At 34.9% G+C, this 211,732-nt stretch overlaps 24 protein-coding genes, 4 long non-coding RNA genes and 8 pseudogenes across 48 annotated transcripts; 17 read left to right on the plus strand and 19 right to left on the minus strand.

Moving 5' to 3' along the window:
* Positions 1-7,418: 7,418 nt before the first annotated feature.
* Positions 7,419-12,423, minus strand: LOC147918648 (uncharacterized; annotated as a pseudogene).
* Positions 12,424-18,327: 5,904 nt separating this feature from the next.
* Positions 18,328-19,893, minus strand: LOC147918649 (gamma conglutin 1-like). Its single transcript, XM_087503624.1, has 3 exons — positions 19,876-19,893; positions 19,419-19,759; positions 18,328-18,400 (listed from the first exon to the last, which is right to left on the minus strand). The coding sequence occupies exons 1-3, from the start codon at positions 19,891-19,893 to the stop codon at positions 18,328-18,330; spliced, it is 432 nt and encodes a 143-aa protein (XP_087359750.1).
* Positions 19,894-30,994: 11,101 nt separating this feature from the next.
* On the minus strand, positions 30,995-32,063 carry LOC147918650 (uncharacterized; annotated as a pseudogene).
* Positions 32,064-33,237: 1,174 nt separating this feature from the next.
* On the minus strand, positions 33,238-34,146 carry LOC104772370 (glutathione S-transferase T3-like). The gene is made up of 2 exons (XM_010496998.1): positions 33,620-34,146; positions 33,238-33,454 (listed from the first exon to the last, which is right to left on the minus strand). Exons 1-2 carry the CDS (start codon positions 34,144-34,146, stop codon positions 33,238-33,240), a joined length of 744 nt encoding a protein of 247 aa, XP_010495300.1.
* A 4,756-nt stretch (positions 34,147-38,902) lies between these two features.
* Positions 38,903-39,003, plus strand: LOC147918651 (small nucleolar RNA R71; annotated as a pseudogene).
* A 4,653-nt stretch (positions 39,004-43,656) lies between these two features.
* LOC104770254 (uncharacterized) lies at positions 43,657-45,004 on the plus strand. Its single transcript, XR_015594163.1, has 3 exons — positions 43,657-43,915; positions 44,054-44,338; positions 44,443-45,004. It is a non-coding gene; the product is annotated as an uncharacterized LOC104770254 (long non-coding RNA).
* Positions 45,005-46,233: 1,229 nt separating this feature from the next.
* Positions 46,234-47,617, minus strand: LOC104770255 (putative aspartic proteinase GIP2). The gene has a single exon (XM_010494653.3). The coding sequence runs from the start codon at positions 47,488-47,490 to the stop codon at positions 46,324-46,326; it is 1,167 nt and encodes a 388-aa protein (XP_010492955.1). The 5' UTR covers positions 47,491-47,617; the 3' UTR covers positions 46,234-46,323.
* A 1,575-nt stretch (positions 47,618-49,192) lies between these two features.
* Positions 49,193-51,146, minus strand: LOC109131316 (uncharacterized). Its single transcript, XR_002036941.2, has 3 exons — positions 51,000-51,146; positions 50,190-50,321; positions 49,193-49,950 (listed from the first exon to the last, which is right to left on the minus strand). It is a non-coding gene; the product is annotated as an uncharacterized LOC109131316 (long non-coding RNA).
* Positions 51,147-53,922: 2,776 nt separating this feature from the next.
* On the minus strand, positions 53,923-55,327 carry LOC104770256 (putative aspartic proteinase GIP2). Its single transcript, XM_010494654.3, has one exon. It carries the CDS (start codon positions 55,273-55,275, stop codon positions 54,058-54,060), a length of 1,218 nt encoding a protein of 405 aa, XP_010492956.1. The 5' UTR covers positions 55,276-55,327; the 3' UTR covers positions 53,923-54,057.
* Positions 55,328-56,057: 730 nt separating this feature from the next.
* Positions 56,058-57,869, minus strand: LOC104770257 (putative aspartic proteinase GIP2). The gene is made up of 2 exons (XM_010494655.2): positions 56,908-57,869; positions 56,058-56,553 (listed from the first exon to the last, which is right to left on the minus strand). The coding sequence occupies exons 1-2, from the start codon at positions 57,757-57,759 to the stop codon at positions 56,194-56,196; spliced, it is 1,212 nt and encodes a 403-aa protein (XP_010492957.2). The 5' UTR covers positions 57,760-57,869; the 3' UTR covers positions 56,058-56,193.
* Positions 57,870-61,332: 3,463 nt separating this feature from the next.
* Positions 61,333-61,433, minus strand: LOC147918652 (small nucleolar RNA R71; annotated as a pseudogene).
* Positions 61,434-78,069: 16,636 nt separating this feature from the next.
* Positions 78,070-78,663, plus strand: LOC104772371 (S-protein homolog 16 pseudogene; annotated as a pseudogene).
* Positions 78,664-83,657: 4,994 nt separating this feature from the next.
* LOC147918653 (E3 ubiquitin protein ligase DRIP1-like) lies at positions 83,658-90,221 on the plus strand (annotated as a pseudogene). Its single transcript, XR_015593337.1, has 13 exons — positions 83,658-84,013; positions 84,252-84,355; positions 84,776-85,089; positions 85,238-85,603; positions 85,703-85,754; positions 85,854-85,926; positions 87,406-87,973; positions 88,443-88,603; positions 88,754-88,851; positions 88,985-89,056; positions 89,192-89,274; positions 89,369-89,427; positions 89,821-90,221. The product of XR_015593337.1 is annotated as an E3 ubiquitin protein ligase DRIP1-like (transcript).
* On the minus strand, positions 90,177-92,143 carry LOC104770260 (gamma conglutin 1-like). Its single transcript, XM_010494657.3, has 2 exons — positions 91,019-92,143; positions 90,177-90,730 (listed from the first exon to the last, which is right to left on the minus strand). The coding sequence occupies exons 1-2, from the start codon at positions 91,880-91,882 to the stop codon at positions 90,371-90,373; spliced, it is 1,224 nt and encodes a 407-aa protein (XP_010492959.2). The 5' UTR covers positions 91,883-92,143; the 3' UTR covers positions 90,177-90,370.
* A 485-nt stretch (positions 92,144-92,628) lies between these two features.
* LOC104770261 (putative aspartic proteinase GIP2) lies at positions 92,629-93,852 on the plus strand. The gene has a single exon (XM_010494658.3). It carries the CDS (start codon positions 92,629-92,631, stop codon positions 93,802-93,804), a length of 1,176 nt encoding a protein of 391 aa, XP_010492960.1. The 3' UTR covers positions 93,805-93,852.
* Positions 93,853-94,410: 558 nt separating this feature from the next.
* On the minus strand, positions 94,411-98,373 carry LOC104770262 (uncharacterized). Of its 4 annotated transcripts, none has more exons than XM_019242548.2 (6): positions 97,515-98,373; positions 97,334-97,425; positions 96,882-96,977; positions 95,823-96,630; positions 95,560-95,693; positions 94,411-95,405 (listed from the first exon to the last, which is right to left on the minus strand). In XM_019242548.2, the coding sequence occupies exons 4-6, from the start codon at positions 96,600-96,602 to the stop codon at positions 94,562-94,564; spliced, it is 1,758 nt and encodes a 585-aa protein (XP_019098093.1). In that variant the 5' UTR covers positions 96,603-96,630; positions 96,882-96,977; positions 97,334-97,425; positions 97,515-98,373; the 3' UTR covers positions 94,411-94,561. The 4 variants fall into 4 exon arrangements, with proteins under 4 accessions (XP_019098093.1, XP_010492961.1, XP_010492962.1 ...); XM_010494659.3 differs by having other exon boundaries at positions 96,878-96,977; positions 97,515-98,020; XM_010494660.3 differs by having other exon boundaries at positions 95,823-96,625; positions 97,515-97,800.
* Positions 98,374-103,406: 5,033 nt separating this feature from the next.
* On the plus strand, positions 103,407-106,131 carry LOC104770263 (stem-specific protein TSJT1-like). Its single transcript, XM_010494662.3, has 5 exons — positions 103,407-103,734; positions 105,066-105,306; positions 105,399-105,519; positions 105,622-105,731; positions 105,835-106,131. The coding sequence occupies exons 1-5, from the start codon at positions 103,532-103,534 to the stop codon at positions 105,862-105,864; spliced, it is 705 nt and encodes a 234-aa protein (XP_010492964.1). The 5' UTR covers positions 103,407-103,531; the 3' UTR covers positions 105,865-106,131.
* A 119-nt stretch (positions 106,132-106,250) lies between these two features.
* On the minus strand, positions 106,251-108,524 carry LOC109124747 (ATP-dependent (S)-NAD(P)H-hydrate dehydratase). Its single transcript, XM_010494663.3, has 11 exons — positions 108,299-108,524; positions 108,088-108,164; positions 107,878-107,987; positions 107,650-107,773; positions 107,491-107,553; positions 107,240-107,403; positions 107,095-107,156; positions 106,945-107,011; positions 106,784-106,834; positions 106,542-106,673; positions 106,251-106,449 (listed from the first exon to the last, which is right to left on the minus strand). Exons 1-11 carry the CDS (start codon positions 108,519-108,521, stop codon positions 106,422-106,424), a joined length of 1,101 nt encoding a protein of 366 aa, XP_010492965.1. The 5' UTR covers positions 108,522-108,524; the 3' UTR covers positions 106,251-106,421.
* A 169-nt stretch (positions 108,525-108,693) lies between these two features.
* LOC104770266 (uncharacterized) lies at positions 108,694-109,552 on the plus strand. The gene is made up of 2 exons (XM_010494664.3): positions 108,694-108,859; positions 109,314-109,552. Exons 1-2 carry the CDS (start codon positions 108,694-108,696, stop codon positions 109,385-109,387), a joined length of 240 nt encoding a protein of 79 aa, XP_010492966.1. The 3' UTR covers positions 109,388-109,552.
* A 219-nt stretch (positions 109,553-109,771) lies between these two features.
* LOC104770267 (protein trichome birefringence-like 11) lies at positions 109,772-115,703 on the plus strand. The gene is made up of 4 exons (XM_010494665.3): positions 109,772-110,945; positions 114,422-114,811; positions 114,903-115,061; positions 115,153-115,703. The coding sequence occupies exons 1-4, from the start codon at positions 110,485-110,487 to the stop codon at positions 115,532-115,534; spliced, it is 1,392 nt and encodes a 463-aa protein (XP_010492967.2). The 5' UTR covers positions 109,772-110,484; the 3' UTR covers positions 115,535-115,703.
* On the minus strand, positions 111,191-114,186 carry LOC147918654 (uncharacterized). Its single transcript, XM_087505729.1, has 2 exons — positions 113,080-114,186; positions 111,191-113,020 (listed from the first exon to the last, which is right to left on the minus strand). The coding sequence occupies exons 1-2, from the start codon at positions 113,080-113,082 to the stop codon at positions 111,218-111,220; spliced, it is 1,806 nt and encodes a 601-aa protein (XP_087361855.1). The 5' UTR covers positions 113,083-114,186; the 3' UTR covers positions 111,191-111,217.
* Positions 115,704-129,441: 13,738 nt separating the features above from the next.
* LOC104770268 (protein neprosin-like) lies at positions 129,442-133,002 on the plus strand (annotated as a pseudogene). The gene is made up of 7 exons (XR_015593338.1): positions 129,442-129,907; positions 130,027-130,113; positions 130,238-130,429; positions 131,048-131,217; positions 131,304-131,357; positions 132,158-132,304; positions 132,408-133,002. The product of XR_015593338.1 is annotated as a protein neprosin-like (transcript).
* A 4,411-nt stretch (positions 133,003-137,413) lies between these two features.
* On the minus strand, positions 137,414-138,872 carry LOC104770269 (peroxisomal targeting signal type 2 receptor). The gene is made up of 2 exons (XM_010494667.3): positions 137,600-138,872; positions 137,414-137,505 (listed from the first exon to the last, which is right to left on the minus strand). The coding sequence occupies exon 1, from the start codon at positions 138,322-138,324 to the stop codon at positions 137,767-137,769; it is 558 nt and encodes a 185-aa protein (XP_010492969.3). The 5' UTR covers positions 138,325-138,872; the 3' UTR covers positions 137,414-137,505; positions 137,600-137,766.
* Positions 138,873-144,059: 5,187 nt separating this feature from the next.
* LOC104770272 (defensin-like protein 49) lies at positions 144,060-144,713 on the minus strand. Its single transcript, XM_087505730.1, has 2 exons — positions 144,558-144,713; positions 144,060-144,378 (listed from the first exon to the last, which is right to left on the minus strand). The coding sequence occupies exons 1-2, from the start codon at positions 144,640-144,642 to the stop codon at positions 144,197-144,199; spliced, it is 267 nt and encodes an 88-aa protein (XP_087361856.1). The 5' UTR covers positions 144,643-144,713; the 3' UTR covers positions 144,060-144,196.
* Positions 144,714-145,348: 635 nt separating this feature from the next.
* On the plus strand, positions 145,349-146,949 carry LOC104787038 (uncharacterized). The gene is made up of 3 exons (XR_767765.3): positions 145,349-145,761; positions 145,865-146,006; positions 146,118-146,949. It is a non-coding gene; the product is annotated as an uncharacterized LOC104787038 (long non-coding RNA).
* A 5,478-nt stretch (positions 146,950-152,427) lies between these two features.
* LOC147918655 (putative defensin-like protein 48) lies at positions 152,428-153,048 on the minus strand. The gene is made up of 2 exons (XM_087505731.1): positions 152,926-153,048; positions 152,428-152,746 (listed from the first exon to the last, which is right to left on the minus strand). The coding sequence occupies exons 1-2, from the start codon at positions 153,008-153,010 to the stop codon at positions 152,565-152,567; spliced, it is 267 nt and encodes an 88-aa protein (XP_087361857.1). The 5' UTR covers positions 153,011-153,048; the 3' UTR covers positions 152,428-152,564.
* A 2,508-nt stretch (positions 153,049-155,556) lies between these two features.
* LOC104772373 (putative defensin-like protein 48 pseudogene) lies at positions 155,557-156,057 on the minus strand (annotated as a pseudogene).
* A 19,651-nt stretch (positions 156,058-175,708) lies between these two features.
* LOC104770273 (NEDD8-activating enzyme E1 catalytic subunit) lies at positions 175,709-178,543 on the plus strand. Its single transcript, XM_010494670.3, has 9 exons — positions 175,709-176,019; positions 176,110-176,273; positions 176,397-176,599; positions 176,691-176,923; positions 177,015-177,077; positions 177,150-177,206; positions 177,345-177,466; positions 177,601-177,718; positions 178,009-178,543. Exons 1-9 carry the CDS (start codon positions 175,918-175,920, stop codon positions 178,294-178,296), a joined length of 1,350 nt encoding a protein of 449 aa, XP_010492972.1. The 5' UTR covers positions 175,709-175,917; the 3' UTR covers positions 178,297-178,543.
* Positions 178,544-179,032: 489 nt separating this feature from the next.
* Positions 179,033-180,653, plus strand: LOC104770275 (uncharacterized). Its single transcript, XM_010494671.3, has 2 exons — positions 179,033-179,955; positions 180,048-180,653. Exons 1-2 carry the CDS (start codon positions 179,818-179,820, stop codon positions 180,357-180,359), a joined length of 450 nt encoding a protein of 149 aa, XP_010492973.1. The 5' UTR covers positions 179,033-179,817; the 3' UTR covers positions 180,360-180,653.
* Positions 180,654-182,037: 1,384 nt separating this feature from the next.
* LOC104770278 (3-dehydrosphinganine reductase TSC10B) lies at positions 182,038-183,634 on the plus strand. 3 transcript variants are annotated; one of them, XM_019242080.2, is made up of 3 exons: positions 182,038-182,634; positions 182,764-182,911; positions 183,224-183,634. In XM_019242080.2, exons 1-2 carry the CDS (start codon positions 182,112-182,114, stop codon positions 182,850-182,852), a joined length of 612 nt encoding a protein of 203 aa, XP_019097625.1. In that variant the 5' UTR covers positions 182,038-182,111; the 3' UTR covers positions 182,853-182,911; positions 183,224-183,634. The 3 variants fall into 3 exon arrangements, with proteins under 3 accessions (XP_019097625.1, XP_019097627.1, XP_019097626.1); XM_019242082.2 differs by having other exon boundaries at positions 182,054-182,639; XM_019242081.2 differs by having other exon boundaries at positions 182,067-182,639; positions 182,768-182,911.
* A 6,605-nt stretch (positions 183,635-190,239) lies between these two features.
* LOC147918656 (uncharacterized) lies at positions 190,240-192,538 on the plus strand. The gene is made up of 3 exons (XR_015593981.1): positions 190,240-190,375; positions 190,469-190,623; positions 190,724-192,538. It is a non-coding gene; the product is annotated as an uncharacterized LOC147918656 (long non-coding RNA).
* A 2,229-nt stretch (positions 192,539-194,767) lies between these two features.
* Positions 194,768-196,824, minus strand: LOC104770277 (adenosine kinase 2-like). Its single transcript, XM_087506581.1, has 9 exons — positions 196,657-196,824; positions 196,519-196,552; positions 196,297-196,428; positions 196,130-196,174; positions 195,993-196,026; positions 195,807-195,903; positions 195,640-195,707; positions 195,463-195,539; positions 194,768-195,308 (listed from the first exon to the last, which is right to left on the minus strand). Exons 6-9 carry the CDS (start codon positions 195,834-195,836, stop codon positions 195,208-195,210), a joined length of 276 nt encoding a protein of 91 aa, XP_087362707.1. The 5' UTR covers positions 195,837-195,903; positions 195,993-196,026; positions 196,130-196,174; positions 196,297-196,428; positions 196,519-196,552; positions 196,657-196,824; the 3' UTR covers positions 194,768-195,207.
* A 2,552-nt stretch (positions 196,825-199,376) lies between these two features.
* On the plus strand, positions 199,377-205,081 carry LOC104770280 (DEAD-box ATP-dependent RNA helicase 58, chloroplastic). 14 transcript variants are annotated; one of them, XM_010494674.3, is made up of 11 exons: positions 199,414-199,720; positions 199,813-199,906; positions 199,995-200,108; positions 200,197-200,310; positions 200,428-200,532; positions 200,667-200,825; positions 200,988-201,056; positions 201,134-201,223; positions 201,301-201,441; positions 201,518-201,777; positions 202,243-205,081. In XM_010494674.3, exons 1-11 carry the CDS (start codon positions 199,449-199,451, stop codon positions 202,259-202,261), a joined length of 1,437 nt encoding a protein of 478 aa, XP_010492976.1. In that variant the 5' UTR covers positions 199,414-199,448; the 3' UTR covers positions 202,262-205,081. The 14 variants fall into 14 exon arrangements, with proteins under 14 accessions (XP_010492977.1, XP_010492976.1, XP_087360393.1 ...); XM_087504267.1 differs by having other exon boundaries at positions 199,417-199,720; positions 199,999-200,108; XM_087504270.1 differs by having other exon boundaries at positions 199,431-199,720; positions 199,818-199,906; positions 199,999-200,108.
* On the minus strand, positions 201,889-204,818 carry LOC104770279 (glucose-1-phosphate adenylyltransferase large subunit 1, chloroplastic). The gene is made up of 15 exons (XM_010494673.3): positions 204,577-204,818; positions 204,350-204,463; positions 204,090-204,260; positions 203,917-204,009; positions 203,762-203,845; positions 203,621-203,676; positions 203,433-203,526; positions 203,228-203,340; positions 203,068-203,140; positions 202,907-202,987; positions 202,733-202,819; positions 202,536-202,640; positions 202,346-202,452; positions 202,176-202,236; positions 201,889-202,092 (listed from the first exon to the last, which is right to left on the minus strand). The coding sequence occupies exons 1-15, from the start codon at positions 204,799-204,801 to the stop codon at positions 201,991-201,993; spliced, it is 1,566 nt and encodes a 521-aa protein (XP_010492975.1). The 5' UTR covers positions 204,802-204,818; the 3' UTR covers positions 201,889-201,990.
* Positions 205,082-205,264: 183 nt separating the features above from the next.
* Positions 205,265-206,272, plus strand: LOC104770281 (putative GPI-anchored protein At5g19230). The gene is made up of 2 exons (XM_010494676.3): positions 205,265-205,524; positions 205,631-206,272. The coding sequence occupies exons 1-2, from the start codon at positions 205,446-205,448 to the stop codon at positions 206,137-206,139; spliced, it is 588 nt and encodes a 195-aa protein (XP_010492978.1). The 5' UTR covers positions 205,265-205,445; the 3' UTR covers positions 206,140-206,272.
* Positions 206,273-208,032: 1,760 nt separating this feature from the next.
* LOC147918657 (uncharacterized) lies at positions 208,033-210,380 on the plus strand. Its single transcript, XM_087504281.1, has 3 exons — positions 208,033-208,257; positions 208,373-209,807; positions 210,098-210,380. Exons 2-3 carry the CDS (start codon positions 208,676-208,678, stop codon positions 210,130-210,132), a joined length of 1,167 nt encoding a protein of 388 aa, XP_087360407.1. The 5' UTR covers positions 208,033-208,257; positions 208,373-208,675; the 3' UTR covers positions 210,133-210,380.
* The last annotated feature ends 1,352 nt before the right edge of the window (positions 210,381-211,732 follow it).

Here is a 211,732-nt window from a genome sequence, read left to right on the forward strand (position 1 = left end):
ACAACTCCAAACGAAAATACGTAGCTGAAATAAAAAGAATCAGAAGCCAATCTAATCTCCGAGTTGAGCACCCGGTCCTCCCTTCGGTTGTGCCGCACCCCCCATCATCTGTCTCAACTTAGGACAGAAAGGCCTGATGTGCCCCTCCTCTCCACAATGGTAACACGATCGACGATATTCTTGTGAATCACCTTTCTTGGGACAGTCTGCCAACCTGTGGTTCTTGCTCCCACATCCGAAGCACCCTCGCCCACCTTGCTGCATACCTGACGTGTCTTCCCGCTTCCTCTTATGCCTTTGCTCCGACTTGTTACCCTTGTTTGGATTGTTCTGCTCCGAAGTCTCCTCTGTCTGAACCGCTGGACTGGCCACCACTGACTGTGCCCGGATATCCTCCTCAATCTCTGCTGCAGTCTCCACCAACTCTGCACGCGTAGCATAATACCTCCCTCTACAGTGAACTCTCAACTCATCACGTAGAGCTCTCATAAACCTCCTAACCTGAGCCTCCTCAGGCTCCATAGCTCGACCCCCATAACACAGAAGTCGACTGAACTCCAAGTCCAGCTCCCGCACTGACCGTGTCCCCTGAGACAACTGAAGGAACTGCACCTCCAACCGATCCAATGCCTCTCTCGGAAAATACTTGCGGTTGAACTCCAAAACGAAGTCAGCCCAAGTCATCTCCCGCTGCACTCTCCTAGCAGCCACAGATCTCCACCACAACTCAGCATCTCCAGTCAAAAAGTAGACCCCTATGTCCACCCAGAACTCCTCAGGACATCTCAAGGTATGGAAGTTGCGTTCCACCCTCGTCCTCCACGCATCCGCAGCAGTAGGATCCACACCTCCCGGAAACTGCTCGGTACGTAACTTACCCATCTCTGACAACATGCTGAGATAACGAGCATGAACTCCCACATCCGCAGCCACTGGCTGCCGCTCCTCCGCCACCACTGGTGGCACTACCTGAGCCTGAGCCGGGCCCAAACCTGGTACCCGCTCCAACAACTGTGTCAACAAGCCCGCCAGGTCCACACCTCCAACAGGAGCCCCACCTGCTGGGATTCCCACACCCGGAACCCTAGCACCACCGGCCACTCGAGCACCGACACCGCCCGCACCGACCCCCTCAGCGCCTACGGTCCTATCAGTACCACCACCGGCCACACTCATGGACCCCTCCTGGAAATCCTGCGACTCGCCGACACCCTCAGCTGTCACACTCTGCTCAACAGACTCACTCACTGCTTGGACTCTGCCCCTACCACGACCACGACCACGACCACGACCGCGACCCCCACCACGTCCGCGTCCACGACCAGCAACAGCTCCACCCTTAACCATCTGCACTACCCAGAACAGAAAGCTAAGTACACCAATCAAAACCGCACACAAACACACATCTTACCGTGGAATCTCATTGAAGGCTCGAAGAGGATGATACTAGGACTCCATACCACATGCAAATTGACTAACTACTCATAATCAATTCCATCACACAACATCATGCATCAAGCAAAAAGAAAATAATTCACCCAATTAAATTCCTAACCGCTCTAACCATCCACCTAACCATCCTAGAACCGTAAAGGCTCTGATACCAAAATGAAACGACCGCCCCTTTTTTTTTTTTCTTTTTAATAATAAATACAACATATAATTAAGCATCCCATACTACTTAATTGAACCACCCAAACCACCATTTCCTCATTGAACCAATAACAACCAATATGCACAGCGGAAACATACCAATAATACAGAAACGATACATCATCAATACAATAACATTCCTATCTAATCTATCCAGCAACCTATCACAACTCTAACCAAGGTTCCAACATAAATAATATAACCAACAACACACAAACGAGACCCTAGATCATCCTCCTCCTCATCGCCATGATTCCACGCTACACAATTTGCCTTTACCTGCACCACAAACACAAATTGAGATGCATGAGTATTTGATAAACACTCAGTGAGGCAATCCTCCCATCTACTGGGCTATACACACAAGCAATAAGATCTCTACATGCCACAAACAACAATCAATAAAACAAACCAGGCAATATACATAGCATGCAACATCCATCGTAACTGAAACAAGGGGTGTCGACCGACACCAGAGGGTGTCGATCGACACTGAATATCTGGTGTCGACCGACACCAAACTGGTGTCGACCGACACCCTGCCCGACACTCCCGAAAACCCTAGTTTGCATCGACCGACACCTCCACATGGCATCGTTCGACACTCGCTAAAGTCCCGAGCCGTCCTCGCGTTGGTGTCGACCGACACCCCAACTGGCGTCGACCGACACCGATGCCGAGCAGCGATTTCCCTCGATCAGAAACTCCGAATCTCGCCTCCAATCTTCTCCAATCCGCTCCTTGCACTCCCAGAAGCCAAACCCAGCCCAGACAGCAACGAAATACCATAGGGAACTCAAAGAAACAACCGCATAAGCACAAAATCACATAGAATCTAGAGATCTTAGCTTAGATAAGCCATGGTCATGCACTCACCTCTTTGCAGGAAGTTTCTGACCAATAAGGACGAATCCCTCACTCCTAGCAAGCTTCTAGCACCTTCCCAGCCTCCAATCTCTCAAGAACAGCCAAGAAATCTCACAATCTCACTCACAATCTCAAGAACACTTCTTTTCTCTCTGTTTTTGACAAAAGCGGCCAAGAGAGGAGAAAAACTCGAGCTCCCCTCTTAAAAACCCGAGTTAGGGTTTTCCCTAAACCAACTCCCCAAACCGGACAATTAAAATTGAACCGACCAAACCGACCACAATTGGTGTCGATCGATGCCTCACTAGGAGGTGTCGATCGACACCCTTACTAAAATACCAAAATTTGGTTTGTGGGTGTTACAGTGTGGGAGGTTGTACGCAAGGTTATCTTCCCAAGGGAGGAAGGCGGAGCGAAGGTTCTCTCCATGGTGGAAGAGGTTGGAAGCAAGGTTCTCTCCATAAGGGAGAAGGGCACATGTTCTCTCTATGGTTAGTCATACACTATTGTGATGTAATTATTTTTTATTTAAAATATTTTTTGAACCGATAATTTTACTGATTAAAGAAACTATCCAAAAGTGAAAGTAAAAAGACATATAATAGTTGGCTTAATTTGTTGATATAGACATTCTCTAGATGGTGGTAAATAATATATTTGTAACATACAGTATATATAGGTGTAAAAAATACACTTATAACGGTAACATATATAAAAGATTTGTATATGGATATAAATCAGTATATTATAGCAAAAAAAAATTATAAAATGTAAAATAAATTTTAATATATTTTTATTAAATTTAATTTTTTTACAAAACTTTAAACCCGCACATCGAGTGGATGCTTCTCTTATTATATATATTTTGATGTCAAATTTACTCATTAACAAGATCGTGAGACGTGTCAATTGTATCATTCAGATGTTGACACATGTCAATTCTAAATTTATTAAAAATTTTAAAAATAAAAATGTAAAAATTTAAAACCTGCCATAAAATTTTTTTATATAACAGTAATATAGAGAAAAAAACCTAATTTTATTTAAAATCTTTTAAAGAAAAAAAACCTTTGTAAATTTTCAAATGTAAGACAAAAGTTTTGTTTTTAACAGTTTTAAAATATTAAAAGGCAGTTATAAGAAAATTAGAAAATTTAAACAGCTTTAAAGTTTAGAAAAGATTATTTAGAAAATTCAAAATTATAATATTATTTACTTATTTTAATTTTAAGTTGCTAATTTTACAAGAAAAATGATTACTTTTTATATAAGATAAAAAATGATTATGAAAATTATACAATTAATTACTGTTTCTAAAAAAATTGTAAATACTCACCTTTACATAAAGAAAAAGATTGTTGAAGTAAAAAAAAGAAAAAATAGATCGTCTCATATTTTTTTCACCAATCAAATAATTTATTTAAAAAGACTGCTATTGTAATATATAAGATATGAGTATGTAAGACTAACATATGCGTTTTTGTAACTATAAAAATGTTAAAGTGAAGAGACATATAATAGGTTATTTAATATGTTCATAAAGACAATTTGTTGGTAGTAGTAAAGACTAAAAAAATATATTTTAACAGTAAAATATATTTATGTATACAACTACACTTTTAGTGGTAATATAGATAGTAGATTTGTAAATGGATATACATTAGTGTATTATAGCAAAAAGAGAAAATATTTTCTATAACTAAAAGTTTCTCTCTTTACTTTTATATATTGTTTTTACTTACGAAAATAATTAAATATATATTCTTTGTTAAATTTAATTTAATTTTAATAACTTTGAACTCTTCTACAATTATTTTCTTTAATTAAAAGTATATTTGTTTACCTTTTTTTTTAAACAAAACAATAAATTAAAATAAAATTCTTTGGTTAGTTGTCCAAACTGGAGGAAAGGAGTTTACAAAAGAAACTTCATAGATAAGAGAACGCGAAGCACATAAAAGAAAATCTGCCTTCGTATTTGACGCGCACAGGATCCATGAGATGGAGAATAGTGGGAAGGACTCCAGCGAGTTAAACTCATCGAGCAGGTTGGAGAAGGATGACCAATCTTCAGGAGGCTGCACTATAGTGAGTAACTCAGCACAATCAGTCTCGAAATATTGACAAGCAATCCCTGCAGCACGTATCGACTCCATGGCCCACAATAACGCTTTTGACTCCAAATGTAGGAGAGAGGGGCTCCGTCTTAGACACTTGGCCCCCAACAACAAGGTTCGCTCCTCACCAACGCAACACCACCAGCCTAATCATGAATGCACATTGGTTGCTTTTCAAAAACCATCAATCTGACAACCAGGTGAAGAAACTTGGACATCCGAAAACGGAGATGGAGCTGACGACTACCGTAAAAGAGAGAGCCTCTTCCCAGGCTAACTTATCGCCCAAATCCTTAGCAATTATATCATTCGCCTCGATCTCTAAACTTTGAAAAAACTTTTTTATTTATGGCCTTACAGATTGCCCATAAAATCTATGGTAATTGAAGAAGCTGATAAGGATCATCCTGTTGAGAGACATCCCTCCAGAAAACAAAATCCAAATTCGAGTACATCGACTCATATGGAAAACTCTCTGACGAGACCGAAGCCGGAGATAAATCCCAAGCTTCATACGAGCGAGGGCTTTCAAAGAAAACATGATTAATAGTCTCAACCGCAGAGTCGCACCTTTTACACCATATATCACATTGGACACCTCGGTGTATCTATTTAATTTTATACATAGTTCTTACTTACTAAAAATATTTACTTTATATTCTTTGTTAAATTTAATTTTATTTCAAAAACTCTAAACCCGCATGATAACATGATTTTCACCGAGGGTATCAATTCCCCATACAGTTGTAGTACAAAGGGTTATCAATCCAAATTGTTGTTGTGCTAGCAGATAAGATATGATCAGAACAGAGCAAGTCAAGCCAAACAATAGTGGGGTTTTTCTAACAACCTAAAATAAGCAAAAGTAAATAAAAGAACAAGAACCACACGACCAAAGTACTCGATGTAAGCATTCGGGTACATGATCGGGTGGGATGATCGGATCAAGTAGACAAGGATGAACAGCTCGAAGGTATACATGAAGCTGGTGATCGAGTATCTGCAGCTCAATTGGTGACAGCTTGTCCTGTGGGAAGGTTGTTAAAGGGTGGGGACCAGGGTTCGAGGAACGCCTAGCGCACCAATAACCTACTGTGGATTTGGATTAATAGTTCCATTTGTCACGGTGAGGGGTTAGGATCGATGCCCTGCAGGGCCAGCTTGGGGTCCGTTGGGGCGGCTAGCAGTGAGGCTAGTGGGATCCGCGGGATGGGTTGTCACATATATAAAGTAAACATTCAAGCTAAGACATCCTAACCGATCAAGAACACATATTTGTCTATCCCATCCTTGGAAACTTTGATTCACTACTCAGATCTCATGGTAAAAAGCATAAAAAGACAAATGAATGAAAGTTGCATTGTATTGAATAAGATAAAAGTAATAGAGTACAGAATCGAAACTAAAAAGAATAGCAAAAGAAACGCAATCGAATCCTAACAAAGTGGAAAAAGTGTTTGAGTCGCTCGATCTCTCTCGCAGAAGCTCTCACTCTCTGTTCTGAGTGTCTGCGGCGTGCTAGGGCAAGAGGAAGAAGAGGGAGGTTTATATATGGAAACGCTTTTAACCTAGCCGCTCAGTTCTACCCAAGGGTCTGCTCGAGGCGGTGCACGAGGTTCAAGTCGGGTAGCTCTTCGGATAGGGCTTCGGGTTATTCTTCCTGCTCTTAGATTCTCTTTGATTGGGTTGAGCTTCGGACTGTTCTTCTTGCACGATTGCTCCTTCGGATACATGCATGGGTTTGACCTTATTTTTCCCATTTTAGACTCTAAAGCACATGTTTTCATCCAAAATGCGCAAATGCAACAATACAGTACCTTAAATGGCCTAAATGCAAATTCCTACAGTTAAGGACCTAAAAATGCTAAAGTTAGGATATATATAATGCAAAATATGGACAAAAAATGATGTCTACAATATATAAATTAGAAAGTTATCACCGGACATCGGATCCTAATTTAGTAATGTATAAATAGTACACTTGCTTTTAAAAGTTAAATCCCACGTTGGGTAGGATAGAGATATTAAGCCGATCCTGGATCACCATTAAAAGACAAACCTGAGCATCGATGTTATTGCGATGGGTATGAGATGTGAATTTTTAATATTATAATCAGTAAATTATTAGTTAACCTTTCTCATACTCACTTATATTGTTGTAAGAGTATTTATAAGTTGAATATATAATCAGTAATCAGTACTAAAAGTCTAAAAATAAGTTTGACAAAATCGGTTAAGCACCTTCACATCGACGAGTTCACAAGATTATGAAGATGGTTTGCGTTATTAGTTTCAAACTCATAGCTGCTAATCTTTTTTTCCTTCTAATACTACTATAAAAACATTCAATTTATTTGGCTTTTATGTTGCTTTTATTGTAAAACAATTTTTGTTTGTAAAAAAAATTTAGATTCATACAAAACAAAACTGAGGATATTGCAAAATATTTTGCTATTCTTTTTAAGTGTATTTATAAGTGTTGCTAACAGAAGATTGTATAATTGTTCTCTCTCGGTACTATTTCACATCTACTGTACATGTACAAAAGACAATAATATCTTCAACACATTCTTTATCATATTAAAATTATTTTTCAGATGTCTCTTCTCTTATCTCCTAAAACATATATATATATATATATATATATATATATATATATATAATTTTTCAATTACAATCAAAAGAAATAAAACATTGTTACAACTAGTGCATCTGGTGTTTGAGGGTTTAGTCTAAGTGACTTTTACAACAATTTTACACAGACCAGAGAAAGAAAAAAACTCATGGCCGAGTGCTCAACCACAGTAGTAAGCCATTAACGTAACGGTGATTACCCATCCGCTGAATAGCTAAGAACTGATTTCAAATTTGTTGATCTAGCCGCCGGACTAGTTGCTCTGCAGGTAGCGGGGATTCACCAATTCGTCGTCCATTTCGTTCACGCCAGATGGAGTGGACCGCCAGTTGGAAGATGTAACGAGTGAGGAAGCCATGTTGGCGACTCTGCTGAGCTTCTGAAGTGTGATTAAGTATCGTTTGCCAAGTCTCAGAGTACCTCTCCTTGAACACCTCCTTGGCCAGAGCTGCCCAGACCGCAGAAGAATAACTACAAGAGAAAAACAGATGATTCCTTGTTTCTAAAGTATTCGAACACAAAGAACAGTAGCCAGAATCTCCTCTGTTCCACCGGATCATTCGCTCACCAGTGGCTAATCGGTTGTGGATCGCTAACCAGAGACAGAATGCATATTTAGGGGTCGCGTGCGTGAACCATACACTATGGTGCCACAAGACAAGAGGAGAGGAAGGGCGGATATGATTCCAAGTGTCAGTAGTTGAGAATTTAGCTTTGTAAATGTCATTCTTCCCTCGCCACAAAACAAGGTCAGTATGCTCTATTCTATTCTGGTAGTGAGAATGCAGGGTATCCTCTATCAGATTCAGGTTGCTAAGCCGATGTCGACGTCGGAGACAGGAGGACCAGGCTTGAGCCAACGTCATGTGGCGACCGATCCCTAGGTCAATGAGACCTCGATCACCCGTAACATCAATCAGGCGACCTAATGGAGACCAATTATCATACCAAAAGGAGCAAAGATTGCCATTCCCTACCTCAACCTTACAGAAAGATGCTGCCAGTGGCCTGTACTTTAATAATTTCCTCCAGATCCATGAACCTGCAGCCACAGTTTCTTTGCAGACCCAGAAGGATTTGTGTAAGACCCCGATCCTAAAAACCCATACTCGGACATACTGGCCGATAAATTTTTTTCTTAGGGCCTATGAATTCTACTCATTCGTTTAACAAGACTTAGCAGCGAATATGTATAACAGATAATATAACTTAAAAGCATTCATTAAAGCAAAAGGTTCGATTCATCCTTAAATAACAACTTGTCCCATGCATGAAAATAACGAGAAACTTATAAAATAAACGCCATGAATAATTCTACCCAAAGCCACCATCCTCTTCCTCCCTTGCCTCCGTCACACGAGCTGGTCAGCCACTTTAATCCTGGTTATCGGACCTTTCTTTTCCTGCGTCCATTAACAGGAGGCGTAAGTAAACAAAGTTTACTTAGTGGAGCGGTCATCCCGTCTCACTAGGCTCAGTTCAACGATCTCAAACTAACACAGGATATATTCCAATCAAGTCACGCAAGTCAAACAATTCAGATCGGATAGTTGCCTAAGTCGTTTAGACCAACCACCATTCATATTGCAATAGAACACATTAACCATTAACAAGACAAGCAATTAACAAGATTAAATAAACCACGGGTCAAGAGAATCAACCATGGAACTCGGCCACAGTCACGCACTCACCTTCGGTATTGACCTTAGGTATCGAACTCTTGGTTCTTACGCTCAATCCGATCCCCGCTTCTACACGGACAGATCGACATCGTTAATATCCGATGTATAACCCATAACCATCAACAGATCAAGGTGGAAGGATACTTACCGTTCCTTTCTCGACTTAGACCTTAGGATCTCGGTTTAGCTCCTGTGGAAACTCTCTCTCTTTCTCTTGCGGCGGCTCTCGGATGTGTATGCGAATACTCGAGAATTCCTAAGGGTTCCGTCCCTTATATAGGGTCGACTTAAACCGCCCTAAGTTGCCTTAGAATGATAAGCCTTTCGTCCCCTAGTTCCCTTAATTCTCGCATCTATCCTTATCCGATCCTCTTGCCTTTTCTGCGAGTTTCAATTTCTCTTGGGTTTCCTTTTCCGTGAGTCGGCTTAAATCTTCGCAAGATTTCCGAGTCCCCGGACCATCCATCGGCCCATAGTCTAATCGATCCATCCTAGTCCATCGACCCTATCCATCGTTCGCCGATGCAATCATTTCTGGATAGTTTCCTTCACTATCACTATCACTTATCACTATACTATCACTATCACTAGGATTTTCATTCCTAATTCTACTCGGACTGTCTCTCGGACTAAGTATCGAACCTCTCACCTCTTTACTCGGCAACTTACAGACCTGAGTCGTTCGAACCGAAGATTCATCCAGGAACTTGCAAGCCTGAATGATCTAACACTGTAAACTTGGGATTCCATTTCTTCAATTCAAACGTCTGTTCGCTACTTCAGTAGTCTCAAACTCTCTATTCCCATATCAATCCCCTTAACTTATCGAGTTCTATCATCGGACTCTACCGTTGCTGATTTCCGCATTCTCTCGACATTTCTCGATACCAAGTATCAGCATTTCTCGGCACTGACTCTCGGTCACTCTCGATGCGGATTCTCGGTAATCCTCAATACGGTCTCTCGGAAATCCTCGATACGCACTCTCGGTAATCCTCGATATGCACTCTCGGTAATCCTCGATACGGACTCTCGGTAATCCTCGATACGGACTCTCGGTAATCCTCGATACTGACTCTCGGTAATCCTCGATACGGACTCTCGGCAATTTTTGATACTGCCGGTACCGAGGTTCCGGGTCATTACAATTTGCCTCGGAGAAGATATTTATCAAGCCATTTGGCCCAGAGAGAGTCTCCATGGGAAACTATACGCCAAATTAATTTAACGCAACACATATCATTTGCTATCTTCAGATTTCGAAGACCAAGACCTCCCTCCATTTTAGGTGTACATACGACCTTCCAAGACAGTTTCACTTTATTTGGATTCATCTCCACCCCTGACCAAAGGAACATTGAGCAGAGTTTGTCAATTTCTCGGATACACACGCGAGAGAGACGGAAAGCACCTAACCAGAAATTACATACACCCCAAATAATCGAGCTGATGAGGTTGAAACGGCCCGCAAAAGAGAGGTAATGTGCCGTCCATGAACTGATACGCTTACGAAGTTGCTCCAACAATGGATCACAATCGGCCACTGTTAGGCAACGAGTTACCAGAGGTAACCCCAAATACCGAACAAGTAGCTGACCAACAGCAAACTGAAACTGTTCTGCAATGTCTTGGCGAGCAGAGTCGGAGAGTCCCGTGGAGTATAATGTGGATTTTTCCATACTGATATGCAGACCTAATCTTATAGCAAACTTATCAAACACCTCAGCAATACCAGCAATAGAGCATAATTTACCATAAGTGAGAACCATGATATCATCAGCAAATCTCAGATGATTTAAACCAAGGGCTTTACATCGCTGGTGGTAACCAATGTGCCCCACTCCGGCTGCCTTGTCCAACATTTTGGAGAGAATTTCCATACAAATGAAAAAAAGATATGGTAAAATAGAGCAGCCTTGCCTTAATCCCCATGAACTTTGAAAATAACCAGCCAATTCCCCATTTACCTGAACTGAAAAAGAAGCAGTAGTGATACAAAGTTGTATCCAATGCACAAACTGAGGAGGGAAATCTAGAGCTGAGAGTGTAGTCAGGATGAAAGGCCATTGGACAGAGTTGAATGCCTTGGATATGTCAATCTTAATCGCACATCATTCTGAAATCGAACCCCTATGGTAGTCTTTAACCAATTATGTAGCAAGTAACACATTTTCATTCAGTAACCGGTCTTTAACAAAAGCCGATTGGTTGCCCGAGATGAACTGAGGGAGGATATGCTTGAGACGGTTTGCCAAAATCTTAGATATGACTTTGTAGAGAACATTGTTGCAGGATATAGGCCGGTAATCTTTCATCACCCTAGCCTCCAAAGTTTTGGGAATAAGAGCCAGGATGGTTGAGTTAACCCCCTTTGGTAAGAAACCTTTCTCAAAAAAAGACTGGACCGCAATGGCAAACTCATGTCCAATAATATCCCAACTAGCCTTAAAAACTCCAATGTGAAGCCATCCGGACCTGGTGACTTGTCATTCGGCATTGAGAAGAGAACCGTTTGAATCTCCTCCCTTGAAACCGTAGCAGTAAGCATCGCTATATCCACAATGGAACAACGAAAATCCAGCAAGTTCCGGATGTCTTTGACCGTCACCCCCGCAAAACCTGTCGGAGTAAGCTGCAAAAACTCTCTGAAATGCCTCTCAGCCTCAATCTTAATATCCTCACCTGTAACCACAGAACCATTAGGACAAACAATCTCCCAGATGGTGTTAACTGCTTTCCTAGTTTCTACGGGACGGTGGAAAGTTTTGTTATTCTTATCTCCCACCTGTAACCAATGTAGCTTAGAAGTTTGTTTTAAGTATTTCTCCTCAAGACTTGCCACATGATCCCACCGAAGAAAAGCCTCATGTTCTTCCTCAATGGACCGTGGAGTGGAATCCAACATATTCAACTTTTGCTTCTTACAAAGTGTTTCCAAAGCCTCTTTCGAGCGTGTCACCAAGAAGTGAATCCTGTCCTTGGCTAGAGATCAAAACAGAGGTTTTAATCCTTTAAGTTTTTTAGTAAACCGAAACAGAGTGGAGGTAGATAAGAACAGAGATTCTGTCTCCTTCCAATAATTCTCCACCAACGGTCTAAACTCAGCCATCTCAATAAGCACATTGACAAAATTAAATGGTCTACGCTTGCGGACTGGGTGCACCTCCCCATCGGATAGGTGTATACGACACCGCAAGTGATCAGAGCAGCCGCCTGATTCAAAAAAACTATATGCTAAAGGAAACACCTGCAGCCAAACAGCATTAACCAAAATACGGTCCAATTTTTTCATTATAGGATCGTGATCCCTCTTATTCCACCAAGTGAATAACGGACCGTGATAGGCTATATCAGCAACCGAATAATAGTTGACTACATCCTGGAAATCACGCATTCCACACGAAACACCTGAAGCATCATCAACCTGCGAATGCTCAGCCATGTCTAAAGTCTCGTTGAAATCTCCCATTATCAGCCATGGTTTACTAAGCAAAATAGGAGAATCATGATGATCTTTAAGCTCCTAAAAAATATATACCTTTGACAAAACGTCATTTGCATCGAATAAGCCATTAATATCTCTTACTGTGTATGTTATTGTCGTTGGTGATATGCATTTTCTGGTGATTTCGTTGTGCTTCTTCAACATTTCGAAGGCTACCACGAAAAAAATAACGGACAGCCAAGATTCATCTCGACAAAAATGGCGAAGCTTTTGGGTTCTTTCGACAAATTTTCCTGCGAAGAGATTAATAAAGGAAGCATTCGTTGCTTTCGAATCCAACGAGACATGCTCTTCCTAGGCTTGGTATACGTATCACCGTCTTTTCCATCTACTTGTTTGATGAGCAGATGTAAAACAAAATCGGTTATTTTTATTGTTATCATGATAACTTCTTATCAATTATTTATTGGTAAAATTATGTATAAGTTAGACATTAATAAAAATGTTATCTATATATCAACTATCTTACCATGTTGAAAAACAAATATTATTTGGATTTTGAATTATACTAAATAAAAGTAGGAGCTATAAGCTTCTAAGACTGTCCACCTAAGCTTTAAAACAACCAATAGAGATTCAACATGTCACTAATTAACATTTTTAGAAATTTGCAGAATTTTATATATTAAGAATTATTTTAAACAACCTATCAGGATTTGACATGTCATTCATTAACATTTTCTAAATTTCCAGAATTTTTTAGAAAAAGGAAAATTTTAAATTTATGGAAATAAAAAAACTATGTACAATATCCCACATTGGCTAGAAAATTTTTAGACAATGGTTCAAACCAGTATAAATAAGATTAATATGCTTCCAACAACGAATGAGCAGGAAAGCTTGATTTATCAGGCGTCCAAGTTTAAAAGTTTTATTCGGTTTGATTCGGTTTTTTATTTGATTAAACTAAAACTTTAAAAAGTTTCAAAAAATATCATAATATTTAAATTTTTAAAAATTTAAATATTATAAATATTGGAAATTTTAAAAGCTCTTAGCTTTTAAAAAGTTTTTAAATATTAATTTTAAAATTTTAATAGTTTAAAATATTATAAATATTAAAACTTTTTAAAAGGTTCAAATATTATATTCGAAACTTTTAAAAATTTAAAATATTATAAATATTGAAATTTCTAAAAGTTTTAGCTTTAAAAAAGTTTCAAAATATTATAATTTTTAAATTTTAAAAATTTCTTAACATTTAAAAGATTTTTAAAACCTAAGCTTTAAAACAACCAATAGGGATTCAACATGTCACTAATTAACATTTTTAGAAATTTGCAGAATTTTATATATTAAGAATTATTTTAAACAACCTATCAGGATTTGACATGTCATTCATTACCATTTTCTAAATTTCCAGAACTTTTTAGAAAAAGGAAAATTTTAAATTTATGGAAATAAAAAAACTATGTACAATATCCCACATTGTCTAGAAAATTTTTAGACAATGGTTCAAACCAGTATAAATAAGATTAATATGCTTCCAATAACGAATGAGCAGAAAAGCTTGATTTATCAGATATCCTAAGTTTAAAAGTTTTATTCGGTTTGATCCGGTTTTTTATTTGATCAAACTAAAACTTTAAAAAGTTTCAAAAAAAGATTATAATATTTAATTTTTTAAAAAATTTAAATATTATAAATATTGAAAATTTCAAAAGCTCTTAGCTTTTAAAAAGTTTTTAAATAATCTAATTTTAAAATTTTAATAGTTTAAAATATTATAAATATAGAAACATTTTAAAAGGTTCAAATATTATATCCGAACCTTTTAAAAGTTCAAAATATTATAAATATTAAAAATTCTAAAAGTTTTAGCTTTAAAAAGGTTTCAAAATATTAAAATTTTTAAATTTTAAAATTTTCTTAACATTTAAAAGCTTTTTTAAAAAAATAAAATTTATAAATTTTAAAAATTTGAAATATTAGAAATTTTGAAACTTTTAAAAGGTTCAAATAATAAAATATTTAAACTTTATAGAATGTTTTAAAATATTACAATTACTTAACCTCTATATCTATACTAATAAAAAGTTGAAGTTATAAACTCATAAAGGTGTCCATATAGGATTTTAAAAAACCAATAAGAATTAGATATTTCGCTAAGAAATTTTTTGGAAATATAGTAGTAATCTATATTATTAAGATTTTTTAGAAAAAAAAATATAGAAATAAAAGAAATATGTACAACGCCCACATCGGCTAGAAAATTTTTAAAAATGTCTGAGAACCATTATAAATAAAATAATATGTTTTTAACTATAAATTTATCAGGTTTGCTTGATTTATGCTTACTTATCAGGTTTCCAAATTTAAAAGTTATTTGATTTATTTTAGCTAATTAATTTTTTTAATGTTTAAATATTTTTTATAGAATGTTTAGAAATATTATAAATACCTCCATAAAAATGTTAAAATATTATAACTATTTAAACTCTATAAAAAGTAAAAGTGTCATTAATATTTAACTCTAAAAAAATTGTTACAGATAATTAAACTACATCTAAAGTTTGAAATATTTTAAATATTCTATATCAAATTTTTTAAGAGAATTAGTTAAAAATGCCCCTTTTGATATACCCCTTTTCAAAAATACCCTCTTTTCTGGCCATTTTTATTTTTGCCCTCTTTTAATTTTTAATGACCATTTTACCCTTAGATGAAAATTATTTTATTCAATAAAAAGAAAACCAAAATTTTCCCGCCAAAAAATTTCCGACATATTTTCCCGCCAAAAATTTTTCGAAAAAATTTTCGTGCCAAAAATTTTTTTGTCAAAAAAATTTTGATAAAAAATTTCGACAAAAAAATTTTCCCGCCAAAATTTTTCCTGCCAAAAAAAATTTACAAGGTTTTTAAAAGGTTTTATAAGGTTTCCACCTTATAAAAGTCTTATAAACACCTTGTAAAGACTTATACAAGATTTTTTAAAGAGTTTTAAAAGGTTTTTTAAACAACTTGTAAACGCTTTTACAAGATTTTTAAAAGGTTTTTAAAAGGTTTTAAAAGGTCTTTAAAAGGTTTTTAAGAGGTTTTCAAATGGTTTTTAAAAAGATTTTTAAAAGGTTTTTAAACACCTTGTAAACGCTTTTACAATGTTTTTAAAAACCTTGTAAAAGTTTTTATAAGATTTTTAAAAGGGTTTTAAAAGGTTTTTAAACACCTTGTAAATGCTTTTAAAAAAATTTTAAAAGCGTTTACAAGGTATTTATAAACTTTTTAAAAGCATTTACAAGGTTTTTAAAAGCGTTTACAATGTGTTTAAACCTTTTAAAAGGTAAAAATTTCAATATTTTTGGCGGGAAATTTTTTTTTGGCGGGGAAAAAATTTCGATTTTGGCGGGAAAAAAAATTTTGGCGGGAAATTTTTTTGGCGGGAAAATATTTTCGATTTTGATGACTGTACATTCTTGCTGTCACTCAAAAAGGGTAATTTGGTCATTTTGTATATAAAGAGGGGTAGTTTTAAAAATGATCAACATGGAGGGGTATTTTTAAAAAGGGGTATAGAAAAAGGGGTATTTTTGAGAATGCCCCATTTTTTAATATCTTGAAAATATTTTACTTATCTCCGTTTGTGCTTTATATCTCTTATGAGCTGTAAAACATGTTTTGTGTATGACTTTATAGATGATTTGATATTTTTGCAGTAAAAATTTTATTTTTAAGTCTAAGAAAGAAGGATTGACGTCGCAAGACCTTGATTTGATGTTATTTGAGTTTAAAGAAGAATGATCGACGAAAAGCACAAATATTGTTTTTACTATACATGAGTTCATATTACTTTCTCTGCAAGTAAGGATTTTGGTTTGAGAAATATATGGATGAAATTATCAATAATTGGATGCATGTGTTGACTATGCTGGTTTCCATGCATTGCACAATTTTTATGAGAAAAAATGATTTTGGTTTTGGAGTTTGATGGATTAACAAGTTGTGTGGTAGTCTAAAAAAAGATTTTTTCAGTGAAAGAATATGAAAAAATTGTCGAGGAACCACAAGAAGAAGAGTATAACAAAGAAGTGGACGGTAAAAGTAACGATGAAATTATCATAAAATTTGACAATGAAAATGACAAGAAAGAATATGAAGAATAAGAAAACATTAAATAAAAAACACGAAAACATAGGTGATAGCGATCAATTAAATATGAAAAGGAGAAAAATTCATGATTATAAAATTGTTTCGTTTTTCTGGTGGCCAAAGAAATATTTTAAGATATGTGAGGTCACCAGTTTGATCCGCCTCGCCTAGACGTCGAGTTAGATTCATAATTTTTTTTATCTGATTTGATTTTAACACCTGCTTTTTATATTTTTAAAAATTCTGTATATGAAATTTAATATTTTCCTTAATAGTAATTTAAAGTTTTCTGTAAAATAATATTTCCTTACCGCCATCAATCATATATAATTTTTATCATAATAAATTAAATAAATCCACGCATAGCGTGGGTTCAAAACCTAGTATGTTAGCACATTATCGTTCTATATAACATGTTATAAATGTTATCATGCTAATCAAAAGACTAATCCGTTTTTTTTAAAACTGATATATACATAACAAAAAAACATTGATTCATAATTTTAACTCGATAAACATGTATTTAACATATAATATGTAAAGTTATGGCGACACCAATTATTTAGCATATTAAACAGATAGTTATACTTTAAAATCACAAAATATTTTATTATATCATCTGATGAATAGTGTCATCGATCTCATGTGACAATGTCATATCGAACAAACTTCAATTATTAGTTCTTATAAAGTTCAACTATATCTCGTTGGGTTGTTCAAATTTTCAACTTGTTCAAAATTGGGTTGAATAAAGTTCAATTATTAGTTCTTATAAAGTTCAACCCAATTTTGTTCAACCCATTTTTTCAATTTTATTCAATTTTGTCCATCCATTTGCAGCCTAAATAGTTTATAAATTTGAAAGTTTGTTGTTTTGTTGACATTTTCTGGAATTAAAACTCTCACCGAAACAACGTTGGTGTTTTCATTGACGGATAGTGGTTATTGGATTTAACGTTATATTTTTTTAGCTTGCTCAACGAAACTTAATGTTTTAAAAAAAAATTATTTACGAAAATTGATGTTTTAAATGACATGCAATAAAATTAATAGTTTAATTGACCTATATTTGAAAATTCATTGTTTAAACTTTAAACTAATCTCCTAAGTACTTGTAAAACCTTATAAATAGCTTTTAAAACCTTATAAATACCTTGTAAAACTTTTTAAATACCTTGTAAATACCTTATAAACTTATAAAACCTTATAAAACCTTTTATATATCTTATAAGGTTGTAACAACATTTTTTGTTGAATAAATTTTACATTCCTTGTAAAGAAAACCTTATAAGTACCTTTTAAGATTGCATGAAATTAGACCTAATAACTGGTTTTAGAAAGATGTTTATAGATGAATGGTAATGAGGTTTTTTAATCAATGATTTTTTTCCAAATACCGGCTAACAAACCATCCCCCAAATTATCAATTTGGGATATTCACTGGGAAAAAAACATCAAAGATAATTTGTTTATTATTAGGAAAATGGAGATATAAAAGTTAGAGGGGTTACTGGTTCCATGATTTTAATGGGTTTGAAAATCCAAACAAAAATTATGTATTATTAAAAACTTATCAAAACTATATGTGTTATTGGTTTTATGATTTAAAAATACTTTTTAATAACAATAAAACATAATTTTGGTAAGTTTTAAAAAAACAATAATTGAATAACACATTTTTTGTTTAGATTTTCAAATCTATTAAAATCATAGAACCAAATAACCCCTCTAAGACAATTCAGAAAGATATCAATGGACGATGAACAACTTGTGGTTGTTATTTTATTTCTGGGAAGGCCAGACGGAGCAGCTAGTGTTGTGGAGCAAGAATGAGGGGAAAAGGGCCATTTCCGACCTGTACAATGTCAAAAGTGTCAATTTATACATGTACAAACTCTCGGTGCTAATTTATACCTATACTCAAATAAAATTCAAATTTCATACCCAATTATTAAAATAATGCCGATTTCAAAGTCAAAATCAACAAATATTAGTCAACAGGTGACTCAGATGACACGTATTCAGTGAAGTGGTATCGTATATATCAAAACTACGTAGTTTTGATGCTGTAATTTCGTTTTTAAAAAAAGGTAATACCCTAGAATCGAACCTGGGTCCATCAAAGATTTAATCAACGCTTTAACCATATGATCTAGCAGCCTTATTCGGAATATTGGGAAACTTTAGTGTTTATTACCATCTCCGCCTGCGAGAATCTCCCTCCTCTTCCTTGGCATCGTTAATGGCTGCTCCGCCGTGGTTCCTTCTCCATCTAGATCCGCTTCCGTTGGTCCAATCACTAATTGTTTATATTCATCGTGGTTTCCCAAGATTTGATTTTTTAACTTTTTGTTTCTTTTAAAATTTTAAATTTTGGAAATTCGTTGTTCCTCTTTGATCACAATCATCATCACTAGGGTTTCTGTTTTTCAGTAAAAATTAAGGAATGAGGAAGCAAAAATTATCAATGCAATTAACGATGCCAAGGAAGAGAAGAAGAGGAAAAGGAGGGAGATTCTCGTGGGTTGATATGGTTATTAACATTAAAGTTCCTCAATATTCCAAAGAAAGCTACTAGATCATATGGTTAAAGTGTTGATTTAAATTTCGATGGACCCGGGTTTGATCCTGTGGTCTTACATTTTTCTTTTAAAACGAAATTACAGCATCGAAACGACGTAGTTTTGATATACGATGCCACTTCATTAAATACGTGTCATCTGAGTCAGCTGTTGACTAATATTTATTGATTTTGACTTTGAAATCGGCACTATTTTAATAATTGGGTATGAAATTTGAATTTTATTTGAATATAAGTATAAATTGGTACCGAGAGTTTGTACATGTATAAATTGACACTTTTGACATTGTACAGGTCGGAAATGGCCTTTTTCCCCAAGAATGAGTCACTAAAGCCAAGAAGTGTCCTGCTAAAATCAAATTCCACAATGTAATTCTGGAGCTGATGTGTCCCTATCACTATCAAGTCATTTGGTCTCACTCCGCTGTCGATGAACGCCAAACACATTACCGTCTCCTTCACCTTCACCACCGTATTTGTACCGTGGAACCCCCACTTCACCTCCCCTATCCTCCCTGGCAGCCCAAGTTCTATCACTGGCATGTTCGGCCCCGTCCCTTTGCTACCGGCGGCGCGTACAACAAAACAGTCTTTGAATGGCGCTACTGGCGAGACCTTAGATATTCCAATAGCCTGCACCCCGATCAAAAACATAAAAAGAATTAAGCATTACAAGACTAGGCTAATACTGTATATACTAATAGTTATGGTAATATAACAATAAAACCAAGAAAAAACCGCCTAGAGACAATTAAAGGTTTTAGCATTTAAGGTTATATTAGAATTGGAATCATATATATAAAAGTAGAGTTTCACTCTCTCCTTATTGGTCAATTTAATCTTTAATGTTACAAAATATAATATTTATTTTTAATTAAACTTAAAATTTAACACATTTAATCATATATATAAATTCATACTTTAAATTCACTATTTACTACTAAATTGTAACTGAAGTTATATAAATTGTGAATTGACTATTGGTTTTCTCCATTCATTTTCATTTAAACATACCATCAATTATAATTGTAACTCCTCTAATTAAATTATTTTAAAAATATAATTTCTATCACTACAAATCCTATAAATAGCCATTCCCACATCCTTCTCCACCATATTTCAAATTCTAAATAGTTTTTTTGTTTGTGTTATGTTTTTGCATGGGTTGAAAACTCATTGTAAGTGTTTAAGTATATATTTTGTTGGATATATCTTATATTGTATTTTTAATTTTATTTCTTTGTTTCATGTATTACTCCATTTCTTCTTTGTTTTCTTATTATTATTTTTAATTGTACATTACATATGATAATAAAAATTTTACATTACATATGTATAATAAAAATTTGATGGCTATACAAAAAAAATTAATTTTGATCATTGCAAAATAAGATAATCAAGCTAAAGAAATCATCTTTTTAATATTTTAAAATATAATATTTATTTTTAATTAAACTTAAAATTCAACACATTTAATCATATATATAAATTCATACTTTAAATTCACTATTTACTACTAAATTGTAACTGAAGTTATATAAATTATGAATTGACTATTGGTTTTCTCCATTCATTTTCAATTAAACACACCATCAATTATAATTGTAACTCCTCTAATTAAATTATTTTAAAAATATAACTTCTATCACTACAAATCCTATAAATAGCCATTCCCACATCCTTCTCCACCATATTTCAAATTCTAAATATTTTTTTTGTTTGTGTTATGTTTTTGCATGGGTTGAAAACTCATTGTAAGTGTTTAATTATATATTTCGTTGGATATATCTTATATTGTATTTTTAATTTTATTTCTTTGTTTTATGTATTACTCCATTTCTTCTTTGTTTTCTTATTATTATTTTTAATTGTACATTACATATGATAATAAAAATTTTACATTACATATGTATAATAAAAATTTGATGGCTATACAAAAAAAATTAATTTTGATCATTGCAAAATAAGATAATCAAGCTAAAGAAATCATCTTTTTAATATTTTAAAATATAATATTTATTTTTAATTAAACTTAAAATTCAACACATTTAATCATATATATAAATTCATACTTTAAATTCACTATTTACTACTAAATTGTAACTGAAGTTATATAAATTATGTTCTTAAACACTTTTCTCTATCACTCTAAGTTCTTAAACACTTTTCTCTATCACTCTAAATAAACCCTCATCCCAACAAAGTGGTAGCAGAGCCAAGTTGGTTCTTTGAAGATGGCAAATAGTGGTGTTCCCTTCCTAGTCCCTTTGCTCACCAAAAACAACTATGACAATTGGAGTCTAAGAATGACGGCTATCCTAGGAGCACATGTTGCGTGGGAGATAGTCGAAAGAGGCTACGATGAACCAGAGAATGAAAGTAGCCTATCTCAAATTCAAAAGGATAGTTTGAGAGATTCAAGAAAGAGAGACAAGAAGGCTCTCTGTCTAATCTATCAAAGATTAGATGAAGACACATTCGAGAAGGTTGCGGGAGCAAAGACGGCTAAAGAAGCATGGGAGAAGCTTCGAACTTCTTACAAAGGAGCGGAACAAGTAAAGAAGGTACGTCTACAAACTCTAAGAGGAGAGTTTGAAGCCTTGCAAATGAAGGAAGGAGAACTTGTCTCTGATTACTTCTCAAGAGTTTTGACGGTTACTAACAACCTCAAAAGAAACGGCGAGAAGTTAGACGAGATGAGAATCATGGAGAAGGTTCTTAGATCGTTGGATCCAAAATTCGAGAATATTGTCACCGTCATCGAGGAGACAAAAGATTTGGAGGCTATGACGATAGAGCAACTTCTTGGATCATTACAAGCTTATGAAGAAAAGAAGAAGAAAAAGGAAGATATTGCTGAACAAGTACTCAAAATGAGTATTGATCAAACTAAAGAAGAAAGCGGTCGAAGTAGTCCACGACGAGGTAGCGGTGGTCAATACAGAGGAAGAGGAAGAGGTCGAGACCGTGGGTTTGAGATAGGCTACTTTCAAAAAACCCGGATCCGAAGATCCGATCCGAACCTGATCCAAAAAACCCGATCCGAATCCGTATCCGAAATTGTAAAATACCCGAACGGGTTCTAAATCTCTAAATCCGAAAACCCGAATCCGAACCCGATCCGAATCGAAATCCGAATGGATATCCGAATATACCCACATTATTAATATATAGTAGTAATATATTAATAATATTTATAATTTTAATAATATAAGTGTCTAAAATATTCAGATTTTTAGATATTTTCGATAATTTGAAGTATTTAAACTGTTTATTAGTAAATTTAGATAAAAAAATACTCTAAATTTTGAGATAAATTGTGTATTATTGAATTATTTAGACTAAATTAGATACTAAAATTTTGAATTTTGTGAATTTCGGGTAATCCGAATCCGAACTCGAAATACCCGAACCGAATCCGATCCGAATCCGAAGTCTAGAAATACCCGAACGGGTTCTATACCTCTAAACCCGAAAACCCGAACCGAACTCGAACGGGTACCCAAATGCCCAGGCCTAGCCGTGGATATGGAAACGGACGAGGTCAGAAGCAATATGAAGAAGATAACAACAATCAAAGAGGAGAAAGTTCATCAAGAGGTCGTGGAAGAGGAACTTCAAAATCAAGGTATGATAAATCAAAAGTTAAATGCTATAACTGTGGGAAATTTGGACATTATGCTTCTGAATGCAAAGCTCCGAACAACAATAGAGTTGAAGAGAAGTCCAACTACGTAGAAGAAGTAAGCCAAGAAGATGATATGTTATTAATGGCTTACAAGACGGAAGAAAAAGATGAAGTTCAAAAATGGTACCTCGACAGCGGTGCAAGCAACCACATGTGTGGAAAAAGAAGTATGTTCGTGGAGCTTGATGAATCGGTGAAAGGAGATGTGGCTTTAGGAGATGAATCAAAAATGAAGGTGAAAGGTAAAGGAAATATTCTCATCCGGTTAAAGAATGGAGATCATCAATCTATTTCCAACGTTTATTATATCCCAAACATGAAGACAAACATCTTGAGCCTTGGACAACTCTTAGAGAAAGGTTATGATATTCGACTAAAGGAAAATCACCTTTCTTTAAGAGACCATGACAACAATCTCATTACCAAAGTGTCGATGTCAAAGAATAGAATGTTTGTCTTAAACATTCAAAGTGACATTGTGCATTGTCTCAAGATGTGCTACAAGGAGGAGTCTTGGCTTTGGCATCTTCGATTCGGGCATCTCAACTTTGGATGGTTGGAGCTACTTTCCAAGAAAGAAATGGTGAGAGGATTGCCTAGCATTAATCATCCTAATCAAGTGTGTGAAGGGTGTTTACTTGGGAAGCAGTTCAAGGCAAGCTTTCCAAAGGAGTCAGACACTAGAGCACGAAAGCCACTAGAACTCATACACACTGATGTATGTGGTCCTATCAAGCCGCAATCACTCGGTAAAAGTAACTACTTCCTTTTCTTTATTGATGATTATTCAAGAAAAACATGGGTTTATTTTTTAAAGGAAAAATCAGAAGTGTTTGAAAACTTTAAAAAGTTTAAAGTCCATGTCGAGAAGGAAAGCGGCCTTGTGATCAAAACCTTGAGATCCGATCGTGGAGGAGAATTCATGTCCAAAGAATTCCTGAAATATTGTGAAGATAACGGCATTCGAAGACAATTGACGGTGCCAAGAACCCCTCAACAAAATGGAGTAGCGGAACGGAAGAATAGAACAATCATTGAAATGGCGAGAAGCATGCTCAAAAGTAAGAATCTGCCAAAGGAGCTGTGGGCAGAAGCAGTTGCTTGTTCAGTTTATCTGTCAAATCGATCTCCAACAAGAAGTGTCTCGGGAAAAACTCCACAAGAAGCTTGGAGTGGAAGAAAGCCTGGTGTTTCACATCTACGAGTCTTTGGAAGTATTGCTCACGCTCATGTACCGGACGAGAAGCGGAGCAAACTAGATGATAAAAGCAAGAAATACATCTTCATTGGTTATGATGCCAACTCCAAAGGCTACAAGCTCTACAATCCTGAGACAAAGAAGACAATAATAAGTCGAAATGTCATCTTTGATGAAGAAGGAGAGTGGGATTGGAGATTTAATGATGAAGATTACAATTTCTTTCCTCACCAAGAAGAAGAGGATATGGAGCAACCAGGAGAGGAGTCTTTTACACCACCAACACCACCATCACCAACAACTCCACCAACAACCAGCTCTCAAGGAGATGAAAGTTCAAATGAAAGGACTCCCCGTTTTAGAAGCTTACAAGAGCTTTACGAGGTAACTGGAAATCAAGACAATCTTACTTTATTTTGTCTATTTGCGGATTGTGAGCCCATGAACTTCCAAGAAGCTATGGAGAAATGCAATGGATGAAGAAATAAAGTTGATACAGAAAAACAAGACTTGGGAGTTAGCTACACTTCCAAGTGGGCATAAAGCGATTGGTGTGAAGTGGGTTTACAAAGAAAAGAAGAACTTTAAAGGAGAAGTTGAAAGATATAAGGCAAGATTGGTCGCGAAAGGCTATAGTCAAAGAGCCGAAATCGACTATGATGAGGTATTTGCTCCTGTTGCTCGTCTAGAAACTGTTAGGCTAATCATTTCATTGGCAGCCCAAAAGAGTTGGAGGATACATCAAATGGATGTCAAATCAGCATTCTTAAATGGTGATCTTGAGGAAGAAGTTTACATTGAGCAACCACAAGGCTACATAGTCAAGGGTGAAGAAGACAAAGTCTTAAGGCTAAAGAAGGCACTTTATGGGTTAAAACAAGCACCAAGAGCTTGGAATATCCGGATTGATAAGTACTTCAAAGAAAAAGGCTTCATCAAGTGTCCATATGAGCATGCACTATATATCAAAACTCAAAATGAGGATATATTGATTGCATGCTTATATGTAGATGACTTGATATTCACAGGCAACAATCCAAGTTTGTTTGAGTTCAAGATGGAGATGACACAGGAGTTCGAGATGACCGATATTGGATTGATGTCTTATTATCTTGGAATTGAAGTGAGACAAGAAGCCACTGGAATCTTCATTACTCAAGAAGGCTATGCTAAAGAAGTACTTAGAAGTTCAAGATGGAGGACTCAAATCCAGTATGCACGCCAATGGAATGTGGGGTCAAGTTATCAAGACATGAAGAAGGAGAGAATGTGGATCCAACACTCTTTAAGAGTTTGGTTGGAAGCCTGCGTTATTTAACGTGCACAAGACCTGACATCTTATATGCAGTTGGAGTTGTAAGCTGATACATGGAGCTTCCAACAACAACCCATTTCAAGGCAGCTAAGAGGATTCTTCGCTATATCAAAGGTACCATAAACTTTGGCTTGTATTACTCTGTTTCTGACGACTACAAGCTTGTGGGATATAGCGATAGCGATTGGGGAGGAGACGTAGATGATCGGAAAAGCACAAGTGGCTTTGTGTTTTTTATTGGAGATACAGTTTTCACATGGATGTCAAAGAAGCAACCAATTTTCACTCTTTCTACTTGTGAAGTGGAGTATGTTGCGGTTACTTCATGTACTTGTCATGCCATCTGGTTGCGGAACCTGTTAAAGGAATTGAGCTTGCCACAAGAGGAAGCGACGAAGATCTTTGTGGATAACAAGTCAGCAATAGCTTTGGCAAAAAATTCAGTCTTCCATGATCGAAGTAAGCACATTGACACTCGTTATCACTACATTAGAGAGTGTGTTACCAAGAGGGATGTGCAGTTGGAGTATGTGAAGACGAAAGATCAAGTAGCCGATATCTTCACCAAGCCACTTAAACGTGAAGATTTTATCAAGATGAGGAGTTTGCTTGGAATGACAAAATCAAGTTTAAGAGGGGGTGTTGAAGAGTAAACTTGATTTTGGATCAAGTAAATTATGTTTTGGGCTAAACCCAATACTTAACCCAAGTTCTAGAGTTTTCTCTAATATCTCCACCTCCTTCAACAAGTTCTAGAAGTTTATAGAGAATAAATATCTAGACATGCTCAGTGGCGGAGCCAGAATAATGGATCATGGGGGTCATGTATTGCTAATATGTAAAAATTATGAGAGCTTTTATTGAAAACTTGAAAGATTATATAAACACAAAAAAAAATGTATAGAAAAATAGAAAAAAGTTGTCAAAAAGGGTAGTAGAACCTAAAACATGGGTGTCAATTCACTAAAAACAAACCAAATTTACCATTATATAACATATATATAAGCCTAAATAAAAAATTTCATAAATTTTTTGGGTGTCAATTGACACCCCTCATCCTTCACTAGCTCCGCCACTGGACATGCTTATCTAGATATGTTCTAGATAATTATACTAAAATAATCTAGATAAAAAAGAATACTCTAGATTTAGGATAAAATATTGAAGATATTTTGTAATGTGGAGGTTATAAATACCTTCCTCCCCTTCTCTTTTGTAACTAAGAAAGTTATAAGAAGTTGCTAAGTTTTTCTAAAGTTGTTCCAAGTTCTTCTAAGCAACAATACCTTCTTCTTCCTACTCTTTTAAGTTCTTAAACTCTTTTCTCTATCACTCTAAATAAACCCTCATCCCAACAGAGAGGTCTGTTATCAGGTCGAGGACGAGGTTGACCGGAGATTTTGTGGCGGAGCCGATGTTTAAAGTGGTGTAGAATTGTTTGGTGGGTTCGTGTTTGGTGATGGGAAGGAGGTATTGGGCATTTAGATTTAGAGTTAGGGAGGCTACAATGTAGAGGAAGACAAGGAAGCGAGTCACCCCAAACATCTTTGTTTTCTAGATTTTTCTTGTGTAAATGAGATGAATGTGATGGTTTGTTGTCTTGATGATAGTATAGATGTCTGGTATTTATAGATGTAAACCACATCTCGGGTCTAAGGAAATGAAATACCAAAAATAGTACGGTTAATAGTTCTTCTTTAATAAAACTGTAGTATTGTTTTATACATGAGAGTACGAGACTTGAGATTGGCATTAAGATTTGTTGTCTAGAATCAAAAACGCTCACTTTTACAAAATGATATTATTCCCTCTTTTCCCAATTAATCTGAATTTGAGGTTAATTGTTCACCTTTTTCTTTTTTTTCGTCGAAAATTTTGTTCAACTTTGATAATAGTTTTCTTTACATATATTTGAGCAGGTTAAAAATTCATTATTACTGATAAAAATAAAATATTATTATGATATTCAACACATTAGTTTAAGTTGTTCGTATAAACGAACACATCAATAACTGAAATCCAAATTATTTTGTAATTAACAAATTATATATGTTAATATTTCTTTCAAAATCATATGAAGTACAATCAAAAAAAAAATTTAAAAAATTCTTATTTTTAATTTCTTTTTACATTCCCTTTAATTTAAGAGCAATTCTCATAAATACCACTAAAATAAGTTTTTTTCAAAAATACCACTTTTAGTTTTTTTTCCCAAAAATACCACTAAATTATATTTTTTTTCCAAAATACCACAAAATTGAACTAAATTTTTTATATTAATAACTAAGTCCTAAACACTAAACCCTACCCCCTAAAACTATACCCTAAATCTAAATTTGTCAACCCAAACCTAAAAAAAAAATTGTACCCAATGAAAAATCAATTTTTTATGTTTATGATATTTTTGGAAAATAAAAATTAAGTGTGGTATTTTTGGAAAGAAAACTTGAATTGTTGTATTTTGAGGAATTTCTCTTAATTTGAGTTATGTTGCTAGGTTTAATTCTAATGATTTCATCTTTGTAGTCCAAGATACATTCAAAATGGAATATCAAATTGTTCTAATTATATAGAAAAAATGTTAAACTACAAAATTTGAATTAAATGAACACTATAATGATTTTTATATAACTATATGTTGGATCACAAAAACTAAAATGAGTATACTAAAAATGTATTACATACTTTTAGGAGGTTAGCGAGAGTGTTAAGAAAACATGATTCTATAATGTATTACAAAAATTTATATCGTTAAAATATTGCATACTTTTAAAAATAAAATAAATATACTGAATATGTAAGATATTATAAACATCCAAAAGTAAAGAATGAAATGGTTTCTTTAGCTTGTTTATTTTAGGAAAAATGACACCCACACCCACTTTCTCCTAAAGTATTGACACTTACACCCACTTTCTACTATCCATATACTTTTCTTATGTCAAATTACAACTTCCACCCTCTAACTAAACTAACCTTCTCTTTCTATTTTTTTTTTCATTCTCATCTCTCTCTCTAACTTTTCTCTTTCTATTCTAATATTTTTTTTCTTTAACATTTCTTTTTATTTTCATTACTAAATTTTAAGTTTAGTAACTTTAGTTGGTGATAAACATACTAAATTTTAAGTTTAGTAACTTTAGTTGTTGACAAACAAAAAAAGTTAACCTTATACCCTAAATCTTAAATCCTAACACCACATAGTCACTAAATCCATATAAGCCCAAAAACATCAACCTTATACCCTAAATCTTAAATCCTAAACCACCCTAAACTATGGTGATGTTTGAACATGCAACAAACTTGTCAATAAATTTCATCTGGATTGCTTGTCCACGTGGTCAGAGTTTGGTGGATAGGCTTAGAGATTAATAATGACCATGTTTGTTGTGTAGTATGCTTCTAGTGACACTTCTAAGTTCTAATATCTCTAATTCTAGCTTAAAAATAGTACAAAAACATTTGGCTAAAAGACATCTAAGTGGCTAAACTATAGTGATGTTTGAACATGCAACAAACTTGTCAATAAATTTCATCTGGATTGCTTGTCCACGTGGTCAGAGTTTGGTGTTTAGGGTTTAGGGTTTAGGTTTTAGGGTTTAGGGTTTAGGGTTTAGGGTTTAGACAGATGAAAATGATAAACATGCAACATGCAACATGGATTTAGTGTCTTAAATCCTAACACCACATAGACACTAAATCCATATAAGCCCAAAAACGTCAACCTTATACCCTAAATCTTAAATCCTAAACCACCCTAAACTATGGTGATGTTTGAACATGCAACAAACTTGTCAATAAATTTCATCTGGATTGCTTGTCCATGTGGTCAGAGTTTGGTGGATAGGCTTAGAGATTAATAATGACCATGTTTGTTGTGTAGTATGCGTCTAGTGACACTTCTAAGTTCTAATATCTCTAATTCTAGCTTAAAAATAGTACAATAACATTTGGCTAAAAGACATCTAAGTGGCTAAACTATAGTGATGTTTGAACATGCAACAAACTTGTCAATAAATTTCATCTGGATTGCTTGTCCACGTGGTCAGAATTTGGTGGATAGGCTTTGAGATTAATAATGACCATGTTTATTGTGTAGTATGCTTCTAGTGACACTTCTAAGTTCTAATATACATACTTCTAGGTGAAAAATAGTACAAAAACATTTAGCTAAAAGAAATCTATGTGGCTAATTTATTTTGGACAAATTTCTGCTCATGTAAAGAATGAGCAAGATATTATATGATAAATATCCATAACTACTAATCCACATGATTGATATTCAATGTTCTAAATAAATCAATGTTGTTAATTTTTATTTTGTTTATTAACCTCTTATGAGTGTATATATTTCTGGACCAACACAAAATATGAAGCAAGGAGCTCATGGTAAATCTATCGAAAATTCATAAAAATATAATCTAAAAATTCATAAAAATATAGCAATATATTTTAGATTATATTTTTAAAACACAAAATATATTTTAGATTATATTTTTATATTTTATTTTGTAGTCTTTTGTATAATTGGTTCAATTTTTTAAAGTGGACATTTTTTAATCTGCATGATTTTACTTAAAACATCTTATATTTTAAAACGGAGAGTATATGATTATTGGACAGTATAGCTCCAAAAAATGAATACATAGATACACAATATTCAGTTCCCTAATTTGACTTCCTTGGTTTTTGTTATTGTTTGGTCATTAAGAGGAACGATCATGATACAAATGATTAGAAAATTATATTTTGGCTACAAGAAGTATTGCGAGGCAAATAAAAGACCAGAAAGAGAACTTGGAAGCTTCAAGATAAAACTCCATAATGACCAAACAATGGTAGTATTGCCAGAAGTATTGCGAGGCATACACAGTGGACTGTGGTAGTCTCTCACATGTGTTTTCAGCAATATAAAAATAAAAAATAATAAAAAGTAAAGGAGAGAGAGGAGAATTGTTCTCATTTTAAAACATTTGAGAACCTCTTGAGAGAGCTTTCACATTTGTCAACATGTAATTGGTTGTAATTTTTACTTTTTATCTAAAATTTAAATAAATAATAAATAAATAATAGATACTAAAATCATCTGAAAACCTCCGGTCACCATATTTATCGTCTTCATATTCAGTTATTCACAAATATTGGTCCTTCAAATATTTTATTCTTATTTTGAGAGTTTTTTAAGTTTGGTATGAGCATGGTCCCCTGGAAAAAATAATATTATTTTTAATTTAAAAATTTAATTATTTAAATAAATAAATAAAAACATATTAAAGTTTTAATTTAAATAAAACATATAACATTGACATTAGAAACATAAGAAAATTACAAAGTTACAAAAACTTGAAAAAAAACAAATTATACAATTAAAACATGAAAGATAAAAAACATAAACCATACAAACATCAAAGATAAAAACATACATTTTATTAAATTCATAGAATTTTTTTAATTAATCTTCATTATCTAGAAGATGTCCAACAAATATGTTCAATCAAATCTTTTTTTAACCGTTCATGGACTTTTTTATCCCGAATTTCTGTAAGACGAGTAATCGTAGTGCTCATATTGGAACCCAAACTGGCGGCACCGACGGTATATGTTTGATCCACATCTTTTCCGTGTTGAAATTCAGAAACAATGTTTCGGTAACTGTATGTTCCTCTTTCATCCTTGACAATCATATTATGGAGTATTATGCATGCTCTCATAACATTTGCTATTTTGTATTTATCCCATAAACGAGATGGATTTTTAATAACGGCGAATCTAGCTTGCAAGACTCCAAAGGCACGCTCAACATCTTTCCGCACAGTTTCTTGTTTTTTAGAGAAGAGAGAATTTTTCATACCTTGTGGTAGCCGGATAGATTGTATAAAAGTGCCCATTTGGGATAAATACCATCGGTGAGATAGTACGCCAAATTGTACTCCCTTCCATTGACAAAGTAGTTGACCTCCGGAGCTTTACCGTTGAGAATGTCATCAAAAACATTTGAACCATCTAGAATATTAAGATCGTTCATAGTACCTGGAGCTCCAAAAAAAGCATACCATATCCAGAGGTCGTAAGAAGCTACTGCCTCCAACACGATTGTTGGTTCTCCGGTTGATCGTGAATACATCCCTTTCCAAGCTGTTGGACAATTCTTCCACCCCCAATGCATACAGTCAATGCTCCCAACCATCCCGGGAAATCCATGTTTTTCATTTTCATAGAGTAGTCTTTCTAGGTCGTGGGGTCTGGGACGTCTTAGGTATTCATCGCCAAACAACTGGATTATCGCGGCGGTAAACTCGTGCAAACATTTCCGAGCTGTTGATCCACCAATTCGTACATACTCGTCAACTGTGTCGGACGAAGTACCATATGCCAATTGGCGAATTGCTGCAGTATATTTTTGTATAGGTGACAGACTAGCCCGACCGGTTGCATCCTGGGATTGACGGAAATACTCGACTTTGGTAGAGAGACGTTGCACAATACGCATGAACAATGGCCTATGCATGCGAAACCGTCGCCGGAATAAATACTCCGGGTATGTTGGAGTATCACTGAAATAATCATTCCAAATATTATTGTGGCCTTCTTCTCGGTTTCTTGGGATAAATATCTGTTTCTTTGGCTCTATTGGTTCTTGAATGAGATTAGAATCTGCATAATTATCAAAATATGCATCAAAATCATCATCCATACCATCTCTTTGGTAGTGATAATGGTATGATGAAGATGCCATTTAGAAAAAGGAGAAGTGTAGAAAAAAAGAGAAGTGTAAGATGTTGTTTTGTTATTGAGTAAGAAATTTGAGTTGAAAAGAAAAGAGAAGTGGTGATCTTCTTTGGTTTGTTTGGTATTGTGTTAGAAAGAAGCATATATATACGCAAAGAAGAAATATCCGTGATACTTCAAAAAATGCCAAATTGATTACTTTTACATTTACCCGTGATACCAAATACGAAAAGATCCATGACACATTCACAATACACCAATAACTCGCATTGATCCGTGATACCAATATGCCAAAAAACTTACAATACGCCAATAACTCACATTGATCCGTGAGAGCTAACCAAAAACAAAAGCTACCAATACCATACCTACTATTGCTACCAAAGCTATCAATTCAAAACCAATTATAAACCTATTTCGGATCTTCCCTAGCTCAAACACTTCCTTCTCGATCCGTGATATTTTCTGCTCTGTTTCATCACTCATGTGTGATCCGTAGTCACTCGATAATGCTAAGTTATCTACCTTCAGAGACAACACTTCACATTGTCTGCCCATCTCTCTCATCTCCTCCATGACAGCTTCATCCCACCACTTGTGAATATGCATCTCTCCATCATCAATACTCCCACATGTGAAGAACCTGCATTAACATATATAATTAGCAATTTCAATTCATAAACAGTTTAAACAAACCAATATGAAGATTAGAGGGAGTCCCACACACCGTCTATTGTAACTTGTAGATAAGAGGGGCTGACCACCACAGTAGCAAACCTTCGGGAATCCGAACTCAACCTCAGGTTGAGGAGGGTAAACTCTCGCCTGAGCATTCATGAAACTACTCTCAGCCTCATCCATCCGAATCAAAGCTTCTATTTCCCTTTGTCAGTGTTGTTTGAGTATTGATCATATTGATCTGAGGAATCAGGCTGAGAGTAGCTGTAGTCTTGGCCCATCTGATTTATTTGAAACATATAGACATAGAGAAAAAAATCACACAATTAGAAACACAATCTATTATAGATTAATCATACAAAGTAGCATCTTAAGCCGAGTTGGTGAAACTAAAACATACAATCATAAAACGAAAATCATACAAAGTTAGATACTAAAACAGAAACAATTCGAACTTAGATACTACTAAAATCATACAAAGTTGCAACAACAAGTTGATCAGCTTAGAAATACTGAGCCACTATCTTATCCTTGATAAGTTGATCAGCTTCACTAAGTGGCTCTGGTTTGGCAAGAAGTGTGTCTAATATGCCAAGCTTCTGTAGCTTCTCTTTTTCAGCCATATCCACCCTTTTTACTTCCAACATGCTCTTGTACTCAGCGAAAGCCTTCCCCTGAGCATTGTTCCTCTTGGCCTTTGCAGCCTTGATACCTTGAGGCCTAATCTCAAAGTCTTGTTCACTATGGGTTGACTCGGACTGTGAAGCTGCCTCGGATTGTCAAGCTGCCTCGGATTGTGAAGCTGCAGCAACTGGTTTCCTCTTTGTTCTGACGTTTGTTGAAGGGTTGTTAATAGTGTTAAGGTTCAGCCATTTCTGCTCAAACCTTAACAAACACCAGCAATGCTCCATTGTAAACTTCGTGTTATGTTCAGCGAAATAGATGTCGTGGGCCATCTTCAGCACATCATTCTCAGAGTGTCCACTACAGTTTAGTCTTTCCGCAGCTGTGTAACCACTGCAGAACTTGTTAGTGCACTCATTGATCCTAAACCACCTCTGCTTACAGTTTATGTTCATCCCCTGTTCACCATTGCCTATAGCATGAGGAGTGTCTGCATAGTATTTGTTAACTCTTTGCCAAAAGCTTCCTCCCTTTTGTTGATTTCCAATAATACGGTCCTTTGAAGTGTTCAGCCACGCACTGATAAGAGCTTCATCATCAGCCGGATTCCATTTCTTCCTATCCTTCCTGATATGTGTCTCTTGAGAAAGAGGTACATCCTGATGAGATTCTTGAGACGAGTAAGGAGGTACTTCGTAAGCACCATCTAGGTTAAGAGTATCGCCTTGACTGTTGAGAAGATCTACATAACTAGAAGAGGACTGACTGAATGTATTGTAAGAACTCATAGGAAGAGTGTACCAAAGAGGAAGAAGAGTTTAAGATGATGCGGAAAAGAGTGTACCAAAGAGGAAGAAGCGTTTAAGATGAGAAAGAATGAAGAGAGATAGAATATGATGGAGAAAGATTGAAGAGAGATATAATGACCAAAGCTTGAAGAGAGATATAATGACCAAAGCTTGAAGACAGATATAATGACCAAAGCTTGAAGAGAGATATAATGACCAAAGCTTGAAGAGAGATATAATGACCAAAGCTTTAGTAGATACAGAAATCGGATATGTTGTTGGTACCATTCATAATGACAAAAGTTTCAACTACCTAAGTCTAATTGATATGCTCAAATTAACCCTAGAGCTACTTTCTCAAATTAAGAGGTCAATGCAGTACTTAGGGGTTGAATTCCACAAGGACTCAAGTCTACACAATAAATTGTAGAGTTTTTCAATTATGCTAAACAAATTAAATTGAATTAAAATAAAAGCAATGCAAAATATTAAATAAAACTTGTTGTAAATTCAGAAGATCAAAAAGCTAGGCCTAGGGAATTTCTCAGGAAATTATGAAATATTAAATCAATCAATAAATTAGGATTCAAACAATTAAGAACAGATCTAGAACTCTAAACACTTTTGTAAATTAAATCAGTTCTCACTGCAAATAATATCTAAATTTAAAACCAGAAAATCCAAATCTCTTTGTAAAATTCTAGGTTAAAAATCAGCAATAAAATTAGGTTTAGATTGCTCACAAAATTATTAAATCAAATCTCTTTGCAAGAAATAATTTTGCTCATCAAAATGTTTTATCAGGAAAATCAATTATATTCTCATATTAATTTATTTTCCTAGAGTATTAATTCTAGATGGCCAATCAAGGATTAATATGAAGAACATCCTAAGATGAAGATCTAGATAGATAATGAATCCTAAATAATCAGATCTAATAATTCATAAAATCCCTGTGAAAAACCCTAAACCTAACAAGCAAACTACTCAGACATATTCAATGAAGAACAAGACATAATTCTGAATAATAAGCAATAGAGATTAAGAAGAGTAAGAAGGAGTTTAGTTTAGAAATTCTTCTCTACAAAGCAGATCTCTCTCCAATAGCTCTCAAAAATCTCTCAGGGTTGAAGGAAAAATAGAACTTGATAGAATACAACTTAAGGGTTTGGAAAACCTAAAAACACTATTTATATGTCCTAAAACACGTCAGGAACTTATGTTGCAAATATGGAAAACTTTGGGGCAGATTTGTAAATTTTCCAAAACTTGGGTCTTGAGTCGGCAGAGAAGAGTGTCGATCGATGCCTCCTATCTTGGTGTCGGTCGATGCTCCTGCTTTCATCCGAGACCAAATTGATTCTTCAAGATTTATGCTCCAAAACATCCAAAATGCTCCATTTTACTCCTTCCATGCTAAAAACCTGTAAAGACTCAAAAACAATCTAGAAACAAATGAAAAGACACTAAAAGACTCTTTATATCATGGTTAAACACCACAAAAACCATGATATATCAACTCCCCCAGACTTAGCCTTTGCTTGCCCTCAAGCAAAACAGAAACTTAGACCTGTGAAAGAGGTTTGAAAACTGGGAACTCACTCAACTGCATAATGATTCTTATTTGCACTCTTCATTTACCTGACTCAAGAACTTACTACTTATACTTAACCATGATAAGCATCAACATTCCTTACTCAAATCCCACAATCCTTTGGAATCTCTGAAATCTCCATTGTCATCTCATTAGTCAATATTAAAGCACAAATAAGGTGAATTTTTACCTTGGGTGTATTGATCAGTGACACATGGACTCTCTTCAGGCCAAGACATTCTTCTTACATCTCCTTTCCTCTCCCTTTTCTCACTTCCATTTTTTTTTCTTTTCTCTCTTTTCTTATTTTTTTTCTTCTAATCAAAGGTGTAAGCGAATACCAGGGTCATCGGTAATTTACCTACCTCTCGCTTCCAAGCTTTGTGTGATCATTTGACTCAAGAGTAGAATAATGAGGTCACTGGTAATTTACCTACCTCTCTAAACTGATCAAAATCATCTCATCTTTTATTCTCTTTATATTTTTTTTAAAGCACTGAAGGGAAGAGAGAGGGGAGACATACTTTGAAAAATTGCACTGTCTTGTATGGCCTGAAAAAGAAGTCTAGTCCACTGATTTCCAACCCCAAAGTAAGAGATTAAGTCCGGTTAAAATCCTGATAAAAGTTGAGACAACGTTAGATCAATCAGATTTCCATTGAATAAGGGCTTTCAGGATTGTTGATAAGGCTCATAGTCTTTCTAAGCTTCAGTTCTGAGATCAAGCATAAACAAATAATCATTAGAGTGTTAGCCAAATAAGAGAAATCATTAGTCAAGATCATAATTCCCAAAGATAAAAAGAAAAATTTTGAAAAATTTGACTCAAACTTTATGGTTTTGACTGACACAACTGAAACTCAAAAACAGAAAATATAGTTAGTAACTAACCTCCCCCAGACTTAAACAACACTGTCCCAAGTGTTATCAAGTAAGAGGAAAGCAAAAATAAAAATAAAATAAATAAAAATCAAAATCAAAAGAAAAAGAAAAACCTACCAGTGGGTTGCCTCCCACTAAGCGCTTGTTTTCAGTCATTAGCTTGACTGTGTTGGAGCTCAGGCATCCGTAGGAGCAAAACATGGCATTGAAGTCCTCTTCATCCAAGGTGGTGTATAAGCTTTAGGTGCATGAAGTCTGCCAAGGATTTGAGGAACGGGATCAGGGCAGGATTTAGGGATGGTTTTGCTTCTCTTATGTCCTGCAAAATCATCAACAGAAGAAACAAGCACTCTACGATAATCTCGTGGCTTGGTTAACTGCAAAACAGTTTTTGTCTCTTTGAAATTCTTATTGATGATAGGAGGAATTTTAGGAGAAGGAGAGGTGTACCTTTGCCTTACCTGAGGGCTCTGGAGTGTGGATTGATGACTCTTCTGTTTGGGAACAGGTTTCTGACTTGGAGCATCAGTTTTGGACAAGCTTTCTCGCGGTCGTGGAGGGGTGTCGATTGATACCCTCTTGGTGGCATCGATCGACACTGAGCCTAATGCTTGTGTTGCAGAAACTTTTTCAACAGAAAAAGTATGTCCATCAATAGTAGGAGCCCTCCGCAGCTTATCCATCTCAAAATTCAAACTCAAACCATCCACATTCAGTGCTATGTGTCCCTTCTGCACATCAATGATGGCACCAGCTGTAGCCAAGAAAGATCTTCCTAAGATGAGAGGATCTTTAGGCTCTTGATCATACTTCAGCACCACAAAGTCAGTGGGAATCATGAAGTTGCCAACCTTAACTGGAATATCCTCTAAAACACCTTCAGGAGTTCTTCTGGAGCGATCAGCTAGGATTAGAGAAATCTGAGTTGGCTTGAATTCTGTCATCCCAAGTCTCACAGCAACAGAATGTGGCATCAAGTTGATGCTAGAACCAAGGTCACAAAGGGAGTGTGCAAACCTTCCTGTGGAGATAGAGCAATCAAGTACAAAGCTTCCAGGATCTGGTAACTTCTCTGCAGTCTTACATTGAATGATTGCACTCACTTCCTTAGAGACAACCACCTCCTACTTTCTTTCCTTCTTCCTCTGAACAGGCTGGTTCAACAGAATTGCACTGACATCTTTAGTAAGCAGTGCTCCTTCTTCAGGACTCAAACCATTTGATACCATTCTCTTAACCTAGCGCTTGAGTGGTGGTGAAAGCTTTACTGCATCAATCAATGGCATCTCAATCATCACTTTGTCCATCATTGCCTTGCATCTAGCTTCCTCCATCTCTTGCTTAGACTTTCTTGGCTTGGGAAAAGGAACCTTTGGCTTGTAGACCCTTTCAGCAGCTGGAACCTGAGATTTCGCAGCTTTTGGTTCCGTCTGAGATGAGTGTCGATCGATACCCAGGTGGTGTCGATCGACACCATCATCTGAAACCGAGAATTTTGTCGATTTTTCACCCAGTTCGGCAGAAGCAATTTCAACAGCATCTTCATCCCTCACAGATATGGCATTGCAAGCATGTTTAGGGTTTGACTCAGTTCTTCCAGGAAGAAAACCCTCTTGTCGTTTGACAGACTCAGCAGTCTGAATAACCTGATTCTCCAACTTCTTGACATGAATGCTCAATGCTTCAATCTTTCCATTCAGCTCAGTGTAGACATTGTCAATCTTTCCATTGAATGTCACTGTCAAATTCTCTTGACCTTGTAGAAGCTGCTCAAGCATGGCCTCCATTCTACTCTCAGAAGAAGTCTTAGGAGGTGGAGACTGATAAGATGAATTCCCATAGGTTCTTGTATAGCCATTATTCTGTTGCTGCTTCTGGTCACCATTGTAAGGTCTGTTTCCTTGCTGATTACCGAATCTCTGTCCCTGATACCCAGCTCCATACACATAGTTGACATTCTCCTCTGAATTCTCTGGCTCTGGCTCAAATGTCTCAACTTCAGCAGCAAATTGGACTGACTTCTTTCCCACAAGAAGATTGTGCAGTGAATCAAGCTTAGCATTAACAGAAGCTAGCTGATTTGAATCATATCCTCCATGTAATCTCTTCCTTTCAGCATCTGCTCTCTTAGTACTATTGCTAGCAGCTAAGTTCTCAATCAACAATTCAGCATCTTCTGGCATTCTTGTCTTGAAATTCCCATGACTTGCAGCATCTAAAGCCAACTGATACTCCCAGTCACACCCTCTGAAGAAGATACTTAGCAATTGAACCCTTGAGAAACCATGGTGTGGACAGTCCCTTTGGTAAGCCTTGAATCTCACCCAAGCTGCTTTGAAGGCTTCATCTGGTCTTTGCTTGAAAGAAGACAGCTTGATTCTCAACTCATCTGACATTGCATCATCATAGAAGTGGTTGAGGAAGGCCACCTTGACATCACGCCAGCTTGTCAATGATCCAGCAGGCAGCTATTTCAACCACTGAGATGCCTCTCCCGCAAGTGAGTAAGGGAAGAGTTTGCAGAAGATGTAGTCCTCAGTCACCCCATTAGCCTTGATGCTAGTCACCAGATCCTCAAAATGCTCAATGTGATCCAAGGGCTTCTCATTGGGCAAAGCAGAGAAAGGTCTTTGCCCAACTAGTTGAAAGTACGCAGGTTTCAACTCAAAATCATTCCTCTGGAATGGTGGAGGAACAATAGCAGACCGGTTCTCATACACTAGATCAGCCCGATTGTAGTCAGCAATGGTCCTGATCAGATCCCGGTTGTTCTCCTGTCGTCGAACGGGGTTCTGTACGTGGTTGGCAGCTCCACGTCCGTCTGCTGGAAGGGGGTGTCGATCGATACCCTCTTGTTGGTGTCGATCGACACCGTCGACACCATCAGCTGGTTCGTCGACAACAGCAATTTCAGCAATCACATTGCCCTCAACATCAATCTTTTGGCCCTGCTCATTGCGCAAGTGGCCCTCTTGATCCCTCAAAGCACCATCCTCATCTCGCATCAGAATGATAGTATTAACCATCTTTAGAGATTTGGATGCCTTTCTGTTCTCACGCTCAAGTTTTCCTAACTCTTGGTTTGACAAATTCACAGTAGGACCAGACTTGTTGCTCCTTGTGTGAGGTCTAGGAGGCATGCACCTGAAACACCAAAGAGAAGAAAAAAAAAAAAAAACATGTAAGTAGAAAATAAAAAGAAAAATTTAGACAAAATCAAAAACTCAAATCTAATGGTAGATCAGAGAGTCCCCGGCAACGGCGCCAAAATTTGATATGCTCAAATTAACCCTAGAGCTACTCTCTCAAATTAAGAGGTCAATGCAGTACTTAGGGGTCGAATTCCACAAGGACTCAAGTCTACACAATAAATTGTAGAATTTTTTAATTATGCTAAACAAATTAAATTGAATTAAAATAAAAACAATGCAAAATATTAAATAAAACTTGTTGTAAATTGAGAAGATCAAAAAGCTAGGCCTAGGGAATTTCTCAGGAAATTATGAAATATTAAATCAATCAATAAATTAGGATTCAAACAATTAAGAACAGATCTAGAACTCTAAACACTTTTGTAAATTAAATCAGTTCTCACTGCAAATAATATCTAAATTTAAAACCAGAAAATCCAAATCTCTTTGTAAAATTCTAGGTTAAAAATCAGCAATAAAATTAGGTTTAGATTGCTCACAAAATTATTAAATCAAATCTCTTTGCAAGAAATAATTTTGCTCATCAAAAGGTTTTATCAGGAAAATCAATTATATTCTCATATCAATTTATTTTCCTAGAGTATTAATTCTAGATGGCCAATCAAGGATTAATATGAAGAACAACCTAAGATGAAGATCTAGATAGATAACGAATCCTAAATAATCAGATCTAATAATTCATAAAATCCCTGTGAAAAATCCTAAACGTAACAAGCAAACTACTCAGACATATTCAATGAAGAACAAGACATAATTCTGAATAATAAGCAATAGAGATTAAAAAGAGTAAGAAGGAGTTTAGAAATTCTTCTCTACAAAGCAGATCTCTCTCCAATAGCTCTCAAAAATCTCTCAGGGTTGCAGGAAAAATAGAACTTGATAGAATACAACTTAAGGGTTTGGAAAACCTAAAAACACTATTTATATGTCCTAAAACACGTCAGGGACTTATGTTGCAAATATGGAAAACTTTGGGGCAGATTTGTAAATTTTCCAAAACTTGGGTCTTGAGTCGGCAGAGAAGAGTGTCGATCGATGCCTCCTATCTTGGTGTCGGTCGATGCTCCTGCTTTCATCCGAGACCAAATTGATTCTTCAAGATTTATGCTCCAAAACATCCAAATTGCTCCATTTTGCTCATTCCATGCTAAAAACCTGTAAAGACTCAAAAACAATCTAGAAACAAATGAAAAGACACTAAAAGACTCTTTATATCATGGTTAAAAACCACAAAAACCATGATATATCACTAATCACAATTTATGACAACTAAATATCAAGTACAACTAAAGCTTCAACTAGTTATACAAACTTAGTTATACTCTCACCTTTATATAAATAGCTATAGTTACATAAATTAAAGCAAATGCAAGATATATAAATAGATAGTTACATCAACTATTGCATCACCATTAATTTTTTAGTTAAAACAGAGATCATAAACTACACCCTCTTATTTACTACCTAGACATCAACACTTGACGAATCTAAAGATACAAATCATATTAACTACTCTACCAAATCAATTAATGAGACCACTACCAAATCAACAAACAACAAGAAATTGACATTTTGGATGCTAATGGAATCGATTATTTATCTTTCACTGGCTGAATGTTGCTACTTCTTCTGAGATTTCTCCTTATGTGAGGCTTTCACGCTGAAGAAACTCATATACAACAAACAAGTGCAATGTTAAACTCGGTTTAACATAAACGAATACGGTTTCACAACAACAACAAGAATACGGTTTCACAACAACTAACCTAAAGAATTTGGTTACCTTACCATGTAGGGAATGACTATCGCTTGCTATCCCATTCGAAATACGACCAAAGCCACGCACTTTAACCTTTGAAATCTGCATCCCCAACAAAAATTCGTAGAATTAGAACCAAATTTAAGATAATCATAAAATCAGAATCTAAAATCAGAGAGAAACTAAAACAAAACCCTAAAACGAAACTCTATAAACTAAATTGAAACCCTTAATCGAACCCCTAAAAACTAAATCGAATCCCTAAATCCAAACCCTAAATCGAAATCCAAAACATATTAAGAAACCCTAAATTGAAATTAAAATCAGAGAGAACATATACAGCTTCACAGATAGTCAACACACAAATCAAAACTCAGTCCCAAATCTATCGAATCACATAAAAATTGCCTTCAAACCAAAACAAAAAAATACATCAATCTATCATCGGAAACATAGTTCGTACACAAACCTCTTTCTATTGCAACCGGCTAGAAGAGGACTCACGGCAGAATTCTCTTTGTTTCACCCAATTTTCAAGCAGATCGGCGGATGGAATCAAATCGCCGTCGAGAGAGAGAAAGAGTAAAGAAAGATAAACAAAGAGAAAAGAAAATAACTCGAGAATAAGATTTTTTTGGTCTCACCCAACCCAAACGACACAAACAAATAAGAGGCCGCCATGTGTTAAGAAGAACCGACGAAAAACGTCCGTTTTGTAGATACGTTTCTTCAATATTTGGTTAATTTTGATTTAAATTAAGAAATTAAAATGTGACGGACGGACTGAAAATACGGCGATGCAGATGCTCTCACACCTCCGTCGTAAAGTGCTAAAAAAACCACATCTCTCTTTATCTTCACTAGCGAGTTCCACCTATTGACCCTCCACTAATTAGCTATGACATTCCCATCCCTTCGGATCTGAAACATGCCTCAAAAGGCTTCACCTTTGGGGCTCTCAACAACTTAGCTTCTCTCACAAATTTCTGCAACGATAGTTAATTTTGTTGGTCCATGTATGATAACTATACATGAGTTATACAAGACATTTACGAACTTGGTATCTGCAGAAGAATCTGCTATAGAGTTATACAAGAGATTCTTCTAAAACGAGAATGTGTGAACCTAGCTTACGACGTTATGGGATGGTTATGTTCAAACTTTTGCCTTATGGTACATGTCAATGTAAATACATTATATATTTCTATATTTATTTTTTTGCAATGAATTTATATGAAGCAAGAGGTCACAATTGATTCACAAAAACTCACACTAGATGTTAATCCCACATGACGATAATATATTTTTATTAGTGACATTTTTAGTATTTTATGATAATAATAATTATTAAAAATTATATTTTAATAAACAGAATAAAAATATCAAGACACCCTTAAACTATTAAATATTAGTTTCAACGTCAAAACTACATATATTCGTTTAATTACAGATTGAAAAACATATCTTATATCATATGTAGCAAATTTAAATTATTTAGATATATGGTCAACTTACATAGAGATGCTAAATATAGCATTAGCCGAGGGCCAACTAGCAATAAATTACAGAAAAAGCATGTGTTTATGTATTTAGATAATGATATATGGACCGCATGCCCATATATTTCCAAATCCATACCTTTATATTGTCGTGTAACTTTCCGAGCTTTGACGATAGAAAATTAGAAATACAGAAAAGCATGTGTTTTGATTTAATGACACGATATCTGGACCACATTCCCATATATTTTCCAGATGTATATATCTCGTGCAATTTAAACGTTTTTGTGTCTTCTTCTAAGGTCACTTTAGCTTTATTTTGCTGGTTCAAGTACAATAAACATAGTTCTCGAGGACACTAAGCTCTACGAGACAGATAGCCCATGCTCATCTGTTTTGGAGGAGTGGAAGACTTAAGTTCAGAAAAATCTGCTGCGCTTCGCTTTGTTCTACCTTCTACGTCATGGGGACGGAGACAGTTAAGGACTATATATGGGGCCGTATGACATCCATAAATTTTAAATTTTAGTAATGTTAAAACTTTTAAATAAAACACCAGTACAATAAATAAATTGTTTTTACAATTATTCTTTTCCTTATATATATATATATATATATATACATTTTATCATTTAAATTAGTTATGATAAAATAATTATAATTGTGAGCTATCACACAAAACAAGGATAATATTCATGATCCCTATCCTTTTTTTTCTCTCTCTCGAGCATCTCTCCCAACGAGTTTGCCCTAGCCGTCAACAAATTTCAATTTCCGTTTGCCCTCTCTGGTGGCCAGTGCTTCTCTCCGCTGCCGTGAGAAGGTATCTTAGTATCTTTTTTGCTGTTTTAGTTTGTTTTAAGTTTTCGGGTTAATTGTTTAAGTAGCTGTTTGACTTTAGATTGGAGAATATTTTGGTTTACTTGGAGTTCTGATTTGGGTTTGTGGATGCGGTTGGAAGGGTCAATTTATAGAAAAAATGCTAGCAATTCCGGATCTGGTAGATCCACAGTATGGCTCGAAGAATAAGGTATCTTCTTTGCTTGGTCCTTCCCATGTGTTATTTCGTTCATGTGATGTTCGATTTGAAGCCGTCAGTGTTGTGTGGCTGTGATTGCGTTATCCGCCCAGCCTTTGCCTTCCTATCACCCTTGTTTTATCTCGCCCAACCTTTGATTCCCATGAGGCTCGTTTCCTTTCTAAGCTTAGGCTCCGTTTGTTGATTGAAGAATTGCTAGTCTCGGTGGTAATCTTCTCATTGCTGTGGCTTGTTGTGGCTGATAGCTTTCTCGAATCCTCATGTTTGGTTTATTCGAGAGGTTAGACTTTTCTCCTTGTCTTGCTTTGCAGATCTGTTCAGATCTGATTGCGTTTTGAAAGCTTCTATCTAGACGTTACGGACGCTGTAGTCGTCGTCGTCGCATCCGGAAGCGTACTCGAGTCTTGTTTGCCGGATTATGAAGTTTTTGGTTCTTGTTTTGAGAGATTGGCTCTCATCTTGATAGGAGGTGGTGGTTGTTATTGTCAGATTGGCCGTGGGTATCCTTGGTAAAACTCTTCTACAAGTGCTTCAGAAGAAGAAATCTTGCGTTTTGAGACTAGTTTATTTCGTAAAGACTCAGCCTAGTTTGCCTTTGTTTTTAATTCTTGGGTTCGTCCTCTTTCTAAGTTAAAATTGTTTGCTTTGTAGTTTGTTTCTTTGTTGGTTTCACTTATGTTTCTGGGGATCTCTACTCGTCCGCCGGCTTTGTTTCCCTCTTTTGGACATTAGATTCTGGGGGAATCTTGTATTCCGCCGGCTTAATCTTGTATTCTACCATGTATTCCACCATGTATTCCACCTTGTTTATCAATATTAACAAATGACAAAAAAAAAAAAAAAAAAAAAACAAGTATAATATTCTCTAAGCAAAAACGTCTTTCTTTTCAAAAAAACAAAAGTTTCTTTGCACTTCCCAATCTTTACATATCCAAAGTCTTAAATTGATTTGTCCGACGCTTATATATGTCTCGTCTAGTTCTAGGCTTTCTAGCCATATATACTTATTTCGCTTTGTTTTATTTAATCTGTTTTGTACATATTTTATTGATAGCTCGAATAATCTGTAAAGACCGTATAATGTCCTCTATTTTTTTTGTTTATTATGAATAACTGAATCTAATTTTTAGGTTATTAAATATACTAAGGCTGTGAATGGAAGCATAAAATTATGAATAACGCACATATGTTATCATTCATCACTACTATTATATATTTGTGGTTTTGCATTAAAAAATAAAAAGAAAGATGGTGCGTTTTTATTGATGAGAAATTGCACTTGGACCGCTATCAAAGTTCACACAAGTTATTACCCAGCAGTACAGATGAAATACGCACTAGATAATATATTTTTTTTTTTTATTAAAAGTAGTATATAACTGTTATTATTTCTCCCACATATATATATTTTGTCAAGGTCTCAAGGCTATATATTCTTCACTTTCCTCTTATATCATTGTTATATAATAATAAAATAATACTGTTATTATTATTATGGGATAAATATGGAAGAAATGTAATATTTTGGTATATTTAAACTGTTAAAACATGTTATAAAAAAATGTTTCTTAATTTAATAACTTTTTTTCAAAGATTTCTTTTAATGAACACAAATTTACATGATTAATTTAAATATTTTTTTATTTTTAAAGTTTATAAATAATAGATGAAATTACTATTTTATTAACAATGAAGAAAACAATTCAATTTATGATATATTTATTTATAATCTTTATTTATAAAATGTATTTATTATATATAATTATCAGTTATTAATAAAATAATATGAAATCCGCACATCAAATAATTTTTTTACCAATCAAACATTATTTTGTACCGCTTATTTTGCATTAACCGCAGTTGTACCGCAAATATTTTTGTCCCGTACGTATCGCAGTTGAACCGTACCGCACTATCAAATCATTTGTTCTGTACAACCAAATCCGCTGTTACCATTCGGACCCTAAAAGTGAGTTTGTTAATGTCGAGGAAATTGCAAGTTGTTTTGACGCGACCAGGTCAAATTAATTTTCTTTCTACCGTCGGTGTTCGAGAAGACGAGAATGCAAGTTCTCCGGTGTAAAATTTTAGAAAAGTTCAACTTATTCAAAACGACACTGCTGCTATATCTCGCTTTATTTATTGTTGAAAGCAAATGATATGCAACATCGATATTTAATCACGCGCATTAATTAGAAAGGTGATAATCTAGCTACTGAACAAGAAGTGTTGTGAAGCAAAAGAGAAGAAGAGAAAGAAAACTTGGAAGCTTTGAGATCGAACTCCACCAAATTATCTTCCATCTGAAAGCCTCCAATCACTATAGGGTTCTTCGGATTCACACCTCCGTCCACAAACCCTAAACAAACCACTTTTTTATTCACATTCACCAGCGAATTAGACCCGTAGATCCTCCACTTAGCCCCTCCGCTCAGCACTAGGTCGATCACGGGAGCTCCACGTCCTCCATTGGAGCTGAAGCACGCACCAAAAGGCTTCACGGCTGGAGCTTTAGCCATCTTGGCGTTTCCGAAGAAGTCTGTGACAAGAGCCTTGTAGATGGAAGTTTCCAATACGGTGTAAGGCGCCAAAGTGGAGATCTTTGTGGCTCCATGGAGTATGGGAACGTTCTTTCCACCGATTTGGATGGACTTCACATCGATTAAGTACTCACCGGACTTGTCATTGATCAGAGGCGTGGAGGCAAAGATCGTAGAAACATCTTTTAAGTAAGGCAGATAGTAGTACTCCCCTTTACCGATCCAAAGGTCACCAGAATAAGTTTTTGATTTTTCGGTGGAAGGCAAACAGAGAGCCATCTTTGGAGGAAGCTTGTACATGGAGACTAGCTGCGTGGGAATGGACAAGTGAGTGTTAGCGAGACCGATGGTTCCTTTCAAAGGACCACCATCAGTGCAGGTCAAACTCAGCGAAGAGCTCTTTTCACTGTCCCTAGTGTATACTCCATTGGATGAGTAAAATAACGGGACGGTGTCGCGGAAGAGCCGGGCATTGTCGGAGGAGCGACACGGTGTCTTCGTCTTAGTGGTGGGGTTGCTGGGACAGGAGAAGGTCGGGTTTGCGTAGGTGCATCTCGTTGAGCCGCATCTGATGGGGTGGAAGCTTGAGGATTTGGCGGCTGTGGCGCAGTTTTGCGATAACGGTGCGACTCCGTTGAGGTCAAGGACGAACTCGTGGGTGGAACTTGAGCCGATGGACAGAGGGATGGTATAGGTTTTTGTGGCCTCGTCTTTTTTTATTGGGTGTATAAATGATTGAAACTTTTCCAACGAGTGTGATGTGTTTGTCAGGTAGAGAAAAACAAGGGAGAGGAGAAGAAAGATCACACGAGGAGCCATTTTTTCTGTTTTTTTTGGAGAGTTGTTACTTGGGGACTGCTGACTTGTGATGTGAATTACTAAGACTAACCATCATGTATATTTATAGAATGTTATGTGTCCTCTTCGTTTCTTTTTGGGATTTTAGATTTTAACATTTTCGGTAAGTTTTTGTCATTCTGGAATGACAGTCAGAACCCAGAAGCATCTTCCCACGTTGTCTCATTTTAATATGAAAATTTAGATTTTCAAATATAAAAAATATATTAGCGAGAGATTTAGTTCTAGTGAATAGGAATAAAGCTATAAATGTTACATAAATTTTGCATGAAACACCTAATTTTTACGAAACAAAAAGTTTTCTTAGAAAAAGTCTATCTTTATAAAACAGGAGAAATAGAATATACTATTAAGAATAGACATTTTTTAGAAAATGTCTATTTTTTTATACCAAATATATCACGTTTTCCGGAACATATTTTATTGAAAAATCCCACTTGGGCTTCAATACCGACACTCGATGCCTGGGTTGGATTGGGAAATTTTTTTTCAAAACTGTTTTATTGGAATTAATAATTTAATATCCACTTTTTAAAAAATATTAAATCCGGCTTTAGCTAAAAAAATACCGACAGTCGAGGCTAAAACAAATGATCAGCAATGTCGAGTTTCGAGATGAGTATGGTGCCGGTTGGTCCAACCAAGAAAAAAAGAGATGGGAATTTGGGGCACTTCATATTTTGATCAAGAAAAAAGTATTAAAGTACTTCATTTTCTCTCAGTCCAACACATTTACACTAACTTGTGTGCAGACGTCGAACTACTTACTATTCATTTGCTAGAGACTAGAGTGGGTAATCTAGATATATTGTTCGTTTTGGGTTGGTTTTACATTAATAGAAAAATAATTGATGTTCATTTTGTCCCACATTTAGATAAATGTATCCACTGGCATAATTTTATCATATTTAGTTTTAACCTAAAGTAGCATCTTTAGAACTTTGGAGCCGAAAAAACATTTAATAATTTTCTCTTTTACGATGAAGATCTGAAAATGTGAAATCCAGCAAGACTCACGTGTACTTTATGGGTTATTGCCGACAAAGATGAAAGATATATCGAGTAGTCTCGCCCACATGCAGTAGTTATTTCTTCGATTTGTTTTGGAGAATCGGTATATCTATCTGTAAATTATTCTTATTCAGTACTTTTTTGTAAAAACGTTTCTCTAATCAATTAAATAAATATTTAGTCTGTTTGTTATATTTTTCTTTATTGTGTTGAGATTTTTATTTTTATAGAATTAGTCCCATATATATTATTTCTATTTGTTTTATCTCTAAAAAATCATAATTTAATTAAATTTGTTATTTCTATATATTATTTCTATTTGTTTTATCTCTAAAAAATCATAATTTAATCACAATAATATAAATAAGCAAATATAAAAATTATATTATTGTTGAAGTGACTTTAGTGCAGTGGCAGGAGGTAAGTCCATTTGTAGAAGGCGCCATCACACCTGAGATCGAATCCATGTTCCTAGGAATGTAGGAATTTGGTTAATGGGCCGGCCAGTTGTGGCCCAATAGTTGACAAAAAAAAAAAAATTATATTATTGCTTAAAGATGTTTTTGTTTCTCTTTAATTGCTTTTGTTTATGTTTTGCATATTTTGAATACACGTTACGAAAACAAAATGAAAATATATAAACCGAAAAAGATGGACCAGACTTTGTTATGAGATTTTTGAATGAATATGATAAACAGTTCATAAAAACTGGTAACTGTAAGTGAATATGGACCAAGCTTAGTTACTTATTATAACTCTAAATTATAGGTCCATTATAGAATACATGGTGTTATAGTAATTTTTATTTCTCACTTTTCGTTACCACAATTACTTTCCTTTCCTTTTGTTGCCTCTTCTCTTTTGTCATCTACTCTCTTTGCCTCCTCCAATTTCTCCTCAGATCTTGGTCTTACCGTAATTGGTAATTTTCTTATCTCTGTCGTTAGTTCTTCAAGAACAAAAATGTAGCAAATGCTATCAAGAACACTACTCTTGAAATACACTACAATTGATTTGAAGACTCTCTCCTCTAGCTTATGTTTCCCTCTGCTCTTTGGACTTCCACCACCAATTTTTCCTCCAAATTTGCCAAGATTTATATTCAGTTCACACATCTTCCCTTTCTTTCTGTTTCTTCATCTTTTGCATGTCATATAGTTTTGTTTTACTAAAATCAGAGAGCCTGAAGAGGACATCTATTAGTTGATAGAAGTGAAAACAGCAGGACACTGATAAGTGAAAACAGCAGGACACTGATAAGTGAACTGAAACATAAACAAAAAAAATACTTACCGTCCATAACGATTTTACAAAGTAATCTCAACTTAATCAAAAGAACAGGAAGAAGTGTCAAACCTCAGGTTGAAAGAAATCAAAGACCGGTCTATGTTCTTACTCTATCCTAGCCAACTGTAATAAAAAACACGAGGAACCAACCTTAGAAATAGATCACATATTGAAGATGTTGCACAAAAACTAAGAAAACAAATTATTCACCACAAGGCAAGTATCATAAAACAATTCAATTTTTTTATAAAATATCAGATAGACCAAACCAAACACTCCAATTACAGAAACACTCAAAAGGCAATTTACTTTCTAGAGTTTGAAGGATTCATATGAGGAAATATATTTAGGAAGAAGGTTACCTGGTATGAATCGTAAAAGTACAAAGCAAGTGACGTATTTTAACTGATACACATTTGAATAAGGAAACAGATGATAGAACAGAACCCACCATCTTTGTGAGCAATTCCCCACGCTTTGCCATGCCTACAGTCCTGCATTTGAATTCATGATTAAATAAAAGAATCCCCCAATGATTTGGTGACATAAACATTTTGTCAATAGGGAAAGTCAAATGGCCATGCCTACAATTTTTTTATTAAATTCACCACCAACAAGATCGACGAGATTCAAACCAAACTAATAGAAACCATGAAGCCATGCCTACAAGTTAATATTGTTTGATCACCGTGAAGCCATGTTACTGTTCTAATATAAACCAAGAAATTTATCAATTTATATAGGAGGTGCATCCAAGCGATTCAAGTTGAATTTTTCTCAAATCCTCTTCTGATTAGAAATTGTGTATCTTGAAGAAAGCGCCATGTCAAACACATACCTTACATGATTCTTACATAATACATTTCCTTAAGCATAACAAAGGAACAATGAACGAATACATATATACAGTAAGACCAGTACAACATAGTCTAAAGAATCTTATGTTAGAAAACTCTTATACAAGCAAACAACTCATTTATATACCTGGGCGAAAGCAGGAAAAAATTATACATTGAAACTGAATTAGATATGGAATTAGAAAGCAGAAGATGAATTAACAAAAAACATTAGACTGTCATATGCATATATGAGAATAATCAAAGGTCAACCATAAGCAATCAATCGGAAGATCAAATGAAAAAAACCCAGATATGCATAAGAGAGAGATCTACTATAGAGATTCCCGGCTAAAGTCTTGGAATCGAGTCATCCAGCGGTGAATAGTGGAAGAGAAGTAACAATCAGATGAAAAAACCGCTGCTTAATCACAATGATAGTTGATGGTGATTCGAAATCGATCACGGAGCTTAAGATTGAACAGAGATAAGAGAAACGTTTACAAGCGAAGGATTTGGAGTGCGTCCAGCGTGGCAGGTTTTTAGCTTATGTGTATTATTTGTTATAATTTAATTGGTTATTGATTTTTACTGATGTGTCAACACCTGGAAAGAAACACTTCTACTTTTATTGTATTGATTTAGAGAAAATGAAAATCTACAAGAACTTAGCCTATTATCATCATGCATGCATAATTTCGCAACACGTCGTGAGTTACGTGACAAGTGACAACAGTTCATTGTTTTGAAAAGATGGAAAAGATCCGCCGATTGAGAGTTAGCAAAAATTGATAGTATATTTTTTTAAATGGTATTTAATGGATGCAAACTTGAGTGCTCCAGAACTACAAATTTATATAACTGACATGGTTGGGGTTCACGTCAATTTTTTTACTTTCAAAATACCTTATATTTTTTAATATAGCAAGTATATGATAGTGTTGTATATTGTTTTGAATTTGAATATAATGTAAAGAAATAAGAGAAATGATTACAAAAGGAATTTTTCTTTTTTTGTATAATGATGTATCATGGTTTTTGTGGTTTTTAACCATGATATAAAGAGTCTTTTAGTGTTTTTTGATTTGTTTTTAGGATGTTTTTGAGTCTTTACAGGTTTTATAGGATTTTGGCATGAAAGAAGCAAAATTGAGCAATTTGGATTGTTTTGGAGCATTTAATCAAAGAAGTCAATTTGGAGTTTGATCAACTGACCAGTGTCGATCGACACTGAAGGAGCATCGATCGACACCCAGTCCAAACCGACAAGAGAGCCAAAAATTGGAAGTTTTACAATTTAGCCCAAAGTCTTCCATATTTGCAACACAAGTCCCTGACGTGTTTTAGGACATATAAATAGTATTTTTAGGTTTTGAAAACCATTAAGTTATTTTCTAGCAATTTTTATTTCAACCACCTTGTTGATTTGAGAGCTTTTGGGAGAGACAGATCTGATTTCATCTGTAGAGAGAAGATTCTTGAACTGCCTTCTTACTTCTTAATATCAAATTGCTTATTATTCAGAAAAGATGTCTTGTTCTTCATTAAACATGTCTGAGTAGTTTGCTTGTTAGGTTTAGGGTTTTTCATAGGGTTTTTATGAATTATTAGATCTGTTTATTTAGGCTTCATTACCTTTCTAGATCTTCATCTTAGGTTGTTCTTCATATTAATTCTTGATTGATCACCTAGAATTAATAACCTAGGAAAATAAATTGATATGAGAATATAATTGATTTTTCTGATAAAACCTTTTGATGAGCAAAATTATTTCTTGCAAAGAGATTTGATTTAATAATTTTGTGAACAATCCAAACATGTTTTTAAAGCTGATTTTTAACCTAGAATTTTACAAAGAGATTTAGATTTCTGGTTTTAAATTTAGATAATATTTACAGTGATAACTGATTTATTTTACAAAAGTGTTTAGAGTTCTAGATCTGTTCTTAATTGCTTGAATCCTATTTATCTGTTGATTTAATAATTTGTAATTTCCTGAGAAATTCCCTAGACCTAGCTTTTTGATCTTCTGAATTTACAACAGTTTTTATTTAATATTTTGCATTGTTATTTCAATTTTAATTTAATCTCTTTAGCATAATTATAAAACTCTACAATTTATTGTGTAATCTAGAGTCCTTGTGGAATTCAACCCCTAAGTACTGCATCGATCTCTTAATTTGAGAGAGTGGCTCTAGGGTTTAATTTGAGCATATCATATAAACAAAAAATATATATATAAACCGGAAAATATTAAAATTAAAAAACAAAAAAAAAAACTAAAATCTTTGTAATATTTTTAGGGTGTGATCAGTTGGTGCAAAGTAGGAAATTTTGTGTAACTATATTTCTTCCTCCTGTACAGTTTAAAGGAAAGCATCAGCTCAAACAGTAATATCCCAATGGCTTCCACCTGCCACAACGCTGTCGCTCATGACTTGTATTGTAGTCGGGGCCCGATGATATTGTTAAGAGTTGTGGTGGCAGTTGCCACCAGTAAAATACAAATAAGTAAAAAATTTACACTATGCATGAATCATTTATTGGCACAATGGTTTGAGAACAAGCTTAAAATCTACCAATGTCAAAGGTTTAACAGCACCTAGTAACAATCTGCCCCACTAAATTTTTTTGCTGGGTCCGCCCCTGAGTCAGGCCCAATGATATTGTTGCTTAAGTTCTTCTTCTAGCTGGGGAAGGGAAGAATGATAGCCCCGGGTTGCGCTGCTTGATGCTCCGATCGAAACGGATGATCTGATCTCATTCAATTGGCCAGTAATAAATTTATAACTGATTAACAAAAAACTACACTTTTGTGTGTCAAGAAGAAAAATGTTGCCAACTTAGGCTTCTTCTTCTAGCTGGAGAAGGGAAGAATGATAGCCCTGGGTTGCGCTGCTTGATGCTCCGATCCAAACGGATGATCTGATCCCATTCAATTGGCCAGTAATAAATTTATAACTGATTAACAAAAAACTACACTTTTGTGTGTCAAGAAGAAAAATGTTGCCAACTTAGGCTATTAGGTTTTTCATAAACGTATAAAACAATTTAAAAATTTGCAATACGATTCTAATAGTAACAAAATACATATATATGATATTGTTCTGTCCCTTCGGGGACATCCGATAAAATGATATTGTTCTAAGTTCTAACTGTCTCATATCGTGCGGAATGGTATGGATTCGAAGCTTTTAACAAAAACCTTTCAAAATTTCTACTAGTAAAACGCACGACCACTCCGTTTTAGTACTTTAGCTTCACAATAGAACATTACTCCTTATATTACTATAATGGTATTCATAGTATATTCCGTATTACAATAATCCCTCGGTTGTTGTTTATTTTAATTTCTTGAGGTTTATTAAGAGAAACAGTCGATGATATATAAAGATTACAAAATCATGTTTTGGGTACAAGAAGTATTGCGAAGTAAAAGCGAAGACGAGAAAGTGAACTTGGAAGCTTCGAGATCAAATTCCACAAGATGATCTTCCATCTGAAAACCTCCGATCACCATCTCCATCGTCTTCATATTCACACCTCCGTCCAAAAACGCTAAACAAACCACATCTCTTTTCACCTTCACTAGCGAGTTCCATCTATTGATCCTCCACTTAGCTCCGCCGTTCACCACCAAATCAATCACCGGAACCGCCGTTGCACTTTCCATCCCTTTGGAGCTGAAACATGCCTCGAAAGGCTTCACCTCTGGCTCTGCGACTCTCAACAGCTTAGCTTCTCTCACGAATTCCCTAACCATAGCCTTGTAAGTGGAAGTCTGCAAGATGGTAAAAGGAGCCAATGTACATATCATAGCGTTTCCACGGCTTTTCTTATCCAAAGGAACGTTCTTTCCAACGATTTCGATGGAGTTCACGTCAATGAAGTACCGACCGGACGATCTGTCAACAATCAGAGGAGTTGAGGCTAAGTTCTTGAAGACATCGTTAGTGTAAGGAGAGCCTTCTCCAATGAGAAGGCTCCCTAATCCGGTTGGTTTAGAGGGCAAACAGAGAGCGAATTTTCGCGGGGTTTTGTGCATGGACGCGAGCTGTGACGGAAGTGAGATCAAGGACTTTCCAAGACCGATGGTTCCGTTAACAACCTCCGGCTTAAGTTTCAAGGCGTTAGCGTCGTTGGTGCAAGTCAAAGTCAGCGAAGAGTGGACGGTTTTAGTGACGCCGTTACGTTTCAAGATGGGGAGAGAGACGGAGTCAATACCGAGAAGTGTGTTGAGTGGATGCTCGGTGAAGGAAGTGGAAACGTATTTGCCACAAGTGGTGGTCTTGTTGAAACAGAACGAGTCTAGCTTTGCTTGTTTGCATCTAGCGGAGTTGCAGCGGATTGGGAGGTAAGTTGTGGATTTTACGGCGGTGTTGCAACGGAGGAGAACGGATGATCCACCGCCGAGATCGACGGCGAGGCTGTGAGTGAGAGGAGAGTGATTGTTGTTACCGAGGTTGAGGTTTGTGTAGTAGAGATACGTGGCTTTGTCTTTGATCAAGGAAAGTAGAAAAGCCGGTGGGTTTGGTTTGTTGACGCCGACGGCGAGGGAGGTTTGTAGGGTTAAGATGATAAAGAGTGATAACAAATTGATCGGAGCAGCCATTATTGTATAATATTTTTGTTTCTTGATTTGGAAAATGGTATGGTTGCTATAATGGAAGTGATAGTCTATTTATAATAATCAAGTGTTCCCTTGGTAGCTTTATAGCTTGCCCTGAAACCTTTGGTAGATTTCCTTGGAAGCTTTCTATTTAATTATATTTATATAAGAGCATCTCCAACGGAATTTGAGTCAATATTATAGAAATTAGAAAGCTTCTCATACAATATTGTAGAAGAGTATATACTCTTTTCAATCTCATATGGTTATCTTATCATATATATAATTATATATTATCTTATATATATATATATATACAGAAAATTGAAAATTTTGAAACACATCGATTTTGTTTTAGTTGAGATTTTCAGAGTATAATAGATACTATAAATTTAATTTCAACTTTTGAATTTACAAATTTAAATTTGGCTTTCAGGTTTAAATATATATATATATATATATTTATATAAGTATTTGTTAATGTGCAAAATCCTTAAAACATTAATTTTATCAAATAAACAAATATAATACTTCTTCCGTTTCATTATATAAGATATTTTAGAGAATTTGTTTGTTTCATAATATATGATGTTTTTAAATTTCTATGCAACTTTTAGATTAGTTTAATACTTTATATTATGCACTTTTATTTATAATTAGTTGAACTTTTTTTTTTTAATCAAAAATTGAATTTTTTAATAATAATTATTTTTTAATATATGTATTTTACTCAAAACATCCTAAATTTTGAAACAGAGGAAATAGTATACCTAAAATAAACGATATTCAAGAGAAAAGGGTGATAATTTTCTTTTTTTTTTGTTTTCGATAAGAACACACATGTGTCATGGAAAACGTGTCATACAATACCAAGAAGTGTACTAAATTGAAAAGTCAAAGATGATCCATGTGTGATTGACTCTACTTTTGGGAAGGCCAAGTGGAGCAGCTTGTGTTTTGAAGCAAGAGTGACTCACTAAAAGCGAGAACCGTTCTACTGAAATCGAACTCGAGCATATGATCTTGAACCTGATGCGTCCCAATCACCATCAAAGCCTTCGGTTTCTTGCCACCGTCGATAAACGCCAAACACATCACTGTTTCCTTCACTTTTACCATGGTATTCGCACCGTAGAACCCCCACTTCACCTCCCCTATCCTCCCCGGCAAACCAATCTCTATCACCGGCACGTTAGGCCCCGTCAACTTCTTTCCGGCAGTGCTTGCATCGAAACAATGTTTAAACGGCGCCACCGATGGAACCTTAGATATTCCCATTGCCTGTATCATTCAAACCACAAATAAATAAAATTAATTTAAAAATAAATAAAACAGTTATTCAATCGCTTTAGTCATTTTCAATAAACACATAAATTTATCAATTAAAAACCTATATATTATTTTTATATGGTTTCATATTCGTAGATCTACTTCAAATGTCAAAAAAAATATATAAGATGTTTCCATTAGAAAAATATCACCTCATAGTTAATTAATACGAATGCATCAGTATGAACTATGAAGTAATCTTTAATTCTTAAGTAAATCGACCACATGAACTTGTAATCTTTAGGTGGATTTTATCTTTAAATTTCGAAGTCCAATATCAAACGATGAGGTTTTTGTTTTGAATACCTTTGCCTTGAGTGTAAACGACTCAGCAAGAGCATTGTAGATGTCGGTGTGGAGTACGGTGTAAGGAACCACCGTGCTGAGTTTAGCTCCACCATTAAGCAAATTGGGTTTCAACGACAAGGGAGTCCCGCCAACGTATATATTGAGGACGTTGAGTAGATAATCTCCTGAATCAACGCCTCTAATGGGCGTGAAAGTCATCGGAAACGGAAAACTGCTGTTGTTGAACGGCGGGATAAAGTAATGGACGCCGGCGATATAGAAATGACCGGTGCCGGAAGAAGGCAAGCAGAGAGAGAATTTAGGGATAACGTTAAACGCTGACGTCACCTGTCTCGTGAACGACGAAGATCCGGGAGAAAGAGCAAGAACTCCGGCGACTGGAGGAGGAAGGCCGTGGAGTGCTTTCTCACCGGCGCAGGAGAATGTGAAGCGGGGTACTGAAACCGGGGTGAGGAATTTACCGCCGTCTGTGGTGGAGATAGAGACTCTGTCTTGGACGACACGGCCGGTTACGTCGGGGATTAGACCGAGAGGGTTTGGTTGCTTGTAAAGACAGGATTTGCCGGCGCAGCCATTACCGGGGATGGACTTGCATGTGGAGCTCTGACACGTGACTAGGCGGAGTGATGATACAGATTTGAGTTTACGACAATTGAGCCAGGTGAGGTTTGTTCCGAGGTCGAGGAGGAGGTTTACGGGAGATTTTGTGGCGGATCCGATGTTGAGAGTGGTGTAGAATTGATTTGTGGGTTCGTGTTTTGTGATAGGAAGAAGGTATTGAGAGTTTGATTTCAGAGTTATGGCTGCCAAAATGGAGAGAATGACTATGAGACGCGTGAGGCTACCCATTTTTTTTTCTTGGATCACTTTTTTTTCTTTTTTTTGAATGAAATGATGAATGTGATTGTTTGTTTGTGATGAATATGGACTGTAGATGTATGGTATTTATACATGTAAACACACATCTTGGATCTAAGGAGATGTGGAAACACTAAAATAATGGTTATTATTTAAATGTTTAATTATTTTGAGGTTGACGTTGAATTACGCGCACTCTTACAAATATGAGAGTATTACGCATATGTAACACATGACAATTGACAACAATTGAAATATTTGGAGAAGATCAGTCGGTGTTTCCTAGTACGCTAGTTTAAGTAACATTTTAACTAGATTAGGACCCGTGATAGAGCATGAGTTGAAATCTTTTTTATTTATATTATTATTTTATAATAAAATACGATTCTGAAGATCATGATTAATGATAGATTAGGACCTTAGAAACTTTTAAAATCAATCATATAAATTATATTTTATTTTAAAATTATAATATAAATAAAAGGAATTTCAACCGGTGCTCTAGCACGGTCCTAATCTAGCATTAAGATTTAATTTTTTATTTCTGAATACGATCCCGAAAATCACGATTAATCTTGTTAAATTAGCAAGATTTGATTACTTTTTATGATTGTGAGTATATTTTTATCCCTTTAATAACTTTTTTTATTGATGTGGTTTATCAATAAAATCTGTGGAAAATAAATTGGTAATATTGTGATTCTAGATATTTGGAACCATATATGTGATCTTCCGAAATAAAGTTTGGAATATCCATGAACTATCAATTTAGAATAACCCGTTTAAGATTTTTTGTTACAATTAAGGTTTTATTTGTTACAATTAATATATGGATTAATTTACAATATATGTAAAACCTATTTGTAACCATTTATTAAAATTATAAAGTCTACCAAAATAATGTTGTGTACTTCCGTTTTATTATAAAGGGGATTGGACCCGTGCTGTAGCACGAATTAGAATCTTTTTCATTTATAATTTAATTTTTGTTTAAAGTGTTGTATTTTCAAATTTTACTTTTTTAAAAATGATCATGTATGTTTGTTGTTTGTCTTTTATTATTATTTTTATAATATTTTAAAACATTCATAGTTTTAAAAATATGTTTTCTCGGAAAATGTTTAAAATGTGGATATTTTGTATATTTTTTCTTCTGATTAATAGGCCATATGTGGATTGAAAGATACTAAACAAACGATTTACAATGCCATAGTTGGGCCTATGTTATCGTAGAAGCCTATTATGTATTACTATTGTTTATTATAATATATTATCCGATTAAAAAACCGAAGATATATTTGCTCCACGATTTATGGGATTTATGGATTTATTATTTATTATCTATATATGAAGAGTTGTTCATTTATGGATACTGTATATCCTTTATATGACCTATTTGTATGCATTTGTAATCATTTATAAAAAATATAAAGTCTACAAAAACTAAGTTGTGTACTGATATATCATGGTTTTTGTGGTTTTTAACCATGATATAAGGAGTCTTTTAGTGTCTTTTCATTTGTTTCTAGATTGTTTTTGAGTCTTTACAGGTTTTTAGCATGAAAGGAGCAAAGTGGAGCAATTTGGATCAGTTTGGAGCAATAATCCGCAAGAAATCAACTTGGAATCAATTAGAGGAGATGGTGTCGATCGACACTGCCTTAGCATCGATCGACACCCAATCCAAACCGACGAGAGAGCCAAATTTGGAAGTTTTATAAAGTTGCCCGAAGTTTTCCATATTTGCAAGACTAGTTCCTGACGTGTTTTAGGACATATATATATATAGTTTTTAGGTTTTCCAAACTCTTAAGTTGTATTCTAGCAAGTTTTATTTTTCTGCAACCCTGAGAGATTTTTGAGAGCCATTGGAGAGAGAGATCAGATCTGCTTTGTAGAGAAGAATTCTTAAACTCCTTTCTTACTCTTTTAATCTCTATTGCTTATTATTCAGAAAGATGTTTTGTTCTTCAATGATTATGTCTGAGTAGTTTGCTTGTTAGGTTTAGGGTTTTTCACAGGGATTTTATGAATTATTAGATCTGTTTATTTAGGATTCATTATCTATCTAGATCTTCATCTTAGGTTGTTCTTCATATTAATTCTTGATTGGCCATCTAGAATTAATACTTTAGGAAAATAAATTGATATGAAAATATAATTAATTTTCCTGATAAAACCTTTTGATGAGCAAAATTATTTCTTGCAAAGAGATTTGATTTAATAATTTTGTGAACAATCTAAACTTGTTTTTAAAGCTGATTTATTACCTAGAATTTTGCAAAGAGATTTGGATTTTCTGGTTTTAAATTTATATATTATTTGCAGTGAGAACTGGTTTAATTTACAAAAGTGTTTAGAGTTCTAGATCTGTTCTTAATTGTCTGAATCCTATTTATTTCCTGATTTAATATTTCATAATTTCCTGAGAAATTCCCTAGGTCTAGCTTTTTGATTTTCCTGAATTTACAACAGCTTTTATTTAATATTTTGCATTGCTTTTATTTTAATTCAATTTAATTTGTTTAGCATAATTGAAAAACTCTATAATTTATTGTGTAGTCTTGAGTCCTTGTGGAATTCGACCCCTAAGTACTACATTGATCTCTTAATTTGAGAGAGTAGCTCTAGGGATTAATTTGAGCATATCAAATTTTGGCGCCGTTGCCGGGGACTCTTTGATCTACCATTAGATTTGAGTTTTAGATTTTGTCTAAATTTTTCTTTTTATTTTCAAACTAACACGCTTTTGTTTTCTTCTCTCTTGTGTGTTTCAGGTGTATGCCTAATAAGCCTAACACAAGGAGCAACAAGACTGGTCCAATTCTGAAGCTTTCAAACCAAGAGTTGGGAAAACTTGAGCGTGAGAACAGAAAAGCAGCCAAGTCTCTGAAGATGGTTAATCCGATCATTCTGATGCGTGATGAGGCTGGTGTTTTGAGGGATCAAGAGGGCCACTTGCGCAATGAGCATGGCCAAAAGCTTGATGCAGAAGGAAACGTGATTGCTGAACCTGTTGTTAACGAGCAGGCTGTCGTGAACCAGCAAGCTGGTGTCGTTGATGAGCCGAATCTTGGTGTCGATCGACACCAACCAGGTGGCATCGATCGACACCCAGCTGCAGACGTGCGTGGAGCTGCCAACCACGTACAGAACCCCGTTCGACGACGGGAGAACAACCGGGATCTGATCAGGACCATTGCTGACTACAATCGGGCTGATCTAGTGTATGAGAACCGGTCTGCTATTGTTCTTCCCCCTTTTCAGAGGAATGATTTTGAGTTGAAACCTGCGTACTTTCAACTAGTTGGGCAAAGACCTTTTTCTGCTTTGCCCAATGAGAAGCCCTTGGATCACATTGAGCATTTTGAGGATCTGGTGACTAGCATCAAGGCTAATGGGGTGACTGAGGACTACATCTTCTGCAAACTCTTCCCTTACTCACTTGCGGGAGAGGCATCTCAGTGGTTGAAACTGCTGCCTGCTGGATCATTGACAAGCTGGCGTGATGTCAAAGTGGCTTTCCTCAACCATTTCTATGATGATGCAATGTCAGATGAGTTGAGAATCAAGCTGTCTTCTTTCAAGCAAAGACCAGATGAAGCCTTCAAAGCAGCTTGGGTGAGATTCAAGGCTTACCAAAGGGACTGTCCACACCATGGTTTCTCAAGGGTTCAATTGCTAAGTATCTTCTTCAGAGGGTGTGACTGGGAGTATCAGTTAGCTTTAGATGCTGCAAGTCATGGGGATTTCAAGACAAGAATGCCAGAAGATGCTGAATTGTTGATTGAGAACTTAGCTGCTAGCAATAGTACTAAGAGAGCAGATGCTAAAAGGAAGAGATTACATGGAGGATATGATTCAAATCAGCTAGCTTCTGTTAATGCTAAGCTTGATTCAGTGCACAATCTCCTTATGGGTAAGAAATCTGTTCATTTTGCTGCTGAGGTTGAGACATATGAGCCAGAACCTGATCAAGGACACCAAGAGGAAGATGTGAACTATGTGTATGGGAATCAGGGATAGCGGTTTGGAAATCAGCAAGGCAACAGACCTTACAATGGTGACCAGAAGCAGCAACAGAACAATGGCTATACAAGAACCTATGGGAATTCATCTTATCAGTCTCCACCTCCTAAGACTTCTTCTGAGAGTAGAATGGAGGCCATGCTTGAGCAGCTTCTACAAGGTCAAGAGAATTTGACAGTGACATTCAATGGAAAGATTGACAATGTCTATACTGAGCTGAATGGAAAGATTGAAGCATTGAACATTCATGTTAAGAAGTTGGAGAATCAGGTTATTCAGACTGTTGGGTCTGTCAAACGACAAGAGGGTTTTCTTCCTGGAAGAAATGAGTCAAACCCTAAGCATGCTTGTAATGCCATATCTGTGAGGGATGAAGATGATGTTGAAATTGCTTCTGCAGAAAACGAAGAGAAATCGACCAATCTCTCGGTTTCAGATGATGGTGTCGATCGACACCACCTGGGTGTCGGTCGACACTCATCCCAGACGAGCCCAGAAACCGCAAAATTTCAGGTTCCAGCTGCTGAAAGGGTCTACAAGCCTAAGATTCCTTTTCCCAAGCCAAGAAAGTCTAAGCATGAGATGGAGGAAGCTAGATGCAAAGCAATGATGGACAAGGTGATGATTGAGATGCAATTGATTGATGCAGTAAAGCTTTCACCACCACTTAAGCGCTATGTCAAGAGAATGGTATCCAATGGTTTGAGCCCTAAAGAAGGAGCACTGCTTACTAAGGATGTCAGTGCAATTCTGTTAAACCAACCTTCACAGAGGAAGAAAGAGAGGAAGCAGGAGGTGGTTGTCTCTAAGGAAGTGAGTGAAATCATTCAATGTAGGACTGCTAAGAAGTTACCAGATCCTGGAAGCTTTGTACTTGATTGCTCAATCTCAGCAGGAAGGTTTTCTCACTCACTTTGTGACCTTGGCTCTAGCATCAACTTGATGCCACATTCTGTTGCTGTGAGACTTGGGATGACAGAATTCAAGCCAACTTAGATTTCTCTTATCTTGGCTGATCGCTCCCGAAGAATTCCTGAAGGTGTTTTAGAGGATATTCCAGTTAAGGTTGGCAACTTCATGATTCCCACTGACTTTGTGGTGCTGAAGTATGATCAAGAGCCTAAAGATCCTCTCATCTTAGGAAGATCTTTCTTGGCTACAGCTGGTGCAATCATCGATGTGCAGAAAGGACACATAACACTGAATGTGGATGGTTTGAGTATGAGTTTTGAGATGAATAAACTGAGGAGAGCTCCTACTATTGATGGACATACTTTTTCTGTTGAAAAAGTTTCAGCAACACGGGCATCAGGCTCAGTGTCGATCGACACCAACAAGGAGGCATCGATCGACACCCCTCCACATCCGAAACAAATCTTGTCCAAAGTTGAAGCTCCAAGACAGAAACCTGTTCCCAAACGGAAAGTCTTCCATTCCACCCTCCAGAGCCCTCAGGTAAGGCCAAGGTATGCATCTTTTTCTCCTAAACTTCCTCCTATCATCAACAAGAATTTCAAAGAGATAAAAACTGTTTTGCAGTTAACCAAGCCACGAGATTATCGTAGAGCGCTTGTTTCTTCTGTTGATGATTTTGCAGGACAGAAGAGATACCCTCCCATACCTAAGTTCCGCCATGGTCCTGTTTTTCACATCCTTGGAAAACCTCATGCACCTAAAGCTTATACACCACCTTGGATGAAGAGGACCTCAATGCCATGTTCTGATCCTACGGATGCCTGAACTCCACCACAGTCAAGCTAATGACTGAAAACAAGTGCTTAGTGGGAGGCAACCCACTGGTAGGTTTTTCTTTTTCTTTTGATTTTGATTTTTGTTTATTTTATTTTTATTTTTGCTTTCCTCTTACTTGATAACACTGGGGACAGTGTTGTTTAAGTCTGGGGGAGGTTAGTTACTAACTATGATTTCTGTTTTTGAGTTTCAGTTGTGTCAGTCAAAACCATAAAGTTTGAGTCAAATTTTTCAAATTTTTCTTTTTATCTTTGGGAATTATGATCTTGACTAATGATTTCTCTTATTTGGCTAACACTCTAATGATTACTTGTTTATGCTTGATCTCAGAACTGAAGCTTAGAAAGACTATGAGCCTTATCAACAATCCTGAAAGCCCTTATTCAATGGATATCTGATTGATCTAACGTTGTCTCAACCTTTATCAGGATTTTAACCGGACTTAATCTCTTACTTTGGGGTTGGAAATCAGTGGACTAGACTTCTTCTTCAGGCCATACAAGACAATGCAATTTTTCAAAGTATGTCTCCCCTCTCTCTTCCCTTCAGTGCTTTAAGAAAAAAATAAAGAGAATAAAAGATGAGATGATTTTGATCAGTTTAGGGAGGTAGGTAAATTACCAGTGACCTCATTATTCTACTCTTGAGTCAAATGATCACACAAAGCTTGGAAGCGAGGGGTAGGTAAATTACCGATGACCCCGATATTCGCTTACACCTTTGATTTAAAAAAAAAAAGAAGAAAAAAATTTTGAAGTGAGAAAAGGGAGAGGAAAGGAGATGTAAGAAGAATGTCTTGGCTTGCAGAGAATCCATATGCCACAGTTCGATACACCCAAGGTAAGAACTCACCTGTACTTGCATTAATTTATGTAATGAGATGACAATGGATATTTCAGAGATTCCAGAGGATTGTGGGATTTGAGTAAGGAATGTTGATGCTTATCATGGTTGAGTATAAGAAGTAAGTTCTTGAGTCAGGTAAATGAAGAGTGTGAATAAGAATAATCTGCAATTGAGTGAGTTCCCTATTTTCAAATCTCTTTCACAGGTCTAAGTTTATGTTTTGATTAAGGGCAAGCAAAGGCTAAGTCTGGAGGAGTTGATATATCATGGTTTTTGTGGTTTTTAACCATGATATAAGGAGTCTTTTAGTGTCTTTTCATTTGTTTCTAGATTGTTTTTGAGTCTTTACAGGTTTTTAGCATGAAAGGAGCAAAGTGAAGCAATTTGGATCAGTTTGGAGCAATAATCCGCAAGAAATCAACTTGGAATCGATCAGAGGAGATGGTGTCGATCGACACTGCCTTAGCATCGATCGACACCCAATCCAAACCGACGAGAGAGCCAAATTTGGAAGTTTTACAAAGTTGCCCGAAGTTTTCCATATTTGCAAGATTAGTTCCTGACGTGTTTTAGGACATATATATATAGTTTTTAGGTTTTCCAAACCCTTAAGTTGTATTCTAGCAAGTTTTATTTTTCTGCAACCCTGAGAGATTTTTGAGAGCCATTGGAGAGAGAGATCAGATCTGCTTTGTAGAGAAGAATTCTTAAACTCCTTTCTTACTCTTTTAATCTCTATTGCTTATTATTCAGAAAGATGTTTTGTTCTTCAATGATTATGTCTGAGTAGTTTGCTTGTTAGGTTTAGGGTTTTTCACAGGGATTTTATGAATTATTAGATCTGTTTATTTAGGATTCATTATCTATCTAGATCTTCATCTTAGGTTGTTCTTCATATTAATTCTTGATTGGCCATCTAGAATTAATACTTTAGGAAAATAAATTGATATGAGAATATAATTAATTTTCCTGATAAAACCTTTTGATGAGCAAAATTATTTCTTGCAAAGAGATTTGATTTAATAATTTTGTGAACAATCTAAACTTGTTTTTAAAGCTGATTTATTACCTAGAATTTTGCAAAGTGATTTGGATTTTCTGGTTTTAAATTTAGATATTATTTGCAGTGAGAACTGGTTTAATTTACAAAAGTGTTTAGAGTTCTAGATCTGTTCTTAATTGTCTGAATCCTATTTATTTCCTGATTTAATATTTCATAATTTCCTGAGAAATTCCCTAGGTCTAGCTTTTTGATTTTCCTGAATTTACAACAGCTTTTATTTAATATTTTGCATTGCTTTTATTTTAATTCAATTTAATTTGTTTAGCATAATTGAAAAACTCTATAATTTATTGTGTAGTCTTGAGTCCTTGTGGAATTCGACCCCTAAGTACTGCATTGATCTCTTAATTTGAGAGAGTAGCTCTAGGGATTAATTTGAGGATATCATGTACTACCCTTTTATTAAAAGGAAGATACTTCCGTTTTATTATAAAGGGGATTGGACCCGTGCTGTAGTACGGATTAGAATCTTTTTCATTTATAATTTAATTTTTCTTTAAAGTGTTGTATTTTCAAATTTTACTTTTTAAAAAATGATCATGTATGTTTGTTGTTTGTCTTTTATTATTATTTTTATAATAATTTAAAACAATCATAGTTTTAAAAATATGTTTTCTCGGAAAATGTTTAAAATGTGGATATTTTGTATATTTTTTCTTCTGATTAATAGGCCATATGTGGATTGAAAGATACTAAACAAACGATTTACAATGTCATAGTTGGGCCTATGTTATCGTAAAAGTCTATTATGTATTACTATTGTTTATTATAATATATTATCCGATTAAAAAACCGAAGATATATTTGCTCCATGATTTATGGGATTTATGGATTTATTATTTATTATCTATATATGAAGAGTTGTTAATTTATGGATAATGTATATCCTTTATATAATCTATTTGTATGCATTTGTAATCATTTATAAAAAAATATAAAATTTACAAAAACTAAGTTATGTACTTCTCTTTTATTAAAAGGGAGATATTTTTGGTATAAGTTGAAGTAACAATTAGCATTAATTATACACAATGTGCGCTGCTCAAGTTATAAACTCACGTGGTGGGGTCTATTTCATAATTCATTTTGCTTTTTCTTGGAAATGGTTGATTGAGTTCTTATTATTATACGGTACCTGATCTTAATATAGCAATATATTATATAGTCCGGCTGGATCGTGAAATCGATATATACACAAATCAACTGGAATAAAAAGTATAACGCATGCAGATTATCGGACCAATTTGCTATAAAATTTGGACATGAGGCCAGTATATAAAGAATAAGCGAAGTTTTCATAACACACCTACGTTTTCTAGTAGTAGGGTTTGCGGTTCTAAACTATATTATTCAGATTATCCAGATTTACCCGTATTCACAACAATAAGTCATAACGATATGAGGAGCTAAAGCTAATTAGTAAAGTCGTCCCATGCCACCTATAAGAGAACCTACCAAATCCACGAACCACAAGAATGATATCCTACATTTTTGTCAGTTTTAATTTGAAAATAGGCGTGCTTCTGTGGTAGTTTTTTTTTTTTTTTTTTTTTCACTTAAACATTTTCATTATATAATATAAAGATAGAATATAAGGATGGAATGCGGTTTTGAAATCTTAAAGCCGGCGGAAAACAGAGATATCTCCGGAAGCTTAAGCTCGATACGCAGGGAACACAAATTAAAACAACAAAGCCAAAAGAAAAACTATCAAAATCAACAAAGAAGTCGGAAGAAAACAATAGTCGTGAGACTACATACTCAAGATTCAGTGTCACAAGGACCTACAAGCGCAGATGGAAGAGGACCAAGGATAGAGGCTACCGCGATGATTTAACCCAACTGAAAACAGATACCTCGAACAAAGTAAGCAAGGAACGCGAATCTAATTCCCACCCACCTAATCTTTTACCGAGAATCTAAATCTAAGACTTTGCATCCCCACAAGAGACATTACTACAAGAGGTTAGCCTTACAAAGAACAGACAAGGAACAGACCACGGAAGAAGACCTATTTATTTTCTAAACTAAAGCGGTGGTAGGAGCTTAGTTAAAAAATACAACGAACACAAAAGAGGTAAGCGAAAGCTATCCTAAACTAGACAAAAGACCCGGCCGTAACTTCTTCAAGATCAAGAGCTAAACTATGACTACAACCTTGACAATAAAACAAAAGCCATAACCTAGGCTGCAAACCAGGAAGACAGTAGAGACGAGGGAGATACCGGAGTTAACAAGGAATTATTCTGATGTTGCACAGATTCATCGAGGTAAGAAGAAAAACAAGCCGTCGAAAAGGATCGCCAGAGCCTCCACGGGAGGCAATGACTCGAAGAAATGAACCACTATGCTTCTGTGGTGTTATAACTTATACTATAATATGAGGTCGTAGAAAACCAATAAGTGAGTTATTGAGATATTACTTATCAACCAGTCATTGAATTTAATTGGGAACGTCACTATGCAGTGTTGCTGTCTTCAAATATGACATTATTATTTTCGTTTCCTGATGTGGGAAATGATATGGACTATATCGTTGGTACTTGCTAAAATTGGAAGTGACGATCTATTTACAGTAATCAAGTGCTTGATGATATCTTGAGACTTTCTTTGAAGGCTTTTTGACCATTCGTTAAAAGCTTTTCACTCTAGTAATTTTGTTTAGACTTCAATGTATCTTCTCCATCAAATATTTTACGTATTATAGGCTCTTGTTTCCGAAGATTAAAAAAATGAAAATTTCCACAAAAAAAAAGGATAGAGTTTGAGTATATATAATTGTATCTATATTGTCTGTTTCTCTAAATTAGAAGATGTTTAAAAAATAATTCTCTTTTTTTTTCATTACGTGCTATTTAAGAATTTAAGAATTTCATAAGTTGATATTTGAATTTACAAGTAATTCAATTTTAAAATTAGTTAATGACAAATCTTTAAATATCTTCTTATATAAAGTTGAATTTTGAAAGTTAGTCATTAACAAGATTTTGATATGTGTCAAGTTATTAATCTCAGATTTTGACATGTGTAAAAGTTAATATATAACAGGAGGGATTTGAGATTATGACAAAAAACAAATAATTTGTTTAAACAAAATTAATAATGTAAAAAAATAATTATAAAAAAATTACAAAAATTAAACAGTTTTTTTACAAAAATAATTAATAAGGAGATTATATATTTCATAAAATAAGTAGAACCTTATCAACCTAATTGTTGGATGAAATATATAGGTTAATCAGACACAAGCTTACAACAAACCTAGATAGATTGATTTAAAAACATCAACCGTTTTTGATAGATCCATAGGAGCTAGGAGACAAAGGCTACATCATGATGTGTCAAAGAAACTTCCACGAATACATTGGGAAATTTAACGTTAGTAACTATCAAAAGATTTTGATACGTTGAAAAAAAGTTTTTAGTTTCATTGGTTGCCGGAGCATACCACTTTGAGATAGCTAAAAGACGTGAACATGTTCTCTCCACACATGAGGTGAGCAGAGGCAAGGTTCTCTCCATGGTGGAAGAAGTTGGACGCATGCAAGGTTATCTCCCCAATGGAGGAAGGCGGAGCCAAGGTTCTCTTCTTGGTGGAGGAGGTTGGACACAAAGGTTCTCTCCATAAGGGAGGAGGGCGGACCCGAAGTTCTCTCCATGGGAGGTAATATACTATTGTAGCATAAATGAGCAATTTGTTTGTTGTCTAATCAAAGCAACTATATACAAAAATTCCTAGATACTACCACGTATTTTCGTCGTTGTTTCTTTGAATTTTGTTTTGTTTCTCAATGTCATAATGCACACTACGCAATCTTTGACTTTGAAGTGTTGACAAAGTTTCTTATGCATAATAACTAATTAAAGCTTTTGGGATTAACAAATTTCTCACGGTGTTACTATTATATCTATTAATTTGCTGGACAAGTAGCATAAGAAAAAAGGATGAATACACAAATGCAAGATAATAACAAAGATTATATAACACTAAATCAACTAAACAGAAAACATTTTTATCGTTGAACGATAGTACATCTTCCAAAAAAGTGGAAAGCAAGAATTTTTTTTTTGGAGCTCCGTGGAATAAATTTTCTATAAAATAGAAAAGGGATTAAAGAAAATATACAGAAAAATTATTAATTCTAAAAAATGTAAATACTCACTTCTATATAAACATAGATCATCTCATATTATTCATCTAACAAAATAATTTATTAAAAATATTATTTTCAACTTTGTTCTATTGGTCAAACTTTTTAATTGGAAGACAAATTTTCCTTAATTTTTTAAACCAAAATATACCCATACTTTCTACTTTTTAAGTTTGGAATAGATAAGATTAATATGTTGACCCAAAAAAAATGGAAGATTAACATATGCATCTTCTTTTTCTAATACTGTATTTTAAAATTTATTGTAGTAGTTTCAGATTTTTTTTTTTAATTTATATTTTCATCTTTGAATTATTTGAGATTCATATATTACCGTGCTTATAATTTTATATTATTTCATTAATTATGTCAAACAATTTTCTTCTAATTTCTTAACCTTGATTGGTTGGTCATAGACCTTTTTTGTGCAAACATAATTGTTACCATTCGTTCAATCTCAAAAGGAAATAAAGAGAGAAGGTCATCAACCTAATGGTTGGATAAAATAGGCTAATTGTAACAACCCGTCCCGTGGACCCTACTAGCCTCACTGCTAGCCGCCCAAACGGACCCCAAGCTGGTCCTGCAGGGCATCGATCCTAACCCATCACTGTGGAAATCCACATCCACCAGTAGGTTATTGGTGCATCAGGCGTTCTTCGAACCCTGGTCCTCACCCTTTAACAACCTTCCCACAGACAAGTTGTCACCAATTGAGCTGCAGATCAATTGGTGACAGCTTGTCCTGTGGGAAGGTTGTTAAAGGGTGAGGGACCAGGGTTCGAGGAACGCCTGATGCACCAATAACCTACTGGTGGATGTGGATATCCACAGTGATGGGTTAGGATCGATGCCCTGCAGGGCCAGCTTGGGGTCCGTTTGGGCGGCTAGCAGTGAGGCTAGCGGGCTAGCAGTGAGACTAGTAGGGTCCACGGGACGGGTTGTTACAATAAAAATCAATTGGTGGCAACTTGTCTGTGGGAAGGTTGTTAAAGGGTGGGGACCAGGGTTCGAGGAACGCCTGGCGCACCAATAACCTACTGGTGGATGTGCATTTCCACAGTGATGGGTTAGGATCGACGCCCTGCAGGGCCAGCTTGGAGTCCGTTGGGATGGCTAGCGGTGGGCTAGCAAGGTCCACGGACGGTCCGTTGGGGCAGCTAGCGGTGGGCTAGTGGGATCCGCGGGACGGGTTGTCACATAAAAATCCCCACTAGTCTCACTGCTAGCCCGCTAGCCTCACTGCTAGCCGCCCAAACGGACCCCAAGCTGGCCCTGCAGGGCATCAATCCTAACCCATCACTGTGGAAATCCACATCCACCAGTAGGTTATTGGTGCGCCAGGCGTTCCTCGAACCCTGGTCCTCACCCTTTAACAACCTTCCCACAGGACAAGCTGTCACCAATTGATTTAGCACTTTCCATTTTTGGAAACTTTCCACTTTTGGAAACTTCTCCTTCAGGAAACTTTCCTTCACAACCCCGCCTCACGGAAACTTTGTACCCCAACACCACCTCATCTTGTTACTGAGTCGCACAACCAACCACCCCAAGCGACCGAGTAACAAGAGAGATGGTCTGGAATACTCCATTCCCGCTCCAGCCACGGATTACAGATGGGACCAGACTAAACAAGCTCAAGTCGCGGCTTGCTTCTCATACCACTTCTTGAACCTTGCCTTCATCTTACCTCAGGCTCCCACGTCTGCTCCTCAACACCATCACAGTCCCACAGGACTCTCATCAAAGGAAATTTCTTCTTCCGAAGTTCCTTGATCCTCCTCTCGAGAACCCTCACTGGTCTCGCCTCCACTGTCATGTTAGGCTGAAGATCCTCAGGAATCTTAGCCAACACCTGCTCACCCTCACGGAGACACTTCCGCAACATAGACACATGGAAAACCTTATGGAATGCACGCATCACCTCAGGTAACTCGAGTCTATATGCCACTGGTCCAACCCGCTCAATCACTCTGAATGGACCCATATACCTCGGACTCAACTTCGTATCTGACAATGACCTGTTCGGACTCCGCAACATGGCCATCTTGAGGTACACTATGTCTCCTACCTGAAACTCAAGATCTCTCCTCCTCCTATCAGCATAACTTCTCTGTCTATCCTGAGTCTCCTTCATGTTCAGCTTGAGAACCCGAATCTTCTCTGAGGTCTCCTGAACAAAACTAGCACCAAACATGCTCCTCTCCCCCACCTGAGTCCAGCATAATGGTGTACGACATGGTCTCCCATACAAAGCCTCATAAGGAGCCATCTTAATACTTGCCTGATAACTGTTGTTGTAAGCAAACTCTACCAGGTTCAGGTGATCTGCCCAATGGCCACCCCAATCCAACACACACATCCTCAGCAAATCCTCCAGCGTCTGGATCGTCCTCTCAGACTGTCCATCTGTCTAGGGATGATAAGTTGTACTCATATGCACCTTAGTGTCCATCTCTACCTGAAATACTTTCCAGAACACCGAAGTGAACTTAGAATCCCTGTCAGACACAATGCTCGCTGGCACCCCATGCAATCTGACTATTTCTCTCACATACTTCTTAGCCAAGACCGCTGCTCCATCAATCTTCTTAATGGACAGAAAATATGCTGACTTAGTCAACCGGTCCACAATGACCCAAATAGCATCAAAAGTCCGTGACACTGGCAATCCTACCACAAAATCCATCGTGATCATATCCCACTTCCACTCTGGAATGGGTAGACTCTTTAGTAATCCGCTTGGAACCTGATGCTCAGCCTTCACCAGCTGACACACGTCGCACCTCGCGACCCAACTAGCTACAACTTTCTTCATCCCGACCTAATGATAGTACCTCTTGAGATCACGGTACATCTTAGTCGCTCCTAGATGAATAGAAAACATGCTCGCATGAGCCTCCCTCAAGATCTCCTATCTCAAATCCTCATCCTTGGGCACACAAATCCGACCGTGCACCAAGATAGTACCATTAGTTGAGACATGATACTCTGAATCAACATCTTTAGAGACATTTACCAGCCCCAAATCTTTCTCCTGAGCCAACCACACCCTGCCCAGAAGATCCGCTCTATAAGCCGCCTCCTAACCCAATGGTTCTCGAGAAAAACCGCACACAATCTCAACGCACTGATCTCCCCTACCAGAGACTTCATCTCCTGGTCCTGTAGTAATCTGCCAAACCAAGGAAACTCCTGATCTCAGTGACATTCTGTAGTCTAGGCCAATCCCTGATAATCTGAATCTTCTCCAGATCTATAGAAACTCACTCTTCAGAAACAATGTGACCCAGAGAACCCATCTCACGCTGCCAAAAACTACACTTGCTGAACTTAGCAAACAACTTCTGCTCCCGCAGCTTCTCCAGAACTGCCCTAAAATTCACTGCATACTCCTTAGGACTCTTAGAAAATACCAAGATATCGTCGACGAAAGTGATGACAGACACGTCCAGAAACTCCTGCAACACACTGTTCATCAATCTCATAAACGCTGCTGGCGCGTTAGTCAATCCGAAAGGCATCACCACAAACTCATAGTGCCCATACCTCGTCCTGAAAGCAGTCTTTCTCACATATGCCTCATCTATCGGTATCTGATGATAACCCGACACCAGATCTACCTTAGAGAACCGAGTAGCACCCCTCAACTGATCCAACAACTCATCGATCCTAGGAAGGGGATACTTGTTCTTCACAGTGACCCGGTTCAAACTGTGACAACCCGTCCCGTGGACCCCGCTAGCCTCACTGCTAGCCCAGTGAGGGGTTAGGATCGATGCCCTGCAGGGCCAGCTTGGGGTCCGTTTGGGCGGCTAGCAGTGAGGCTAGCGGGCTAGCAGTGAGGCTAGCAGGGTCCACGGGACGGGTTGTTACACAAACCCCGATAATCAATGCACAACCTGAAACTCCCATCCTTCTTCTTCACAAACAACTCTGGCGCTCTCCACTGTGATACACTAGAACGTATGAATCTCTTGCTCCATAAATCCTCTAGTTACTTCTTCAGGTCAACTAAACCAACACTCAAGTATGCCGACATCAACTCGCCCTTTTTAGCCAAAACCGCTGCTCCATCAGTTTTCTTGATGGCCAGAAAATGCGCAGATTTAGTCAAACGGACCACAATGACCCAAATAGCATCAAACGTCCTAGACACAGGCAAACCCACCACGAAGTCCATCGTGATCAAATCCCACTTCCACTCTGGAGTAGGCAAACTCTGTAATAAACCACCCGGAACCTGATGCTCCGCCTTCACCAGCTGGCAAGTATCACACTTCGCCACCCAGTCGGCTACGTCCTTCTTCATCCCGACCCAGTGATAATACCGCTTGAGGTCACGGTACATCTTGGTCGCTCCTGGATGAATAGAGAACTTGCTCGAATGAGCCTCTCTCAGTATCTCTTGCCTCAAATCCTCACCCTTGGGCACACAGATCCGACCATGCACAAGGATAGTACCATTAGCAGAAACCTGATACTCTGCACCTGCAGCCTTAGAGGCATTCACCAGCCCCTCATCGCTCTCCTGAGCTAACCTCACTCTGCTCAACAAATCCGCTCTATCAGCTACCTCCAAACCCAAAGGTTCCTGTGAGATAGCACACAAACTCAATGCACTAATCTCACTTACCAACACCTCCATATCCTGCTCCTGAGCCGAAGCCACCCGCTTCCGACTCAAGGCATCTGCAACCAGATTAGCTTTACTAGGATGGTAAGCTATGTCCAAATCATAATCCGCTACTAACTCCATCCAACGCCTCTGCCTCAAATTCAGCTCAGGCTGAGTAAAAATGTACTTCAGACTCTTGTGATCTGTAAATACGTGTACCTTCCCACCATACAGATAGGATCTCCAAATCTTAAGAGCAAAGATCACTGCTGCCATCTCCAAATCATGAGTAGGATAATTAGCTTCATGCTTCCGCAACTGCCGCGAAGCATAGGCTATAATCTTCCCCTGCTGCATAAGTACACAACCCAACCCCACTCTAGAAGCGTCTGTATACACAACATAAGGCTCGTCCTGCTCAGGCAGTGCTAACACCGGCGTGGTAGTCAACATCTGCTTGAGACTTGCAAAACTTGCCTCACACTCTGGTGACCTCAAATGATGCCTGAAGCGTGAGTCTATCGCCTAGAGGTGACCTTCTGTAGATCAGTCGGAGGAGTGCGGGCCGTGGAGACGGTTGCACGGGAGTCCTTGGCTGATGGTTGTTCGAGATTCGAGGACGAATCCAGTTTGGTGGGAGAGAATTGTAACACCCGCAAACCAATTTGAGTGTTTTGGGTGAGGGTGTCGATCGACACCAAGGGGGTGTCGGTCGACACCACTGATTTTCTGGTTCGACCAGATTGAGTTTTTAATCGATTTGGACCGGTTTGGTTTAGGGAAAACCATTAAACCGTGATATTTAAGTGGGAGAATGACCTAGGTTGTGTTTTGTTGTTGCCTAGCCGCTGAAAACAAAGAGAAAGAGGAGAAGGAAGAGTAAACTTGATTTTGGTGTTCAAAGCAAAAAGGAACAGAATCGTCAGGGTTTGGGAGAAGGAGAATCTGTATACTCAAATCGTTTTTAAAGGTATTGATTTTTGGTAGGGTTGTAACTAAGAGATTTTCGTACACTCTCCTTTTTACAGAAGTGAATTTGGGTTAATATTCTAGGAGATATCGGCAGTTTCGTGGGGTGTTTCTTCTCAGTCACGGATTGAGACCAGCGGGAGTTTTGGAATCGATTGCGGTTTCATCTGAGATCTGATCGTGCTAAAATGTTTTGGGAAGCTTCGTGACGCCTAGGAATAGCTTTTCACCAGAGGGATTTGATAGTTAACGGTTCATTTTCATTTTAGAAGGTGAGTGCATGACCATGGCTAATCTAAGCCTTTGATTCCTTTGTTCTTGCTTGTTGTTGCTTGTTTGTGTGTTTTTCTTGCTGGGATTGGTTGATACAGGTTCCTAAAGAGGTATAAGGCTTGGGTATTGAGTATTGGGCGTTTTGGAGGAGATTTGGGAGCGAGATTCGACTCTCGACTTCGCGCGGATCGCAGTTGCAGAGGGAGTGTCGATCGATACCACTTGGTGTCGGTCGACACCAGCAAATTGGGCATCGATCGACACTGTGAGGTAGTGTCAGTCGACACCTCCCTTCCAGCGAGACAATGTTTGATTTCCTGGTTTGTGTGTTTGTTTGTTGCTTGTTTTGGAACTTTGGAATCATTGTTGCTTGTGTGTATAGCCCAGTAGATGGGAGGATTGCCTCACTGAGTGTTTATCAAATACTCATGCATCTCAATTTGTGTTTGTGGTGCAGGTAAAGGCAAAGTGTGATCGTGGAATCAAGGCAATGAAGAGGAGGATGTTCTAGGGACTCGATTGGATGTTGTCTGGCATTGCTAGGTTGCTAGAGTTGAGTCATTAGAAACATTGCTAGGTTGCTGGTTTCATGTTTCTTGTTGTTTGGTATTGGGATATTGCCTTTGCTATAATATCAGATTGTTATTGGTTATTATTGGTTTATTATTGGATATTGATTTATGTTATTCCGCTGTTGATTGTGAATATGGTTAGGTGGCTAGTGGATATGGGACCACTAGTTGTAGTTTATTTATATATATATTATTTATTATTTATTATAAAAAAAAAGGTTGGTCCTTTCATTTTTATTGTAACAACCCGTCCCGTGGACCCCACTAGCCTCACTGCTAGCCCGCTAGCCTCACTGCTAACCGCCCAAACGGACCCCAAGCTGGGCCTGCAGGGCATCGATCCTAACTCATCACTGTGGAAATCCACATCCACCAGTAGGTTATTGGTGCGCCAGGCGTTCCTCGAACCCTGGTCCTCACCCTTTAACAACCTTCCCACAGGACAAGCTTTCTCCAATTGATCTGCAGCTCAATTGGTGACAACTTGTCTGTGGGAAGGTTGTTAAAGGGTGAGGGATCAGGGTTCGAGGAACGCCTGATGCACCAATAACCTACTGGTGGATGTGGATTTCCACAGTGATGAGTTAGGATCGATGCCCTGCAGGGCCAGCCTATGGGGACAACTAGCAGTGAGGCTAGTGGGGTCCACGGACGGGTAGTCACATAAAAATCGATTTTTATTGTAACAACATGTCAATTGGTGACAACTTGTCTGTGGGAAGGTTGTTAAAGGGTGAGGGACCAGGGTTCAAGGAACGCCTGATGCACCAATAACCTACTGGTGGATGTGGATTTCCACAGTGATGGGTTAGGATCGATGCCCTGCAGGGCCAGCCTATGGGGACAACTAGCAGTGAGGCTAGTGGGGTCCACGGACGGGTTGTCACACTAATCAAACACAAGCCTACAACAAACATAGACAGATTGAAAAAATATAAATCGTTGTTGATAGATCCATAGGAGCTTGGAGACAGAGCCTACATCATGGTGTGTCAAAAAAACTTTCATGAAATACATTGAGAAATTTAACATTAGTTACTATCAAAAGATTTATTGACGTTAGAAAAGGATCTTTAGTTTCATTTGTTGCTGGAGCAAGCCATTTTGAGTTAGGTAAAAGACGTGAACATGTTCTCTCCACACATGAGGAGGGCAGAGCCGAGGTTCTCTCTATGGTAGAGGAGGTTGGACGCAAGGTTATCTCCCCAAGGAAGGAAGGCAGAGCAAAGGTTCCATGGTGGAGGAGGTTGGACGCAAGGTTCTCTCCATAAGGAAGGAGTGCATAACCGAGGTTCTCTCCATGGTTAGTCATACACTATTGTGATGTAATTTATTTTTTATTCAAAATGTTTTTTGAACCAAAAATTTAATTGATTAAAGAAACTATGCAAAAGTGAAAGTAAAGAGACATATAATAGTTGGCTTAATTTGTTCATATAGACATTTTCTAGGTGATGGTAAATAATATATTTGTAACACAATATACATAGGTGTAAAACATACACTTTTAATAGTAACATACATAAAAGATTTGTATATGGATATAAATAAGTGTATTATAGCAAAAACATATTTATAAAATTTAATGTAAAATAAATTTTAATATATTTTCATTAAATTTAATTTTATTTACAAAACTTTAAACGTGTACATCGGGTGGATCCTTATCTAGTCATATATAAAGACTAGTTAATTATCATGTTAAAAAGGAAAAAAAAAAGGATGAGTTGTTTCAATAAGTCACTGATATTGTTTTACAAATTAATCTCTGAAAATTTAGCTATACACACAGCTCTATATACTTCTTATCTTTCTAGAGGAGTATTTGGTATTGCGTTAATTGATTTATCCTTTTTATTTCAAAATTTAGTTTTAATAGGTTTACAGATACCAAATATGATTATTTTAAGATACATTTACAAATATAAACTAATTATGGAAGATATTATGCCATTTAATATATATATATATATATATCATATATGTTAAAACTTAGAAACTAATACTGAAAAAAATCTTGTTCCAACCATAGTTATACATATGTGGCTATATAAATTACCAGCTACACAAAAACCAAGTTAACAAAAAAAAAATTAAAATTCTAAACATTTACCTAGAGAAAAAATGAAAAACTTTGTTGTCTTTCTATTTGTTTTAACTCTTTGCTTGCTTAACCATGTATCAGGCGGTGGAGTCAGGATTGCGAACGAACTTAAATTCAACAAAAAACTTTGGATGAGATGTTATTCCAAAGATAATGTTATTGGTCCAAAAATAATACCAATTGGACATCATTATTCATATTATTTTGACATTAATTTTTTAGGTACAACTCGTTTTATGTGTACTTTGAAACAAGGACCAAACTATAAACACTATCAGAATTTTACAGCATTCAAGATTATTAATATTAAAAAAATCGGAGGCCTATGGGATTGGAGAGCAAGAGAAGATGGAATTTATTTAGAGAAACGAGATAAAGATGGTCATTTTGTTCCGCACCCAGTTAATCCGCATAAAGTATATGATTGGATTAACAAAAAAAAATAGATATCTTGCAAAAAGGGTTGTATTATGATTTGGAATAAAAATAAATAAATAAATATATCTTGATCTCAAGTACCTTATAAACCTTATAAAACATCATAATTTTTTAGGTTTAATAAGAGGTATTTTTGATAATTGATAGATGAATAAGACATTTTTAAAAAGGAATACACAAAAAATGGTATTTCTCAAAATTATTATTAACCTGCTGAATTGGTTTTTTTTATTTATTTTAGATAAAAAAAAATAGAAATTCATAATATTATACTTTAATCAAAAATATAAGAGAAAATACATATATGATATTTAATTAATTTAACATGCTTAACCCTCATCTCAATATATATATATACTCTGTATGAATATTCATAGATCTAACCATTCATTTTCTTATAGAACCCTTGAATATTTAATAGATTTTGAGAAACAAAACAATTTATCTCACAATCTCAAGTAGCTCAAAAACAATAAGAAATCAAAATACACAAAATATATATTCTCTTAATATATAAATAAGAAATTTAAATATTTTCTGAATTAATATTTTTACAAAAAAAAAATTCTCACAAAATTAGGTTAATAATTTAATAAATTTAAAATTATTTTTCATGTTTTCTTATTAGTATATAAATTTTTTTTTCTTCTTATATTGATTTCTTTTTTATGATCGGTTTAGAACTTTTACATTATTTTATTACAAAAAAATTTTCTGTAATGTTAGAATTGATACAATTGACATGTGTCAACATCTTATTGATACAATTGACACGTGTCAACATCTTATTGATACAATTGATATGTGTCATAATCATGTTAATGGCTAACTCTGGAAACCAACTTTTATATAATCTTATTATATAAAGCTTGATGTCAAAATTACTTATTACTAGGATCGTGACACGTGTCAATTTTATCATTCAGATGTAGACACGCGTCAATTTTAAATTTATAAAAATTTTAAAAATAAAAATGTAAAAGTTGAAAACCTACCATAAAAGGATTTTATATTAAATTAAAATAGAGAAAAAACCTAATTTTATTTAAAATATTTTAAAGAAAAAAAACCTTTGTAAGAAAATTATAAATTTAAACAGCTTTAAAATTTAGACAAAATCATTATAAGAAAATTATATATATATATATATATCATAAAATTCGAAATTATAATATTGTTTACTTATTTTAAGTTTAAGTTGCTAATTTTACAAGAATAAAGATTACTTTTTTTATAAGATAAATAATTGATTGTGAAAATTATACAATTAATTACTGTTTAAAAAAATATAAATACTCACATTTACAAAAAGAAAGAGATTGTTGAAGTAGAAAAAATAATAATAAATCGTCTCATATTTTTTTCACCAATCAAATAATTTATTCAAAAAGAATGCTATTGTAATATATATAAGATATGAGTATGTAAGATTAACGTATGTGTTTTTGTAACTATCTTATTATATATAGTTGAATTTTGAAAGTTAGTCATTAACAAGATTTTGACATGGGTTAAGTTATCAATATGAATTTTGACAGGTGTAAAAGTTAATATTTAATAGAAGGAATTTGATTAAAACCAAAAACAAAATATTTGTTTTAAAAAAAGTTAATAATATAAAAAGATAATATCAAAAATTACGAAAATTATAAAAGATTAGAAAGTTTTTAAAAATAATTATAAGGAGATTATATATATATATATATTTTATAAAATTTGAAATTATAATATTATTTACTTATTTTTAATTTTAAGTTATTAATTCAACAAAAAAAAAAAGAAATATGGATTAAGGAAAATATACAGTTAATTATTAATTCTAAATTTTGAAAATACTCACTTCTATATAAACATTAATCGTCTCATATTTTTCATCTAACAAAATAATTTATTCAAAAACACTAGTTTCAACATCGTTTAATTGGGAAAAAATTTTAATGGGAAGGTAAGTTTTTCTTATTATTTAAAACCAAAATTTTCTCCTACTTTCTCCTTTTCAATTGGGAATAGGTAAGATTAACATGTTGACCCGAAAAAAAGATTAATATATGCGTATTCGTTTCCTAATACTATATTTTAAAATTTTGTTGTAGTAAATTTCTATTGTTTTTTTAATTTATATTTCTATCTTTGAATTATTTGGGATTCATTTATTACCATGCTTATAATTTTCTATTATCTATGTCAAATTAATTTTCTTCTAATTTCTTAACTTTTATTGGTTGGTCATAAACTCTTTTTTTTTGCAAACATAATTGTTACCATTATTCATTTTATCCCAAAGGGAAATAACGAGTAGAAGCTTATCCACCTAATGAATGGATATAATAGGCTAATATAACACAAACTTACAACAAACATAGATAAATAGATTGGAAAAAAACATAAATCGTTGTTGATAGATCCATAGGAGTTCGAAGACTGTGACACCCTGGTTTGGGGAAAGGTTTAAAAGAATTGATTTGACCACCTATGTCACCAAAATGTACTTATTTTTCTGTCGAGGGTCCTGAGAGAACTTCATGATGGATAACTTTCCTGGAAGTGATTGTCCGAACTGTGCGGGCGAGGTAAACATAGGAAAGGATCAATTGTTGATTTGTAGGGTCGGTAAATAAGTTTTTAAAACCTCCCAAACGTAACAAACCGGCCATTGAATATGGGTGGATCCACGGGCCGGGAATAGATGTAGGGCCCACTTAGGAAGGTGGGCCCATAGACTGAGAGTAGACATGGGTTCACTAAGCAAGGTGGCGGTTGGGGCGTTAGAGAGACAGAGGCTACATCATGGTGTGTCATAGACACTTCCACGAATACATTGAGAAATTCAACATTAGTTACTATCAAAAGATTTTGTGACGTTAGAAAAATGTTTTCACTTTCATTGGTTGTCGGAGCAAGCCATTTTGAGATAGCAAAAAGACGTAAATAGTTATCTCCACACAGGAGGAGGGCAGAGCCAAGGTTCTCTCTATGGTGGAGAGGGTTGGACACACGGTTATCTCCCCAAGGAAGGAAGGTGGAGGAAGTTGGACGCAAGGTTATCTCCCCAAGGGAGTAAGGTGAAGCCAAGGTTCTCTCCATGGTGGAGGAGGTTGGACGCAAGGTTCTCTCCATAAGGGAGAAGGGCGAAGCCGAGGTTTTCTCCATGGTGATCATACATTATTGTGATGATACATCATTGATTAGTATACTATATAATATATTTTTTATTCAAAATATTTTTTGAGCTACATCATGGTGTGTCAAAGACACTTCCACGAATATATTGGAAATTTAACATTAGTTACTTTAAAAAGATTTTGTGACGTTAGAAAATGGTCTTTAGTTTCATTGGTTGTTGGAGCAAACCATTTTGAGATAACTAAAAGAAGTAAACATGTTCTCTCCACACATGGGAGGGCAGAGCCAAGATTCTCTTTATGGTGGAGAAGGTTGGACGCAAGGTTATCTCCCCAAGGGAGGAAGGTGGAGAAGACTGGACGCAAGGTTATCTCCCCAAGAGAGGAAGGTGGAGTCAAGGTTTTCTCCATGGTGGAGGAGGTTGGACGCAAGATTCTCTCCATATGGGAGGAAGGCGGAGCCGAGATTCTCTCCATGGTTAGTCATACACTATTGTGATGATACATCATTGATTAGTATACTATGTAATATATTTCTTATTCGAAATGCTTTTGAGCCAATAATTTTATTAATTAAAAAAATTATGCAAAAGTAAAAGTAAAAAGACATAATAGTTGACTTAATGTGTTCATACATATATTTTTCTAGGTGGTGATAAAGAATATATATGTAACATCGAGTTTATTTAGGTGTAAAAAAATACATTTTTAATGGTAACGTACATAAAAGATTTGTAAATGGATATAAATCAGTATATTATAGCAAAAATAAAATTTATAAATAATATACAACAAATTTTAATATATTATTATTAAATTTTATTTTATTTACAAAACTTTAAACCCGCACATCGGACGGGTCTTTATCTAGTAATATATATACCTAAATGCGCAATGTTTAAGTTATCAAAAAAACCTAGCTAGTTGATGTATTTTTCATCCTGTCACGAGATTTTTGATTAACTTCCAGTCAAAGCACTACTAAGTAAAATATATATGATAGGAAAAAGACAGCTGAACGAGTCTCATAACATCGGATGTACATTAAAGTCGGTTTCTAGCACAATAAAGATGGTTCAAGAGAGAAAAAAAAATAATGGAAAGATGATTTAGTATGAGGGATCCGTGCAACATGAAGAACGGTATGTTTATGTTTTATTTTCTAATATCGTAATCGAAGGATATGATATGATAATGTAAGTATGTATAGAGTGTTTACTTTATTAGGGTCGAAAGAGAATGTTAGACTGATTTTATTGAGGTTAGATTAATCAATTAGTATGCCACATACGAAAATACAATCTCGTATATATATGTCCTCTGTTTCTTCAAAATTTATTTCCATTACTCTATGGCTATGCTACTAGAAATCGTGGTGTGAATATTAATATACCCTTAACACTTCATTGACGCGTCGATTGAACAGATGAATGAGTACATAAACTATGCAAGAGACTCATTAGAAAAGACCCTCATCCGGTCATCCCGCGACGTTACCTAGAGATATCTCGTCCTCAATACAAGTATTTTTTATCTTTTGGCCGCTGATTCGCATGTTACACTCATTAGTAGATGTAAGCCAGATTCATACCCACGCTGGAATATTTTATTCTTTCTTTTTTTCTCATAAGGAATATTTAGAAAAAACAAAATGTTACCATCATTATTTTTTTCAAAACCTGGATAAGATAAGAACTTCTCACCCGAATAAATAAATAAATCTGTGTCATTCAACAGTTTTACAAATATATATTTTTTCCTAAATAAATTAACCAAAAAAAGAAAGAAATAAATAGTAATATTTTGACCTAGTATTTTCCAATAAATAACACAAAGAAAAAAAAAAAGGAGCAGAAAAAAATAAAAAGAACGTCTTCCAGCACTCGTTTTTATTGTCGACGAGAATAGACAGAACACACACAAACAAAACCCTTGTTCCAATAAAATAAAGTGTCACATACTCACATCTCTCGTCTCTTAAATTTTAATAGACGACGACGACGGCCTCTTCTTCTCTTCTTGTCCGAATCATACCTCAAATTCTCCAATCTCTCTCTCTCTTACCGTATCATTTATTCCGAAGATCATCACCAGCGACCAAACGATTGAGAGATAGACGAACACATCTTCGCCGTTTTCGTCAACATGTAGCTTTGGGGGGAGGGGATATAGCAACGTGCGAGTGATTAAACCCAATAGATAGAAAGAGGAGAAGGAGGAGATGGTGAGTAAGGTGAAGACGGAGACGATGAGGGCATGCCTGAGCTCAGTTTTGTGATACACGTGAGACATGTTTGGGAAGGATATGGTAATATACTGTGTGATGTGAGAGTTGTTAAATTGATTATGTAGGGGGCATACTTGTTAGTTTTATCCCAAGTGTATGTGGTGGAGGGGAGTCATAGATTATGAATGCATCTCACAAATTATGTGTTTCTTATACCAATTCATGATATTTGGTCACATTTAATACAAATCATGTTCTTAATAAGTTGCTTATCTCTACTGTAATGAAATAACTTGCAAGGTTAAATTTCCTATTGCAGTTAATTTGCAGGAAATGCATCTATGAGAAAATCACAGAGGATGAGATAGAGAGTTGTTCTGTATGCAATATTGACCTCGGTGGCACCCCATTGGAGAAGCTGAGGTAAAGCTAATCTTAGTTCTATGTTTCAGCTCCACCGTTTCTCATAAAAAAACCCTGTTTAGTTTTGTTTAGCAGTCATAAATTTTGTTTGCTCCTTATTCCCCCCTATTCATAGACTTGTTGGTGAGATGAATTACTGAATCTTGTTCACTTATAATCATGTGGTCTGGTAATACCACATCTTGTAGCCCTTTTACAATTTATGAGAAATTGTGTGTGTTTCCTCGTGTAAATGGTATCCCCCCCCCCCCCCCCCCCCCTCTAAAAAAAATCATTTATGGAATGTTGTAGGAGAATCTAAAAATAGGATATGTAAGGGATATATCTCATTTGTACTTTCCTTTTTCTTACTCGTTATGTATTGATGGGAGATTTGTAGAATCTATGTTAGAGAAGCCACTTTTTTATCCATGGTTTTAGGCCTGACCACAATTTGCAAGACTTGAGAGCCAAAATATTTCCTCTGAAACGGAAAAAGGTGAAAGCTCCTGAAATGGTGTCCTTACCGCCTTACCGGCAAGAGGAAGGAGAGATCTATATCGTCTTTGGTTGTAAGCACGCCTAGGGTGTCAGCACAAGGTGGAACAACAGGAAAAAGAACTAAAGCGGCAACAAGGAAAGAGTTGCGTAATGGTTCTTTGGCTGAGAGAAGTGTGAAGAAAGAAGAATCTTTTGGGGATGAGCTTCTAGAGGGCATAAGTTCACCCGACACTAATATAAGGCAGTTAAAGAAGGTGATCCCGGCAATGCTCTATTTTCTCGTATTGGTGTCATTTCATATCTGACAAGCTTTGATTACATATTTCTTTTGTTGTGGTACACTAAAAAGTAAAAAGTAGTCCATCATTTAAGTCTACTTTTTTTTTTTTTTTTTTTCTGCAGTCACGTAAAGAGTCCTTCTCCAATAAAGAAAACAAGGATGGGGATGAACCCTGGGATTCCAAACTGGATTGGAAACCTTTAAACTTTCTGGTTGAAGTGGCAAATAGGACAAAGCCCCCGAAGTCTTCTGCAAACCAAAACTAAGGATCAGAAAAGCAAATGTAAAGGTGAGGATGAGAAGAGTAACAATGGTGATCCCACAACATCAGAAACAGCTACTCCTAAAAGACTGCGTAGGACTCGACGCAAAAGGTCTGCAACCACTTTTGGTGATTCAAGAAATTTGCCACAGCCAGATGAGTCAGGTGCAAAACAGGAGAGCAGAAATGGTCCTGTTTGGTTCTCGCTTGTGACCTCAAGTGATAAGTGAGATTCTTGCTCTCATATATGAAACTTTTTCTTTCCTTTCGTAAGTGAGAGTATTTCTATTCTCTTGGTGTGTTGACAAGGGCTTGGTGGTTTCAGGGAAGGAGAAACTTCTTTGCCTAAGATTCCAGCAAAAAATTTTGAGAATAAAGTAGGTTTGATATCATTTTAAGTATTCTTTGTTTTATATATCCTGTGTTGTCGCTACATATTGTTGGGGAAGATAAGCCGCTATCTCATTCTATGACAGGGATGGTAATATTCCAGTTTCTTTCATCCAAAAGTACCTCATGAGGAAGCTAGATATCAAGAGTGAAGCTGAGGTAAGCATCTTTATATGCACTATGGCACGGTAGAGGATACAGCGTTTGAATGTAATGGAAGCTAAGTTATGGATCTTATCAGTTCTTTAGTGCTAACAAGCATTTGGTTGTTAATAGATAGACATTTGTTGGTTTTTGTACAGATAGAGATAAGTTGTATATGGGAGAGGTGGTGATCCCGACACTGAAGCTTTACAATGTAGTGGATCTTGTTGGAATTCTTACTTCTAAACTCTCTTAGGTTAGATGTCTTGCTCTCTCTATCTCTCAGATTTGGTTTGTTTGTTAGAGATGAGACAAGAAGCGGTTTTACTCCAAAGACTACATTGTTAAACTTGGATAATGTTATCTTACACCATTACAACACTTTTATACTTAGGTTTCCTTCTTAACCTAATTACTATAGCTAACCAACCAAACCCACTAACATTTGTAGGCCTAATACACTTACAGCCCAATAGCCTTATTACAAAACACAAGCCCAACTTCTCTCTTGTTGACTTGTTTCTTTTTCCCTTTGTGTCGTTGACTCTTCTTCCTCCTTTGGTCACACGACAACTTCTTCTTGTTCTTCGCTTTCTTTGCTTTACTCAGTTCTTCTTCTTCTCCTCACTTAAAGCTTTCTTTGTTTCAGGATTTAATCAGAAGATTCAATCTCCAACACTCCCTCTTGAATCTTTCGATTAAATCCCCAAAAACAAATTTAGGGATTTGAATCCCATGCTCTTTGTTCTTCTGATGATTCGCCTTCTCCCTTGGACAAATTCTTTTCACGACATCAGCAAGGTTCACTGTTAAGTTCACTCACTCCCTCTTACACTGAACCTTCACGCATCACTCCCTGTGGAAATCCATTTGCGACATTGGCACAATCCAATAGTGAGTTCTCTTGCTCCCTCATTGCTTCAATCTTCACAAGCTTTTCAATTTGCTTCAGAATCATCACTTTCTCTTGGTTTTTGATTCCGGTTTCGACTTTCCTCAATCGATTGTGCTTGAACCCAATTGAAAAACTAAGACTCTTTTCCCTGCAGATTATTGTGCTGTACTGCTGTCTCTGATCTCTCTCTTGCTCTTATTCTCCATGGATTTCTGCAGGTGCTCTGTAGTAGAATCACTCTTGCCTCCCTCTTCAACGGAGCTGATGCTTCACGTCAGTCTCTTCGGACGAGTCGAACCATCACCATCTCAGTTCTTCCTCATGGAGACTCTATGTTCTCCACACACAGATAATTCCTTACCTCTCCCTTGTTTCTTTTCTAGCTTTAGCTTCTTGCCCGACATCACCATTTTCCATAGTTCCTCTTTCACAATGTCGACAGAGCTTATTACCAAGCTAGTTCTTCTCCCTCTTGACCTGAATCTCCATTGATCCAGCTTTTCTTTTGCGAATTTCTTTGTCACCTCTTGATAGTTTTCCTTCGCTTTCTCTCCATGTTTCTCTTTGATCAATTTCTTGACCAATTTGTTTCCTTGCAGGTAACACTTCAGCCTTGTGTTTAATCTCTGTCCCTGCAAGTCTCCTTCAAGCTCTTTACTAGCTTCAGCTCCTTCTTCGGTGAGCTGCTTTCTTGTTCAGTTTGGTGTCCTCTTCGATCACCAACATGTGCGTGACTCTTGTTCACGTCTTCTTCGACGCTTTGTGCAACCGGCTAAGCTCCCTCTGTGGTGAGCTTCTTCTTCTTTGTTCTGTTGGTATCGACCTTGATCTTAGCCTCTCCATCCAGCTTGTTTCTCCCTTTCACTCTTAGGTAAGCATTCTCTTTTTCTGTTTGATTTTCAACTTTGATCTCTGTTTCTCCAACAGCTTCTGTTTCTCCAACAGCTTCTGTCGCTCTCTCAACCTCAGGTATGCATTCTCCCTTTCTTTACTTTGAGTCTTCTTTGATCACCAAGTTGTGCATTTCCATTCTCTAAACCATCACTTTGGTTGACCTTAGTCTGTTTGGTTCTTTTCACCATCACCTAAAGCTTTTTTCTAACCTTGGTCTATTTGGTTTTTCCAGAATCTCCAACACAACTTGAGTAATCAAAAACTTTTCCAAACGTAAGCATACCTCTCTCATCTTCAACCTCAGCTACAGATTCTCCCTCTTGGTTTGATGCTTCACATAGTTTGTTCTCAGCCTCAACCTTCTTTCTCAATCCATCTCTTTTGAATTTGAGTCTTGTTGATCTTTGAACTTTGATTTTATTCACACTAACCTCATGAGAATTTCTTTTCATGGCTGTAGCTTCCTTTCATTGGTGACTGAGCTTTTTTCTCTGCTTCAGCCCCACTCTTCTTTGTCACCATTGATGTGGTGCCTCCGTTCCTCTTTTGCTTCAGCTTCTTCTGCTACAAGTTTTTTTTTTTTTTTTTTTTTTTTTCACAAAGGTTTTTCTCTAACCTTAGCCTTCTTTGGTTTCTTGACTCATCAACCTCGGCTCTGCCCGATTTGGTTTGTTTGATTCTTTACACCACTATTGGCTTTGGTCTTTCTCTAACCTTGGCTTCTTTTCTCTTTTTGTTTCAGTTGGAGAACCACATGGATCCTCAACTTCACCAAGCATCTTCAAGCTTCACTTCACCATGTCAGAACAAGAAAAGAAATCACCCCACAACTCTGTCTTCACATCCGCACTATCTCCACAGCTTCTTCTAGAGACCTCCTCGCCTTCTTGGGTGCTCTTGAAGGTGCGGTGTAAAAGTCTTTGTGGTAGCTGATGGTGCTCTTGTCACCACATCCTTTTCCTTCTTTTCTTCTTTGACAGTTTCAGTTTGCTCTTCTTTGTTCTCTTATTTTTTTTTCTTTTCTTTCTCAGCCTTACACTTATCCTTGTGCAGGCTTCTTCCTTCCTCTCCCAACAAGCTTTGCTTTGAACAATGTGCTGGGTTTCTTTCTCTTCACAGCCTTTGAGCTGCTTCTCCTTCTTTTGTTTCAGGTTTCAGGTTTTCTCCTAACCTTTCACCTCTCTGTTTCAGGTCTGTTCATCTCTCAGTGATGAACGACTTCATGGAGGCTCCATCTCTGCTCATCTGTCACTAATGAACAGCTCCCTCTCATGCCTTTCTCAGGTCGCAAGCTCTTGACATCTTCTCTGTGACGCCGGCTCAGACCTAAACTGTGGTGGAGCTTCACCGTCTCAGGTTTGCTCCATCTTTACTCTTTCACTCAGCTCACCTCTCAGTGATGAGCTGCTCCATCTTTCTCTTCTTTCTCTTTGCCGTTTCCTCTTACGGCAGCTTTCTTCTTCTCCCTCACAGCCTCTCACTTGGCTGCAGGTATTCCATTGAGCAGCTTCTCTAGCCGCATATCACTACCTCCTTTCTCTGGGATCCGTTGGTCTTCTCTAACCAAGCTTCAGGTCCGAACAGATCCCCTCACTTTCCCTTATTCTTCAGTCTCTTCCTAGACTGCCTTTTCTCCCTCTCGACCTCAACCCCTTCTTCTTCTTGCAGGCTCCAGGGATCTTCAGCTCTGATACCATGTTGGAATTCTTACTTCTAAACTCTCTTAGGTTAGATGTCTTGCTCTCTCTATCTCTCAGATTTGGTTTGTTTGTTAGAGATGAGACAAGAAGCGGTTTTACTCCAAAGACTACATTGTTAAACTTGGATAATGTTATCTTACACCATTACAACACTTTTATACTTAGGTTTCCTTCTTAACCTAATTACTATAGCTAACCAACCAAACCCACTAACATTTGTAGGCCTAATACACTTACAGCCCAATAGCCTTATTACAAAACACAAGCCCAACTTCTCTCTTGTTGACTTGTTTCTTTTTCCCTTTGTGTCGTTGACTCTTCTTCCTCCTTTGGTCACACGACAACTTCTTCTTGTTCTTCGCTTTCTTTGCTTTACTCAGTTCTTCTTCTTCTCCTCACTTAAAGCTTTCTTTGTTTCAGGATTTAATCAGAAGATTCAATCTCCAACAGATCTATGGCTGCAGAAAAGTTCAAACCATGAACGATTTGCTGCATCGGTAGGTTCCTCTGCAAAGGATTTTATGATGGTGCTTGTCTATGCTCGGAAGCTACCGGAATGCACCAAGTAAAGGACTTTAAATACTCTTGTAACAAGAGTCTTGTTGTTTGAGTAGAAGATTCTGTGGAGACAGGGTAATATTTTTTCTCTTCATGGATTCTCTCAAAGCATTACGAGAGAGAACGGTCGAATGAGTTGTCACATTTGTACTAGTAATTTATATAGAAAACAGATCAGTTAACTTTAGAATGTTAAAGTTAAAGTTAAACAAACGATATTTAAGAGAAACGGATGCTAATTTATTTCGATTTCGATTTCGATTGGGTGTATCATAGAAAACGTGTCATACATGATACATGGTACAATACCAAAAAGCACGATGATACCAAAGGAGTGTACTAATAACTGAAACGTCAAGACTCAAGAGTCGATCATATCACAATCTTATTTATTGTCATGTGTGGTCAAATTTTAGTTTTCGGAAGGCCACGTGGAGCAGCTAGTGTTATGGAGCAATAGTGAGTCACTCAAACCCATAAGGGATGTGCTAAAATCGATCTCGAGCATATGATCTTGAAGCTGATGTGTCCCAATCACCATCAAGTCCTTCGGGTTCTGTCCACCGTCGAGGAACGCCAAACACATCACTGTCTCCGTCACGTTCACCACCGTATTGGCACCGTGAAAACTCCACTTGACCTCTCCTCCCCACCCTGGCACCCCAATATCTATCACAGGCACATTCGGCCCCGTCATGTTCTTCCCTGCAGCGCGTGCGTCAAAGCAGTCTTTAAATGGCGCAATAGCTTGAACCTTAGATATTCCCATTGACTGAAAAAAGTTAAACCCCAAATACAAACAGAAATTAATTAGTTTTCCTCTAGACACAACATACAAACATTTCCTTTGTTATTTAAAGTAACACATGATATTTTGTGCATGAGATAGAGATTATGGAATCATATATATTTAATATATTTTTTTCTTATAGTTTATACTTTAAATACACGCCTAAATTTAAAATATTCACGTGGCTTTTATCTTTGAAATCAAAGTCTAATATCAAAATATGATATTTTGTTGATATAAGTATATAATTAAAGAGTCTGTTTTGAATACCTTGGCTTTGAGTGTAAAGGACTGAGCAAGAGCATTGTAGATATCGGTGAGGAGTACGGTGTAAGGAACCACTGTGCTTAGCTTAGCTCCGCCCGCAAGCAAATTAGGGTTAAACGACAAAGGAGTTCCGTCAACGTAGATTGATTTGACGTCGATTAGATAATTCCCTGTGTCTATGTTTTTTAACGGTGTCAAAGTCATCGGAATGGGATCATCGCTATTGAACGGTGGGATGAGGTAGTTAACGGCGGCCATATAGAAATGACCGGTGCCGGAAGAAGGCAAGCAGAGAGAGAATGTAGGGATAACTCCAAACAATGACGTCACCTGTTTGGTGAACGACGAAGTTACGGGAGAAAGACTTAGAACTCCGGAGACGAGAGGAGGAAGGGATTGTAATGGTTCCCCTCCGACGCAAGAGAGTGTGAAGGGGTGGACGGTGAATGGAGAGAGGAGATTGCCACCGTCTGTGGTGGAGATGTTTACTGTGGCTTGGACAACAGCGCCTATTACGCCGACATTTTGACCTAGAAGGCTTGATTGTCGGTAAACACAGAATAGTCCGTTGGCGTCGCAGTCATTGCCGGGGATGGAGTTGCATGTGGAGCTTTTGCAAATCACGAGGTTGTTGACAAAATGTGGAGGATTGAATATGTTCCAGTTGACCAACGTGAGGTTGGTTTCGAGATCAAGGAGGAGGTTCGAGGAAGATGTCCCACCGGATCCGAGGTTTAAAGTGGTGTAAAATTGATTTGTGGGTTCGTGTTTGGTGATCGGAAGAAGGTACTGAGAATTTGATTTCAGAGTTATGGTGGCGAAAATTGAGAAAAATAGTATGAAACGTGTGAGGGTGAGGCTACTCATCTTTGTGTTTCTCTCTTGTAAATGAAAATGAATGTTTGCTTGTGATGCAGATGGACTACTGAGGTATGGTATATTATAGACCGTAAACCTTATTTTTGAGTACAGAGAAAACTAAGGGTCAATAGGTCATATAATCTAAGGGTCAAGAGATAGTATTTGTTTTTCTTTTCAAACTAGATTGTTGAATCCTAGATCTGACCTACAGATAGCAGAAAGTCTTGCTGGATCGTGAAACTCATAACAAATCCAAACTATTAGGTAATGAAATGTTAAGACTTAAAGAGGATGATAGAAATTTATAATGTGTAGTTCTAGTGATAACGTACACAACATGGGATCAAACTAAATTAGATCATATCACACACCAAACAAGGCCCATATATAAATGAGCCCAACTTCACATTTTCCCATTACCAAACCAACTACTCCCGACCGGTGGTGTAAGTACAAGTTGGGTATAAACTTTACGGATATTCCTAATTTTTTTTTTAAAGCTCTAATACACGTGCCAAGTTCCTTTTGAAAAGAAATAAAAATGGATAAACATTGACCAAAACAAAAGAGTCCCCACAAAGAGCGAAACGACACAACAAGTCTACTCAGCACTTACCTTAAAATGAACCAATCCTTATCGTTTCACATTCCCCCTCCTCCTAAAACCAGCGTCGGCCCACCGCATCCCAAACCATAACAAATCCTTCAAAAACCGTCCAGATCCATCATCTCTCTTCACTCTTCTTCTTCTAATGGCTGCTGCTTCTTCTTCTTCTTCTTCTCTGTTTTACCTCTTCGTCTTATCATTCCTCTCCGCTCTAATAATTTCCAAATCTCAGATCTCTGACTCCCTCAACGGACTCGTTTTCCCTGTTTTTAAAGACCTACCAACCGGTCAATACGTCGCACAGATTCGCCTCGGTAACTCTCACCAGCCGGTCAAGCTCGTCGTGGATCTCGCCGGTTCGATTCTCTGGTTTGATTGTTCCTCTGGACATGGTTCGTCGTCGTCACGGAGTCTTATCTCCGGCAGCTCTAGCGGCTGTCTTAAGGCTAAAGCTGGGAATGGAAAAGTGTCATCATCATCATCATCGCGTGGAGACGCCAAGGATTGCGAATTGCTTGTTAAAAACGGCGCCGTTGGGATTACGGCGAGAGGAGAGCTTTTCAGTGACGTCATGTCATTTGGATCTGTTACTTCTCCGGGAACCGTTGATCTGCTTTTCGCCTGTGCCCCACCGTGGCTGTTACGTGGGCTCGCTAGTGGAGCCCGTGGAGTAATGGGCTTAGGAAGGGCCCAGATCTCTCTCCCTTCCCAACTCGCTGCCGTAACTAACGATCGTCGTCGTTTAACGATTTACCTGTCGCCCTTAGACGGCGTCGTGTCGACGAGTTCGGTTGAGGAGGTTTTCGGAGTCGATGCGTCTAGATCGTTGGTTTACACGCCTCTGTTAACCGGCTCGAGTGGCGATTACGTAATTAACGTGAAATCGATCAGAGTCAACGGGGAAAAGCTCTCCGTGGATGGTCCGTTAGCGGCAGAGCTGAGTACGGTTGTTCCATACACGATGCTGGAGAGCTCGATCTACACGGTGTTCGTTGAAGCTTACGCTAAAGCTGCGACTGAAGCTACACCTGTGGCTCCCGTCGCACCGTTCGGGCTCTGCTTCAAGAGTGAGGTAGAATTACCGGCGGTGGATCTGGCGTTGCAGAGCGAGATGGTGAGGTGGAGGATTCAGGGGAAGAATCTAATGGTGGATGTTGGTGGTGGAGTCCGATGCTTGGGGATTTTAGACGGCGGCTCAATTCGGGTCAACCCGATTGTTATGGGTGGGTTACAATTGGAAGGCTTGATATTGGATTTCGATTTGGGCAACTCAATGATGGGTTTTGGACAAAGAACACACTCTGATACAGCTTCCTTGTAATACCAACCTCTGTAACACTTCTAATTAACTGGTAGATATTATCTTCAATTTTGATCTCTTTTGTTTGTACTTTGTCTCTGTGTTTTCACGCATTTGTTGTACTAATAGTCAGTGTTCGAAAAAGCAGTCTAGGCGGTCGCCTAGGCGCCGTCTAGGCGCGCCTAGGCGCTCAACCGACGCCTAGACGACCGCCTAAACCGCCTAAAATCACATATATTTCGATTTAATATATTTATCTAATTTTTAACTATATATAATTAAAATTTAAAGTTTTACATTCATATATATAATTACAAATCTTTATATGTTGTTGATATTAATTAAAAACTACATTTTTTCCTAAGTTTTGTTTATAGTTTATTACTTTTATTTATCTAACATATATTTTTGTCTACAATATTACATATATAATGTTGTACGTTGAAAACGCTTAAACCGCCTAAAATCGCCTAGCCTCCGATTAAGCATTCTAAACGCTAGACGTTGCGCTTTCTTGAACATTGCTAATAGTAATAGATTCGAAGCATAGTTTATTGCTTTCTGTTTAGTTTTAAAACTTTTCTTTCTAACGTTTGAAGTAAATAGTGTTTCAAACCCAAAAGCCAATACAAAAAACTACATTCATTTCATGAATTTTTAGTTTTTTAGCGATACATAAGACCTCTAATAGCTCATTATCATGCGACAAATAGAAAACATAACAATCTTAATCAGCGTGAAGAGGTAATAAAAGTAACTTGCGATGTAAAAATAAGAATTAAGAAGGATGAAACAAGATGCAGAGGCAAAGGAGCCAGCAAGGAAGGTGAACCATACCTATGTATAGATATGTTGCACTCTTCCACGCCCACAACGACTCTAACCATGTCCAGAACTCTCCTCCAAGACTTAACCCTACGAGCCCTTCTCCAAACAACCCCTTAGAGATTGCAAAAAGCATGACCGGGAAACCGATCGTCAGCAACACCATACTGCAGAACGCACCCAACAGGCTCTTAATGCGTCTGGATCTCAAAGCGGGTTTTATCGGCTGAACTATTAGACACGTTGGCACGAGTAGCAACGCTCCAATCTCTGCAGTGGCGAAATTGATTATAGACATGAGACACAGACCAATGAAGGCAGCTGAGATGGTCACAGATTTCAAGACAGCCCAGTTGGTTCCATGACGCCGAGAGGAGAACGGAGAGCAACCCGGGATTGTGGCAAAGGTTATAAGGAGAAGCGACGAAGAGGTAGTGCCCCACATGATGGAGCGGTTACTTGGAGAATGTTGGCCCGGTACTTGACAGATGAAATAAGGAAGCAGCGTGACGATTAAACCGAACAAGTGCAAAGCAAAGACCTGTTTGGCTGCATCTAGCCATTTCCAAGACTTGAAGTTTCCGGCAGGGTTAAGCGTGGAATTATTAAGAGCCTTACAGCCATCAATATATAAAGAGGCTGCGACCATTGGAAGAGAGGCTACAAGAAGGGCAAAGGCAATCATGTAGACTCCTACAGAGATAAATTTGCTTGGCGAAGTTAAAAGGTATAGGAAAAACGATTGATGAAACTTCTCGAGGAGGTTGTTCACTGATCTTATAGTCCCTTCCAGTAACCTGCGTTTAAGAGAAAGCACAGAGCTATCATCAACACTCAGACAGAGTCTAATGATGTATTGTAGTTTTTAGCATAATAATATTCACATACACTAGCAGAGGCAGGTGTATTGTATAAAATGGGAAAGACGGAAATATAAAAACAAAAACTCACTTGGCACCTCGTAGGAAAAAATCATGTTGTCTTGTCTTACTGTCAGGAGGAAATCTAGGTGAAACTTTCAAGGTAATTGCATCGACTTGATAATCGCGGAAAGCTCCATGAGGACCAGTTGGGATACCAAGGGCCTGATGAGAATGAATAACAAAAGAAAGAAAAACTTTCTGTTAACTTTCAAGGTCTTTCCTTATTAAAATGTATAAGTGTGACTGCAACCTCAAGAACTTAATTATGGACAGATCGATTATACATTTTACCTGGGAGTATAGTGAACTTGCAAGGGTAGCACTGCCTTCAAGATAGTCTGCGGTTGGGATACCAAAATTCCAGTCCGGATTTAACGTATGCGCCAATTTCCCAACAGCTTCAAATATTTCCCCAATAATCTTTAGCCAACTAGAGGAAAGTAACGATACAACCTTCTCCACCTTGACATAAAACCCCTGCCTGTGCACCGCTAAGTAATTTACAACATTGATGAGGTCAAGATTTGGCATCTGCCCATTAGATGCCTCTGCATAGATACTTAGTGTGTCCTCAAACCTTTCACTTCTACCATCAACCTTCAAAACCAAAGCAGCAGCCATTGTTCCAGCTCGTCTGAACTTATCAGCTGTATTTAGCTCGCCACACTTCAGCAAATCCGAGTCCTTAAATGAGGGTGAATGGTACTCAGTTAACCACGCAGCAACAGGCCTATAGTCTCCATAACGAGAATCAGCAACAAGCCATATTATGTCTTTGGAGAGCCAGGTAACTCTAGCGAGCAAGGAAAATAGAGTACCAGTAATGCCTAAAGACAAAGCCTCGTAATCTCCACCATTTATAAAATCATAAGGAGTAACCAGCACAATAGACTCTTTCCCATCACCACGAGGGGCTCGTATAATCCCAGCAACATTGACTCCATAAGAAGCACAACTGACATTATCTAGCAGTGTATATGAATCAGGACCGGAGAAAAAGTGCAGGGGGTGAAATTGATTCCCTTCAGGATGGAACTTTTGATAATAAACTTCTGCACCCATTTCTGACATGTATTTTCCAATGAGCTTCTGGACTTCACTACACAAAAAGTCAAACAAATGGCGAATCATAAGTTACTTGGACAAGGACAGAAACAGAAGAATGTCAACTGGTGCATCTGAAAAAAAATGGAATTGCAGAAAAGAATCGTGGACTATGCACAGTTAGACCTTCAATACTCGAAGAATCAAGTATAAAGAAGAACAAATAACTTTCTAGGTTTCTTTTTTTTTCATAGGCATTGCATGAGAAAACTGGAAAGAATTGCAATGGAGAGAAGACATACACACCCTGGCCTTCATGATTCAACCTATAGTTCTTTATATCCTTCACCAGTTTGCTCCCATCAGAAACATCACGATTCGAGAGCATAGACCTTGCAGAGCCTAAAGAACAGAGCCAAAAAAAGGAAATTTAAAGCACAAAAATAACAACTCACTTGAAGTTGGCAAGCCATAAACTCACATTACTTAACAGCTTTAAACCCTCCTACAGATTCCAGTTTTATAGAACACTAATTTAACACCCTCAATGTCAAGTAGGCTACACTAGCTAATCCCAACTGTTCAGAATCAAGTTTAACATCATTCGTATGATTCACACTCTACTTTTTATCAAGACTCACGAGATAACCAAATCCTAGAAACAGTAAGTTTTTTCTTCTAATAATAAACTGACAACGAGACTTGAATCCAAGTGTGAACTTGTAAAGCGTTTTTCAAGTATGCAGATAAAAAAAAACCTGGCATTAGAGCATTCTCGGAGATGTAAGTGTTCTTTGCCAGTAGAGGTAAAATTAGCAACGCCAAAACCCCAGCAGCAGAGAAAACCACACTAGAAGAAACACGATCAGAGCAAGCATCAATGAACCAACACATAGAAACTAAAAGAAACAGAATATAAATAATGGTGAAAACATTCACCTGAAAACGGGACTGTGAGCGACGAGAAAGATTCCGAGCTGCACGATCGGTCTCGGTTTGATTTTAAGAGATCCATCATCGGTCTTCACCTCCTCCTCCTCCTTATCCCGCTTCTCCGTCGCCATATTCCACAGATCTCCGATTAATATCGGGATATTTGAGTTGAGTCAACCAACAAACTCTGGTCTCCGGGGACTTTAGCGACTGCCTGAAAGAGAAGCTTGGGGATGATCCAGAATCGCGTGGCTTTGGGAATTGTAGACGACGGGTCAGGTCAATTCGGGTTAGCCCGATTAGGATGGTGTGGGCTTTAAGTTAGATGGCTTTTCTATTGGATTTTTTGATTTGGGCTTTATTCAGATTACGATGGTGCAGTACTCTCTTACATGCCAATTAGAATTGTTTTCACTAATGGTCATACTTAAGTTAACTAAAAGTTGTTTAGATAACGATTAAAGTCTTAAAAGCTAGTATTAGATGAATCCAAACGGTGTTAGATAGATCATAGATCTAAACAAACGGCCATCTATAGTGCTTTAAAAACATGTTATGAATGACCAAACTCATTTATAGTAGTATAATTTTGAGATCTACTGTTTCACATATAAATGACAATATACATTATTAGAAATGGTACGTCAAGATACATGTCAGATATGGTATGTTCTATAATACTCCATAGCAAGATGGGAAGTGGGAATGGAGCTAGTAGTGGGATACAGAACAGTCGATTATTATCGCATCAAAAGAAAAGAAAATGTAGAAACTGCCAATAAAGAAATCGAAAAAGTCGTTATATTATCCGAAAAAAAAAAAGAAGAAGAAGAATAATTTAAATATCAGATATATATACATCTTTATAGGAATTGTTTTGTGGGGATGCATTATTATAGATGATCGAAGCTAAGGTGATTGAGATGGGTGACAATTTTTGATGATATATCAACTCATGGTCCAATAAGAATTGTTCATTTGAATGATACGTAATCCTCTAGATTTAATTCATTTGCTTTGCACCGTATTGGTTTTTAAAATATCTAGGAATCATCAATTCATCATGTTCAAAATTCTAATAATGTTAGCAACTCAAAATGTTATAAGTGAAATATTAAGATTTTCTTATCCTATAAATTATATTTACTGTAGTATATTATATTGCATATCTCTGTATATAGTGAAACACACATAAGATTGAACTTAATTTTCCCTTCAAAGCTATAAATGAAGACTTGAGCTCAAGAAAATTTTGATCTTAATTCTTTATTCCAAATTCCCAAAAAGAAAAGAAGTTCTAACTCTTTTTTTTTTTGTCAAACAAAAGAAGTTCTAACTCCTGTATTTTTTTTTTTTTGCTGTGAAAAAGAAGAAAATATTTTTATTGTGTAATTTTGTATTTATAATGTGTGATTTTGATCCTCCTTTTACTAACGAGTACCTAATATGTATCTACGATTAAGTATTCAAGATTTAAACTAGAGAGACTCAGAGTTTGACATGGACAAATCATTTTCAAGCTTCAAAAAACATTTTCCAGAGGATTAATAAGTTGTTAACACGTAAAGAAATACTGTTGACACGTATCATTTTAATACCAATTATTAAGTTGAATAATGGTATCTGGCAAAAACAAATCTTGTATACATGTGATGTTGAAATTAATGAGATAATTTTCGTGTTTGCAAAAACAATATCAAAGTCGTTTTCAACTTTTGTAGTTCCCACTCCCAGGTCCATGGTTGGCTTTGCACAGTCTTTCTTTTGATTTTCTACAATTGTTTTAGTAAATAAGAAAAAGAATACATACTAGTGGCTCTAATGTTTTAAATAACATAAAATGATAATGACTTTTAAAACATCAATAGAAATAAAATGATACCAGTCATTGTTTGGCATTCAATGTATATTATATATATATATATATATATATATTTTATTATTAATTTTGCGTCTTGATTTTTTTGTGTGTATATGATATTAATATAGTTTGCATATATATTATCGAAAAGTCAAAAACATACTATTTTTTTTTTATTTTTTTTTGTTCACCCAAAAACATACTATATAAATAGAAAACTATCCAATATTATTTTTTAAAAAAAGTTATAAACATTTTCCATTCAAATATTGCATGCAGCTCTTATTTTAGGTGTAGTGATGATATCATAAAATCAAGAATAGTGTCTGAAACGAAATTTATTGGAGGCTTTGTAATTCTTCCGGTTTCACATAATGTGGTTTTGGTAGAGTTTTTTTCACAAAAAGAAATTACTGACATGTATAGTGACACGGAAAATAAAGTTATGGTATTTTGATCTCTCGAGTTAATATGCAGTAACGTCCACTAAATATATGGAAAAAGAGAAAAAAAAAAAAAAAACAAAAAAAAACAAAAAAAAAAGTATCTGATAACTTTCAGAAACCTCACATTTATAAAATAGAAGACTAGAAGTATACAAAAATCTAATAAATTATGTATTTCTAATTAGTTTTGAATCCAAAATATATATAAAAAAATAGCATAATACAAAAGCATTTGATGCATGTATATTATCCAATGTAGGTAATGTCGATTCCATTTAAAACTAATCGAAAAGAACCATCGGTTTGAAGCGGACATAATCTAAAAAGAAAAAACTAAAAAACATAAATCAGTGTGTTCATTATCAAATTATTAACAGTAAGAAATCCAATTAAGACAACAACTTTGAAACGATATAATTTAACAATTCTTTGGTCCACCTTGTGGTCTCTGATATTTGGCACGAAATAATTTTGGTCTTATCTTTTACATTTCTAGGTTGTTGTCACCAAACCATTTATGTATCTTTATGGTTTTCCTTTTTGTTGTGTCTTGTTTGTGACATTTTCTCAACAAAATGGTTGAAAATCTTGAGCAACTCACCCATCTTTGTGTAATTGTTATTTAGGTCAAGTAATCTGAAAGAAAAAAACAAATTGTATGCATCAAATGCATGTTGATATCAAATTGAATAAAAGAAGAAATGTGCAAAGGCAAAATTATTAAGACCGTGGGCCAAACCTCCAAACAAAAAACAATGGGCGATCCACTGTTCTTTCTTCTTCTAATATTCATTCTTGACATTATTTGTTTATTACTCAAATGATTCTTTTCTTATTTTCTTACAAAAAATTGAAACTTAAGCATCAGCCCCTGTTGTATAAGAAAGCTCCAATATGAAAGTTTTTTTAAAGATTATTATGACAAAAGATTCAAATTATTTGATTAAATTTTGTAGGACATGGTTTTGAATCTATCTCTACGGAAATTTCTATGAAGTATTATTAATTTAACATGAGTTTTATATGATCCACGCCTAATTACATAAGGCTACCTAAGATTCATGAATCTCTTACAAATTCGTAAACAAAAGAAAAAAAATATATATATAAGCTGGTACACAGATACATCATCATACATGGGATCAAATTGCCTATTTTAATTGATTTTTTAGAAAAGCGGTTTAATGTTTAACTGACATATCTTGTTCCCGGGATGAAGAATGTAAGGAAAGAAAGATACCAAAAGTTATTAATATCAATAATACTACAAAAGTATGGTTGATGATACATGTCCATTTTAAATTAGGTTCAAGTTGCTTTCAGATCACCACAATCCCTCCTAGTTTATTGGCTCATAAAACACACATATTCCAACTATAATAGTTATACGAGTTTAAAGCATATGATAGTAATAATTAAAAATATACTAGTATAACTACACAAACACATATACAAGTTTTGATATATATATATATATATATATATATATATATATTTCTTCCAATTTTCTAGTATTGGTTGGTGATTTAATTTTAATGGAATCCACTAATGAGTAAATTAGAAAGAAAGTGGTGACACATCAATTGATTTAATTGACATTCTTATTCTTATTGAAGGAAAAAAAAAAGTTATTCACCAATATTTTTGTTATGTCAACGTTTAATTTAGTCAAAAAAGACAGAATTTTTTTTCTTCAAAAAAATATATGATGGTAAAAAGAAATTGTTATATAAATGTTTTTAGAAGTTTTTTTGATAAAATATTATGCAATAAAATCATATGCTAAATATGATTACTTGAAAAAATATATATTTTGTAAGTTTTATATTGTTAATTTTGTATGAGAAATAGTTATGTTTGTTGTTTGTTTTTATTTTAATTTTAAACATGCTTGGTGAAAATATTTTAATATGACCCGTTATTTTTAACTTCAAATAAGATCTCCGTAATCATGATTCAGTGTGATAAATTGCCAAGATTTTATTACTTTTTATGCCTAACAATATATTTTTATGCCTAATAGTATATATTTTGTAATAATACATGAAAATATTTTAATATGACCCGTTATTTTTAACTTTAAATAAGATCTCGGTAATCATTATTAAGTGTGATAAATTACCAAGATTTTATTTTTTATGCATAACAATATATTTTTATGTCTAATAGTATATATTTTGTAACAATATATGAAATATTAAAGATTTTATTTTGGAAATTGTATAAATTAATGGAATATTATCTTTAAGAAGATTCTTTGAGATATTCTTAACTGTATTCATATAGCCCACATATTAACCAATTAACTTATAACATTTTTTGTAACTAACCTATATTTAATGTATAACTTATTTTGTAACCAACTTATAAAAATTATATAGTCTACAACAAAAAGTTGTGTACTTCGGTTTTATTATATAGGAGATTTAATTATCATTTATAACATCTTTTCCCTGGTTTAGTATATAAAAAGTAAGAAAATATGGAGAAGAAAGTTAAGCTTATCGACTTATCGTAACTTGTAGAGTGCTAATAAATTAAAGTTGATAGATACTATTTTTTTTTTTTTTTTTTAGGACCAAAGTTGATAGATACTGGCCCTGATTGGTAGGAGACTTTTAAGACTTTAAAACAAATAAAAGACTTAACAGCCAATAATTTGCCAATCAGACTTTTTTGACTTTTATTTTTTTAAAGTTTTGTAAGCCATTTTTCTTTTTCTCTTCGTTGTTTACTCAGATTTTTTAAAGCCTCAAATTCAGGCTTTAAAATTAAACAAATATAAAAACTTTATTTTTTTTCTCTCATTATATTTAAAATCTCTCCACAAGTTTATATATATATTTTACATAATTTTATTTTTATAAATTAATTTTCCTTATTTTATTCTCTTTCTTTTAAGATCCATTTCAATAATAATTATTTTTATTTTCATTATTATCATTATTATCATCATTTTAATAATAAAAGTAACTGTTATCGATTTAAAAGTATTTGTTACCAATCAAATTTTAACAGTTAAAGTTTTTAAAATTTCTACAGTTAAGCATTTACAGCCAAATTCTCTACAGCTAAAATTTTAAAGTTAAAGTCTTTACAGTCATAAGTAACAGCCGTTATCAATCAGGGCCACTATGTTATCCTTTTTTCATTTTTACGAAAAGTGGATGTTATTATGTTTACCTTAAAAATGATAATTATCAGCACTAATTATAATTAGACTAATCTTTTTTTTTTGTGATATAAATGTCTGAATGAGTAGAGTAATTATTATTACAAAAAAAAAAAAAAAAAAAAGAGAAAAAAGGAGATGGATAAGACAAGAGACCACACAAATGGCATGATTGGGTCCCACAATAATTAGAATCTAACGCTCAGAAACGATTCCATGTGGGACCCAGTGCATCATCATCATCATCATCATCATATTATACATTTTTCCCACAATACGATTACGTATTTGACGTTAATTTCAGTGTAATCAAAAATACAGAAGATTCGTGAAGACATGAAATGACGTAATTACCCTCGATCTCCTTCTTCTTCTTCTTTCCTGTATTTAAAACCCCATCCTATCTCTCTCTCTCCTTCGTCTCGTCTTCTTCCGTTTATATCTAAAACCAGAGAGAGAGCTCACAGATTTTTAATTTTTCCATTTAGGCATTTTAGCTTTTTCTTTTGGAGTTAGCGCTGAGATCATCATCCGGAGAGAGAAAATGTTGGGAATTTTCAGTGGAGCTATAGTATCGCCGCCGGAAGAACTGGTGGCTGCCGGAAGCCGAACTCCGTCGCCTAAGACAACCGGAGCTACTCTAGTGAACCGTTTCGTCGATAAAAACCCCTCCGCCGTTTCTGTTCAAGTCGGAGACTTTGTTCAGCTTGCTTACAGCCATCACAACGAGAGTCCTCTCCGCCCCAGGTCTGTCTCTCATCCGGCGAGTTTTATTTTTTCATTTCATTTTTTGAAGGTTTAGCTTTTTTTTTACGATGATTCCGAAGTTTTATTCACCGTCTGATTATATCGGATCCGACGGTGATGAGGTCATCATCGTCGAGCCTTTCAAATTTCGCTGACAAAATTTAATTAAAAAAAAACAAAAAAGTCATATTTGCATGTATATATGGATCATATATAATTCATTTGATAATTTTGCTAAGAAGATATAATTAGTGAAATTATTTTAATTAGTAGATTCATATTTTGTAGATATCTTTGTTTTTTTATTATTTCTACTAGATTCCGATTTTGCATAATTGTGTGATTCTTTTAAGCACTCCACTTAACTTAGGGTGATGTATGTTTGTGGTGTGGTTTGGTCTGTGGACCACAAACAATAATAATTACAAAGTCCAAATGAAATTTCTATAATCATGTATATTTTTAGGAAATATGCGTATTAATTTCTATGGATAATTGTGATCGGAATTTGGAAATATACTAATACTTTGGGTACGTTACCTTATCCAAGTAAAGTTAGCTTCGTTGGTTGAAAAGTATCTTGTGAATCATAGAGATGATTCATCATGTATCACTTAACTATAAACGGTTTAAAGTTTATTAGTATTTAGATTGCCCCTTAAGTATAAATTTCGTAGTTGACTTTGTCGGTGACGGTGGCACAAGGACACGTCTCATAAGAGTTGTCTTAAGTCACCAAAGATTCACAAGCCTCCTATGCATGACTCATTAAGTCATTTTAGCTGAATTGCTCATGTCACTTATTCAGATTATTTATATGGTTACTAAGTATTTTTAAGTCCCAACCAAACCACTTGCAAACATAACTTCAACAACCATAACAATGACTCAATTAGACAACATAGGGTAAGAAAAATTTACATTTCCAAATTCATTCGCAAAATCTCTATATGGTTACAACTGTAGGCACTGTATTTTGGATATGACATATTATGGCCACTCTACTAAGGCAGCTTTGTTTGGTCCACCAAACCCTACAATATATAATTAAATGCCCACAACCATTAATAGCCTTATGAAACTATGATGCACCACACTCTATCTTTAGCTTTTACCCATATCAACTCCAAAACATTCATAATTGTATGTCTGCTTTAAGATCCGATGCTGACTCATCGCTCTGACTATTCTCCTCCCTCATTTATAACTTCAATAATTGCAATACTTTTTCTCTTGATAGGTTTACAGTCCTAATCCTTAGTTTGCGTACTATTGATTTGACATAATCAAATATAGGCTTGTCTTAAGCTGTTTTTTTTTAATTGGTACAGGTCATTTGGAGCTAAGGATGAGATATTCTGCTTGTTCCAAGGCTCACTTGACAACCTAGGAAGCTTGAAACAGCAATACGGGCTTGCAAAGAATGCAAACGAGGTTCTCTTGGTCATCGAGGCTTACAAGACTCTCCGTGACAGAGCTCCTTACCCGGCCAACCATGTTGTGGCTCACCTTAGTGGGGATTTCGCCTTTGTGGTATTTGATAAATCAACCTCCACTCTGTTTGTAGCCTCTGTAAGTTCTCTTTCTAACCCTCTCAGAAACCCCTTTTTGTCTGTAAAACAGATTGAATTTGGTGGTGAAAATTAATTCTTGATTTGCTGCAGGACCAAGTTGGTAAGGTTCCATTGTACTGGGGAATCACAGCTGATGGGTACGTGGCATTTGCTGATGATGTTGAGTTGCTAAAAGGTGCTTGTGGCAAGTCTCTTGCCTCTTTCCCTCAAGGTTCGTTTTTCATCACTCTTTTAAGTTAAAGATTTTGGGGGCATCACAAGTTCAGTTGAAGCGATTTCGAGTTTTGAATGGTTGTGCATGTGTGTGTTGCAGGCTGTTATTACTCGACGGCGTTAGGTGGGCTTAGGAGCTTTGAGAACCCTAAGAACAAGATCACTGCCATTCCTGCTAATGAGGAAGAAATTTGGGGAGCCACCTTCAAGGTGATTGATTATTCTTCTTCAAAAACAAATCAGATTTAGTATTATTCTTTTTGTTCAGCAACAACAAAAGAGGCTCATAACACAAACTGTGGTGGTGGAACAGGTCGAAGGTGCAACAGTTCTTGCAGATTGAGAGTGAAAGAGAGTAAAAAAGAAACAAGTTCAATTTCTCGTAAATCTCGAACTGATAACAGCAAAAAAAAAAAAAAAAAACAAATAATGACGTAGAAAAACAAAAAGCTGTTCTAAGAGTGCTGTAAGCTATCAATGGTTATCAATGGTTGGTGTTGATGTGTGTAGCGTTGTATCATGTCTTATGTTTCTTTGTACAGCCCGTGTGTCTGTCTTCTACTGTTTTTAGTGTCTTGTTTCTAATAAGTTAATGTCTCTTAAACCAAAATCTACGTTCTCTTGATCCTTTTGTCTCTCTGTTCATCAACTGTTTCTCTAGTAAATCTCACAATTCTCAACCTGTCTACATGAATCTGTAAGAAGTAGTATTAACGGGTCTGGAGCATCTGAGTTATAACCTTTATTTCGTAATCACAGCATTCAGATTTTATTATACAGAGACAACAGTGGTGAGGGAAATAGATACGAGAACCGAAACGGGAACAGCTTCTGAAGCTTTACGTAGACAGTAAGATGTAGTAGAAGGCAAGGCAACTCTAGTTCATGTGTTGATGCAGATTAAGATGCAGGACAGATGTCCTCCAAACTGTCGAAAAAACAGATAAAAACATTTGATCGAGACAAACACTTTTTGTAAATTTTCTGATGTGGCAGTTTCAGTAAGATAGAAATTCATACCTCTCCCCTAAACATTCAATAATGTCGCTTGTTAGAGTTGATCTCTTATGTTTTGTAAATGCCAGAGATGCAGCTTTTCTCAGCAAGCCAGATGCAGCTATGCATCCCAAGATGGCTGGATTCTCTGAGGGACTGAAATGTTTTGGTTTTCAGAGATTGTCAAAAACACTTTGCTCAACACTGATCAACGATTGAGCTTAAAAATGATTGAGAAAACTTCGTGATAAAAGGAGGTATCATACCTTTCAGGATCTTGTTTAAGCTGTTGCGCCCATGACAAAAACACTGCGACACTAGATGAAACCAAAACCATGTAGGCGACTATTTAGTGGCTACAAAACTTTACTCTTAAGTCTTAACCAGAGCAATCTAATGATATTGGATCAAAGAATGGTGAACTCACCTCCCAGAGAGAATATCGCCTTGTCCACCGCAGCGCCTTGGTGAACCATATATGCTCACTGATTTTACTGCATAAAATATACAAAATCACACCTGGCGTTCTCAATGTTCTTTAACTGAAAAGTAAAATATATATGAAAAAGTTTCTCACCTATCTCCCCGTTGCTTATAAGATCAGATTTCCCTTTCCTGAGAATTGTGACGCCACCGATCCTGAATAACAAAGGCGTCTAACATTATTATCATCACATTTTGCATTGCAAAACACCAAATGAGAGCCTGGGGAAGTTGTGTACTGTTTGGCGAGAGAACGTAGCTGATCTTCAGCATTCTGTTCATCTACTTCACAATTAAGCACTTTTTGAACTAGACGTTTATACTCGTTCACATTTGGGGTTAAGACAGCAAGCGGATAGCTGTTGACAAGATCAATGGAGTTTGTTACAAGAAACAGCCCGTCCTGCAGAATCACCATCAAACAATCAAAAGATTTGGGATAAGAAGAAAACCAATTGATCCAGTTTTTACACTATATATCACTGCTTACCCCATCTACAACAAAAGGAACATTGGATTTTTTGGCAAGAAGCATGATTTTACTCACACATTCCTGAAAATAAAAAAGTCATAACTCATAAGTCCATCGCTAAAGCATTGAGAAATCAAATTTTGTAATGTGATGAAGCGGTGACAGAGGAATCTGTACCAGGAGAAATGGATCCCTTCCCAAACCAGGACCAATCACAAGGCAATCAAATCTTTCCATCCATTTATTGACTTCCCCGAGCACTTTATCTTGAACTGTTCTTTGATCTTCCTCACTAAGTTGACTACATCCAGAATACAAAATATAGAGATTACGAAGATGGACCTACGGAATGAAAATCACACTGCAAACACTAGAAGTAGCATACAGGTTGACAGGAACATTCACCTGATGTTGTACGATTCCTCAAGAACAGGGTGAACTATAAGCTCAGGACTATAGCTCTTTATAACAGGAGCTGCGTCTTTCGTGCAGAAGACATGAGACAAATCAGCACCCTACAATTATGGACAAGAAAGAAACCAGTCTTCTCTTCACTTAAACCAAAGCTGAATAGAAGAAAGAAGCTGTGGTGGATAATAGAACGGAACTACATACAATTTTCAAAGCTGAAATGGCAGCGAAGTATGGAGCTCCTGTGTATTCACGACAGCCTCCAATCACAGCTATCTTCCCTGACACAGATCAAATTTCTAAAAGACTCAAATTTTGAGTTCCAAATTTGGTTCATTACAGATCACACACAATTGTAAAATCCAAAACACAAAACCCATAAGCAATTTAAGTAGAGACGAAGGAGAGTACTAACCAGCTTGGCCTTTGTGTCGTTTAGGATCAAGCGATGGCGTCACGGTTCTAAGGATACTCTCAGCGTCGGCCTCCGATGTGGAACTCATTGCTCTGATGATTTGTGATCCACAAAGCGCTCGTACCAAAAACTGTTGCCTTCTGAGCACACTTGAAGAAGAAGAAGAAGGTAAGTGAGAAGTCAATCGTCCCAAACCAATGACGACACCATGTTTCACCAACATCAGATTCTCGTTGATTCTACAGAACCCACCGCTTCTGATACAGCACCGAGTAACGAATCCTCTGCTTCGTTCGGAGGGTTAGTATAATTTATTTTATAGGGAAGGGTCAAAAAAAAAAAAAAAGCAGACTTTTTCTCAGAATCGGAGGTTTTAGAGAGAGAGAGGGAAGAAGATGAAGCGGACGGTGATGGACAACGCGATTCGATCATCGGTGGTGGTGTTGGGATCATTGGCATTTGGTTACATGTCACTTGAACTTGGATACAAGCCTTTCCTTGAAAAGGCTGAACAATACGAAAAATCTCTTCAGTCTTCTCAACAACAACAACAACAACAAGGTTTTGTATTCCCTCTCTCTCTCTCTCTCAAATCGCTTTGCTTATGTTTGTTTCAAAAGAGATAGATTTATGCTGTGAGTGATTGATTGGTTAATTGGTGATCCATTAGACTTTGGAAGTTATCAGTGTGTGTCTCGAACTACTATCTCATGGATGCGTTAGAGATTTGTGGATAATCCTAATCTGTCTTTGATCGGATTCATGTGAAATCTCAGTTTATGTTGAAGTGACAAAAGAAAAGTCTCAACCTTTATCGTCAACAGTCATGAAAAATTGCTTCTGGTTCTGATTGATAACAATGTGTAATTGCAAATCTTGAAGATGTTTGTTTCCATATAGTGTTTGGATCAATGAGCTCTCTATGTTCTTTAGTCGTTGTGTCTCAATGGATATTTGGAAGTTCTAACTTAAAACTTTGATTGTGAACAATTTTTTTATTCTTTTTCTTACTCAGATCTTGTTGATGAACAAGTAGAAGCGAGGTGGGACGACAATAACAATGTCGAGGGATGGGAGGAGAAGAGGTAGTTTCTATAATCAGTTTTATTTGACAAACCTATGAATGTGTAAGGGAGGAACCATGTCATAACTTTCTTCTTTATTATCTTGATCCTGGATCATCGTTAAGATCATCAAATCTGTAGCTATCCACTATTTCCCTTCTTTTTTTGATAATCAAATCACTTAGGATCATATCTCAGTATAGTACAGATTGCCTAAATCATTTTTGAAAGTTACTACGATTATGAACCATCTTTTGATCTCTCTAAAAGCAACCTTACACAATCTCTATTATGTAACAAAATGGCTTATATGAAAAAGTTCATTGACTGAACTGTGGCTGGGAAGCACAAGAGGAAGCAACAGAGTAAATATGATTATTAAGAAGTTGGACCAAATCATTAAAACAAAATTAGCTTTAAAAAATCATTAGTTAAACAATAATACTAAAAGGTAATCTGATCTTGGCCGGTACGCAACCTCTTCTCGGTTCTCACCCTCTGACTTACATTGAATCTTGTCCCTAGACAAAATAACCATGTGATGTGTTGTTCATCATACACAAATCTCCGGCATGGACGGCTTCGAGTCTGAGCTTCGTGCTGCGTACAATCTATAAAATTTACTCTTCTTTAATCATTTACAAGATTCCATCTGTTTGTTTATTGAGTCTACCAAACTATTACACATATTTACACCAAAAAACAAAACGCTATATTCGGTGAATAAACCCAAAACGCATTAACCGTTTTAAATGGTGCACTAAAAAGTGTAAAAGCTACGCCGTCTTAAGCCCCACCACTCTCACTACTTTAAGCCACGCGCCACGATCGCGTGTGTGTCATCTTTTGGATCTACGGGAACCCCGCCAGTTAAAAGGACCCCACGCACGATTCACTCACACATACTCAGACTCTCTCCAAGTCTTTCCCTTTTTACGAAACCAAAGACTAGGGTCAAGAAAAAAGTTGAATGCTAATTACACCTTTGGATTTGTATTTGCTCGCTTAATATTCCCAAAGGCTGCTTCTTTCAGCCTTCTTACTCGTTTTCTCCTTCTGAATCTACTGAGAGAACAATAAAGTCTTCAGCTTTTGCAGTTTCTTCTTCTTCTTCTTCTTTAGATGTCGAAGAACCACCCATCTGTGGAAGACGATGAAGCCATGCCGCAAGTCTCTGTAGTGATTAAGAGATTCAAGCGTTTGAGGGTCGTGTTCGAGCCATCTCTAGGAGTCTTGGGTTTTTTCTTGGTGGGTTTGTGTTTAGTCTTCAGCTTCTTCTACCTCGATTACAGAACCGTGGCTAAGACTAAAAGTCATGACTTTTCGGATCAATCGGAGAGATTCCTTTGGCTTAAGGAGCTCGATGGGTTTGTAGAGAACAACACCAAAGTTGGGTTTCTTGAAGAGAGTGGGAGTGGTTGTAATGTCTTCGATGGTAAATGGGTTTGGGATGAATCGTATCCTTTGTATCAGTCCAAAGATTGCACCTTTCTTGATGAAGGATTCAGATGCACTGAGTTTGGCAGACCTGATTTGTTCTATACCAAGTGGAGATGGCAACCTAACCATTGTGATTTGCCCAGGTTTGTTCTTCTTTACAGAGCTTGCTACAGAGTCTTAAAGTCGCTTTCAGTATTCTTTGGTGTTTTGTTGTTATCTCTCAAATTCTTGTCATGCGTGTTCATTGTGATGTCATCGAAGTTTTGTATTATGATAAGTACCGAAGTAGCTTATCAAGGAGATAACAGAATTTGAGATGAGAAGCAGAAGAAATAGAGGTTGAGGTGAATAAATCAGAGGGAAGAAGGAAGAAGAAGGAGAGAGACGATGAAGGAAGAAGATGACATTGTTTTGATTAATTTCGATAATGTTTTACAGAGAATGGAAGTGAGATTAAATACAAAGAGACTTCTAAGTATTTTGGGCTTAAACAATAAACTAAATAATCAAGCCCATTAAGGCCTATTAAGCTTCTTGAGGTCGTATCAATACTTCCCTCTCGAAGAATCAACTTGTCCTCAAGTTGAAAGTCTCTCGCTAGTCTGCACAGTCCATGCTTTACACGATCATCTCTCGAGTTGGATAATGTCCCTGGAGTGATGTAGTAGTTTCTCAACCGTTTCTCATAAACCTGCAATGACGACACTCTCATGATCACAATAATTGTGATCACCCAAGTGCATAAGAGACATACACCTATGATCATCTTTACTTCAGTCCAACCCCACATCGCTTTCTTTCTTTTCTCTTTCTCGCTATAGGCACAATGCTCAGGCCATCCAGTTAGGCACCTAAACCATGAAACTTCTTCACTTGGTTGTAGCTCCGGTGGCCTCAACTTGTACATAATGGGATCATCCTGCAAATCTTTTTCTTCCCCGTCAGACTTGAACACTCCGATTTCAAAACATCTTACAATTATGTCTTGAATACCAGCTTCCCATTTTGTAGCCTGCTTATCACGGATTTGACCTTGAAGGAAATACCACCTCTTTAATTCGGATAACACTATAGTCATAACATCTAGGCTTCTATCCTTTTTTCCTCTATCAAATACCAACCATCTACACCTACTACTACTCGCCCCTGAAAGATCCATCTTGTCCTCAAGATGAAGTGACAAGCGCTGATTGTTCTGTAGCAGCGATGCTAAAGCTTCCAAAATTACCCAATTACACTCACTATCTAGCTTTTGTGTCTTCTCCTTGGGTCCATTTAGGAACATGTAATGACTTTGCTGTATCTTCTGGCTTGACACTAGAAACTCCTTACCAAATGTTTTGAATCCCCAAAACTCAGCAATGTCCAGTTCAATATGTATACTACTCTTCTCGAACCAATCCCACAGAAGCTGACTATCTTCTAAACCACCACACTCGCATACACGATTAGCTTTTCCATGATCCATTGGTTCTTTAATGTCGTTGCAAACTTCAATATTAGCATCGTGAACAATTATATCACGACCAAAGCAAACCACTAACCAATCTAGTTCAACTTGTGCAGCTGAGATTCCACCTGGTTCCCAATTAAAGTTAGCAGGTACAAGGTTGTAATGTAGTGTCTTGCCTGTTCCAGCTTTACTTGCAGAAGTAAGAACCTCAGCTTGACGACATTGCAGATCCTGAGATGTTGCTTGAAACTCCTTGACCCTACTAATGAATTCCTGAATCCTTCGTAGAAGTAGATTATGATTCCCATTAGACCCTTCACCGATTGTTCTTCCATTAACATCATGGACAACAAGACTCACTTCCCCAAGCTTACAATATATTTTCAGTCTCCTCCGTAGATGCTTAGCAACATCAACCATTTTATCAAAACCAGAAGATTCCACTAACCAGTCATGTAGAGCTTGGCCAGCTAAGAACCCACCAGGTTCCCATACTTGGTTATCTTGAAATAAATCATTGAACAGATTCTTTTTGGTACCCACTTGAACAGAGAGACATCTGACATAAGCCACAAACTTTTCCAACAGCAGACCTGAGTCATTCTTTGTCATAATTGAAACGGTATCAAGCTTGAAACTCTCTTCTAAGCTGTTTCCATGATTAGCTAATTCTGCACCAAGCTTCCCCGACACATAATTCTTAGGAGGGAACCAAAGTAATTCCTCTTCTTTACCCGCTCTCTTCTCTTGAGAAGGACCCTTCTCCTGCAATTGTTTGAAATGAGTTCTAGATTTTGCAGAACAAGTATAACCAAATCGCATACCATAGTTTGCCAAACATGTTGCCAACGCTGAACTTCTCTTTCTTGATCCCCTCTCGCATTCGAATCTTCGTTTCATTCCATTATTTTTCACCTTTGGTAACGGCTTTGGAGATGTTGCATAAACTTTGGAATCCGGTGTTGATGCCGAGATAAGGTCATCAACACTCACATTCAACTGATTCAAAGGAGGGAACGCAAACAATTGAGAGCTGTTTTTCACCTTTTTCTTAGCAACTACCCAAGAGTAATGCTTCGATCTGAAGGAGGCTATCACCACTCGATATCTTTCTCTTGACCTTCTTTTCTGAAACTCGTGGAATCGATGCTTGAAAAGAGCTCTTCGAGTTCCTCTTTGTTGCTTTTCCTTTGCCATAAGAACTGCTATCGAACGGAACCTATCATCACCTAGGTACAACTGATTCCGTGGTGAACGAACTCGGAAGGCCAGATGCAAAGAGTGATAACGATGATCCTTCTTCATATTTCTTTTCCGAGCCTTGTGATAGCTTTGCCTGAAGCGCATCCTTCGCTTTCTGAAATTTTTAGCAACAAATGGATCCTTAAAGGTCCAATCTGTGTAATAAGCCTTTTGGACTTGAACGCCCACCACTTGTTCAACAGATGTCCCAAAAGAGATTTCTGAGGTCCTTTGCGGTGTAGGATCTGAGGGTGGAAGATATAGACTCGTCGTGATGGTTTGTTGCCGAGATGGTGGAAGATCCGGATTCACCATGGTGATTTGAGGAACCGATGATGGAACAGATGAACTCGCCGTGTCGCGTAACCAGCGCACATATTCATCGTACTGCGCCCTCAGCTTCACCCGGAGCTGTTCGATCGTCTCGCCAAGCTCGGCAGAAGACGGCGACTGAACGAGATGAGCAGCTTGAGTAGTATAGTTCTCCATTGTTTTTTTTTTTTTTTTTAAACTCTCAATGAAAGCACCAATTGATAAGTACCGAAGTAGCTTATCAAGGAGATAACAGAATTTGAGATGAGAAGCAGAAGAAATAGAGGTTGAGGTGAATAAATCAGAGGGAAGAAGGAAGAAGAAGGAGAGAGACGATGAAGGAAGAAGATGACATTGTTTTGATTAATTTCGATAATGTTTTACAGAGAATGGAAGTGAGATTAAATACAAAGAGACTTCTAAGTATTTTGGGCTTAAACAATAAACTAAATAATCAAGCCCATTAAGGCCTATTAAGCTTCTTGAGGTCGTATCATATTATTTGCCTTAAAGATAGTTTAGGATTTAGGAAAATGGTTCTGGCATACATAGATTAGTAAATGCTTCTTTGCAATTAGTTAGCTGACCTTTGTTTGTTATGAAATGGATTAGATTTGACGCGAAGTTGATGCTGGAGAAGCTAAGGAACAAGCGGCTAGTGTTTGTAGGAGACTCAATTGGAAGAAACCAATGGGAGTCTCTTCTCTGTATGCTATCTTCTGCTATCAGGAACAAGAATTTGGTTTACGAAGTGAACAATAGACCCATCACAAAGCACATGGGCTTCTTTGTGTTCAGGTTTCATGACTACAACTGCACTGTTGAATACTATAGAGCACCTTTCTTGGTTCTCCAAAGCCGTCCACCTAAAGGATATCCAGAAAAGGTTAAGACGACTCTTAAACTTGAGACAATGGATTGGACTGCTGACAAGTGGAGAGATGCGGATATATTAGTGTTTAACACTGGTCATTGGTGGAACTACGAGAAAACTATCCGCGGGTTAGCTTCTTTCTTTCTTGTTTAACATTCTCAGAACTAATCAGAATTGGTTTTGGTTCCCTGACTGATCTTTGGATTTGTGACTGCGCAGAGGTTGTTACTTTCAAGTAGGAGAAAAAGTGAGAATGAGAATGAAGATAGAGCATGCACATAGACGAGCTATGAAGACTGTTATGAGATGGATACAAGAAGAGGTTGATTCAAACAAGACACAGGTCTTCTTTCGCACATTTGCTCCTGTGCATTTCAGGTTTGTCACGCATATATATATTTACAAAACAGGAATTCTTGGATCAAAATCTTAAAGCTTTCCATTCAATTGATGTCTTCGTTTCATTCAGGGGAGGAGATTGGAGAACAGGGGGAACATGTCATATGGAGACACTGCCAGATTTTGGAGCTACTCTGGTTCCACCAGAGACATGGGAACACATAAAGCTCCTTCAAGATGTCTTGTCATCGTCTTTTTACTACTCGAAAAGATCAGAGGCAGTTAAGCTGAAAGTGTTGAACATAACAGCGATGGCTGCTCAAAGAAACGATGGCCACCCATCACTGTACTACTTGGGCTTAGCTGGTCCTGCACCGATCCGCAGGCAAGACTGCAGCCATTGGTGTCTTCCTGGAGTTCCTGATTCGTGGAATGAGCTTCTTTATGCATTGTTTCTTAAGCACGAAGGCTATTCAAGATCAAACAGTGGCGATACAGACAACTTTACATAATGAAACTTTGGTAGAAACAGCTGTTGCAGGATTTATAACGGCTGAGAGATTTTGATTGGGTGGAGAATATATGTAATTACTGACGACTAGGTTAAGCAACTTTGTATAAATTTCAAAGATTTGAGTGACCTCATCATATCACAGATTATTAGTTCACAAGTGTTTTTGGTATACAATGAGTATGTTACACTTGCAGAACTTTATTTTCCCTTTTAATAATACAAAATAAATTTATATATAATTTTTTTTATAGAAAAAGCGAAGGTAGGTTCTTCAAATCAATCCAGATGGTGGTTTGGTCTCCACGTTAAATTCTCGCACGGTGATGATGATGATGATGGTGACGATGATGATGATGATGATAAGGACGAGAGGCTATGGGTTGACGATGATGATGAAGAAGAAGAAAAGTGCCATAAGTGGCGGCAATACGAGAGGCCTTCTTCGAATTCGACCCTGAAACAGGTTTTACCCTTTTCCACGTCAACTAGTTTCATCTGCATCTCATCGTCGTGATCGGTGCAACCGGTGACGACGACGACGCATAATCCGAGAAGCACAACCACACAACCTATGCTTATAAGAAGAATATAAATAATTTCCATTATGTGTTTCTTTTTTCTTTTGGCTTCTAAGAATTTTTTTGAGAAATTGTTGTTAATATGGTTTATCGAACATGTATATTCATTTTGTGAGTAAAAATCTTGGGGGGTTTTATTCCATTATTGGACAGTAATTAGGATAGAATTTAATTGAAAAAGATTTTAGATTGAAGAAGATAATCTAATTAGGATACAATTTAATTGGAAAATTTGCTTAATTTATGGAAAAAAATATTTTAGATTGAAAAAGATAATTATTGAGAATTTGATTGGTGACTAGATTCATTGGGTAGGGAGGGATATGAGAGGATATGGGATGATGATGGTGATGATCGATGTCGATGATGAAGAAGATAGTGCCATAAGAGGGAACATGAGAAACCTTAGACTTTTGTTTTTTGTTTTAATTTTGACATCCATGAGAGAGAGACCTTTCTTCGACTTTGAAACATTTTGTGTACCCTTTTCCACGTCAACCAGATTCTTATCTCCACCGGTACCAACGTCCAAGACACATCATGCGAAAAATACAAACCATGGTTATAATTTATAAGAAAACCAACTCAAAGCTCCATCTTTTCTCAAGAAATGTTTTGGAATACAATACAAGCATATAGCATTGGTAACAAATAATCCGTATTATAATAATCTAAACACCATCTCAAGTGAAAGGAAATCGAAGGTAAGATCTTCAAATCAATCCAGCAGTCGGTTGGACTCAACGTGAAAACATGGCACTGTGGTGATGATGATGATGATGATGATGATGATGATGATGATGATGATGGTGAAAAGGATGAGAGGCAATGGGATGATTGTGGCGATGAAGAGGAAGAAAAGTGCCATAAGTGGCAGCACAACGAGAGACCTCCGACTCTGAAACATGTTGTGTAACTGGTTCACCCTTTTCCACGTCAACTAGTTTCGTCTGCTCATCGTCGTGATCGGTGCAACCGGTGACGACGACACATAATCCGAGAAGCGCAACCACACAACCGATGCTTATAAGAAGAATATAAATAATTTCCATTATGTATTTTTCTTATGGCGTCTAAGAAAATTTTGAGAGGTTGTTGTTAATAGGGTTTTATAAACAAACGCTTATTATGGAACATATATTAAATTTGTGAGTCAAATCGCGGTTTCTATTCCATTAAGAGACAATTTAATTGGAAAATTTGCTAATAAATCTAAAAAATCTTTCAGATTGGAAAAAATATTTTATTGAGATTTTAATTGGTGATAGATTCATTGGGTAAGGACGGATATATAAATTACGAATTAGGTTGTAAATATGAGAAGGATGAGGCGTCATGATGATGAAAAGGATGGATATGGGATGATATCGATGAAGAAGAAAAGTGCCAAATAAAATGGCAATATGAGAAACGGGGAAAAACTCGAAAAATACGCCATCTAATTTTTTTGGATATTTAATACCTGTAGTTATTAAATTGGACAAAAATATCTGGTTTAGTTTCCGTTGTCTTCAAAAACTATTGTTTTATTTATAATGGTAGATTCATACTTACGACTTAACAGTCATTAACATACTTAACAGAATTGTAACACATGGAAGAATTTAATGAACCGAACCCGATCCGAACCCAAAGTTTAGAAATACCTGAAAGGGTTCTATACTTCTGAATCCAAAAACCCAAAAATCCGAAATACTTGATCCGAACCCGAACAGGTTCCTGAATGCCCAGGCCTAGTCTCTCAAATCGAAAAAAAGCAGAGACGCAAATGGGTCTTACCTGAAATCGATGCAAAATCTCGTTTTTAAATTTAATATAAAAATAAGCTAAAAACATGAATAAATTAAAATCACTAAAACATATTCAACACAAAATAAAGGGTTTTTTGGTCTTTTACATATATTGTATCCATATACAAATATCAAACTACAAAACAAACATAATTGCGTCAAGATATAATTTATGGACACATGAACCAATTACACAAACGAACGTCATCTAGATATTGCGTTCAGATACTGCGTCTTGTGCCTAGTTCACCAAAGAAACAGGGCCCTGATAAAAGTGTGTCGTGGATCCTACATGACGGCCAACACAATTGCCTTCGTACCGTTCCTCTTTGTTGTGTGTCTCCTCTTCACTCAACCTGGAGTTTCAACCCCAGAATCTCTGGTTGACGTGGAAAAGGGCACACAAAATGTTTCACAGTCGAAGAAAGGTCTCTTAAGGATGTCAAAAACAAAAACAAAAGTCTAAGGTTTCTCATGTTGCCACTTATATATATGGCACTTTTCTTCTTCATCATCGATCATCACCCTATAGCCTCCCATCCTTTTCATCATCATGACGCCTTATCCTTTTCATATTTACCTCCTAATTAGTAATTTACATATCCCCCTTACCCAATGAATCTAGTCACCAATCAAAATCTCAATAATTATTTTTTCCAATCTAAAATATTTTTTTTAGATTTATTTAGCAAATTTTCCAATTAAATTGTAACTACCGTCCAATAAAAGGAATAAAAACCACGATTTTACTCACAATATATATATATATATGTTCCATAATAAGCGTTTGTTTATAAAACCCTATTAACAACAATCTCTCAAAAATTTCTTAGACGCGAAAAGAGAAACACATAATGGAAATTATTTATATTGTTCTTATAAGCATCGGTTGTGTCTTCTCGGATTATGTTAAATATTAAAATAACAGTATTAATTATTTAGTACTAATTTAATTGAAAATAAAATTTACTTACCATTATGATATATATTTTATTATTCGTAAGTAAAACACACAAAAAAACTTGAAGAAGATAATCCTACTATATTAATTGAGAAGTACAAATATGAAACTAACCTTAAAATGTGTAAAAAATTACATTCAATTGCCATTAGAAAAAAATAATTAAGCTTAATTAACTAATTTAAATAAATATAATTAATTAAAAAATAAAAAACACTCACATATCAAATATTAAAAAATCAAAAAAATCTAAAATAATATTTTCTTTCTCTAATAAATAATGGACGAAATTACTAATTATTTTTTTCAAAAATAAATAAACCAATCAGAATTTTAAAAACTAAGATTTTACATCCAAGTATACAATACAATTATTTTAATAACTAAATTCCAAGATTTTGTTAAGTTTTTAAATTATGATTCTCCTATCACCTTTATTTTATTTTATTTACAAATTGTTTGGGATTTTCATATAATACTTATAATTTAAAATGCATATTTTTTTCTGCATATGTTGTGATTTGAATTTTTTAAAACGAATATATATTTACTCATTGTATGAAAATGTGTGTTTTAATTTCTACATTGGCAGGTTGGTAAAACTAAATTTCTATAAATGATAAATTAATAATTTTTATTTGCTCACAATTATAATATTAAAATTACTATTTTATATTTCACAAAATAATGATGCAAATACAACAAACAAACAATATAAAACTGTAATAATACGTCAAAAATAAAATACTATAATATTTTAAAATAATTATTATTCAAATAGACTAATAGATTTACATAACAATTTAAAACAAATATTATCTCAAACAAAATAACTTTAAAAAAAAAAAAACAATAATTTTTATTATTATATTATATATATTTTTTTTAAATGTTGACCCGTGCTTTAAGCACGGGATATATCCTAGTTAGTTTATTAAAATGAATTTCTGATTACTTGATGAGAATATTATTGTAGTTTTACTTATGTTTTGCTTAAATTTTATTTATGTTTTACTTAAGTGTTACTTATGTTTTGCTTAATTTTAATTATGTTTTACTTTGTAAATTCTAAGGCATGTAACTATAAGTGAACTGTGAACATATAAAAAACCTAAATAAATCCATATATAATCAACTTGAGTACGTACGGATTGTCTTCTACGCCTTGAACAGAGATATCAGAACTTGCAGTACCCATTTTACCGTAATCTTTTATTATAATGTTCTCTCGTCATTTTATATAGGTTTTGCTGATTTAATAACCTCCAAATTAAAATGGCAACACTCATTAGGCAAAGGTAAAACAATGGTATATTTATTTCTTACAACCATTTTAATCCATATGAGGATAATCGTTTTTCATACATTAATTATTTTGTAATTAGAATTAGAATCCAGGAGGAAAAAAAAATATAACTTAAACTAATACTAAGTTTTTAGAAATTTGTATGTTGTTTTTTGATAACTAGAACGGTTATCGTGGCCAACGAAGAGCAAAATAATGAGGATATGGAGATATATAACGCTCAACTCGAACCCTATATTTCACAGATTAAAGAAAAATAACTATGCACCCTACATAATTTGTTATCACTGTATGTGATTTATATTATTAAGCTAGCCGTACGTTTATTTTACAAACCTTTTTCTTACATATATATATATATATATATATATATATATATATATATATATATATATATATACGTCAATTTTCTTTAAAAACAAACAAAAAAAGAAACTTTGTTGACCAAAAAAAAAAAAAAACAAAAAAGAAGAAGTTCCACGTAAATGCAATGCACGTATGTAGAGCCTACACTCTCCACAGTTCACTCGACACGAACACGAGTTCCTAAATACTTGTAATCTTGAAATCATGAACAGCATGCATATATAGTCCCAACTCTTAAGAACATTAGTAATCAAAGAGAGAGTGTAACAACCCGTCCTGTGGACCTCACTAACCCCCGCTAGCTTGCCCCCATAAGCTTCAAGCTGGCTTTGCAGGGCATCGATCTTAACCCATCACTGTGAATATCCAAATCCACCAGTAGGTTATTGGTGCACCAGGTATTAGTTTAAACGGAAGTAAAGAGTTTTGTATAAAGATTCAAGTAGAAAGTAATGAACAACATGAGAGTAAAAGAAAGATATAATTCCATAAGTGTATCAATTACGATGTCGGTTAAGTGCCTTTAAATAGAAGAGAAAACTAGGACTACTCCCTTTATACTCAACAATATGGAGATAGTGATATAAAGAGAGAGAAGGGACTGATCCAAAGAGTGATAGTGACATATCGTGATCTCACAAAGAGAAGCAACTCGTGACCTTATCTCCCAACAGCTACAAGGCGACTTCGAGATCCTTCTAATTGGCTTTACTAAGTGATTCAGCCTCCTCTCTTCTCAATACATTGATATGACTCGGCCTTATTTATAATCGTACGGACGGATAGAACATGGTCAATACTCCCCCTCAAGCTTAGCCGAATGAAATGGCTAAGCTTGGAACCCATGAAGCATCACCTCGTTAAAAACCTTAACATAGAAAACCACGTGGGACAAAACTATGTTAAGGAAAAGAGTGTGATCTCCACAAGTTAGGAGAGTGCCTCATGGTCGAGTAGGATCTACAAGTCCAAGCTTGCTATGAATATAATCGCAAACTTGAAGACTCGCAGCCTTAGTGAAGATGTCAGCTAATTGATTGCTTGGTGTGTGGCATGGTAGGATTACTCATTCTTCAATATTTTCTCGAACCTTGTGGCAGTCTACCTCAATGTGTTTTGTTCTCTCATGAAATAATGAGTTGGTGGCGATGTGTATTGCAGCGTTGTTGTCACAATGCATAATGATCGGTTGATCGGATTCAACTCCAAGATCCTTGAGAAGAGCTTTGAGCCAGGTTAGTTCATTTGTAAGCTTCTTCATGGCTCTATATTCGGACTCAGCACTTGACCAGGAGACGACCTTCTGCTTCTTTGACTTCAAAGTTACTAGATTGCCGCCTATAAATGTACAATATCCGGTTGTTGATCTCCTATCCATCGTATCACCGGCATAGTGTGCATCACAATACCCTACAAGCTCCGTGTTGTTATTCTTTCCCATCCATATCCCTTGGCCAGGGCTTCCCTTAAGGTAGCAAAGAATCCTCTCCACCGTGTTCCAGTCGAAATTGGTCGGTGCTTTCATATGTTGACTCATTTGATTCACCGCATAGCATAAGTTTGGTCTTGTGATCGTAAGATAGATCAATTTGCCCACAAGCCGTCGGTCTCGCCCCACATCTTCATATGGCTCAACTAACTTGCTAACCGGATTTGGCGTCTTCTTCATCTCCCCCTTTCGCTTGACCTGGTAGCCCTCTTCAAGCGGTGTAGAGACCGGTTTGGCGCCAAGCTTACCTGTTTCTTGTAAAAGATCAAGTGTATACTTCCTTTGAGATAGAAACAACCCCTCCGGAGAGCGAGAGATTTCAATCCCAAGAAAGTATTTGAGCTCACCAAGATCCTTAATATCAAAAGTTGAATTAAGGAGAGTTTTAGTTGTAGAAATACCGTCCTTATCATTGCCAGAGATGATTATGTCATCGACATAGACAAGAACCACCACAAGACCAACATTGGTCCGAAGAGTAAACAGCGTGTGATCAGCCCCAGACCGTTTGAAACCATGATTGCGGAGTGTGGAGCTCAGTTTGTGGTACCATGCCCAAGGAGATTGTTTCAAGCCGTATATCGCTTTCCGAAGGCAGAGAACCTTGCCCGGAGCAATAGTAGCTTCCAAGCCCGGAGGAGGGTGCATATAGACCTCCTCTGCAAGCTCCCCCTGAAAGAACACATTCTTGACATCCATTTTCCATAAGTCCCATGATAGGTTGGTAGCCAGTGAGAGAACAACTCGAACCGTGTGTAACTTGGCGACCGGAGCAAATGTCTCGGTGTAGTCAGTACCGTAGGTTTATGTAAAGCCACAAGCCACCAAGCGAGCTTTGTAGCGTTCCACCTCACCAGTGCTCAAATATTTGATAGTGAACACCCACTTGGAGCTCACCGCTTTCTTCCCTGGTGGTAGGTAGTGCAGCGGATTATTAAGATAACGAGTAGTAAAGCTAATCAATTGAAAAGAAGAACCAATTCAATGAAGAGACGAGATGCTCGTGCTAAGAACTTGATGACTTGTGGAACAAGAAACAAGCTAGGAAGACTTTAAAAGAAGAATAATTCTTCTATGTTATTAAAATATCAAAAGCTGCCTCTTCCAAGAGACTTAACAAACCTATATATAATTCCTACGATATCTAGGGTATCATGCGTAGGATTAAAATAAGGAAAACTCTAAGTAGATATTAGGTGGAACAAACCTCCACTCTCGTATAAGGATAAACCGACAATTAAAAATAAAAGCTCATGAATAAAAGAAAAACCAAACGAAGTCCAGAACGAAAGAGGTGTATACGCTACATCAGGTCCTCCGGGGTAAGAGAAAAATTCGTCCTCGAATTTTCCACATCGTCCACATCATAATCACCCAAATAAGGAACCAAGTGGTTGACTTTAAATACATCGGCTGTCTTCATATGAGGAGGAAGACGAAGACTGTAAGCATTGTTGTTTATCTTCTCTAGCACATCAAGTGGACCTATCTTCCTCGCTTTGAGCTTATTATAAGTACCTGGTGGAAAACAATCTTTAGTAAGGACAGCCCATCACCCACCTTAAACTGAAGATCCCGACGATGCAGATCCGCACTTGTCTTATACTTTGCACTTGCAGCCTCTAAGTTGGACCTAACTTGACGATGAAGCTCAACAAAGTCTTCAACCAAATCACATGCTCTGCCATGGCCACGGTACGATCAGGTGCAATGTTCAAATCGAGGGGACTACGAGGAATCAAACCATAGACAATGCGAAACGGGCTGAAGCCAGTAGAACGATTCACAGCATGATTATGAGAAAACTCAGCCTGACACAAAACATTGTCCCATGAACGAATGTTATCACCGACCAAACACCATAGAAGATCCCCGAGAGCACGGTTTGTGACTTCGGTCTGCCCATCAGTTTGAGGATGATACGCGGAACTCATGTCTAAACTAGTACGCAACATTCGCCATAAAGATCGCCAAAATGACTAAGAAACCGTGAGTCACGATCAGACACAATAGAGCAAGGCAATCCATGCAGCTTGTATACTTCACGAAAGAACAAGATATCAACCTTTAAAGCGTCAATAGTCTTTTTACAAGCGACAAAGTGAACCATTTTGGAAAAACGATCAACGACCACAAAGATGGAGTCATTGCCGCGTTGTGTTCGAGGAAAACCAAGAAAAAAATCCATGCTTATATCTGTCCATAGCTGAGTTGGTATTGGTAAAGGCATATAGAGACCTGCGTCTGAAGCATGTCCTTTTGCAGCTTGACACACACCACAACGCAAGACATAACGTTTAACGTCACGCATAATTGTTGGCCAAAAATAAGAAGCCATGACAAGCTGAACCGTTCGATCTCTGCCCACATGACCTTCACCATGAAGTTCTTTAATCACTTGCAACCGGAGACTACATTCAGAAAGACATAACTTATCCCCTTGAAACAAAAAGCCATCAAACAGAAAATACTCCAAACTCAACCCAGCATGAATGTCACGCCACATTTTACCAAAGAATGCATCCGTCGAATACAGCTCGGGCAAAATAGAGAAACCCGAAACAGACACATGTAGTGTGGCTAAGAGAGCGTGACGACGACTAAGAGCATCAGCAACTTTGTTTAAAGTATCCGCCTTATGTTTAATAACAAACGTAAACTGTTGTAGATAGGCAAACCAAGATGCGTGTCGAGCCGAAACTTTTTCTTGAGAACCCATATGTTTTAAAGCATCATGGTCCGTAAAGAGAACAAACTCCTTGTGAAAGAGATAATGCCGCCAATGTTTAACCGCTTGAACCACCGCATATAACTCAACATCATAAGTGCTATACCGACCACGAGCACCCGCAATTTTCTCGCTAAAGAAAGCAATGGGCTTGCCATGCTGACTCAAAACAGCGCCTATACCAGTCTTTGAGGCATCGGAATGAACTTCAAAAGGAACCGTAAAATTTGGCAAGGCTAAAACCGGAGCTGAAGTAAGCTTAGACTAAATAAGAGTAAAAGCACGCTCAGCATCGGCAGACCACTGGAACTGTGCATGCTTAAGACAGTCGATTATGGGGGACATGATACTGCTAAAATGAGCAACAAATCTCCGGTAAAATGATGCTAAACCATGAAAACTACAAACATCGGAGACTGAACGCGGAGTCGGCCAAGAACGGATTGCATCTACTTTTGCTGGATCCACCGATAATCCATTTGTGGAGACAGCATAGCCAAGGAAAAGAACCTGATTCACGCAAAACGTACACTTCTTCGATGCAGCATAAAACTTATCACGTCAGAGGACCAACAAGACATCACGCAAGTGCGAGATATGATCGTCAAGAGAAGAGCTGAAGATCAAAATATCATCAAAATAAACAACCACAAACTTGCCTATAAAAGGACGAAGAGCTTGATTCATGATGCGCATAAATGTACTCGGAACGTTAGATAACCCAAACGGCATAACAAGCCACTCAAACAGGCCTTCACGTGTTTTAAAGGCGGTCTTCCACTCATCTCTTGGCCGTATGCGAATTTGATGATAGCCACTCTTGAGATCCAGCTTGGTGAAAATAGAAGCATTGCCAATTTGATCCAACAAATCATCTAAACGCGGGATTGGAAAGCGATAGCGGATTGTTATCTTGTTGATCGCACGGCTGTCCACACATATACGCCATGTCCCATCTTTCTTAGGAATCAACAAAGCCGGAACAGCGCAAGGGCTAAGACTTTCACGTACATGTCCCTTAGCTAACAGATCTTCAACCTGTTTACGTAAATCATCATGTTCCATAGGACTCATTCAGTAATGGGGACGGTTCGGAAGCGACGCATTAGGGACCAAGTCAATACAATGCTGTATATCGCGAAGTGGAGGTAACTCTGCGGGAAGATCAGCTGGGAAACATCACAAAATTCAGCAAGAAGAGTGATAGTGACATGTCGTGGTCTTACAAAGAGATGCAACCCGTGACCTTATCTCCCAACGGCTACAAGGCGACTTCGAGATCCTTCTAATGGGCTTACTAAGTGATTCGGCCTCCTCTCTTCTCAATACATTGATATGACTCGGCCTTATTGATAATCGTACGGACGATCGTATGGACGGATAGAACATGGTCAATACCAGGCGTTCCTCGAACCCTGGTCACTACCCTTTAACAACCTGCCCACAGGACAAGCTGTCACCAATTGATCTGCAGATCAACTGGTGACAGCTTGTCCTGTGGGTAGGTTGTTAAAGGGTGGGGACCAAGGCTCGAAGAACGTCTGGCGCACCAATAACCTATTGGTGGATTTAGATGTGAGTTCCTTTCCACGGTGAGGGGTTAAGATCGATGCCCTGTAGGGCCAGCTTCGGGCCTATGGGGACAAGCTAGCGGGGGCTAGTGGGGTTCACGGGACCTGTAGACATTCCAATTGGCGGGGAGAAAAGACAGAGGAAGCCTAGTAGTAACTGAAAATCCTTTGAAAAACTATCTCAGAAGGTGTTATTTTATTGGACATATTTTTCAACTAAAAAACAATAAAAAGTCTCATAGAATCATGCAAAGTATCAGTTTTTTAAAAAGTTATGAAATTTTAAATAACAGTAGATTTCAAGTAAGTTTTATAAATCATTGATTGAATAACAAGAGATTGTAGAGTAGTTAAAATAATTTTACATAAATTCAAGTTAAATAACATAGGATTTTAAAAGATTTTTTAAAATCATCAATTAAATAACATAAAATTTTAAAAACTCTTTAAAATCTTTTAAAATACCAAGTTCAATATCCTCTTAAAGTCAAAGGAGAGAGAGAAAATGGACAGTACGGCAAATAAATGGAGAATTTAATGCACCAACCAGCGTCTAGACTCTAGATTGACACATACAGTGTATATATATACTCTTTATGTTTCACAAAAAGTGACATTCTAGTCTGATTTTTTGTTTCAAAATAAGTGTCATTTTAGATTTTTAATGTAAAATTAAGCATAAATTTCCAATTTTAACCTCATATTCTTTGAAAAATATCAAGAGTTAATTTCAATTTTAAGAGTGTAAGAGATATTTTTATATGTTTTCTTAATTTGTGTGCAAAGTGTCAAAATGATACTTATCATGAAACAGAGGGAATATGTATAAAGAAAAAGGTTTATTATGAAACGGAGACAATATGTATAAAGAAATAGGTTTGTAAAATAAAGTAATAAACGTACGGCTAGCTTAATAATAAAAATCACATACACTGACTACAATTTTTTTTCTTTTTTTTTGTCAACTTACAAATTATGTAGGGTTGTTATTTTTCTTTAATCTATAAAATATCGGGTTCGAGTTGATCGTTATATATTAGGCATGCATCTACATCTACATCTACTCATTATTAAATTAGCAAAAAACAAAACATCCAAATTTCTAAAAGATTAATTTTAAAATTAGTTTAATTTTTTTTTTTCATATTGGATTACAAAATAATGTCTGAAACCATTATCCTCATATATATGGATAAAAATGGTTGTAAGAATGAGGATAATAAATGAGTTTGCATTATTGTCAAAAAAAAAAGAATGAGTTTGCATCATCAGTCAAAAGCAAAGTACAACACGTTTTTCTTAGTTATAGCAACAACATTTAATACTTGAGAGTTCAGTTTACACTAGGTCCAAGCCGATATCCCTCTTCAGTACAGTCCACGAAACATTCACCTGATCCGTATTGATAATCCACACACAGAGCGATACAATGATCATATGTAATTTTTCTGATCTCTGCACCCACACATAACCACAATTAAGAAAAAAGTAAAAATATTTGCAAGTATATATAAAATTATGTATAACAACATGTCCAAACATTATTTTAAAGTTTTGAATACATGTCTATATACGGACTCCAAAAGTTATGATCATTATCAATTCTATGTGTTGTAGTTATTGCTGTGAGAATTCGATCATTATTGCTAATTGGCATATAATAAACAAAAAAAAATTTAGATATACAAGAGGCAATAAATTAATGGTATGGTTGGATAACGAAACTGCTAATATAACAATGTGAAAAAGTTAATTGAAAGGATGATGTTATTTTTCTGGATCTTCTAGAGAGACTCCACTTACATAATCTTAGTCTTTGGAAATGTCATATTTCCCATAATTTTGTTTAATCGTACTACTAAATGTTTTTCCATTTATGCTAAACCTATTTTTTGGGCAAAGAACATTTTGTTTTTTTTTTTGTGTATTTTGAACATATAGTTTGACTAGTATATCTACTGACTATTTAATGAAAACAAATATTTAATGTATGTGAAATTTATCACAAATATGTACAATAATTTATAAAAATATCTAATTGCTTAGAACATCTTTAACTGGTAAACTAATGGTAGGATATAAATTATGATGAAAGGTTTTGTTTTTTGTTTTTTTGTTCGTGCGTTCGTTATACTTGCGAGAAACGCTTACACGTGCGTACGTAATCGAAGTTCAACAGACCTTACACGTAATCTGTTGTTTTTCTTCGATTTAAAAGTTGAAAATAATCGAAGTTCAGTGATATTTCTCTGCGATATTTTTGTTATTAACTATTCCTTTCTTTAAATTCCGGTTTTGCTTATATTTGTAGTTTAAGTTCTAGTGAATATTCTTGTGTTACTGTTGTTAGTTTCCATGTGTATTTCTGTGTGTTTTTTTTTGAGTGGATTTCCAAACCTTTCTTTATTTAAATAAATTGACATAAAAAAAAGATTTGAAATTACATTGGAATGATTTTATCTTCTTTATAAAGCTACTTAAACGATCCAAATTTTATACGTTCGTTCTTGTTTTCTCAAGACCAATACAAATACTAGTATTAATTTTCAACTTCTAAAAGTTACAGTTAACAGTAAAAATAAAAGAGTGACTGAAAACATTATAAATTTATAATAAATGATGCGGTAAAATGGACCACAAACGTGAATGGAAATCTATATTTTTGGAAAATCAAGTAACGCATCATAGATTCATAATCACTTCCTTAATTAGTGAAGAGTTCAGTGTCGAGCATGGTACACTTTAATCCGTCAATTCAATTTTTTAAGATTTTATAATTGATACAACCGCAGGTTTTTTTTTTTTTTTGGGCACTCTTTATGTTAGATTTTATTTTCTTAAATCTTAAGATAATTAAATTCCAGCATTTCTTACAATCAACAATTGTCGTCAATATTTTTTCTTTGGTTAACTATAGATCCTTTAAACTTAAAGTAAGAGATGATTACATATGACTTTTTAGATAATGAATGGATTGTTTTTAAACTATGAAAATATATAGGTTAATTTTTAAAATCATATATGAAATCACGAAATGATTCTTAGCTATGTGGGTTATCAATTAATCAAATATATTATATATAGTAACCTAAATGCTTTCTTCTTCTTTTCTTTTTAAGAACCAAATTCTATCTTTTTCAAAACAACTCAACTGTACTTACGCAGATATAATAATTAAGTCCAGCCTCAAGTAGATAGATCATTTGGCTTCTCATTTTATATACAACCAGTAGGAGGATCTTCACCAATCACCAAATTACATTCCACTCAAAACCTAAACAAAACCGAGACCCCAAGGAACCCAACCAGGATCTTTAGATTACAATCCGTGCGTTTATCCCGTTTCATCTTTTTCTTTCCGTCGATCTATGACCTGCGATTGGTTACCTTACACACGACGACAAATCCTGCTGGGAAGATCCACCATTCACTTTTTTCTGATCATTTTTGTTGTTCTTTTATTTTTGTTGGCGTGTTCTTCAGTCACTGATGATGAAGACTTACTCACTGATGATGCTCTTCGTTTTGGGGCAATTCTTCAGTCAACTAGGATTCTCGAGACGTCAAAATTTTACTATTTACGTACGTAAAATTTCTTTCATTTTGTATTGTTTTTGTATTTACATATACGCAACATTACTATAGTTCGATGGTTTTGACTCTTTTTTTTTTGCTCTCTCTCTTTTTTTTTTTCTGTAAAGAGCCCCGATGGAGACTTGATTGACTGCATCGACCGGGCCGATCAACGAGCATTTGATCATCCACTCCTGAGGAACCATATCATTCAGGTGTTTCTCAACAAATTTGTTTATTTATTATTTCTAAAATAATCATATTTCTGTAATTTATATATAATTTCTACGATAAAATTTTTAAGATTAATTTTGTATTGTTTGGAAAACAAAAATGCAGGAATATCCCACTGGAATGCCACAAATTGGAATAGAAGTAGCGCCAACTGGTCAAGTGTGGCACGAAACAGGGTTAAAGTGTCCCGCGGGGACGATTCCAGTGCGTCGGGAAACCGGTGATCCGAGTGCTTCGTACCGAAAATATCACCCAGACGCAAATGATCTCGCCGCCAAAGCCACTACCGGACACAAGGTAAGCAAACTGTTAATTCCATTTTGTTTCGTATACTTTTATTTTTATATATTAGAAAGGGATATATATATATATATGGTGCATTCTTCTTTCTTTCCTTGCTCTTGCGGGTTCTCGTCCTTATATAGAAGCGAGAATATGCTCTCTTTCCACCACCAAATGGTGGGACCAGCGAGAGGGATTTATTACTCGACTATATACATAGATTTATTTTGTAAAAATAAGATTATGCACATAGGTTCAAAAGTAAAATAACATCGAACATAAATAAATAAAAAACCTTTCATGGGCTTTTCCCAACTCTACATAATATAAATATTGACAAAATTAATATTTGGGCCACAAAATTAATGGCCCATGATCTATTGTTTTAAACTGTTATGGACTTTACAATAATATTATCTAGACCGAAAACAAAATAACATCACACTCTACAAATATTACAGAAATTGTATATTAGGACTCTCTCAACATCTCTATCAACTATATCATCTAATGTATGTTATGTATATATATAAACATAACATCTAATAATTTGTTAGTTCCCGTGAGGTCGTTAGATATTAGAAATTATTTTATAAATGTTCCTAATATCAGTTATATATGACTATAAAACAGTATGCGATTGGATTTATGGTAAACCGAGGGAGAATATATGGAACGAGAGCAACATTAATGTATGGGATCCTATTGTTGAAGCCCAGGGCGATTTCAGCCTCGCTCAAATCTGGCTGGCATCAGGATCGTACGAAAATGGGGATGTCAATACCATTGAAGCGGGTTGGCAGGTTTGTATGTTTCATATTATTAATGTTTTTTGCAAAATGTTTATAGAATCGATATGTATATAATTAAACTATTTTGACTTCTGTAGGTTTATCCGTCGAGGTATCATGACAACCAACCCAGGTTGTTTACATATTGGACGGTATTTTTTTCTTCTCCCAATTAGTTTGATATCAGAATTTGCATAGTTTATTAATGGGTTAGATGAATAATTAATAGTATAATATGGAGTAAAGAAAGAGTGCCGGCCCAGCATAATATGAGGCCCAAAATACATTTATTGTTTTATAGATAATATTCTAAAATTAAAACCAAATCATAAAAGTTTTTAAAACAGGGCCTATTTTTGCAATACAAAATAGATAATATATAAAAGTTGAGATCAAATCTTAAAATTTCAGAAAAATGGGGCATATAATTCCAATAACATTTTTTTTGGGCCTAATTGTGTTAATAAAAATTTCAAAAAAATCTAAGCCCCAATACAAAAGTGTCTTAAAAATTTGTGACGGGCCGGGCCTCCTATAAGATAGAGCAATCTTAGCAATTATTATCAAAAAAAGAAAAAACAAAGATGAGAACAATCTTAAAAGGGAATTGTTGAGACCATAACTGTTAATATCCTGAATAACAATATATTTTATGTTTATTATACCAAATACTAATTAATTCTCTATGTATATGACTCAGTTTTTATACTATAATTTTAAACAGCAATATAATTAAAACATATTTTTGTTTTTAACAATATAAAATGATTTGACCAAAAAATATTTTTCATAAAAAAATTTAAACTACAATATGAATTGACTGAAAATTTATATAGAGAATTTATGACGTCTCCAATTGCACCCTTAATTCTTAAATTAGAATAAAACAACATGCATGTGATATATACTTATAAATATATATAAAGTAATAAAATTATACATTTTTATGCAGAAAAATGGATATAATGGTACAGGATGCTATGGCATCGACTGCGGGGGGTTTGTTCAGACGAGCAGCACGATCGCTATAGGAGCAGCCATTAGTCGCACTTCCACATCCAGAAGTACCCAACTCGATATTACGATACAAATTTCCAAGGTATGAAATCTTACTTAACTTGTTTTTTTTCTTTTCTTTTTGTAGGTTATTTAACTTGTTCTTATTTTACGTATGTTTGCTAACAAATAAATAAAAATTGTAGGATCCGGTTTCCGGCAACTGGTGGTTGGGACTAGGCCAAAATAACGTGCCAATCGGATACTGGCCTGCCGCAATTTTCACGGTTTTATCCAATCATGCGACGACGGTTGAGTGGGGCGGAGAGGTTTTATATAGAAACCTCTCGGGCGTGAACACGATGGCCCAAATGGGGTCGGGAGAATATGCCGATAAAGGCTTTAGGAGAGCGGCATATTTTTGCAATTTGAAAGTGGCAGAAAACAATCACACTCTGCTACCTGTCGAAGATTTTGGTGTACAAGCAGATCATCCTCAGTACTTTACTGTAAAGAAGTTGTACAACAGCAACTGCGGCAATCATTTTTACTACGGCGGACCAGGGCCTCAGCGTTCCGGAACGGTTCACGGAACAGTAGTTTCTCGTGTGATTTTTTTGGTCTTATTTGTTAGGTTTTTTTTTTTTAGTTTTTTATTTGAGTGTGTTTAGTTTCATAAGTTAGAAAGTTGGGTTTTGTTAAAACTAAAAGATGTTGGTTATGCTTTTTTACTTGAGTGTTTGTTTTCATTAAGAAGACTCTAGTATGGTCAGATATAATATAATTTACGTACTTGTTTAATCTCTGAACAAAAATAGAAACAAACTAAACAGCAACCCCTCTTTTCCCAAGAAAGTGTGTCTCTTAGTTGTTAGCATAGCTTTTGACCATATTAGAGTCTTCTTAATGAAAAAAGAAAGAAAGAAAGAGTCTTCTTAATGAGTTTCACTGTTAGAAAAAACAACTCACAGAAATCCCAATATACATTATTGTTGTAACTCAATCTGAGATACATCACTATGAACCTTTGTACCGATTCAATCTCACACGCACTCGATCACTCGCTTGTAAAATACCAAAAGAAAAGAAAGAAGAAAGTACAGAGCACACTGAGAATTAACAAGTTTAGGTTATGATGTGAAACCCAACGTCTCGCCGGAGAGTTTCTCTGGAATCCACTAGAACGTTAGCTCAAACTCAAGCTCTCTCTCTACAATGCTTCTCTCTCTTTCACATTCTATTCTGTTGCGGAGAAGGAAGAAGAATGAAGAGTAATACACTTTATAACTCAGTCGATTACTTCTGTTATAGACCGGACATGAGTACCGCTAGATTGCCTAACGCTAACACACATAACGAACCCTCTAATCCTTTCAGAGTCTTTGGAACACTTAGAGAAAACTTACCAAATAAAGGACACACCCTTCAATTCTCCACCTTGTCCTTTATACAGTATTTTTCTAGCTTTGCCTGGATTCCCTCTCTGGTACATGAGAAAAATCACTCACACTTCCGAGTTAAACCACTCAGACTTACTTCCCTTCCTGAGTAAACCCACCCAGCTGTTTTAAATTACCTAAGCAAAGCCACTCAGCCTTGTTCTTGGAGCTTACAGCTCCTCACTCACTGTTCAGTAACCCTGAGCAACTCCAGAGCTTCCTGAAATTTTCCCACCGGTAACACTTTTGTGAATATTTCAGCTGTATTATACTCGGTTGCAATCTTGACCACCCTGATGACTCCATTGCTGATCAAGTCTCAAATGAAGTGATACTTGATCGCTATATGAAACACTGCATTCTTAACTAGAGTAATCAAACTCTGAGAATCACTATAAATGTCAACCGTTTTCTACTGAAGCCTGAGCTCATTCATCAAACCCTTTAGCCATACCGCCTCCTTCGCAGCATCCGTCAGTGCCATGTACTCAGCCTCTATAGAAGACAGAAACACAACTTTCTGCAGATTAGATTTCCAGCTAATAGCATTACCTCCCAAAGTGAAGACCACTCCTGTAGTTGACCTTTTCCTGTCTGAGTCTCAACCATAATCAGAATCGCAATATCCTCTAAGAATAAACTCTACATCCTTTATGTAACACAGTTTCCTATGCAGAACCACTGATGTATCTTAGTATCCCCTTCACCACCTGCCAATGGCTTTTGACATGTTTGCTCATGTATCTGTAGACTATTCCCACTGCATAAGCCATATTTGGTCTTATTTCTATCATATAATACATCAAACTACCAACAACACTCTGATATGGAATTCCTTTCATATGACCTGACTGTTCTTCCAACTCTTCATCTGTGACAGCTCTCAGTTTGAAATGCGCACCAATCGGAGTATCCACAGCCTTACATTGATCCATCTTGAACGTTCCCAAGACCTTCAATAGATATCCTTCCTACGAGATTGTGAGAGTACCTTTCGTCTTGTCTCTCATGATCTCCATTCCTAATATCTTCTTATCATCTCCTAGATCTTTCATATCAAACTCAGAATTTAACAAAGTCTTCAAACTCTGGACCTGCTCCTTATTAGTGGACGCAATCAGGATATTGTCTATGTATAAGAGCAAGTAGATACCTTTACCATTGTGAAGATCCTTGAAGTAGACACATCTGTCATACTGACTCTTTAAGTAACCATTGGATCTAAAAAACTCATCAAACCGGTTGTTCCACTGGCGATGTGACTACTTAAGCCCGTATAGTGATCTCTGTAGCAAACAAACCTTATCCGGGTGATTCTTGTCAATGTACCCTTCAGGCTGATCCATGTAAATTGTCTCATTTAGAAACCCGTGTAAGAATATTTTCTTCACGTCCATTTGCTGGAGCTCCATGTCAAAATGTACCACAATAGACAATAAAAATCTTTTCGGCACATGCTTGACTACTATAGAGAAGATTTCCTGATAATCGACACCCTCTTTTTAAGACACCCTTCGCCACCACTCTGGCTTTAAACCTCAAACTTTCCACCCCTAAAATTTACTGACTCCCTTGATTTTTGACCTTATTTGTCGTACCCTGCAAAATTTAGAATGACTCTCTACTGGTTCCTTCATGAAAACTGTGCATCCCAACACTACCTTTAGAACCTCTTCTTTATCTCTGAATTCACATCCCTTAGCCTCCAACGTTCCCAAAGAAACGAGATTCCTACCAATGGTAGGCATGTATCCACATCATGTAGAACAAAATTCGTCCAATCCAAATTGCTAAACCTGATGCTTCCTATCCCACAGACCTCTGAGAGTGTATCATTAGCATGCAAACCTTTCCTGACACAGACTCTTTTATATCAATAAAGAACTCTTTCACCGAAGTCATGTTGAACGTGCACCTAATATCCATGACCCACTCATCTTTGTCACTCGCTACTTGTGATAGATTCACCTAAGAATCTATCAAACCATCCAAATCTTGCGCATTATCCTTTGCTAAAGCTGTTTTGCATGTCCCTGATGCTGACCCTTATTCTTGTTTTCCAACCACTTGTACCACTGCTTCTTGTAGTGGCCTTCTTTACCACAAACGCAATAAAATTTCTTGCCACCTTCTCTCGATTTAGATCTAGAACGGCTATTGGTACCCTTTCCAGACTTCTGTTCTATGTTCTTTCTTTGACAAAATGAGCCTCAGATATTAAGTTCCCATTTCTGTCATCTCTTAATTCCATCTCCTTCGATCTCGTAGCACTAGCCACATCCTCAAACTTGATACCGTCTCTCCCATATCTCAGCGTCTCCTTAAGCATGTCATACCTTGGTGGAAGAGAGCTCAACAACAACACTGCTTGAACCTCATCTAGAACCTCAATATTCAGATGACTGAGATCCGAAATCAACTTCAGAAACTCATTAATGTTCTCTTCAAGAGACTTAGAATCTTGCATGTTAAAGTTATAGACCTTAAGCTGCAAATAGACTCAATTGGGAAGAGTCTTTACCATGAACATCTGTTCAAAGATCCCCCAAGTTTCCGGTGCGGTTGTACACCAATCAATTTTCCGCAGCATTATATCCTCTACGTTCAATAAGATGACGTTTTTTGTTTTTTCACACTGATCAAGCCTCACAGCTTCTTCTTCTATACGCTTCTTCTTGGTAGCTGGATCTGAATCTTCCTCTTCCATCTGATCTTTAGGTGCATGCTCCGTAATAACATCTTTGAGACCTAAGACACTCAAGTGCGATAAATGCAAGTCTTCCAGAGAGAAAAATCTCGTGATCCATCGAACATCACAACCTTCAGTTTCGTGCTCATCTTGGATTCGACTTAGTAACCGCCAAACGAGGCTCTGATACTACTTGTTGTAACTCGATCTGAGATAGATCACTATGAACCGTTGTATCAATTCAATTACAGACGCACTTGATCACTCATTTGTAAAATACAGAAAGAAAAGAAAGAAGAAAATACAGAGCACACAGAGAATTAACTAGTTCAGATTCCGATGTGGAAGCCTACGTCTCGCCGGAGAGTTTCTCCGGAATCCACTAGAATGTTAGTTCAAACTCTCTCTCTCTCTCTCTACAATGCTTCTCTCTCTTTCTCACTCGATTCTGTTGTATATAAGGAAGAAGAAGAAAGAGTAATCGACTTTATAAGGGCATGTGCATCGGTTGGGACAGAATTTTGGTCCTTCAATTATTTTATTCATATTTTGAGAGTTTCTTAAGTTTTGTATAGCATTGGTGTCCTTCAGGGTGTGGTCCTTCATAGTATTTTTAATTAAAAAAATTATTTTTTTAAATAAATATGTAAAAACATATTAAAGTTTTAATATAAATAAAACATATAACATTAACATTAAAAACATAAGAAAATTACAAAGTTACAAAAACTTGAAAAAACAAAAAATACAATTAAAACATGAAAGATAAAAAACATAAACCATACAAACATTAAAAGGAGGGTGACCATAGAGAAACTCGTAACACAATACACCTAAAGTCCAGTTATCAACAGCATAATCGTGATCTCTATTCTCGACCATCTCAGGTGCCAAGTAGTCTAAGGTTCCACACATTGTTTTCCTCTTGTTACTTGACTGAACTGACCACCCAAAGTCAGCAATTTTCAATCTCTCCTGCGTATGTATTATGACATTATACTACTAATTATTATGACACATTACTAATGATCAATAACATCCTGAGTTCTCAATATAACCAATAGACACACATAACATTACCTCATGATCAAGCAACAAGTTTTCAGGTTTGATGTCTCTGTGAATAACACATTTGCCATGACAATAGGCTAGTGCCTGACTGAGACTTGCAATGTACTGAAATCGTTAAGAGAAAACAAGCAAATCAGAAGCAACATTGCAAAACAAAATGATAAAGATCTTAAGGCAAAAGGAGGAAGGAGAGACTCACAGTGGCGGATTGCTTTTCAGAGAGATGACCATTCTTTTTGAGGAGGCCATAGACCATCATGCCGTTATACATTGCATTATAAGCAAGATCCCAACTTTATTCTGACTACATCCGTTGAACAAAACCAAACCAATTCCACAACAAATAAAGAGTAAAACAAAACTTACTTATGATGACCAACTAGCTCTAGGATCCATCCCTTGCTGCCAAACATAAACAAGCTCATCCCAACCTGTGCTCGCCATCAAACCTTCAACAAGAACACTCATATCGATCCCAACAGCAAACTCTGTATGATGATCATACCTACCAACCAAAGCATCTTCCACCATATAATCCCAAAGACAAACAGTCATATCATATGAGCAAGAAGCTATCAGACTCCTCCTGTGCGGCGAGAATTTCACCTTCTTCACGGCATATCCATGGCCATTAAGCACAGCCAAAGGAACTCTATAACTCCTAACATCCCAAACCTTAATCGTCTTATCCACTGAAGAGGTAGCTAAAATACAATCATCATACTTGTTCCAATCACAGGACAACAACTCAAAATCATGAGCAGGGATGATCATAGTTGAACCACGCTCTCTAACATCCCAAATCCTCAAAGTACAATCTCCAGAAGCAGAAGCAAACACATCGCCATGTTTAGGGTTCCAAGTCGCTTGGTAAACGCAATAAGCATGTTCCTTGAATGTTCTAATACTTGCGGGACGATCCATAGCCCAAAGCTTCACCGTATCGTCCCACGACAAAGTGAGAAACGAATCACGCCGCGTCGGATTGTAATCCACAGAGTGAACCTCACGCGCGTGCTCTTGGAACGATCGAATCGGATTAGACGGAGGAGGTAGAGCTGTGTCGTAAATCTTCACTGAGCCGTCACCAATCGCGGCGACGAGTACGGAGTCATGAGATTCCGACCAGCAGACGTCGTACCCTTTCCCAGTGGTCTCCCGATCTTGAAATCTGCCAGGGTTGAGGGTCCATGGGGCTTCTCACTATCGTCAGCGTCAGATTCTCACGATTTCTTACTCATTTTTTTCCGACTCAGACGACGGCGAGAGAGCAAAAAGTAACGATGAGTTTAAGATAAGAGATAGAAGAGAAAGAGATGAAGAGCCTTTGATTCAGCCAATTTTCAAGGAGATCACCCTTCGGAAGAAGAATCGCCGTCGAGAGAGAGAAAGAGTAAAGAAAGAGAAAGGGAAAGAACACAAATGACTCGAGACCACGGTTTTTTGGGTTTACCCTACCCAAACGCCAACATTCAATAACATGCCGCCACGTGTTAGGACGGACGAACCAAAATACGTCCCAATTCTAGATACGTTTCTTCTATTTTTCTTTATTTTTGATTTAAATTTAAAATTTTTATTAGGTGGGACGGTGTCAATATATGCCGATACACATGCCCTAACTTAGTTGATTACTTCTGTCATAGACCGTACACGTGTATCGTTAGATTGCCTAACACTAACACACATAACGAACCTTTTACTCCTTTTAAAGTCTTCGGAACATTTAGAGAAAACTTACCGAATAAAAGACACACCGTTCAAGTATATTAAAAACATTTACAAAAATTGCTATTTGTTTGCCTATATATTTGGTGGATCTGCCTTGCATTTTGGTTGTGAACTTGTCAATTTGCCATTTTAAGCCAAAACAAATGACCGTTTTGCCCTTGACTGTGTGTTTGGTGTAACAAGATAAGAACAATATATTCATTGCAATCCAAAATCTTACCATTATATCTACCAAAAACTATACATATACAAAAGCCAATATATTATCGAATAGCAAACAAATATATCCAACAAGAAAAAATAGCACTGGTTGATGTATTTATTTGCCTCTAAAAAAGGCAGTTCACTCCATTGGTTTTGGAAATTAAAGCAGTTAAGCTTCGATATCCTTGAGTCTGAGAGTGACGACTCTCTTGTGTTCATAAAGACCTTTAATTTCAGCTGTCCTCGTATTGTATGGACCACAGTTTCTCGGACCTTACTAAAATTCAAACACACCTGTATAATGGGAGGGAAACTATACCCTAAAGAGAAATGGGCACGATGGGAACCCAAGCACACCAATGTTAACGCACAACTCATAAAACTTGCAATTCAAAACCTTTACCCTAAGGGGAAATGGAAACAAGGAGAACCAAAGCTAGCATACCACCAAAGTGTCACATCTTTTTGTTTAGAATACCTTTAGTTTCTTTCACTTGCAAACTAATATATTAATTGAAGAAAAAGTAGATATATAATAATAATAATAATAATAATAATAATAATAATAATAATAATAATAATAATAATAATGGAGAAAAAATTTATAAAAAAAAACGATGTTACTTGTTTGGAATTATGTCCTACCATTCATCACTTACTTCAATATGTTTAATAGAAATATTTAACTATTTTTATAAATTATTTTACATATTTGATCAAAATAGAGTCAAAAGTAGGGGGTGTTCAAAATACAACATAAATGTCAATAACTTTTGACCCAAAATAATAATATAATAACAATAATGGGAGAAAAAGATTTAGCAAAATTAAACAAATTGGGAAATATGAGATTTACCAAGACAAAGATTAATTATATAAGTGGAATCTCTCTAAAAGATTAACATCATCTTATTCAGATAAATTTATACAAATAATTATCATCATGGATATCACAAAAGCTTTGGTGATTTTTCAATTTGTCATATTAGCAGTTTCTTTGTCCAACCATATCGTTAGTGCTTTAGCCTTTAGGTATATTTAAATCTTTTGTATTTGTGATATGCTAATAATGATCATAATTTTTGGAGTCTGTACAAAACTCTAAAAAAATCTGATTGAATTTATTTGTACCCCTTTGCTCAATGAGAAAATGAGTCAGATTCTATAGGATCACACATATGGGATTTAAGAATGATGGAAGGGAATAAAATCAAAAAGAAATCAAATAAAGAAAAAGAGAGAAAATAAAGAAATAATAAATAAATAAAAATGAAGTAGAATCCCAGATTCCAAATGAAGAAATTCAAACTTGAAAAATGCACTACATATAACTCTTGCAGTCTTGGTAAAACTCATTTTACCAAATATATTTAATTTTACTATTAAATGTTTTCCCCATTTACGCCGAAAAAATCTTATGTTGGTCAAGAAAATGTATTACTCTCTCTGTCTCATAAAGATTGATGTTTTGGGATATTTTTTTGTTCCACAAAGATTGATGTTTTGTAAACTTCAAGAAATAATCATTGAAAATATTTAAAATTTTGAATTGTTATTGGTTCAAAATTAAATAATATCTCTTTAGTCAAAGAAAAAAATATATTTAAACTCAGTAATTATTGTTTTCTTAAAATGTGTAAAAACTTATTAACTTCAATCTTTGTGGGACGGAGAGAGTAACATTTATTTTCTGTATTTGACCATATCGTTTGATTAGATTTATGCAATACTATTTTGGTAATTTATTTATGTATCTTGAACATATACTACTCGAAAAAGATATGCATGAAAGTGTTGACCATAACAGCCATGCATGGCTGCTCAAAAGACACGATCTCCACCCATCACTTACTTGGGCACAGCTGGTCCTTCGTCGGTCTGCAAGCAAGACTGCAGCCATTGGTGTCTTCCTGGAGTTCCTGATTCTTGGAATGAGCTTCTTTAGGCATTTTTTCTTAAGCACGAAGGCTATTCAAGATCAAACAATGGTGACGCAAACACCTTTACGTAACAACTTTGGTAAAATAGCTGTTGCAAGATTTTAACGGCTGAGATTTTGATTGGGTGTTAGGCTAGTAGGGTGGAGAATATGTAATTACTGACTAGGTTAAGAAACTTTGTAAAAGTTTCAAAGATTTGACCTCAGCAGATATACAGTATTAGATATTTATCGTCACAAAAAAAAAAAAAAAAAAAAAGATATTTATCGTCACAACTGTTACATTTTTTTAGTTGTTTGTTGTTATATAAAGATGACTAGAATATGATCCGTGCTACAGCACGAGTTGAAATTCCTTAATTTTGTTTATTTCGTAATTTTTATTTAATTGAAAGAGATCAACAAACCCTAAACAACATTATATATTTTTGTTTGTTAATTTTATTTAATTTGTTTAGTGTTTAAAATTATATATTATATTTTGATTGTTAATTCTATGATTTAACCTATAGTATAGCGCATATTAATTTTATGACCAAATATATAACATATGTTTGCCAAAATCATCGTGACCGAGAAAGCCTATCAAACAATATTATTCCAAACTTAAATTTAATCCGAGAAATTATATTTTTAAAATTTTAATCCGTGCTCTAGCAAGAAATCATATTTATTGAAAATTTTTTCATATTATAGTGACATATTATTGACTTATGCTATAACAAATCAAATTAGAGTGTTTATAATTTTAACTTTTTAATCTATCAAATATTTTTGATATTCTTAAAAATATCAGATTAAACTATTTTTCAAGATTCCAAATTAAATTATTTAAAAAGTTTATTATAGTATATAAAACTATACAATTTAACAAAAGAAATATATGAAATGAATTTAAATATTCAAATTTTGACCTGTTACTCAGTCAAAAATTTCTGATAAAGTTAGGTGAGATTTTTTTTTAAATATAATCGGAAAAATCACTTGTAATATAAGGAAGAGTGATTAATTTCTATTAATTTCTGAGATTTTTTTTGTCTATATATGGTTAGTTAAATATTTTTTGAGATTTTATTTTATTTTTTGGAATATCCTTTTTAAGAGGATCATAATCCTAAATCTATATAACATATCAAATAATTAATCCATATAACTTTTTAAATTAATTAATCTTAGTTATAAATTTATAACCTATATTAATATTATATGGTCTACCAATTTGAAGTCGTGTACTTCCGTTTTATTAAAATGAGGATTTCATTTGAATATTATGTTGTTTGAATATATACGTACTGACTTATTTAGTAACATATAATATTTGTATGATTTCAAAAACATTAATTATAAATTACTTCTATGAACAATATCTTGATAGTTTTGATATAGATAAAAAAAATATATCAAATACTATACATCATCAAAAGAAAAAATTATGCACACTCATTATTTATACATATCGTCATATCGAAATGGCTTACGCTTCTCGACCCTCTGGCGTCTGTCTCAATGGCGGACCCAGTAAAGAGGAAGGCAGGTCACTTGACCGGGTAAAATCTTCAAATAACCTTTAGTGCATGTAAAATAATGAAAGTTTCAACAGCACAGTTGGTAATAGTCTAGAACATTGACCTGCTTAAACCTGAGTTCGAGTCTCCAATTTTACAAAATTATTGATTTTTACCTTCCATTTCAACTTTAATGCATATCATTTTTTTATATATCTACTACTTTCTTTAATAAATCACAGCTTTTTGGTACCTTTTTTTTAATTACTTATGAAAATGATTTTTTTAGTGTTCATGAAATATATTAACAGAATGAATATTATTTAAAAAAACTTTTGACCTCCCTAAATTTTTTATCTGGGTCCGCCACTGGTCTGTCTCCATAAACAGTATAGCTGCTCCAATTTTTCAAATACAAAACAAATAAAAAGGAATAATAATAATATTAACAGTTAAAACAGAACCAAAAAAGAAAAGAAAACAATCCAACTCACCAGAAGGATTGCTTGCTCAAAATAAGAAAATATAGAACTGGAACAACACTTTAGAAACAAATAATTCAGAGGTAGCTAGGATGAAATAGAATACAAAGTTTGTAAATTAAAACTCATTTATTGGCTTGATCAGCATTTCACAATACATAGAAGATCTTTCGCTTTCTAAAACTCTTTTTTACATTAATGGAAGCGAAAAATTTCTTAATTTTATGAAACTCAAACAATGGATCTGAATGAAAATGATGTCACTTGTGAGTAATGCAGAGGTCTTAGCTTAGGCTTTAAGAAGAAAAAAAAACTCATAAAAGTCTCCATACAATAAGTCTCATAACCACATGGATAAGCTCACACTAACCCGTCAATTTGGGATCCAATTTGGGATTTTTCTTGAGGGATATTGGTAAGGAATTGGAATGTAATAATGTCAATTCATAATGGATTCATATCGATACAGAAGAAAAGGTTCTCTATCGATTCAACAAGTGTTGTACTTAATGGATTTCACATAGTGATTTTTTTTTATCAAAAAAAAAATCTGATTGAATTTATTTGTACCCCTTTGCTCAATGAGAAAATGAGTCAGATTCTATAGGATCACACATATGGGATTTAAGAATGATGGAAGGGAATAAAATCAAAAAGAAATCAAATAAAGAAAAAGAGAGAAAATAAAGAAATAATAAATAAATAAAAATGAAGTAGAATCCCAGATTCCAAGTGAACAAATTCAAACTTGAAAAATGCACTACGTTTTTTTTAATAATATTTGATTAAGAGCACACATTAACATAATTTTTATTTTATTTCATTTAATTTAGTATAATCAAATCGATAATAATTTGTCTCATAAGTCCAACGCTAGGAAAGTAAAAAGTACAACGTTTGAAAATAGTTTAGCATTAGGGAGAAAATGAGTTTTTTTAGTTAGTAGTGTAGTGGTCATTGCAACAACATCTAATAGGATCTGTGGGAGTTCGGCTTACACAATCTCCTTTATAAAATCCTTTTTCAGTACAGTCCACAAAGCATTCACGCGATCCATATTCTCCTTGCACACACAAATGGTAGCAATGATCATATGTGAATTTTTCAATCTCTGCACCTACAAAATCCCACGAAATATATGTAAATTTATGTATAACACTCCAGACAATATCTTGAATGTTTTAAATATATATGTACGGATATCCAAGAACAATATCTATATATGTTTAGTTGCTTTTAAAATCGAACAATGTTTATTTGCAAATAACAAACACAAATCGCTGAATATATCTATACCTGAGGTAAAAACCACATGGTTGGAGAGCGAAACTGCTAATATGACAATGTGAAGAAAGATCACAAGAGCTTTTGTGATACCCATGATAATACTTTTTGCTGTCTAAAGTTAACTAAAAAAATATGTTATACTTTGGAACTTCAAGAAATACCCCACTTATATATAACTCTTGCAGTCTTGGTAAAACTCATTTTACCAAATATATTTAATTTTACTATTAAATGTTTTTCCTATTTACGCCGAAAAAAATCTTATGTTGGTCAAGAAAATGTATTAACATTTATTTTCTGTATTTGAACATATTGTTTGATTAGATTTATGCTAAAAAATACTATTATTTTGGTTGAAAAGATATAACATTTATTTTCTGTATTTTGGACATATTTGTTTGACTATATTTATGCTAAAAAAATACTATTATTTTGGTCAAAAAGATATAACATTTATTTCTGCATTTTGAACATATCTGTTGACTATATTTATGCTAAATATACTATTATTTTGGTGAAAAACATATTAACATTTATTTTTGTATTTTGAACATATACTATTCGAAAAGATTAGAGACAGTTAAGCTGGAAGTGTTGACCATAACAGCCCGTGGCTGCAGCTCAGAAGACACACGATCGCCACGCCACCTATTTGACAAAAATAGCACATATTTAAGTTTTTCTTCCAAACCTAGCATATTTTCTTTTACTTTCCAAAATTAGCACACAAACTCTAATTTAATTCTTAAAATCACTAAAAATAATAATTGTTTAATAAAAATTCCATCTTTATCTCTAGAGAAAGACTTCTGAAATCTCATTTTCACCGACGAACAGAGAACGATGAAGCGTGATGATGAAATGATCTCATAAGCCAATCGAGTCCTTACTCCCCCAATACCTTGAACCATCCCACACGTCTCGTCAATCGGTTCTCATCGCCGATCTGTTGTTGTCGCCGTGTTCTCGCTGTCGGGTTCGAAGTTCACCTAGTTGTGTTCTCGCCGTCGTGTTTGTCTGGACGTATTCCTGCTGTCGTGTTTGTCTGGACGTATTCTCGTCGCCGATCTCGTCGCTTTGCCTTATTGTGAATTGGATTAGATACGATGAAGTCTTTGAAAGGAGAATGAACAAACACGGTGATAGGAGACCTGGAGATTGGGTAATTTCGTTTTTGCTAAAGTCAAAAGGCTTCCATGCTTGGCCTGCTAAGGTATGTGTCTTCATCACCATCTCTTTTGGAGATACAATTACATGTTCTAGTATAGTTCTGATGAAGCACATGACCGAGATGTTATCAATTTCGGGTTTTGGAGGTTTTTGTGACAGAACAACCTTGAACAACAACACAGTCAATGCCACAATTGATTGGATAGGAAACTGTAATATCAACAATGAAACGCTTCTATATGTGCCTTGTGGTGTGTATTTGACTCAGAGCTTCAATCATTGATATTGGTAACTCCTGCTCAAGATTCAAAACATTATACATTGATTACATTTGGGGTTTACGTTTGGATGTGATATTTTACAACTGTTTTATGAAAATAATTGTTTTGATTATTGTAGAGTTTGGTGATCTCGTTCTTGCTAAAGTCAAAGGCGTGCTAATGTATCTATCTCTCTCTCTCTCGGTTTAATTCATGATCATGTTTTATTTTTTTCTAGGGTGGTCTTGCACATACTGTTGTTTATTAGTATATTCTGCTCTGTTTCGTTTTCACGTATGCTTTTAGCTATATAGTTCTTATTTTCATCTTATGAAAATTCAGGAAGGGGTTCTTGAACTTCAAAATGAACTTCATAAAAAGTTTGGAATTCAGGATGAACATAAGGATTGATAATCAGAGAACAATAAATATTTTTTTTTGGCTTCATGGTTTTTTTCGTTTGTTGTATGTTGGTCTTTAGTTTGCTACTAGTTTTAGGACTGAGTAAACATCTTCATGATTGGGATGGATTTCACCATAAAACTTGTTTTAAAACATATTTGTGAAGGTTTTGTATTGAAGATTGGGATATTTTCCTAGGTAGCTATGCTTTCACTGGTAAACATATAAGAAGGTCTGAATCAAACATTCAGGAAGGATTCTCAGATATTTAGGAATGATTTCTTGTTTTAGGAATGATTTCTCGAATTTCAGGAAAGCTTTCATGAAGGAAACACAAGTTATACACATGTCCTCACAAAAAGTCGGAACCTTACTAGAGCGTGTAACTAGTAAGTCAAGATTTTCATTCCAATATAACATAAAAATGTATATGAAACACATCCTTGGGGAAAACATAAAAATAGATTTGATAGAACTAATTTGGGAGGCCTTACTTCGAATTGATCCATATGAATGGTTTAATGTTCTTGAAATGATTTGATATGAGTGTTGTGAGAAATATTCTTATTATTTACCTTCAGTTTGTGTGAGATGTCAGTTTAATAGTAAGTTAGGAAGAACTCCTTGAAAGTTTGGAATGCCTTCCTAAAGTTAGAACATTGGTGGATTTGTGATACATTACTCCTTACTAATGGAGCAACTAGGACAAAACATAAATAAAGAGATTTAAAATCACATTTCCTTAAGTTAAAGAAAGATTTCATAACATTTAGGAAGAAGACCTTGAAGTTCATGAATGTCTTCCTAAATGTCTGAAAGTAGATCCAATTCTAAGTTAAGCGAACTAAGACCCATATCCAATTCGTGTTCCATCTCTACAGCTCAATTCATCGTCGCGTTCAGCTTTTTCTCTGTACTAAGCTTTCGTCCATCATTTTCCAAATTGAGCCGTCAAAGTTTCAATCTTCTCATACACATCTCCCAACGAAGCTGCTTCTAACTCCTCTTGTGAAACATATGCAATCGGTGACAATGAATCTTATACCATCTTGAATCCAGCGAGAGAAATGTTGAAAAGAGTAATAGTAGTAATAACAAACCATATCTCTACAATCGATACACATAGTAGTAATAACAAACCATCTTCTCTACAAACGCTAATCCAACTATGTCCCCCAACGATTTTACTTTGAGACATCAAGATCTTTGGTTCCAATATTACAACTCATAAGAGAGAGATTCCAGACATTTAGCCATTTGATATAGGTGATGGATGTACAAAAAGAGTAGGATAATAAAACTCACACATTGGTATCATCAAACAGGGAATGATCCCAGAACCCTTTAACCAACCTGAAAAAATATTCTGCAGAACTGCAGGATGATGAAATAGGATAGAGCATACTACCATGCGTGATCTGAGCATGGTTCAAACAATTAAATCAACAAACAAAATTATTCAGGAAAGATTGAATTATATTTAGGAAGAATCTTTTAAAATTCATGATGGCTTTCATAAAAAAAAATTATTCAGGAATGCTTAAATGATGTTTAGGAATGATCCTTTTAAATTCAGGAAAGTTTTCCTAAAACATCATGAGCATCTCTGCTGCATCTTGAACGTGCAGATAGTCAGATACAACTCTATGACATGGCTTCAGCTGTGCATTGCCCAACCCACAAAATCAACAAAATCAATCTAAACACACATTAACATGAAAACATATTCAAACAATTATTTACCAAAGCTTTTTACTTGTTCCCGTAAGAGGAATCAAATCATCCACATTGAATTTAACTCTCATCTCAGCAAACTACATCAACGGCGGCATGTCTAATGCTCCTCACTGTTACAAAGCACACCATCACTGTCCATATCAAACAGAACCGCCGATACTTTCCCCCAATCATCCGCCGTAATTGTACTCAGAGGATTCTCCGCCGCCGTGTTCACTATTGTAGATGACAGAAGTGTCGTTTAAATTAAAAACTCTGATCTTCGAGAATCTAGTAAATGAAGATGCTATTGATGTGGATTATTATTGGATTGGTTTCAGTTGATCGATTTGTCACTTAATTGAAAAGATATGAAGATCTCAGTTCAGAATCTTCGAGCTTTGAGAACTAAAATCGTGAAGTTGATTTTAGAGAAAAAAAATTGTTAAATAATAATCTTAATATACAAATGCTAGTTTTGGGAAATTTGATCATGTGTGCTAGATTTGGAAGAAAAACTTAAAAGTATGCTATTCTAGAGTATTTCTTTTTTTTCAGTCTCTGCACGTACAAAATCCCACAAAACATATGTAAAATTATATATAACATTCCAACCAATATTTTGAATGTTTTAAATATATATGTACGGACATCCAAAATCAAATCTACATATGTTAAGTTGCTTTTAAAATCGATCAATGTTTATTTGCAAACAACAAACACAAGTTTTAACCCAAAAAAAAAACACAAGTTGCTGAATATACCTGAGGTTAAAACCACATGGTTGGAGAGCGAAACTGCTAATATGACAATATGAAAAAAGATCACAAGAGCTTTTGTGATACCCATGATTATATTTTTTTGCTGTATAAAGCTAACTAAAAAAAAAATATGTTATATAATTTGGAACTTCAAGAAAGACCCCACTTATATATAACTCTTGCAGTCTTGGTAAAACTCATTTTACCAAATATATTTAATTTTACTATTAAATGTTTTCCCCATTTACGCCGAAAAAATCTTATGTTGGTCAAGAAAATGTATTACTCTCTCTGTCTCATAAAGATTGATGTTTTGGGATATTTTTTTGTTCCACAAAGATTGATGTTTTGTAAACTTCAAGAAATAATCATTGAAAATATTTAAAATTTTGAATTGTTATTGGTTCAAAATTAAATAATATCTCTTTAGTCAAAGAAAAAAATATATTTAAACTCAGTAATTATTGTTTTCTTAAAATGTGTAAAAACTTATTAACTTCAATCTTTGTGGGACGGAGAGAGTAACATTTATTTTCTGTATTTGACCATATCGTTTGATTAGATTTATGCAATACTATTTTGGTAATTTATTTATGTATCTTGAACATATACTACTCGAAAAAGATATGCATGAAAGTGTTGACCATAACAGCCATGCATGGCTGCTCAAAAGACACGATCTCCACCCATCACTTACTTGGGCACAGCTGGTCCTTCGTCGGTCTGCAAGCAAGACTGCAGCCATTGGTGTCTTCCTGGAGTTCCTGATTCTTGGAATGAGCTTCTTTAGGCATTTTTTCTTAAGCACGAAGGCTATTCAAGATCAAACAATGGTGACGCAAACACCTTTACGTAACAACTTTGGTAAAATAGCTGTTGCAAGATTTTAACGGCTGAGATTTTGATTGGGTGTTAGGCTAGTAGGGTGGAGAATATGTAATTACTGACTAGGTTAAGAAACTTTGTAAAAGTTTCAAAGATTTGACCTCAGCAGATATACAGTATTAGATATTTATCGTCACAAAAAAAAAAAAAAAAAAAAAAGATATTTATCGTCACAACTGTTACATTTTTTTAGTTGTTTGTTGTTATATAAAGATGACTAGAATATGATCCGTGCTACAGCACGAGTTGAAATTCCTTAATTTTGTTTATTTCGTAATTTTTATTTAATTGAAAGAGATCAACAAACCCTAAACAACATTATATATTTTTGTTTGTTAATTTTATTTAATTTGTTTAGTGTTTAAAATTATATATTATATTTTGATTGTTAATTCTATGATTTAACCTATAGTATAGCGCATATTAATTTTATGACCAAATATATAACATATGTTTGCCAAAATCATCGTGACCGAGAAAGCCTATCAAACAATATTATTCCAAACTTAAATTTAATCCGAGAAATTATATTTTTAAAATTTTAATCCGTGCTCTAGCAAGAAATCATATTTATTGAAAATTTTTTCATATTATAGTGACATATTATTGACTTATGCTATAACAAATCAAATTAGAGTGTTTATAATTTTAACTTTTTAATCTATCAAATATTTTTGATATTCTTAAAAATATCAGATTAAACTATTTTTCAAGATTCCAAATTAAATTATTTAAAAAGTTTATTATAGTATATAAAACTATACAATTTAACAAAAGAAATATATGAAATGAATTTAAATATTCAAATTTTGACCTGTTACTCAGTCAAAAATTTCTGATAAAGTTAGGTGAGATTTTTTTTTAAATATAATCGGAAAAATCACTTGTAATATAAGGAAGAGTGATTAATTTCTATTAATTTCTGAGATTTTTTGTGTCTATATATGGTTAGTTAAATATTTTTTGAGATTTTATTTTATTTTTTGGAATATCCTTTTTAAGAGGATCATAATCCTAAATCTATATAACATATCAAATAATTAATCCATATAACTTTTTAAATTAATTAATCTTAGTTATAAATTTATAACCTATATTAATATTATATGGTCTACCAATTTGAAGTCGTGTACTTCCGTTTTATTAAAATGAGGATTTCATTTGAATATTATGTTGTTTGAATATATACGTACTGACTTATTTAGTAACATATAATATTTGTATGATTTCAAAAACATTAATTATAAATTACTTCTATGAACAATATCTTGATAGTTTTGATATAGATAAAAAAAATATATCAAATACTATACATCATCAAAAGAAAAAATTATGCACACTCATTATTTATACATATCGTCATATCGAAATGGCTTACGCTTCTCGACCCTCTGGCGTCTGTCTCAATGGCGGACCCAGTAAAGAGGAAGGCAGGTCACTTGACCGGGTAAAATCTTCAAATAACCTTTAGTGCATGTAAAATAATGAAAGTTTCAACAGCACAGTTGGTAATAGTCTAGAACATTGACCTGCTTAAACCTGAGTTCGAGTCTCCAATTTTACAAAATTATTGATTTTTACCTTCCATTTCAACTTTAATGCATATCATTTTTTTATATATCTACTACTTTCTTTAATAAATCACAGCTTTTTGGTACCTTTTTTTTAATTACTTATGAAAATGATTTTTTTAGTGTTCATGAAATATATTAACAGAATGAATATTATTTAAAAAAACTTTTGATCTCCCTAAATTTTTTATCTGGGTCTGCCACTGGTCTGTCTCCATAAACAGTATAGCTGCTCCAATTTTTCAAATACAAAACAAATAAAAAGGAATAATAATAATATTAACAGTTAAAACAGAACCAAAAAATAAAAGAAAACAATCCAACTCACCAGAAGGATTGCTTGCTCAAAATAAGAAAATATAGAACTGGAACAACACTTTAGAAACAAATAATTCAGAGGTAGCTAGGATGAAATAGAATACAAAGTTTGTAAATTAAAACTCATTTATTGGCTTGATCAGCATTTCACAATACATAGAAGATCTTTCGCTTTCTAAAACTCTTTTTTACATTAATGGAAGCGAAAAATTTCTTAATTTTATGAAACTCAAACAATGGATCTGAATGAAAATGATGTCACTTGTGAGTAATGCAGATGTCTTAGCTTAGGCTTTAAGAAGAAAAAAAAACTCATAAAAGTCTCCATACAATAAGTCTCATAACCACATGGATAAGCTCACACTAACCCGTCAATTTGGGATCCAATTTGGGATTTTTCTTGAGGGATATTGGTAAGGAATTGGAATGTAATAATGTCAATTCATAATGGATTCATATCGATACAGAAGAAAAGGTTCTCTATCGATTCAACAAGTGTTGTACTTAATGGATTTCACATAGTGATTTTTTTTTATCAAAAAAAAAATCTGATTGAATTTATTTGTACCCCTTTGCTCAATGAGAAAATGAGTCAGATTCTATAGGATCACACATATGGGATTTAAGAATGATGGAAGGGAATAAAATCAAAAAGAAATCAAATAAAGAAAAAGAGAGAAAATAAAGAAATAATAAATAAATAAAAATGAAGTAGAATCCCAGATTCCAAGTGAACAAATTCAAACTTGAAAAATGCACTACGTTTTTTTTAATAATATTTGATTAAGAGCACACATTAACATAATTTTTATTTTATTTCATTTAATTTAGTATAATCAAATCGATAATAATTTGTCTCATAAGTCCAACGCTAGGAAAGTAAAAAGTACAACGTTTGAAAATAGTTTAGCATTAGGGAGAAAATGAGTTTTTTTAGTTAGTAGTGTAGTGGTCATTGCAACAACATCTAATAGGATCTGTGGGAGTTCGGCTTACACAATCTCCTTTATAAAATCCTTTTTCAGTACAGTCCACAAAGCATTCACGCGATCCATATTCTCCTTGCACACACAAATGGTAGCAATGATCATATGTGAATTTTTCAATCTCTGCACCTACAAAATCCCACGAAATATATGTAAATTTATGTATAACACTCCAGACAATATCTTGAATGTTTTAAATATATATGTACGGATATCCAAGAACAATATCTATATATGTTTAGTTGCTTTTAAAATCGAACAATGTTTATTTGCAAATAACAAACACAAATTGCTGAATATATCTATACCTGAGGTAAAAACCACATGGTTGGAGAGCCAAACTGCTAATATGACAATGTGAAGAAAGATCACAAGAGCTTTTGTGATACCCATGATAATACTATTTGCTGTCTAAAGTTAACTAAAAAAATATGTTATACTTTGGAACTTCAAGAAATACCCCACTTATATATAACTCTTGCAGTCTTGGTAAAACTCATTTTACCAAATATATTTAATTTTACTATTAAATGTTTTTTCTATTTACGCCGAAAAAAATCTTATGTTGGTCAAGAAAATGTATTAACATTTATTTTCTGTATATTTGAACATATTGTTTGATTAGATTTATGCTAAAAAATACTATTATTTTGGTCGAAAAGATATAACATTTATTTTCTGTATTTTGGACATATTTGTTTGACTATATTTATGCTAAAAAAATACTATTATTTTGGTCAAAAAGATATAACATTTATTTCTGCATTTTGAACATATCGATTGACTATATTTATGCTAAATATACTATTATTTTGGTGAAAAACATATTAACATCTATTTTTGTATTTTGAACATATACTATTCGAAAAGATTAGAGACAGTTAAGCTGGAAGTGTTGACCATAACAGCCCGTGGCTGCAGCTCAGAAGACACATGATCGCCCCGCCACCCATCACTTACTTGGGCACAGCTAGTCCTGCGTCGGTCGCAAGAAAAACTGCAGCCATTGGTGTCTTCCTGGAGTTCCTGATTCTTGGAATATGGGATTCTTTAGGTATTGGGAGATGGTGAACCGGAGATCGACCGAGATCGACGGTTGAGATGATAAACCCAAAAATGGATATCATAAAAATATTATTTTAGAAGATGTTTGATAAATGTTAATATTGGTTTAGGAAGTTTAGTATTATCAAGAATGTATAAATAATATCTAGTTTACATTTATTCTGATCTTAGTTTAGGAAATTCATCTCTATATAAGAAGATGTATCTTGTACAATTATAATCATGAGAGTCTAATATAATTCTTCCTAAACACAATTGTGTTCTTGCTCTCATCAAATCTATCATTAGGCATTTTTCTTAAGCACGTACGTCCGAAAGCTATTCAAGATGAAACAATATATACTTGGTAAATAGCTGTTGCAAGATTTTTGACGGCTGAGATTTTGATTGGGTGATTAGGCTAATTGGGTGGAGAATATGTAATTACTGACTAGGTTAAGCAACTTTGTAAAAATTACAAAGATTTGAGTGACCTCATAGGTTATATATATACAGTATTAAATATTTATAGTCACAGGTGTTACTTTTATTTTTTTGTTGTAATAGAAGTCGCATAGTTTGTGATATCATTTGAATATTGTGTTATTTGAATGTACCTACTGACTTATTTAGAAACATATTTTGTATGATTTCAAAAACGTTAACTGTAAATTACTTATATGAACAATATCTTGATAGTTTTATATAGATTAAAAAATATATCAAATACTATACATCATCTAAAGAAAAATTTATGCACCACTCATTATTAATTTATACATGACTCATCTCGATCCGTTCGATGTACTGAAATGGCCGACGCTTCTCGATCCTCTGTCGCCATATATAGTATAGCTGCTCCAATTTTTCAGATACAAACAAATAAAAAGGAATTATGAGCTATTAACAGTTAAAATTTAAAACAGAGCCCAAAAAAAAAAAAAAAACAATCCAACTCACCAGAAGGAAGGAAGTGGGATTACGGAAAAGTTTGAAAATATTATATATCTGAGAGCTCAAAATAAGTATATAAAACTGGAACAACATTTTAGAAACAAATAATTCAGAGGTACTGTAGCTAGGATTAAATAGAATACAAAGTTTGTAAATTAAAACTGATTTATTGGCTTGTGACATGAAAAAAACTACTTACTTTTATGAAACTCAAACGATAGATCAGAAAGAAAATGATGACACTTGTAACATGTAGTGCAGAGGTCTTACCTTAGGGCATTTCCAACCCCACTCTATTCTAGAGTCAAAACTCTATTATAGAGCAATTCTATTCTCACCTCTAATTTTTTACACTAACTCTTGCTTTATTATATAGTTACTCTATTTAAAAAAAAAAAATAGAGATATACATTAGAAATGGTCTTATGGCATCTCCAACACCACTCTATTTTAGAGTCAAATCTCTATTATAGAGCAACATTTGCTTCAACCCTATTTTATATTTTACTCTAAAATAGAGAAAATGATAGGATTGCTCTATATATAGAACAACTCTATTCTCATTTCTATTTTTTTACACTAATTCTATTTTAGAGTTGAAAATAGAGTAATACATTAAAGGGAAATAATTAATGCTATATTTTTGAGTTACTCTATTTTAGAGGAAAAAATAGAGATATACATTGAAGATGGTTTTAGGCTTAAAAAAGAGAATTGATAAGAAAAATTCATAAAAATCCTGATAAAAATAATAATAATTAAATGCACTATATATATGAATATTTGATTAAAAACACACTTACACACATTGACATCATTACTATTATTTAATTTATTTTAATCAACTGATAATAATTTGCCCCACAAGTCTAATGCTAGGAAAATAAAAAAGTAAAACGTTTGAGAATAGCTTAGCATTAGGGAGAAATGAGTTTTTTTAGTTAGTAGTGGCAACAACATCTAATAGGATCTTTGGGAGTTCGGCTTACACAATCTGCTTTATGAAATCCTTTTTGAACACAGTCCACAAAGCATTCATGCAATTCATATTCTCCTTCCACACACAAATGGAAGCAATGATCATATGAGAATTTTTCAATCTTTGCACCTACAAAATCCCACGAAATACATTAAAGTATACGTAAAATTATATATAACACTCCAGACAATATTATAAATGTATTTAAAATATATGTACGGACATCCAAGAACAATATCTATATATGTTACGTTACAGACATCCACGAACAATATCTAGATATATATATATATATATATATATATATATATATATAAGTTGCTTTAAAAAGCGATCAATGTTGACTTGCAAATAACAAACACAAATTGCTGAATATACATGAGGTCAAAACCACATGGTTAGAGAGCGAAACTGCTAATATGACAATGTGAAAAAAAATCACAAGAGTTTTTGTGATACCCATGATAATATTTTTATTGTATAAAGTTAACAAAAAAAATATGTTATACTTTTGGATCTTGAAGAAAGACTCCACTTATATATAACTCTTGCAATCTCGGGAAATCTGATTTAAATTTTTTTTTTTAAATTTTACTATATATTAAATATTTTCCCATTTATGCCAAAAAAACTCTTGTTTTCGTCAAAAAAAAGTATTAACATTTATTTTCTCTAATTTGAACATATAGTTTGACGAAAAATATTTAGGTTCACCCCTAGGGGTGAACCTCTCACCCCCTCTTCTCTCAGCCAATCAAAATCTTTCATCTAATATTTCATTTAAAAAATAAATAAAAATTAAATTAAAAAACAACCCAAATTAAGGAAACAAATTCTGTATACTTTTAATTAAGGAAAGTTAAATATTTGGCTTGGTTTAGATTTTTAAAACTAGAATAAAATTATATGTTGGTTTGGGTTTATAAATGAAGTGGTTAGGGTTTAGATTTTACAATTAAAACGAAATTATATGTCGGTTTGGGTTACAAATGAGGTGGTTAGGGTTTAGATTTTACAATTAGAACGAAATTATATGTCGGTTTGGGTTCACAAATGAGATGGTTAGGGTTTAGATTTTACAAGTAGAACAAAATTATATGTCGGTTTGGGTTCACAAATGAGATGTTAGAGTTTAGATTTCACAATTAGAACGAAATTATATGTCGGTTTGGGTTCACAAATGAGATGGTTAGGGTTTAGATTTTACAAGTAGAACGAAATTATATGTTGGTTTGGGTTCACAAATGAGATGGTTAGGGTTTAGATTTCATATATATCGGTTTGGGTTTATTAAAAAACGGTTTAATTTTTTAATTTTATAATAATGTATACAGATTTTATTTCCTTATTTTATAAGGGGGTGAACCTCTCCATTCACCCCCTTATAAAATAAGGAAATAAAATCTGTATACATTATTATAAAATTAAAAAATTAAACTGCTTTTTAATAAACCCAAACCGATATATATGAAATCTAAACCCTAACCATCTCATTTGTGAATCCAAACCGACATATAATTTCGTTCTACTTGTAAAATCTAAACCCTAACCATCTCATTTGTGAACCCAAACCGACATATAATTTCGTTCTAATTGTGAAATCTAAACCCTAACATCTCATTTGTGAACCCAAACCGACATATAATTTTGTTCTACTTGTAAAATCTAAACCCTAACCATCTCATTTGTGAACCCAAACCGACATATAATTTCGTTCTAATTGTAAAATCTAAACCCTAACCACCTCATTTGTAAACCCAAACCAACATATAATTTCGTTTTAATTGTAAAATCTAAACCCTAACCACTTCATTTGTAAACCCAAACCGACATATAATTTTACTCTAGTTTTAAAAATCTAAACCAAGCTAAATATTTAACTTTCCTTAATTAAAAGTATACAGAATTTGTTTCCTTAATTTGGGTTGCTTTTTAATTTAATTTTTATTTATTTTTTAAATGAAATATTAGATGGAAGATTTTGATTGGCTGAGAGAAGAGGGGGTGAATAGAGAGGTTCACCCCTAGGGGTGAACCTAAGTATTTTTCTATCTATATATACATTTTTCAAGTACATTTAGCAAATAAATCATATAGTTGCTACCTATTTACAAGACTGCCATTGGTATTAATTATTAATTTGTTTTTCATTTAATTAATTAATATTAAGTTTCTATTTTTGAAAACAAGATTTCCCATCCTAAATAAATTTCCAAAAAATTTGGAACCACTCCCTTTAACATTAAGTATTAATTTTATAATTGATTTAATTAATATTAAGTTTCCAATTTTACAAAACAATATTTTCTCACACAAATTTCATAAACAATCGGTCTAACCAAGAAACGAATTGATTTTGGAGGAGGATCCGTGGCCAAGATTTTTGATCTCAACGCATTGATTTCCCCCTAAAATAAATGTTCAAAATCAAATATAAAATATATCATTCAAAAAACAAACGGTATGATTTTAAAAGGTAACAAACATATTTACCATTCAATTTGATATCTTATTCAAAGAATAATAATAAAATATAAAAGATATTGCTTGCTCACAGATTTATTTTTATTTTGTATTACATATTAAAATAATTTTTACTTCACGGGTTTCATATGATGAGTTTCTATGGATTAAAAATCTTTAAATATGTTGCCTGACCCGCCTAGCATGGCGGGTTTGGAATATAGAACCAACACTAAAGCTATTAGTTTATCTCATATACATTATAGATTTGTATTCATAGTTTTGAAAATTAACTTATAAATTATTTAGTATATGAACTACAAAATATTACACATACTATAACACATTCTTAATATTCCAAAAAAAAAATACACATAAAAATATACACTAGCATACTATATAGGCATATACCTCTGTTTAATTCTAGAGAACAAAACAAATCTAGAATTTTATATTCTATCTAATAACAAATTTAATGTAATTAGGTTATAAACTTTATAAAATGTAAGAAGAAGAAAAAAAAATCTAAACAAAATTCTAAATTAGATAAAAAGTTAATTAATTGAAAATTTGAAAACTAAATAAATTAAAAATTATTATTTAAAATACAATAATTTATTACTTAGTCCCGCGGTGTACCGCGGGTGAAATCCTAGTTTATGCTAAAAAAACTATTATTTTGGTCAAAACAATATTAACATTTATTTTTGTATTTTGAACATATACTACTTGTAACGCCCGCGAATAAAAAATGCTGTTCGGGGAGGATGTCGAGCGACACAAAATGATATCGGTCGACAACAACAATTTTGGTGTGACTATTCATGTTTTTAAATCGCCGATTTAGTTTGGTTTGGGTTAAGGAAACCCTAGGGCTCGAGTATATAAAGGATATCTCGATGTCTTTGTTTGGGGGTTGGCCGTCTTATCGTTCTAAGGAAGAGAGAAGCAAGGAGAGGTGTGCTTGGTCTCTTTGGGAAAAACATAGAAGGGATGCAGTTTGGGGATATAAGGAAATGGAAGGAGGTCTTTGTGTGAAGGAGAAGAGGAGATCCATCTTCTTCATGTGTTAGGAGAAGGATGGGAGATTGGATGGTGGATTGAGAGAGTCTCTCATGGCTGTTATCCAGGTAAGTTGTGTTATTTTAGTGTTAGATCGATTAGAGAATCGATTGTTGTGGCAGATTAGAGATTTGCAGCGAGAAAGAGCTTGAAGGGAGGTTCGGTTCGTGATTTCTGGGTTGGTGTCGTTCGATACCATTGTGGTGTCGATCGACACCAACACCTGCAGATTAACAGCGCGCAATGGCTACTTCAGAGCAATGTTTGGAGGATGAAACAGAGTCCGATTTGGCTGAAATTTGGTGGAAGCTTTGTGGTGCTATATGCTTCACATCTAACGGTGTATATGTGGAATGAACGGTTAGTTTGTATTTTAATCGGAGGTTAATATGGACATGTTCTATGGTTGTGTTGTGGCAATGTTAGGGTGTCGAGCGATACCAGCATGTTGATATGTGATTGGGTCATAAGAGAACGGCTGGAGTTAGGTTTAGATGAGGAGAGATCGATGGAAGTTATGTCGTGGGCGTCAGTGTCGACCGATACTAGGAGAATGTTGATCGATAGTCGACACCATGTGTGTTGGATCGCAAGTGGTGCATTGGGTGACGATCAATACCAGGTGGGGTTACCGATCGACATTGAAAGAGTTGATAGTGAATTGGAGTATTCATGGAGAAGTATTGTCCGTAGCTGGACAAAATCAAATATTCTAGCCCACCTCTCTTGTTATTCGGTCGCTAGAGATGGTTTGGTTGTTCGACTCAGTAACTAGATGAGGTGGTGTTTCGTGTATTTGTTGGAGTTGTTTTGTAAGGAGCGATTTCTACGCTGGTTGTCTTGTCAAAATTATGGAGTTCCGGTGAAATCGTTTTCCATGGATCTTGTGCAAGGATTGAGAATTTGGGTGTCGTCGTCTCACTACTAATCTACTCGAAAAGATCAGAGTCAGTTAAGCTGAAAATGTTAGAGTGTTGATCATATATAACAGGCTGCTGAAAGAAACAATACCCATTACTTATTGGGCATAGGTCTCGCGTTGGCCAGTTTTTTTGACAAATATATATATAGATATATATATTAATTTTTATAATATTTTTTGAGTTTTAAAAAAAGAATAAAAAATAAATGTATATAACCTTCTTTGGAAAGTAATTAAGATAATTCAATTGAAAATTTGCTTAAGTATATTAAAAACCAGTGTTCAAGAAAGCGCTAGGCGGTATGTGGGCGGTGACCTAGCGCCTAGCGCCTAGAATGACTAGTCGGGGTTTAGGCGTTTTAAGGCGGTTTAGGCGTTTACATTAAAAAATATTATATATATAAAATTATGTAAAAAATATGTTAGAATAAATAAATAATAATAATTTATAAACTATAATTAGTAAAAATACATTTATTTAATTTAGATTAATGACATATGACCATTTATAAATATGTATATGAATATAAAACTTAAAAATTTAATTATATTTAGTTAAAAATAAAAAATATATATTAAAATAATATTATGTAATTTTTATGCGGTCTAAGCGGTCATCTAGGTGTCTGCTGAGCGCCTAGCGCCTAGACGGCGCCTAGGCGGCCGCCTAGACCGCTTAGACCGTTTATTCTCCACCATATTTTATTTGAAATATAACAAAATTAATGTTTTGTGAAATTAAATTTACCTAATTATTGTTTTTTGTTCGTTTGTGTTAAACCATAGGAAAAATGGAGACTCATTAATGCTGTTTTTTTCTTTGTGCGTTCGTTCGTTTGAGTTTTAGGCAACAGTGGCATACCCAAATTTTTTTTTTATCGGATCAAAATATAGTTATTTTTAAAAAAAAAAATAGAAATAATGAACTCCTTTGTTCACTTCTCTTTAATTGAACCAATAAAAATGTGACATGTCGTAATACATTTAAAAACTTATTTATTTACCTCTTTATAAAATAAAAAAAAATTAAATCTGTATATATTATTATAAAATTAAAAACTCAAATCGCTCTTTTATAAACTTAAACCAATATATAATTTCATATTAATTGTAAAATCCAAATCATAACCATCTCATTTGTAAATCCAAACTGACATATAATTTCGTTTTAATTGTAAAAACTAAACCCTAACCATCTCATTTGTAAACCCAAACCGACATATAATTTTGTTTTAATTGTAAAATCTAAACCTTAACCACTTCATTTGTAAATCCAAACTGACATATAATTTTATTTTAATTATAAAATATAAACTCTAACCACTTCATTTGTAAATCCAAACCAACATATAATTTCGTTTTAATTGTAAAATCTGAACCCTAATCATCTTATTTGTAAACCTAAACTGGCATATAATTTCGTTCTAATTGTAAAATCTAAACCAAACCAATATTTTCCTTAATTTAAAGTATACATAATTTGTTTCCTTAATTTGTTTTGCTTTTTTAATTTATTTTTGATTTAACTTTTAAATGAAATAATGTATAGAAGGTTTTGATTGGTTGAAAAGGAAGAGGTGAAAAACAAGGTTCACCCTAACTTAGGGGGGTGTATTGAATCAATGATTTTGGAGGATTTTATGGGATTTATGAAATTTGGAATTTTAATAGATTTTAGGGAAGTTGATATGATTTATGCTAAAATTCTTTCAAATCCCACCTAAAACTATGAGATTTAGATTTCTGTATTTTTAACTAAAAAAATCCTCTCAAATCCTCCAGAATCCCTACAACTTATTAAAATCCAAATCCACAAACTGTTTTGAATAACAGTGGATTTTAAAGTAGATTTTTAAATCATCAGTTCAATAATAGTGGATTTCTGGAGTCTTTTTAAAATTCATGAATGAATAACATAAGATTGTAACTTTTACACAAATCACTTAAAATGTCAAGTTGCAAATGGTGATTAACAAACTGAACCAGCTGAATAGGTTGAATAATGATGGGCTGAATAAAAATGAGCTGAACCATCAAAATGAGCTGAAAGAATTGAATGAGCTGAAAAAACTGCAGAGAAATAAATTAGTATGCTAAATGGTGACCATTAAGTTGAATAGCTGAACACAAAAATATAATATTAATAATCTATTTATAATAGTATCAGAAATTATATATATAACTAAATTATATATTTAAATCTAAGAAATTAAAAAAATTAAAAAACTAATATATTATTAATTCATATTTGAAAATAAATATTTTATTACAAAATATTATATAAAATAAAATCTAATGTTGCTGACGAACACTACGTCGACTTGCAGACCATATTTGCTCAGCAATTTGATCTCGGACGATCTTCGTATAGTTTCCATCGTGGGTTTCTTCTTCCACTCCAATACCTTGATCATCATTCACATCATCATTAACATTTTGCTGCCCATATGAAACATCACTATCTTTATCAGCTTCTTCAAAGTCATCATCGTCTTTGTACTGCAATATTATACCTTGGAAACTCATTTAAAACTCTCCATTTTTTCTTCCAAACTCCAAATGTACGTTCAATGACTGAGCGAAGGGAGGCATGCCATCTGTTAAACATCTCCTTGCTATTCCTTGGCGGCTCACCATAGAAAAACTCTTGTAGATGATACCTTGTACCAACATTACTTTGCTTTCTATACGGAGCCAAATATCCACGTTTGTTGGCATAACCAGAATCTACAAGATAGTATCTGCCTTCCGCAGGGGTAGGAAACATAGGATCATCACGAATCGCTGTTGATAACACACGCGCATCATGAGCTGATCCCGCCATACCAACAAAGCAATATGTGAAAAGCATATCAAAGTCGCACATTGCCAAGACATTGAGACTCGTACTTCCTTTGCGGTTCACAAATCTAATGGTTTCTTGTCCTGGAGTCACCATAACAGGTACATGAGTCCCGTCTAAAGCTCCTATGAATCCACTAAAGTAAGGCCAATAGCGTTTATCTCTTTGTAGACGGTTTGATATAGCTTCAAGTTCTTGGGTAGTTCTTGGTCGTATGTAGTCCACAGTCATTCGTTCCATTGCTCCAAGAACTTCATGAAACTTCCGACATATTGTTTCTTTTGCATGACCAAACCTTAGACCAATGTCACCTTGAGAGTCATTCTGGCCACAAATCATAAGAAAGATTGCAACACTCTCATCAACAGCCATATTTTGAGTGTCTTGTAAGCTATACCTCCCTTGTAATATTTCACACAAACGCTGAAATGCCACTGTATTCATCCGTACCAGCTTTCGACATGAAATTTCACTAGCATAGATTTGCTTTCGAATCATGGCCCATCCACTGCCTCTATCTTGAGTTTCTGGTTCTTTGCAGAAGAATTTGCCATAATATTCCATCAACGGGGAAATGTCGGTCTCTAAGATTTCAGCTTCTTCAAGTAAAATCAGTTCTGCTATTTCTTCATCTGATAGATTTTCAATACCTCTCAAATGTAATTCTGCAATACGAAATACCTAGAAAAAACCAATGTTGAGATATTAATATATATACATATACGTATAAAATTGTTTGACATATATATATATATATATATATATAATTGTAGAAAACAAAATAATATTAATACCTTAGAATCCTCCGTAGCTTTAGAACTTGATGATGGACGACCAGCCTTTCGTTTATTTCTGATTTGGAAAAAAAAAAAAAAAAAAAAACACCATTCATTCCAAACACCATTATTGCTTCACTTGTTTTACTACTAATAATTAAATGTTTATTTGATGGATATTTAAAACTTGAACTTCTAAATGACAAAGATACAGCAAGATAATGAAACCAAACGAGAAACTAACACTAACTTAAAATAACGTTTGCTAACTAATCAAGTCACTGAAACTAAACAATAGGAGTCTAATACACATCAAAATACATAGGGAGCTAGAGATATTACCTTTCACTCATGACTTCGATTGTTTTTGAAAAGAAAAGTTAAACCAATATTTTTGTGAAGATAAAGCTTGGTGAGAGCATTGTGTTAGGGACTGATTTTACGTACATGAGTATCTTCTATTCGTAACAAATTATCTAATTGAATGGATTTAGTTTTTGAATTTCCTAGATTCTCTAAACAAAACAATATTGAACATTAATAATTCATGTAAAAGTTAATTTTCCAAAAGAAAAAAAAAATAAATAGAATTCGTCAAACATTTGTTTGTTACATTATTTCTTTAAATGATAATTATAAACTATAAACATAATAAAGATAATTAAATAATTAAACAGATTTATTAGATAAAAACCATGAAAAACAAAATTATTCGATTACATTCTTTTATTAGCAAGAGCATTAAAATAAAAATAAAAATAAAAATAAAAATATTAAATCCTAGAAGGCTAGAACATAGAACAACAACGAACGCATGCATGTTTCGTTTATTGAGTTCGGGGAGACAATCCAAGCAAAGTCGAAAAGCAAGTCCCTGAAGAACCATCAGACATTCCATATCCGGGGTATAAACTCGTCGAAGCATTAGCATTTATTCCCGCCATTTGTGAATGAGTGGCTGGAACATAGGGAGTTGTGAAGCTGCTTGTACCTCTTAAATTGATATTATCACACGGATAACCATATCTATCAACGCCAACAAGCTTTTCCAAGAAATGAATTTTGTTCTCTTCATTCCGTAATTTCATAAATCCATCACGAACGTCTTCGTCGTTCATCAACAACTTATTTGCTTCCCACCAAAACTTTCCCATTGGTTCAATGGCCAATATTTCTAATTCAGCCAAAGCATCTCCAAAAGTGGCTTTCGGATTATGTCGTGACCTTAAGACATCCAATAAACCTGTACGAAACGTTGAAACCCTGTTTTAACTTGAGTCTCAAAGCTGATTCTTCTTCGATTGGTACGTCTATTGGTGCTCTTCCGAACACCCAAGTTTGATCTATTTGTACGGGAAGGAGAACTCCGTGCTTGTTCATTAGTAGTGGGTAGCGGTGATGGATCAGCTTGTGGAAGGTCCTCATCAGATGTTAGCTCTAAAGGAAATTGACTCCCATTATCGTCGGAAGCTTCATTCACTTCTATGTCATCACCAGTAGGTCCTTCATTTAAATTTTGTTCGAGGTGTGCGCGTAGAGTGTGCGGCGAATAACGTTCATCCTGCTCCACATCATGTTGACTATAAATTTGATCGAGTATCTCTTTGCATGGAAGAGGCTTGCTTTGCAACACTCGTACGTACTTGCCATTTTTCCCAAATTCCTAACATATAATGATAGAATTAATTATAAAATATGTAAATATGTGGTGATCAAGACTGTATGTTCATATGTTTTAAATAAGTAAATATATGTAACTATCTAAGTATAAATAAATACTGCATGTTCATATGTTTTAAACTCAGCTGGACTCTCTCTTGCCACCAAAGCTCCGGCATATCTATCTTTCCGGTTATGGAATTAACCGCAATACCAGTGTGTTTACATAGTTCGCGGTTACATTGCCATAAAAGCCGCATATAGTCGAGTCGATTTTTCATTTCAGGCTTCCAAGTCAACTTAGCTCCCGTCAGTTCAAAAAACTTTTCCACAATTTTTGCTTTTCCCGAATTGTCAGGTACTCTTGTGACATAGCTTTTTGATTTTAAAGCCATGTTCACAAGTTAGAGAAATATTTCGGTATATCTAGGACTCCATACGTACTGCACAATTTAAAGTGTATAAGCTAAACAAATATGTGGTGAAATATATATATATATATATATATATATATATATATACATAATACATTTAAAATTGTATAAAACAAAAACCTTAGGATCCTCTGTAGCTTTAGCTTTTCCCTTTGATTGTCCCTTAGAACTTGATGATGGACAAGTGTTTCCATTTTTGCTTCGCTTGTTTCTGATTTACAAAACATACCATTCAAATATAAGCAAACAGAATTAAAATGTTTTATCGATGTAAAAAAGCTTGATCTTCTAAACCACAAAATAAACAATTTACACAAACTAAAAGAACAGTGGCTCAGACTTGGTGAAGATGGTGTCTTCCCCTTCCGACTGGCCAGCGTTCTCGGCGTACCTTGACGACATCAAGACTGATAGGGAGGAATTCTCTTCTTTCTCTTTATCTCTAATTTCTAGAAATGCTAATGTAAGGGCGGATTCTTTGGCACGCCAAGCGCGTACATCTCCGCACCAAGTTTTATTTGTAAACGATTTCCCAACCAATTGGCTCGTTTGAGCTGATCTTTTGTTGTCAAAAAAATAAAAAATAAATAAAAGAACAGTGATACAAGTTATTCAAACTAATAAACTTCAAAATACGTAGAGAAATATACCTTTCACTCGTGGCTACAATTGTTTATTATGAAAAAGGTGTTTAGCTCATAATTTTTTTTCCTGAAGATAAATCGTGATGAGCTATGTATATATAGGATCTAATTTTACTTTTGATGTTAATCAATAAAAATATTAATTATTCAAAAGAGTTTAAAATTGAGCTGATTTTGCGTACTAGAATATCTTTTATTTGTAACAAATTATGCTAATTTAAATTATTTAGTTTAATATTGAACATTAAATAATGTGAAAAATTTTGCAAAAAAAAAAAGAATAGTTAGTGAACGATTACTTTGTTATATATTTCAAAAAATATATATATATATATATATATATATAATAATAATTAAAAATATAAATTTAATTTACAAAAATAGATTTTCAAACTAATGACTTTCTTAGATTATCGAAATAACAATCTAGATTTTGTCGATTGTTTTGTTAAATGATATTTTTTTAAAAACCAAAAATATTAATTTAAATATGTAAATTAAATAATTTTTTTTTTTAGTTTTCCATCTCGTTCAGTCTGTTCATCTCCTATTTTATGGTTGAACAATTTTCAGCCAAAAAGTGTTATTTTCCAGCTACAAGGTGAGACCCACTAAATTTGGGTTGAAAACATATTTAACTTAAATGGTGAGATTTTGGCTGAACAAGGTTGAAAACTACGTTCAACTCATTCAACCAGGTTGAAAAGTACAACCATTTGCAGCCTAAAAGTGAACCTAAGTATTTTTCTTTTATGATCTTTTGTGTCCTGAAATCTTTTAATCACAATTTCTTTTATAATAATATTAAATACATATTTTCGATAAAACAAACTAAACAATCATTCAAAAATTAACATATCTTTACGATTTTCATGGCTAAAAAATATCTCTTAAAGCGACATGCAAAATCAAAACCAGCTTCAAAAATATATAAAAACCAACCGATATGACATATGTTTTTGTGTTTCCACCAACAATCGAGCAACATCTCCTAGATTCTTAAAATTAGAAAATCTTTTATCATTTCAAACATTATCAATGTAACTTTCTATACTTCTTGCTCAAGAGACAAAAGTTATCTTCCTTTCCTTTTTTTTTTAAATTCTATTTGGTTTGAAAAATATTAATAATTAGGTTAAAATGATGGGTATTGTTTCCAATTTAAAACAAATAAAACAGTTAATATGATACACTTTGTTTCATTATGCATGATGGGCCTTCGATGTCACAATAAAATTAGGGAGGTCAAATTACTGAAATATTATATATTAAACTTTATTTAACCTTAAATTTAAATATACCAAAACTCATACTATACTATTAAGTATTAACTATACTATTAAAGGAAATTCTAAAATTTGACAAGATCAGCTGACCACTCTTTACTCTAAGTGGGTCCGCCGTTGGTAGACAATCCGTAAAAACCATAAAATCATATTTATGTAAATTCTAACTTGTTTAATTAAATGATCAACCGACATTTAAATTTCTTTTAGCAAATTAAATGCTTAGAATGTTTTATTTTTTTTGTTGAAAAATATATTCATTATGGAATACTAATATTAAATAGATTTTTTGGAAACTAATTTAAAGTATGATGTAAGCTAATTTTGATACACAACAACTTTAAAGATCTTATATAACAATATAGAAAATGCCTTTCAAGAGAGATATTCTATATTTTGATAATATTGTTTCTTTTTATGAGTAAAACATTGAGATATTTTAGTTTCAAAGGAAGGTAGGAATTGATTGTAAAGATAATTTAGGGATATTTTGTTAAATTTAAAAATTTTCTAAGAAAAAAAATTGATTTAGGAAACATAAATTTGAATTCGTAGAGATATTTTTGGAATCATTTGTTGGATAAGGAAAATTTTGTTAAATGAAAAATTTTATATTAAAAAAAACCAAAATTAATTCAGGAAAGTAGAAATCAATTTAGTAGAGCTATTTTAGGAATCAATTTTGTTTATGTGATTTTATTGTCATATTTTAATTATTATTGTTAATAATTTTATAGGAATTAACTTGTAAATTAGTATAATACTAGATTAGGACCCGCGGTACACCGCGGAGCAAAATTATTTATAATTAAAATATTAAAATTATAAATTGTATTTGTTTGTTAAATATGTTATAATTATATAATCATAGTTAAATAAACCATATAATATCGCAATAAAATTTATTTTTTATAGAAAATTTATTTAAATTTAATTACATATGTCTATTCTCTGTAGGGGTGTCAAAATAGGTAACCCGACCCGACCTGACCCATATCCACATGGGTTCGAGACTTTTGTGGGCGGGTTCAACCCGACCCATTTCTTATAATGGGTTGAATTTATATACCCAAACCCAATAATATAGAACCCAATGGTTAAATGGGTTATATGGGTTATCCATATATAAATAAATTAATTAATATTAAATCCATAATATATTATGTAAAATAGAATTATAAAACCAATCCAATTTTTCAAGCTTAAGAAAATAATATCTAGATATTAAAATAGAAACGCTTAACATTTAGTTTAGATATTTTACATAAATTAATTGTTAAAAGAAAATATTTTACATATTATATATGTATATATATCTCATTTTTGTTTTTTCGATTAACCCATGGGTAACCCATAACCCTAATGGGCTTACCCCGATAAACCCATGAACCCGTTGGACGAATCCATCAAAACCCATTTATTTATATGGGTTTAAAAACTTAACCTATACCCGTTAAAATAATAGACAAACAGGGTAAACCCATGAGTTTCTACCCATATTGATACCCCTAATTCTCTGATACTGACAGTGTTAACAAAATAATGAAATGATGTTTTACCTGTGTAACACCGAATTACTGATATTTTTTAATTTATATAAATATCGATAAAATCTGTCCCGCTATATAACTCTGTCCGGAGATATTTTAACTCACACTATATCATCTTAATTTTTAATATTTATTGTGTATATGTGGTATAATATTTATCATATTTAACTTTTAAAAAGTTTTAAATATTTTTTATATTTAAACTTTTAAAAATCTTTAAAATAAAGAACCGGAATAAACCAAATAAAAGTTTAAAGTTTGAATGCCTGATAAATCAAGGGTCTACTCATTTGTATTCAGAATCATTTTGGCAATTGAGAATATCATTAATGTCATAGTTATTTCAATGTAATTTTCCGGAAATTTTGTCTACAAATTAATTTTCCAGAAATTTTGTCTAGATTATTAGCAAAAGAGTATATTTTCGCGGGTCTTATGAAATTTTGGACATCGTTTTATCTACAACCTAAATAAACGAAGGCCCTTAAATTATAAATTATCAATAGACCCATAAAATACTAAGAAGTCCATATAAAATTGCTATAGGGACAGAATTAATTGCATTAGTAGTATTAATTGAAAAACTTTCCTTATTAGTATTTTTGAGCAAAAACTGCTGCAAAAATACTAGTATAAATAAAATTTAGATTGCCAAATATACTTAAAAAAGTTAATATAAATACCTAAGTTATAAACTCTCAGTTTTATTTATTTATTTCGCTCTCTCTCTCTTAGTTACATATACAAATTTAATTATGCATGCAAATATCTATATATATAAAGTTACATTTTCCTCTCCAGCCACCTCATCCACTTATTCTGTATAATTTGGCTTAATTTTCGATACATATCCAATAACCATTTTCTTCTCTTTCGGGCCTAATCTCTTTTCTCAGGCCCAATTTATTATGGATACATTTTTTATTTGCCCTTGAAATCAAACCCTTCCCCACGACACTCCTCTCTGCCGTCCTCCGATCTGTGACCTCAAGCGTCCCTACCCTTCTTCATTCTTTGATTCCGTTTCACTTAATGCATTGATTTTAAAGTAATGTTCTTCACTCCTCCACACCCTTTCACTGCCTTCTTTGTCTTCAATCTACATAGTAACAGTTTCATGTATAACGGGATTTCATGCCGTTCAATGCTCTCTCTTACTTGAAGACCCACTACTCTTTCTTCAATTGGCGTAAGTTTCACTCCTATATAATGTTCTTTCCTCCGATTTCATGCTTCTAAGATTTTACTTTCTCTTTCACTTTTCTCCTAACTAACATGAATTCCACTATTGTTTCATTCGCAAATTTCAAAGCTTGCCATCTTCACCAACAGATCGTCGGAAGAATGCTTCATCACTGGCCTGCCCTCAACGTCAAAAAAAGGAGGCCAACTCATGGGCATAGACTTTCTACTCATTGATGAGAAGGTACGAACCATGCCAATTTCCCTCTTCATGTAATTAGGTGAACCACCTGTCACTTTAACAACACGATCATGGTTTGGTGTTGCTTGTGACTTACCTGATTGAGAAGAAACAGTAGTTGGTTTAAGTTATATTGTTCGAGAAAGTGCAACTCATTCCGGAATGTAAGTGTCTAACTTAAACAAAACATCCACTCCTATTTCTTTTGCATCCTCCAATTGGTGATTCATTTTCTTTATATTTTCTATCCTTCATAATAGATTAACTTCTCACAATAGATTTCTATATCTATTTTATGATGATTAGGTTTCTGATCTTTTTTCCCAGATTTAAAAACCTCGACTGATGGTTTCAGTTTGGTTTATCAATCACTTACGTAGCCAAAAACACCAGGTAGCTGCTCTTTCTTAAGAACATATAGTAAAGTTTTGTATTTGGAGAACTTTTATTAAAGTTTAGTATTATCTTCGTTTGATATGGATATAGTCTGACGCATGTGGAATATGTCCAATCTATAAAAACTTATGTTGCTTATCTAAACCTTTTTATATGTAGTAAATTTGTTGATTTCTTGCAGGTGAAAAGCTTTGGATGAGGAGAAAAAACCAGAGATCTACATACGGAGACTCCTCCAATAGCTAAAATCATAGGTACGACTTACATTAGGAAGAGTGATTTTGTTGGGCTTTTCCTATGTCGGTCAAACACTTTTTCCTTCGTTAGTTAAACCATTTTTAGTGTTTATTTAACTGTTCGTAAGTACTCTTATTAATAATGTGCTTCATTGATATATGGGGTTAAACTAATTGAGCTACATATCATGATTTGATTATTTTCTATACTTTTGTTTGCGTTTTTCATTTAGGAAGTTAAGAAAAAGAAACGTCACTGCAAAAGAATTTGAAAGTTATAAATGCTAAGCTTCCACAACAACGTCAACAACGTAACTGCCTCAAATTAAGGTTAGTCTAATAGACATTCTCTTATTCAATACTCTGATATAATTTGTAAGACTGTCATGGCAATTAAATACAAATCTGATCAGTTTTAAATTTTATTTTTGTCAAAGGTATAGAACTTACACTTTTGTATATTAGATACTTTATAAACTTCCTGCTATTGCATGATTAGAACGTAAATACGTACTACATTGAACATAGTATATCCTCACTATACATATTTCTCAAGAATCCCAAAGTATCATCCATTGAAGATGCATTGACAGGAGGAAATACAACACCATGAAGTCTAAGCTGATGATGATCAATTCGTTTGTCACATAAAGAGACGAAGAATGTGAGGGAGGTGGTGCCTTAGTGCAAGAGTGGAGAGAATGAAAGTGTTGTTGGCAGAAATTGGTCAGGTATTTTTTGTGTGAGCATCGTTTATGTAAAGAACATTGTTTTGATAAGTTATGTTTGTAGTTTGGTCGGAAAAAACAGTTAAAGTAGAGGCCAAAGTTATGTTTTCGCTTAGATTGTTGCACCTCCAATGCAAATAATGTAAATGGGTATGTATATGGGTGTGTATGTGTCCATAATCCATTGCATATAGTAAGTGGAAAAGCTTAAGTGATTGGCATGAATTCTGCCGCGTAATCTTTTGTGTGCTCTACCAGTTCTAGATACAAAATCAAATCAACTTTTACTTTGATGGAAAATGATTGACAAGTAACAAACATGCTTATCTATAAATTATCCCGTGAAAACATGTATTACTGACTAATTGTTGTCATGAAGGATAGATAATAGCATTTCAGGCCGACAAATAATAGTTTTATTGTACAAAGTTAAGATTTCATACTTAAAAATCTCATCATAATGATGCATGTTACTTATACTTTTAGTTCATTCACAGTACTATCCAAAGAAAATAAAACATGAATTTGCTGCCATTTCTTATCATGAAAAAAATATCTTCACTCTGTACATAAGCTTATAAAGAATATTTTCTTACTAACATCTAGAATAAATATAGACATCAAGATTAACAATTCAGAAACTCAGCTAAGTAATATCATTAACAAAAGTAAAAGAAAATATTCAAACTACATTTGATATTGTTCAAAAAAAATCTACAAAACAAAATAGCTACAGAAAAAATTATTAACACTTTAGCATTGTCTTATAAATTTTAAAAATTAATCTGCGCGTAGCACGACATATCCGCGAGAAAAAAATTCAGTGTTCTGTTTCGATACAATGGATGATTGAAAACAAAATACGACCATCAAAACAGCTACAAGCCTTCTACTGTCCCGTAGATCGAAAGATTGATTATCACCTTTCCGTTCACCAAGAGATATACGGGAAAGAAGAAAACACCCAATTACAAAAAAACGTGCCACTTTAAAAAAAGGTACTACATTCTCAAATCAACTAAATTCCAATTTTCACCCAATAGACCCCAAGATTTAAAGGCCTAAAGAGATAATTGGGCCCAATTAATTTCAAACAAAATTAACACAACAAACACCCAAATGTGAGTAATTTAAAGACCTTTTTAAAAAATAACAAACTCAGTAACTATGTAACACAATCACAAAACCATCGACAAAAACCCTTCACACAAATTTATTAAATAACTACCCAAAAAACAAACAAGGAACTACAAGTCTACAACCATGTATAGAAAAATGAAAAAAACTATCAAACAAACAAACAGATGACGAAAAAAACTAAAATATGTACCAAAAACAATTAGAGCCACAAATCAGCTTATACTATACAATCTAAACTTATGAAATTAAAATAACTCTAAAACAAAACCAAATTTGTAATGAAAGAAAACTAATTTAACATTTATTTTTAAAACTTCTCCCTAGAATGTATTTAATGCAAAAAACGCGTTGAAAAGAAAAACCAATATCACCCTATAAAAAACAACTAAAACAAACCAAACAACCAGAAAAAAAAGTCAAAAAGAAAGAAATTTATATAACAAATATATAATATCAAAAAGAAACCGAAAAAACACCTTAATCTACTCCAAACACTAGATTAAGCGCGAAGCGAGAAATTGAGCCCGAGTGAAACAAAGAAAAATAGCCCAAAAAAAAGAAATGTAAGTTATTGATTTTATTTATTTTTCTTAATAAAATCCACAACCTTTTTCACTCCAAACACTAAAACACTGAGAAAAAAACTACTCCAACAGTTTACAAAATACATATGAAAATATTAAAAAACAATACAACCACAAAATAACAAATAATAATAAATTAATCACAACTAACAACTACAGCCAAACAACAACTTCAACTATACAATGTTAACTTCTAATTATAATTTTTTTAAAAAGCATTAAAAATGCACAAGATGATCTCAATTTTTATAAAATAAACAGCAAACTAAATTATACTTACTGCAAAACCTATTTTTATAAAAAAAGATCTAACAAAACAACATAAGCAACCAAAATCAAATACAAAAACAAACGTAAAGATGAATTTAAGTAACCAGAAAAATAATACACACAACTAAACTCGAAATACACCTTAATCTAACTAGCGCGCGTAGCGCGGATCAATTGCTAGTACTAAATATAGTTTGATTTTGACCTTCTCTTTCTTTTTTCTGAAAAAGAGTTCCGGTTTGATTTTGACCTTCTCTTTCTTTTTTCTGAAAAAGAGTTCCGATGGAGATGTAATTGATTGTATCAACCAACCTTCCATCACCCACTCCTTCGAGACCATGTTATTCAGGTTTCATCACCCACTCCTCCGAGACCATGTTATTCAGGTTTTTGTTAACTCAATTTTTTTTGTTTATTCTTCTAAAATAAGTTTCTTTAAGTTATATTATTTTTGTTTAAAATAAAGTATGCAGGAATAATATCCCACAAACAGGAAAACAAACTTGGCAAGTATGGCATGACACCAAAGAAGAATGTCCGGCAGTGACGGTTCCCGTACGTCCAAGAAACATCATCCAACAGCTCCAAACGTGCATGAGGTCGCCAACATCTAAAATACAAAAATTAGGCCGAAAAGTTTAATAGCCCATTGTGAATGATTTTATTACTCTTTTGGGTTTACAATCTAAAAATTAATTATACAGATATATATATGATAGACCTTTCTCAACATCTACTACATCAGTGTTATATAACATCTACGAAATAAAGTAGAATTATAATGCAGATGTCAAAAATACTAATATCGGTTGTATGATAAACAGTATGCGATTGGGTATCTGATGAACCATGTCTTTATTATTATAATTTTACTTAAGTTTTGCTTCAATTATATTTATGTTTTGCTTAAATTTTGATTTTTTTTTACTTTGTAAACTTGGAGATAACTGGTGTTACAACACAAACATGTTTTTTTATATATAAAAACTTATAATATAGTAGTAATAACAAATATAGTTTTATTTATTTTGAAAATGTATTTTTATTTGAGAAAGTGTTCTTCTAATATTGCAATTGTTTGGTAAATTTACATACCATGTTTTTGAATTTGAAATGTATATTTTGTATGGAAGTTATTAAATCGAAAAATCGAGTGATAAATGGAAATAAACAAAATATTATGTAAAATACACATGGTTGTGTAATTATTTTGTTTTTGAAATTATATGTTATTAACTAGTAGTCATGATATAATAAATAAATAAATAAAATATTTCGTTCTTAGCGTAAAATCAAAATGTTTCCAAACGTAAATCTTTAGATAAATATTTAAAACAAATATAAATATACTATCATAGACTGATAGACACATCTAAAAAGAATAACATCATGTAATATACACTAATGATACTCCAGATAAGGATGTTGGTTGTTGGTTCTGATTTTATCCCTTAGTTGTTTATTTAATAAATTTTGAAAGATTGGAACGTTTAATAATAGACTACTTAAGATATCAATTAATTTGTAAAAATAATTATAACCAATATAATGGAAAAGTTGCCAAAAAAATATGTTAAAAAGCCTATAGATAGTCAAAATTATCCACAAAAAAAAAAAAAAAAAAAAATCTAAGAAGATAGATTTGCTAAAATAACAAAATAGAGATCTTTTAAATGTCCAAATAAAACCAAGGGATATTATAATATCAAGATCTAAATAAAATGTGCTTTTTCCTAATATAAAATAGTTTTGGGTCGAGCCCAATATTGACCCAATAAGGGTCGGCTCAAAGAGAAGGCGAAAAGAGAGGTTTCGGAGCTCTGTGGCAGTGTGTCGGGTTTTTTTGAGTATTCGAGCTTCTCTCTCCTCCGTGATCAATCTCCGTGAATCGCAACTCTCTCTCTCTCTATGGCTGATCTCGATGTTCCTCAGAGTAAGTCTAGAGACCTCGACAAGCTTCTTCTCCGTCATGGGAATCTCGTTGACCCCGGCTTCTTTCCCGGACCCCAGGTTTAACGCCTTTTTAATTCTCAATCGCTTCTTCGCTTTTTTTTTTTCTATGGGTTTTCCTGAGCTTAGTTTTCGTTTTGGGGTATACAGCTGAGGGATGACATAAGAGAGTTTGTGAAAATCCTTGTGGTTGGTGCGGGCGGATTGGGTTGTGAGCTTCTCAAGGACTTGGCTCTTTCAGGTTTTCGTAATCTCGATGTGATTGATATGGACCGTATCGAGGTTACTAATCTCAATCGCCAGTTCCTATTCAGGCAAGTTTGTTTTTGACTTGTGTGTGTGTGGTATTTATCAGTAAGATTTGTGAAATTGTTAGTGGGAATTGATGATAGTTGCACGAATTGTTTGGGTTGATAATGTTGGTCTTCTTTGTATAGACTTGAAGACGTGGGAAAGCCTAAGGCAGAGGTAGCAGCAAAGCGTGTCATGGAGAGAGTGAGTGGGGTTGAGATTGTGCCGCATTTTTCACGTATTGAAGACAAGGAGGTTGAGTTTTATAACGATTTTAACATCATTGCCCTTGGTCTTGATTCTATCGAAGCTCGGAAATACATCAATGGGATAGCTTGTGGGTTTCTTGGTATGGATATTCTTAAAACGTTTAACTGTCAACCCAAACTCTCGTATTTATAAGTTCTCTGCCTGATCATGTGCTTGTAAAATGTGTGTAGAGTATAATGACGATGATACTCCAGTAAGAGACACAATCAAGCCGATGGTAGATGGGGGAACTGAAGGTTTCAAGGGTCATGCTAGAGTTATAATGCCTGGAGTTACACCCTGTTTTGAGTGCACTATTTGGCTTTTCCCACCTCAAGTGAAGTTTCCTTTGTGTACTCTTGCTGAAACCCCTAGGAATGCTGCTCATTGCATTGAATATGCTCATCTAATTAAGTGGGATGAGGTATGTGTGTAGTCTCTTTGAAAGAGACTCTTCTTTCCATGCGAATATATGTTTTTGGGTTTAGTCATGGTGAAGTCGATTCTTCCTGCAGGTTCATAAAGGAAAATCCTTTGATCCTGATGTGCCAGAACATATGAAGTGGGTCTATGATGAGGTTAGTCATTCTTTTGCTTGTTTATGCTATGGATTTTAATTTGGGATTTATTTCATGCCATTATCTTTACAGGCTATCAGGAGAGCTGAGCTTTTTGGAATTCCGGGTGTCACATACTCTCTCACACAAGTATGTAACCATTCTCACTTTCTCTGTCTGTTTACTTTCTAAAGTTTTCCAGTCACCGGCTGAAGTATGCACAATGAAATCCATATGCTATCTGTTCTCATGAAGAAATAATCAGAGGAGGATTGTTTTATTATATAGGGTGTGGTTAAAAACATAATACCGGCGATTGCTTCCACCAACGCGATTATATCAGCAGCTTGTGCGCTAGAAACCTTGAAGATTGTATCTGCATGCAGCAAAACGCTTACAAACTATCTGACGTATGTTTTTTTTTTCCTTTCTTTCTGCCTTACTTGCTAGTGTTTGGAGTACAGCTTTTCTACTTAAAGTTTAATATAGGAATTTGCAAAGAATTTAATGTTATCCTCAAGCAATTTTTTTCATTTTCACAAAGGTATAACGGTGGAGAGGGTCTTTACACTAAAGTGACAGACTTCCCGAGGCTCGACGACTGTCTTGTATGTGGTCCGGGCATTCTGATTGAGCTGGACACCTCAATCACATTATCGAAGGTCCGTCCTCTCGCTTTATCATCTCATTGTCTCTTTACCGATTATCCTTGCTTTTCTTACCCATTGATTGCTTCTTTCATGCTAAATTATCTTCTCTGCTGCTATCTCCATTGATACTGTCATCCCTGCGTAGATGCTTGGCTGTTATTTTGTTTGGTCTTCTCGCCTTTTCCATGCTTTTCTGCCCTTTCTATCTTAATTTACTCGTGCCAAAGTATGAGCTTTGTTTGTCTATTCAAATTCCTCGGCTCAGTTCTTTACCATTTGTTCATGTTTTATTTTTCTTCTAGTTCATTGAGATGCTTGAAGACCATCCGAAGCTCCTTTTGTCAAAAGCAAGTGTTACATACGGCGAAAGCAATCTCTACATGCAGGCGCCTCCGGTTCTTGAAGAGATGCTCAGAGAAAACCTAAGCAAGCCGCTCTATGACCTCATGGGAAGAGTCCAGAAGGATACTATCCATGTATCTGGGACATCTCTCAAGGACAAAGAGAGACAGTCTATCCAAACAAAGCTAAGGGTTGTTTTTAAAGGAGCCGATGTTGTTACAGACATGGATACAGCCATTGGAGCATAAAACCCGACAGAGAAACCCTTTGATGCCAAAGCTTAGATCCATTGAGAGATTATTGGGCAGGTTGACTTGTCCGGTTCTTATTTTGGTCCTTTTTTTTGTTTGTTTGTCGTTTATAGCTATGATAGCAGACTTTTACTGCGTGATGGAGAAAGAAAAAAAGTTACTCCAAACAGATCGGTTCATATGATTGTTCTTAACCTCGAAGATGTGACCTTCCGGACTAAAAACAGTTTAGAGCCGTTAAAAAGTTGATCTTGTGTCTTCGAATTTAACATTAACCGAAATGTTTTATTTTAACCAGTCGTTACAAAGAACAAACGTCACTCGTAACGACAAGACAATAGATTGCGCGCCCCTTGGTGCACTCATTCATGGCTTATACTTGTTGTATATATTTCTTTTGGTTCAAACTTATCTTTTTCATTTATCTTCTTCAGTTTGTGGCTATACTTGCTTGCACCTTTCTTTTCATATGATCTCAAGAGACTTTAAGCTACTCTTTTGAAACGTAGTATGGGTGAGGAGATAAGGTTGTTCTACGACCTCTTTTGTTCATTTATCCACCTTTGAAAGGTCAACAGTTCCGAACATGCAAATTAAATAAGCAAAAAGACCAACAAGATGAATAAACATCATATTTTTTATACATCAAGCTTCATTTGAGAAATCGTTTTTAATGAACTATCAAGTAGGATTGGTGTATGACCCTACTTCACTCAAACACTATCCCCAAACCATATCACATCAAATGAGTTAAGATTTTCTCTCTCTCTCTCTCTCTCTCTCTCTCTCTCTCTCTCTCTCTCTCTCTCTCTCTCTCTCTCTCTCTCTCTCTCTCTCTCTCTCCCTCTCTCTCCGAAATCCAAATTGATCATTGTCCATTTCCTCAATTGCCAACCACAGACTGTCTTCGGATGTGGCTGTTCTATGATCTTATAGCCATAACAAAGATTTCCTTAGGCCCTATTATAGATAGTGTTTCTTTTTTTTGCCAGTATCATGATAAGTAATGTAAACCAAGTGTAACTAAATGAGTATTAAATTGGTTCAGTTCGATTATTCAGATTTTGTTGATAACCTATTAGTAGTAGTAATTTGGTAAATCTATCAAGTTTATGGTCAAATATGAGAAGTTTAGTGTTAAAAGGTAATAAAAACAGAGTGAATATGGGTTGTGTTGTGTATGAGCTTTGATTCTATCTTTTTAAAAATGTAACAACTGGATAACATCAATACACAACCTCCTCCTTCTGTCCTTCATGTTGTGTTGAGTGGGGACTTAGCCAGATTAGATTTACATTGTTAGAAAAATCTCTTTCTTTTCTCTGGACCCACTCTCCCACCCACATGCTCTTCTCTCTCTCCTTCTCTCTCTCTCTAAATGCCAACTCTGTCTTGCCTATTTATCTGACTCTTTCAACATTCCCTCGAACTCCACTTGAAGCAAACCAAAACTAAATTACAAGACTTTGTTTCTACAGAACAAGCAAAGTCTTGAGACACTTGGAAACTAAGATATACATGGCTATGGAGTTAGAGCTTGATGATGATGTCTTCTTTGCAGACATAAGCAAACAGATCTCTCTTCTCATCACGGATGAAGATGAACAGCTAAACCCTGTTTCTCTTTCCTCCTCCTCCCCCTCTCTCTCATTCCAGGTTTGTTCCTCTGTCCATACATACACCGTTTCCTCTCTATATGCATCTTTCTCCCTCTCTAACTGTGTTTCTTGAAAATTTTGTGGGAACAGGGTCTGTTCAGAGGAGGTTACCAAACGGCTCCGTATATGTATCATCAAGAACAGAGCAAAGGGACTGGTGTGTTCATCCCTAAATCTTCTCAGCCAAGAAGAAGACCTCATCATTATCAGAAGCAAGGTAAGTATAGTTCCTTCAAAGCCAAGCAACAACAAAACAGACAAGAGTACTATCAGCAGAATCATGAGAACGCAAGAAGTACTCTCACCACTCACAACAACAACAACAAGAGAAACATGAACACTAGTGTTCATGCTTCTATCCCGAGAAGAACCTACGGAGATGCATCATCTATCTACACTTGATTAAATTTTAACAGATATTCTGAAAGATTCATGATTATGTGTGATCAATTCTTAATAGTTAAATTAGATGCATAAGATTGATTTGTTTTGTAAATCAGCGAATAAATAAAGGATTGTATAAGGAAGGTCTTGGAGATATGTTCCAAGTTTGTTCTTGCTTTCTTATAATTATTGTAACTCTTTCTTTGTTCATCATTTTAGGGATTGACTGACTTTATTTTTTTTTTCCAGTTTGTAATCTTTTAAGGATTGAATTAAAATTATATAAATGTGAATTTTCTTGGTTGATTACAACAAGATTTCTATAGGAATGTGTAAAGACAAGCCCCATGTGAAACTAGCAAATGTTCCATGTCTCTCTCTCTCTCTCTCCAATCAATCAATGTCTATGGGACATCACAGACGAGTTTGCCACACTGTCTGAATAAAAAAAGAAGAAGTCAGATCTACTACGAAGTCCAAAAGACTGTCACAAGCTCACACACCTTCTGTCTTTTGCCACTCACATGCCCATCTCTCTCTTTCTTTTTTCTTTTCCTCTATGCCATTATTAAAAAAAATCCTCCTTATTCTTTTAGTATTTCTATTTAGAGTAAAATAATATGATGATGAAGCTTTCCATAAAAAATCACTTCTTTTTCATAATATATCACATATTCACATTAATTCTTTCTTTCTTAAGTAATTTACAAAGAAAAAAAAGCATGCAAATACATAGCTGAAATTTTTTTCATAAGTTTCTAGTTATTTATTCATATGCATCCCTCTCTCCCTCTCTCTAAGATGTCCTTTATCTACATGTAAATTTAATAACAAGTTAACAACCAAATCTCAACACAAATATTACATACAAAAAAATTGTATCCGATGGAGATTCAGATTCCTCTAAAACATTTTGTTGTTTATTGCTATAAAAATATTCATTTTTATATTTAAATTACAGTTGGCGGTGGAAATAATACAATAAAATAATTGTCGTTAATTTAGTTAAGTAATAGTAGTAAGACTAGATTAAGATCCGTGCTAGAGCACGGATTGAAATTCATTTTATTTATATTATAATTTTTATATAAAATATAATTTATGTGATTGTTTTTAATAGTTTTTTTTTGATAAACATTATGCAATAAAATCATATGCTAAATATGAAAGCTTAGAAAAAGACACTTATTTTGTAAGTTTTATATTGTTAATGATTCTAGATAAGCACCCGTGCTATAATACTGGTTAAATTTATATTGTTAATGATTGATTACAGATTTAACTTGTAACCAATCAATCTATCAATTTTGTAATCTATTTTTTGTTAATGTTGTGATCTATCGATAAAATCTGTGAAAAATAAATTTGTAATATTGTGTTTAAAAAAATTTGGAAACAACGTGATATATGACTAAAATTTTCCAAAAATACAGTTTGGAATATTCATGATTTTATTTGTTACCATTAATATATTAATCATCAATTTGGAATATACCTAATACTTATGTGTAACCAATTAATATTAATATATGGATTAATCTATAACATATCTATAACCTACTTGTAACCATTTGTAACTATTTATTAAAAATATAAAGTCTACAAAAACTAGGTTGTGTACTGCCCTTTTATTAAAAATGGGATGTAAGATCGGTCATAAGAGAGTTTTTAATTCTATTGTAAATACTCATTAGTTAATTTTAATTAGATTTGTTATGACTTATGAGTCACTTAATCATCTTCGATTAGTGTGAAGTGAAGGGCGTTACAATGGCGGCAATATATTCTCTCTTCCTCTTCTTCTTCATCATCACTCTTCTCATCATCTTAGCTTTGATCGTAAGGCCAATATCCGTCAAGATCCCAATAAAATCTCGCCACGTCTTCATCACCGGTGGATCAAGCGGCATAGGTCTAGCTCTCGCTCACCGTGCCGCCGCCGAGGGAGCTCGAGTCTCGATCCTCGCCCGCTCAACCGATAAGCTCGACGAGGCCAAACGATCCGTCCAGCTAGCCACCGGCATCGAGGTCGCCACTTTCTCTGCCGACGTCCGCGATTTCGACGCAGTCTCGAAGGCGGTTGATGAATCGGGGCCGATCGATGTGTTAATAGTGAATCAAGGCGTGTTTATTGGGAAGGAGCTTGAGAAACAGAGTCACGAGGAGGTTAAGTTGATGATTGATGTGAATTTAGTTGGGAGCTTCAATGTGATTATTGCGGCTTTGCCTGCCATGAAAGCTAGTAGAGAAGGTCGTGGTCCTGCCTCCATTTCTCTTGTCTCCTCTCAAGCCGGTCAGGTTCGCCTCGATTCATAGTCTCCTAGTTACTCTTGATTAGTCGTGTGAAGCCAGCCCTTGTGATAGTTTGTGCATTTTCTTGGATAGACTTTGTGATGTATAGTGTGGTTTATTATATTTTCAGGCAGGTATCTACGGTTACACTGCATATTCAGCGAGCAAGTTTGGGCTTTAGGGATTAGCACAAGCGTTGCAGCAAGAAGTTATTTCTGATGACATTCATGTGACTCTCTTGTTTCCTCCTGACACTGATACACCCAAGTTTCAAGAAGGTAAGATAATCCAGAAATATTTTACATCATAGATAAAGAAGTATAGAGCATGAAACACTTAAGCTAGGATCGTGGATTGTCATTTAGGCGTCTCATTATAGTGATCAGATGACTCAGTTGACTTCTAGATTAGTTGCACTTCCAGTCCAAACGGTTCAGTAAAAATAGTCTTTGTTTTTCTCTTTAAAAATAAAATATTTGCTCCTCCTTGTGTGATTTCTTATCTTGGTGACAATTGATTACTGCTCTGCGTTCTTTTCAAATAAAAAATTCAGATCCATTTTAAGAAATTTTGCTTGTTTTGGCTTTCAGAACAGAAGAAGAGGCCGGAGCTCACTTCCATCATCGCCGCATCTTCTGGTTCAATGAAAACCAAAGAAGTAGCCAAGATATGTCTCGATGGTATCAAAGCAGGAAAATCCACAGTGACATGCCATTTCATCAGCTTCTTACTATCTATTGCTAGCGCCGGCATGTCCCCTCAGAGATCGCCTTGGCTGGCTTTCATTGAAATTATGTTTTGTGGCTTAATTAGACTCGTTAGCTTGGTTGTCCAGTGGCAATGGTACAGAACCATAGAAAAGTGGAGCACAAAAAAAAAAATAAGTAGAAGCAAATAGTAAAGTTATAGCTTAGGTCATCAAACTATATGTATGTTTTTGGTATGAACCACTAATGTATATGAATCAGGCTTTTGTACAGTAAACAGGTTCATTTTTGTAATTCCCACTTAGGTGTTGACTGGTTCTCCCGCTACCTCCCGCAAACACTGCGTTTGCGGGTGGTAGCGGTTGCTAGCGATTGGAACCAATCACACAAATCGCTCCCAGTCGCTCCAAATCGCTTCCAACCGCTTCAAACCACTGAATTCCAAAAGCTGCCTCCTACAAGCGTTTGCGGTTGCGGGCGATTGCGATTGAAATTTTTTTTTTTTTTTTTAAACTTAAAAGGAATCAATGATAATGAAATTTTTTTTTGTTATATCTTCTATCTATCCATTTTACTCATTAAGGATGGGAGAAAATGAAGTACAAATATGATTGTAGAGATTATAAAATAAACAATTAGAATTAAATAATATTCCAATTAATAATAACCCGAAAAAATTGATGTAAATTTAATGGCACATCGCACATAAGTTCAAAAAAATCTAAATAAATATAATATTTCATCAGAAATTTAAGAAAATAAGATTATTTGTAAAAAATATTAAACCAAATCACCAGTGACTCTTCTCAACTCTCACTTGACCATTCCTACCGATGAAACTATTGAGCCACGATCTAAGAGAAAAGAGAAACGATCTACGATCTAAAGCATATGTTTTGTAATTTATCAAATTATTTGATTAAATTTTTAGTGAAAAGCCAAATGCATAAAGGAATAAGTATTTAAATATAAAATTTATTTGTTTTTTGAATAATTATTTTAGTATTTGTTTTAATAAAATTTAATTATAAATCAAGTTTAATAAAAAAAATGGGTGTTTTTAAAATTTATATATTATATATCACATTTATTATGTTCCAACCGCTATCGCACCCGCTGATCAACCAATCGTAAACCTTCCGCAAACGCACCAATTTTAAACCGCTAAACCAGTCGTTCAAAACGCTTAATAACGCTTGAAACCGCAATCGCCCGCTTCCGCAATCTCCCGCAACCGCAACTGCAACCGCAGCGTTTAAACCAGTCAGATCCTTAGACTTTTGTGTTCGCAATTATATCAACACTATCAGAAAATAAGCATATTACTTACAAATGAATTTATATAATTTTATTTTATATTAAAATTAAAACAAAAATCATTTATTTTTATTTTTTAATCTAAAACCCTTTTTTTTGACAACTTACTTTCAGATTTTTTCTCTTTCAGAGCTCAACAATGGCGTCACAGATTCTCTTTGTTCTTTATCTCGCTCTATTCCCTAAGAGCATCTCCAACAATAGCTTTTATTTTAAAGGGTGCATACCTTTGAAATAAGGGTTTGAGGGCCACTTACTCTAATGATTACTAATTTTTTTTATATATTTACATTATAGTTCACAATATTACCAATTATCTGTTATAATGATTAAAACTTTTATATATAAATATAAAATACACAATTAAAAATTATATCAAAAAAATACAAGCTCTTATATGAGAAAACAAAATAATATTAATTTTAAAAAAACATAAAAGAAAATTACCTGTAAAAGTATAATAGTACTCAATATAACTATTTTCATAGTGCTCCCATATATGATTAATTATTGCATTATTGTTGTAAAAAAATATTTCGTAAATGATATATCTTTTAAATATCAATACTTTCAATTTTAATTTAGTATGTTTAAATTTATATAGATATATTTCTAACAATTGAATTAAATAGAATTATTTGTAAAATATATATTACAAGGACTAAATGAAATTTGTAAAACAATTTGAGGGTCTCAATAGTGCACCCTCAAATTTGAAGGGTCACTATTCAAACCATTAAAATTTGAAAGTTTAAGGGTTTGTTGGAATTCAAAAACCCTTCAAATTTGAAGGTTTGAAGATTTGTTGGAGATGCTCTAAAGCCTCAACCTTTCATCCTTCCCTCTTCTCAACACTAAGCCCTAGTTTCTTTCACTCTACTTCCGCAAAGAGAGCTCTCAAATCCTCCTCAGATTTGCGAATTATTAACATCCAAAGAAACAGTGCCAATGAAACAGCTGCTTTGACTCTAGGTCAAATCTGCCAAGGTTTTGTTCCGGAGCATATTTTGCACAGGCAAGCTTTCGTTTCACTTGCTTTTGATTTAAAAAGTACTAAAAAATCGAAACTTTATTGGTTATATTTTTGAAAAAATGGTGCAGAATGGAGGAGATAGGGTTAACATCTCCACCAGAGGTTCCGCTTACTGCGATTCCCACATCCAAAAATTCAATACCACCAGCTAATTCGGCACCGACACCGCTCACACCGACTCCAAAAGCGCCTACAGCCTTCTCGGCTCCAACAGCGCCTACAGCCTTCTCGGCACCACCAGCAGAAACACTCACGGACCCCTTCTGGAATGCCTGCGACTCGCCAACGCCCTCTACCGTTACACTCTGATCCACAATGTTATTAGCAACTTGTCCTCTACCCCTACCACGACCATGTCTGCGTCCACGACCAGCAACAACACCCCCTCTAACCACCTGCACTACCATGAACAGAATGCTAAGCAAACATATATTAACACATACCACAAAGATCACAACTTACTGTGGAATCTCATTAAAGGCTCGAAGAGGATGCTACTAGTACTCCATACCACATGCAAATTGACTAACTACTCATAATCAATTCCATCACACAGCATCATGCATCAAGCAATAGGAAAATAATTCAACCAATTAAATTTCTAAACTGCTTTACACCAGCCATTAACCCGGATTAGAACCGCAAAGACTGTGATACCAAACTGAAACAAGCCGACCTTTTTTTAAATATATAATTAAGCATCTCATACTACTTAATTAAACCAACAACATAAACATCACTATCTAATCATTGTACCAATGACATGCACATCAGAATACATAAGACATAACCAACTCCAATGAATAATCAACGAATAACATTCCTAACCATTCTATCCAACACCTAGCATACTGTTATACAAGATTTTAACATTAATAAACATAACAAAGACCAATAACAGATAATCGAGACCCTAGATCATCCTCCTCATCTACGCTAATGATTCCACATCGCATATTACCTACACCATAAACAACAATTGAGGTGTGTAAGTATTATCACAAATACTTAGTGAGGCAATCCTCCCATCTACAAGGCTATACACACAAGCAATTAAGGCCTTACACAAGAAAGCAACATAAAAACAGCCAAAACAGACAATTGGAACAAAAAACTGCGTTCACAGACACCTGGTGTCAGTCGACACTTCAAACAGACTACATCACTTTGCAACACGATTTCCTTCTGCTACGTCAGATGGTGTCAATCGACACCCACCTGGTCTCGGTCGACACTACAACTCTGCAACATCTCCGTTGACGATCTCCACCATCAACCGAATCTAAAACTCGACCACATCATCTCCTACGACGACACAATCAAGAACAGCAACACATGACCACACAAACACCACAAAAACAAAAAAAAACAGAAATGAATCAATCATACAATCACCAAATCAATCACACAAACCTAATTGCTCAGATAAGTCATGGTCATGCACTCACCTTGATTTTGAAAGAGATCTAGGACGAACAAGAAAAGGAAAAATACCACATCAACCTCCCTGATGAACAATCATGAAACCTCCTTCTCTTCTCTTTGACAATCCCCAAAACAGATCCCTTTGCTCCTCTTAATCCTCCTCAAGGCTCTCTTTGTTCTTAGGATCAAACTCATAATCTCTCTCTCTTTCTCTTTCTCTCCTATAAGCGACAAACACAACTAGGGCCAAAAAAATAGGCTGCTCGTGCCTTTTAAAACGAAACTTAGGGTATCCAAGCCCAAACCAAACTAAACTGAGCGATTTCGAAACAAACCGAACAACCCAACAATTTAGTTGTCTCGACCAACACTCTCCTTGGTGTCGATCGACACCCACCCTAAATTGGGTTCGGAATGTTACAATCATCATCATCCCATTGCCTCTCACCATCATCATCATCATCACGGTGCAATATTTTCACGTTGAATCTAACCAACAGCTGGATTGATTTGAAGATCTTACCCGATTTCTTTCACTTGATGAGATGGTGTTTAAATGATTATGTATTTATGTATGGATTTTACTCGTTATCAATGCTTTTCATCCAAAAAAAAAAAAACTTGTTGTCAATGTTATGCAAGTGGTGGATCTAGGAAAATTAAAAAAATTATTGGTGTCAATTGCACCCATATGACCATATTTGCAAGTGTCAAATCTTTTTACAAAATAATCCTAAGTTACTTCTATTTGCAAACTAAATCAAATATACATTAATTGACGAACAAAAAAATCATTTTATCATAATTTATATTCTACCATTACTTTATGACTTAAATATGTTTTATAGATTCCAAGCATTTAACTAGTTTTATAAATTATTGTACATATTTCTTCTCATTAAATAGTAGATACTGTATAGTCAAACAAATTATTTTTTTGGGCAAAGATATAGTCAAACAATATGTTCAAAATACACAGATAAAGTCAAAAAGTTCTTTGCCCAAAATATTAGTATTAGCATAAATAGAAACAAAAAAACATCTATACTAGTATTTTTGCAGCAGTTTTTGTTCAAAACTACGTTTTGGAAAGTTTTTACATTTAATGCATTGACTTTAATATTAGTTACCAAAACTTCAAAATTAATTATAGGTAAGATTTTAAAAAATTAAGTATATGATTTCCTTTCATTTTTATTTGAATTTATATTTAAATTATCAATTATTCTATAATACATTTAGTTAATAAAAATTGTGATTTTTTCCAGCATTTGATATAATACAAAATTTTAAAAACGGACATATATTACTCAATAAATGAATAAAAAATATAGGTACAATATCCCACATCATCTAAAAAAATTGGGCAATAGTATAGAGTCATACTATAAAAGAGACCAAAATGATTCTGAATACAAATGAGTAGAAACCTTGATTTATCAGACATTCAAACTTTAAAAACTTTTATTTGGTTTATTCCGCTTCTTTATTTTAAAGATTTTTAAAAGATTAAATATGAAAAATATTTAAAAATGTTAAAAAGTTAAATATGATAAATATTATATCGTAGATACACAATAAATATTAAAAGTTTAGATGATATAGTGTGAGGTAAAATATCTCGGGACGAGGTTATATAGCGGGATGAATTTTATCGATATTTATATAAATTAAAAAATATCATTAATTTGGTGTTACACAGGTATAACATCATTTCATTATTTTGTTAACACTGTCAGTATCAGAGAATAGACATATCTAACACTATATTGATTAATTAAATATTATACAAAAAATAAATTATATTACAGTATTATATGATTTATTTAACAGTTATTATATAATTATAACATATTTAACCAACAAATACAACTTATAATTTAAATATTTTAGTTATAAATAATTTTGCTCCGCGGTGTACCGCGGGTCCTAATCTAGTATATTAATAAAATCAAATAAATCGACAAAGGTGAGATTTCCCAACACTAAGATATATAAGTGGAGTCTCTCTAAAAGATCAAGAAAAATAACATCATCTTATTCAATTAAATTTGTACAAATTATAATCAACATGAGTATCACAAAAGCTTTGGTGATTTTTCTTCACATTTTTTTACTAGCATTTTCTTTATATATCCAACCATACCGTTATTGCTGTCTCAGGTATATTTAAAAATTTTGCGTTTGTTTAATGCCAATTAGCATTGATCAATTTTGAAAGCAATAACTAAACATATAGAATTGATAATGGATCATAAATTTTGGAGTCAAAACTTTAAAATAATGTTTGGACAACATGCTGTTATACATAAATTTATTTTATGTATACCTGCAAATATGTTTACCTTCTTCTTCTTTTTTTTTTGTGTAGGTGTAGAAATAAAAAAAATTACATATGATCATTGCATCGCTTTGTGTGTTCCTTATAAATACGGATCACATGAATGTTTCGTGGACTGTATTGAACAGGGATATTGGCAAAATCAAATCATATAAAGATTGTTAAAAGGTTTTGTTGATTAGTTTTCTAAAATCTTGTAAAGTATTCCAAACAATCCCTGTGTTTTTGTGATACTTTCCATGACTTTATTTTATAAAGAAAATATCTAAAATCATGAACCAATAACATAATAATTAAATTCATTAGCAATCCTAGATTCTTTTGTTTTAATTGAATAACACAGAATTTTTAATGCTTTATAAAAATCTGAATCCAATAACTCATATTTGTTAAGATTTTAAATGAAATTTTATAAATCACAAACTAATAACACTAAACTTTAACAGAGTTTAACAAAATCTTGATCTAATAACAACATACTAGGTAGTAACCCGTGCTATAGCACGGGCAAAATATTTTATATAATTGTATTATTTTAAATATCTAATTTAAGTTTTGTTTTACTTTGGATTATGTAACATCCGCGAACCAATTTTTTTAAGGTTTTGGTGTGGGTGTCGATCAACACCCTTGGTGTATCGATCGACACCCTTGGTGTATCGATCGACACCATGTTTTCTGGTTTGGTCCGGTTCGTTTTAATTGTTGTTTGGTTCGGTTTGGTTCAAGGAAAAATCCCTAAATTGTGTTATAAGTGGAGAAGCGACAAATTTAAGGGTTTTAGGGTGTCTTGTCGCCGTTTTCAGAGATAGAGAGAGAGGAGAGAGCCTATTGTGGTGTGAAGGAGATTAAAGGAGAAAGATCAGAATCGTTAGGGTTTGGGAGGAAACAGTTTCGGCATATCAAAGCGTTCTCAAAGGTAATGAAATTTGATATGTTTATTCCCAAGTCTTTCATCGTCATTCGCCTTTTAGAAGTAGATTTGGATTTAAACTCGATGAGTTATTGGCAGTTTCGTGAGACACGTTTTCTCAGACGCGAGTTGGGACAATCGGAGATTGTAACTGAGATCGTGGTCTCGTGTGGTGCCTGATCGTGCTGAAATTTTGTGGGAAGCTTCGTGACGTCTAGGGATAGCTTTTCACCGGAGCGATTTGATAGTTAACGGTTGGTTTTTATTTTATGGTTTCGTCTTTGAGACTGTTCTTTTCTGATGTTTCTGTCCAGTTTTGTTATAAGTCGTTTTTGGTTGTGTGGCTTGTTGTAGGGCGTTTCTGGGCTGTTTCAGACGTTAGGAGGGTCTCAACTGGTTGTATTGGTTGTTATAATCAGTTGATAAGGTGAGTGCATGACCATGGCTTATCTAAGCCTGAGAATCCTTTGTTGTTCTTGCTTGATTGGTGGTGCTTTGTGGTGTTGTTCTTGCTTGATTGGTTGTGTTAGTGGTGTTGTTCTTGCTTGTGGTGGTTGTGTTATGGTTCATATAGGTTCCTGAAGGTTTTGGGTGAGGTTGGAACGGATTGGAGATGATTGGAAACGGAGGTTCGTCGTTCGGATTCGTGCAGTTCGCGTCTACGAAGGGAGTGTCGATCGACACCAGTTAGGTGTCGGTCGACACCATGTTTGGTCAGTGTCGATCGACACCTCTCTGGTGTCGGTCGACACCAAGTTGCTTGTTTCGTGATTTTTCCTGGTTTGTTTGTGTTTGGTTGTCATTTGTTAAGCATTGGAATCTCAGTTGCTTGTGTGTATAGCCCAGTAGATGGGAGGATTGCCTCACTAAGTATTTGTGATAATACTTACGCATCTCAATTGTTGTTTGTGGTGTGCAGGTTTGTGACGTGGAATCATGGCAATGAGGAGGAGGATGATCTAGGGTCTCGTTTGTGTGTTATTGGATTTGTTGGTTATGTTGTTAGAACCTTGGTTAGTGTTATGTTAGGTTGCCGGATAGAATGGTTAGGAATGTTATTGTATTGATGATGTTGTTGGTTTTGTATTATTGGCATGTTTCCGCTGTGCTTAATGTTATTGCTGGTTTAATGTTGAGTTGTGGTTTAGGTTGGTTAATTAAGTAGTATGGGATGCTTAATTATATATTGTTTTTAATTATTAAAAAAAAAAGGGGCCGGGTTGTTTCATTTTGGTATCAGAGCCTTTACGGTTCTAGGATGGTTAAATGGATGGTTAGAGCGGTTAGGAATTTAATTGGGTGAATTATTTTCCTTTTGCTTGATGCATGATGTTGTGTGATGGAATTGATTATGAGTAGTTAGTAAATTTGTCTGCGGTATGGAGTCCTAGTATCATCCTCTTCGAGCCTTCAATGAGATTCCACGGTGAGTTATTGTTATGTTTCTTTGTGTGGTATTGATTTGTTTTCTGCTTGTTAGCCTCTGTTCTTGGAAGATCAGTGGTTAAGGTGTTTGAGTAGTTGGTCGTGGACGGGGACGTGGTCGTGGTCATTGTCGGGCGGGTCCCGAGGCCAGCGAGTGTGTGGTCCAGAGTTCCACGAGGAGGTACGTCAGAGGGTCGCAAGCGTATCAGGAGGGACCAGAGGGGATTAGCCGGTGAGCGTGCCGGGGGTGCTGGGAACCCATGTGTGGGGTTGCAGCAGGTGGAGCCCAGGGTCGAAATTTAAAGATTTATTTACCATCCCTACAAGGTTTTAAAGATTTATTTACCATCCCTACAAGGTTTTAAAGATCTATTTGCTACGTCCAGAAGGTTTTAAAGATTTATTTACCATCCCTACAAATCACCACATGATCTTTCCATGTGTTTTGTCTCCACTCACACAGTTCCGATAATCACTTTCCGGATGGTCACCCATCCTGAAAGTACTCCAGCTCAAACATGCTTAACTCTAAAGTTCCTTTAGGATCTTTGACCGAAAAGAAAACTGCACTTTGGTGACATAGGTGACCAAATCAAATTTTTTAAACCTCTCTGCAAACTGGGATGTCACAATTATGATCGTTCTCTTTTACATAATTACTTGGTAGACAATATTTTTAATAGAGATTGGGTAAGAAATTTAGATGGGATACCCATATTCTTCTTGAATATATATATATTTTTTATTTAGTAAGTTTTTACGATCCCATATTCTTCTTGAATATTTTTTTTTTATTTAGTTAGTTTTTACTATCCAAAAAAATACAATTTTAACAAACTATCTAACTGTTTTAAAAAAATACTAAAATATTGAAGTTACCCGTTCCAAAATGGAGAATTACTTCACGAAATATATAAAGTCTCCATTTAAATATTTTCAATCAAAATTTCAAAATATCCATCTCATATTAGTTCTTTATATGTCACATAGTGAATATTTTTAAGAAAATCGTTTAAGTGCAATCTTTTCTATTATACGAATTACCCATTTCCATTGCATCTCCACTATTTCTCATTGTAATACCTTAAATACCCCAGACTTAATCATAATTTCATTTACATAATACATCAAATTTTTTAGTTTTATATGTTTTTTGTTTAATGGCACACAAAAAAAAGGTTTTTCTTTATTAGGTGATTAAAATAATGATTTCTCATGAAATGTAATTTATTGCATATTGGCTTTCAACAAAGACAGTGATGATGAATCAAAAAGTTTTTAATCATGGACTGCTGATTTTGGAAAAATAAGAGGCTTATTTGTCATTTTTTTTTTGTCATCAGATATAACCAAAAATAGTTTGAGAATCGAAAGTAACCAAGAACAATAATAAACACCAACAACATTATTCATCAACATGCACTTGATCATGAAGCCAAGATGGCCCACCAAGTGCTAAATATGACTAAAATCTACCATTTCTCTTGACACTATTCGCGATAACAATCATCACTTTATTTGCCGGAACAGCCACCTTATGAAAGTCTCTACAATTGAAGCCATCCAGCCACCTTATTCTCATATTTATTTATGATTTTGTTTTTTTTCTTCTTTCAAATTTTCGACAAACATTAATAACATGATGTCGTGTTTTTTTAAAAAATTTAAATCTTTCATATAAATTAATTTAGTATTAAATTTTCTCATATAAATTTTAAATTTGAAAAAATGAGTTAGAATCTTATTATTTAAAATATATAAAACTATTTGTACAATATTGATAATAAATCTAAATATTGGATTTCAATTTGGTTTTAGTTTGAAGTATTGTTCATATAAATCCAAACATATCTACTTTGTAATAGGAAATATTTCCCGTCCTGTTCCATCCTATCCCGTCCCATCCTGTCCCGTCTTGTCTTTCTCTCTTTATCCATCATAATTTTTTACTTTTATCTAAAATTTATGTCTCTCTTTTTCTAAAAAAATTTGATCAAAATATTGGTTTTCATTATTCGTATTACCCGTTTCAGTTTACTTATACTATTTGAGTATATGTACTTAATTAGTAAATTAAATTACTTAAAAACACTGATTAAACATAAATTTAGTCAAATAATTAACATTTTTAGGTTGTAAAACTTTAATTGTCTAATATTAATATTTTCCATAAAATTTAGGTTGCCATTCTTTTAAGGTGTTTTGCTAATATTTTGGTGTATATATAGAATTCTCCAATCCAACTTTTGATTCAATTTTGGTTAAAATTGTATATTTTTTTTAATATCTTTGTTTAATAAATAAATGAATCAAAACTATAGTGGATGTTTAGATGATTTTGTACCGTGTCGGTTTGAATTCGGGAAGTAATCAAATGTCTCATTTTTAAGAATAAAATTGGGTTTTATATGGGTGTGCTTTATGAGAGTAGAACATCCCAACTTATATTTATATAAATTTTAAAGTTTAAAGTTTATTTTTGTAACATGATTGAGCAGTAAAATTTTAATCATAATAACAATATTTTTAATAATTTTGTTGTTGATACTTTAATCGACATATCTAATTAACAATTTTAGGTCAAATCATTGATACATTTGAATCCAAGATTTATATAGTTATTTGTATAATTATAAGTTCAATATTAATGTTAAAAAGAGAATAAAATAAATAACCTGTTCTACAATGTTCATATATTAATTTGTATATAATAATAATATAGAGATGCTTTCTTTTAATCCATAGAATGAAATTAGTATGAGTTTGATACATTATAAAATTTATTTTTGTCATATATTTATAATTACTTTTCTTGTTATTTAGTTCATATAATCACTCGCAATCTAATTTAAGTATGTAACATCGTTAATTTGACATATAACATTATATTCTTACCATAATTCTAAAGACTAAATATAGAAAATATAATTGTAAAAAAGAAACCAAATTAATCGAATCAAAACTTGTTGCAGATTGTCAAATCTTTTTTATTGGTTTGAAAACAAAAAATTTAGTTCATCCAAAAATGTGCATTGTCGATTTGTTCAACAGAGAACATTACAATATACCCAACAAAAACATGTCACACAAATTGATTTTGTACACAAAATTTAAAACAAAGAACGTAAGAAGAAACAACATGGATGTTTTCCACCAAACTGACAATTCTATAAGATTCCATCTGGTTGCAAAAACTAAACAAACCTCAACTTATCCAATAACTTAGATTCTTAATAAAAAAAATTCTTAATAGAAAAAATCATGTACTAACTGAGAGCAGATAGATATTTCAGATGTCAGTAAACCTTGATTCTTGCTACTGTTAGGGAGAAACAGTAGAGAAATGTGTTGAAATCTGATCAAAGAGAAGACATTACAAAATATGAAATGTCTGGTTCTCATAAAGGATCTTCTTAGCTTGTTAGCAGCTGCATGTTCACATACCAACTGAATGGATTATGGTGATATATTGTGACGAAGAATCCATCAATGTAGTAGAACTTAGCATTCCCAACTACCAAAAAAGAAACATGTTTCACAAAATCTCAGCAGATTCCAACATATGAAAGTATCAAATCTATTAAAAAGTACATTAAACTCAGTATCAAATCTATTAAAAATCTCAGTAAACTCTTTTAAAAAAGGCAGTAGATGAGATTTATTTTTACCTAGAGCCCAGTACTCATGCATATGCAAGTGTTCAACCTTGTAGCAGCTTGCAGCAGAAAGATTTGCAATGAGCGACCTACAAAAAAAGGGAGACACGCCTCAATACAAGTCAACAGAAGGACATCTTATTAAGAAAATAATCAAAAGAAAATATAAAGATTGATTGTAACCCTAACCTTTCTCCACCAAGAACACAGGCACGGCAAGTTCTGGTAGGTTTTGACTCATCTCCAAAATAGTGGACCTGGATATAAAACAATAAGTAATAAACAGTTTTTAGCACCCGTTGATATTGACTTAAATCAGAACCAAACACCAATAACTAAACCTAAAGAAGACTCACATTGACACCAGCTGCGGTAGCATCCTTCATTGCCTCTCCCTATTTGTCCTTTCCAATGGATACCATGTAACTGGTTGCCTAAAGAGTGAAGCATCCACTGCAGTAATCAAATAAATTGTAAGGTTAAGCAACAAAGGTACTAACATTTAAAAATAGTTATGAGGATAAGGTTTAACAGTCGTTTACCTGGACCAGTTTGAATGAGAGTTATGGGTAGCACCTGAAAAAATGAAACCAAATCAAGAAGATATCACAAATTCTACTAATAATGCACATAAACACCAAATATAGAATAATAGCACAAGAAGATATGATGAATTTACCTCCAGCAATGTATTCGATTGAACTTGTGCCTCATTTCATCGTACCTAAACAGTACCAATTATGATGTGAATTAACAAAAGAGAGTGTGAAAGGTAGCCAACTTAAAATCATGATGATGACCATCGAACATCCGATGGTTTAATATTCTTGTTTCTCATATACTTACTGTGATCACGAAAGTCATTTAATTACCAACTCGATCAGGGGAAACCTTTCCTTCAATCATAAACAACTTTGCAGTATTATGAAGTTTTTTCTTCACCAAATGATCGATCATACGTATATATAAACGTCAATCCTACAAAACCCAAAAACATGAAACTAAGAAGAAATAAAAATCTGGGAAATGAACAAAATAAGGTCTAATTAAAATACAAAAACAACTTACATCTTGTAAGCTTCCCAATCACTTGGTTTCCATTCTACATCAAGATTCAGAAACAAAGTACCAATTACACTTGGTTTTAATCATCAAACATAGATTTAAAATCTGAACTTAATTAAAAGATAAAAAGAAACAAAATACCTTAGCATATACACGATGCTTGAACAAAATTCTTTGCCTTCTTCTCTTCCTCTTATCATCTCTTCGACTTTGTCGACAAAAAAGAAAAAAAAATCTTTAACTCTCCATTTGGGAGAGACGGCGAGAGAGAGTTGTTTAAAAGCTAATTTAGGTTTACTACACTCAGTCAATTGAACGGTCCAGATTTATTCTCAATAATATAATAAACGGCTGAGATTAAAAGCTAAAATCGGGTCAGATTAATGGGTTAAAAGGATCCGCGTGTTTATCCGAATTTCAGAACCAATATAATTACGCTTTTATCCTTATCGCAAATAAATTATTTTGTCTTATTTCCAATGGCATTGTATTGTAAATTTTTACAAAACTAAGGTTTCTTTCAGACAATGTTTTACGATTAATAGTAGGGATTCTACATAACATTTAAAATCTTTAAAACTCTATTCAAATCTTAAGTGCACTTACAAATCCTATGTTATTCAATCATGTATTTTAAAAAGTCTATTAAAATCCACTGTTATTGAACTGATGATTTAAAAATCTACTTTAAAATCCACTGTTATTCAAAATAGTTTGTGGATTTGGATTTTAATGATTTTTGAAATTCTGGAGGATTTAGGTGGGATTTATTTAGTAATAGAGAAATCCAAATCTCATGGTTTTATATGGGATTTGAAAGAGTTTTACAATAAATCATATCAACTTCCCTAAAATCTTTCAAAATTCCAAATTTTCTAAATCCCATCAAATCTTCCAAAATCATGGTTTCAATACACCCCCTTGGTGTTTTTTCTTTACATTTTCTTATTAGAAGTTTCGTTATCCAACCATACCGCTTATGCTTCAGGTATATTTATTTTTTTCTGTTTTTTATATGCCAATTAACATTGATCAAATTTGAAAGCAATAAGTAAACATATAGAATTGATAATGATCATAACTTTTGGAGTCCGTATTTATATATGTATATATGTATTGGAAACTTCATAATAATGTTTGGACATGTTGTTATACATAATTTTTGTTTACCTGCAAATATGTTTACATTCTCTTTTTTTTTGTGTGTGTGTGGTTCTGTGTAGGTGCAGAGATCAAAGAAATTACATATGACCATTGCTTCACTTTGTGTGTTCCTTATAAATACGGATCGCATGAATGTTTCGTGGATTGTATTGAACAGGGATATAGGCATGGATCTTGTGCAAACCAACATCCCAAAGATCCTATTCAATGTTGTTGCTATAACTAAGAAAAACCCAGTAGTCCCTATTAATGCTCTGCGGTTTTAAACGTTGTATGCACACTTTTCTAGCATTGGGACTCATGAGGCATATTATTATCGTATTATACAATAAGTGCAACGAAATAAAAATAATTTATTTTAAACTATGTGTTCTTAATCAAAAATTTTTTTTTTAAAACATAGTGCATATGATTGTTTTTTGTATATATTTGGGATTTATATGAGTTTTTTTTTCCAACAGTGAAAGTAACGTTAAAAATTTTATGTATTAATAGTTGTTTGATTAGGATAATGTTTTTGAAGTGTTTGACTTTTGGGTATTTGGAAATAGTTTAAATTTAATCAAAATGCTCTTGTCTTGGATCATCATAAAAAATACTCCTATATTCTTATTAGTCAGTCTTTACATTATTAAGTTACTCGATTTCTGGATTTAAGCACTCTCAAACAAACACCACACCCGTAGCATTTTTTCTTCAACTATAATATAATAACAAAAATTATATTTTATATTTTTTTTAAAAGTTATTTTGTTCGAGAAAGTAATTATTTTTAATATTATAATTGTTTGGTAAATCTACATATAGTATTTTATTAAAATAGATTGTGCTAATCAGATAACTCAGTTGACTTCTAGATTAATTAGTTGCAGTTCCAGTCCAACCGGTTCAGTTAAATTCATTTGCTTGTTCTTGTTTTGGCTTTCAGAACAGAAGAAGAGGCCGGAGCTCACTTCCATCATAGCCGCATCTTCAGGTTCAATGAAAACCAAAGAAGTAGCAAGGATATGTGTTGGGCTTTCCAAGCCCAAACCAACTCCCCTATTAGTATGATATTGTCCGCTTTGAGCCCATGTAGCAAAGCCCACACGGATTTCTTATTGGGCCCTTCCCAAAAAGCCTCATATTAATTAGAGTTGGTATTGGCTTATATATTAGAAACTTATTTTCTAATCTTCAGATGTGGGACATTGATTGTATCCCAACAATATGTCTCGATGGTATAAAAGCAGGAAAATTCACAGTGACATGCCATTTCATCAGCTTCTTACTATCTATTGCTAGCGCCGGCATGTCCCCTCAAAGATCTTCTTGGCTCGCTTTCATTGAAATTATGGGTTTGAATGGTAACTGCGGTCAGAGCGGCCAAATCCGTCTGCGATCTGAACCTATAGAAATGGGTGTGGACCAATATTTGTATGTAAAAGCGGTTTGCAGTTGGTACAAACTACAAAACCATAGAAACGTGGAACACAACAAAAATAAGTAGAAGCAAATAGTAAAGTTATTATATCATCAAACTATTATATGTATGTTTTTGGTATGAACCACTTAATGTATATGAATAAGGATTTTTTACAGTGAACATTAGCAAATTACTTCAACTAATGAATTTGTGAAAATAAATTGTAAAATTTCCTCCAAAAAAAATCACTAAATTTAAAATTAATATAGTTTTATAGTATTATTTTTAAATTAAAACAAAAATAATTTAATCTCTTTTTATCTAAAACCTTCGTTTCGGATTTTTTCTCGTTCGGAGCTCAACAATGGCGTCACAACTTCTCTTTGTTCCTCATCTCGCTCTCATCCCTAAAGCCTCACCCTTTCATCCTTCCCTCTTCTCAACAATAAACCCCAGTTTCTTTCACTCTACTTCCGCAAAGAGAGCTCTCAAATCCTCCTCTGATTCTCGAATTATAAACCTCAAAGCCGTCGCGGACACTTTCTCTGAAATCGAAAGCAACAGTGCCAATGAAACAACTGCTTTAACTCTACGTGAAATCTGCCAAGGTTTTGTCCCGGAGCATATTTTGCACAGGCAAGCTTTTCGTTTCACTTGCTTTTGATTTTGAAAAGTACTAATAAAAATCGAAACTTTATTGATTATATATTTGAAAAAATGGTGTGTAGAATAGAGGAGATTGGGTTTGTGTTACCCACAGAGATACAAAAAGAAGCTCTACCTACTTTGTTTACAGGCCGTGATTGCATCCTCCATGCTCAAGTCCTTTTTTCTTCTCATCATGCTTCTCTCTTTTGATTATCTGTTTTGAAACTTTTGATTAATGTTGCTATGTTTTGGGTAATCTTAGACAGGTTCAGGCAAGACATTGACTTACCTGTTACACATATTCTCTCTTATTAATCCTCAACGATCTTCTGTGCAAGCTGTAATTGTTGTACCCACTCGAGAGCTCGGTATGCAAGTAAGTCTAGTACTAGTAGGCATTGATTTTGAAATCTTCACTTTTTTGACTTGATATATTTGGAATTTGTTTGCCTCTTTGGGTTTAGGTTACAAAAGTTGCTCGAATGTTGGCTGCAAAATCGGATTTTGATGTGAAAGGATGTACAGTAATGGCTCTCTTAGATGGAGGTACCCTAAGAAGGCACAAAAGCTGGCTTAAGGTTGGATTTGGATCTTATTAAGTTATATAGATTAGGTTGTTTAAAAGAGTTTTTTTAAAGGGTTTTAGTGACTTCTTCTTGTGATTTAGTTCAGCAAGTTTAACTTTTTTTTTTCAGGCTGAGCCACCAGCAATTTTGGTTGCTACAGTAGCAAGTTTGTGTCACATGCTAGAAAAGCACATATTTAGACTTGACTCTGTGAGAGTTCTTGTTTTAGATGAGGTAAAAACTTTCTCAATTGTATGTATGTATTGTACTGTTCTCTATAGAAAATGATTGAGGCTGTTCTGCATATTGAACATCATGCTGAGAACATTTTCTGACCCCGGTATATATCTGAATGGTCACTTTGGTAGGTTGATTTCTTATTCTACTCTTCAAAACAAGTTGGTTCTGTGCGGAAGCTTTTGACTTCATTTTCTTCATGCGATAAACGTCAGACAGTTTTTGCCAGTGCTTCCATTCCCCAGCATAAACATTTTGTGCATGACTGTATACAGCAAAAGTGGACAAAGGTTAGCTTATCAAATGTTTCTTTTACTTTTGAACCAAATGATTTGTGGCGTACTGTAGAATGTAGTCATGTAAATACCACCCAACTCTACATTTAGCAATATAACAAATTATAATTCTGAACTAGGGACTCAAGTCAGTTGTATTTCCTCATATTTCTGCAGAGGGATGTTGTCCATGTTCATGTTAGCGCAATCATGCCCATGCCTTTGTGCCTTCTTCACAGATTCGTTGTAAGACTTAACTTCTTAGCATCCTTCCACTTGTCATGATATTAATCTATAAGTACATCTAACCTCTATTTTTGCAGATGTGTCAGAAGACAAATAAACATCAAATGCTGCTTGCCTTGTTAGAGTCTGATGCACCTGAATCCGCTATTATTTTTGTCGGGGAACAGGTACTGGAAACCTCTATTTCTCTTCTAACTTGACTTCATCCAACCATTTAACACTCTTTTCTGTTTCTTCTTTTCAGTCTGAGAAGTCAAAAAAGGTTGGAAATGATCCATCGACAACTCTACTAATGGAATTCCTTAAAACTTCATACAATGGCTCGCTGGAGATCCTCCTACTAGAGGGGGACATGAATTTCAATTCACGAGCAGCTTCACTAACAGTACGTGGTTCTTTTGTCTGCGGATTCTAATCCTAGATGTGTACTTTCTGTTACTAACCTTCATGCTTTCCTATAGGAAATCAGGCAAGGAGGAGGTTTTCTTCTTGTTTCTACTGATATTGCAGCAAGAGGGATTGATCTACCAGAAACTACTCACATCTTCAACTTTGATCTCCCACAAACGGCTACAGATTATCTGCACCGAGCTGGAAGAGCTGGTCGAATACCCTTTTCTGACAAAAAGTGCATCGTTGCCAATCTGATCATGTCGGAGGAAAGATTTGTCTTGCAAAGATACGAAAATGAACTTATGTTCAGCTGCGAGGAACTCATTTTGTAAGTACAGTATTACTTATCCCAGTGCAGAAAATTTGTCATATTTGCCACATATACGGTTGAGTCCAGACACCATCAGTCTAATGTAACTAATTAGTTAGATGGGAAGAGTATATGAAAAGTGTCGTCATTAGCAAATAAATGTTATTCAGTTTTGACTCTTATGCTCTGCATTCTTACTTTTTAGTTCTCACAGTTAAAACTTAAAAGGTATCATATCACAACTCCATCTTTAATTACTGAATTCTTCAAGATTACTGTAATGCCGGATCTGATGTAAAATCCATCGGATGACCTATCTGCTTCTTGTATGCCCTGCAAACCATCACATTAGTTGAATTAGATTAGCAACCGAAGATGTGTACATCCATATTTTCCTAACTCAAAGAAAATTTTACCTCTGAGTTTGCGATGATTACATTCTTCCCAACTCTAGCATTCTTGTCTATTATGCATTCTCTGCAGGGAAAAGGAGAAGGTTTAAACAAAAAGAAGAAAGGAATGGGGAAAATTCACAAATGAGAACTGTTTCTAAGGTAAACCATGCGAAGTTCATAGTCAGTCTTACTTAATTTTTGTGTTCTCTCCTATTCCAATGGGAACCTTCCCCTCAGCAAGCAGTACTGCAATTTCTGCATCAGTTTCGTAAAAGTCTGCCCCAAGCATCACAGTGTCCTAGAGTTTCCATTCCTTTTAGATCATTATACCATCTTTGAGTCTAGTCCTTCCATTCTTAGAAAGATACTTGTTTTGCTTACCTTTAACTGAACGTTACTGCCTACTCTTGATCTAATTCCCACAATGCTATGCTCAATCAAGCAGTTAGTTAAGAAGCTTCCATGAGAAATGATCGAATCAACGAGCTTCACATGTAATGAAGTCGAGAGTTAATCCTGAACAAAGTGGGCCAAAACCGAAATGTTTAGAAGTGACTATCATGGCTGGTTTTATTTACCTTAGAGCTGTCTATTTTTGATGGTGGCAGGTTTCTCCTTGATGTATAGATTGGTTTCGCTGCGTCGTAGAAACTAAATGCTGGCGGCTAACAGGTATACATGTAGACGTACGTGATATCAATATGAGTGTATATGATTATGAACAATATCTTGGGAAATAGAGTCGTCCTTACATGCTCGGTGAGGGCGAGATTTGCCTCAAAGAAAGATCTTATCGTTCCTATATCTTCCCAGTAGTCATTAAAGAGATAAGCCTGCTCAAAAGATCTTGTTATTCGTTGATATAACGTTACTCATTGAATGAACTTGTGTACTTAATCTGAATGTTACTGACATTCATATAGAATTCTTTAGCTGAGAAAGGTATAATCTCTGAACCAAAGTCGTTTGCTGTGGGGAAACGCCATCTGATTTCAAAAACAGTTGCAAGATATGATATTTATTTTGCATCGTTCTTAGAATGCAAAGACAAAATCTAGAACTAAAGGTGTTACCTCAAGAGATTCAACAGTATTTCCTTCTTGAAAACATAAACTCCCATTGACGCTATGTATGGTTTCTTTTCAGCTTCTTCCTTGGAAAGTCCTAAAATAGTTGTGTCTACTGCCTAAGGATACCCCGAGGTTAGAACAAATCTTCAGATTTTGTTCTGAGATGCTATTATCGCTGAAAAACTAATCCCCCAAGTTTTCAACATACCATTGCTTTCAGTTCGTCTCCTTTAGGTTTTTCACTGAAAGAGAGAACTCTTCCTTTGTCGTCTATCTTCATAAGACCAAAATCTGAGGCACGTCTACCATGTAACACAAAAAGGGACTATAAAATCATGATCTTTGATTCAGCATAATAAGTTGGGAAATTTGCTATATATACTCTTTTGCATTCACCTGTCATCTATTGGTATGCAGGAAATGCTTATGTCCGCGCCACTCTGCCGATGATCCTGAAGATTTAAGTAGACATGGTTGGAGTCTCTGAGTGTAACTAACTCTTGATGGAAGACATGGTTTCAAGTAATCTTGTCTCACCTGTATAAAATCCATATAATCCATCCTATAGAGGTGATCTCCAGAAAGGATCAACACATCCTCTATGTCCTTGCTCCTTGCATCCTATGAAAAGAATTGTTGGACCGCTTGTCTTTTCATGTGAAGATAAGTTAGTTATATAGTCTAATTTCTACCTCGAAAAGCCAATGGAATTGCCGAACTGCATCCGCTGTACCTTGGAACCACCTTTTACCGGATTCTCCTGGCGTTTGAGTGGCTGCAAGAACCTGAAATTTTTTCAAATAATTGTCTCAGATGCATCAAACCAGTTTGGCTCGTAATAGATGATGAAGAATGAATGTGAAACCTCAATATAGCCATCTCCAAAGCCAACTCCATTGGAGTTGTAAGCACGGGATATATGCCTGTTCAATGATGCTGAGTTGTATTGTGTGAGTATGTACATTTTGTTGATTCCACTGTTGATGCAATTGCTCATTGGTACATCTATCAACCTATACGCTCCGCCAAGAGGGACCTACAATTCACACATATTCTCGATTAGTTATACTTTTGTAGCAGGAAAATCAGCAATAGTGGAAACTTTGCAGCAGAGAAGCAACTAACCGCAGGCTTGGCCCGACGTTTTGTGAGAGGAAAGAGTCGAGTTCCTGCTCCACCTCCAAGAATAATGGAAGCAACTGTCTTTGGATCCCTTTTCTCAGTCTCAAGTTCTTGTGCCTGGAGGTTGTTGACATAAGCAAATGCAGTACAGGGACACATTTGATGAGCTTGAAGATTGAAGAAGAAGATTGAGAATAGAAAGCAGAAGCTAAAAGTTTGAAACTTTTTACCTTACTCTCTCCAGCTACACTATTTAAAGACATTGAAACTCTCTTAGAGAAGTTAGTAGAAGAAGATCGAAGTCGAATATTTGGAGGCTGAGCCGAGTTGAGCTTCTTCCCCATGAGCTCACCATTGCAGAAGCTACCAAGCTTAATGTGTCTGGTTAACCCTGTGGAGCCGCGTAGGCAGCTTGGGGGAGAGAGGGAGATTCTGCAGTCAGCAGAAACCACCATTTTCACAGGAAATATTTGGCTCTAGAAAGGTTTGAGGAGAGGGGGGAGATAAAAGAGAAGAGAAGAGAGTTGTGCATGAAATGTCTTTTAGTTGATTTTTTTTGGAAGGATTTGGTCCACCCTATCTTCATTAAGTCACATACACCACCAGTTTTTATTTTGTATTTAGATTTTAAGACATTACTCTTTTGTCTTGATCTGTCTTGCAATGGCATATTCTTCAACTCCAAACTTATGTCAAAAGATTTCAAAATTAAAAGGGAACTTTTTTTTCTTAGAATATATACTTTCGCAATTTTAGTTTCTTCTAAATCTCATGCCAACATGCCATGCAAAATGTAATTAATGGAGATGGTGTAAGAAAGGACAAAAATTCAAGTTTGTTGCTGATATTATTTTGTATTTCTGAATAAATTAATAACCTTAGAATAAATGTTAGTTAAATTCAACTCATAATTGAGTTGTTGCCTAAAGAAGAAAAAAAAAGACTCATGATTGAGTGAAGAAGAATAAAATATATCCCATTAGAACTAAACAGAAGCAACGACTTTGAAATCAAAGGGACCATCATTCTCATAAATAAGTGAAAGGTTCGTCATCAGCAAAACAACTCGGCAAAGAAGTAAGGAAGAACCTCTGCATCAATGGCGATTTCTAAACTCCATCTACTCTTTCTTCTCTCAGTCTTTTTCTCCCTTCATCGTATTGTTCTTTCCGACTCCGGTAAGATCTTCTTGATTTTTCAGTTTAGGTTTCTTGATCTCTTTTGTTTACTAAAACTATATTTTCCGATTGATATATTTAGTGGTCTGTTTATGAAATCCTACAGATGAAGAAAATCTTCTTAAAGTATTCAACGAATACAGAACATCACTAAACCTAAAAACCTTAACAAAGAACAACAACGCAGACTGTCTCGCTGACGAAGTCGCAGACCAATTCAAGAACCAAACCTGCTCAAACACCAATGGCTTCGCTTTAGTCCCCGGAACAGATCCTAGAATCCCAAATTTCCCTAACCTCCTCGCTAAGTGTCGCCTCAGCACAACCGTAATTAAAGACGGCGAGATAGTAAAAGCTTGTGCTCCAAACTATGATCCGATACCTGTCTTGAGAAATTTCACCCTTGTCGTAATCAAGAACTTGAATGATTCTAAGTTCACTGGAATTGGTATTGCCAAAGGTGGTAACTGGATTGTTGTCATCCTCACTACAAACACACGGGAGGGTGGCTATTCTTTGGCCGTTAACTCATCAGGAGCTTTTGCACTCGGAGTTAATGGCGTTGTTGTTTCTTCAACTTTCTTGTTTCTTCTCTTTTGTTTCTTCATGTTTTGAGTCCCATTTTTTTGTGTTTTTTTTTCCTCCACGTTTTCAAGTCACCTCGTTTTCTTTGTTTCTTATTATATTGTGAATGTGATAACGTTAACGGTGAGAAGTAAAATATTGGAGTAAGTCGCCTTTCTTGATAGTGTTAATTTTTTCTTCTCTCTCTTTATAATTAGAATATACTTTTCGCAATTTAGTTTCTTATCTCATGCCATGCAAATGTAATTAATGGAGATTTTGTTAAATTCAACTAATTGTTTATGGTTGTGAGAGAAACAAAAATAGAATGGTACGACTTCTGATCATATACCAAAGTATATAAATGATCATATATAACTACACTCTTAAATTTGAGTGAAGAAAAAAATATGACATCCATTGTTGAGTTTGGTTAAATTGTTTGCGTGGCATCAAATCGAACGGACAAGAACTAAAACCATCCACATTGGTTCAATTAAACATCAAATATTTTTTTCAATATCATCCTCTCTCTTCTACCTAATAATTCAATATCTAATATTTTTTTATATTTTATAATAGTTTGTTTAATAGTAACATTCAACACCCTAATTCACTATATATTCTTATTTTTTGTGTTTTTTTTTGTTGTTGTTGGTTGTGATTATCTTGTATATAAAACTTTATAAATATTTAGATCAAGCCACCGACTACAACCAACATTAAAATAGAAATGACAAAATACGGTCATACATTTGATTATTTTTTCTTAATTATTATATTTCTTACAAGTAATAAAGAAAAAAATATGGATAATTATTAATAAGACAAATTAAAATTGTATATTGGGATTGTTTGGAATATCAATTTGAAATTCATAATTGTTGGGATATAAATAGTTAAAATAACAACTATAATTTTGTGTGTTTAAAATATTTTTTTCCTTTATCCACACCAGATGAATCAAATATCTATTTATAAAATCTTATAACCGATCAATTATGGTATATAAAAAAGTTGTTTACTAGTATGATATAAGAATTAACACTAATAATTTCAATATCCAATCATTGTCTTTCTCCCATGTGATTATACATGATGGTTCCATTCTTCACCTCGAATTCGTCACTAGTCCAACATGTCATCCTTGTTGTATGTATTTCAATTGTTTAATTTTTAATTCAACATCATCTTCCACACCCTTATTTGTACATGTTTAATATTTAATTTACAATTTTGAATTCAACACGTCGTAAATGGTCTAAGAAGAGACATTTTTAAAAAAAAAAAAAAAAAACGGTAGCAACGACTGAAGAGTCAAGAAAGCAAAATGAACTTAAAATCTCGATCAATGGCGATTATTGTTATACCCACGATTGTTCATCTCAGATAATGGGCAAAAAGTCCGAACCACATATTAAATGGGTTAAGGATGTAATAGTGATCGGCCCACCAAGCCCAACGAAAAGGCAGAAACGCGGAGAGGCGTACCTCGAATCAGCTCGCAGCTCGGACTCGGTCAAAAATTCCCACAATTAATCGGGTTGATTAGAGTGCGAGATCTGCGTGGAGAATTAATTAGACATTGATTGTATGTTATGAATTGATATAAATACGTAGGGAGAGCCATTGTAATGGGGGATCGAAAAACTTTACTCTCGAGCAATAATACAAACTTTTTAGTATTTTAAAGAAACTTTCAATTTAGTTCAGAACTTTACTGGTGGTGAGCTCCTCCGTTCATAAACACTTCGGAAGGAGAATTTCGATTTCAGTTCTCACAATTACGTTGTTTACTAAACTATACTTGTGACAGTAAAGTTAAATATATGACTAAAAAAATATCCCACTAAAGTGAAAAAAAACAAAAAGATATCCTCCACTTGACAGAACAAAAAAACAATATCGTTTGATTTATTTGTCTGCAATGACATCAAATCGAGTGGACAAGAAGAACCTAACCGAAACAACGACTTTGAAGAGTCAACGAACTTAACTTAACAAAATTCTCTTTTAAATAAGTGAAGATTCATCACAAAAGAAGAACACTCACCAAACAAGTAAGAACCTCCTCCTCTTCTGCATCAATAATGGCGGTTTCAAAGCTCCATCTACTCTTTCTTCTCGCAGTCTTTCTCTCCCTTCATCGTCCTGTTCTTTCTGACAACGGTACAACTACTAAATTATATACTTCCCATCGATTGAGATACTTAGTGGTACGGTGTTTGCTTATTAATTGTTTTTTTTTGTGTGTGTGTGTGTTTTTTGTTTATGAAATATACAGATGAAGAAGATCTTCTTCATGAAGCATATTACGGATAATGACATCTCCTTAGTGTTAGCTTATGGGCTTTTGTATATTAGGCTTTTAGTGTAATGTTTATGTTAATGACGGTTTATGTAAACCCTAGATAAACTTGTATATATAGGGTTGTTACCCAAGATCAATAAAGCAAGTTAGTTTGATATCTAATTCTACATGGTATCAGAGCAAAATTTCTCTTAAAACACTAAATCTTTTTCTTTGTGTCGATAGTTTCGATTTTCTTGTGTCGATAGTCTCGATTTTCTTGCGTGTCAAGAAACAATGTCTACCACCGGAGAACAGTTGTCTGGTTCGTCCGGAGCTCTTGTCTCAGCGCCGTCTTCTACGGCGGTGTCACCATACATCCTGTCCAGCTCCGATAACCCAGGCACCGTGATTTCCTCTGTTCTGTTGAATGGAGAAAATTATAATGAATGGTCTGAAGAGATGTTGAATGCTCTTCAAGCAAAAAGAAAAACTGGTTTCATCGATGGGTCCATCAAGAAACCTGACAGTGCTGATCCTGATTTCGAGAACTGGAAGACGGTGAACTCGATGATTGTACGTTGGATTCGAGCCTCGATTCAGCCCAAGGTGAAATCGACTGTTACTTTTATCTCCGATGCTCATCTATTGTGGGATGAACTGCGACAGCGGTTTTCCGTAAGTAACAATGTCCGGGTTCATCAGATCAAAGCTCAGCTTGCCTCATGCCGACAAGAAGGCCAAGCGGTGATTGACTATTATGGCAAACTGTGTAATCTCTGGGACGAGCTGAAGAATTATCAAGCCAGTGCAGTTTGTCCTCACGGTTCAATTATGACTGCACTAGTCAAAGAACGAGATGAAGAGAAGTTTCATCAATTCGTCATGGGCCTCGATGATTCACGTTTTGGTGGGATTTGTGCAAGCTTGGTTAATATGGATCCTCTTCCATCTCTTGGTGTCGCCTATTCCAAAGTCATCCGCGAAGAACAGCGCCTTGCTTCTTCCCGACATCAAGAACAGAGGCAGGAGGCTGTAGGTTTTGTCACACGTCGCGAGTTAGTTTCTCCGTCGTCTCCCACTGAAAATTACTCTGTTAATCGAATGGAATCCTCCATTATCAAATCTCGTCCCGTGTTGTGTTCCCACTGTGGTCGGTCAGGTCATGAAAAGAAAGATTGTTGGTCTCTTGTTGGTTTTCCTGACTGGTGGACTGATCGCAATGGTGCTGGTCGTGGTTCCGGTGGTCGTGGTCGTGGCTCCGGCGGTCGTGGTAATGGACGTGGCAGGGGCCAAGTCACAACGGCCCATGCGACAAGTTCTAATCCGTCTTCCAATCCTTTCGTTTTCCCTGAATTCACACCGGAGCAGCTTCAAGCTCTTTCTCAACTACTTCAAGAGAAAACTAAACCCTCTGACAAGTTATCTGGTAAGCCAAAGTTTGGCGATGTTATCCTTGATACAGGAGCTTCCCATCATATGACTGGGACTCTTGCAATCTTGACTAACGTTGTTTCAATTTCACCTTGTTCGGTGGGTTTTGCCGATGGTAGTAAGACCATGGCTTTGAGTATGGGCGATTTTCCTCTTTCGGAGAACATTTCCTTAACCAATGTTCTCTATGTCCCGACTTTGAACTTCACCTTGATATCTGTCTCTCAAATTGTGAAGCAAACTAAGTGTATGGCCATTTTTACTGATACAATTTGTGTTTTACAGGACCGTTTTACGAGGACTTTGATTGGAAGAGGTGATGAGCGTGATGGGGTTTACTATCTGACGAATGTTGCAACCGCCAAGATTCACACAGTTAGTGTCTCTTCTGATCAAGCTTTGTGGCATCAACGGTTGGGTCATCCTAGTTACTCGGTGCTTTCGGCTTTACATATGGTTTCTGTTTCTTCAAATAGCTCTTTGTCGTGTGACGTGTGTTTTAGAGCTAAGCAAACTAGAGAAGTGTTTCCTGATAGTATTAATAAAGCTTCCGATTGTTTTTCTTTAATCCATTGTGATGTGTGGGGACCATATCGTGTTCCTTCTTCTTGCGGTGCAATTTATTTCTTAACTATTGTCGATGATTTCTCAAGATCAGTCTGGACGTATCTCCTACTTGAGAAATCAGAAGTGCGTACTGTTCTAATAAATTTTCTTGCGTACGCAAAAAAACAATTTGGCAAGACCGTCAAAACAGTTCGTAGTGATAACGGGACGGAGTTTATGTGTCTTTCCTCCTATTTTCGGCAACAAGGCATTGTTCACCAGACCTCTTGTGTCGGTACTCCGCAGCAGAATGGACGCGTCGAACGGAAACATCGACATATCCTTAATGTGGCCCGTGCATTGTTATTTTAAGCAAGTCTACCAATTAAATTTTGGGGAGAGGCTGTCTTAACCGCTGCGTACTTAATAAATCGTACTCCAACGTCTCTTCATAACAATCGTTCACCATACGAAGTTCTTCATGGTGCTAAACCCGCTTACGATCAGCTACGTGTTTTTGGTTCGGCTTGCTATACACATCGGTTGTCTCGTGACAAAGACAAATTTGGGGCTCGAAGTCGTCTTTGCGTATTTGTTGGTTATCCTTTCGCCCAGAAAGGTTGGAAAGTCTTTGATATGGAGGAAAACAAGTTTCTCATCTCCCGTGATGTGATCTTTCGCGAGGATGTTTTTCCTTTCGCGGCAGAGGTGTCCTCTTCTCCGGCACCGTGTGTTCCTCTCATGACCGACTCTGATTGGTGTAGTCCTATGCCTGTCCCAGACAGGGGGAGTCCTCTGTCTACGGTACCGGCTGTCATTGCACCTACGGATCCCGCTGTTTTGCCTAGTGAGCCGGTTGCTCCTCCTTCACATGATCTGGTTGTACCACCTGTCGTCCCTCCTTTGACACCAGCGATTTTGGTTGAGTCTCCTCAGGTTCCGGAGTCGTCTCCTCCGGGATCTTCTGTTGTTCCTTCGTCATTGGTTCCAGTTCCTTCGTCATTGGTTCCTTCGTCTGTTGAAGTTCAACAACCTCCTCGACCCGGTAAACGTCAAGTTCGCCAGTCTGTTAGACTCAAGGATTATGTGCTGTATAACACCACTACTGATCTCGAGACCCATCACGCTCTCTCATCCTCTGTTTCTCCGTCCTCGTCTACGGTCCAAGGTAATCCTTTGTATCTCTTAACGGAAAACATTTCCGATGCTTCCTTTTCTGCAGGGCAATGTGCCTATCTGGCTGCGATAATCAATAGTACTGAACCCAAAAATTTCAAAGAGGCGGTACGTATTAAGGTATGGAATGATGCCATGACTACGGAAGTGGATGCTCTTGAGTTCAAGGAAACGTGGGACGTTACGGATCTTCCACCT

This window comes from Camelina sativa, chromosome 20 (genome assembly GCF_030686135.1).
Source record: "Camelina sativa cultivar CO46 ecotype springtype chromosome 20, ASM3068613v1".
Lineage (NCBI taxonomy): Eukaryota > Viridiplantae > Streptophyta > Magnoliopsida > Brassicales > Brassicaceae > Camelina > Camelina sativa.

Bases quoted from the DNA above. Each gene is read 5' to 3' on its own strand.
- LOC147918649 (XM_087503624.1), bottom strand. The intron at 18,401-19,418 runs GTACAATGTCAA...GACATTGTACAG, and splicing joins AAAAAGGCCATTTCCGACCT to GTCGGAAATGGCCCTTTTCC.
- LOC104772370 (XM_010496998.1), bottom strand. From the start codon at position 34,146: ATGAGTTCTTACAATACATTCAGTCAGTCCTCTTCTAGTTATGTAGAT. The intron at 33,455-33,619 runs GTTTGAGCAGAA...CTTTGAGATTAG, and splicing joins CATTGCTGGTGTTTGTTAAG to GCCTCAAGGTATCAAGGCTG.
- LOC104770255 (XM_010494653.3), bottom strand. From the start codon at position 47,490: ATGGCTCCTCGTGTGATCTTTCTTCTCCTCTCCCTTGTTTTTCTCTAC.
- LOC104770256 (XM_010494654.3), bottom strand. From the start codon at position 55,275: ATGGCTGCTCCGATCAATTTGTTATCACTCTTTATCATCTTAACCCTA.
- LOC104770257 (XM_010494655.2), bottom strand. From the start codon at position 57,759: ATGGGTAGCCTCACGCGTCTCATAGTCATTCTCTCCATTTTGGCAGCC. The intron at 56,554-56,907 runs GTATTCAAAACA...TGAATGATACAG, and splicing joins CGTTTACACTCAAGGCAAAG to GCAATGGGAATATCTAAGGT.
- LOC104770260 (XM_010494657.3), bottom strand. From the start codon at position 91,882: ATGAGTAGCCTCACCCTCACACGTTTCATACTATTTTTCTCAATTTTC. The intron at 90,731-91,018 runs GTATTCAAAACA...AACTTTTTTCAG, and splicing joins CCTTTACACTCAAAGCCAAG to TCAATGGGAATATCTAAGGT.
- LOC104770261 (XM_010494658.3), top strand. From the start codon at position 92,629: ATGGCTGCTGCTTCTTCTTCTTCTTCTTCTCTGTTTTACCTCTTCGTC.
- LOC104770262 (XM_010494659.3), bottom strand. From the start codon at position 97,639: ATGGCGACGGAGAAGCGGGATAAGGAGGAGGAGGAGGTGAAGACCGAT. The intron at 97,426-97,514 runs GTGAATGTTTTC...TGTTTCTTCTAG, and splicing joins GCTCACAGTCCCGTTTTCAG to TGTGGTTTTCTCTGCTGCTG. The intron at 96,631-96,877 runs GTATGTCTTCTC...CTTTTTGTGTAG, and splicing joins AATCATGAAGGCCAGGGTGT to TGAAGTCCAGAAGCTCATTG.
- LOC104770263 (XM_010494662.3), top strand. From the start codon at position 103,532: ATGTTGGGAATTTTCAGTGGAGCTATAGTATCGCCGCCGGAAGAACTG. The intron at 103,735-105,065 runs GTCTGTCTCTCA...TAATTGGTACAG, and splicing joins GAGAGTCCTCTCCGCCCCAG to GTCATTTGGAGCTAAGGATG. The intron at 105,732-105,834 runs GTGATTGATTAT...GTGGTGGAACAG, and splicing joins TTTGGGGAGCCACCTTCAAG to GTCGAAGGTGCAACAGTTCT.
- LOC109124747 (XM_010494663.3), bottom strand. From the start codon at position 108,521: ATGTTGGTGAAACATGGTGTCGTCATTGGTTTGGGACGATTGACTTCT. The intron at 107,157-107,239 runs GTACACAACTTC...TTTGTTATTCAG, and splicing joins CTACGTTCTCTCGCCAAACA to GATCGGTGGCGTCACAATTC. The intron at 107,012-107,094 runs GTGAGAAACTTT...TATTTTATGCAG, and splicing joins TATAAGCAACGGGGAGATAG to TAAAATCAGTGAGCATATAT.
- LOC104770266 (XM_010494664.3), top strand. From the start codon at position 108,694: ATGAAGCGGACGGTGATGGACAACGCGATTCGATCATCGGTGGTGGTG. The intron at 108,860-109,313 runs GTTTTGTATTCC...TTTCTTACTCAG, and splicing joins ACAACAACAACAACAACAAG to ATCTTGTTGATGAACAAGTA.
- LOC104770267 (XM_010494665.3), top strand. From the start codon at position 110,485: ATGTCGAAGAACCACCCATCTGTGGAAGACGATGAAGCCATGCCGCAA. The intron at 114,812-114,902 runs GTTAGCTTCTTT...GTGACTGCGCAG, and splicing joins TACGAGAAAACTATCCGCGG to AGGTTGTTACTTTCAAGTAG. The intron at 115,062-115,152 runs GTTTGTCACGCA...CGTTTCATTCAG, and splicing joins TTTGCTCCTGTGCATTTCAG to GGGAGGAGATTGGAGAACAG.
- LOC104770269 (XM_010494667.3), bottom strand. From the start codon at position 138,324: ATGGATCGTCCCGCAAGTATTAGAACATTCAAGGAACATGCTTATTGC.
- LOC104770272 (XM_087505730.1), bottom strand. From the start codon at position 144,642: ATGGGTATCACAAAAGCTCTTGTGATCTTTCTTCACATTGTCATATTA. The intron at 144,379-144,557 runs GTATAGATATAT...GGGATTTTGTAG, and splicing joins CCATGTGGTTTTTACCTCAG to GTGCAGAGATTGAAAAATTC.
- LOC147918655 (XM_087505731.1), bottom strand. From the start codon at position 153,010: ATGGGTATCACAAAAGCTCTTGTGATCTTTCTTCACATTGTCATATTA. The intron at 152,747-152,925 runs GTATAGATATAT...GGGATTTTGTAG, and splicing joins CCATGTGGTTTTTACCTCAG to GTGCAGAGATTGAAAAATTC.
- LOC104770273 (XM_010494670.3), top strand. From the start codon at position 175,918: ATGGCTGATCTCGATGTTCCTCAGAGTAAGTCTAGAGACCTCGACAAG. The intron at 176,274-176,396 runs GCAAGTTTGTTT...TTCTTTGTATAG, and splicing joins AATCGCCAGTTCCTATTCAG to ACTTGAAGACGTGGGAAAGC. The intron at 177,719-178,008 runs GTCCGTCCTCTC...TTTTTCTTCTAG, and splicing joins CCTCAATCACATTATCGAAG to TTCATTGAGATGCTTGAAGA.
- LOC104770275 (XM_010494671.3), top strand. From the start codon at position 179,818: ATGGCTATGGAGTTAGAGCTTGATGATGATGTCTTCTTTGCAGACATA. The intron at 179,956-180,047 runs GTTTGTTCCTCT...TTGTGGGAACAG, and splicing joins CCCCCTCTCTCTCATTCCAG to GGTCTGTTCAGAGGAGGTTA.
- LOC104770278 (XM_019242080.2), top strand. From the start codon at position 182,112: ATGGCGGCAATATATTCTCTCTTCCTCTTCTTCTTCATCATCACTCTT. The intron at 182,635-182,763 runs GTCAGGTTCGCC...TTATATTTTCAG, and splicing joins TCTTGTCTCCTCTCAAGCCG to GCAGGTATCTACGGTTACAC.
- LOC104770277 (XM_087506581.1), bottom strand. From the start codon at position 195,836: ATGAAGGATGCTACCGCAGCTGGTGTCAAT. The intron at 195,708-195,806 runs GTGAGTCTTCTT...TTTTATATCCAG, and splicing joins CTACCGCAGCTGGTGTCAAT to GTCCACTATTTTGGAGATGA. The intron at 195,540-195,639 runs GTTAGGGTTACA...CTTTTTTTGTAG, and splicing joins TGTGTTCTTGGTGGAGAAAG to GTCGCTCATTGCAAATCTTT.
- LOC104770280 (XM_010494674.3), top strand. From the start codon at position 199,449: ATGGCGTCACAACTTCTCTTTGTTCCTCATCTCGCTCTCATCCCTAAA. The intron at 200,533-200,666 runs GTAAAAACTTTC...TCACTTTGGTAG, and splicing joins GAGTTCTTGTTTTAGATGAG to GTTGATTTCTTATTCTACTC. The intron at 201,057-201,133 runs GTAAGACTTAAC...CTATTTTTGCAG, and splicing joins GCCTTCTTCACAGATTCGTT to ATGTGTCAGAAGACAAATAA.
- LOC104770279 (XM_010494673.3), bottom strand. From the start codon at position 204,801: ATGGTGGTTTCTGCTGACTGCAGAATCTCCCTCTCTCCCCCAAGCTGC. The intron at 204,464-204,576 runs GTAAAAAGTTTC...AACAACCTCCAG, and splicing joins GTGTAGCTGGAGAGAGTAAG to GCACAAGAACTTGAGACTGA. The intron at 202,453-202,535 runs GTAAGCAAAACA...TGGAAACTCTAG, and splicing joins GCAGTAACGTTCAGTTAAAG to GACACTGTGATGCTTGGGGC.
- LOC104770281 (XM_010494676.3), top strand. From the start codon at position 205,446: ATGGCGATTTCTAAACTCCATCTACTCTTTCTTCTCTCAGTCTTTTTC. The intron at 205,525-205,630 runs GTAAGATCTTCT...GAAATCCTACAG, and splicing joins TATTGTTCTTTCCGACTCCG to ATGAAGAAAATCTTCTTAAA.
- LOC147918657 (XM_087504281.1), top strand. From the start codon at position 208,676: ATGTCTACCACCGGAGAACAGTTGTCTGGTTCGTCCGGAGCTCTTGTC. The intron at 209,808-210,097 runs GTAAGCCAAAGT...TGTGTTTTACAG, and splicing joins ACCCTCTGACAAGTTATCTG to GACCGTTTTACGAGGACTTT.